Here is a 288,358-nt window from a genome sequence, read left to right as displayed (position 1 = left end):
TTTGATTTGCATTTCTCTGACTGCTAGAGATGGTGAGCATTTTTTCATGTACTTGTTGATTGATTGTATGTCCTCCTCTGAGAAGTGTCTGTTCAGGTCCTTGGCCCATTTGTTGATTGGGTTATTTGTTAACTTATTGTCTAATTTTTTGAGTTCTTTGTATACTCTGGATATTAGGGCTCTATCTGAAGTGCGAGGAGTAAAAATTTGTTCCCATGATGTAGGCTCCCTATTTACCTCTCTTATTGTTTCTCTTGCTGAGAAAAAACTTTTTAGTTTAAGTAAGTCCCATTTGTTGATTCTTGTTATTAACTCTTGTGCTATGGGTGTCCTATTAAGGAATTTGGAGCCCGACCCCACAATATGTAGATCGGAGCCAACTTTTTCTTCTATCAGATGCAGAGTCTCTGATTTGATATCAAGCTCCTTGATCCATTTTGAGTTAACTTTTGTGCATGGCGAGAGGAGGGGATTCAGTTTAATTTTGTTGCATACGGATTTCCAGTTTTCCCAACACCATTTGTTGAAGATGCTATCCTTCCTCCATTGCATGCTTTTAGCCCCTTTATCAAATATAAGATAGTTGTAACTTTGTGGATTAGTCTCTGTGTCCTCTATTCTGTACCATTGGTCCACCCACCTGTTTTGGTACCAGTACCATGCTGTTTTTGTTACTATTGCTCTGTAATATAGTTTGAAATCTGGTATTGCTATACCGCCTGATTCACACTTCCTGCTTAGAGTTGCTTTTGCTATTCTGGGTCTTTTATTTTTCCATATGAATTTCATGATTGCTTTATCTATTTCTACAAGAAATGCCATTGGGATTTTGATTGGCATTGCATTAAACCTATAGAGAACTTTTGGTAATATCGCCATTTTGATGATGTTAGTTCTGCCTATCCATGAACAGGGTATATTTTTCCATCTTCTAAGATCTTCTTCTACTTCTCTCTTTAGGGTTCTGTAGTTTTCATTGTATAAATCTTTCACCTCTTTTGTTAGGTTGATTCCCAAGTATTTTATTTTTTTTGAGGATATTGTGAATGGAGTGTTTTTCCTCATTTCCGTTTCAGAAGTTTTGTCGCTGATATACAGAAATGCCTTTGATTTATGCGTGTTGATTTTATATCCTGCCACTTTGCTGAATTCATTTATTAGTTTTAGTAGTTTTTTTGTAGACCCTTTTGGGTCTTCTAGGTATAGAATCATGTCTTCCGCAAATAGTGATAATTTAAGTTCTTCTTTTCCTATTTTTATGCCTTTAATTTCTTTCGTCTAATTGCTCTGGCCAGTGTTTCGAGAACTATATTGAATAGAAGTGGTGATAGAGGGCATCCCTGTCTTGTTCCAGATTTTAGAGGGAATGCCTTCAATTTTTCTCCATTCAGAATGATGCTAGCCTGAGGCTTAGCATAGATAGCTTTTACAATGTTGAAGTAAGTTCCTGTTATCCCTAGTTTTTCTAATGTTTTGAACATAAAGGGATGCTGTACTTTGTCGAATGCTTTTTCTGCATCTATCGAGATGATCATATGGTTCTTATCTTTAAGTCTATTGATGTGGTGAATAACATTTATTGATTTCCGTATATTGAACCATCCTTGAATCCCAGGGATGAATCCTACTTGATCATGGTGCACAATTTTTTTGATGTGTTTTTGTATCCGATTCGCCAGAATTTTATTGAGGATTTTTGCATCTAGGTTCATTAGAGATATTGGTCTATAGTTTTCTTTCTTTGAGGTGTCTTTGTCTGGTTTCGGAATCAGGGTGATGTTGGCCTCATAGAATGAATTTGGAAGAGCTCCCTCTTTTTCTATTTCCTGAAATAACTTGAAAAGTATTGGTATTAATTCTTCTTTAAAGGTTTTGTAAAATTCCGCTGTATACCCATCCGATCCTGGGCTTTTCTTGGTTGGTAGTCTTTTGATTGCTTCTTCTATTTCATCTATTGATATTGGTCTGTTCAAATTGTGTGTATCCTCCTGACTCAGTCTGGGCAAATCATATGACTTAAGAAATTTATTGATGTCTTCACTATCTTCTATTTTATTGGAATATAGGTTTTCAAAATAATTTCTAATTGTCTTCTGTATTTCTGTAGCATCTGTTGTGATATTGCCTTTTTCATCCCATATGTTAGTAATTTGAGTTCTCTCTCTTCTTCTCTTCATTAGCATGGCTAAGGGTCTGTCGATCTTATTTATTTTTTCGAAGAACCAACTTTTAGTTTTGTTAATTTTTTCAATAGTTTCTTTTGTTTTAATTTTGTTGATTTCCGCTCTGATTTTAATTATTTCTTGCCTTCTGCTACATTTGCTGTTGTTTTGCTCTTCCTTTTCTAGGGCTGAGTTCTTTATATATCATGGAGACTAATGCTATATCTGAGGTGCATGTGGTAAAGATTTTTTTCCATTCTATAGGCCATCTCTTCACATTAGTGATTGCTTCCTTTGCTGAGAAGAAGCTTTTTTTAAAAAAATCCATCCCATTTAATGATTTGTAATTTTACTTTTTGTGTTTTAGGAGTATTGTTAAGAAGTCAGGTGAAGATTTGGGGATAATTTACTTTTTTTAAAAAAAGAGATTTATTTTGGCTCATGGTTCTAGAAGTTGCAAGTCTGCTTGGTTTCCAGTGAGGGTCTCATGATAGGAAGTAGGTCAGCCAGAGCTGAGTAGGAAGGCACACAAATTTAATCCCAGTGGCTTGGAAGGCTGAGGCAGAAGGATTGCAAGTTCAAAGCCAGCCTTAACAATTTAAGAAGGCACTAAGCAACTCAGTGAGACCCTATCTCTAATAAAATACAAAACTCAGTGGTTGAGTGCCGCTGAGTTCAACCCAGTACCAACCCCCCCATAAGAAAGAAAGAAAAGAAGGTCAGCCAGGCACGATGGTGAACACCTGTAATCCTAACAACTCAGGAGCCCAAAGTAGGAGAATTCCAAGTTTCAGGTCAACCTCAGCAATTTAGTGAGATCTTTAGCAATTTAGTGAGACCCTATCTCAAAATAAAAAAGGTTGGGGATATAGCTCAGTGGTAAAGTGCCTCTGGGTTCAATCCCTAGGACCCCTGCCCCCTGCAAAAAAAAGGAAGTAGAAGGTCAAGTGAGAACATGTGGAAGAGATAAAGCTGTAGCAGTAATCTTGCTTTATAACAGCATGTTCTGGTGGTAACTAATCCAGTCCCTTGAAAAGAAAAATTTACTCATTCTGAGGACATAGTATTATTCTACTCATTCTATTCTGCTCAATCCCTGTGATCCAAAACATCTCCACCAGATCCCACCTCCCAAAACTGCCACATTGAAGAATTATGCTTCAACATGAGTTGTGATGGGACAAGATATATTCAAAGCATAGCATTCTGCCATAACAAAATACCACAGACTGGATGGTTTACACAACAAATTCATTTTCTCACAGCTCTGGAGGCTGCAAGTCTGAGATCAAGGTGTCAGCAGGTCAGGTTTCTCTTCTGGGTTTGCAAATGGCCTCCTTCTGGCTGTGTCCTCACATGGTCTTTTCTCTGTGTATGCACATTCCAGGTGTCCCTCTTTGTGTCCAAATGGCTTCTTACAAAAACACTAGTCACATCAGGTTTAGGGCCAACCCAAACCACCTCACTGTAGTTGAATTACCTCTGTCAAGGCCAACCTGTCCCTAAATACAGCCCCATTCTGAGATATTAGGGGTTGGGACTTCAATGTATGAATTTTGAGGAAATATAATTCATCCCATAATAATACTTTCACTCATGTGAGGGATAGATGAATCATATTAGGAGGAAGCATGAAATTGTCATTATGTTGTTTGAAAGTGAGATATAAATAGAAGAACATATATGAATTTCACTGATGGCCAAAGGTATAGATCATACCAAATTATTGGCATTTTAGGAACATTCTCTTTTCCTTCTAGGTTTTCCCCTATATTTTGAGGGCTGGAAGGCTCAAAACTACATTTCCCAGACTCCCTTGACAACAGGATGAAGACTGTTTTCTGTCAGCAAGAGGTGCTCATGTGAGATTTGGAGAACAGAAGGAAAGGAGAGGCTATTATAATTTTATGAGTGGTGAACAGGCCTAGGGAGTTTGGAATGCAGTTGGGAGTTTGGAATGCAGCTCCCAGGCATCTTCCTGTGAATCACTCACTTTGCTGCCTCTGGCCGATGAGATCATTGGTATTGGTTCTTGTGATTTCTATACTTCCTGATTTCTAAAAAACTAGAAGATATATTTTTGACTGCAGAATTATTTTTGCAAAATAGTTCTCCAAATCTTTTATTATTATTACTAAGCCTTCTTCTTCTTCTTCTTCAATTATACAGGCATGGAAGCCCATCTGGGCAGGTCAACTTGGAATAGCCTGGTTCTCCAATCATGAGCAGAAGCATTGAGATGCTTCCTCATTAGTTCTCATAAAACCCGCTGTGGTTTGAATGCATCCCCCAGAGTTCAAGGTTTGGAAATATCACCCCCCCCATGGAACAGATTTGACAGGGGGTGCCTTTAAGAGGTGATTAGATTATGAAGGTCTGCCTTCATGATCTGACTAATGTTATTATCACAAAAGTGGGCTGTTGTTGCAGGAATGGGTTTGTTACAAAAGTGAATTCAATCCTCTGCTCTCTCTTGCCATTTGGTGTCTTTCGCTGTGGTATGAAGCAGCAAGAAGGCCCTCACTAGATATGGACCCTGGATTCTGAAACTCCTAGCCTCTAGAACCATGAACTAAATAAAATTTTGTTAATTATGAATTTCTCAGGCTGTGTAATTCTGTTCTAGCAGCACAAAACTGACTAAAACATATCCTCAGGGTTTAGTTTTAACGCTCTTCCCAAGGCAACTTTGCAATAGGTGGTTGGCTACAGGATATGCACAGTGATGGGCAGAACATCAAACTTAGGATCAGGAGACCCTGAATTCAAGTGCCACCCCTATTATGTAATTGTGACATCTTGGTTTCCCTATGTATAATATAGGAGCAAGGAGAAGAAAACAAATGTAATAGCTAACATTTACATGCTGCTTTCTATGTTCTGGTCATTATTCTAAAGATTGTTCAAATATCCACTCATTTAATCATCACAAAAACGGTATGAGAAAGGTGTTATTATAATCCTATCTGATAGTTGGGAAAATCAATATTAAGAAACTTATACATCTCCCCCAGGCAGCCTGTGTTCTCATTAGGGCTTCAAACAATTAAGCTATATGGTCTCTTGTTATATGAAAATTATGATAAATGGTTATTGATTTACAGTTACAAAATGACTGCTTTGAAACGTAGTACTTTCTGTCCAAGTTCTTTGGACTCTACATTAGAACCAGAAACTGAAGACATCAGGAATCTCTTTCTGTTTTCTCTTGTCATGTCATTCTTTCTCTGCATACCATTGCTCAGCTTCTTGTTCCATATGGCCTACTCACAGCATGGTAGAAGATGGCCTACCCACAGCTTCCAAGTATACACCTCCTCCGTTCAACCTCCCAGGTTGAACTGGATATTCCTGATACTAATTATAAATTTCTGAGTGGGGGGGGAACCATATTAGCTCAGCTTGAATCAGAGTTTGATTGCTAATCCAGGGAACGAGGCCACAGGGCAGAGTTATGTAGCACATGTTATCTGCCTGGGGGAGAAGCAGGTAGACACTGCAGAAGGCAAGTACTTTAGGTGCTTGGTCTCTCTAAATTACAATTTAGGCATTTAGGCCTATACCGTGTTTTTTTCCCTGCTGAGGGATTATAATATGTGTCTGTCTCTATGGGAAAATCTCTGTCTACTTCAGGTCTGGCAGCTAGTCTCCACCTTTCAGGGAAAGTTCACCTATAGTGGAAGAGCCCTCCTCTAGCAATCTGAATGAAGTCCTGGGATCAACTTCTAGTCCACAATTTACCCAGCTGGGTAACCTCAGGCAAGTTATATAAACTTCCTGAGCCTCTGTGTACTCATTTCAGAAAAATCAGAAAATGCAAACAATTGTAACTAGAAAAAGAAAACCACACTCTTTGTCCCCTTCTTTCTCCTTTTCTCTAGGATCTTTCTTATGTAATAGGCACAAGCACAGCCTGAAGGAGCCTGAGGGTTTAGTTTCAAAGCTTTGGCAGGGTCTTTGTGTCTTTGTGTGGAAAAGGGAGAAGCTATGAAAAGTTACCTGACTCTTCAATAAATAGACTTGCTCATTATTCCCAGCAGGCCTGAGAGAGCACAGTTTGAAAGGACAAGGATCAAAGAAATAAAACTGCAAAGAGGAGTCCTAACTCCATTGTGAGAGAGGCAGCTTTGCAAATTATAGGAGTAAAGGCAGTGAGTTTGCTAGGGCTGGAAGAAATCCTAAAACGTAGGGGAATTGTATAAATCTCCAGGGGAAGGTAGGAGAGGAGGTGTAATATAGGACAGGATGGGATGTGTGGATTCCCCCTTCCTGTTCTGACATTACCAGTGGCAGCAGGGCTACCCCTATCACATTAAGCCCCTTGGTACAAATTATAAAAATCTGCTCCCTGTCTCAGTGGCATTTCTCACTATTTGGTGAGAACAGTGTGGGCTGGGCATTTTGTACATTGCATGACTTCCAAGGCTACGCTTAGTAGCTCTGAGTGACAGCCCTCATTGTTGACTGATGGGCTGAAAGGGACAATCTGCCAACAGGAGTGGACTCAAATGGAGACAGAACAGGCTGATGCATAGGATTCTCCAACATCTCAAGACATAACTTATAGAATAAGAAAAGCTCTGTACTGAGATCACTTAAAATTGCCTCTAACCTCCAATCTCAAGCCCTGTGGAGCCTTCTTAGAATCCTGGGAATTCCCATGGATTACATTCTTATGTCATCCCTTTGGTTTTCGGATTTCTTCCACATATATGATGTCATCTCTCCTCCAAGTTTTATAAATACCACTCACACTAAACATTCATTTAGGTAGTAGGGATTTTAAAAGTTTTGGAAATGGAGACAGGGAGAAGATGAATCAAGTGTTTATTGTTTGTGTGCTTTTGCAGTATTAGGGATTGAATTCAGGGTCTTCTCTGTACTAATCAAGCACTCTGCCACTGAGCTATATCCCCAGACTGAAGCAAGTGTTTAAATTGAAGTGAAGTAGGTACACTTGAACTTTTCTCTAGGGACAATTCTGTTTTTTAATTTTGTTTTGTTTTGTTATTGTTTGTTTTTGGTACTGAGGATTGAACCCAGGGGCACTTTACCGTTGAGCTACATCCCCAGCACTTTTTATTTTTTATTTTAAGACAGAGTCTTGCTATGTTTCTTAGGTGCTTGCTAAGTTGCTGAGGCTGGCCTTGAATTTGTGATCCTCTTGCCTCAGCCTCCCGTGCTGCTGGGATTATAGGTGTGCGCCACTGGGCCCAACTGCACTAGAGACAATTCTGATCTTAATTTTTTTTTTCATTTATCCAACCATTCAAGGGATTTCTCACTTAAGTTAAGTCTGCATATACCCAATCTTAATCTTGTAGAATTTTTCTGATTTCCCTCTCTCCCCTTGACATCTTCTCTTATGCAGAGTTATTTAGCTTTCTCCAGTTCTGAACCTCTGACTTGAATATCTAAACCCATCAAGTAGGGTCTTGTATTTAATAGAACTATCCTATTTACAATGATATTATATGTGGTACAGTTGTAAGAAGCTAAGGAAAAAAGCAGTGGCCTTTTTCAACCATACAATTTGCTGGTAAAGCTCCTGGGTATATGACACTGAATAGATAGGAGGGAAGTACAGAATATTAGGTAAAGTTTAAAACTAGAATGATTTTTTTCTTTTTTAATTTTAATTTGTTATATATGACAGCAGAATGTAGAGTGATTTTTTAACCAGACTGGTAACTTGAGTTGCTACCTTGACCTCTGAGCTGAGAAATTGCAATATTCTGCACATCTAATTTAACCAGGAATATATTGATCTTATCAATTTGATATGTAAGTGGAAATTAAGATATATCAATAATGAAATCTTCAATTTGCCATTCCCTGAAGTATAGAAAAGATGAAGTTGGGTTTTAGGTTCTGAGAATTATATACTTCTGAAAGTAATTTTTAGTGGTGACTCATAAACATCAAAATAAAAATTTTTAAAGGGCTGGGGTAGTTGGGCATGGTGGGGCACACTCATAATCCCAGCAGTTTGAGATTAGTTCAAAGCCAGTCTCATCAAAAGCAAGGTGCTAAGCAACTCAGTGAGACCCTGTCTCTAAATAAAATACAAAATAGGGCTGGGGATGTGGCTTAGTGGTCGAGTGCCCCTGAGTTCAATCCCTGATACCCACCGCCAAAAAAAAGAAGGGCTGGGGTATACTTCAGTGGTAGTGCACTTAGCTAGCAAGTGTAAGGCCCAGGATTGGATCCCCAGTACCGAGATTGATTTAGCTCACAGTTCTAGAGTGCCAGTCCAAGATTGGGCAAGCACACTGCTCTGAGCCTCTGGTGTGGGCAGCACACAATGGCAGGAGCATGTGCAGAGCAAACCACTCGCCTCATGAGCTAGGAAGCCGAGGAGAAAGAGAACATGCTAGGGCCTACCATCCCCTTACAGGATACATACCTGAGGTTCTAAAGACCTCCTCCTGGCCCCCACTTCTCAAAGGTTCCATCACCTCCCAGTAGTACCACTCTGGAAACCAAGACTTTAACACATGGATCTTTAGGGGACACTCATCTAAATCATACCCATCACTATAATTTTGCCTAAAAGTGAAGCGACTTAAGTAATTACAAATCTTGAATTTCATCCAGGACTCAGGGCGGAGATCAAAGCAAAGGATTTTGTTAATGGCATCCTAAGCCACAGCCCTGACTCTGGAGCTCCCAACTAACCAGGTCCAGCCACTTGCTCCAACCAACCAAATAAAAAAGGTAATGATGAAAAGCAGGAATATGGCCATATTGGGAAAGCAACGTGAGAACAAGCATCTTAGCCCTGTCTGTGGGAGTGCTGACATGAGCTTTAAGTATAAACAGAGGAAGAAGGCAAGAGGTAGGCATAAGTAAGCAATCTTGGTCAACTGTGGTCTGGCTGATCATTCTCTCAGTTCTGATTGTAGGAGATGGCTCCGAAGAAATACTTAACACTTAAAGGGGCAATTTCCATTTGCTGCTCAGGATGTTTATGCATCAGACCTGTGATCCTGGAAGGGGGCAATTTAGTTCCCATGAGATAAACTCCTGTTTGGGAGTGGGGTGCAGTCTCAATATGGGGTGATACTTGTCTCCCCCTCCTCCTGGAAGGTGTGGGACAAGGACCGGAGACTTCTAGGCACCACTCCAGGGGTTTGAAACAGGATGCTCCCTGTAAATCTGGCCTCAGTCTTGCAGAGGGACAGGACAGGTTAAGTAAATTTAGGGCTAATAAACCTTGCATGATCAGTTATATTTTTTATTTTTTTAAATATTTATTTTTTTAGTTTTAGGTGGACACAATATCTTTGTTTTTTTGTTTTTTTAATGTGGTGCTAAGAATTGAACCCAGTGTCTCACACATGTTAGGGGAGCGCGCCACCACTTGAGCCATATCCCCAGTCCCAGCATTATCAGTTTTTATACGAACATTTTGAATGATTAACATGCCTACATGCAGAGCTGAGCAGGAACTGGACCCAAAGTTTGAGGTAATAAAGAAGACAGATACAAAATGAAGGCAGAGAAGCTAAGCTTTGTCCTGCTTTTAGTTACCCATGGGGCATCTGTAGCAGCCTAACTAAAGAGTTGCTGCTTTTAGCAAAGGTAACCTCTCTAAGTTACAGTCTTTCTTATAGCGAAGTTTGATAAATCAGATATTTTGCTGTGTTCCAAGAAGTTTAAACACACACCCAGACTTTAGCTCATATCTATGCAGTAGAAAGGGAAGGCCAAGTGAAACTACTTGTTGCACTTGGGTCTCCCTCCTGTACTGTAAAGAAGTGATCAAACTGGACCGCAGTTTCATAATAGAGATATTTAGAAATCTTTCCCAGTGGAGTTTTACCAATGTTTATGCAGCAGGCAATATCAGGATTCTTAGGAAGGGCCCAAAGCAGTGTTTGCTGAGTTTAGGCTATGGATGATGAGTGACTTGGGTTGGCTAGGACAGAAGGTTTCTCAGAGGAATGATAACCTTGATCAGCAAAATAGAAGACCACAAGAACCCTGTACTTGCTTCTTCCTCTAGTTCTTTGTCATTGACAGCCTGAATTTCCTATTTCTCATAACTGTCAACTTGGTTGAAAATGACTTGAGTCCTTCTCAAGAAAAAGAATATTGCTGGGTGCCAGAGCACATGCCTAATAATCCCAGAGACTTTGGAGGCTGAGGAAGGAGGATCATAAGCTCAAGCCTTAGCAATTTAGCAAGGCCCTAAAGAACATAGTGAGACCCTGACTCTAAGTAAAATATAAAAAAGGGTTGGGGATGTGGGTACTTAACCACTGGTACATCCCTGGTACTCTCTCTATATAAATAAAAGAATAAATACAAAATAAAATAGAGAGCCTTGGAAGGGTGTCATATAAGTCCTAAGTCTTAAGCTTCATTAGCTTCTCAGTAAATACACCTCAAGTATACCTGAGATGTATTTCTGATCAATCCTTCTGGAAGACAGTGTGGAAAAGAACCAACATTCATTATATTCATTTTTGCTGAATGGATGGCATAACATCAGAGCAGAAAGCTTGAGTCATCAGGGATGGACTTTGAAATAAGAGAATCCACTAGACATAGAAGGAACCTATCCAGAAAACATCCGGGTTATTATGACCATTTTCCCAGCATTCCCAAGCTGATTGCTCAGAAGCTATTTGCACAGAACAATGAAGTGTGGAGATGAGCCAAGATGATTAGGCCAAGCTCTGCTATTTTATAACTTCCTGTAGCAGCAACATACCCCTCTTTAAATATATATATATATATATATATATATATATTTTTTTTTTTTCTATTATATTTGCTAAGGATGGAATATGACACTTATTTTATTTTATTTTCCTGGTACTCGGGATCGAACCCAGGTGTGTGTGTGTGTGTGTGTGTGTGTGTGTGTGTGTTTAAAGAGAGAGAGAGAGAGAATTTTTAATATTTATTTTTTAGTTTTCAGCGGACACAACATCTTTGTTTGTATGTGGTGCTGAGGATCGAACCCGGGCCGCACACATGCCAGGCCAGCGCGCTACCACTTGAGCCACATCCCCAGCCCCACTTCTTTTATTTTTGTTATTTTTATTTTTTTATGAGATGGCCCCAGACTTCTTACAGTGTGGCCAAGGAGCTATGTTTTCCAGCTGCCTGTTTAATTGAACCACAGCTATATCTGATGGGATTTGATTTGAATGGAAAGTTCCTTTTGGCGGCCATGTGGAGAGCTCATATTGGGGACAAGAGTGAAAGCTGGCAGATGAGTTTAGTGTAGATGAGAGATGACAGAGGTTTAGTCTTGGTATTGAGGATTTTTGAGAAGAGGTGGAATCTGGATATGTTTTGAAAGGAGAGCCAACAGAACTGATAATGAGTTGGATGCAGGGTGGGAGCTGGGAAATGGGAGGAAAAAGAGGGCTCAAAGTTGTTTTCTAAGATTTGACCTGAATGACTAAAAGAAATTTCAGAAAAGGTGAAGATAAGGTCAAGTGCAGGTTTGGAAAAAGATAATCAAGAATTCTTTTTTGAGGGAGAAGGCACTGGGAAAAGTTGATCAGTGGATACTAAATTCCAGTCAGAAGCAAGAAATTCTGGTGTGCTGTTATATAGTAGAGTGACTATAGAAAACAAAAATGTACTGTACATTTCAAAAAGCTCAGAGAAAGGATTTTGAAAGTTTTCAACATAAAGAAATAAATGATAATTATTTATGAGACAGAGACATTTAGCCTGATTTAAATATTACATAATGTATACATGTGTTGAAACATCACTTTACTGGTTCCTCATTAATATGTACAATTTTTATGTATCAGTTAAAAATAAATTTTCATTTTAAAAAAATCAAAAGAAATCTCTTTTAAACACAAAATTAACCTGGTCAAGCACCATAGTTTATGAGACACCTATTCTAAACGATGCAAAAAAAAATTTTTATGTACCTTTATTTTTATTTATTTTTATGTAGTGCTGTGGATTGAACCCAGGGCCTTGCATGTGCTAGGCAAGTGCTTTACCCCTGGGCCACAGCCCCAGTCCAACAATGCAAATTTTAAAGTCAGTCATTGAAGTATTCATCCATTGGTTTATGATTACCAATGTAAATAATACATTTGTGCTAATAAATTTTTACCCTGTCCTGTAGAAATCTATAACCTGTCAGTGTGATAGCTAATTTTACATAACCAAATTCCACTTCCTCTGGAGACTTTGAAGGCTTAAAAAACAATAAATATAAAAAGTAAAACTTTGACCACTCTTTTTGTAGGTCAAAGAGTAATATGTAAAAACCAAGTCTCAAGATTAAATTATCAGGAGAGGGCGACGGTTGGGCGCGCGTGCCGCTCGGCCCCGAGCCCCAGCTGTCCCCCTCCCGGCCCCTCCGCGCTTCTCCTCGTCATGGCGGCCCTCAGCAAGTCCATCCCTCATAACTGCTACGAGATCGGCCACACTTGGCACCCTTCCTGCCGGGTCTCCTTCCTGCAGGTCACTTGGGGCGCCCTGGAGGAGTCCCTGAAGATCTATGCCCCCCTGTACTTGATTGCAGCAATTCTCCGGAAACGAAAATTAGACTATTATTTGTACAAACTACTCCCTGAGATCCTACAATCCGCTTCATTTCTGACTGCTAATGGGGCCTTGTATATTACTTTCTTCTGCACTTTAAGGAAGATACTTGGAAAATTCTACTCATGGACTCCTGGCTTTGGTGCCGCTTTACCAGCATCTTATATGGCCATTCTAATTGAAAGAAAAAGCAGGAGAGGGCTGCTCACAATTTATATGGCCAACTTGGCTACAGAAACACTATTTAGAATGGGTGTGGCAAGAGGAGCCATCACAACATTAAGAAATGGAGAAGTCCTTTTGTTCTGCATAACAGCAGCCATGTACATGTTCTTTTTCAGGTGCAAAGATGGTTTGAAAGGATTTACATTTTCTGCACTTGGGTTCATTGTAGGCAAGGAAGAAATTCCCACACATTCTTATTCACCAGGGGCAGCATATGCAAAAGTGGAACAAAAGAGAGAGAAACACGAGGAAAAACCAAGAAGAATGCATATAATTTCTCTAGTTAGGAAACTTGTGAATTTAATATGCAAGCATGGACCAAGGCATAGATGTTGCAAACACTATGAAGATAATTGTATCTCTTATTGCATTAAAGGTTTCATCAGAATGTTTAGCGTGGGATACTTGATCCAGTGCTGCCTGCGAATCCCCTCTGCATTTAGGCATCTGTTTACAAAGCCATCCCGGCTACTTTCTCTCTTCTACAATAAAGAAAACTTCCAGCTTGGAGCTTTTCTTGGTTCTTTTGTTAGTATATACAAGGGTACTAGTTGCTTTCTGCGTTGGATCAGAAACCTGGATGATGAACTACATGCTATTATAGCTGGATTTTTGGCGGGTATATCAATGATGTTTTATAAAAGCACAACAATTTCCATGTATTTAGCTTCCAAACTGGTAGAGACAATGTATTTCAAAGGCATTGAAGCAGGGAAGGTTCCCTATTTTCCTCATGCAGATACTATTATGTATTCCATCTCTACAGCAATTTGTTTCCAGGCAGCTGTCATGGAAGTTCAGACCTTGCGACCGTCTTACTGGAAGTTCCTTTTAAGGCTCACCAAGGGCAGATTTGCTGTCATGAATCGAAAAGCCCTGGATGTTTTTGGTACTGGTGCATCTAAACACTTTCAGGGTTTTGTCCCCAGATTGGATCCAAGATATACAGTTGTAAAACCGGAGTTACCGATAGAGTTTTCATGAAGATGGCTATAATTTATTAATGTGACTATATTTCATCATTATATCCTGAAGAGTTAATTATGTTGAATACAAAGAAGGGGGCCCAGCTCGAACTTCAGTGTTATTTCAATGAGAGAGCTTTTTTGTTTTGTTTTGTTTTTCTTACCAATCAGAAATACAGAAGCTTTTTAGGAAGGTGTTGCTTAATAATTAAGCTTCCTCTGTAGCCAGAATCTGATTCTGGATCACTGTAGTGGTTGACATTGTGATATATTATTGATTAAATTATGTCCATAAACGATATTGAATTATCTATATAGAAATGTAATAACAAGAGTACACTTAAAATTACTTAAAAGAGTCTTTAGTTCATTCCAATATAATTCTTGGTTTAAACTAAGAATATTTCTCATTTTAGGATTTACAAAGGATCACGGGTACGTGGATTTGGTCTGTGATTATTTTTAAGTTTTGAATTGGTATTTGTAGTAGTAGAATGTTATAGATTTGAAGAAATTCTCCATATACAATGCTGCTTTAGTATAGAGCAATGTAATTGGAGAAAAGTGGCCATTCTTACTTCAGGGATGCAAAGATGGGTTTTATACCATTGGGGTAAATGTCGTGGTATCCATGCTCTTTTTTCAACTAGTAACACCATCTCTCTCCATGACCAGTAGGGCTGTTTGGCAGCCCAGTAAACCTACATACTAATGGCAGGTTAGGAACAAATGAAAATTTACACATGTGTTTTAATCTTTTACAATAGCATTACACTTGAATATTTAAAAACAAATATTTAAAAACAAATCTTTTAAACCTCCTATAGATATATTGTGTTTGTTGTCATTTATAGAAGCTGAATTGTTTATAACTCAGTTTGTATGCCATTGTTTTAGAAAGGATCAAAATCCTATGGAACAAAAGAAGTTTTTCGAAGTTTAGCAGTGTTTTACCCTGTCAACTGTTTCACTTAAATAATAGATGTTTTACAACTAAAACAACATAAAATTCCAAATTTAAAAAAAAAAGATTAAATTATCAGCAGACAATTCTAAAAGAGATGTTTGCTAAGTGGGCAAAAGTTTTTTATGTACCTTCTAATTAATTAATTAATTAATGTAATTTTTTTCACATATAAGCCAAAAAAAAAAAAAAAAGAAAGAAAAGAAAAGAAAAAGCACTCAACTTTTCTCAAAAGGAAAAAATCCATGTTCAGTTATGTCATTTAGTTCTTCCCTGGTTACATTCATTCATTCAACAAACATATAATGAATGCTTTCTATGTTCCAGGCACAGTGCTAGATTATGGGAACACAAATATGAACAAGGTATCTTCCCAGTCCCTACAGAGTTTGCATTCTTGTTGGGGAGATAGAAAAGTAAATACACAGGACTTTCAACTCCAGCAATCTGGCAGACTAGATAACCAGGAGAAGTTGTCACTTAGAAATCATGGCCAAAATATAAAGAAATGCAGAATTGAATTTGTGAGATGTCAGGGAAATCTCTAGGGTACAAACTGAAGAGAGAGTTGAAAACCAGAGTGGTCAGCATCTGAGAGCAGAAAATGTAGCTACACTAGAGAAAAACTGTAATTCCAATAATCTGAAATATTATAGGGTATATTTAATGTAGAAGGGTACCAGAAGGGCACAAACACTGGGAGATGAGAATTACTGGGTGCTACCTTGAAGTCTGGGTTTAACAACCCACCTGATAAAGCACTAAAATAACGGAGGTGCTAGCCAGTCAATGGCAAGAGAATATGAATTGGGTAGGGGAGGACAAAGTCATAAATACCAGCATCAACTCTAGAAATGAGGACGGTAGCTTCAACCCTATTTCTTCCTTGCTGTGTCATGGATATATTTTCTCTTTTATTGAAGTATATTTGCATATACTAACATGTATAAAGTCAGATATATTTTAAAAGTAATTATTCTTTTCTTCTCTTTTCTCTTCCTCTAGAATTGTGTGTGCTGTGGATATGTGATGGTTAAACTTGTCATTTTGTCTACAAGTTGCAAAATATGGAGGAGGATCATAACGGAACCAGGGAAAGAATGGATGCCATAACTGGACATGGGTTGTCTCCTTTGGAAGGAATTGAGTGTATCTTTTGTTTGCCTTTGAGATAATTATATTATGTTAAACAGAGGCATTTTAAAAATTGTATATGGTATTTTAAAAAGTGGGAGGATGTTGCTTGGCAACCCATGGTTGGAATGCAGAGGACATCTGTTGTTTTTCTCTATCAGCATTCTATCTCTTTCTTTTAAAGAACACCCCTTCCCCCACTGCACGCTGGCTTGGTGGGGCTGTCAATCATGGTTTAATGCCCTTCCCTTGTCAGAGGATGCCATCCAATCACGACTAGACCAGTTGGAAATGCTGTCTCTGGAAAAAGAATTTAGTGGGAGGCAGGAATATAGAAAACTCTTGAAGCTGATTCATTCTGGGCAGCATTCTGAGAAAATTTTCTTTTCATTTCTGTGACCTACATATCCAGAACTGCCATGATTCCTGTATATATAGATAATTAACTGTTGAGATACACAAATTTTCAGATTGTATTGATTCTATTAATTTTTGCACTTTTTAAAAAAATAAACTTTATGTTCCCCCTCAAGTTAGTCATAATTAGTTTCTGTTGCTTGTAGCCAAAAAATTTTAATTAGTAGTTGATCCCTCAACATTAACTCAATTAGGATGGTCTCATAGCGAAGAGGACCCAAAAGTAAAATGATATTTAGTAATCCAGCTTTTTCTGCATATGCATAAGGAAATTCTCCACAGGCATACCTCCAGAATGTCTGAATTTGAAAAGGTTTCAGGAAAGGTGCCAGCAGTTTCTAACACTGCATTCAGAACTACTACCTAAGGCACATATGGTCTTATGAGTTTTGTACTACAAAAATTCCAGGAAATACCGCTCAAGTAGATTAGGATGTGAATGGTGTCTTTGGTGTTGTGTCACATAGTATCTGTTATTCCCCTCTCAGCCTCCCCTCTCAAAATCAGTCCTTGTGGCTGAATTTGGTTTTTTGTGCCTACTCCTCCTCTTGAATTTTCTCTCAAGTACACAATTGAGCTTTCCTGCAAGCAGTCAGGGATTTACCAACCCATCAGATTAATTTGTATGTGTCTGAATAAAATGGTGAACAGAGAATAAGACTGTTTCTTAGCAAGGTCCTAGGAAATCAGTAGATACACTCAATATCATATGTCAAAGTCCTAACCTCCAATGTAGCTGTACTTGAAGATGAAGCCTGTAAGGAAGTAATTAATGAAGGCAATAAGTGGAAGCCCTAATCTGATGGGATAAGTGTCCATGTAAGAGAAACCAGAGAACCACCCCCTCCATCTCCACATAGGCATGCACTAAGGAAAGAGCATGTGAGAACGCAGAGAGAAGTGGTGGTGTGAGCCAGGATGTGAGCCCTCATCAGAAGCCAAACTGAATGGCACCTTGACGTTAAATTTTCTAGCCTCAGACCTGTGGAAAAATACATTTCCGTTATTTAAGCCACACAGTCTGTGATGTGTGTTCCTTCAGTTCAATCAGACTAAGAGAGATTTGAATAGATATGTGGAGGTGGAAGAAGGGTATTTCACTCATCAGGAGCACTGACTCCCAGACTCTGCCCATCTTGCTACCTAAGGAAGTAAAATATAATCAATCAGGTGATTGTTGTGGGGAGGATTCATGAATGAAAGATATGGGAGGCGATAGAATTAATATCCATATGCATATGCAGAAAACGCTGGATTACTAAATATCATGTATTTATGGTTTTTTTAAACATGTATTTATTTGGTGATGGTTGTGTAATCTTCTAAATATACTCCAAACCCCTGAATTGTACACTTGTGTGAATTTTATAATATGTGAATTATATAAATTTAAAAACAAGAAATGATAACAGATTGATTTCTATACTTACAGACCTCGTACAACCACCTGACTTTGTATTTTCCACCAAAATGTTAAGCAAAAAGGAATTACTAGAGGTTGGAGATGTAGCTCAGTGGTGAAATGCTTACCTAGTACATGCAAGGCTCTGTGATTCAATTCCCAGTATTGACAGAAGAAGGGGATATGAATCTTTGATTGAAAAAAAATCGGGGAGGGGAGGGGGGATAGTAGAGGATAGGAAAGGCAGCAGAACACAACAGACACTAGTATGGCAATATGTAAATCAATGGATGTGTAACTGATGTGATTCTGCAATCTGTATATGGGGTAAAAATGGGAGTTCATAACCCACTTGAATCAAAATGTGAAATATGTATATCAAGAACTATGTAATGTTTTGAACAGCCAACAATAAAAAATTAAAAAAAAAAAAAAGAAAAAAAATCCTATACTGTATACAATACTGATCATAAATGCAATACAAAGTTCTACAAAATGCAAACAATACCTACACACAATATATAAAAATTCAACATCTCATATAATCCTACTGTAGAGGTTAATGAAATGCAAGCAGTTTAACAGGTCAATCTTAACAACCTCAAATGACTGCTAAAATAAAAATTTATTTTTACTTCTGAAATCCAAAACAAGAGTGTTTTAGTTAATAATTCTTTGCATTAAACTTTCCCTGTCCAAATAACTGGGTGGTTTCTGTCTCTTCATTGAACTTTTTTCCTTCTTGAAGGAGACAACTTATTAACCCGGCATTATTTGTTCTAATGCTTAGAGTTGACAGCTGCCACCTGTTCAGATCTCTCTGTTCTTGAGGTGTCAGTCTGCGGCTCCCTCCTTGGTCCTTTCCCATAATCTCCAGCCTTCAACAGTTGTACCTAAAGAGCCTAATTTGCACCTTGATCTTATTTAGATGACGAGATCCTAAACTTTTGAGCTGCTGTCATGTGGAGTGAGACTTTGAGGGACATGGGAGGAGGGTGAATGCATTTTGTACATGGAATGGATGTGAATTGTATTGGCAGAAGGTGGGCTATGAAGATAGTCTTTAAATACGAACAGTATCAATCTCTATTGCAACTGTAGTACATCCTCTTTTTTGCTCCTGATTTTTGGTCCTTTATCATTTCACCAGTATTTGTTTATTTTATTGCTCTTCCCACAGAATGAACTTTTGGCTATGTCAGTCTTTCTCAAATATCAGCCACTTTTTTAAAAAATATTTTTTAGTTATCGATGGACGCAATATCTTTATTTTGTTTATTTATTTTTATGCAGTGTTGAGGATCGAACCCAGTGCCTTACATGTGTGAGGTGGGCACTCTGCCACCAAGATACAGCCCTAGCCCTCAAATAGCAGCCTTTTTAAACACACATATTTGTTTACTGCTCATTTAATTTCTCCTCTTATTTTAACTATCTCATGATTTCTTCTTTATTTGGATCACTTCTGTTCTTTGTGTAACTTCTTGACTTTAAAACTTTGTTCTTTAAATTTCATCTTATTTTCTTTTCTAATAGTCTCACTTAAGACTATACATTTCTCCTAAAGTACATTCTACAAGTTTTGGTCTAGTGCATTTTTAAAATTATTCAGTTCTAAGTACTTCCTCATTTCTAATATCTCCTTATTTAGTTCAGTAGTATATTTAAAAATTTCCAAACATACTGGAATGTTTGTTATTGATATTGTTATTGTTCTCCAGCTACAATACAGACACACATTGTGGAAAACCTACTGATTCTTTGGTATTTATTATTTATTTTGTAACCTAGAACATAGTCAACATTTATAAAAACTCCATGGAAATATTTGATAAAAATACACTTTCTAGGGCTGGGGATGTGGCTCAAGAGGTAGTGCGCTTGCCTGGCATGCGTGCGGCCCGGGTTCGATCCTCAGCACCACATACAAACAAAGATGTTGTGTCTGCCGAAAACTAAAAAAAATAAATAAATATTAAAATTAAAAAAAAAAAAATACACATTCTAGGCTGGGCACAGAGGCACATGCCTATAATCCTAACAGCTTGGGAGACTGAGGCAAGAAGATAGCAAGTTCAAAGCCAGCATCAGCAACTTAGTGAGGCCCTAAGCAAATTAATGGGACCCTGTCTCAAAATGAAAAATAAAAAGGGGGCTGGGGATGTGGCTCAGTGATTAAGAACTTCTTGGTTCAATCCTGGTACCATAAATAAATAAATAAACAAACAAACAAACAAATAAATAACATTTTCTAAATATAATCTATTAAATCAAACCAATTTTTAAAACTGCTTCCTAGTTTTGGATTCTGCCCACTGCCCATCAGAATTGTATGCTATTTGTGACACCTTTGGCAAGAGTAATTAATTTTTTCACTTTCTTTGTTAATGTCATGTGAAATATTTGAAAATCCAATGGTTTATTAGTATGCTTGATATTAAACTGTGAATTTATGGAGTTTGACAACATTTTTAAATAATGATATTTGATACCCTCTCTATATGAACAAAATGACTCCAAAATCATTATAAAATAATTTAGAAAGTAATTATAACCTTGTGCTGAAATCTCTGAGTCACATGGTTTAGGTTAAGAATTACATACAACGGTGATGCACGTCTGTAATCCCAGCAGTTTAGGAGGCGCAGGCAGGAAGATTGTGAGTTCAAAGTTGGCCTCAGCAATGGCAAGGTACTAAGCAATTTAGTGAGACCCTGTCTCTAAATAAAATTCAAAATAGGGCGGGGATGTGGCTCAGTGATTGAGTGCTCCTGAGTTTAATCCCCTGTAATGTGCCCCGGCCAAAAAAAAAGAATTACATACAAATTGTTCCAAACTGTTCACAGGTTTTGTTTTGTTTTCCCCAGTATTAAGGATTGAACTCAGTAACACTTTACTACTGAGCTACATCCCTAGTCCTTTTTATTTTTTTATTTTGAGATACAGTTTCACTAAATTACCCAGGCTGACCTCAAATTTTTGATCCTCCTTCCTCAGCCTCCTGGGTAGCTGAGATTATAGTGCATGACTGTGCCTTGGCAGTCTATATGTTCTGATCATGAAACAAAGGTAATAAAATATTGATTATGAAAATATATCTAGCAAAAAACATATATCCCAGTATCCATGGCAATTTTAGAAATGACAAATATTTAAATTCAGTGAGTGAGGTATACATTTTTTTTTTAACAAATGGTAATGGCACAATTAGTTAACCATCTGAAAGAAAGTAACTGAACTCCCAAACTCAATACATTCAGAAATAAATTCTGGATGCGTTAAAATTTAAATGTAAAAAAAAATTAAATTTTGGAATCTAAATGTATAACTTATGACTTATAAAAACCTTTTAAACGAGAAAAAACAGATGGGCAAGGAAAAGTTATGTTTACTTTACCTCATAAAAATTCATTTTTTTAATAATGAAAGATAAAAAGGCCAAAGAGAAATAAATGATAGGAAAAATGTTCGCAGGCCAGGTGTGGTGGTAGATACCTATAATCCCAGACACTCAGAAGGCTGAGGCAGGAGGACTGCAAATTTGAAGCCAGCCTCAGCAATTTAAAGGGAGACCTTGTCTCAAAATAAAATAAAAAGGGCTGGTGATGAGTTCAGTTGAAGAGTACTTGCTTAGTATGTGTAAGACCCTGGTTTTAATCCCCAGTATTGAAAAAAGAAGAAGAGAAAAAGAAAAATGGAAAAATGTTATACTTGTAGACCAGGATGTAGCTTAATGATAGAGCACTTGCCTAGCTTGCCTAGCTTGCCCAGCACTGTTTGTTTTTTGTTTTGTTTTGTTTTGTTTTGTTTCAGTACTGGGGATTGAACTCTGGGTTGCTTTACCACTGAGCTACATCCCCAGCCCTTTTTATTTCAATACAGGGTCTTGCTAAGTTGCTAAGGCAGGCCTCAAACTTGCAATCTTCCTGCCTCAGCCTTCTCAGTTGTTGGGATTACAGGCATGTGCCACTGTATCTGATTTGCTAGCGCTTTTACGGCCCTGAATGCTATCCCTAGCACAAATAAAACTACTAATTCCATCCTTAGCATTGGCTTGTGAACAGATCTAAATTTATACAGCTCTTGACTCTAAGACACAGAAGGTATGCATTAAAAAAAAAAAAATCCACAACATGTGGGGCACAGTGGCCCATGCCTATAATCTCAAAGGCTCAGAAGGCTGAGACAGGAATATTCCAAGTTCAAAACCAGCCTCAGTAATTTAGCAAGGCCCTAAGCAACTTAGCAAGACCCTGGCTCAAAACAAAATATAAAAAAGTGTTGGGGATGTGGCTTAGTGGTTAAGCACCCCTGGATTCAATCCCTGATACCAAAAAACAAAACAAACAACACACCCACAATGCTTTTAAGAGAATTGTTCAGGCAGAAGCTTTTTCATCTGGGATCAACAGGGACATAGGCAATATATAATGGAAAGAGGGCTTTGCACTCCTACCTTGTTACAGGCAGGAAGCAGTCTGAGAAAACTACTTGGATGCAAATTCAATTTTCTTATGGAAAGGAAAGATGATTCAGAGGGTGGAACCAAGACTGCTTACATTGGAGCCAAAACCACAATGAATGACTCCCAGTCAGTTGACTAAACTCTAATTAACCTAGGCCTGTTGGATTTCAGAGTTGTCTCTGCTGTGTACCTCTCAGTTTACCTCAGTTTTAAAAAGGGCATGACCAACAGAGATTGTCCTATGCCTTTTCTACCATTGTATGTAGGATGTATAGAAGCAGATAACTTGCCTCTTTTTTTTTTTTTTTTAACTTGCCTCTTTAGTTCACAGATTTGCAGTATAGGGAAGGAGTGTCCAATTAGGAGATAAATCAAAGAATTCATAAGACAGTTTAGGTAAGAGATGGCAGTGTCTTGAATAGGAAGCAGTGGATAAAATGATAAAGTGGTAAGATTCAGAATGTATTTCAAAATTTGGGCCAACAGGTTTAGTAGATATATTAGAAATGGGACATAAAAGGAAAAGAAGGGCTGAATATGATTTCAGTCTTTAGCTTGAAAACTTTGGTGGTTGACATTCCCCTTCTAATTCATTTTATCTGTCCCATTTTAGATGAAAACTGCTAAGAGTGCCCTACACTACTGTTTCCATCTTCTCACCTCCTTCATCCCATTCCTATGTAGTCTCTGCCACTATCACTTTACAAAAACATGCTATTGATAATATCAATAGCCTTAATTTTTTTTCTAAATCCAATGGACACTTTTCCATACTCTTTTTACGTGACCACTCTGGTTGCATTTAATACAGGTATCCATGGCTCTTCGAAATGTTTCTTTCCTAGGTATTTCTGAACCAGAAACTTTTCTGGTTTTCTGCTGCCTCTCTGGTTGCTTCTTCTAAACCTTCTTTTCTCCCTTCTCTTCCAACTTGCTATTAATATAACTTTTTTCAGTAGCCCAGGATGATCTTCTTCTTGCTCAGTCTATATTCTTTCAATCCCAGAGCTCCTACATCAACACCTACTGGCCAGATTTGTCTTCTGAGCTTAGTCCTACATATTTACCTGCACATTCAGAAAATCCTACAGACAACTCAAGTGGGACACATCTAGAACAGACTTCATCATCTTTTCCCACCAAACGGACTCTTCCTCTAGTGTGCCCAGTCTTTGTAAGGAAATACCATCCAAGCAACTGTTCAAGCCAAAAACTAGGAGTCTTGAATACTCACCCTTTCTCACACATGCTCCCATACACAATCAATTACTACCTCCTATCATTCCCACTTCTTAGATCACTCATTCTTAATCTGTCCATTTCTTTTCATTCCTACTAATCTCAGCTTTCATCATCTCTTGCCTTAATTTCTGCATCAACTAGCTCCCTTTTCTGATTTCCTGGTATCTACTTTTGTTCCCCTCCATTCTATGGCTAGAATGTTCATGTTCAAATATCAACAGGGTCCCATGCAATGTTTTGTCTGAAAACTTTCTTAAAAGTCTTTCAGTGATCTCCCTTGCAATATATTCCAAAATCCTTACTATAACAATAAGACTTTGTGCTATCTGGACCCTGCTGTTCCTTTTACCTTGGTCTCCTATCATTTCCTTTTGTTCTCTGTGCCCAGCCACACTGATTTTTCTCAAATCTAATGAGCTTTCTCTCACATTTGGATCTTCACACTTTTTCTCTCTTCTCACATAACTCTTCTCTATTCTCTTTCTCCGGCTAACTCATACTTGTTCTTTAACCTTCTGAACTTCTGTTTGGCAGCACTTTCCTTATGCTTCTTGAAATAATTTAGCAGTGTATCCATTTTGGATCTGTCTTCATCACTAGTTGTTAGCTCTATGATGACAGACTATCTTTTATTCACCATTGTTTCCACAGTGCCCAGTAGTACTGGGCATGTAGTTAGATGCTTACAAGGTATTTATAGATGATTGAGAACCAGTGAAGTTTTGAGAAGCACTGGACTTAGGGCATAGGCTATGACTCTCAGACTATACCTCCCTCTTCTTGCCTCAGGGAAGTTGTAAGGACAAGGGAAACAGAAGTATTCTATGACTCCATGCACTGCCTACTACAGTATGGAAGAATATTCATCACAGTTTTACTTATTATAAGTGAACAACTGGAAAATATCTAAAATGTCCAACAATGCGGGATGGCTTAATATATGACACCAGTGGTTTAGAAGTATTATCTAACACTGTAAATCCTTAGTTTTCAGACAAAACATTGCATGGGACCCTGATATGTAAAATGCACTAAAATCGGGTTATTCTGCTTGAATGGGGCACATAACAGAGCTTAATCTCTTGGACCTCTTCAGCTTTTCCTTTTCCTTTCCTTTCCCCATTTTTCTCGTCCTTCCTCCAAGTCTTAAAGACTTTCCAATTCCTGGCTCTACTCCCTCTTTTAAAGTTGGGCATCATTTCTGTTCTAGATTTTCATGAGCATCCTCAAATGCTTGGTTGTGTTGTTGCTGTCAAACTGGTTCAAGTTGGTTTTCTGTTACTTATAATTTTAAAAACACACAAGAACAAAAAACTTAAATAATACTGTTGCAGCCTGAGATTCACTTATGTAATGGAAGGAACATTGGTTTTGGAGTCAGAAAACACTGGTTTAAAATTTAAGTCCTGACTGAGCTAGTTAACCATTTTCAACTTTAGTTTTCTCATCTTCAAAGGGGATAATACCCAACTTTTTGTAAATTAAAAAACCTTACTAACACATTAAAAGACCCCAAATTTAGGAGGTTCTCAAGTAATGTTAAATAAATAAGATTAAAATCTTGTTCAGAAACCTCTTCTACCTCCAACTTGAAGGAGTGTAAAACTGGATTCAATGTAGGCTGAATTCAGCAAGGCTGCCATCTTGTGGTAATTTACTGGCATGCTGTCCAATGAGCAGGATTGAAAGATGTTTCAAGAAACTAAAGCTACATACAAAGATGGCAGGCACACCAGAAAGACACTGAAATAAAGATAATAACTAATTACTAATGACCTGAGACGAGGGCAACTCATCACCAGAAGGAGCAAAGGATAAAGGACCTAAGACTGAACCTTTAGGAACTGTCATGCTGCAGAGAGTCAAGGGAAAAGGAATAAAGAAGAGGTTTATCAAGCAGGAGAAACAAACAAAGCTCATTGTATCATTCAAGGTTGACTTACATATTTGAATTAGTGGCTGACTTTATTTTGTATCATTGGCAAAATGGCTTTTGCTAATCCTTATAATAGCACTTGCTCTCATGCCATATAGTTCCAAAATGTTCCTTCTGGAAGCTCCAGGGGAAAAACTGCTCTTTGTCTTTTCCACTTTCTAGAGGTTGCCAACATTCTTGGTAGCATTACCAAGACCTCTGCTTTCACTGAACCCAGGGCCTTATGTCATTTCTTCATCTTAAAGACTTTCTGATTCCTGGCTCTAGTGTGGGCTTAAGCTAAGCATTAGAACTATACCCCTGGCCCTCATTTTCACATCTATTTTTTCTGACACTGACTCTCCTGCTTCCCTTCTTCCTTTATAAAGGATCTATGTGATTATAATGAGCCTACCTGGACAAGCCAGGATAATCTCCCATCTCAATGTCCTTAATTTAATTACCTCTGCAAAGTCAATTTTGCCACCTAAGGTTGTATATTCATAGATTCTAGAAATTAGGATGTGAACATCTTTGGAGAGCCATTATTCTTACCACAGGACATTTTTACTGACTCTACACTCAGTGACAAAACTTTGGTAGGTAAAAATTGGCCATGGTAGGAGTATTTACACCAATTTAAAAAATTCTAAAAATCAAGGCTTTCCCCTTAGAGAACGTATTGTTCAACTCTACCTGCATACCCCTGGTTACAATGATAGGCCCATTATCAAACAGAAGAGAATTATCACTATATAATAGAGGAAAGGAGGATTATGGATATAATCCAAAGGATTCCAAGGGTACCTGCTCCCACAGACTGCTATATCCAGTGCTAAAAACTAATGGAAAATTATGGGAATGTTATACAGACTAGACCCTTGAGGTCCCTAATCCTTGAAAACAGAAACTTGATCACCTATGGAAAATTCAATTATAGCCCCAACTAGAAGCTGTGTGACTTAAATTCTAGTTGATGAAGTAATCAAGTGTAAATGGAAGTGATAAATGCTACTTCTGGTTCAGGGCCTTTAGACAGTGCATGTCCCTTTCATTTCTTTTTCCATCAAGAGGGCCCCTGAGAACAGAGAGGTACTGCTGAAGACAGTGTGGAATGGGTGGTGGACAGATGCAGTCCAAGTTTCCAATTAAAGCCTTATGATCAGCTATAGAAAGATTTCTTGCCAAGTCAGTTAAATATTTTATATTGTATTTAATTTTCTTCTTCTTTCTTTTTCCTTACCTACTCCAATATATGTAGAGTGTGCTATGTCATAGTATTAACTCTAAAGTTTAGTCCATAGGCTTTAGAACATTTAAGCAGGATCATTATGAAACTGGAAAAAGAAGGAACATTATTTAGAGATCCTGGATTTGAAAATTATGAGAATTTGGATAGATTCCTTTCTTTGGGTAGGAGGTAGTGTAGTGAGTGATATTTTGGTTTCAAAAGGGAAGCTTGCTTGAGTTTGGAGTTCTGCTTTGTTTTATTTTTTTGAAGGGTGAAGTATAGAAAACAGGGTATATGTTGATATAGGGCAATCATAAAAATTTGTCTATTTTGTTGTTGTCTTGATGGTCTCACAGTTTCCCCCAGGCTAGCCTTGAACACCTGTACTCAAGTGATCATCCTGCCTTAGCCTCCTCTAGCTAGGACTACAGGTATGTGCCACCAAACTACAAAGATTTATTATAGAGGACATCTACCCTCCTCATTGGACACTAAACATTTTCATCCCCTTCCAGCGACTTCCCAAATGTGTGAGATAGTGCACCTTACATTCTCAAAGCTGACAATGCTAACTGTCAGTTTCCTACTGTAGTGGGCCCAACCAATTCCAATCTCTTTAGTTTGGGTTCCCTGAAACAAGTTGTAGAAGGCAGAAAAGTCAAAATAGGGTTTGTTAGTGAGTGGTTATTACTGTGGGCAACTGGGCTAAGGCCCTTTCTGGACCCTCAGAAACAGTGTGAAATGCATCTCAAAAATCTTCCTCTGAGAAACAAGGAAGCTGAACTTTTTGTTCACAATTAGATCTGGCTATGAGACGGGAAGCAGGGTTTATTTTGTAAGTTCCTTAGAAAACTAGCTTCCCAGTTTCAGAGGCTGCGTCTTCCCTTCTTTTTCTTCTTTCCTTGAACATGATGTGACAGTAGGGACTGCAAAGGCAATAAGCTACTCTAAGGGTAAGATGGCCTGAATCACAGACACAGCAACTCTGACATTACTGAGCTGGTAAAACTGCCTATCTCCACTTTTCTTCTATGTGAGAAAAAAAAAAAAAAAAAAAAAAACTTTAGCTAGTCATGCTAACTTTGGCACACACCTCTAATCCCAGAGACTCAGGAAGTTAAGGCAAAAGGATACCAAGTTCAAGGCCAGCCTGGACAACTCAGACCCTATTTCAAAATAAGAAAATAAAAAGGGTTGGAGATGTAGCTCAATGATAAAGCATTCCTGAGATCAATTCTCAATAACGGGGGTGGGGTACTTTATAAGAAGTATCACTACCATCAAATTCTCTGTTATCTGTAGGCAAAAGCATTCCTATCCCTGATTTAATTTAGTTTCACTTGCAGCCAAGGGCACAGGTCCTGGCTTTGAATCAAAAAGATAGCGATAAAAATGAGCAGAAACTGGGGAAACTGTCTGGTGACAGGGATAGTAGTGATAATAATTCTGGTAGCATCATCTACTGTGTTGACACTTCAGAGCTTATTTCCTTCACCAGGGTCACAAACAATAGATTTTCTGTACTGAATTATAATTGTTAGTAGTCACTGAAGGTCTACGTGGGTCAAGTGTTTTATACATTTTCTCTTAATTCATATCAACTATTCAAGATGGGTGTTAATTTCCTTCTCTGAGGTTAAATGAGGATATCTCCAAGACCACACAGTCAGTGCCAGAGTTGGGATTCTGTTTCAGGTCAGAGTGACTCCAAGGCAAGCTCATATCCACTACAACTATATTGTTGTATTTCTCTTGGCAACTCCTAGTTTTTGGACCTGGGATCCTGCTCAGGCTGGAGTCTAGGGCCCTATCTTAGAAGGAGAAGAAAGACAGGCTCCCATAGACTGTTGTCTGTCATCAGCTCCTTCTGGCAGGGGGATACAGGATCTGCCCAAATGTAGACAGGCTCTGAGCCAGGCTGCACAGATGTACACAGTCCTCTGAGCCAGGCTGGGAATGCTCCAGATGAACTGCCAGACTTCTGTGTCTGAAACTCTGAGAGATAAGGAGGAAACTTGGGTGGCACCCTCAGAGACAAAGCAATTCTGCAGGTTTGGAATGTGCTGAAATCCCAGCAAAACCCAAGAAGGTGGTAATATATTTGAAGAGGGGGGCATGTGAGAAAATCAATCAACTTTGTAGCAATTCTTGCTTGTAAATTAACTAACTACATTCCTTTCTCCCCTTTTCTTTCCAGACTGGGTTTTGAGGTTTGAGACTCACTGCCCATAAATCCAGAATCACTCCTCTTCCCCTCACTCCTTCCATCACTGAGATTCCAAGGCTCAGAAATCCTTGGCCCCTCTCACTTTTTCCATTTAGTCAATTTTTCCTACAAATATTTATTGAGTACCATTTTTTTCAGGTAGACAAGGACTTATAGGGAGGAAGAAACTTACAGGGGAGAAAGATATGAAAGATAATTGCATATATAATGAGGATGTAATACCTGTGACAAAAGAAAAGTAGTATCAAATGAGAGTGAATACCTGGTGTCTTAGCTCTTCCTGATACTAACAAAATACCAAAGACTAAATTGTTTATAAAAAGCATATATTTATTTCTCATAGTTCTGTAGACTAGAAATTCAAATCAAGGTGCCAGTAGATTTAGGGCCTGGTAGAGGACCTGCTTTCAACTTCCATTATGGTGCTTTAATGCTGCATCATCACATGGTAGAAGGGAGAAAGGCAAAAGGGCCTTACTAGTTTCCTCAATCCTCTCATAAGACCCTAATCCCACCCATGAGGGCAGAGTTCTCATTGCCAAATCATTTCCTACAAGCCTCTTAATTGGTGACTAAATTTTAATATGAATTTTGGAGGGGAACAAACATTCAAACCACAGCACCTGGGGCCAGATCTAATCTGAAGAATCATATTCAAATCACTTCCTTTTCACTTGTCCTCTTCCTATCATCACCCTCATTATTCCTTTCATAAGAATGGTGTCTTCTGGGGGCTGGGGATGTGGCTCAAGCGGTAGCGCGCTCGCCTGGCATGCGTGCGGCCCGGGTTCGATCCTCAGCACCACATACAAACAAAGATGTATCCACTGAAAACTACAAAATAAATATTAAAAAAATTAAAAAAAAAAAAAAAAAAAAAAAAAAAAGAATGGTGTCTTCTGAATTGGCCCCTTTGCTGTGTATACCACAGCTTTGATTCAGATCCTTCCTAGATCATTGTATCTATCATCTAATAAGTCTTCCTGTTTTTTTTTTATTTTGCCACTCAAGCCCATTCTATACACTGAAGCTATAATTTGTAAAATACAAGCTCCTCCTTGCTTTCACTTTAAAGTTTTTATTTCTCCTTCCTGTACAGTTTGTTCAATTTTTTTTTTAAAGCCTTATCTCCTATTCTTCTACAGGGACCTCTCACTTCAGCCTGACACAGTTTCCCATCTCCAATATTGTTTATTCATGGTCTGCAGTGTTTTATGTATCCATCTCAGTACAGGAAATGACTCTTCTGAATTCAAGGCATTCACTGATGAGAGCACACTATAGATGAAGCACTTTGCTAGGCACAGGGCAAGATGAGTGAGGAAGAAAAAGCTGGAAGCCAGAAGTCAGCACATTTGATGACAACCCCAGATGGTAATACCTGTTTCCAGAATAGACTACATACTTTTTGAAGGCAGCAACAGGGTCTGACTAAGGATACTGCAGTATCCTTGGTTAAATGATACATAGAAATAATTCAACAAACTTATTTTACTGTATAAATAAATAAATGAATGAATAAAAGTGACAGATGTTGGAGTCTGGGGAATAAACCCAGGCCTCAAACATACTAGGCAAACACTCTATCACTGAGCTACATCCCCATCTCTTTTCAAAAATTTTGAGACAAGTTTTTCCAAAATTATCCAGACTATTTTTGAACTTGTGATTCTCCTGCCTCAGCCAGGAGAGTAGCCAGGGTTACAGGAACGCACCACTACACAAACCAGATATTGTTCTTAAACTATCTTGCTCTGGAGTTACAAGTGTATGGGTCTAGACTCCTTAAAAGAGAATATCCTGAGAGGTAGGAGTTATGACTTATGTGCACTTTTCACAAACAATTATTTTACAGAGTGGTTTCACATGGATTATTGCTTCTGTTTCTCTTTACAACCCCATGAATTACCATCTCCATTTTATAGATGAGGAAGCTTCCTTTCTTTCTTTCTTCTTCCCATTTCCTCCTCTCTCCTCTTCCTTTAGGATGCATGTATGGTCTGTGCATTTTGTATCCCTATCACAGAAAGAGATTTGGAAGGGTTAAATGTAAAACGAAGATTACAAGGGCTAGTGGGGCTATTTGCCCTGGGTTTCACATACACTTAACCTTTCTTCTTTTTGCCTTCTGTTGGGGATTAAACCCAGGAACACTCTTCCACTGAGCTATATCCCCAGCCCTTTTATATTTTGAGAGAATCTCACTAAATTGTTGAGGCTGGCTTCCACCTTGTGATCTTCTGATGAGGCCTTCCCAGTCCCTAGGATTATAGGCCTGTAAGACTGCCAACTCACTCCAGAATAGCAATTATAAAGAATACAAGTAACAATAAATGTGGTGAGGATGTGGGGAGAAAGGTATTCTCATACATTTCTCATGGGACTGCAAATTGATGCAATCACTATGGAAAGCAATATGGAGATTCCTTAGAAAACTTGGAATGGAACCACCATTGACCCAGCTATCCTACTCCTCAGTCTATACGCAAAGAACTTAAAATCAGCATAGTACAGTGACGCAGCCACATCAATGTTTATAGTAGCTCAATTCATAATAGCCAAGCTATGGAACAAACCTAGGTGTCCTTCAATAGATGAATGGATAAAGAAAATGTGGTGTATATACTCAATGGAATATTACTCAGCTTTAAAGAAAAGTGGAATTATGGCATTTGCCAGTAAATGGATGGAGTTGGAGAATATCATGCTAATGAAATAAAACAGTCCCCCAAAACCAAAGGCTGAATGTTCTGTCTGAGGGAAATAGGAATGATAGTAGAATTAATGGGACATAACTTTCCTATCTTTGTATTTGAATACATGACCAGAATAACTCTGCATCATGTACAACCACAAGAATAGGATCCTAATTAGAATAAGTTATACTTTATGTATGTATAATATGCCAAAATACATCCTACTGTCATGTGTATCTAAAAAGAACAAATAAAAAGAAAAAAAAAAAAAGACTATGCCCAGCCTAAATTTGACATGCCAATGTTGTCCAAATATAGTTAGTGTGTACTGTGAGACAGTGTTTTGGGTTAAATGTAAATTAAAAAATGTACTACAATTTTTGTACCATACTTTCTCATGTTGTCATTTTTCTTTTAAACATACTGGAAGTTATAAAATTGGGAAGAGGCCCAAGGTAATCGAGTAAAGTCTGACCCCTAGTAAAGGGCTCAGGCTAGGACTGAGATGTTGAACCTGAGATCTCCAGATGCAGAGGCTTTCACTACCTCAAATAATTCCAGTATGGTCTTTCATATGGGTTAAACTCAAGGGGGTTAGAGTCAGATGTGTTCCCTTCAAAGTTCCAACAGTTACTTTATGACCTTGCTTGGCAAATTATTCAGCTTCCTTATTTGAAAACCTGAGGGCATAGAACAGAGATGCTTTTAGAATTAAACGAAATGGCGTTTGAAGCATTCAGCACAGGCCTGGAGTGTAGTCACTGCACAGAAAATGGTAACTATTATTATAAGAACTATATTTGTTGAATGACTCTGGCATATAATACCTGCATTCCACTTGAACACGGAGCTGTCACAGGCATTCGGTTGAAGGGGTGGGAACTGTAGCACTTACCAATTTTTTTTCTAGAAATAAATCATGTGGGAGGATAACGACCGGTTGGGAAAGTGTGAGCCCAGAAGGAACAAATATGCAATCACCGGTCCAAGGAGCAAGGAAGCGAAGTTTTTCCCGCAGGCTGCAACGCTAAATCGCCCTCGGATTTATTAGCAGAGGACTGGGTATACCTGCCTGGAGCAAGGATGCCTCAGAAACCGGATTTTTGCGTAATGAGACAGAATTTCCTCATTCAGCTCATCTTATTCTCAGGAACCACACCCTGCGCGCCGGGAGGAAGGACTGCAGCTGCTAGGCGGCGGCTTCCGCACAGACCCAGACCTGACCATCTATGGTCACAGAGTGCACCCAGCAAACAGGAAGTGGGGTGAGAATGGAGAGTTTTTCTCCACCTTCCCAGCCCGGGGCGAGAAAGTCGGGCGAGGGCGGGAACGCCTAGACCTACGGGCTGGGTACAGAGCGTGCTAGCTAATAACCTTTCTATCGCCCAGCCTCCCCAAGTCCTCTTAGAACACTGGGCAGCCCAGCTGCCTCTGCGTATCACAAACCCGGAAACCGAAGTAGAGGTGAAGTTGGCCTCGACCCCCCATAGAGAGTTGATGGCCTCCCGGGCTCGGATACTCTGACTCCGTTTCTCTAGTCCTTCCAAGACCCCTTCCATAATGCCGTGGAAACGGTCCGGACTTTGCTATTGACACCAAACTGACAGGAGAATCAGCCACTCATCTGTTCTCTCTTCTGGAGGAGGGGCTTTAGCCTGTGATTTCGGCCCTTCATTGGTCCGGGGCGACTCCTGATCGGAGCGGTGGACAGAGGAGCGTGGCCGGACCTACGAACGCGCCCTCCCCGGCTCGCTCCCGCCTCCGGGCGGGGCTCTTTACCAAGTGCCCTCTGCGCTAGCCCTGATTCGCTTTCCCAAGCATGGTGAATAGGGGCGGAGTCACGAGCCGGGCAGCCGACTCCCTCTCCAGTGCGGGTCCAGCCTAGCGGTTCAATCTGAGGTTCATTTCCGGTGGGAGTGCCGCGCCCAGTGAGGGCCCGGAAGTGGGGCGCGCGAAGATTGCTGGGCGGTTCTTGCCGGAAGTGGAGAGCGGCTGAGCGGAGTTCCGAGGTGAGGCAGAACTCTTAAGGTGAGGGTACGCGGCTGGGTAGGGACTGGGGTTCTTTCCGGGGCCCACCGGTTCCTGGCATTGTTAGTGGCCGATCCCTGCTGAAGGGTCTGGGGTGAGGCCCTCAGGCTGACTCGGACTCCTGGGTGCGGTCTCTTGAGGTGGGGCCGGGGTGACCTGCTGAGCCGGGCGGTCCTGGAGAGGCCCCTCCATTCGATTTCACAGCGCTTTAGGTCAGCCTCAGCGGAGACCTCATTCCTAACGTGCCCTAACTGAAAGGAATCTCCGAGACCTTAGAGTCTTCCCTTTCCCCCGACTCGCTCCCATCTCACGGATGGGTAAATTGATCCCCGAAAACGGGAAGCAGTTGGTTTATGATCATGTATAGAATGAGGAAGAGAATCGGAATTATTACTTTGTTTTCATAGATAACCAGTACCAGATCCTTCCGACGTTCATTACCTTGATATGCCTCTTTACTTGGAGTAGTCTTCCGGTCCGGGCAGCTGTTGGTTAAAGGCCTCTTGATGCGTGGAACTTTTTTTTTTTTTTTTTTTTTAATACATTTAGCTGTTTGAGATACGTGGGAAGTTTTTAAAAGAGGCAAGTCCTGCCTTTGCTTGCAGATAGCATCTCTTTACTCCGAGATTGCTGCTCTTAACTCCGAAAAGCCAAGCCAACTTTATTGGCGGGGTTGTGTACTTTCGGAACTAAAATCAGGTGTTGGTGTGGCCCCATTACTGAGAATCTATAGTTACAGATGCCTTATTTAACTGCCCTCGCTCCCCATACTGGGGATTCAACCCAGGGATGCTGTACCACTGAGTTAAACCTCCAACCTTTTCTATTTTTCATTTTGAGACAGGATCTCCGCCAAGTAGCCCAGGGTGGCCTGGAACTTTTGATCCGCTTGCCTCAAGTCTCCGGAGTAGATATTACGGTTGGCTTTATTTAACTTCTTTATGTCTCATTTTGCTTATTTTTAAGTGGTCTCTGCTCACCTCCCAGGATTAAACTCAGAGTATAACATTATCTTTATTCTGTACCAGCCTTCTCCCGGATTCAGTGAATGCTGCTTTGAAACAAAACAAGCTAGTCCCTGCCTTCATGGACTAACAGTGTTTGCAGAAACCTTTCAGAAATAAGTATAAATGTGTTGAGTGTTAGGAAGAACAGGGTGCTATGGAATTATGTAACAAGGGGTTCAGAAAAAAATTTGAACGATGAATAGAATAATGAAGAGGAGATGAGGACATTTTATACAGAGGTTATTTTCAGAACTATGTAAATTTGAGCTCTTTGTAAGGATCCCTAAATGAAAATCTAGGGGTAGCCTGACACTTTCATTATTTATGGACTTTTAAAGGTGTGAAGTACATATTAAATGAGGCATTTAACCCTTGTGGCTAAGAATATACTTGTTCTCATGAAGTTTACAGAACAGGAGGAAATAGGCAAGTAAATCAAAGATAGCTTACTGTATGTACTGTAATGTATACAAGGCTATGAGAACATAGAGGAGAAATACCTAAACCAGATTTCCAGGCTTCCAGGTAGGAATGGGAGGATAAATAAGATTTTTTTTTTTTTTTTAACCATATAGTGATCTGGGAAAGGTATTTCCAGGTAAAGAGAACTGCATGTGCAAGGACATGGAGACCTGGACTTGTGAAAGACTGACTAATTCAGTGTGACTGGAATTCCATAAATGCTTGGAGAAGTGGAGGAAGTAATAAGTGATGGAGTCAACTATGGAGGACTTCATGCTGAGGAATTTGGATTTTGCGCCAGAAGTTATGGGAATGCTTTGATGGTTTTCTTAAAAAATATTTTTATTAGTTGTTCATGGACCTTTATTTACTTATTTATATGTGGTGCAGAGAATCAAACCCAGTGCCTTGCACATGCTAGACAAGTACTCTACCACTGAGCCACAACCCCAGCCCCCACTTTGATGGGCTTTATGTGGGAAAAAGATGTGATCAGATTTGTTTTAGAAAATACACTATCTTGAGTGGAAAGGAACCAGACACTGGAGAAGTAGAAGTGTTTGGAAGCTGTTGCTGTAGTCATGGCCTGAACTAAGAAGGGAAGTGGAAATGGACAAGAGGGATCATATTTGAGAAATGTTAAGAAAATGAAAACCAGGGATTGGAGGCTGATTATGGTAATGAAGAAGTAGGAACAGTCTGGACAATTGCCTGGTTTTCTGGCCTAAAAAGCTGAGTAGTATTCAAATAGGGGATATAAGAGGTACATTGGGAGAGTGGTAAATTAGGGAAGTAGCACATAAAAAATAAATTTTGGACTTGCTCAGTTGGAGGTGTTTGTAGCATATCTAGGCAAAGATGTCCAATAAGGTTTCCCAGCTAGAGCAAACAGCAAGAGCAAAGGTGTGAAGCAGGAAAGAGCCTATTTTATTCAGTAATACCGGAGTCTGGAGTTTGGCAGAAACTGGGGAGGTGGGATGGGGTTCATCTGCCAGGTTGTGAGGGTTTTGATGCCTTGTTTGGATTTCTTTTTTTTCCTCTCTCTCTTTTTTTTTTTTTTGTTCTGGGGATTGAACCCAGGGTACTTAACCACTAAGCCACATCCCCAGCCTGTTTTTAGATTTTATTTAGAGACAGGGTCTCACTGAGTTGTTTAGGGCCTCATTAAATTGCTGAGGCTGGCTTTGAACTCTTCATCCTCCTGCCTCAGCCTCCCGAGCCACTGGGATTACAGGTGTGTATTACTACACCTAGCTCCTTGTTTGGATTTATTCTGTAATTGACAGCTAATTTGCTTGGATTATTCTGTAATTGGACAGCCATAGTCCAACATAAAAGAAATTTCTTTAGGCATTTCCCACCTTCATCATATGGGCGTAATTGACATCTCCAAGGGGTTGAAATAAAATGATAGCAATGAAAGTACCTTATAAAGTACAGCCTGCCAGGCAAATCGGAAGTTGGGTATTGTAAGTCTATTTTTGTTTAGAGTAGGTTAGCTATTAAGTTTGTAAAATGTTTTGTTTCCAGCCTGAGGGTTGATCTTTTCTTCTTACCCTTTTCTTGGTCATTTATTTGTTTAGTTATAATTATGATTTTAACTAGAATCTGAGCCCTTAAAAAGTGACTTCATGAATCAGGAATGGGGGTACATGCCTGAGGTCCCAGCTACTCTGAAGGCTGAGGCAGGAGGATCACTTGAGCCCAGGAGTTTGAGACCAGCCTGGGCAAGACTAACAAGATTTCAACTCAAAAAACAAAATAAAAAAAAAAAAATTAATAAAAAGTGACTTCCTCCTTTTGGTTTTCTGAGATCATTTTGTTTAGAACAACCAAATGTAAAGTGTTATTGGAAGTTGAACCCTCTGGTTTGAAATTTAAGTATCCTTAACCTGTATCTTACTCAGTCCTAGTGATTATTCTTTTGAAATGTCATCATCATTTTCTTTGTTTACTACTGACCTGGCTTTCATACCTGATCTTTTCTCTACTATAATTAATCTCTTATCAGTTCTTTAGAATAATTTAAATATTATTTTCGCTAGCTTTGTGTTCTCAAAAAGTCATGTTTAAACTCCTTTATCTTACTTAAAAGTTCTCCACAATCAGTTTTTTTGTGTGTGTGTGTGTTGGGGGGGTACTGGGCATCAAACCTAGCTTCTTGTGTATGTCAGGGAAGAGCTTTACCACTGCACTATATCCTCAGTTTTACCCAGATCCTTATCTAAATTTTTATTGGGTGGCACAGACAGCTCTACTAGCTCTACTACTGAGCTATAAACCAGACCTTTTGGTTTTTTAAATTTTAAAACAGGTTATTGCTGTACTGCCCAGGTTGGCCTCAAACTTGAGATCCTGCTGTCTCAGCTTCCTGAGTAGCTGGGATTTCAGATTGACTTTCTAATTTAGATTGGCTTTTTATTTGAGTCGTTTGCACTTCTCATTGGCAGTTCCTTTATATCAGAATAGGGTTTCTCAGTCTAGGCATAGTTGATATATTGGGCAGGATAACTCTTTGTTGTGGTGTTGTCGTATGCATTGTAGGATGTTTAGCAGCAGCCCTCACCTCTGCCCATTGAATGCTTGTAGCACTTCCTCAGTTGCAGCAACCAAAAATGTCTTCACACCTTGCCAAATACCTCCTGGAGGACAGAATTACCCCTATTTGAGAACTACTGCATTAGCAAGTAGTTTACTACTGACCTGGCAATAATTGTGCAATGTCTTATCTCCCCAGCTAAATTCTCTGAGGACAGGCTCCATGGCTGTACTTAGCACAATGTACAGATTAAACACTCAGTACTCTAGAATGAATCAGTTATTTGTTTTCATTGAGGCATCCAGAAATTATTGGGCCTTCAAGGAATTCCTGGGTGGTCCTCAAAGAACTTGGCCCCTTCCCCCCATTTTCGGTGTGATCTTGTCTTAATAGAGAAATGCCACTGATTTGCACTAGAAGTAAGCTTTGTGTTGTCAGTTCAAGTCATCAGATTTCCCTTTCCTCTGTATTGTGGATATATAAATTTCCATTTTGTTCATGTTCGTATTGCCTTTGTTTAACCTGCTTAGTTTCATTGGGCAGGGATTATGTTTATTTAAGTTGCTTATGATTTATAGAGTTGGTGTTCACCTCTTTTGATCGATGAAATTATTGTAGTATTGTTAATGCAGTTATAGCCTTCACAATGAAACTATTTCTTCTTGATATACTATCATGTAAACCTAATAAAAACAACTACTGCTCTAAAAATATTCTTCAGCTACATTTGCAGCTCCGTTTGCCTTGTATTACCACACATTTGTGCCAGACTTTTCCATTTGGCCGGAAAATAGTTGAAATGGAAAAGTTTGGCGCACAAGTCTGGTAATACAAGGAATGGGCTTGCTATTTTTGTTTGAGGTTTTGGTTTGGGGGTAGGGATTTGTTTGCTTTTGTTGTTGTTTCCTCCATAGATCATTAAAAAACTCGTGTATTGTTCATTATTGACTTAACAATTACAGGTCTTTTCATATATTTAGTTGTTGTTGAATCATGGCTGAGGATAAATATCCTTAACCGTATATTTACATGTGGGAGTAGAAAATGCTATGGGTTTTTTGTTTTTGTTTTTTAACATTTATTTATTTATTTTTTAGAAGTTGTTGGACACAATACCTTTATTTATTTATTTTTATATGGCGCTGAGTATTGAACCCAGGGCATTGCACGTGCTAGGCTTCACTGCTGAGCCACAATCCCAGCCCTATGAAATGCTGTTTTAGTAAAATAATTCAGGATGAAATCAGCCAATGCAGTTGTTCTACAGTGGAAAATATGTATAAGATGAAAGGGCCTGCTAAGTACTCAATGCAGTTAGTCTTAAAATATTCTTTGAATGTAAGGGAGAATGGAGCCAATGACCACATGAAGGTAGGTTTGCCTTAAACCATAGAAACAGCTAGTTTCTAAGTCTGACTTAAGCTTGTACACTGTTACTCATTTTGCTTACTCCTGAAGTTTCAGATAGAGGACTGTGTGTAAGGAGGGAACAGGAGACAAACACTGATACTGGGTTGGATTCCTTCCCTCCCTAGAAGATAGGCCTTTCTTTTTCTTTTAATCTAAACCTCAGGTGGCAGTAACTCAGGCACTAAATGTCATTGATTTCATCAGCGAAACCAAATGCTTAGGGAAAAACAGTGGCTCATGATTTGGGTTAGATTTAGATGACATCTTTACTGGAGCAAAGTGGTGTCCTTTGGTTTCTGGGTTAAACCAGCCAGAAAGTATCTCCTATTAGCATGTTTAGGTTTTACTTGTGATATGTTGGAGCCTAGTGGTAAGAATTTCTATATTGTTAGGAGTAGAACTAACTAATATATAGTTTAGTGGTAGCTTAGAAGAGATATCCACATAGAAATTTTTTTTTGTTATATAAAAGTTACGTTTCTCTGTTAAAATTTGGAAAACAAAGGGGGAAATTTTTGAAGACCCCATCACCCTAATGTGACAAATACTGTAAATTTTATGATCTCGTCACATTTTTTTTTCCACTGTGCATTTAACTATTTCCCCATAATTAGAAGTCTAAGATACATATAACTATAGTTAGATGTCTAACATTGCAGTGAACATCTTCCTGCCCATCACTTTTCCTCATTAGGGTTTACTTAAGATAAAGTCTCAGGGGGTTGGGGATTTAGCTCAGTGTCAGAGCGCTTGCCTAGCACGCACAAGGCCCTGGGTTTGGTCCTCAGCCCTAAGGGGGGGAAAAAAAGATAAAGTCTCAGGTAGGATTTATTTTCTTAGCATAAAGTCTCAGGAACAGGATTACAAGGCTAAGAAAAGCATTTTGAAGCAGATCAGTTGGGCTACCATAGTATGTATATAGGCTGACTTGTATTTTTGCTTTTTAATTTTATTTGAGTGATAACTTAGAAGAACATCTATGGGGCAAAATAGGAAATATTTTAACATAGTAGTTACCTACCAAGATAGAAATTCTTACTTCTGGCTTAATCACCTGTTGAGATGTGACAGAACTACAGGAGAAGCCTGGTTCTACTTCTGGAATAGCCAGAAGGAATTATATTGAATTGTTAGAATAATGAAAGAGAAGCAACTTTGATAAGAATCTCTTGCCATTTCTGTTTTGTCTTGGTTTCAAAGCACCAAAGAAATTGCTGGAGAATCAAGCTCAGTTTCTTTTTATTCTGTGTGCTATTCATTCTCATGATCTCATGACATTTCTTTGTCAGTGATTTGCAAACATCATCTCCAGGCTTGATCCTTTTCCAGGCTTTATTTCTAAATACTGGACATGTTCACTTAGAAACTTCCTTTTCACTTCAAACTCAGCATATCCCAAACTGACCCCATCTTCTTTTCTTTAATAGAAAATGCTAGAACGAGTTTCTGCCTATAATGTCATCATTCTCTTAAGGCCCCCCATATGTACAACTCTGGGGTCATCTTTACCTCCCTTCTCTGAATGCCACTGTGTTTTCAGTCAGTACCACACAGTTTAAGACTTTTCTCTGTTTAATTCACACTTGTTTTGTGTGACCTCCAAGGGCCGACCAAGATCAGTGGGTGGAAGTTGCAGGGAGGCAGATTTGCATCCATATAAGGAAGAATTTTTTGATACTTTTGAGTTGCTTAATAGAATGGGCTGTCTCAGAAGTTTCAGGTTCTCCATCACTGAAGGTGTTTGATCAGAGGTTGCCAAACTAATTGCTTAGAATTTTGAAAGGACTGTTCTACCATCAGATGGTGCTTTTATGATTTCTAGAAATGCTGCTAATCCTGAGAAATGATAATTCAATTGAAGGAAGCTTTTTCTCTTCTGCTAGACTCCCCTGAAGGCAGGGAAATTATTTTACTCTTCTTTCATAGTCCACACACATTTAATTCAGGTGCTGGTTCCTTATTTGCCTAAAGGTAATTATTCGTGGGTTAATTCTTTTCATTTAGTTTCAGTATCTGGTTAGAACCAAATGTTTTCTAGTAGCCTTCTTATTTTATAGCTAGATGAATAATAGCTTTTAGCCTAAACTTCCAGGTCCTAACATTTTCACTTTTCTCCAAATTCCATTTTGTATATCAAATAGTGCTTATTTGCTGGATGATTTGTTTTTAAGTCCTTGGTATTAAACCCAAGGGTACTTTACCACTGAGCTATATCCCCAGTCCTTTTTTTTTCTTTTTTCTTTTGAGATAGATTTTGCTTAGTTGTCTAGCTGGGCTGAAACATGAAATCTTCCTGCCTCCGTCTCCCAAGTCATGGAGATTACTGGCAGGTACCACAGTGCCAACTCAGTGTACTTGTAAATACTTAGTTTTTATCAATAGCCCTTCACTCAAAAGATAATGTCATATTTATCACAACATTAGATCTAAATACTACCTGTGTTTTAGTGTTTTCCACAATTTGACCCAGCTTGCATATTTATTCTTATTTCCCATGATACTCCATGATCTTGACAGATTAATCTTTCTGTACATGCTTCTCCTATTTTCTGTATCTGGTTTGCTTAGTCTTTTTACTTTGATTTTCACTGAAATGTCTTTATTTTTTTTTGTTTCTTTTTGTATTGGAGATTGAACCCAGGGCTTATTAACACATGCTAGGCAAATGTTAGCAGCAGAATCTTTCCCTTTTTTCCTCTTGCCTTTTTATTAAGACACCCCACTTCCCTTCTAAAACTTAACCGCCTCCAGTCTTCATTCATTTCTTCAGAACGCTGAGAGCATATATTCATTTATACCATGTAATTCAGAACCATAGCAACAACATTCTGCAAAGAAAAATCTTCAGTATTCTGATATTTTACTTTCCCTTATCTATCTGAAGTTAGATAATCTCTAACAGAACTTTTAAAAATATAGCATTCAGCATCTTATTCGCATTCCATTTTGTTGGCCTTCTCAAAAATAAAAGCATCTGAACTGTAGGGACTGTTTCTTCTGCAGCAGTCACAACACACTTTGATTTTATGAGCATCTTGTACGTACTTGGTTGTTCTAGGTGCTGGGAGATAGGGTGGAACTGGCGGGAGAATGGATAAGTTCCTGTCTTTCTGGAACTTGTATTGTAGTACATAGTATGCAGTGCTAACATTTTACATTTGAGTTTCATTTTAAGACTTCCAAGGTGATTATTCTCAGCTAGGAAATCAAGTTCTTTGATTTTTTTTTTCCCCCACAAAACTCTGTGCCAGGTGAGGATTATAATATATGAAACGACTGCCCCCAAGTTTCACAATTAATATGTGGCTGGTTGAAATTCAGATCTTCATTTCCTAAATTCTAGTTTTACTTTAACTTGTGTATGTTTACTTATAGTTCTTGGCTATTACCATTTAGAAATAAATGGCAAGGAACAAAGTTAGGCAGAACTGGTTTTCTGCTCTGACAGTTATCCTTTGGGAGAAGTCTTATTTTAAATATCTGCTTTCCAAATATGTCATCTATCCTGAAAGTGATTGAAAAAAATATTGGCCTCCATGGAGAAAATTGAAAGCAGAGAAATTTAAAGTTGCTAATAATGTAACTAATGACACCATAAAGAGGTCTTGAACCCACAGTGATATTCCCAAGAAACAGTAGGGGATGGATGCTCTGATGAATCACATAAGTCCTTTAAAAGCCATTATAGAATGACAGAGCCTCAGACCCTTCCGAATATTTGTGCACAAGGCCTAGGTTCTCTGCTTATTGGTTATTTGCTCTCTGGTAAGCTTTTTTTTTTTTAAATAATATTTTTAGTTGTAGATGGACAACAGTTCCTTTTTTTTTTTTTTTTTTTTTTTTTTTAATGTGGTGCTAAGGATCGAATCCAGTGCCTCACATATGCTAGGCAAATGCTCTACCACCAAGCCACAACCTCAGCCCCTCTAGTAAGCTTTTAAATTTCTGTAAATGTCAGTTTTTTCATTCTAAAAATGGGGAATAATATCTATATAACACACCTGACAAAATTATTTAAGTCTCAAGAAACCACAGATTGATGATGTAGAGCATAACTGTGTGGGATCAGTTTCTAATTAATATTCTAATAAATAGCGTTATTTTTCTTATGGTACTTAGTTGAAGACCTCTATATCAGTGTGATTTGTGCCTTAGAAAACATCATTTATTTGAAAGATGGAAGTGTTTATAGGGTTCTGCAAAAGCAGGTAGGTGGGGTTGGGAGTTTGGCTCAGTGGTAGATTGCTTTCTTAGCCTGTATAAGGCCCAGGTTCTATCTATAGGACTGCTCCCCACCCCAAAGGGCAGGTAGACAAAAAGAATTACAAAATAAGAAGAGGGAGTAAGGGGAAACACTTCACAGACTTGACAGGAAGAAGAGATAGCCAGACTTGTATTGAGGGGAGAGTGGATATGGGCCTTAATTCATTCATCTCTACATCTACCAAAAACTCCTATTGATCTGTTATATTTTTAATGCCTACTACATTTATAGTTCTGGAATTACAAAGGCAAAATCTGGTCCCTATCCTGGGGAAGCTAATCGCTTACTGTTAAATTATTTTAAATGTTCTCTGTTAGAGAAAAGTACACAATGTCATAGAAGCACATGCTGGAAGTGCTTTGTAGGGAGGTGATACCTTACCTTAGACTTAAAGGACAACAGAAGTTCCAGAGAAGGGGTAGATTGCAGAGGGAAAGCAGCCAAGCAGATAGGATAGCATAAAAAGAAGTGAGAGAAAGCACGACTTTAGAAAATGCAAGTAGGTCCTGAATTGCTGTGTTTGTGCTGAAGAAAGGTGTAATGAGATAAAACCATGGAGTAAAAGGAGATAAAGCAGGACTAGATTATGGAAACCCTTGTTTGAACTTCACCATGAAATCTATGGGGAGTTTTGAATGATATTAAAGAATATCTTTATTTACATTTGCATGTGAGATGGATCATTCTGGCTATAATATGGAGAATGGATGAAGAAAAGGTATATTATTAGAATTAGGGGAGACTAGCTAGGAAGTTACTGCAATAATCTGTGCAAAGTCTTGATGACAACTTTTTTTTTTTTAATTAGAATGGAGCAAGTTACCTCTATTAGTTAGAAATGCAAAATAGATCTTTTTTTTTTTTTTTTTTTTGGTAGATGGACACAATACCTGTATTTTATTTTATTTTATTTTTTCTATTTTTATTGGTGGCGGGGATTGAACCCAGCCCCTCATGTATGCTCGGCAAGCACTCTACCATCAAGCCACAACCCTAGCCCCCAAGCCTATGAATTTTGATGACTGATTAGCTGTGGGGAATAAGGAAGAAGACAATTTAGTTAACATTTATGGAATTTTTACTATTTTCGAGGACTATTCTCTCTGTAACTCTCTGTATTTTGTGGATTGTTATCCCCATTATGTAAATAAGGAAACTGAAGCTCAGGAAGTTCAATTAACAGTTCAGAGCGAGGTGAGTTAAATTCAAACCCCCAATCTATCTGACTACTACTTCTTTTTTTCCTATCTGCCTTCTCTAAAGACTGCTTTTGTCCATACATAGTGGTGTATGCCTGTAATCCCAGCAATTTGTTATGCTAATGCAGGAAGATTACAGATTCGAGGCCAGCCTGGGCAACTTGGTGAGACCCTTTAGCAATTTAGGGGGAAAGGGTCTCCAAAAAAAAAAAAAAAGTCTGGGATATAGCACAGTAGTAAAACACTCCTGGGTTCACTTCCCAGTAACACCCCACCCCCACAACAAAAAAAGGACAATTCTTGTTCACTGTTTCTCTCCTACTTCCCTAGTTACCATCTTGGTTATTCAAATAATTGCTGATAATGTTGGATTGTAGAGACTGTGAGAGTCAGGGGTAGGAGAGCAATTTTAGGGTTTTGTTTTGGATATTTCAGTTTGAGTTGCCTTTGGAACATCTGTGTAAAGATGTGCTGGATACAAGATTCTGAATCACAGAAGAATGGCCCAAGATGGATATGCTGCTCCAGGCATCTATAATTATAGGTGGTTGCGGTGGTACCATTGGCAAATGAGCTAAGTGTCTTAGTTAGACTTCAACAATAGTAGCTGAAGACTACAAGGAGTGCACATGACCACCTAAAGAGTGTGAATGTTTTTAGAGAGTGAGAAAAGGTGTGTGTTTTGGTCCCTTTAATTCAGGACATTCTTTCCCATAACATATCAAATCTCACCCTTCCCCCACCAAAACAAAAAAAACAAGTACTTTTCCTCTGTGTTTGATTAATGGTAGAATGAGATTAGCTATAAGTGGTAGCTGTATTGTCTCTTTTTCATGCTTCTTAACTCAGCAGAAATATAGCCTGTATAGTACAAGTTAAATATAAAAAAAAAAGGGAACCAAAATCCCCTGGAGGTGTATTATTAAACTTTTGAGATTGGTCGTTGTTCACAACCCTGGCAGCTTGTACAAACCTACACATCTTGTACTCCTGTCTTCATGTTAACACTAGTCTCAACTTGTAGTGTCCATTGTATATGAAGAATATGTTTTATAATATAACTGGGTAATATCTATTCATGGAAGGTAGCTTGGGAGTTCATTGTTTTCCTTGCCTTATCTCCTAGATTTTTTTTTTTTTTTAAATACAGTTTTTTGGTACTGGAGATTGAACTCAGCCAGGGGTGCCTAACCACTGAGCAACATCCCCAGCACTTGTTTGTTTATTTATTTATTTATTTATGAGGCAGGATCTCACTAAGTTTCTTAAGGCCTTGGTAATTGCTGAGGCTGCCTTGGAACTTGTGATCCTCCTGCCTCAAGCTTCTGAGCTGCTGGGATTACAGGCATCTGTCACCACACCCAGCTCCTCTAGGTTTATAAAGTGTGGATTATGTCTCAGTTTGTCCTTGGCCAATACCCACTTTGGATATTGGTCAATAGTGTAACATAAGGGAGAGTATATTGGCTGCTTCTAGTTTTTCTATCTGTGAATAGAGTGTAGATCTGGAAGTTTCTGCTTTTTCTCCAGGCCAGGGAATGGAGACTGATTTGGTTCTCTTTGTCATTTTTTTCCTTTGGTATCCTTTCTCTGTTTATTGTGGTATTGGGGATTGAACAGGGGCTCTCTATCACTGAGCCCTTTTCATTTTTTATTTTGCGATATGGTCTAAGTTGCTCAGCTTGGCCTTAAAGTTGGTGATGCACTTTCCTTAGCCTCCCAAGTAGTTGGTATTACAGGCATGTACTAGCCTTTGGGAGTCTTTCAGACAGGATTCTCTGACAAGTGACTAGACACAGAGAGACCAGGGCCTATACACAGAAAAGAATGGACAGGGATTATATTGTCTTGTGAGCTGCTGATCTTTTTCACAGTGAGGACAGTGTGTTGAGATATTCTGGCATGTCATCATTTTGGGGTGAATCATAATTGCTGTGGTCATTTTAGACATCTTCCAAAGGAGTTAAAGTCTTTCAAGTTTAATTACCTAAATTAATTAATGAAGGATCTTCCAAAGTCAAGGCTTTAATTGAAATTTTTAAAAAATATCTTTGTTTTTGTTTATTTGTTTTTTTATGTGGTGCTGAGGCTCGATCCCAGGGTCTCATACATGAGGAGCAAACACTCTACCACTGAGCTACAACTCTAGCCCCTTTAATTGAAATTTTACTGACTGATTTTTATAAGATCACTCAAGGATTCTAGTTCTTTATGTAAATGTATATTGGTGACATTTTATTTACACTTAGGTATATAGTGTGGACAACTTTAAGAACCCTTGTCTTAGCATTATTAGATTATTAGATTCATTAACTTTTTAATTTTTATTATTTTTTGTGGTACTGGTCTGAATCCCAAGACCTCACACATCTTAGTGTTATTCTACCACTGAGCTACATCCCCAGCCCTTTTTATTTTATTTTGAGACAGGGTTTCACTAAATTACCCAGGCTGACCTTGAATTTGTAATCCTCTTGCCTTAGTTTCCCCAGTGGTTGAGATTACAGGCATATGCCACCATGCCCAGCTAACTGCATGAACACCTACTACCTGTCAGGTGGTGATCTAGATGGTAGAGTATAATAAGGAACAAGTTAGATAAAATTCTTTGTATTTTGGAGTTTGCTTACTTTAGGATTTGAGACATCAAATGAGGCAATTCAGGTAAGTTAGTACTTGTGAAAAATATATAACAAGCTTTTTTGAATGTGTTCAGTCTTCTTTATCATATCCAGATCCTTCCCATCCTCATTTGAAACCTGGCTCAAATGACAGTTTCTCCATGATATCCTTATCTGATCTTTCCAGCTGAAACCCTCTTCCTTCCCTGAAACCCCATGGCACTTTATTTTCAGTTCATTGCGTTAAGCATTTTTTTTCTATTTACTTTATAGTTGTTAGTGTATATGTTAAATCTCCCCCATAGATCACAAGTAATTGAGGGTAGGGCAAATATTCCATTCATCTTGGTTTGGGACATTTTGCATGCAGGTAGTGGGATGTTATGTGGGTTTGAGAGTTATAGGGGAACTACACTGAACTCGAGCCAGACTTGAGTTGACTACTAACTTCTCCAATTACTAGCTGTGTGACTATAGACAAGTCCTTTATTTTGCAAGTCCTTTAATGTCACTAAAATTTAGTTTTCTATTTTTAGGAGTGTAGTAATTATCCTTCCATTCCTCAATATTGTTGGGAGTCTTAAGTAACTGAGATAATGACCATACTTGTAAATTCTAAATATCTATGCAAATGCTTGTTAGTGTTATAATAGTCAATAAGTATGTGAATGAGTATGATTTGCTTTAGTAAATACCTTTTTCTAAGTAGTTCTCTTGTTTAATGAAGTTTATATAATTTTGCAAATTTGTTAGACGACTTTTCCATCTTAATATTATCGTCACCTCCTGTGGGTGCTATGTAATATTAAAGTAACAAATGACATTTGTTTCAGCAGGTGGTACATTATGGCTGACATGCAAAATCTGGTAGAAAGATTGGAGAGGGCAGTAGGCCGCCTAGAGGCAGTATCCCATACCACTGACATGCATCTAGGATATGGAGACAGTCCTTCAAAAGGTAAGAAGTCTGCAGCCCAGCAGAATGTCTTGAGTAGTGTCTTGGCCTTAATTTTTCTGTCATAGTGAATTTTCTTTGGAGCTGACCTCCCAAAACACTTATTCTAGGTAGTTTGTTTCTTCTAATTCTTACTGCTGTGAACAGATAGGGAGGAAGTGACTTGTGCAGGGAGGCCTGTGGTTAAGATATTTTAACACAAGAACTTCCTGCTTGTGTGATATTTCCAGTTCTTTTTTAGCAGATGACTCCAGTTTAAGTCAAATGACAAGTGATATTAAAATTTCTTCTCCAAATGATTGTCAGATCAACCATTTTGCACAAGCACTAATTGAAAATAGAATGTTAGAGCTAAAAGGAATCTTGAAGGATCATTTTGTTTATTTTCATTTTATAGATAAAGAAAATTAAGCTCAGAGTTAGTGGTGATATTAGAACTGGAACCTGGGTTTCCTGACTCCCTTTCCAGTATTCTGTGTACTATACTACCTTGTCCCTTCTCCCCCATTTTCACAGGGAAGTGCGCTTTAAAGTGCACATCCTTTGGATTGTGAATGATTCTTCCTGGTGTGTTTGTCTTTACCAGGAGCAGTTCCATATGTGCAAGCATTTGACTCACTGCTTGCCAGTCCTGTGGCAGAGTACTTGAAGATCAGTAAAGAGATTGGAGGAGACGTACAGAAACATGTAAGGATGTTGTGCCCTTTCCTTTTAAAGGCTGGTGGTTTTCTTAACATCCCACTTATCCTTGGTTTAAGAACCCTTTTGAGAGGCTCCTGACTCCTTTTTCTGTACCTGCACCAAGGAGTTCATTCCAGGCACAGAAATGAGTCTTCATTTTTCTAGGTATCCTGCCTTTATTACATATTCTGTGTGGGTTTCTTTATATAGAAAGCTTGCTTGTTGTATAAAATCGGACTCTGTTCATTTTTGTGATGAAGAATATGCTACCAGCCTGATCCCAACATATTATGTAACCAGGCCTAGGATGGCTTATTCCAAGGAGTCATTATCATGACTTAGCCTTTACAAAACTGTGTTTGCTAGGTATTAGTTATGCTAATGTGGGTTATTTTCACACTTGACCCACTGCAAGAATATGAAATAAGTAATGATGGTTGCCTATTTACCACCTCCTTTCTGTTTCCTACATTATCACCACTACCATCACATACTCCACTCTTCATATACATCCTGCCTCTCTTTGGAACCCAGAACTTTCCTACTAATGCACTGAATGACCCATTTTTAGACTCTTCCTCACTTAAACCCTGAGCCACTCATATACCAGCTGTTGACAGTGGTCTTAGCTCTAGGGAATAGGACTGGAACTTGGACTTACACAGGTGTGGGGGAGCTTGCCTTTTTTCTTTATATAGTTCTATAACATTTGAAAGAATTTTAAAATGTGCATCACTTTTTATCTTTGAAAAATGCAAATTCAGAAAAAAAATAGATTATCTTCTTTTAGTAGTACTTTTATATTTTAGTAGTGCTTTGTAACCTTAAGTTTCTTAAATTCTTTTGACTATGACCCCTTAGTAAGAAATAACATTTGTAACTGAGATAAAAAGTTTTTGGGCTGGGGTTGTAAGCTCATGGTAGAGTACTTGCCCAGCATATGTGAGGTACTGGGTTCAATTCTCAGCACTGCATGTAAATAAATAAAATAAAGGCATACACACACACACACACACACACACACGTATGTATTTACAAAGTAGTGCTTATAATAGTTATATGACTAGTTATATTGCATTTTTTAATTTTTTCACTGTTTTGGAAATAATTGCAATTTAGTTTGCTGCTCTCTTACTTTATTCGTTTTCACTTTTAATAAAATGCTGGTTATGGGCTGGGGTTGTAGCTCAGTGGTAGAGTGCTTGCCTAGCATGTGTGAGGTACTGGGTTTGATCCTTAGCACCACATAAAAATAAATTTAAAGAAAGATTATGTCTGTCTATAACTTAAAAAAAATACTGGTTATGTCTCACTGAGTTGATTTCATTAATTGTATGCATGATCTAGCATTTGAGCAATAACTTAACCTGAAGGAGTAAATACCTTAAAAATTTTAGGCATACATTTGGGCCTTTGCCTTTACTCCTACCTCCAGTTTTTGAGGAAGGTGATTTTTGTTTTTATTAATTTTGGTGATGTGAGGAGGGATTTTTCAGTGCATGTCAGAAACAACATATGTGAAGTGGCTAACTTGTCTTCATCTGAAGCTAGCCCTGATTATCTTCATTCCTAAATCTGGCTACATATCCCTGATTTGTTTTAGCAGGAACAGTAGTAAATGTGATTCTGATATCAGTCTCTCGAATCTGGAATTCATGAGGAAAACAATATGAAGGTCCTGGGTGCTACCAGACCTCATGGAAGTAGAGGTTTCAGGTTATTCTTATCAGGATCTTTCCAGTTGTAATGTGTCATCGATAGAGCTGATTTTGCTTCTCTCCTTCAGGCAGAGATGGTCCACACTGGTTTGAAGTTGGAGCGAGCTCTCCTGGTTACAGCTTCTCAGTGTCAGCAGCCAGCTGGTGTAAGTTGATGACTAGCTGGTTTAGTTTTGGTTTTATGTTTAGGTCAAATTGAGAGATTTCTGCTAAGTTATCACAGCATGGTAAGACCTACCAGACATTCACACAATGTCCCAGGGTTAGAGTCAGACTTAAAAGTGCCATCATGGGAATGTGCCATTGAGTATTTATTGGTCTGTACTGGCTTTTTTCCTCCCTCTCATTTTGCTTAGGATTTATTTACCCATGGGACTTAGCCACTTCTCTGAATATACAACTTACTATTGTAGAGATAGTTCTCCTCCTTCATCATGGGTAGGATTTAGTAAAGCTTCTATGGAATCTGAAAACATCTGAAGTACTGCTTCTCCCCTTATTACTCACTGATTGGGGAAAATTTCCCTTTAATTTTACGCCAACTCAAAATTTTATGCTGCAGGATGTGAAAAATTGAATTAGAAAAAGCTGAGATGTTTCTCAGAATGGAAGATTTTTAGTATTCTAGGCATAGGAGGGTAATCCAGCAGTCTTTCTGCTACTGTTGTATTATTAAAAGCCTTGACCTTGGCATGGGTCATTACATAGTTTGTAAAAATAATGTAAGATAATTTGAATATATTAGAGTTTAGTCTTTAATCTGCCCTGAATGGCTATTTATCTAAATATATTCTCTAAACCCACACTTGATCATAAGTCAAGCAGCTGAGACACTGTTACATTTTCTTTGCTGTAGAAGGGGCGGCAAACCACAGCCTGCAGGTCAAATCTAGTCCACCACCTATTTTTGTAAATGAAGGTTTTTTGGAACCAGTGTTTATTGTCTGGTTTTTTCAGAGAAAATATTTGCGGACTCCTGGTTAGACAGTATTCATATAAAGACCTAAGATTTGAGGTATTTGGAAACGAAGCTTTGAAGGAAGGATAAACACTGAAACTTAAGATCCATCTGTTTTGCTGAGCTGTCTGCTCAAATGTCAAGTCCCCTAATTACATTTGATTCATTACATCTCTATTCAACAGCTGCTATATGGTTAACAATGCATTGAGGGCTATAATGATGACAAAGGAGAACTAAGACAAAACCCCTGGCCTTTGAAGAATTAATGAGAAAGAAAAACATGCTCACATGGGTCCATTGTACTGGTGTATAGTGAAGTGCCAAAATTAACTTTGCTAACTGTAAATATTATAGGAGGCTGGTGTGGCTGGGGTTGGAGAAATATTTGGATAGATGGAAAAAGAAAACAACATCACAAGATGCAGACATAAACTAATATATCCTGTTAGTAGGACAGAAAAGAGACAAGTAACTGAAATGATGGTGGTTTTATAGTATAACTGGAGTATGGGTACTAAGCATGAAGAACCACACAACCCATCCTGAGGATTTGGAACTTTATGTAGAGGTGAGATGATGAGGAGTATTTTAGTCATGTAAATCAGGATAGGATGAATATTTATTTATGTGCTCATTGTATTCCATAAAGATTTCTTGCTTTCAGGATCAGAGTTGACCAACATATACAGCTTTTGAGGAAAGATTCTAATCTAAACCTTTTCCTGTCTCTTTTCCTAGAATAAGCTTTCTGACCTATTGGCACCCATCTCAGAGCAGATCCAAGAAGTGATAACTTTTCGGGAGAAGAACAGAGGCAGCAAGTTGTTCAATCACCTGTCTGCTGTCAGTGAAAGCATCCAAGCCTTGGGTTGGGTGGCTATGGTGAGCAGCATTAGTTTCAGGAGATGAAAGGGATACACTCAAAGAGGGAAGAAGATAAGATTGGAAACGCTAAATAACTGACTGCTTCTTTCTCTCTAGGCTCCCAAACCTGGTCCTTATGTGAAAGAAATGACTGATGCTGCCATGTTTTATACAAACCGAGTCCTTAAGGAATATAAAGATGTGTAAGTCTAGCTTTTCCTCAAGGGGTAGAGGACAAATCCAGCTGGTTACTTCCTGGAATAGCACTTTGGTTAATTAAGGCTATCCATGGCTTCTGTGTCAGTTCTCTATTTTCAGGACTACTTTTTTTTTTTTTTTAATATTTTTATTTTTTTGTTGTAGGTGGCACACAATATCTTTATTTCATTTTTATGTGGTGCTGAGGATTGAACCCAGTGCCTCACGCATGTTAGGCAAGCATTCTACCACTGAGCCACAGCCCCAGCTCCAGGGCTACTTTCTAAAAAGCGTGCTAAATACTGGTTCATTGAAGGTACATTTGCAAGCAGGAAGTGTTTCTGCTTTCACATCTCTTTTTTTTCCTCCATAGTTGGTAGAGACCCTTTTAGTTTTCTGATTCTTACCCTTCCAGCTTAGGAAATTTTTCTGTAGGTAAAGTGGACTAATGTCCTTTGATTTGCCTGTTTATACAAGATTTTGTTCCTCTATCACAGATTTCTCACTGGTGCCATGGCAAGGGGTTCAGTAGGACTTAGCTAGAAAATACCATGACTATTAATGCAGTCAGGTAAAATGAGAGAGTAAGGCTGCCTTGCCAATGCAGGCATGAAGCTAGGAAGGTTATTTTATGTCTTAACACACAGGCAGACCTGTCCTCACTGGCTTCTCGATTGCTAATTTTGAACTTGAGTGACTGTAAGCAGCAATTACTTAGTTACATAGCTTTCTAAACACCTCTGACCATCACTGGTCAACCAACATTTGTTGAGTAACTGTTCTGTGCAAGAAATAAGCCTTCATTTGTATGAAACGTGTTGCAGAAAACCAGGCACATCTTTGATCTCTCTAGCAACCTGGAATGAACATCACAATGATTTGTATTTACCTCATTATTTTGCAGTTGAGGAAAGTAGGTCTTGGGCTAAGTTACCTTAAAGTCTTATAGCTAATAGGTAGGAATAGAGAAGACCTGAAACATAGTGCAGTTCTATTTTTATAATTCAGTGCTGATTATTTTCTAAAGGAAAGTTTGTTCATTTGTTTGTTTGTTTGTTTATGAGGGGATGGAACATATTAACACAAGACACTGTCTCATGAGACACGTGAGTTTCTTCGAGTCCTTGAGTTCCATAGTGATGCCTCAGAAATCTTGGTTCTACCATGGCTTCATGCACAAAATACTTGCTTTCGTGTTTTACATGTTAGGTTCTGGCTAAGACCTACTTTGAAAAAATAATTTTGCTTTTAAGAAAGTTTTGAGAAATATTGCTGCTATAAGAGATGGAAGGAGATCTAATCCAGTGTCCCTGTCCTACTGAGTTTGGTCTAATTAGGATATTGGCTAGGATTTTTTCTCTTTTTTAAAAAAATTATTTTTTAGTTGTAGTTGGACACAATACCTTTATTTTATTTATTTTTATGTGGTGGTGAGGATTGAATCGAGGGCCTCGCATGTGCTAGGTGAACGCTCTACTATTGAGCCACAACCCCAGCCCCTTTTCTTTTTTCTTTAAAAAATAAAAATAAAAGTAAAAAAGCTTAGTGGCTGGGCACAGTGGTACACACCTGTAATTCCTGCTACTTGGGAGGCTGAGGCAGGAGGATCACAAGTTCAAAACTAGCTTTAGCAACTTAGCAAGACCCTGTCTCAGAATAAAAAGAAACTCTGGGGATGTAGCTCAGTGGTAGAGTGCCTTTGGGTTTACTCTGGAGTACACCACAAAAATAAATATTTTAAAAAGCCCAGTATTGATGAAAAGCTACCATTGACCAGAGCCTAAGAAACACCACAGGCGAAGATATGACTTATAAGCAGGAGAGGTTTTGGAATCACTTACTGCCTATCACAAGTTCTTTTTAATTCTTTTAGGGATAAGAAACATGTGGACTGGGTCAAAGCATACTTGAGTATATGGACAGAGCTACAGGCTTATATCAAGGAGTTCCATACCACTGGACTGGCCTGGAGCAAAACGGTCAGTGAGTCTTCCTTCCTTCTCTATTTCTCCAGGACCGTAGAACCAGAAGGCCTGAGAAGGAATGCTAGTTTTTCTTTGGTGGAGAGTAGAAAGGAAAGGGAAAAAGAGAAGAAAGTAAAGAAAGCAAGTTTCAGTCAGCCTTTAATCCTAGGAATTCAGGAGGCTGAGGCAGAAGGATCATAAGTTGGAGGTCAGCCTCAGCAGTTCAACCCTGTCTTACCACATTAAAAAAGTTTGTTGAGGGGGTGAATCAGTGACTATGGGAAGTAGCTCAGTGGTAAGAGGCCCCTGGGTTCAGCAATCCCCAGTACCAAGAAAAACAAGTGTCAGAAAGAAGAAATATTGAGTTCTGTTTGTGTGTGTGTGTGTGTGTGTGTGTGTGTGTTTTAGTCATAGACAGGCACAACACCTTTTTATTTTGTTTGTTTCTATGCAGTGTTGAGAATCAAACCCAGTGCCTCACACATGCTAGGCAAATGCTCTACCCCCCTGTTCAGTTTTAATAAACAGGTCACGGAGAGCAATTGGTGTTAGAGGGGAGGAGACAGATGAATGAGTCACACTATCCCAGCCCTCAAGGCACCTATAGATACTAGGGTTCTTGTGGTGGTTGCACTTGGCATGGGGTTTCCTGTCTCCACTGTACAGGTTCAGCATGAACCCTTGCGCATGACCCAGCCTATCTATGGCTCTGACTTTAGATGAGCTGCAGAAAGATCTAGAAGAGGCCACTAGGTAAAAGAATATTTGATGCCCTTACAGTAGAGAAAAGCAAGATTGAGACAGAAAGAAAAAGTTGCAAAAGAAATCACAGAATAAACCATAACTTCTTCACAGTGAAAAACCAGCCATGGTGTTTGTGAAAAATCAGTATATAATGGGATATAATGTGAAAATCAGTAATTATGGATAGAATCAGATAAGCTTGTGAAAAATCTGTATTACTTTAATAGGAGTGAGGGGTATGGGCTCATTCTCAGACCATGGAAGTGGTCATGATGCCGGGGGCTATTAGAAAAGCATTTGCAGAAGATAGCTTCAAGATTAATTTAATGAGGTCAAGGGAGTTGGAAGCCTCAAAGAAGATCAAATAGTCAAGCTTGGATGTCTTTTCATTGAAATAGGGACCAGGGAACGATGTACAGATAAGGGAGCAGGCAAGAGATGATGAAATCAGTCTTAAATGTGTTAATCTGAGGTACTGGTACCATACTAAGGAAGATGTCAAGTAGACTTTTAGAAATATGGGTTTTGTTGGGAGTCAGGTGAGGTCAAAGGTAAAATGTGAAGGTTGAGAAATAAGAGCTGAGAGTGGGATCCTTGGGAAAGGTTGAGAAGGAATAAAGCCAAATGTGGTGGGGGTAGGGATGTTAATTGTTGCCTCAGGGCTATAGAAAAGAGCCCAGATACACTGGACACATTTGAGTCCCTACTGGGAATGGTACAGAGTGGAAGAGAGAGGATGACTATTAACTTATACTTATATTCCAGGGGCCTGTGGCAAAAGAACTGAGTGGATTGCCATCTGGACCCTCTGTTGGATCTGGTCCTCCTCCTCCCCCACCAGGCCCACCTCCACCCCCAGTCCCTACCAGTTCAGGCTCTGATGACTCTGCTTCCCGCTCAGCCCTGTTTGCACAGATTAATCAGGGGGAGAGGATCACACATGGTGAGTACTTTGGCAAGAACAGTTGGTACAGCAAATTGGACTAGAGCTCACCAACCAGACACTGTAGCTAATCTGCATGTGGAAGGACTTTTTTTGGGTGTCACTTTCCTTCAGGTTGCCCATAGGGACAGCAAACATGACTTAGGTTGAAATTGAAACTAGGTGATATCAGTTGGGGGAAGCCCTCTGCCCCATGAGAAAGTGACTAAATATTAAACAGCATATGTAGAATAGCTTCTTGTGCCAACCATACAGTACTGGCAGTTTTCACCAGAACTTTCTCCATAGTACCACATGGTCCCTCTGGGATTTCACTGTGTCAGGAGCTAACTTTCTCAGAGGATGCTTATTAGCCACATGGGAAGTTTTCATAGGACTAGACCTAACGTTATAAAATATGAAAGCCTTATACACAGCTGGTGGAAGACTTAATTGTACAGCCCTTTTCTGGGAATTGACTCAAATATTTTTAAAAAGTTTTGTATTATAATAGTAACTAAAAATGGTGTGACAATAAAAATATCCAACAGTGAGGGAAAAGGCTAGTTAACTATGCTATATCCTATTCATGGGGTATTATGTAACCATTATATTTTCTTCTACCTAAAGACTTGTAATGTTTAAAGGGGAAAAAAATGTAAACTTATAACCACTTTGAGCCACTATGAGGCTCAGTAGACCCAGCCCAGCTGAAGAAGTTGGATCTAATTGTCCTCCCCACCAACTACAAGCCCCTCCACAAGATGGCTCCCCTCTGCCAGAAAATAAACTATAACCATTGACTGTGGTAGAACTAAAAACATCATCCAGTATTGGTTCTAGGGTCAGTATAGATTGGGCCATGTTTAGGAGTAAGGTGTGGGTCAGTCTACTAAAGGAGATTATGGAATCTCTTTCTTAAAAAAAAAAAAAATATATATATATATATATAGAGAGAGAGAGAGAGAGACAGATATAGATAGATATTAATATATCTAGCTATATAAATATATAAGGCCTGTGGTTGTGGCTTAGTGGTAGAGCGCTTGCCTGGCATGTGTGAGGCACTGGGTTCGATCCTCAACACAGTATAAAAATAAGTTAAAGGTGTGTCCATTTACAACTAAAAAAGTATATATACCTACATAGATATATTTTAGAACCATAGGTTAACAGGTTTTATTAAGCATTAATTGGTTGGACCAATTTTGTTAATAGTGTATATGGTTTTGGCCAAATAAAAACAATATGACTAGAAAAAAATACTGGATATTTTCCACAATGATTGGCATTGGTATTGGGGGAAGAAGGTTAGTTAGAGGTGAGGGTTTTGTTTTTTGGTTTTTTTTTTCCTTTTACCAAATTTTCTTTACTATCATGTTTCCTGCCCTGTATTGCTAATTTAAAACTATATACATACACACATTTTTAAAAAATATTTATTTTTTAGTTATAGGTAGACATAATATCTTTATTTTATTTTTATGTGGTGCTGAGGATCAAATCCAGTGCCTCATGCATGCTAGGTGCTCTAACTTTGAGTCACAACCTCAGCCCTGTGCATTTTTTTTTTTTTTTAATGAAGTCATGTAATTTAACCTAGGGAGAGAAGAGAAATTATAAAAGTACTTCTCCAAAACTGCTTATAAGAAAACATCCCAAAGTCTCCAGTTTTTGCTTTAAATTTTCTACTAACAATCAGTTTAACTTCCAATGGCAAAAGTTGATAATTGGCTCAGCCCAAAGCTCTTGTAGGAAGAACAGGAACAAGGTAGCTGTTGTTCTTACAGCCCTGAAACACGTATCTGATGATATGAAGACTCACAAGAACCCTGCCCTGAAGGCTCAGAGTGGCCCAGTACGAAGTGGTCCCAAACCATTTTCTGCACCTAAACCCCAAACCATTCCATCCTCCAAACCAGCCACAAAGGAGCCACCTCTCCTTGAACTGGAGGGCAAGAAGTGGAGAGTGGTGAGTTAAAAATACCTGGAGTAGGGGAAGGAGGAGTGAGGACAGGGGGTTTAAACAGAATTCAGCCAAATGAATGTCAGGGTTCTGACTTATAGTGGAAGAACAAAAGTTTGGGATAACCTCTTATTGTTGTTGGTGTGTGCTTTATGATAAGAATTCTGGAGTATCTCTTTAACAGGAAAATCAGGAGAATGTTTCCAACCTGGTGATTGATGACACAGAACTGAAACAGGTGGCTTACATATACAAGTGTGTCAACACGACATTGCAAATCAAGGGCAAAATTAACTCTATTACAGTAGGTGAGTCTTTGTAGTTGTCCTGGGCACAATCTGTGGTATAGCCTGAGTGGGCTAGAACCATTTTGCCTACCCTCATCCTAAAGATTCTAAAAAATGTGTTAACTTTCTTTTAAAGTTACACTGCTGACCTGCTTCCTTTCTTCTCCTAGATAACTGTAAGAAACTTGGTCTGGTATTTGATGACGTGGTGGGCATCGTGGAGATAATCAATAGTAGGGATGTCAAAGTTCAGGTAACCTGATATCTTGGCTCCTTCTTTTGGTCTCTGAGGTATTAATTGAAAGAGACAGTGGACTCATAGATATTGCCTTGGTAGGAATCTGATTCTACAAAGTCTGTAAGCTGAGCTGCTTTGGATGTAGCAGAAGAGGGTTGGCGCTTCAAGGGAGCTCTTTCCAGCATCCATCCCAATCCACCCCCAGTATCTAGTATCTGTTGTGCACCTGAGAGCTTTTTCATGTAGTTGCTAAATCACGCGAAACAGTGAAAATTTTCCCTACACCTTACTATTGTCTTTCCCTGCCTTCTGGGACTCAGTTCTCTTGTTTTTCTCTGCAGGTAATGGGTAAAGTGCCAACCATTTCCATTAACAAAACAGATGGCTGCCATGCTTACCTGAGCAAGAATTCTTTGGATTGTGAGATAGTCAGTGCCAAATCTTCTGAGATGAATGTCCTCATTCCTACAGAAGGCGGTGACTTTGTAAGTTTCTTGATTTCTTTTAGTAGTATAATGATAAAAGCAGAAGGGACTTAATAAGACATCTTGCCCTCAAAAAAAGCTATTTAAAGGACATTGGACACCAATGCAAACCAAATAGAAGTGCACAGAAACAAGGTAGTCCCATGTAGTGGAGCTCCAAAGGAAGGTGGTTTCTGCCTTTATTTCTTGAACTCAGGGTAGGAAAAAGAGTCCCAGCACCCTATGAAGCTAGCACTATTAAAGCATTCATCTTCTTGTTTCACACAGTGTGTCTGAAGATTACAGATCACTGAACAGTATAACACAGCATGACTGGGTGGCTTCAGTTTGTGTCACTCCATCCTGCCCTGCTGTCTGGGTTAAGTGGAAGCAAGAAATGGAAAAAGTGTGAGATTTAGCTCCAGCTTGTTCTTTAGCCTAGATTTCAACCTATTATCTCTTCATTATTTGCAGAATGAGTTCCCAGTCCCTGAGCAGTTCAAGACCCTATGGAATGGGCAGAAGTTGGTCACCACAGTGACAGAAATTGCTGGATAAGCAAAGTGCCAGTGGGTTCTTTGCCCTCTCCCTTCACACCATGGGATAAATCTGTTATCAAGACGGTTCTTTTCTAGATTTCCTCTACCTTTCTGCTCTTAAACTGCTTCTCTGCTCTGAGAAGCCCAGCTACCTGCCTTCACTGAATATACCTCAGGCTAAGATTTGGGGTGGGATAGCAGGTCAGTTGATCCTCTGCAGGAAGGTGCAGCTTTTCCATATCGGTGTAGCCACACCACCAGTCCATTCTTAAGGAACTGCAGACCTGGACTGGTGCAATTTAGCTTTCAGCTTTTGGAGGTTATTCTTCCAACACACAGTCCTTTGGGAGGAATAAAACAGTCCCAGGAGTTAACAGATCAGAATGTGCACACTAGTTAATTTTTTTTTTTTTTCCTAACAATGAGCATGGAGGTAGCAGAAGCTGGTATGATTCCTGATAGTTTTCCTAACCAAACTAATTTTTCACTGTTGACAAGTGAGGCAAGGGTTGCATTGGACCAACAGCTGAGGCTTGGCCATCTAGCATTCCAAGCAAACTTTTGTTTCCTTTAAGCATTCCTTTATTCTGCATTCTATCCTGGGTCTGCCTCAATCATGAGACAGTAGGTTCTCCAGTCCTGGCTGCAGTAGCAGTGCTATGGGTCTTGTACCCTTTCTTTCTCTGGGATCCCTGCTCAGCACCTTCCTACAGAGATAACTTTAAAAGAAAAACATCACGCCATTCCAAGGAATGGGGCCCTCCTCCTCCTCCCCTGCTAGGTGCCTGTCATCCACCTTTGCTGCCTCCTTTTGCGTGTCATGCTCAACAGCTTAGGGCTCCTGTCCAGATCCCTGAGCAGAGGACTAAAACCTCCACTGCAGGTTGGTTTTAGGTCTCAATTTATGTAAGAATCTTGCACAGCATTGCTAATATCAGTTTTCCCCTCTAGGACACACTTACCAAAATATGCAACTTTTTTTTTTTTTGGTGGGAGGAGAGATTGTCCTGTGACTTCTACCCATTTCCTAAGGCCTGTGGAAATAAACCTTTATGTACTTAAAGTTATACAGAAAACAGAATAAAGTTAATACCAAACTTGCTTATTTACCTATGATATTTGCTAAACAGATATAAAAATATTGAAAAGAAAAATAACACTAAGGATAAGAAATTACTCTTTATTTTAGACAACCTCATAAAATTTTCACATCCCACTTCTTGTCCTTAATCCTTATCTTTCAGTTGAAGAATAAGGCTTGAGAGAGGAAAAAGAAAACTCATAAAAGGTAAACTGCAGCACAAACAAGGTTCTTTCATGAAAACATCTTAATCATTTCTGCAGCTTGGCATTCTACAGAAGTTGTCCAGAAAGTGTTGATAGGTCTTCATAGAGTGGGGGCTAAGACTTCCATGCTCAAATAAGGTAGAAAATGGTAGATTAATGGTTATTTTCCTTTACTATTCATTAGGAATTCTCAGTCCTTAGTCTGATGTGGGTTCATCTCAGAGAAGGAACATACAGTATTCTTCAAGTTTTGTCCTTCTCTCAAAGAACATCTCAGTTTGGGATACGCTGGTAAATATGACTTGTGGGGTGGAAGTTAGAAAACCTGATCTCTCTACATTGTTCCTCCCATGCTCTGCTAAAGCCAGTAATAGAGCAGTTACATCCACGCCACTTAAGAAAGATGGAATGGAAAGAACCAGCTGCCTTGTTTTTATTTCCAATCCTGTTTTCTTCATGGTCATACCCTACCCTGCCACTGTCTTTTAAGTTATGCAAGGTATACATTTTCTCTTTTAAGCAACCCAATTGGGTGCTATTTCCCTCTTTTTAATGACAAAACAATTAATTCATTATTACCTTACCAGACAGTGGTTTTATAGAGGCAAGATGGAAGGCCAGTGGAACCTGTCTAGTAATTGCTAAATACCACAGAAGGCAACATATTCAAAAGAGGAAAGCAGCCTTATCAAGCAATATTTTCCCAAGCACTAGTTAAATCTTCACCAGCAACACAAAGTATTTATATGAGCACCTCAGGCCTGGGTAACAGCCTTCTACTTGCTTGAATGTGGCTAGAGTTGCCTTCAGAATCTCTACTGCTTTAGTTTGTTCAGTCACCTGTGTCCGGCACAATTTTGGCATCGATCTGCAGCAGACTCCCTAAGACTGAGCTTGACCACATCATAAGGTTGTAAAACAATCTCCATAGTTATTAGCTGATTAAACTTGAATTCAACACCATATGGTGATAGGAGGCAGCAAATGATAAGATTCTGATCTTAGATCATTCCAAGTAGGGCATGTTAGAGAGAAGGATTAGTTGCAAGCTGGATCTGAGCTCAGGGTTGGGCATGAAGAACTGTTCCATGTAGTTTGGGAGAGCTAGGGACTCCCTGAGCTGTGTTGTGAACTGCAGGGGCTTCATTTAAGGAAGGGTATGATGTGGGCATAAAACCATTCTTGAGACAGTTGAAGATGGTCCCCTTCTGTAGCCAGAAACACCAGCTGTCCAGCTTTGTCCATTTCCTTTAGCCCCAGGCGGTCCTGCAGAAAGAAAGGCATAATGAAAGGTTTAAGTAAAACAGTAAAGTGACAATGTTCACTTGCTATATATTCTCAAAATGCATTTTTTCCCTTAGTACCTTAGAGGTGTACTATTATACTGGTTTCTTTTCGGCGGGGGTGGTGGTTGCTGGGGATTGAAACCAGGGCCTTGTGTATGCTAGTCAAGCACTCTACCAACTAAGCTATATCCCCAATCCCAGGTGTATATTGTTAGAAAATGTCAAAAAGGACACCTCCTTCGGTTTTCACTAAGCATTAAATGTATGTGCAATTTGAAATTGTTTTATATAGCTATATTCTGTACCCCACCACCACCACCCCTGTGGTGCTGGATTTCTAACCCAGAGTCTCACACATCCTACTGAGCTACATCTCCAGCCCCTACATACCAAATTCCTTTTTCTTTTTTAGGTGGGGTATTGGTGATTGAACCCAGGGGCATTTAAGTCACTGAGCCACATCTTCAGCCCATTTTATTTTTTGAGACAGTGTCTTGCTAAGTAGCAAAGGGCCTTGCTCAGTTGCTGAGGCTAGTTTTGAACTTGTGATCCTCCTGCCTCAACTTTTGGAGTTGCTGGGATTACAAGCAGGTTGCTAAACATACCCAATTCTTAATAACAACCACACAAGAGGATAAGATGGCCTTTGAAAAGTGGAAGAATTCTAGGAGATGGTGATTGTGCATTTGTGAGAGATTGTGCCTCCAATATAAATCCCTTAGTGTGCAGCAGGCCCATAATGATGTGAAATATTGCAGGTTCTTCTTAAGAAACAGACCTATTACTGAACAAAATTAACAACTCTACACCTGCTTGACCTGCAGAAGGAGCTCTCTTCGTCAGTGCCATCTTTATTGATATTTTGGTGCTGGGGACCAAAATCATAGCCTTGTACATGCTACATAAACATGTGCTCTGATCTATATCCTTAGTCCCCCAATGTTTAATTTAAAAACAGGATTTTTATGTCTGTGATTTTTTTTTTTTTTTTTTGGAAAGTAGCTCTCTGTTCTGTTTTCATTTCTGTGGAGGCTTCTTGGATTTGTAGCAAAACCCACCTTACAAAGGAAGCCAGTTCCAAATCTTTTCTTCAAGAAGAAAGCCTTACCAATGTTGTTCTTGTTTTTGCTTGAAAACCATGAGACAGGTCTTACCTTATGACCCAATGAATTTTGATAAGCCAGTGCCTGAGAAGCTAATGCAATAATCATCCTACCAAGACTTGTCCACATCAGACAGGAGTCAGATGGTTCCTTAGGCAGAGCAGGGGAAGGCTCTAGCACCAGAGAACCCAGGAGCTTCAGGAACCAGAGATGAAAGATGATCTTTCTCTCCCAGTTACCTGTATGTACAGAGTTGTCTCTTGTAAGGGAATAGTTTCCTTGGCTTGGCCACTTCTATAAAATCCAAACCACTGCAGGAGGGAGAGAGGAAAAAAAAAAGGTCAGATACTCAGCACACACTGCCAAATTCATTTGACACTGGCTACCATATCAACAAATATCCCAAAGCTATATATGTAGCTAGCAAGAAGGAAAAATGGATAAGGGGATATCTTAAGTCACTTTGTTTTAAAGGTTAATCCTGAGGGATGAGTTAATCTTCCCAAAGAGCTTTCCATCTCCTCAGAATTTCTGCTTCCTTTTCTTATTGTATACCAATCTTGAAAATCCCTGTGCTGAGGGCTGGGCTCAGCAGTAGAGTGCTCACTTAGCACATTGGGGGTGGGGGTGGGGGGGGCTGGGTTCAATCCTCAGCACCACATAAAAATAAAGATACTGTGTCCTGGGGCTGGGGCTCAGTGGTGGTGTGCTTGTCTGGCATGTGTGAGGTGCTGGGTTCGGTTCTCAACACCTCATATAAATGAATAAATTGAATAGAGGTCCATCAATAACTAAGAAAATGTTTTGAAGGGAAAAAAAAAGATTGTGTCCAACTACAACTAAAAAAAACAAAATAAAATTTAAGAAAAAGAAAAATCCCTGTGCTGAACTCTAGCCATTCAAAGGTGAATATATGATCTCTTTTTCTAATAAGCTCCCAGTCTAGCAAGGAACAGAGACAATTCATTGTTTAGCAGAGGGCTGGCAAACTTTTCTTTTTATAAAGGCTAGATATAAAATGTTAGAGCTGTATGTTTGGAACTACTCATTGCTGCCATTTTAACACAAAAGCAGCCACAGATAATATACAGATAACAGCTGTATTCCAATGAAACTCCATTTATGGATTCGGAAATTTTACTTTCATGTCATTTTCACATAAAATATACTTTTTAGTTTTTTTCCCAACAATTTAAATCAATAAAGTTCTTAGCTCACAGGTCATTCAAAACTGGCAGGCTGGATTTCGTCCTATAGGCCTGTTTGCCACCCACTGGTGGTCTGAGGCAATGTGAGGAGGGCTTTACTAGGGGCTGGTGATGATATAAAAGAGGAAGCAAATTCTGGGGATAAGGACACCTTCCTAGAGGAAGTAACATTTGCATTTGGCCTTGACAGACAAATAGGAGTTAAGACAGGAAAAAACATTCTAGAAATGAAAAAGCATGAGCAAAGGCATGCAAGAGGGGGAAAAGCTCATGCCAAGTTTGGGGCATTTCAAATACTACAATATGGCTTGATCAAAAAAGTAAATGATGTGAAGGGAGATGAAGGTGGAAAGATAGGTCAAAGCCAAATTAAGCCTACATTTAGGAATTTATAAATTCCTGAACCTTTTGGGGGTCATAGATCTCTGAAAATCTGACTAAAATTATAGATCCTTCTCCAGAGAATGCAATCACATACTCTTACATAAAATTCTGGGGTGGAATTCAGGATTACAACCAATTCAGTATTCATTTATGGAACTCAGAACCACTGCTCTGTACGGAAGTAGGTGGAGCTGGGGATGTAGCTCAGTGGTAGTGTGCTTGCCTAGCAAGGTTCAATCCTGAGCACCAAAAACAAAAACAGAACAAAATAACAACTAATGTACGTGGAGAAGACTAAAGGATTTTGCCCAGTAGGCAGCTGTGTTTTAGTGCCACTCTCAGTCCCCTGGCATGCTCTGGCCTAAGTAGTACCTCACCTCAGAGTCTACAGGGTCCACAATGGAATCATTGAGGAATTTCACCATCACAAATGTCTTCAGGGCCATGAGGTTTTTTTTGTAGGACTCATTGACACTCTGGAAGAAAGGCCAGCAGCACCTCAGAATCATTACCATCACTTTCCAACAGAGGGATTAAAGCCTCTCAGTGCTTTGTCTTCCTGACCCTGGGCAACAGTTTCATTCCCATGAGCATGGGCTGCTTTTCCAGCTTTCTGCCTAGATTATGCCCTGAGTAGCCTTTTTTTAACCATCTCTTCTGACTGACATGCCACCAACCATGGCAAACAGGTACTATGATGAATCTATCCACACTCTATAGACATCAGTCCCATAGGTTAAAGGCTTCTAGCCAGAGAATGCCAAGGAAAAATAAACGGAAAATTCTGGGTTGTTCTTGTTATTCTGGGTTGTTTTCTGTTTATTTTCCCCTTCAAATTTTCTGTTTAAAAAAACAATGAACGGGCTGGGATTGTGGCTCAGCGGTAGAGCACTCGCCTAGTATGGGTGGGACCCAGGTTCAATCCTCAGCACCACATAAGAATAAAGGCATTGTGTTGTGTCCATCTACACCTAAAAAATAAATTTTAAAATAAATAAATAAATAATAAAATAAAAAAACAACGAAAACCCTCAAATGAGCCTAATAAAAATACAACCACCAAGTTACCAGAACCTCCAAAGCCATGCTCATGTCTGGGGCACACTCAGTGCCCTCTGCAGTGTTTCTACTAGGTTAATCTCTTTTCTGAGAAAATCTGCCCTAAAAGGTCCCACTAGGAAGATTCCCTCATGAAGACAGTAGGTATGAATTTCCATATAGCTCAGTCAGCAATCTACTGACCAAAAGGGAAAGGCCATTGGGGAGGAAGGCCTAATGAATTCTAGTCTCCCTGAAAGGAACTTCATCGCATAAGCACTGTCTCCCCAAAAACAGAACTTCTGATTCCTGGGTTCTGCCCAGGACAGTTTGGGTAAATTGTTACTGCTCATTTGCATCTGATGCCCCAAAAAAATGCCAAACTGGGAGCCCAGCTGGGTCCTTACCCGCTCCTGATTTATATCTGCCAAGAAGATGCTGTGGTTGCGGTATACATCCTCCTTTATAGGATCATGCCAATATTCTGCTTGTACCAGGCTACAGGGAGAAAAAGGAATAAAGGTAACTAAGCTGCCTGTCAACATGCCTCAGGCATATGCCAGTATAAAAGCCACCAAGAGGCTTCAAAAGGACAAAAGACCAGAGTCCCCACTTCTCAGGCCTTATCTCCAGTACAGAAGACAAGACCTCTACCTACAGGACAGTTCATCGACAATACATCTTGCTGAGACAAAGATGGGATATTTAGCATGGTACAGAAAATCCAAAGGATTTAGGGAAATGGTTCATCAATATTTGATTCCTCTATGGCATTAAGCTTTATCACACTTAAGCCTTCCAGTCATGTTGGCACATGCTGTCCTGTGCCACGGTCCCACGTCCCTTACTGTCTTTTGCATCCTACTCATCCTGCAAGACTCACCTCAAACATTACTTTCTGCCCCTTCTCCATCCAGTCATCTCTCTCTCTTCATCTTGCCCTCCTCAAACTAGAATGGAGTGCTAACACATCCCAGTGAGGCTATCAGTAGTAGTAGTTAGAATGACATTCTATAATCTGTTTATAAATTTATTTGTATCCTTTAAATGTTTGGTTTCACTGATCTTTAAAAATTCAATGAACTCTGAACATTGATAAAATACTATTAGTACTGGTCTTGTCATTTTGTTTTAGTATTGCTGTTTCTTACATGTAGAAGTGGTCTTAAGCTCTGTGGCATACAAGAGATGCTTGGTGGTAAGGATTTGCTGAGTGAAATGGACTGAACTCTGAAAGAAGCTGCCACTGAAAGAGGGTTAGGATTAAGAGGTGTGAGGAGGACTGGGATTGAAGCTCAGTGGTGGAGCACTTGCCTAGCATGTGTGAGACACTGTGTTCAATCCTTAGTACCACATAAAAATAAAAAATGTATAAATATATATAAAACCCAGCAGCTCAGGAGGCTGAGGCAAGAGGATTGTGAGTTCAAAGCCAGCCTCAGCAACTTAGCGAGGCACTAAGCAACTCAGTGAGACCCTGTCTCTAAATAAAATAGAAAAAAAAAGAGCTGGGGATGTGGCTTAGTGGTTGAGTGCCCAAGTTCAATCCCTGGTACCAAAAAAAAAAAAAAAAGCAAGATAAGGTGGCACACACCAGGGAGGCTGAGACAGGAGGATCATGAGTTCAAAGCCAGCCTCAGCAAAAGTGAGGTGCTAAGCAACTCAGTGAGACCCTGTATCTAATAAAATACAAAATAGGGTTGGGGATGTGGTTCAGTGGTTGAGTGCTGGTCAATCCCTGGTGAAGAAAGAAAAGGAAAGGAAAGGAAAAGGAAAGAAAGAAAAGAAAGAAAGAAAAAGCGGTGGGAGGAGAGGGGAGGCCAGCATAGTTAGAAGAACAAGGGGGAGAGGCAGTTTCAAGAGTGTGTGGGAAAACTATCCCAATGACTTTGGAAACTAAAGTAGGAGGACTGCAAGTTTGAGGCCAGCCTGGGCAATTTTGTGAGCATGAGCAAGTTCCTGAGTTCAATCCTCAGTAGTGCGCGCGCGCACACACACACACAAATACAAAAAAAGTGGGTGGACAACACACCTCTCAGAAAGGTGACCACTCTTGGCTTACACAGACACTATAAGGGAATGAACACAAAGGTCTTTGGATCTTGCCAGGCAAGGTTTCTGGTGACCCAGAATTCCAGTGAGCGAGGCCTGATGGTTGAGGATGAAAAAAAGAGTAAGGATGGTAGCCATAGGTCACCTTTTTGCATGAAAAGGAAACAGAGCCACGAAGGGGCAAGGACATTTTGTTTTGTGAGAATCCTGGAGTAGCCAGGCGCAGTGGCACTATAATCCCAGCAGGTCAGGAAGCTGAGGCAGGAGGATCACAAGTTCAAAGCCAGCATCAGCAACTTAGCAAGACCCTGTCTCAAAAAAATTAAAAAGGGGCTAGGGAATGTGCTCAGTGGTTAAGCACCCCTGGACTCAATCCCTGGTACCAAAAATAATAATAAAATAAATCTTGGTGCAAAGAGTGAAGGGAAGGCCTGAGGATGAATAGGAGCTACAGGTGCTCACAAGGTGGGGCACCAAGGAGGTGGAGGTTCCAAGTACAAAAGGCAGATGGAAAAGGAACACGGGTTTGTACTCATCTCATCTCCTTGTACCACTGAAGGAACACATTCAGACAGGCCAAGTAATAAGCTACATAGCTGGTGTGAATGAAGTTAAGGTAAGAGCTTGAGGGGCTGGGGTTGTAGCTCAGTGATGGAGCGCTTGCCTAGCACATGTGAGGCACTGGGTTCGATCCTCAGCACCACATAAAAATAAATAAAATAAAGGTATTATGTCCATCTACAACTAAAAAATATACAATTAATTAATTAAAAGAAAAAAGATGAGAGCTTGAACCATCAAGTCCACACTCTTGCCAATGCACCATGCTCAAGGGACAGGAAAGGATAGCTCCCCAGGCCAAACTTATCAGACACAGGCTAAAGCCTGCAAGACAAGTCTTTGCCACTTGAGACATGCTCTAGCCATGTGGCTTAGAGATAATAGTAATACTTGTATAACATTTCCCATACCAGGCTTATTCTAAGCTCTTTAGCTATATTAACCTATTTAATCCTCCTATGAATTCCATGGGGCAAATTCTATTATTATCCTCATGTTTCCAAATAAGACAATGATATTCAGAGAGATTGAGGAACCTCGCCAGGATCAGACTACTTGTAAGCATAGAGCCAGAGCAGAGACGCAGGCAGTTTAGCTCCAGATGTCCTGCTCTTCACGACTCCCCTCCACTCTCTTCTGTATATGGGATATAGACAGTACCAGCAGATGTCCCACAGACTTGGGTTGGAATCAGGTTTTTACCTGTCTGAGTTTATAAAAATTAAACAAGGAAAGGTCTAGTGCTACATCTACCCAAGGTATAAAATCAATATAAGATAGTGATATTAGATCTGTTATCATTCTCTTTTGCTCTTTTTCTCCCCTATCCTGAGTTGAGCTATCAGTACAGATGTGGTTCACATTGAGACATGCTGCTCAAGGGCCCAGCTTGAGAGGTAAGGGCCTGAAAGAGGGAGAGCAAAACGCACAGGAAGGTGTGTTGAGATAATATAAAAACTCACTAAGGAAATCCAACTGAAATACTAAGGTGAGTTTTGGTTTTTATTTGTTTGTCTTTTAATTCTGTAGTACTCAAAATCAAACCCAGGGCCTTGCGCAAAACTAGGCAATCACTCTACCACTAAGCTCCAGTACCCTTAAGATTTCTGGTGGAATTTGACAAAATAATTCTAAAATTCAGATGAAACAATAAAAGCCCAAGAATAGCCAAGACTTGAAGAGTTAAGTAAAAGTTGCTATAGTAACTAAATGGTGTGGTAATGAGGTAGCAATAGACAAATGAATCGGACAGAACAACCCCAAAACAGACTCAAGAATAGAACACACAGGAGGTAGATGAAATGCATAAGAGTAAGAAATAAAATTCAAAAGAATTAGAGGAAATTATGGAATAGAAAAATAGCTTTATGCATTAATCATAAAGATGGATAAATTTGACTACATCCAAATTAAAAGCCACTGTACTGGTTTATAGCTGTACAACAGTGTGAGTAGAATTAATACCACTAAAAAATGGTTAAAATGGAACCAGGCACACGTTGCACATCAGTAATTCCAACTAGTAGGGAGGCTGAACTAGGAGGATTGTTGAGTTCAAGACCATCCTGGACAACAAAGTAAGACCCTATCCCCCTGCCTCCTCCAAAAGAAAGATTAAAAGACAAATCTTAGGTCATATATATTTTACCATGACTTAAAACAATTAAAAATATACCAAAAAACAATATATACATTAAATGGGTAAATTATAATTATTTTATTTATATCTCAATAAAACTGTTAAAAAACAAACCTGGGGCTGAAGGTATAAGTTAGTGGCAGAGATTGTGTTTAGCATGCAGGAGGCCCTGGGTTCAATTCCCAGAAGCACAATAGCCAAAAAACACAAAACCCTGCTGCACCAAAAGGCATCATAAACTAAATTGAAAGATGCCACAGGCTGGGAAGAGGTAAGTGTAACATATTAAAAGTCTTAATATTAAAAAAAAAAAGGGTGGGGCTGGGATTGTGGCTCAGTGGTCCACATATGTGAGGCACTGGTTTGATTCTCAGCACCATAAATAAGTGAATAAAACAAAGGTCCATCAACATCCAAAAAAACATTTTTAAAAAATTGTGTATATATGATACAAACCAATGAAAAAAAGACAACCCCCACCCCACCCCAACAGGAAAATAGGCAAAGGCTATGAATAGGCAATTCACAGGAAGGGAAACCAGAGTGACCAATAAACATGAGCAGATGCTCGACCTGACAGACAATCAAAGACTTGCAGATCAGGATAGTAACCATTCCATGTACATTTGATTGGCAAAAATTTAAGACATAGGATCAAAAATTAATAAGAGCAGTAAAAACAGGAACTCTTATACTCTGTTGGTGAAAATAAAATTTGTACAGCCATTTTGTCAATATTGACTAAAGTTTAAATTGCACATTTTAACAATCACTGTCATGGGGCTGGGGATGTGGCTCAAGCAGTAGCGCACTCGTCTGGCATGCGTGCGGCCCGGGTTCGATCCTCAGCACCACATACAAACAAAGATGTTGTGTCTGCCGAAAACTAAAAAATAAATATTAAAAATTCTCCCTCCCTCCCTCTCTCTCTCTCTCTCTCTTTCTAAAAACACAAACATTTTAAAAAAAAACAATCACTGTCATAACAGCAGCTGACATACACTGAGTGTTTTCAAGTACTATTCTAAGCACACTGTATCTATTTACCTCATTTAATCTTCTCTACAACACATGGGGTATAATTATTGTCCTGTTTCACAGATGATGAAACTGAGGCAGAGCAATAACTTTCCCCAAATTAGCCAATTAATAACTGATAGAGACCTCCTGCCTTTGCCTCTTGAGTTGCTGGATTTATAGGCATGAGCCATGATGCCCAGAATTACTATTATTTTTTAACAGACAGAATATTTCCAGAAAAAGAAGTGGCAAGTTTACTAGTTGAGCACAAAGTTGTAGAGAAATGCAACAATTGAGGAAAAATACTTTGAAAGAGCCACTGAGGGCAGGGAGGGATGTAAGCCCTGCCAAGCTCCCAGTACACAGGCTGGAGCCAGGGCCTGGGGAAAACCCAGTTAATGACATGTAAAAGTTTGAACTGGGGTTGTAGCTCAGTGCTTAGCACGTATGAGGCCCTGGATTCAATCACCAGCACATCCACATAATAAAAGGTGTGTAAAAGCTCTAATTTCCTCTGAGCTGGCTAAGGATGAAAGGCCAAGATGAAGGCCAGGCAACAATGGAGTATTCACAATGGCAGGGAGTAGGAATGGGGATAGGAAGGCAGGACGGGGTGACAAGAGAAAACTAGAGGAAAGAGGAGGCCAGGAAGGGCTGACAACATCTGCAAAATGAAAGGGCAGAGTTCACATCTAGGAAGGAGACAACTGTTTTGCTCACACCAGTCCTCACAGCCCCTGCCAGGCCTAGACAGGGGTAGGGCTTGAAAGATGCTTCCTACTAGTTACTGAGTATACCAGGATATCATATTAGCTTTGCTAAGGTTAAATTACCTGGAAAGTATAGAAGACATCTTTTGTTTTTATCTAAAAACAATTGTCCCTTGTTTGGGAACTGCGCTTCTACTGCCCCACCCACTAGTTACAGGGTGGGGAAAGGCTGGTTCATAGGTCCCACATCTTGGGTTGCAGCTAATAACAGCAGAGGTGGGCACCCGACCTGAATTGGGGCATGGCCCTTCTCTAAGAATCTGAACTGGGACTAAGAGATTATAGCCTTGGGTGAGCGTGATGACACACACATATAATCTCAGCAATGTAGGAAGCTGAGGCAGGAGAATCTCAAGTTTGAGGCCAGCCCGGGCAACTCAGTGAGACCCTGCTTCAAAAGAAAAGGGGTTGGGGATGTAGGTAAGTAGTAAAGCACCCTGGGCTTAATCCCCAGTACTGCAAAAAGAGAGATTCTAGCCTCAGACCAAAATATCTCCTAAACAGAAGAATAAACACTTGAAAGCTGCACAAGGCCACCTATCACCATGTGGTTAGTACAGGGTGGTCTGCATGGCAAGGGAAAAGATGCAGTGATAAAGAGAACTAAGAATAATAGCTAGTAAGAGATGCTTTGGCTCCTGATGGCTCCCATTTCCTGATTTCAGGGCTTCTGAGGCCTTGGGAACCAAAATGTTATAAATTTATTTTTTAATTTACCTTGGCTTGATTTGGTTTCTTTCTGGTAATCAGGATCCTCCCTAATACAAAGGGCAACCTTGGACAATACTGCAGAGAGAAATCCTGTTTCTTTTTGTTATCTTCAGCTCTCACTATCCCCTTTCCCACCACTGAATTTTAGCTACTTGCCTCTTTAGCTCTCATACTGGCCATCTGATAAAATGAGATTTTGCCCATACAAAGACATTTTTAAAATAAAAAGCAAACAATTCCACAAAATTAGAAAAGTATCCTAAAAGTTAATCTAAATATGAGCTGCTGAAAATTCAGAATGCTTCCCATGGAAACAGCTCAATTTCAGCTCACAAGTATAATTCATCTACAATGTCATAAAACACCTCAAATCATTCCTCTTCTCACTCCCACTGTCACCACCCGTGTGGACCCATGACCAATACACTCTTACCTAGATTGCTGCAGAGCCCCTAACTGGTTTTCTATTTTTCCTCTAGCCCCCTTACAATCCACAAAGCAATGAAGACTTTCCAAAAACATAAATCAGGTCATGTTAACTTCTGCTTAAAACCTCCCTATGGCTTCCATTCTGTTCAGAATAAAGTCTCAATACCTTATGTGGCCTACAAGTCCTTGCATGATGCAGACTCTACTTTTTTGTTCAACTTTCCCCATCTTGCACTAAACTGTAGTTACCCTGGCCTAGAACAAGCTAAACTTGTCCTAGCTTCAGTGCCTCTGCCAGCTGTTCTTCTGCCTAGTCCTTCTTTTCTTAAATTCTCTTTCCATCTCATCCTTCATATTCTAGATTCCAGATCTCTTCTCCAAAGACCAATTCTGTCCAAAGTAAGTACTCCCTCCATTACTCTGCATCACAGCATCCTGCTTTTTTCTCATGGCTTTATCCTTGTTATTTAGGGCATCCATATGCCCCTTTCCCCACTAATATGTTACTTCATGAGAGCAGGGACCCCAATATCTTCTTTTCCATGGTATCTGTGAAACCTACAATATCGCAAAGAGCAATAACTCAATATTTGATGAATTTATAAACTGCAACTCAAAGTTAGAGAAAACAAGCTGAGTGCAGTGGTGCATGCCTATAATCCCAGGTACTCTGGAGGTAATGGACACTGAGGTAGGAATAAAAATAAATAAATAAAAATTAATTAATTAATTAAAAGGGCTGGGGATATTGCTTGGTGGCAGAGCACTCCTGGATTCAATCCCCAGTACTGAAAATAATAAATAAATAAATAGAAAACAAAAACACTACAATATCTATAAAGGAAACAAAAAACTAAATTAAATAAGTATTTTGAACACAGCACCACTAGTAATAACAACAAAAGTCTGGCCACTTAACATGAACTAAACATTGCACTAAATGTTTTATATCCAGTTTGTTTAATCCTCACAATAGCCCTCTAGGAAAGTACTAATTTCATAGACATCGAAGGAAATGAGGCTCAAGTTGCCTAGGGACCCCATAACTAAATGGCAGTAGGACTGAAGCTCTTTATCCACCCCCTGGAAAGACAGCATGGAAGGTGATGTTTTTTTCCCTGTTTTTGCATGTCTGAAAAAAAATCCTTATTTTCCCTCACATGTTTAGTGCTACTTGGGGGTTAGCATACAGAATATTAGGTTGGAAATTACCTTCCCTCAGATTGCACAGATCTGTGCCACTACCTTCTAGTTAGTAGTTTTGCTATTAGGCATGAGCTGCCATCAGGATTCTGACTCCTCCTGTGCAGCCTCAATGGGATCTACTCTTTACCCCTACTGTTCTGAGATTTTACAGTAATATACTTGGTTATAGTTTGGATTTTTTTTGGGGGGTGGGCAGGGTACTGGGGATTGAACTCAGGGACACTCAACTACTGAGCCATATACTAGCCCTGTTTAGAGACAGGGTCTCACTGAGTTGTTTAGCATCTCACTTTTGCTGAGGCTGGCTTTGTACTCGTGATCTTCCTGCCTCAGCCTCCTGAGCCACTGGGATTCAGGCATGCGACACTGCACCCACCTATACTTTAGATTTATATTGTCCCCAAGACCTATGTATTGATGGCTTGGTTGTCAGTCTAGCAAACTGTCTAGTATTACTTATTCAATAATTCCAAATTTAGGGCTGGGATTGCAGCTCAGCGGTAGAGCATTTGCCTAGCATGTATGAGGCACTGCATTCAATTCTCAGCAATGTATAAAAATAAATAAATACAAGTATTATGTCCATTTACAACGAAAAAATAAACAAACAAAAAAGACTCCCATTAGTCAGATACTAGCTTCCTAAACTGCTTCTCTAATTTTATCTGTTCTCCCAGTTTCTCTACCTCTGAATTTTTGTTCTAATTTCTAGGAGATTTCCTCAACTTTTCCCATACTCCCCCCCTTTTTTTTTTTTGGTTATTATATTTTTAATTTCTAACAGTTCCATCTTACTCTGTTGATTTTATTCACATTCTAATATCATAAATGCAATCTCTCTGAAGATAATAATTATGGTTATCCAACAGTATCTGTGGGTGACTGGTTCTAAGACCCATACAAAAAGGAACTCAGAAAAAATGGATGACAATGGAAGGAACAGAAGAAATCTTAAAAAAAAAAAAAAAAAAAGCCTGTCTAGTTGGCCCTGATTCTATGGATTCCACATCCATGGATTCATCTAACCTCAAGTGAAAATATCCAGGGGAAAAAAATATGTACTGAACATGTATAGGCTGTTTACATGTGCATCTGAGGATGTTCAGATCTCTTACACAAAATAGTATAATCTATGTACATCCTCCCATACACTTTATATCATTTCTACTTTACTTATAACCTATATTATACCTGGTATAATGTATATGCTATGTAAATAATTGTATGCTGTATTGTTTGAGGAATAATGACATGGAAGAAAGCCTGTACATGTTCAGTACACAGTTTTTTCCCCAAATATTTTCACTTGAAGGTAGATGAACCCATGGATGTGGAACCCATAGAAACAGGGCCAACTATATAGGCCTTTTTTTTTTTTTTTTTTTTTAAGATTTCTTCTGTTCCTTCAATTGTCATCCATTTTTTCTGAGTTCCTTTTAAATTTTTGTTTGTATGGGTCTATCCTTCATGTTGGAAGCTTTCCTCTCAGATGTCTGGCCAGGGCCTTTGATTCAATGCTCATATTTAACAAGGCATGTCAAGGCTGACAGAAGCTTTTTATGTTAGAGCAGAGCTTATCTACGGGTGGGCTCAGTGTACCGTAATGGGGAGGGGGTGGGGGGCCTGCCTTGGAGGATCCTCAAACATGGATTTGTACATCTTTTCTTTAAGTCAGTTCTTCTAAACAGTGTTGACCAAACTCTGCCTGGTAGGTAATCTTGGCTGGCTGCTATCGTTCTGGAAGCAGGCTGGGGAAGGGGATGTGTTTTCAGTACGGCATTGCTCCTCCATCCTGTGCTTGCTATCTCTAAGTCTGGAGCTTCTCTAGTTAAGTTGCTCCAAAGAATAAAGTTTGCTTCTTCTGTTAGGGTGGGGGAAGAGTAGGGGAAGAGTAGTCATTTGGATGTACATTTAATGGAATTGAGGAGTCCACAGATTTTCAACAAAAAGCTCTGCTTTAGTACTACTCACTTACTTCCATCTTCAAATTAACTTTTAGCTCTAATTCCTGAGCCTTCATGGAGCTATAGAAGATGAATCTGCTCCTCTTTGTCAGTGTAACCCTCTTCAGGCCTGAAGGTTCCAAGTTTTTCTGTTTTCTCTTACTCATTTATCTGCTTTCTCTTTTAAAGATATATTTATTTACATTTTGTATTATCTCTTGTCTCCTTTCCTGTTCTCCTTTGACTTTATGGGTTTATCCCTTTTTATTCTTCTGCTTCTGAATTTTAAGAAGAAAGTGAAGATAATACATTGTTCTACCATTTCAATCAGTATTTAGGTATCACTTCTTACCACCCTTCAACTGTTTATTGATCATTATTAACATAATTCTGGTTGCCAGTGGTTATATTTTTTTTGGGGGGGATAGGTATTGGGGATTGAACTCAGGGGATCTCAACCACTGAGCCACATCCCCAGCCCTATTTTGTATTTTATTTAGAGACAGGGTCTCACTGAGTTGCTTAGGGCCTTGTTTATGCTGAGGCTGGCTTTGAACTCGCAGTCCTCTTGTTTCAGTCTCCCAGCCACTGGGATTACAGGTGTGCGCCACTGCCCAGTTTGTCAGTAATTATAATTTAGATAACGAAACAAAGAAACAAAAGATGGGTTTTCCTGAAGCATCTGCTCAAGAGTTAGAAGAATAAAGATTAAAGAAGTAAGAGTGAAATTTAAAGAGGCCATATACATCCAATGAGAGCAGAGAATACGTAGCCCGTGAACAACCAATATATCACTAATTAAACCAGGTATAGTGTAAAGCTTGGCACAGTCTGAGTTGCTGGAAGGGTTAAAAGAGGAGGTGGAGATATACAGCTTCCTGCACTCACCATCAGGTGGAACTGTCAGCCCAGGCAGCTTTGTGTCTGGAGTGCAGCCATTGGGTTGGAAAGGAAGAAAGCCAACTGTAGGGTTTTTGTATCTGCAAGTCAGTCACAAGGCTACTTTGGAAAATGGCTTCCAGGATGTGTTGTGTGAAGAATTGTTATTTGACAATAATGATGCACTGGGTAAACCCACAGGATAGGGCTGGGGATGTGGCTCAAGCGGTAGCGCGCTCGCCTGGCATGCGTTCGGCCCGGGTTCGATCCTCAGCACCACATACAAACAAAGATGTTGTGTCCGCCAAAAACTAAATAATAAGTATTAAAATTCTCTCTCAAAAAAAAAAAAAAAAAAAAAGAGAGATAAACCCACAGGATAGATATAGCCACATTAGTTGATCCCAAACCCCAGCTACCACCTAGAATTCTCCAGACTTATTGGATCAGAATTTCTAGGGATAGAGCCATTTTTAGTGAATTTCCCAGCTGTTCTGAAGTATAATTCAGTATGTAAACTAAGGAACAAAAATACACTCCCAAAGTGATTCTGTATATTTTTAAATAATCAAACACATTTGAATAGTTGGGGATACTGATGTAAGAATGGCTAACCTCTCCCTGCTGACAACATAAACAATCTGTCCTCCAAATATTAATAGTTAATTTCCTGGGCTTAGTACTATCTAGATGCTGTTTTATTTGTTAATGATGGTGTTTTATTTGTTATCATTATATTTTTCCCATAGCAAAATGCCTTTTTCTTTCTTTTTTAAAAATTAATGTCATTGTTAGAGCAATTTTAGGTTTACAGTAAAACAGAATAGATAGTGCAGAGCTAGTTATAAAAAAATGTCTTATTTGAGAACTGGAGCTATAGCTTCATAGCTATAGCTCCATCCAGCTAGCATGCATAAGGCTCTAGGTTCAATTCCCCAGCACAGATAAAAATAAATAAATAAATAATAAAAACAGCTCATACCGTTCTTGAACAGCTTTGGAGTAAGCCCCAGCATTCAGTGTTTTTCTGATAAAGTCACAGATGTGAGAGCTCTCTCCTGGGCATCGAGGGAGTCCAAAAACACCTAAAACAGCAAAAGACATAACATCCATTCCTTCAACAATCATGTCCTGGATCTAATATGTTCAAGGCACTAGAATAAAGAAAAACCAACAAAAGCCAGACCTTAATCTCATTAATTTCTCCCTCAAGAAAGTGAGTTATTGAGAACTAATATAACCAGCTTCATCCTGGTGCTATTATGATTTGGATCTGGAATGTCCCCTGAAAATCTCATGTGTTAGGCAATACAGCAATGTTCAGAGATGAAAAGACTGGCTTATGAGTTGATTAATATATCTGATGGACTGAAAATCGGAATAGACAACTTGGTGGTAACAATAAGCAGGAGGAGCAAGACTGGAGCAATCAGGTCACCAAGGGCATGGCCTTGGGGATTCTTTCTGTCCTAGAACCCCTTCTTGTTGTCTCTGCTCTCCAGCTGCCATGAGCTGAGCAGTCTTCTTCTGCCATGCCTTTCTGCCAAGATGTTTCTGCCTCAGAGCCAGCCAACCATGGGCTGAGACCACTGAAACTATGAGCCAAATAAACTTTTTCATCTCTAAATTGTTCTTGTCAGTTATTTTGATCACAGTGACAAACAGCTAATGAATGCTTAGTCCCACATTCTTTGTTGACTAAGGACCTCTGCACCTGCTCTGCACCTGCTCTTTCCTAGAGGATGTGCTGCTTCTGTACTCTACCACATGGCTAGACTCATTCTCATCTCCTGGGTCTTAGCTTGTGGATGTCAGACTATCCACTATGTGAGGTGGTGCCTGTTCCCATTCTCTTTCCCTCCCCCAGTTATACTTTTATTCTCAGCATCCTCATCAATAACTTTTTTGGGGAGCGAGGGGAAGGTACTGGGAATTTAACTAGGAGCATTTTACCACTTAGCTACATTCCCAGTCATTTTTATTTTTTATTTTGAGACAAGAGTCTCGCTAAGTTGCTTAGGACCTCACCAAATTGCTAAGGCTGGCCTTATATTTGCTATCCTCCTGCCTCAGCCTCCCAAACTGCTGGGATTACAGGTGTGCAAGCCACTGTGCCCAGCCATCAATAACTTTTTTAAGTACCAAGCATAGTTCTAAAGCATAGTCATTCCTTGGTATCTATGGGGAACTGCTTCCAGGACCCTCCTGAGGTCATCAAAATCTATGGATGTTCAAGTTCCATGTATAAAACTGTGTAGTATTTGCATATAACCTATATACATCCTCCCATATACTTCATTTAAAAAAATTTTTTTTGAGGTGCTAGAGAATGAACCCAGGGCTTTGCATACTAAGCATACCCTCTACCACTGAGTTATGTTCCTAGATTCCCTATAGATTATAAATCATCTCTAGATTACTTATAATACCTAAAATAATGTAAATACTATGCAAATAGTTTTTATGTTTAGAGAATAACAAGAAGAAAAAAAAGCCTGTATGTGTACAGTACAGATGCAATTTTTTTCCCCAAGTATTTCCAGTCCACAGTTGTTTGAATTCACAGATGTGGAGCCCACAGATTCAGAGGGCCAACTGTGTTGACAATAATTAATCTTCCCCATGGCCCTCCAGAATAGACATCCTTTTTTCCCCATATCACAGAGAAAACTTTAAAGAGAGGTTAAATACCTCATCCAAGGTCACACAACACTGGTTACAACAAGGAGTTTAACACAGGTAGCTTGGCTCCAGAGCCCCTCCATAAATATTTGTTGAATGAATGATAAAAATGTCTTTTTTACCAACGTGTATATGTAAAATTCTTATACTTTTGAAAAGTATTTTCCCACCCACCATTTTACTTCAGTCTCTGAAAAATTCCCAGAAAATAGACAAGGCCTTGTTTACTTTACCTCATCTGTGAAAGGAACCTAAGATACACTGATATGCCCATGAGTAACAGTTAATAGTGTCAGTCCAGCTTTTCTGAATACACGAAGAATTCTCTTGTTCCTGAACAGTTACATTCATCAGAATAGAGATAAAATCCTATTCCAAAGATATATCCTTCCCCCCAAATATGTAATTCAAACTAGAAAACCTAATGTTTTTCAAAGGGTTTAATCTATATTGTTAAATTTATGACCAAAAAAGGCTTATACACACTTTTTTTCCTTAAGCCCAAATTCAATAGCATAGCACCAACACCAGAAAACAGGAAAATTCATTATATTTTCCTAACTCCTTAAGTGCCACCTGCCATGTGGCTGCAACCAACTCACCTGCACATAACATCAGTTAAATTGGAGAACAATAAATGGCAACCTAATGATTCACCTGTGTAACTGGGCTCTGGAATCCTGAGTCTCTTCCTATTTCTCATCAGTGCTGGCTAGTTTGTCACAAGCTGCAGAAACAGGATTTTACAAAGATGGCTGACTTCTTATGCAAACAGAGCTGCTAGATTTTTAAAAATCAAGTGGTCTTGTGGGTTAGAGCAGAGAAAGAAGGAAATAAAGTGGTCAAAGTTACCTTGATGTTGTCCCCCAACTGAGATGAGATTGATCATGGGAGGTGATGGGCATCTCTGAGCCACTGCCCTCCTGGGGATTAAAAAAACAAAAAAAAAGCGGGAGGTGGGGAGAGATTATCAATGCTGGCAGATGAAAATGTATCATCATCAGTTAGCATCATAGATTAAGCTACTTAATACCCAACTGTGCCCCCAAAAAACTATTATAAGACTTTCCTCTACCATGGTCAAACACAAAACCTTTTTTTGTTGTTGTTGTTTTTCTCATAGAAAGTACATTATGTTCCCATGTTCTTACATGGCTACATTTTAGAATAATTTTCTTTCTAAGACAGGGAAGGATCCCAAAAGAATTAGAGGAAAGAATTTATCTGAATATAAGAAAAAAATCAATTCCATGCAAGTAGCAATATATATCAGAGAAGGACTTACAGAAATTGGCCTCCCTGGGAGAATCCCATAGCATTGTAACCTTGCTGCAATTTAGGATCTTCAGCAAGAATCTGGCATACTGTTGTTACTTGGGAATTGACATTCAAGAAGAAGCTGTTCTCCACATCCTAAAAAAGGAGTCACAGACAAGTGAAAGGATGGGACTGAAGCAACCACTAGCAACTGCAAGAGGTGACCTCAAGTTGGCACTTTCACACAAGCCGTCCAGAGTGAAGGTGTTCTTGTATAATTTGCTTCTGAAAATGCAATGTGAAACATTCTAACAGCACATTCAGTCAGCAAGCCTTCAAGGAACAGAGTAGCAAAGGGCCTTACCTCTATCATGGTCTTTCCAATCTCTAAAGACAAGACGTAAATTCCAGGTATTTTCTTCTCAACCATTTTTTTAATAGCACCCATGCTTAAGGGATTACAACAGCTGTCTCCTAGCCAACAAAAACAATGATGGAAATTCATGAATCAAAACATTACTTACTTTTTAAAACTTTTGTGCCTCAAAGGGCATTATCGAGAATATGAGAAGGAAACATACAGAATGGGAGGATATATTTGCAAGACATATATCTGAGATGGATTTCCAGAATATATAAAAAAAATCTTTACAATAAGATAATGTAATTTTTGAAATGTGAAAAGGCCAGGGGAGGCAGCAACATGTAATCCCAGCAACTTCAGGAGGCGGAGGCAGGAAGATTGCAAGCTCAAGGCCAGCCTCAGCAACTTAGCAAGAACTTGTTTCAAAATAAAAAATAAAAAGGGCAGGAGATGTAGCTCAGTGATAGAGCAGTCATGGGTTCAATGGCTAGTACTACACACACACACACACACACACACACACAAAAGGACTCTGACATTTCTCCAAATAAGATCTTATAATGGGCAACAACAAATATCATTGATCATTAAGGAAATTCAAATCAAAACAACAATGAAGTACAAATTCTTACTCATCTAGATTGCTTTAATAACAACTTTTCTAAAAAATGGAAAGTAAGTGTTGTCAAGGACATAGAGAAATAGAAACCATCATATATTGCTGGTGGAAATGTAAAAACAAAGCCACATGGAAAAGTTTGGCAATCTCTCGAATAAATAAATAAATAAATAAACAGACAATTACCAAATGACCCAGCAATTCCAACTCCTAATTATATACTCAAGAGAAATGAAAACATACATCAATACAGAAACTTGCACACAAATGTTTACAGTAGTATTACTGGTAATAGCCAAAAGGTGGAAACAAGCCAAATGTCCATCTTATGGATGAATGAATTAACAAACTCTGGCATATTCTTTTTTTTTTTTTTTTTTTGGTGCGGGGGCACCAGGGATTGAACACAGGGCACTATACCACTGAGACACATCCCCAGCCCTTTTTATTTTTTGAGACAGGTCTCACTTAATTTCTTAGGGCCTTGCTAGTTGCTGAGGCTGGCTTTGAACTTGTAATCCTCCCAAACTGCTGGGATTACAGGAGTACGCCACCACGCTCAGCCTGGAATATTCATTTGATGGACTATTATACAGTCATAAAAAAGAATAAAGTATTGACATATGCTACAACTTGAATGAACCTCAAATACATTATGCTAAATGAAATAAGTCCAACACAAAAAGTCACAGTCCTATAGTTCCTTTTATATGACATACCCAGAATAGACAATCCCATAGATACAGAAAGTAGACTGTAGGTTACCAGGGGTGGTAGGAGGGGAAATGAAATGATTACTTAATGGCTGGCATGTTGAAAATTTTTGAAACTAGAGATAAGTGGCGCTTGTTTGACACTGTGAATACACTAAATACTACTGAATGCTGTACTTTTAAATGGTTAACTTTATGTTATATGAATTTCATCTTAATAAAAAGATTAAAAGAATACTTTTTTGCCCTCTACCAGTTTATCAAATAATAACACACTTCAAAGGCCTGCATGATATACTTGAGACACTAAATTTACAATTGAAAACTAAGCAGAGGTATACATTCCCCCTCCTTTACCATAAGGGACATTTTAGGCAAAGAAAGAAAGATTTCTCTTTATAGCCAAGATTAGGGTAAGGCAAGTGAAGCACCTAGCACAAAATTTAAGGGGGTACTCACTCTCCAGTTCCTTCCAATTGCCAACCCTTCACTTATAAAAAATTGAAAGCAAGAGCTTCCTTAAATTTGCATTCTAGCTGCTTCCTAGACTCATCCTAGTCCCAGACTTGTTTCTCTTCCCATTAAGGATCCATAACTAAGAACGGAAGAAAACTCAGTAGAGAAGTGGACTGAGATCATTTTCCCATTTTTCACTTAATAATTCCATTTTCAATCTTAGAAGAAGCTTAAGTACCAGTTTAAAGAAGGAAAAACTATGGCCTGGAGAATCGTCTATTTCTCTCCCAACAACATTCATCACACTGACCTGTTTATTGTTGGCTACTGAACTGCCTCCCTTGTGACTGACCGCAAGTACTGGGAGAGCAGGAAGCATGTATCTTGTATCTTCTTTTAACCTCACTGTAGTAGCTCCTAGCTTGAAATGGAGTCTTAAAAGAGCTGTCCACGTTTGCTGACTCTAATTCCTTTCTGAACATGTTTTTAATCTGTTCCAGTAAAGCTCTATTACCACTTTCCCCCAAAACTGTTTTTGTCAAGATCATGAATGATCTTCACGCTGCTCAATACAATAACCAGTTCTCAGCCCTCATCCTACTTAATCCATCAACAACATGTGATACAGTTGATTGTTCCCTTCCTCTTGAAACATTTTCTTCCCTTGGCTTCTGGAACACTGCAGTGTCCTGACTTCCTTCCACCTTGTCTCCCTTGCTAGTTCCTCCTCATCTCCTCCACCTCCAAATGCTTTAATGCCTCAAGGTTCAGTACTCTGTCTACACTCACTCCCTAGGTGATCTCACATAGTCTCAAGGATTTAAATGCTAGTCAGATGCTGAAGGCTCCTAACTGAAATCTCCAGCCTGTATCTCTCACCTCCACTAGATGCTCTTATGTCTCTATGACATCTCCCAGTTGTATAACAAAGATCTCACATTTAGATAAGTCCAAAACCAGATTATATCTGGGGGAGGGGGGCGTGTAAAGGCGTGCACCACCACACCCAGCTCAAAACCAGATACTTGATTGTTCCTCATCCCAAATTTGCTCACCCTACAGGCTCCCCCACCTTGGTGAAATGACAACTTCAGCTGGGTGTGGTGGCACACACCTGTAATCCCATCAGCTTAGTAGGCTAAGGCAGGAAGATCACAAGTTCAACGCCAGCCTCAGCAAACTTAGCAAGGTTCTAAGCAACTTAGTGAGACCCTGTCTCAAAATAAAAATAAAAAGAGCTAGGGAATATGGCTCAGTGATTAATGCCCCTTGGTTCAATCCCCAGTACAACCTTCTAGTTGTTCTGGCTAAAACCTGTGGTCATCTCTTGACTCTTGTGTCACATCTAAATCCCAAAGTTTCCACCTTCAAAAGAGACCTGTACTTTGACCACTTCCAACACCTCCACTGTTAATACACACAGATCCAATCCCCATGATCTCTTTATGTTATTGCAATAATAGCTTCCTATCTTGTTTCCCTGCATGACCCCGAGTCTACTCTCAATACAGCAACTTCAGTTAAAATGTAAGTCAGATCATGTCACCCATATGTAGAAAAGGTTCCTGTCTCACTCTAGCCAAAGTCCCCTTGCTCACTCAGTTCCAGCCACACTCATCCAAATATTGCTCCTTGCATATACAGGACATAATTGTGTCTCGAGGCCTTTGCATTTGCTGCTGTTCCTTCTACCAGACATCCAAATGACATCTTTTCTTATCCACTTCTGGTCAGTGAATCCTTTCCTGGCTTTGCTTTATAAAAGTACGGGATATCACCTTCCCTCTCTATCCTCCCCACTTTGGTTTTCTCCATTGTACCTGTTACCATTTGACATATGAACGTTTTACTTATTTATTCTTTTACAAGCTGTCTCTCCTACTGCAAAGTAAGTTTCAAAAAGGCAAAGATTAGACTTTTTCATTCAATGCCGTATCCTCTGTGCGCAGCAGATGCTCGCTAATATGCTGGATGTATAATGCAGAGCCTAACGAATTTCGATTCAATGTGTGAACGAATAAAAAGGATGGATGCACCGCTCAGGTAGGAAAGACCAGCAAGCCTGAGCAAGTTCAAGACGCTGCACGCTGTGCAACTGCTGCAAGGATGACAGAGACAGCCTAAGACCCCGTCGCAGTACACAGCTATGAGCGCTCACTCCCGCACAGCCCCTTTCCCTTCTCCCGGTGCAGAGCAGCGCCCCAAATCCTAAAACGGACGGGTACTGGGGAATCACTGTCCTCGCCCTCCACACCCTCATTTTGCAGACGTGAACCCGGAGAGCCACCAAAGGCTTGGACCCTCCTCGCTCACTCACCCATCCCGTGCCAGATCACCAGCGGCAGCGGCAGCGGCGGCTCGAGATGCCCCAGTGCCCGGGCAGCGCAGGACCAGGGCAGCAGGGCGACAGCCAGAAGCCACAAGAAGCCGGGCGCCGCCATCTTGGCTGTCACATGATCGCGGGCGCACTGTGCCAAGAACCGCACTCTGGCCGGGGCGGGGCCGCCGCGGGCTGCGCTGGTTCTGGTACTGCCGCGAGGTGCGCGCCAGGGGGACAGTTCCCGGCGACCACGCCCCCATCAGGGTTCCGCGGCCACCACCACAAACCAAAAATATTGCTAACGTTTATTCAGCGCTTGCTGCATACCAGGTACCATGCTTTACATCCTTTCCCTGGTTAAATCCTCTTAACGCTATACACTTCTTACCATTTTACAGGTAAGAACACTGAGGCCCTGGGAAATTGGGTAAATTGCCAAGATCACAGAGAGAGCAGCAAATTGGTGGGGTCCAGAGTCGTTGCTCTTCGCCACTGCACCATGCTGCCATTGGAAGGAAATGCTCTGTGGAAGGAAGAGAGGAAGAAAGGACTCAGCCTTGTGTTTGAAATGGAAGGGGAGACATCATTTCCAGCCAGGACTAATCATGACAGGGGTGGTGTTTATTCTGGATCATGAAGGAAAGCTAGGATTTCAATAGGCAAATAGGACATTTGGGAAAGGACTGACATGAGCCCTAGCTCCCTAGAGGAGAGAGAGTAGGCGTATTTTCTAGAAATGCCAGGGCTACCAGTCTAACGAGAGCATCTGTGGGCTGCTGAAGAGTGAAATTTACTGCCACTTCCAAGTCTATTCTCAGAGCTGGATTGTTGCAAGAGGCCCTCATCAACCATGACCCCTTTTCCATCCTCCCCTCTTCAATCCATTTTATGTTCTATTGCTGGATCCTCTTTCTTAGACCACTTCACCATCTCAATTCCCTGCTCTTACTCACCCACCCACCACCACCACCACCCCAGAAAAACATCAAAAATTGTTTTAAAGCAATTTTAGTGAGACCGCGTCTAAAAATGAAAAAGCAGGGCCTGGGGATGTAGCTTACCCTTTATGCGTGAGGCACCAGGTTCCATCCTCAGCACCACATAAAAATAAATAAATAAAATAAAGGTATTGTGTCCACCTACTTCTTTAAAAAAATGTTAAAAAAAAAAAAAAAAAAAAAAAACAGCAAAAAGGGCTGGGGATGTAGCTCGGTGGTAAAGTGCCCCTGGGTTCAAGCCCCACTAACAAAACAAACAAAACAAAATGCAAATGGTTTTAATAAGGAAGCTGTTACAATGGAATACTATGAGGCTGGCTTTTCACAAATGAGGTAGATACGGTGACATGAAAATTTTTCTCAATATATTATAAAGGAAAAAATTTGTTAGACATGAAGCCCTTCCATCTGGTGCAATTACAACTAGTAGGTGCCGGTTGAAAATTCCATTAAAATGCAGAATCATATAGAATTATTCAATATGCAGTTTTGTTTATCTAAAGAAAAGTAAACTTATTATATATTGTAAGTATTTTCTTTTAAATTTAAGGCCTATAAATGTAAAATCTTTCACCAATCTTTTTAGATTGAGTTAGGCCCTTTCTATGATTATGGTACCTCTGAAGCATTTCTTGAAATGATTTGTTTCTTACCTTTAATGAATCATCTGTGGTTTCTTTAAAGATTTTATTAAACTGAAGTGATATTTGAAAGACACTTGTAAAACAATTCAAATGCAAAATTATTCTGGATGATCCTAGTGTTTCCACTTACAGATTTCTCACCCAGACCTTATTTAACAATTTTTTAGCAATTTGCCTTTAGCAAGCCATTCCAAAGCATCCAATTTAGTGGTTTTGTTGGTTTTTTTTTTTTTTTTTTTTCTTTTTTCTTTTGGTACTAGGGACTTAACCCAGCAGCACTTAACCACTGAGTCACATCCTCAGCCCTTTTGTATTTTTATTTAGAGACAGGGTTTCACTGAGTTGCTTAGGGCCTTTCTAAGTTGCTGAGGCTGTCTTTGAACTCAAGATCCTCCTGCCTCAGCCTCCCAAACCACTGGGATGGCAGGCATGCACCACTGCACCTGGCTCCAATTTAGTTTTTGCAGAGAAATCTCTTTATATTCATATTTCAAGTGTTTCCACAAATCTAAATTACAGTAGAGGGCTGGGGTGGTGGCTCAGCGGTAGAGTGCTCGCCTAGCATGCATGAAGCACTGGGTTCGATCCTCGGCACCACATAAAAACAAACTATTGTATTCACCTAAAAACTAAAGATACATAAATAAATGAATATTTAAAAAATAAATAAATAAATTACAGTAGAAAATATCACTGATATATAAGTGGAATATCAATTGGCATTTGGTAGGCACTCAGGCAACAGGAATAGAACTATCAGAAGTTGCCAAAAGAAGTTTTGTAGTCATGTTTATCATGCTGTTGGCATCAATAAGAAATTTTGGAATTGGCAGTAGGTTGAATAGGGATTAAGAAAGTAACAATGTATCTATGTACCTATATACAGAGATGGTTGCACAATCATTGGAGTATACAGATAAAATAAGTGTATTTTATGACTTGTAAAATATGCCTCAACAAAACTGTTCTTTAAAAAAAAAAAAAAAGACATCTAGGGCTGGGGTTGTGGCTCAGTGGTTGAGCACTTGCCTTGCATGTGTGAGGCATTTGGTTCGATCCTCAGCACCACATAAAAAATAAATAAAATGAAGATATTGTGTCCATCTACAACTAAAATAAAATATTAAAAAAGACATCTATATATTCATATATTTCTAGTGGGCATTGACAAGAAAAATGAAAATAGATGTATAAAGTAGATGTATATCTGGAGACTTTAAAGTTCTTCTTTTTTTTTTTTTTTTTTTTTCAGTTTTCGGTGGACACAACATCTTTGTTTTATTTTTATTTTTTATGTGGTGCTGAGGATCAAACCCAGCGCCCCGCGCATGCCAGACGAGCCCATTACCACTTGAGCCACATCCCCAGCCCCTATTCTTTTTTTTTTAATATTTATTTTTTAGTTTTAGGTGAACACAATATCTTTATTTTGTTTTTATGTGGTGCTGAGAATTGAACCCAGTCCCTCACACATGCTAGGCGAGCGCGCTACCACTTGAGCCACATCCCCAGCCCAAAAGTTATTCTTTTTTAATACTTTTTTTAGATGTAGATGGACATAATACCTTTATTTTATTTATTTATTTTTATGTGGTGCTGAGGATCAAACCCAGTGCCTCACAAGTGCTTGGCTAGTTACAAAGGATATGTAACTTTTATAATCACAAAAAATAAAGATATATGCATATTAAAAAGTAGTGCATGTAAACATGCTGCACCTGTGTGAGGGTGGCGCCTGATCTTGTTTGGGCACCTGGGAGAAGCTTGCACTCTCCTCCCTGGTGCTGGCAACACCCCCATCCCCCCAAAGACAGAAGCCAAGGCAGCTGAATGGGGAAAACCCACTGAACTTCTATGTTAAGAAATGGAGTAAATTGAGACTCATTTTGTAGCTGAGTATTTGGTCGGTTTTCATACATGTTCCATGTATGTTTGAAAAGTCTGTGTATGTGAGAGGTTCAGGTTTTCATGCATGTCCCTTAGATCAGCTATTTGTGCTTATCATCTCTTGTACATAGTTATTTGTCCATTTCATTTTTGAGTTTCAGGTAGTGATGTTAATATTTATTATAATAATGGATTTTTCTTGTACTTGTATCAGATTGTTTTCCCCCCATAAGTTTGGGGACTTATTTTTAAGGTGCTTGTGTGTTATGAAGCCTTACATCTTACTAAGGAGTTATTTGGTTGTCATTTTCCCTAAACTTATTACTTAGTATAGTTTGGGGCATTTATTTGACATTAATTTTTTTTAATTGTTGAACACTTTTGTGTTTTTTCCACAATACCTTTATTTTATTTATTTATTTGTATGTGGTGCTGAGGATCAAACCCAGTGCCTCACACATGCTAGGCAAGAGCTCTACTCCTGAGCCATAACCCCAACCCCAATATTAATTTTTAATACTAACTTTTGATTCATATTTGTCTAATGGGTACTTTTTGTCTTTTTTTTCCTTCTTTTTCAAATTAGTTTTTGTAAACAACAACAAAAAATAAATTTGTTTTTCTTAGGAAATTATCATTTCAGATACAGGTGCAGCCCGTTGTATACCTTCACCTCCCTACTTCCCCACAGTTATCTCCTAAATTTAGTGTTTATTATTCTGGTAAAAGTTTCCATACAATCACTACAAATGCATGCATGTATGTGTCTGTAAAAATGTGTGGTATTTTATGTATTTTTTCAGTCTCATATTAATGGGATATTACTATACTTGCTCTGAAATGTTTTTGTTCAACATTATTTTGAGGGATTTATCTGTATTAATACATTCTGCTCTATTTCACTGAGAGTAAAAAAAGAAAATGGAATAAAGCTGTCTTACAGACTCCACCAATATCTAAGAAAGTTTAAAAAGTTCAACTTCTATCCACAGAAAACAAAGGGTAACAGCTCCATATCTTAAATGTCAACAAGTGGCAGTCAAGGAAGGGAATAGAAGATTCTGGACTGGTGCATGTCAAGGCTTCCAGTCCTTCTCCCATTCCATCAAATCTGGAGCAGTTGGGTTCACTATGTCCTGAAAATTAGCATACACATATGCAATACATTACAACAAAGAAGAAAACTAAGCGGTTTTCTTATTTTCATCTCTTTGGAAAAGTAAAAATGTCTACTGGGAAGAAAAAAGTGAGTGGACAACACGACATAGATTAACTCTTGAAGGTGGCACTGAAGGCACCAGGAAATCATACTGAATTGGAGGAGGTTCAAGAATTGGAGCTGTTCTCCCCATAGGAATGGGATACACCAACCACCAGTAGAATGAATTCTGGAGCAGACACAGCAAAACCTCAGAAGTACTTGCAGAACTTCAGAATTCTTTAAAAAACTATCTACTATCTCTCTTGAGCTCTGACCCCTCCTGTCCTTTAGACAAGCTTATAAATCATAGAAAAACTATGATAGCATAAAATAACAACCTCCAACTACAGTTCAATAGGAAAGATATGCCAGTTTCAGATAAAGTTGAGAGCAATTCAAAAGGCAGGTACATAGAAAAAAAATCACTTCAAGTGCTTTAAGTTCTAGAACAACCTAATACGACAACGAGCACAACAGAATCAGAACTCAAAAAATAAATAATAGGATTAGAGACATGGCTCATTAGTAGCATGCTTGCCTAGCATGTGCAAGACCCATAAAAAGAGAGAAATAATAAATCAACTGAAGTAAGTGGGTAGGGAATGTAATATATCTGAGAAAGCAAACATCTCCTTCATTGAATATTCTAATAAAGACACTAAACCCAACAAGAAACAGAGTAGACATGACTGGTAATGTAATTACTGATGTGGGGAAAGGCTTGAAATAATCTCAGTAAAAGCATATAGTAAAACACAAAAAATATTAAAAACAATTGAAGAGAAACTAATAGATATGGAAGACATGCTATTGGTGTCCCAGTTCAATGGAACAGAAGAAGTGATCCAAAATGTAAAAACAGAAGTTTTCTCTAACATAAAGAATTACTCTGTAACTTTAAAGGTCAAAACAGAAGACATTTTGATACAGAATATTCAACCCTGAAACACGTTTTTATTAATTTATTGAATTACAGGCATCCAAAGTGGGGGTGGGAGGACAGAATGCACTGTTTTCCAACTTCTCAGTAGCAGTTTCCAGAAACAGAAGACAATGGAGCGTGGGCCACAGTATTCTGAAAGAACAAAAGTGTGCTCTGAGTATGTTAAAATTGTGAAATTGGGCACAATGGTGCACACCTGTAATCCCTGTGGCTTGGGAGGTATAGGCAGAGAGACCACAAGTTTGAAGCCAGGCTCAGCAACTTAGCAAGACCCTGTCTTAAAATAAAAAATAAAAGGGGGGGTGGGGGCTGGGGTTGTGGCTCAGTGGTAGAGTGCTCTCCTCTCACATGTGAGACCTGGCACCACATAAAAATAAATAGACAAATCCCTAGCACCACATAAAAATAAATAGACAAATAAAGATATTGTGTCCATGTATAACTAAAAAAAAGGACTGGGGACATGACCCAGTGGTTTAGTGCCTCTGGGTTCAATCCCCAGTATCAAAAAACAAAAAACAAACAAACAAAAAAGTCAAGATGTCATTTGTAATTAAGGATTCTAGGCAGAATTCCACAAATATAAAAGAGCCCCTAGAAAAATCACTCTTCTTGAAAAAAATACTTCAAAGTTAAATTCAGCCAATTAATAGGACAAGCCAGCTACCATGGCACACGCCTATAATTACATTGATTTGGGAAGCTGAGGTAGGAGGATAGCAAGTTTAAGGCCAACCTCCACAACTTAATGAGGCCCTAAGCAATTTTATGAGACTCTCTCTCAAAAAAATGTTTAAAAGGGGGTGGGGCTGGGGTTGGGATGTGGCTCAGTGATTCCCAGTACAAAAAGAAAAATAAATAAATAAACAAACTGTCTTCCCACACCTACCTCCCTTCACTCCCACATTTGACAGAGCTAATCTATAAGGGTATTCCCCGAAATCCCTGCTTCTGCTTCTTTGCCCAAATCATTTCTACCATCTGGAACAGGCTTGACATCTTTATTCTGCTTAAACAAATGCAGCATATTACACATAGCTCAACCTGTAGTCCATCTCTTGCAGTGACTTCCCCAGAGCCTCCCGACATTTTTTTAATCAGGGAGTTAAAGTATGCAATAGAGAAGTAGAGAATTCTTACTTCCTCTGGATTTGGTTTCAGGAGGAACTATTTTATGGGAGACAAACAAAGTTCTCTGAATTTGAGTCAATTCCTGATTTTTTTTTAATAAGCAGCCTCTGAAGCTTACTAAAATAATATGGGAAGTAAGAACTTGCAAAGCCTGAATTTCAACGTAACTTCAAAGAGTATTGAAAGTTAATAAGGTACATATCAGATATTCCTTGAATAGACTCTACACTGCAGGGAACAATGGGAACATAAGGAAGTATATGAGTGCTCAGAAGTTTTAGATTTCTTTTTTTTTTCAGATTTCTTTTTTTCCATGCAAGAAATGAAAACACTGTATAGATTAGAAAATTTTAATAAAGTTGCTTGCTATTAAAAAACATACTTAGGGCTGGGGATGTGGCTCAAGCGGTAGCACGTTTACCTGGCATGCGTGCGGCCCGGGTTCGATCCTCAGCACCACATACAAACAAAGATGTTGTGTCTGCCGAGAACTAAAAAAATAAATATTAAAATTCTCTCTCTCTCTCTCTTAAAAAAAAAAACATACTTATTGTAGGCCTTTCAATAAAATGAGATGAAATTTCACCAACTGACTAAATACAATAAATACTCTTGGATTGAGAAACAATCTATTTAATCATTTGAGCCGTGAAAAAAAAACTGTGATACCATTACCTGTGGCAGCAATGGATAAAAGCAATACCAAGTTTTTTTCATTTTTACTATTGAGGGATGAAAGAGTGACATTAAAAGCTGGGCTGGGGGTGTAGCTCAATAGTAGAATACATGCTTAGCATATGTGAGGTCCTGTGTTCAATCTCCAGCACCAAAAAATTTTGAAAGTTATATTAGACATACCTCAATACTAAAGACTTTTAAGAAAATGCTTTTATCTATTTTCTTGCCAAATGGAAAATAAACATTTTTCTGTTCCATTAAGACAACTTCTAAAGCTTCTGAAAAATGTTATAGTGTGCGGGCTTGGGATGTGGCTCAAGTGATAGCGTGGTCGCCTGGCATGCGTGAGGCACTGGGTTTGATCCTTGGCACCACATAAAAATAAAATAAAGATATGGTGTCCACCTAAAAAACTAAAAAATTTAAAAAAACTTTAAAAAAGTGTTACAAAGTGCATACACACACACACACACACACTGCTTAGAATTTAAGATCATGAAAGAGAAGATAAGGCCTCTTTTTTCTCCATTATTTCTGAGTAAGTCTAACAAGTCCTGCTATTTAGTTCTCTGTATTTCTTCAATCAGTATAGTTATTCATTGATTTACCAACTTTGTGTCTCCCCACCAGTGAAAGATAAAAAAATTAAAAAATTTTTCCTTCATTCTACCTTTCCTTTTCATTTTAATCATTATAAAAATTTGTAACATTTATATTTCTGTGACTTGCATATAGATTAACTAAAATTAAAAACTCAAAACCAATATTTGCCATATTATAATTATATATATATATGATATAATAAACAGTATGATTAGACCCTTAGTCATGGAAGTAAATTCCTATGTCATTAAAACTTTGAAACTCAAAAAGGAGTGTTCTGTGCATCAAGATCTTAAGATCTTGCTTTTTTCCCCTTTGCTTATATATCTCAATTATTTTATATCCCCTAGGCACCTCTTAGATTCCTCCTCTTCCCACCCTCATCCCTCCTCCCTCTCTCTCTGTGCTGAGGATCTAAAGGAGAACATCATGCATACTAGGCAAGTGCTCTACCTTTAACCTACATCCCTAACCCTAGATTCCATTTTCAATTTGCTGAAGTCTGTCTTTGAGAGATTTTCACATGAAGCATGTAAGAGACTCTGACAAATTCTGACAAACTCTCTCTTTGATCAAACTTTCGACAGGCTTCTCTGGGTTCTCTTTTCAATTGGGCCTCATCCTTAGGCTCCGTCCTTAGCCTGCCTTGCCCAGTTTTAGAGTAAGAATCTTACAAAGTCAGTTTAATGAGCACCCCTCCATCCTTGATATCTGATCACCATTAATATCTGATTAATGTCCTCAATGTCCTAAATCCTTGGCCTACCTTTGGCAAGAGTCCTGTTAGGCCAATTTACCAAGAGCACCCTCACCCTTGAGGTCTCCCTTGTAATTCTCTACCCACTGACCTATCACTCTGTTGGTTGGTTATAGATCTCCAGCCATTTTAGCTGTTTTTACTATATTTAAAGTCCAGCTCAGTTTTACTGAATTTCTCTCCTTTATTGAATAGTACTGAAAGAAAATCTGTCTTTATTACCTTTAACTTAGGGTCTGGCTCTAAATCTCTTGAACAATTCTAAGGTCAAATACTTCTTATCTTACAATTTTGAAGACATTCATTGTTAAAGATGACTTCTCATTCCTTTAAGGAAACCTGAGAGAGGTGGTTTATTTGCTTGGGGTTTTGTTTGTTTGTTTGTTTGGTTGGTTGTTGTTTTTTTGTTTTTCTCTTTGGATGCCTGGTTGCCCACTCACATTGCTATAGAGCAAGCTGTCATGAGTTTCCTCTGCATGGGTATTTTCCCCTTAGGCCTATCCCAACCAGGGGCTCTATAAGAGCAAGAAGAGCATATCATCAGATAGCATACTCATAGGGTGCATGGGTAGGGAGTGGCAGGCAGTGTGGTACCTTCATAAGGGACTCCATCATGAGGGTGGTAGAACCCTTGCATAAAACTTTCCTGAGTAAAAGCTGCTTCTCCTTTTTATCCCCCTCATCCTTTTTTGCAAGTCTGATATGCTTTCTGTCAGGTAAAATATTCTCTCTAGGTGCCTTTCCCAGGCAAATCCCTTCTGTCTTTAGAGGGCCATTCTTATACAGTGGCCTTAAGGCAAAGAGTACAGTTCCAGGTACCCTTACAAGGGAAAGGAATAAAGACCCAACTGTCCCAATTGTTTTTCTTTTTTCATTTAAAAAATATGTAATACTTTAATAAATTATCTGATATTTAGCTTAAATCTCACTTTTGATCTTTTCAAAATTTATTGACACTGAGAACTACCCAAATCTTCTCATGTTCATTTCAAGCATCTTTTCTTTCCTAGACACTCCTGTGTTCTCCCGTAGCCCTCTTGTGCTCAGCTTGTTTTAGAGTATCTGCACCCATCTATTTACCCCAGTCTCTCCATTAGACTGCTAAATTCTCAAGACTAGACGTTAGATCTTATTCTCTTTGTATTCAGATGATCTGGCATAAGATTGGTGCTCCACGGGTTCTTATTTAATAATTGATGAGTATCGAAGGCAAACATTGCAAATATGAAAATCCTTCAAAGGACAGCAGTCCAGATTCTAGTCTAAGGAAAGCATGAAAGGGAGACCTGGGGAGCCTGCAGTCTACTCATCTGTAGCTGCTACAGGAGAAGCCCAGGCCCCTTCTCTGTGGCCTCTAGCACAGGAAGGAAATGGATCATAGGCTCTAGGCAGCTGAAATTTTTTTAAAAATTCAATTCAAATCACATCATTCCTGTATCTAAACTCTTCAATTATATCCAATTTATTTAAGTAAGAGGAGGTGCTTGGTGTACTGTGGTCTACTAGACCCTATTATGTAGGCCCCAGATATCTCACCAGGCCAGAATGGCAGTCTCTCCATCCTTCTCGCCCTGACCTCACTGGACTTCTGTCTGTTCCTCAGATGAGTTGTGAATTAGTCATCTTCATGTTACTATAATTAAATCTCTGACATAGTTAACTTATAAAAAGAAAAGTTTATGCAGAGTGCAGTGGCACACACCTGTAACCCAGAGCCTTGGGAGGCTGAGGGAGCTCAAGGGTGGCCTCAGCAACTTAGCAAGACTCTCAGCAACTTGGCAAGACCCTGTCTCAAAATAAATAAAAATGGGCTAGGGATGTAGTTCAGTAGCAAAGCACTTCTGGGTTTAATCCCAAGTGAATAAGGAAGGAAGGAAGGAAGGAAGGAAGGAAGGAAGGAAGGAAGATTGATTTTGGCTAACAGTTCTGGAACTTTCAGTACAAGATCAGGTGGCCCATTGCTTTGGGTCTCTGGTAAAAGTGGCACATCATGAAGGGTGAATGGCGGAGCAAACCAAGTATATCATGAGTCTCTTTATTGAGAGAAAGAGCAGGCTGGGGCTGTAGCTTAGTGGTAGAGCACTTGCCTAGCATGTATGAGGCACTGGGTTCAATCCTTAGCACTGTACAAAAAAATAAATAAATAAAATAATTATGTCTAACTACAACTAAAAATATTTTTTTAAAAAAGAAGTATGACTGAAAATGAAAGGAGTCTAGAGTTATGGTTTGGATCTTAAGCATCTCCCAAAGACTCCTATATTAAAAAGTTTGATTCCCAGCTAATGTGCTGTTGGGATCTGGGGTAACCTTTAAGAGGTAGGCTCTAGTTGAAGGAAGCAGGGCTGTTGGGGGTATGCCTCTGATAGGATTTCATTTTCATTTGACTCCAAGTACATTGAGACCTAAGCCCCTTCCTCTCTTCTGCTTCCTGGCTGCCATGAGGTAAGCAGCTTTCCTCCCTGCCATGATATTCTGCCTTGCCACAGGCCCAAAACAAGGGGTCCAAGCAATGACGAAATGAAAGCCCTGAAAGCAAAAGCCAATGAGCCAGAAGAACTCTTTGCTCCTTGTAAGTTGATTAGCTCAAGTAGTTTGTCACAACAACAAAAAACCGACAAATCCACTAAGCAAGGGTATGATATCAGGCAAAGCCTCACAGACAATCAGTTTGGCTCAAGCCACAGGAGACTCCTATAGACTTTTAGAGTCTTGTCCCAACTGGGACAAGGGAGCTGAAGGATTTAAATATCCCTGCTCATCAGCCATTGGTAAGGGCTGCTACCAGGAGTTACTACATTTTTAGGCACATCTGGCTCTTCCTCCACACGTGCAAGGAGTGCCCTGCAGCCTGCGAAGCCCTCCAACATGTACGGGTGCAGACAAGCACCACTGGGCCAAGCTCTGGGGGATGAATTTTTGGCAAGATCTAAGGTTTTTGTTGGATGTGCCCAGCACTATGTCATCCATTGGTCTGGCTTCTGTTTTAGTAATATGAAGATAAAGGTCAAGGCAACTGAGCTGGGGATGTGGCTCAAGCGGTAGCGTGCTCACCTGGCATGCTTGCGGCCTGGGTTCGATCCTCAGCACCACATACAATCGAAGATGTTGTGTCCACCGAAAACTAAAAGAATAAATATTTTAAAAATTCTCTCTCTCTCTCTTTAAAAAAAAATAAAACTAAAAAAATAAAGGTCAAGGCAACTGCTTTTCTTTAAAATGTTGCTGCAACATTGCTGTAATAACATTGTAGAACATTTCTTAATTAAGTAACCTTCTATAATTTTCCAGCAAACGTTGCAACTATTTTAATTATTTGTACACTGCCTTCCAGATTCTGTCCACATGCAGATAGAACTCTTTTCCCTATTTTGCATACACAGAAGACACCATCAAAACTTTTTCCTTACAGGTGGTCTATTCCTGTAATTCCAGCTATTCAAGAGGTTGAGGCAGGAAGGTTCCAAGTTCAGCCTGAGCAATGTAGCAAAACCCTGTCTCAAAATAAAACTAGGGAGTAGCTCAGTGGTGGAGCACTTGCCTTGCATGTGTGAGGCACTGAATTCAATCTCCAGTGCCACAGGACTGGGTATGATGGCACACACCTGTAATTCCAGCAGCTCAGGAGGCTGAGGCAGGAGGATCAAGAGTTCAAAGCCACTTAGTGGGACCCTAAGCAATTTAGTGAGACCCTGTATCTAAATAAAATATTAAAATGTACTGGGGATGCGGCTCACTGGTTATATGCTCCTGGTTTCAATCCCCAGTAAGCCCCTGCCAAATCTTCAGTCCCCCACATCCCCCTCCCCACCCAAAGAGAATGGTCTTCAAGGCTATGGAACTAAGATAACATACCAGGAGCCTGGAAGCTGGGAAACCAGCTCAGCCTTCTGAGACTATGTGATCAGAAATACCAAGAAGCTGGAGCCGGATAAGACAAGGTCACTAAAACCAAACCCACTGACATAGAACAATAGTCTGTCCTGTTCTAAAAATAATATTAGGAACTCTCCCAGATGATAAGGGACAGATTTCAGGTGGTGAAGGGCAAACATATGCATAAAATAGTCTAAATAGCCCATGTTACTGTTATTTTATTAGCAGAGTAAAAACCCACCCTGAGAGAGAGAGATCTAAAGTGGTAATGAGGCATGCATTGCATAAAGAGGCATAAAGCACAGGAGCAACTGAAACGCAACCTCTACAGGTGATGACATCAAGAGATCAGGTCCCTTTCTGCCTTGTAGAGTGACATAAAAACTGTACACCTTTGACCTTGTTTGAGTCAGCCTAGGATTTCTGTTCCCCACATGCTGTCTCCCTTATGCTTGGCAAAAGAATAAAGTCTCAATTGTGTTTTTATCCAATTCTTCTGATAACACAAGAATCCATGGAGGGGCTTCAGTGGTGGCTCAGTGGTAGAGTGCTTGCCTAGCACATATGAGGCACTGGGTTTGATTCTCAGCACCACATAAAAATAATGAATAAAATAAAGTATGGTGTCCAGCTACAACTAATATATATACATATACACACATTTATTTTTAATCCATAGAGTTGGTAACAAGGAGATTTCACCACCCACGGCCATTTTTAAAGAGTACTGAGTAAGGAGACAAATGGCTCAGCCCTGGGAGTAAAGTGATTGATGATCACTGGAGAGGCCAGATGGTACAGAAGGCAGGGCTCTGCTAGTTTATTCATTCATCCAACAACAATTATAGTCTACTATAGAATCTCATAAATATTTTCGTTGTTTCTACAGGCTCTGCTTTTTTTTTTAATCTCTTTAGGGCTGGCTAATAGCTTACCATAACTTATTAAACCTATTCTGTATTGGATTGTTGAACATGTAAGTCAGACCCATTATTGAATCTTATAGAATTCTTCAATTAACTCTTCCTGCATGGAACTTTTTAACTTTCATTGTATTACTTCCATATAAAATAGTGATTATGAGTGTAGGTTCTGGAAAAAAGAATGTCAGTGTAATTCTATGACTTCTTATTTGTGGTAGTTTGGGCAAATTACCTAACGTATGTGTTTCTCAGTATTTTATTTGTAAAATAGAATCATTAATACCACCTTCCTCATGGGACTGTTGTGAGAATAAATAACATGTTAAATGTTTGAACCTGAGCTAGCATTCAATAAGGAATAACGACTATTATTGTTAATTATTGAGCCAAGAGTAATTTCAAGAATATAATATCTTCAAGACTGTTTCTAGATTGTGGAAATGGTTGTGTAACTGTAAAATATACTAAAAGTCATTGAACTGTACATTAAGTAAAAGCTGACATTAGTTATGGCTATTTTGTTTTCCCAAATGGTATTCCTATTTTAATTTCTATTCTCATCTCAGTTTTGTCACTAGCTCATCAGAAATGGGGAGTCTTTTTTCAAGGATAGTTTGCTTTAGTGGAGAAAAGCCAAATGGAATATTAAATGTACTTTCTTTTTTCTTTTTCTTTTTTATAGAAAAGTTTTTGATATTCAAAGCAATCAGGGAAATGCAAATCAAAACTACACTGAGGTTCTATCTCACTCCTGTTAGAATAATAATAAAAAAATACAAATAATAATAAATTCTGACAGGATGTGGGAGAAAAGGCATATTATTCATACATTGCTGGTATTTCTGCAAATTAGTACAACCATTTTAGAAAGTAATATGGAGATCCCTCAAAAGACTAGGAATGGAACCACCATATTACCCCTAAATGTGCCTTCTTTTTGCATTTTTTCTTCACTTTAAGCAAAAAAAAAAAAAAAAATATATATATATATATATATATATATATATATATATATGTACATGTATTGTTTACTATTTACTTCCTAGTTTTTTTCCCCCCCAGAGGCACAGATTCCCTTAGGAAAGTGGACCCACAGGAGAGAATGTAGGCTATCTCAAGGGAAAGACATTTTAGGGGACAAAGTAGGAAATACCCATTTAAGGGAGAATGCTGACCAACTTGAAAGTGAGAAGTTTTGAGGGGTAAAGCAAGAACTATACATTTAAGGGAGAAGGAAAGTCATCTCCAGAGAAAAAGACAGCCTCATTTCCTCTTTTTCAAATTCCTTGTCCATTTAACTACTGTGGTTGATGCCCTTCTTGAGCAAACTCTTCCTTAATATGTCTAATTGAGTCATCATGGTGAGTTGGTCTCTAATAAAGAGAGATTAAGAGGCCAGTTGTTTGCTCCACAAAGGGCTCCTCTTGCTCTACTAGAACTGGTTCCTCATTAGCCCAGGGTCTTTCCAGTAATCACGTCTTCTGCCAGCATTGTCTTTCCATCCTAACGCACCTGTGGCATTTTGCCTAGGGCCTGAACTCTAAAGGCAGGCTAAGGAAAAGACTTTAACACATGCTCATATCCCTTCCTTCTTGCTCTTTGTATCTGGTGATTGCTGTATGTTGCTCTGTGTGTCTGCTCTCTGATCTTCAAGGAAGTGCAAGGCTCCTTATCCATATTGGAAGAGCCTGCTCCAGATGATAAGTCCACAGCATGCTCACAGGGGAACCTTGGATCCAGAAGACCCCCATTTAGAGATCATAAAGCTCCAACTGAAAATAAACCATCACTACCTTTTCCTAGTAGGGCAGTGTTTATTAAAATATACAGAATGCTGTAACTCGCAGTTCCGTCTAGATAAGCTAGAGATGAGATGACATGCAAGCTACCCAAATAAAGACTTCCTAGCCCAGGGTCTGAGCTCTGTCAGTGTGCAGAAAGAGAATCAGGCTCAGAGAGTGTACTCATGATAACCAAATTTGTAGGCGCCGTTTTAAACCTTCATAAAGGATTTCTGAAAGTTTTGTTTCTGATGGTCATGCTCTAAGAGATGAGGAAAGGAGACCAGATGTTAGTCTGCTTACATGGAAAAGGATTGAAAACCTTCTAAGAGGACTCCTGAAGCTACAGGTGACCCCTTGGCATTTCCTTCCCAATACAACTGAAGACGTTGGTGCAGGAACAGTTGGTTCAGGAGGGGCCCCCAGCAGCACTTCCAGGAAACTTCATTCTGAGGGAAAAAAAAATGGGCAATTAGGAATAATGAGACTGTTGGTGCCATGTTTACTCTTTTGTCTACTAGTGCCCAATAAATAAGCACACTTGTCCCTCTTATTAATGGCCCCTTATTTGGAGGGCCCTGTTTAATTGTCTCTGGTGGGTGGATTTAGAAGAATTGGAATTTCTTCTATCTTTAATTCTTTTGTCTCATTTGAGAGCCATTCAGAGCAAAACATGCCAGTTTATTAGTAAATATTCTCTTTGATGAGAATGCTCCTATCTGCTGAGTATATAAAATAAAATAAAAATGATATCAGTCTAGCCCTGAAAAACACCGGGAAGCTTGAGGCTCAGCTTTATTGGATGTTAGCCAGAAACACTAAGCCATCAGAGTAAAGAAAATCTATTCAAGTAAACATGGTCAGTTATTTACTTAGAACAAACAAAACTCTTATTTCTAAGTAAAATAGAAAATGCACATGAGATTATTTCCCTGTAAGACCAGTTATCAAAATTGCAAACTTTACAAGATAGTTGAATTATATGGAGCTCAGCAATTTCTGCTTGCTTGCTGGTTACCTCCAGAGCTGTATTTATGCTAACTACCAGAATTTCATAACTAAACTGTTTGTAATAGTTGAATGGCGTTTCATGATACAGTGGATGGCAGCCCTTAATAAAATAGTAACTATAATCATTGGGAAGATGTATCTTTACATAAGAAGGAATTGGATGAATGCACTAAAATTTTAATCAGGTTATGCAAGAATACCATAATAGGAAAAAAACTTTTGCAGAATATAGCTTGACTCAAATATGCCTTCAATCCAGAAGTTGTTAGTTTTATGGTCACTTCTGCCAGAAAAATGTCAGTTTATAGGACTTCATCAGAGAACACAAGCTTCAACTCTCTGCTGCCAGCACCCATTAATAGACTTTTCTAGCTGGGCACAGTGATGCACACCCATAAACCCAGAAGCTTGAGAGGCTAAGGCAGGAGGATTACCGAGTTCAAAACCAGCCTCAGCAATTTAGCAAGCCCCTAAGGAACTCAGAGAGACCCTGTCTCTGAATAAAATATAAAAAGGGGTGGGGATATGACTCAGTGGTCTAGCATCCTGGGTTCAATCCCTAGTATCCCCCAAAAAAAGTCTATTGTGGGGCGGTTGGAGTTCTAGCTCGTGATAGAGTGCTTGCCTAGCACGTATGAGGCACTGGGTTCCATCCTTAGCACCACATAAAAATAAATAAAGTTATTCTGTCCATCTACAACTTAAAAAATATGTTTAAAGTCTATTGCAGGGCTGGGGATACAGCTCAATGGCAGATAAGGCCCTGGTTTCAATCCCAGCACCACAAAAACAAAGGAAAAAAGTCTATTGTAGCCAGGCACGGTGGTACATGTCTGTAATCCCAGTGACTCAGGAGCCTGAAGCAGGAGAATCGAAAATTCAAGGACTGCCTGGGCAAATTAATGACACTCTGTCTTGAAATAAAAAGTTCTTGGATCTATCTCAGTGGTAGAGCACTTGGGTTTAATCCTCAGTGTAAAAAAAAATCTATTAGTCTACTGAGGTATATACCTCAGTGGTAGAGAACTTTCCTAGCATGCCTGAGATCTGGGTTCAATCTCCACTTGCAAAAAAAAAAAATATATATATATATATATATATATATACACACACACACATATGTATATATGTGTATTGTGTACATAATTAAATTTCTGATCAATTCTATACAAAAAAGGTATAGATGGTGTCAGATTTAGCAGTAGAACATAATTTAACAGTTTCCTACTTCATTTTTTAAAAAAGGAACACCACCAAAGAAGAAAGCAAAGAAAACCGTACCATACCTGAAAATTTAAATTAAAAATTGTAGGCAACAGCTCCACATTTAAATATTGAAAATAAAAGTATCTACCTTCCTGACCAATTTTGATATTATTTTGGTTTAAGGATCAAGAATTATTTGATCCCATGCAGTGAGGTTGTTCATTGTTTGGAGTTTTCCAAATTTTTATGAGCAAAATTAAATGCTTACTTTTCTGTAAATTGTGCATGCATGTGTATATGTTTAAGTGTGTAATGGGGTATGTTGTCTATATCTGCAATTATTTGGAAACTTTAGGGGCAAACCCAAAATAAACAGAGATCAATTTATTAATTTAGTTAATATAAACAAACGTGTATCTCAAAATGCAATGGAGAGAAGCTGGAGTAAACAGGCTGGCTTATTGTCAACAAGAAACGCAGTTTTACTTTTGAATCCTTACTATGTAAGCAATGAGATCCTTAGAACTCAGTTTAAATGACTTTGCAGCATCTTGGTGACTAGATCCAGTGTCCTGGAGAACAGCACAGTAGTGTAAAAGAATACCGTGGATTTTCAAAAAGTTTTATAAGGGTATGAGATTGTACTGTTGGGTATAATTTATTATATGTAATTTGGATTAAAAAAAATATTTTTAGTTGTAGATGGACACAATACCTTTATTTTATTCATTTATTTTTATGTGGTGTTGGGGATCAAACCCAGTGCCTCACACATGTGAGGCAAGTGCTCTACCACTGAACCAAAACCCCAACTTTAAAAATTTTTTTAAAGTTCTAAATTTTAGAATATCATTTGGAAATTTGATGTTGGCATTGGATAGTAAATATCCATATATATGTATTTTTTTATACTTGAGATGTGACCTCACTGAATTACCCAGGTTGCTTTCCACCTCCTGGGCTCAAGTGATCTTTTCACCTCAGCCTCTCAAGTGCTGCAGTCTGGCTGGGCACAAATAACCTAGCCGCCACAAAGCCTTGTAGGTTCAAACAGCAACTCTTTATTCCCGAACTCTCTCTGGCACTCTACACACACTTCCTGGGAGCACACTCCCTCCACCGGGAACACACTCCCTCCACCGGGCTCCCCTTGCCAATTCTCCCCAACCCCCCCCCCCCCAGAACTGCCCGGGAACTCCAAAGTAGCGGGCGCCTGAGGCAGATTCCCGGAGCCGCCCTCTTCCCGGAGCAGGGTCCATATATACAATTCAATCAATCCAGCATCACAGCAATTATATACAGCTTAACTCAAATCATCATCTCAATGGTTCCCTGGTGTCACCTTTCAACCATTCCCTTTGGCAATATGCCAGGCATCATTCTGACTCGGCTGTGGCTCTCAACACTCAAGTGATTGAGACTATAGGCATGTGCCACCGCAGCTGGCTAACATATGTGTTTTTAAAGGCTTTGGAGATTTTCAAGGTCATTCAGTCAATTAATTCAACTAATATTTACTGATGTTACTCACTGGGTACCATTTCAGGCACATAATTAGGTCAGTCAACAAAATGGACAAAAATTTTTTACAGCACTCAGGGAATACAGATGACAGCAATAAGCATACTAAATATGAAAGGATAAAAGAAACTGAAGTTAAAATGTAAAGGACCAGGTATTGTAAAGTTTCTAAACTGCACTCAGAACCTGAAATTCCTGTGGCAGTTAAGACAATTCCCGGAACTGCCCATTAGATATGTGTTGAAATCCCCCTGACCACTTAGTTGCTTAACAACCTGGACCCTGTGCAGCTCTGCACGCAGGCACCTCAGGGCCAAAACCAATCAGTTTGAATGTATCCCCCTCCTTAGGACTGACCTATCACTCTCGCCCGACCTGTTCCCGCCAATGAATGTGCTAATCATGTTTGAGAGTTGTTGTTTGATTTTCCCACGCCTCATGATGATTTACTCTGATGTATGCAAAGCCCCCGCCCTCCCCAAAAAGTGTACTTAAGCACTGCTTAACCCCTGCTCGGGGCTCTTGGCCGCTCTCCCTTCTTGAGTGAGCATGGAGCCCCAGCGCGCTGGATCTTCAATAAACCCCCTTTTGCTGTTGCATGAGTCGGTCTCTTACAAATACACAAAGTAAATAATAAATTGGAAGGTAATAAATAAAATAGAATTAAAAAATAGAACAGAGCAAGAAGGATTGAAGAGAACTTGTAAATTTAAATAAGAAGATCAAGGTAGGTCTCACTGAGAAGGGAAATTTATTTAAAGACTTTAAAAAGGAGAAGTGATCCAGTCACATATTATTAGGGGAAGAGGCTCTTAAGCAAAGAGAATAACATGTGCAAAGATTCCAAGGTGGAAGTGGGTTTGGTGTGTTTGAGAAGGCAAATGGGCCAGTGCTTCTGAAGGAGAGTGAGTTGAAAGGAGAATGAAGGGAGATGACAATAGAGTCCCCAATTGCCAGATCAGTAGAGACTTACAAGCCATTGTAAGCATCTTTCTTTTTACTCTAAATCAAACTGTCTACACTTGGGTACTATTGACATTTTGGGCTGGATAATTCTTTTTTGTGAGGAACTGTGCTATACACTGCAAGCTATTGAGTACCAACATCCTTGGCTTCTTCCCATTTGATGCCAGTAGCATCCTGCCAGTGGGACATCCAAAAATGCCTTCAGACTTTTTTTTTTCTTTTATTTATTTATTTATTTATTTTTTAATTTTTTATTGTTGGTTGTTCAAAACATTACATAATTCTTGATATATCATATTTCACACTTTGATTCAAGTGGGTTATGAACTCCCATTTTTACCCCGTATACAAATTGCAGAATCACATCAGTTACACATCCATTGATTTACATATTGCCATACTAGTGTCTGTTGTATTCTGCTGCCTTTCCTATCCTCTACTATCGCCTTCAGACTTTTTAAAAATTTTTTTAAATAGTTGTAGATGGACAGCATGTCTTTATTTTATTTATTTATTTTTTATGTGGTGTGATCAAACCCAGTGCCTCAAACATGCTAGGCAAGCGCTCTGCCACTGAGCTACAGCCCCAGACTGCCTGCAGACATTTTGAATGTTTACTGGAATAAAATCCTTCTTTCCTCCCACTCTGGTCAAGAACCACTGGCAGCCAAGGCCCTGTAAGGGCAGAAGTGGAGCAGTGATACCTGGCATATTTTTAAACTACTTTATTGACATGTAATATCAATAATTACTATACAATCCACCTGCAGTGTAAAAAAAGTCAGTTGCTTTTAATGCATCTTGTTATGCAAATATCACCAGAATCTAAGTTTAAACACTTTCATCACCCTTCACCCCCACCCCTGTTAGTAGTGATTTCCCAACTCCATTCTTTTGTATGTGGATGTCCAGTTGTCCCAGAACTTTTTATTGAAAAACAAAATTTTCTTTCTGCTTGAATTGTTTCCGACAACCTTGTAAAAAATCAACTGACCCATAATAAGAGGGTCTGCTTTTGAGCTCAATTCTACTCTATTGGTCTATATGTTTATTTTCATGCCATTAGTGCACGGTTTGGGTTACTGTAGCTCTATGGTATGTTTTGAAACCAAGGAGTATGAATCCTTCAACTTTGTTCTTTTTAAAAGACTGTCTTGGCTTTTCTTGTTCCTTTGCATTTCCATGTGAATATTGGATTCAGCTCATCAATTTCTGCAAAAGAAATCCAGCTGGAATTTTGATAGGGATCACATTGAATCTGTATATTTATTAATTTGGGGGATATGCCCAACTTCTTAACAATAGTAAGTCTTCTGATCCAGAATTAGATGCGCTTCCCCACATATTTGGATCTTCTTTGAATTTGTGGGGGTGGGGGAAATACTGGGAATTGAACTTAGGGCCTCACACATGCTATGCAAGTACTGTTCTGCTGCACTACATTCCCAGTCTCACTTAACACACACACACACATACACACACACATACACACACACACGATTTATTTTGAGACAGAATCTTACTAAGTTGCACAATCTGGCTTCCAACTTGTGATCCTCATGCCGCAGCCTCCAAAGTTTCTGGAATAATAGGCTTGTGCCACTGTGTCTAGCTTCTTTAACATCTTTCAACAATGTTTTGTAGTTTTCATTAGAAAAGTCTTAAGCTTTTTTCTTAAATTTATTCCTAGTGCCTTATTCTTTCTGATGTTATTTCTTGTTTAAAAAATATTTCACTTTTTATTTGTAGTTGGACACAATACCTTTATTTTATTTATTTTTATGTGGTGCAGAGGATCGAACCCAGGGTCTCACACATGCGAGGCGAGCGCTCTACCGCTGAGCTACAACCCCAGCCCCTTCTGATGTTATTTCATATGGTATTATTTTTTTTGTCATTCAACTTTGGATTTTCCATTGTAGAAACACATTCAGTTTTTGTGTGTTAATCTTATATATTGAAATCTTAATGAACTGGTCTATTGGTTCTAATAGTGTTGTGTTTTTTCCTTTTCCTTAATACAGTTCTGTTTTTCAATACTTTCACTATACCATAAGCAGTATAAAATAACTTATGCTGAAGGACAACTTTTCTGTTCTACCCCTCCTCACCATCTGCCTCTTCCTATTCCCCAGTAGAAAGTGGTTTTTCGTTGTTGTTTTGTTTTGTTTCTATTAAGAGTTTTTCCAGGGGCTGGGGATGAGGCTCAAGCGGTAGCGCGCTCGCCTGGCATGCGTGCGGCCCAGGTTCGATCCTAGGCACCACATACAAACAAAGATGTTGTGTCAGCCAAGAACTGAAAAAATAAATAAATAAAAAAAGAGTTTTTCCACTTGGTGCTTACCTTCATATTTCTAAATAATATGCTGAGCCACTATTTATTATTTTGTCTATTTTTGTCTTCCTGCTATGATAGATCACAATTTATTTAAACACACCCCTTTCCCTTTGTCAACATAGTTATGGCATTATTTTAGATCCTCTCTCCTCTCTTCTTTTCCCTCCTCTTCCTCCTCTCCTCTTTCTCTTTATTCACTCTCACATGCTCTCTTGCTCTTGTGCTCGCTCTCTCTCTCTCTCTCTCTCTCTCTCTCTCTCTCTCTCTTCCCCCAGCACTGCAGATTGTACCAAGGGCCTCACACACAGTGGTAAGCACTTTACTACTGAGCTACACCCCCAACCCCTGGATCCTCTCTTCTTAGTTTAGTAATTCTAACTAATGTTATTACACATTCATTTTATGTCTATTCAACAATTAAAAAAAAACAAAACTCTAGATTCTCCATTTTATAAAATGCTCCTATCAGTGACTTTTTTCCATTGTGGTGCTAGAAATTGAACTCAGAGGCCTGCACATGCTGAGCACACACTGGACCACTGAGCTATACCCCCATCCTGTATCAGTGACTTTCCGTTTCTCCTTCAGCATTTTTACCTACATTCATCCCCAACTTTTGTCATGCGTGCTGCTACTTTCACGTCATCAACACGGGAAGCATTTACATTCAGACTTCTGGGCTTTGTCTGTAAGTTGATTCCAAAAGTTGAAATTTTATAGTCTATTAAATTTTATAGTCTATTAATTCAGAGCAAAGCCAAATAATAAATTATAATTTATATAAATAAATTATATTTCCTCGTGTGTGTGTGGTGCTGAGGACCAAACCTACAACCTCACGCATGCTAGACAACTGCTCTGTCTCTGACTATGTCCCAGCCCTACATTTCCTTTCTTAAGTTTTTTTTTTTTTCTTTTTCTTTCTTGCAATGTTAGGGATCTACCACTGACTGAGTCACATGCTCACCCAGGTATTTTTTTAATTGTATTTTAAAATTTAATTATTGGCAAAACTGTTTATGGTAAATATGAACAAAGGAACTCATTTCCAGGAAATAGTCAAAAAATATTTTTAAAGGAGGATTGCAGCAAAAAATGAGGGTCAGGACACCAAGATCTGGAAGCAACACTCTATTAGTGGTACCATGGCCCAGAGGGATAACTCCCGAAGTCTGAACCCCAAGCACAGAAGGGCTTTTACTTTTATACATCAGCAAGTTTGGGGTACATCAAGGCAAGGGAATTGGTGCAATTCTACTGGAGGGTTCATTCTACATTCCTTATAGGGGTGCAAGTTTGTCAACAACTTAGGGACTTTTAGCTCATACAGCTTAGGGACTTTTATTGCATTAAGCCTCAAGGGAGATTGTTCTGTCCCCATTGCTTTGTTTTCTGCTTCTGCTAATGTGGTTGTTATAGGTACCTGTGTGTCAGCATGCAAAACCACAGCCTGTCAGCTAAAGTTTCCATTTTGCTCTACCATAGGATCATTTAGTCAGTGACCATGTATAGAACAATTCAAAAGGGGAGATGAAAATAAATGAAAAATCAGATTCACATAATAAAAATAACACAAATTTAAGATATCTGATAAATTATGGGAGACCTTAATTTGTTGTTTAAGGGCTGGGGATAGTTCAGTGATAGAGAGCTTGCCTAGTATATGCAAGGTTCTGGATTAAATCCCAAGTACGCCCTCAAACACACACACAAATTGTGCTTTTATTTTTATGATTTTAATTGGTACGTTGTAGTTGTAGGTAATGGTGAAAACAAATTGTGGTTTAAGACTCTTAGTGAAATTGCTAGGTCCAGTGGTACACATCTATAATCCTAACTTCTTGGATGCTGAGGCAGTAGGATTGAAAGTTCAAGGCCAGCCTTGGAAACTTAGTTAGATCCTGTCTCAATGTTTAAAAAAGCCAACAATTAGTAAGTTAGTCTAGTCTGCGGGCATCCATTTGAGGTGGCACAGGTTTTATGAAATGTTTCAATGTTCCTTATTCCACATAATCCTGTTTTTGAATTGGATAAATATTGTTAGTGAAATGATACCATATGTTAGTTCAAATGTCTAAAAGTTTATCCTATTGAGTCCTTAAGTACCTGCTCTGGATATAGTCATGAGCCACAAAACTCTGGTGTGTGTGTGTGTGTGTGTGTGTGTAGTGTTAGGGAGTAAATGCAGTGTTTCAGGCACTGAATGCTAAATACATCTTCTGACACTGAGTTACACCCTCATCTCCACAATACATGATTTTTTTCCCAGTCTGATCATTTAAATGTATGATTTGGTATGGCCATTTGGCATATGTCCATATTTGCCAAGACCTCCAGGAACATACCTATAGTCAAAGTTGTGTGGGTTTTTTTTATTTTTGTTGTTGTTGTGCTTCTTTTTATTTTTTTTTCCTTTGGTACCAGGTATTGAACTCAGGGACACTCAACCACTGAGTCACATCCCCTATTTTGTATTTTTAGAGACAGGGTCTCACTGAGTTGCTTAGCACTTCGTTGTTGCTGAGGCTGGCTTTGAACTCACGGTCCTCCAGTCTCACCCTCCCAAGATGCTAGGATTATAGGCATGAAAGTTGTGATTATAGGCTCATTGCAATGAGGGAGATAGTAAACAATTAGGTCCAAGGTATATCTCAGAAAGAAGGTGTCATGAAGAACATGTGTAGTTTGGTTTTGGCTGTGACAGTTTAGGGGAGGATTTAAAGAGGCAGGGCTCTGCTCTGAATTGAATGCCTTCAGGGATCAAGAGTAACTCTGGGTATCCTTTTTTTTTAACTTTTAAAATTTCATTTATAACTTTGTATCTTTTTTTTCAGTACTGGCGATTGTGTCCAGGTCACTTTACCACTAAGCTATATCCCTAACTCTTTATTTTTGAGACAGGGTCTTGCTAAAATGCTAAGGCTGTCCTCAAACTTGCTATTGGCTCTTCTCTCAGCCTCTTGAACTACTGGAATTATAGGTGTGTACCACCCTGGCCAGCATGACTTCGTATCTTAACGTTTTATCCAGAAGACAGGAGGAACAAAGCAGGGTTAAAGCTGTCCTTGATAAAGAATAGTAATCACTTATATTATCCAGAAAAGAAAATGTGGGGCATATTTAGTTTCTGTGGCTTAGATCGTGTTCTTGGTTTTGTCTATTCAGACATGATTATGGAATAATCTACTTCCACCATCACCATAGAATGGCAGCCTTGGCTGATATTATGTTCTGTAAAAATTTCTTTTATGTTCAAGAAGCGAATACCACTGCTGACCTGTGCATACAAGGCCAGCTCCTAGCTAAGCTCTGCCCCAGGTTGAATGTCAAGACAGCTCCAGATGTCAGACTATTCTTGTCTTTCCATATGATATTAAGATGTATATGGTAATGAATTAACCATGTATTAAAAAATTAAAAAGCAGGCTGGGGCTGTAGCTCAGTGGCAGAACATTTGCCTAGCATGTGTGAGGCACTGGGTTCGATCCTCAGCACCACATTCAAAAAATAAATTAAATAAAGGCATGATGTCCATCTACAACTATAAAAAAGATTTAAAATTTTTTTTTTAATTAAAATGCTAGCTAGGAGTGGTGGTGCATGCCTATAATCCCCACAGCTCTGGAGGATGAGGCTGGAGGATCACAAGCTCAAAACCAGCCTCAGCAACTTAGCAAGGCCCTGAGCAACTTAGTGAGACCCTGTCTTAAAATAAAAAATAAAAAGGAGTGGGGATGTGACTCAGTGGCTTAGTGCTTCTGGGTTCAATTCCTGGTACCAAAAAAATTAAAAAGAAAAAGAAAAAAGAAGCTGCTGGGTGTGGTGGTGCATGTCTGCAGTCCAGTGGCTTGGCAGACTGAGATAGGAGGATCATGAATTCAAAGCCAGCCTCAGCCAAAAGCAAGGCACTAAGCAACTCAGTGAGACCCTGTCTCTAAATAAAATACAAAGTAGTTCTGGTTATGTGGCCCAGTGGCTGAGTGCCCTTGAGTTCAATCCCCCATACCCAGCAAAAAATAAAAATCAAAAAAGATTTTAAAAGTAAAAAAAATAAAAAGCTGCCAGGCATGGCAGTGCACACCTATAATCCCAGCAATTCAGAAGGTTGATGTAGGAGGATTATCAAGGAGGAGGCCATCCTGGTTAACTGAATGAGACCTGTCTCAAAGTAAAAAATAAGAAGGGTTGAGGATATAGGTCAATGGTAGAAAGTTTGCCTAACATGCACAAGGCTCTGGATTCAATCTCCAGTACTGCAAGATAAAATAATATTAAAAAGCTGGTAACATAGGTAAGAAAGTAAAAAAACATTAAAAGGTGATATATTGAGAATATAAGTACCGTAGGAAAAATAAAAGAGGATATGGGGAATAAGAACATTGGAGAGTGTGGATTACAATGTTAAATTATTAAATTTGTTAAGTAGAATTTTTCATTTTTTTTCTTTTCTTTTAGAAGAGGGGGTCTTCTTGCTGTGGCTGGCCCCAAACTCTTGGGCTCAACAATCCTCTGTGTCTGGCTGAATTTTTATTTTTATTTAGAATTGTTTATTTTAGGTAAAAGTAATGAGGTTAAGATTAAATTGAACTCAAGACTCTGAAGTACTTCCACTTTTCAGTGAAATGATTAGTGTTTTTGTTGTTGGCTCTGCTGACACCAACAATTACTGAGAATGATACAAATTAGCCCTGCTCCCTAAATCCTTCATATTATCCTTCCCTGAAAGGAACTAGGGCTTCTTAGCAGCCAGTGCCAAATCTCCAAGCAGAGAAACTCCTGATACATCTTATTATTGCTGAGAAGCATCAACCCTTTGGGGATTTCAGATATGGTATTGAACACACAGCACAGTTTGGGAAGATAGTTTCACATCCAGGAACAGTCAAGCCATGAGAAGCTGAATACTGCCAAGTGTAGTGGAGCAGGCCTGTAATCCTAGAGATTCAAGAGGCTGAGGCAAGAGGATCACAAGTTTGAGGCCAGCTTCAGCAGTTTAATGAGACACAGCCTCAAAATAAAAGATGAAATGTTAACATGAAGTATAGTTAAAAGTTAGTTGTAATATAAAGGTAAGTTATCAATACATGCTTATGAATATTGGGAAATTGTTTATTAATTAATATTATTTTTTGTGTAAGCCAAATTAGGGAAAATTCACCTTAAAGCTGTGGCCATAGCCAGATGTGCTAACACATGCCTGTAATCCTAGTCACAGGAGGCTAAGACAGGAGGATGGTAAGTTCAAGACTAGCCTGGGCAACTTAGAGAGACACTGTCTCAAAATAAAAAATAAAAAGAGGTGGGATATAGCTCAGTGGTAGAGAATGCCTGGGTTCAATTCCTAGTATTGAAAAATAAAAACAAGCAAAAACCCCCCCAAAACTGTGGCCTTGATTTGAGTAAACAATCACTAATTATTACCATATAAAGCAGCATTGTCCAATAGATACAAAATGTTAGCCACATAGGTAAAAGGTAAAATTAATTTAGTAATATAATTATTTAATCCAATATATTTGAAATATAATTAAAACATGATTAATGTAAAATTATTAATGAGGTTTTTTTTTATTCTTCTTCTCATGCTAAGAGTTTAAAATCTGGTATAAATTTTTCCTTTGTGGCTCAGCTGAATTTGGACTAGCCATACTTCAAAGGCTTAATTGCTATATGTGGTCACAGGCTGCCATATTGAACAACATAGGCAGAGGCCTAAAAAATGAATTTAGGTGAAGAATAACCACGAAAAAATGATTCTTATTATGATAACAAATCCCCCATATATCTAAGTTACTAAAGGTGTGTCATAGAAAAATCCAGAAAAGTTTGTTTATAATTATAAACAGTATTTATTTAGCACTTTCTATGTGCCAGGCACTGTACAATAGGCTCTACGGAGTTTTTTCATTTACCTTAATCTTCACACAACATCTGATAAGATGATGATGATGATGATGATGATGATGATGATAGTATTCACATAATATTGTTTTAACCATTTTGTATATATTAGTACATTTGCTCTTTAGGCAAACTCATGAAGTATTTTCTATTGTTTTTCCATTTTAAATATGTGAGACACAGAAGTTTACCAGCCTTACATTAATAAGTACAGAAGTCACAGAATCTGTATATCTGTTTTCTTTTTAAATACATTATTTTTTTACTTTTTCTTGTCTTAGAAGTTATATTGAGGGGCTGGGGATGTAGCTCAAGCGGTATCGCGCTCGCCTGGCATGCCTGTGGCCTGGGTTCGATCCTCAGCACCACATACAAACAAAGATGTTGTGTCCGCCGAAAACTAAAATAAATAAATATTAAAAATTCTCTCTTTTTTAAAAAAAGAAGTTATATTGAATCATTCAATTTCAAGTGCATTATATTATTTAAACAAATGAATTAAAGATCATTTTATTCTGCTGAGTGATACTTAAAGGATGCTGTGAGTATATAGTACTTGTTAAATTTTGTCTCCATGAATAAGATAAAACAAACCTATGTCAAGAACCATTAAGCTCATGACTCTGAAAAGGCTTGTGGTACAAACCAACTAACGAGATAGATGCTCTATTTTCTAATGTAATGGGGTTTTGGAGATCAACCAGAGGTTTGCAGAGCCTGCCTTAATGGTCAGAAATAGGGAAGATCTTGGGCTGGGGATGTGGCTCAAGCGGTAACGCGCTCGCCTGGCATGCGTGCGGCCCTCAGCACCACATGCAAACAAATATGTTGTGTCCGCCGATAACTAAAATATAAATATTAAAAAAAATTCTCTCTCTCTCTCTCTCTCTCTCTCTCTCTCTCAAAAAAAAAAAAAAAAGAAATAGGGAAGATCTCATAAAATGTTGAGAAAAGCAAAGTACTGCCTACAAAAAAGTGCATAGTTAGACCATATTCTTGTTCTAATTCATTTTTTCCAGCTCTTGATTTTTAGAAAACTTGTAATCTGGCAAAAGAAAAGAAATTGGAGAGGATGCCTTATTTTCAACATAATAGCAGTTGCCATTTACTAAGCAATTACTATGCATTCGGCACCATATTAGCACTTGCATGAATCTATCCATGTCTCATTTGATCTTACAACCCTGAAAGGTACCTACCTATTATTACCCCCATTTTACATGTGACTCAAGAAATACCACTATAAGCTTTTACATAGCAGTAAAGGAAGGTTTTCAACCACATTCCATCTCCATTCTCAGAAATAATTGCAATTCCCCCTGTGACTGCTGCTTAGCGATTGCTGACTTTGCTGTCTGTGCTGCCCTCTCCTGGACCACTGAGCTTTTTGTCTGGCACCCACTGCTATGCTGTGGTCAACCCACAGGGATGATCTGGAGCCCTTCTCTGTCTCCAGTGTGTCTGAAGAACTCACAAAAATCCTTAAACTTTCTTGGGGTTCACAGTCTGTTCTCCCAGAAACAAAATTCCTAAGGGCAGTGTGAATAAACTCTTTGGAATAACTTAATAAGTTACCTCTGCCCAAGTTCAAATTCTGTTACACACAAGGAATGACCACTAAGGCTCAGAGAAATTCAATAATTTGGTCAAAATTACGAAGGAGTCAATATTAGAGCTAGGGTTTAATTTCTCTCTCACTCCAGAATGACTTCGTTTCACTCTGTAGGGCTACCTTCATAACTATTCATTAAACTGAAGGCAATAGGACATAGTCAGTAAATAGTGACTGAATAAATAAACCTATGTAGAGTACCTACTCTGTGCCTAATCAATTAAGTGAAAAAAAGGGAAAATATATCACAGAAGCACTGTCTTTTGGGGAAAGCCATGACTAAATGAAAGAAGAGAAGCAACTGAGAATATAGGGGATTTTTCTGTTGACAGACCATGAGTTCTATGTAACTCATTCAGTCATTCAAGCAGTCAGCAAAATTCATGTTTCCTATGGCCTGGCACTGTGAGAGTCACTAATATAGGGTAGAGAACAAACAAACACAAACACTGTATGCAAGTCTATAGGATAGAGGGGGACTAAATAAATAAAGGAATATTCAAATGTATAATTACAGATTCTGGAAAGTGTTATGAAGATTAAAAAAAACAGAATTTTAGAAGATGAAAAATTGAGGACTAAGTTTAAGAACTATGAAGACTGAGAATGAGCTGGATAGTAAACAATGTTTCAGACAGAGGGAAGAGCAGGTACAAAGGCTCTAAAGAAGGAAAAATTAAAGTTTAAGGGGCTGAAGAGAGATTAATGTAACTAGAGTTCACTCTGCTAGGTCCAGATGACATCATTTCTTAATTCCAATCACTACAAATAAGAGGGAGTTCCAAGAAGAAATGACAAATTGAACAGACACAAAGGCAGGAAAATTGATATTTGGGGCCAGAGTAACAACAGCTTTGAGAAGCTAGCAAGGAACTCTGTAATTTTAGGAATAACAGGTAATAAAGCTAGATGGTTAGAATTAAAGATAGGCTGAAGATTTCAATTATATTTCAAGGGGAAAGGGGCTGAACAACTTAAAACAGAGTTAAATTTGGGAAGATGAATCTCATGGAATAAATGGGATAAACTAAGAAATATTTTCAATAGTTCAAGCAAGAAAAAGTAGGATTTGTCTAAGGGTGGTGGTACAATGAAGGAATTGGCCCCCTTAAAAAACCTGGAGAGCAGAGACGCATTCTCCAGATGAATCTCTGGCAGAAAGGGAAAGGCTGAAAGAGCTGAAAGAGTCTGTGAGATTTTGGAGTCACCCTCTCCTTTGGGGTTCTCTGACTTTGGGCCTTTCTCCTTTTGTCAAAACACAGCAACAAGACCTCTTAGAAAGGATCCATAAGCTGCAAAGAGAAGCAAAGGAAAGTTCCTATGGTCCCAGTGAAGTGATAATAGCAACTCTGGGGGAGGCAACCTGGGAGGTCATGATGACAATCATGGAGGGTAATATTTCAAAGTGAAGTTCTGAAGCGTATACTCTCTTCCTCACATCTTGCAGTTACTCTCATCCCTCAAGTTTTTCTCCTGCCTTTAGAGGAATATGTTCTCATTCCTCAGGCATGAATAAATAGAAATGGGTATGAGAAAAGATAGATGGAAGTTAGGTGTGGTGGTGCACACCTATAATCCAGCTGCTCAGGAGGCTGGAGCAGGAGGATTGCAAAGTTTAAGGCCACCTTCGGCAATTTAGCAAAACCTCAGCAACTTCATGAGACTTTGCCTCAAAATTAAAAATATAAAAAGGACTAGGGATATAGCTCAGTGGTAAAGCACCCCTGGGTTCAATTCCCATGGTCCAAAAAAAAAAAAAAAGATGGAAGAAAATTTTCTAAGACAAATTGAATTGATAGGACTTGAAATATAACTTTACTAGATTTTGAATAAAAGAAAGAAAATAGAAAATAACCATGAAAGAACCCTGAATGTGAGACCAGTGGTGATTTAAGAACTTGCTTTCTTTACATTGATTCCATCCTCCCTAAGTAATCTTCCAGTGGTTATTTTGTTTCCCAAGTTGACTTTTCTGTAAGGATGCCATTGAATTTCTTAGGATAAATTAGAAAATTGGGCTCTTGTGACTTAATCACTACTGTGCGAAATGATAAAGTTCTTGAACAATTTTAAACAGTAGAGTTGAATGGGATTGTGGAACTTGCAAATTGGAAATTCTATCCCCATCAGCTCTTTTAATGATCCACAATATGGATCTGTTCCTTGATCATTTTGATACAGGACAAAATCAAGAAAATAGATGGTTTCCATGGTCAATGTGTATGGAGTGTCTACAATAAGGGGATCTAAAGTTATCCTCTGAAACTGAACCTTGTAGAATAACATTTATTGAATACTTACTACTTGTATGGCCCTGGCCCTTTGGACACTTCTCATTAGAAATCCGTCTTATTATTATATCCATTTTAAAATAAGAAAACACCTGGGCTCCAATATTGCTGCCTATTGACTCAATACTTCTTTTCTCTGATTGCATTTGTCATGGTGGCAGCAGGTGTGGCCTTGACATGCAAAAGGATAACAGCAAGTTTGTAGACCTCTATTTGCTAGTAGAAATGATCCACTAATGGTGACATCACAGATACTAAGGACCACGTCTTCATTCAGATGAATGGAAGTTGACAAGATCATGGTGCTGTAGTTTGGATCTAAAGTGCCCTGAAAGGCCCAGGTGATAAAAGTTTGGTCCCCAACTTGGTACTACTGGGAGGTAGTGTGTTGAGAGCCACAGCCAGACGCCTGGCATATTGCCAGAGGGAATGGTTGAAAGGTGACAACAGCGAACCATTGAGATGATGATTTGAGTTAAGCTGCATATAATTGCTGTGATGCTGGATTGATTGAGTTGTATATGGACCCTGCTCCGGGAATAGGGCGCCCGCTACTTTGGAGTTCCCGTGGAGTCCTCGCGGCGGTTCGGATTGGGCACGCGGAGCCCGGTGGAAGGTGTGTGTTCCCGAGTAGTGTGCGTGCAGTGCCGGTGAGAGTTGGGGAATAAAGAATAGCTGTTTGAACCTACAAGGCTTTGTGGCGGCTTGGTTATTTGTGCCCAGCCAGACTGTGGCAGTGGTGGAAACAAAGAGATGGGGCTTAGTGGGAGGTCTTCAGGTTGCTAGGGATATGCTCTTGAATGGGATTGTGAAACCATCCCACTCTCTCTTTTTTGCTTCCTGACCATGAGGTGAGCGTTTTTTGTTCTACCACAAGTTCCACACTATGATGTGTTGCCTTGTACAGGCCTCAAAACAACAGGACCAACCAATTATGGCCCGAAAGCTCTAAAACTGTCAGCTAAAATTAATTTTTTCTCTTCATAAGTTCATTACTCAGGTATTTGTTACAATGACATAAAGTTGACAAGAAAGCTTAATGTTGACAAGAAAGCTTAGTAGCAGTTGAAAATCCTTATTATCAGTGGGAACATTTGCAAATGGGCGAGTCAGAAATTTTATTTTTCAATTGGCCAAGGCTAATAGCATTGTCTCAAAGAACTTCTGAATGGAATCACTGACTTGGGATATTTTTCCATAAATATAGTGAGAACCATACCACACCCCCTCAAAAAAAAAAGGGGGGGGGAAAGAAAGAAAAAAAGGAAACCTGAAGCTTAAAGAGATTAAGTGATCTAAAGGAACATAATAAGCAGCTGGAGCTAAATGATCTAAAGGAACGCAATAAGCAGCTGGGATCTAAATCTACAAACTTGGCCCCAGAATCCTCTGGATTTTATCTACATTGAAAATAAAATATCATTACCATAGTAGGTTCCACAATTTTTAAAAAATTTGAATAGATGAATTTTCAAAATTTAACTACCCTTCTGGGCAAGGTGGCACACAGCTATAATTATTATATATATATATATTCCCAGATACTTGGAAGGTTGAGGCAGGAGGATCCCAAGTTTGAGGTCTGCCTGGATAATTTAGCAATCCTATCTTAAAAGAGAAAATAAAAAGATATAGGTTTAGAGCACCCCTCGGTTCAATTTCTCATATTGAAAAATTAGTTGTCCTAATTCCTCACTTGTAAATGTCTTATTGATGGTGACTGAGAAATAACTAGGGAGCTGGGTACAGGGGCACTTGCCTGTAATCCTAGAAACTGGGGAGACTGAGACAGAAGGATCACAAGTTTGATCACAAGTCTCTGCAACTTAACAAGATCATGTCTCAAAAAATATAAAAGGGCTGGAGCTGGGAATGTAGGTTGTTGGTGGAGTACCCCTGGATTCAATCTTAGGAAACACACAGGAACCATACAGGAAAAAGAGAAATAACCAGGGGAACTGGGAGTATATGAACTGGGTAAAATTAAAGAAAGTTACAATTCAATTAGCTGTATTGTAACTCCTGGAGGTGGTGGAATGAAAGAATACAAAAATCAGGACTTGTTTTTTTTCACAACATATTATCAGTCCTTAAGACAAAACCTGAACTAGATTGGACATGGAGAGTGGGGGAAGGGAGGGGGGTTAGGAATGGGGAAAACAGTGAATTGGACATAACTTTCCTATGTTCATATATGAATACACAATCAGTGTAACTTCACATCATGTACCAACCACAAAAATGGGAAGTTATACGCCATGTGTATATGTCAAAATACATTCTACTGTCATGTATAATTAAAAAGAATAAAAATTTTTAAAAAAGAGCCTGAAACATGATTGCTGATACATATTTGTTGAAGAAATGAATAAATGCCACTCAACACTGCCCTGCAGTATTCCTGCACATATCCAGCATGTGTTCTTTACTAACTCACTCTAAAATAATTCTTAACAAAGTTTTTTCTCTCTCCACTAATTCAGTTGATTTTCTCTCACATCCATGGAGAAAAAAAATAAACATTCAGGAAATGACTCCTAAATCTCTCACTATCAAAACTCACACGCTATACCCATATTCTAGATTCCCTCCAGTTAAAATAAAAATGCATCTCTAATTTCTATTCCAGACCAAACCTCTTGTATTCTGGATGCTATCCCCTCTTGCCTTCTCCAAGACTTTTCTCCTGCAGTTCCTCCTACTCTTTTCTGCACTTTTCTGTATCATTTCCATAATATAACCATGCACTCTAATTTCTCACTACTTCATCCCAATCCTTGGGGTCCATCCACCTTGACTTTAAACCCCATGACTTTTGCACCTACTATTTCCTGTGCCTGAGAAGCTCTTACCTTTTAATTTTTTTTTAAACTTTTTTTTTTCCTTTTCGTTTTTGAGGACTTTAATCCATGTGAGCTTTAGTTTTGGATATGGTTTAAGGTAGAAATATAATTTCATATTTTTCTCTTTTGGGAAAAAAATGTCTCAGCGCTATTTATTGAAATATATCTTTTCCTCCACTGACTTGTAATACAAACTCTTGTAATAAGCCAAGTTCCTTTGGAGCTAGTTTTCATTTCGGCCTAACAACCTTTGCTTCTTATTTTCCTTCATCAGGCACGCTTCTCTCTTGGTTCCTCTCAGGGCTACCTTTCCCTCTCTTTCTTCAGATCGTCCTTCATATCCAGATTGTCTATAGGCATTTCTGGCAACTTCAAAGATCCTGGAAGAACCGAGGCTGGCTAGAGCTTCAGACCAGTTGTTGCTAAGGTTGTTGCTAAGGCGGCTGTAGCTGAGAACGCCGAAAGGACCAGCCCTCGGCGCCCTAGTGATGGAATCAGGCGCGCGCCAGCGTCGCCAGAGGGTGCGTCACCGCGCGCGGACGACAAGGGGCGGGGTCGGGGATTAGTCACGTGGCTTGGTTGCCTACGCGCTGCTGGGCCGTGGGAAGATGGCGGACGGAAAGGGAGACGCCGCCGCCGCCGCCGCCGGGGCCGGGGCTGAGGCTCCAGCGGTAGCGGGAGCCGGAGAAGGAGCCGAAACAGAGTCCATGGCTCGGGGTCATCGCCCTGCATCTCCGGCGCCGGGAGCCCAGGGCCTGCGACCGTGTTTGTGGCAGCTGGAGACAGAGCTGAGGGAGCAGGAGGTGTCTGAGGTCTCATCTTTGAACTACTGCCGGAGCTTCTGCCAGGTGAGGGGCTGACTGGCTGATTGAGGGCGGCGGAGCGGGGAGGCCAGGGAAGGAGGCCCGGTATCCGTTGCAGCAGGAGAGGCTGAACTCAAAGACACCACCCCCGTGTCTCGCCGCGCCCCCGGGCCGCAAAGGCCCAGCTGGCCCCCCTCCGCCCCAGTCTGAGTTTGGCCACTGTCGGGGCGGGTTTAGCTGGGCTATACTGAGAGCCGCGAGAGCGCCGACGGCTCCCTGGAAGGGCCGTGCCCTGTCGCGGTTGCTTGTGTCCTGCCCGGGTGGTTGGAGCGCCACTGCCCCCTGAGGGTTTGATTGCTCGTTCCTGGTGGGAGATGCTTTTTTGAGTGATATGGGTCTCTCCGAACTGGAATACCCAGGTTTTCTTGAATAATCCGGAGGGGTATATTGGGGCCAGAGACTTATCTTTGGAGTCAATGTTTTCTGGCCCCTAAAAGGCTTGATAGTTGGCTTTGAAAGACGTGTCGGACTTTCCGATTAGGGATTGTGGAGCCGTTTGGTTGTTTGGTTTTTTGGTTTTTGCCCATTTTGGAGAGCAAGGAGATATGTTAATGCCTTCTTTAACCTCTTTTGTATTCATTTGTGGATTGTAGTACCAGGACTGAGGCTGGTGATTAGAAGAGGTTCAGGAAAGAGATGTACAGTGTGGCCTCTTTTGGCAGTCGTATGATAGATCGCTTCTGTGTCATAGAGGGTCCCAAATTTAATTGCATGTTTATGGATGTATTGGTTTCCATGATCACTCCAAGGTGTTTCTCGGTGTTTTCAAGTCTACTACATTCGTACATATTTGTTATTATTATTTCTACTTCTGATGTTTGTTCTATCAGGTTTCACAGTCACTCCTTTGCTCCCCACCTGTGGTACTTAGAGAATATAAATTAATTGAAGTATATTGGTACTTGGATTCTTAAAGAGCATTTGAGTTTGATGAAGAAATTGTGGCGTTCTAAAGTTATAATTTGGGTGGGGGGTGTTTTCTCTGTTGGTTCAGGGCAGTATCAAAAGTTGATTTGCTTGAGCGCTTTTCTTCCCCCTTTTGCTGAGCCAGAAGAACCTCATCTCTGAATTAATTTTATTCTTGCTAATCTTTTTCATCCGTTATATCGCTCCAATTTTTGTGTATTCAACCTGTAGTATTTCCCTCCCCTATTTTATGTCAAGGTGTAATTGTTATCTACTTCCTTGCCTAGTGATAATAATTTAGAAAACTCGTTTTTACCAACTTCCTTAGAATGGTGCCAGACATTACCAAGTGCTGAGGAAGCATGAATAATGCACAGTACCTACCCTTGATGAGCTTATAGTTGATGGGAGGTTTTAGAAATGACAGTATTTCCAGTGCAGTTTTGGTAATAATAGAAAAGGAGTTGTAGAGACAGTAGTGAGGAGAGAGCCCTCTTGGGGCATCCTTGTGGAAAAGACAGTTAACTAGTAAAAATAAAGTTTAAAAGATTGATTATAGAGCGTAATATGTGTTTAGAACTTGTAGAGGCCACTTTATATAGGATAAGGCTCTATGGCTGAAAGGATATAAATGGGTCATGTGAAGGTCTGGGGGGAACATCACTCCAGTGCCAAAGGTAGACATGAGAAGGGACATAAAATGCTATAGGAGAAAAGGGAATTAATTGCAGAGGGAGTGTGGGGACAGGAAAATAATCATGGGTTTTGAGTAAGGCTTCTAAGCTTGAGTTGTCTTTTGCAAAGATAAAAAGAATGTATATGGCCAGTCAGAATAAAGCCTATCAAAGATAGATATATACTTTGGATGCCAAAGAGATTCAAATTGTTCTTTTTTTTTTTAATATTTATTTTTTAGTTCTCGTTGGCAGACACAACATCTTTGTTTGTATGTGGTGCTGAGGATCGAACCCGGGCCACACGCATGCCCAGGCAAGCGCGCTACCACTTTAGCCACATCCCCAGCCCCGAGATTCAAATTGTTCTTGAGGGGAAGAAGTTGGAAGTGGGATAATAACTCTCTGTATGGATGCATTGCTGGTTTTATTGAAAAAATATAAATAGCATTGCAGTAGTCTCCTTTTGCAATGCTTCCCCCTCCCATTCTTGATTTCATATAATTCAAGGGTGTGAAACAATTTTTTTTGTCAGGTTATTCTCATGATGACATCTGTTGCAAATTAGTAACCCATAGCACATACATTTAAAAAAATAAAGAACCATCAGGATTGAAAAAAAAAAAGATATATAGATACAGATTTAGATATAGATTTCGTTTTATGTCTACTGCTTGCATTTCCAGTTTTATTTTAAATGTTTTAATGTCAAAAGTCTTGATAAGGCCTAGAAATGTGAGGACCCAGAAGAATTTTTAAAAGATAGCACTTTTGTGATTTGTCTTTTCTATGAAATTTTTCCTGAACATTTTCCAAAAACATTCTTTGGACTAAAAAGAAAATAAGAACAGTGTTCCTGTAACATTAGGTTGTCCTAGAAGGCACATTGGATTGGATGTTAGTTGGATCCTAATTGTGATTCTACTACTTCTTAACTAATAACCTTGGGCAAACTATGACTGTGCAACTATATCATGTTTTCTGACCTTTATGTCCTCATGATGCTTTATACAAACAATAGAGCAGAAAGTTTATGTACAAATCTTCACAGAATTTGTCATAATATTTTGTTACATTTTTCCAGTAGCTCAGATAAAATCAACTGTGTCCTTCATCACCAGACCACAGAAAAAAACCTTAAAATTAATGAAGAAACAGGAAAAATTGCACTATTAAGTTGATTGAATAGCTCTTGGTTTCTCATAAGATTTTTTCATTCACTTACTGTGTGACTAAGTGCTGAAGATGGGAAGCTAGGAGCTTATGATATGAAGAGATAGGTAGTAAGTATTAATTATCATAAAGGCCTGGATGTTTAACTACTACCACAAATCTATTTTCATCAGGTGTTTACTTAGAAATATTGTCCTGAAGACTTAGATTATATTAAGTAGATCCCTTCTGTAACATGCTTGCACCATATTCTCTTTCTTGAATCATTTAAAAGAAGTCACTTTATCTTTGGAATTGCACTAACTCAAGAAATAAACTAAGTGGATAGGGAATCTTTTCTCATTCAGGGTGTATTTTAAATTTTCTTGAGTTTGTGAAGACGGTAAACTCTAGAAGTAGTAGTTACTAAGAAAATGATACTTAGATCAAGTTATATTCAATGAAAATTTGTATTCAATGACTATGGGATGTGTCCCCCCCCCCTTCTGTTTCACTCAGTTCCTTTTCTGAAAACATTGTCAGACAATGTAGATAAAATTAACATCACAAAACAATCCTCCTTTGTTTTGCTGAAAAAGTGATGTTTAATTAAAATTTTGCTGTATTTTGGGAGTCAAGATTCCAAAAGTTTTACAACTGGTGGCTCTATTTGTAACACAAATTTTTGAAGGCTTTTCAGTAAACTTCATTAATAAACTTGAATTTTTTTTAATTTAGTTGTATACAACACGTTTATTTTGTTTATTTTTTTATGTGGTGTTGAGGTTCGAACCCAGGGCTTTGCGCATGCTAGGCGAGCGCTTTACTGCTGAGCCACAACCCCAGCCCAATAAACTTGAAATTATTTGGTGAATCTTTATACTTTGAGAATACCAAAGGAATTTTATGAGTATACCACTTTATATGAGACAATTTTAATTTCTAGACTGACAGTGACTTTGTATGTTTTTAATGGTTAAAATAAGTAAGTGCTGCTTGGTTTAAATGACACATGCTTATAATCCCAGCAACCAGGGAGACTGAGGCCAGAGGATCACAAGTTTGAGGCTAGTCTCAGCAGTTTAGCAAGGTCTTAAGCAACTTAGTGAGAATCTATTTCTAAAGAAAAAATAAGAAGGGTTAGGGATATAACTCAGTGATGAAGTGCCCCTGGATTCTATCCCCAGTAACCCCCCCCACCCCCCAAAAAGGGGTGCTATATTTGCTTTCCCTAGTAGTCCTCCCTTATGTACAGGGTATAGATTCTAAGACTCCCAATGGATGCCTGAAACTGCTGATATGAGCTCTTATTATTTTTCCCCTTTACTTACCTGTGATAAAGTTTAGTTTATAAATTAGGCACAGTAAGAGATTAACAATGACTAATTATAAAATGGAACAATTATAATGATGTACTAGTTATAGTATATCATTATATTAATATATTTTCTCTTTCATAGTGTCTTATTATGCTATACTCTTCCTGTGATGAGGTGAGGTGAAACAGTGCCTAAGAGATAAGATGAAGTATAGTGAAGGATGTAGGCATTGTGACTTAACCATAGTCTACATAACTACACAGGGTTACTTAAACACAAGCACTGTGATAACCGAACTGGCTAGTAAGTGACTAACATGTGGGTAGTGTATACAGTTTGGATAAACTGGACAATGGGATGATTTATGTCCTGGGTGGGACAGAGCTAGATGATGTAAGATTTCATAGATTACGTAAAATGGTGTGCAATCTAAAACTTTTTGCATTATTTCTGTAATTTTTCATTTATTATTTTTGGACTGCAATTGACCACTGGTAACTGAAACCACAGATAATGCGGGGCTACTTCACATGCACCAACATGTAAACTAGCTCTGTAACCTTGGGCATATTACTTTCTTAACCTTAATTTGCACATTTGCAAATGGAATGATAATAGTACTTATTGTTCTGTGTAAATACATGGTTATGAGGACTAAATTAGATTATCTCTATTAAAAAAAGCAATACCTTTGAAATTGTCTGAGTAATCCAGATTTCTTAGCTTTGGCCCTAGGTTGCTATTCACTTTTCACCTGGACCATCACATCACTCTGGTCCTAGTGTTACTGACACTTTAGTGGTCACTATTTGGGGTTCTTTGTTTGGAGTCCATGGATCAAAAGTATGATCTCAGTCACTCCTAAGATTAAAATTTACCTGTGAGTTTTCAAGTGCATTATTTTGGGAATGTTATTTTAATTTTTATTTGTTTCTTCAAGATCCACAACACATTTTTTTTAAGAAAAGGAAATATCAACTGACTGAACTCCAAAAGGATAAAATTACTACTTTGACAGGATTTCAGGTCATCAAGCATTCTCAAGTCTTTCCCTTGCATTGTACCATTGTGCTGTTCTCATTGTCTCTGTCCCTTTTTTGGCATGGCAAAAATTCCTTCTTTAGTGCTCAACACAAGTATTATCTCTGTGAAGCTTTCCTTGATTTCATCAGACAAGTTTCCTCTTGTTTGTGTTTTGACACTTTGTGAATAACTTTAACATATTTTCTTGCTGTCACTGACTTAATTTAAGCTTCCTCCTTTTGCAGCAACCTTTGCACTCTCTCTTGCCTTCTAAACGACCTTATCTACAGTCCACCTTTGTGTTGTAAATATAATTGAGTCACTTTATTCCTAAAAAACTTTAGTAGTTTCTTTTCCTAAAGGCATGGTAAAGCTTGGACTCATTAGCCAGGCATACTAAAATTTTTAGAATCTGGACCCCAACTACCACCTTTCTAGTCTTGTTTGCTTGTTTTTCTGTCCACCTTCATCAGTGTCCTTTTCTGCTTGATTAGCCCTAGGATTCACCACAACTGCCTATTTATCCTTTAAGACCTGGCTCAGATATAGTCTTTCAGAACCTTTTTTGGATTTCAGCATTTGGAATTAGGTGATTCTTTCACCAGAGTATTCTGTTAGCATTCTGTACATAAGCCTGCTGCCTAAATATTTGTTTCCATGTTTGTTTCTTGTATTGATGAGTAAGCCAACAAAAGCAAAGATCTTGTTTTTTCTCTTTTGTGTGCTTAGTACCTAGCAGATACTACAGTGCCTGGCACACAAAAGTAATTTTTGAATGCATTGTATTGTGGGAACTGCACAATACACTCAAGAGATGAGTATTTTAACAAAACACCTGCCTAGTGGTGTAGTTCGGTGACAGAACACCTGCTTAGTGTGTACAGGAACTTGGTTCCATACCCAGCACCAAAACAAAACCAGCTCATTTATCAAAAGGAACCCATAATGTAAAGTTTAGTTAAGTAAAAATAATTTTATTGTAGAATATTACTATAAAGGAGCAGAATAAGAGATTTTGGTCCTTTCTTGAAGACATTACTTATCAGCTTAAACCTATATTCATATAAGAATATATACATTTACATGTATGTAAAAAGGAATAGAGGAGAGAGAAAATGGGAGGCATTATAGTATTGGTAGAGAGTTAGCTACCAAATAGAACAACAGTTGGAGGTGTTGAGATTAACAGGATCAGTTCTCCCAACTCTTTGAGGTTGGTGGCCATGAAGATTCTTGAGCTTGGGGTTGGGGGGCACCACACACTTTTTTTCTTTTTGATACTGGGTATTGAACCCAGGAGTGTTCAACCACTGAGCTACATCCCTAGCCCTTTTTATTCTGAGACAGAATCTGGCTGAAAATTCTGTTAGCATCCTGTAAATAAAAGCCTAGTGCCTAAATATTTGTTCCCATGCTCAGGCTGGCCTTGAACTGGTGATTGTTTTGCTTCAGCTTTCCAAGTTGGGGGCATTACAGATCTGTGCCAGCATGCCTATTTCTTTCATATATTTTAAAGAATTTTTAGTGTATTACCTTCTGTTTTTTTGCCCTGCCTTCTCTTGGGAGATGTCCAGATAGAAACTGCATGACAAGTAGTAATCATTGCAAGAGCTAGCTTTGTGTAGTGCTTGTGACCAAAACATAATATAAATGTGACCTGCGAAACAGTGAAAACTAGGTACTATCATCCACTGTAGTACCTACCACTCTTGTCTCTTGCTGTATATTGGGACACCTACAAGTTTCTGTTTCTTCCTATGGATCATGCTTTTTTGAACAACAATGAATAAAAAATCTAAACAGAAAATACCACTTAATGCAAAAAATGGCAGACATACTGATAAACTGTTTTGTTTTCATTCAGGTCTAGACACCTGTGACCTCTCCTAGAGGCCATCTTATCTAAAACAGCACTTCCCAGTTACCTTTGACCTCCTTAACACTGCTTTATCTTCAAATCACTACTATCTGCTCTGCCTGCCTCTGTCTTCATCTGGAATCTTGACTGTTTTATTTACTAACTACTTAAAATAGTCCCCAGAATAGTTCCTGGCTCTTATTGAATACTCAATAAATACTTGATGCTCTTTATATCTTTCTTTCCCTAAATCCCCTACTAGACTTCATGAGAGTAACAATTGAGTCTTACCTGTCTTTAAGGAGAAAGCAGTTTTTGCTCCTTACCAGCAGGAGCCAAACCTTTTGTTTGTATCTTGATTACCTTAGAACCTTTTTTTTAAAAAAACTAAACTACTTTTTAAAAAATATAGCTTTATTTTATTTGTTTTTATGTGGTGCTGAGGATTGAACCCAGTGCCTCACTTGTGCTAGGTGAGCATTCTACCACTGAGCCACGACCCCAACCCTACCTTAGAACCTTTAAGCTGGGTCTGGTGTACATATCTCAAATGTGTGTGTGTGTGTTGGTGGGGGGCGGATAGAAGAGAACTTGATTTAACAGAAGTTTATACAACAGATTTTATATAGATAATTTTAACAAATAAAAATTTGTATTATAAAACTTTCATGTTGGCACAAAGCCAACCTATAAACCATTATGTGAAAAATTAGGGGCACTATATAATTTCTTGGGTATCTTTTGTGTGCCATTCTCAGGTGGGTAATGTTATTCTCATTTTACAGATAGAGAACCAAAGCCCAGAAAATTAACTAACTTTCCTAAGGTCATATATGCATACCCTGTTGCAAGGTCTTTAGACTCCAAAGCCCATGCTCTTTTTCCCCTGTATCATAATCATAATTTCCTAAATTGTGTTTTGTGCCTCCAGATGTGTAAGTTAGTAAACTTTTTTTTCTTTTTTCTTTTTACCAGGGATTGAACTCAGGGGCAATTGGCCACTGAGCCACATACCCAGCTCTATTTTGTATTTTATTTTGAGACAGGGTCTCGCGGAGTTGCTTAGCGCCTCACTTTTGCTGAGGCTGGCTTTGAACTCCCGCTCCTCCTGTCTCAGCTTCCCAAGCTTCTGAGATTACAGGCATGCATCACTGTGCCTGACATAAACCTTATTCTTAAATTGGGTTCTGTGTTCATATAAATTAGGATAATGATGGGATAAATGTTTCTAAATGTATCTTTTATATTAAGATTAGTGGGAATCTTCTAAAGAGACATGTTTTATGCAGCATTTTACCACTTATCAGGTCCAAAACACTTTGCCATGTCTAATGTTTATATCAGCCCAAAAGTCACATGCCTCCCCCCCCCCCCGCCACTAAAATGAAGCAAAATGTGATAGTGAAGAATTGGTTGCTTTGTCTTTCAGCAGGTCCCTGAGATTAAAAAAAAAAAAAGTGATCTTCTTTCTTCCTCCATTCCTCCCTTCCTTTTGGCATACCACCGCGCCTTTTTTGTTTTTGTTGTTTTTTTGTGTCATGTTGGGTATTGAACCCAGGGCGCTCAACCACTGAGGTACATCCTTGGACTTTTTAGTTTTTATTTTGAGATGGGGTCTTGCTAAATTGCTCAGGCTGACCTCACATCTGTGCTTCTCCTGCCTCACCCTCCTGAAGTGCTGAAATTACAGGCATGTGCCACTGTGCCTGGCCACATATTCAATTTTGATTCTCTACTTTCCGTCTAAAACATGACCATGATCTTTCTTTCCCCCTCCATTCCTTAGTCCTTTCCTTCATTCCTTCCTTTCCTGGAAGTTAAACCCAGGGCCTTGCACATCCTAGGCAAGGACTGTACCACTGAGCTACACCCCTGATTATGAGCTTTTTATGAAAAAAAATTCCCACCAAAGTTTTCCAAGTTTTAAATTACATTTATTTCACATCAAATGGGTTTTAATGTATTTGAGAGAAGTTGAGATGAGGTATATTTCAGACTTCTTCAAGGTTTATTCAGATTCACTTGTATTTCTGTATCATAGCTGGCCTAAGAATTACTAATGTAATTTCTCCACACTTCTGTGCCGATTTCTCCAGTGTCCTTTTTTTTTTTTTTTGAGTGCCTTCATTGTTATATTTTTCTTTTCTTTCTTTCTTTTTTATTTGTTTTAGATATGGGAGCATATGGTGTTGACATTTAATTTCATAGTATTTATACTCCCAAGAAAATAACCCTAGCATGTTACATTAGCCAGCACAATGTCTAATTACTTTTTTTTCATATATATTTAAGTACAATATTTTAAATAACAAAAAAATTATATAATTTAGTTTTTTTTTTTACTCAAAACTAATACATGCTCATTCTGAAAACTTAAAAATAATATTTATAAATACATAAAGCATTGTTTAACATGTCTGAGGCCCTGGGCTCGATCCTTAGCACTGCAAAAAATACATAAAGGAATCTGTAAAATTACTACATAAATTCAGCTGTTGGAAAGGTACATATAGAATGTGTTTATGTAAGTATTAAATTTTTTTAATTGCCTAAGCAATTCATGAATACATTCTCATTGTAAAAAACTAGAATAATGGGCTGGGGCTGGGGCTCAGCAGTAGAGCGTGGTGCTGGGTTCGATCTTCAGCATCACATATATATAAATAAAAGAAAGGCATTGTGTCCACTACAACTAAAAAATTTTAAAAAATGTTTAAAAACTAGAATAACAAAAAGAAAGAATAAAAAGTGAAAGCTCCATCCACACCCTCCCTTATGTTCTAGTGCTGTTTTATCCTAGGTGAGCCTATGTTAAAAGTTTGAGAATTTATATTTGAAGAATTTTTCTGTGTGCTAAGTACTTAACTCGTGCTATTTTTAGAAAAATCATTTCAGGTTTATATATTAAAACTTTATTTCACTAATAGAGAAACCTTTTTATTAAATATATCCAAATTTACTGTATTTAAGAAAAAAATGCATAGTGCAGTATTCTACCAAAAATGGCATTGATTTTTTATTTTATTTTATTTTTTGGTACTGAGGATTGAACCCAGGGGTCCTTAACCACTGAGCCACATCCTTGGCCCTTTTTTATGTTCTATTTTAGAGACAGGGTCTCACTGGGTTGCTAAGTGTCTTGCTAAGTTGATGAGGCTGGCTTTGAACTCACAGTCCTCCTGCCTCAGCCTCCCAAGCTGCTGGGATTACAGGCATGCACCACCTGCCTGGCTGCATTGATTATTAAATTCTACAGGTAGAAAAACTTTAGTACTTAACTTTAAATTATTTTAAAAATACAATGCCTATATCAAAAGTGATTTGAATTTTTTTTATACTATAAAAGCAAGGCTTAAAGCAAAAATATATATATATATATATATACAGTTAGATAGGGTTTTAAGGAAAAGAAAAGCTCCTTTCCTTCTGCTCTCCATCTCTCCAGTCATTTCCTAGAGGAAATCCTGTCTTAGTCTCTTGTATATTCTTAAAAACTCAAGTATACTTTTTCAATTAACTTTTTAGTTTAATATATAGAGAACATTTTTCTTTATCAGTACGTTTTGGCAGGCATCGATAAATCATTCATGTTATTTTTTATTGTCACAGATAGTGTTTCAGAGACTGTTTTTAAATATTAAACCTTGGTTATTTATAGTATAAATTCCTGGAATTAAAATTACTAGATTAGAGGGAATTTTTTTGGGGGGGTACCAGGGATTAAACTCGGGGGGCACTCAACCACTGAGCCACATCCCTAGCCCTCTTTTGTATTTTATTTAGATACAGGGTCTCACTGAGTTGCTTCGTTCTTTGCCAAGTTGCTGAGGCTGACTTTGAACTCCTTTTATCCTCCTGCCTCAGCCTTCTGAGCTGCTGGGATTATAGGCATGTGCCACCCTGCCCAGCAGAATGTTTTTAATCTTGATGGTTTTACAAAAAACTGAATATATACTTCTTGGATACCTTCTTTCCTTATATCCTTGCCAACCTGGTGTTAAACTTTTTAATATTTGCCAATCTGATAGGTAAAAAGTTAACTTAATGTTAATTTTCATTGAAACATAATTTGAGTATTTTTTCATGAGTATCAGACATTAAATATTTCTGAATATCAGACATTAAAACTTTTTGCAAAATTTTTTAGTGTTGATGAACCTTTATTTTATTCATTTATTTATATGTGGTGCTGAAAATTGAACCCAGTGACTCATACATGCGAGGCAAGCACTCTACCACTGAGCCACAACCCCAGCCCCTGCAAAATTTTTTTACATAACTGTCTTTTTTCCCCCCTTGTTTTAGGTGGACACAATATCTTTTTTAATTTATTTTTATGTGGTGCTGAGGATCGAACCCAGTGCATCCCTCATGCCGGGCCAGCACGCTACCACTTGAGCCATACCCCCAGCCCCCATAACTGTCTTAAATGTTATAAGTTAAAAATACTTAACTAGACTTTGTCTAATCATTGAGTATGATGATATGATTTTGAAATTCTATCCTCTTTTGAGGGTCTCAAGAAGCAAAACATAATCCCAAAGGGTATCAGTCACAGCCTAAACTGAAGACTTTGGAATATGTGATACAGATAGTGATTGTGGTTTTGAGAGATTTGTCAGTGTAATTGTTAATTGATCAGACATTGTCTTTTATACATTAGGCTCTAGGAAGACAGTCATAGCTGAATAATTAGGAAAGACCTAGTGTTTTCCATTAACTAATTTTTGTTTACATTATGAGCTTTAAATTTTCTAGTAGAATACCACTAAAGGATCTATGACCTTTGGCCAAAACAGTTTATTGTTTGGGGAGCTTCAGATTGTTGCTTACATAGGATGACCTTTAAATTGATTGTGCTCCAAAGTCCTATAATTATATTGAGAAATTCTGCTAAATTTGCTAAAGACTAATTACACACACACACACACACGTCTCTTTATTTGGCTTTTTTTTTTTAGTTGTCCATGGACCTTTATTTTATTTATTTACGTGTGGTGCTGAGAATAGAACCCAGTGCCTACCATATGCTAGGCAGGTGCTTTACCACTGAGCTACAACCCCGGCCCTAAAGATTAATTTTTAAGCTTTCTTCAAACATTTGTTCATTGTTTTATTTTTTAAATAAATGAATACCTATAAGTTTTATTTATACCATACTGATACATTGTATAAGTTTATAAAACAATACCAGAAATACATAAAAGGGATGACTTTTTTAAGTTTATTTAAATGCAAGTGTTAATATTCTATGCTTGTCCCAGTGGGTTTTCATTTTCCTCTCTAGAGTAAATACCACCCCAGAGGAAGTCATTCTACTAATTTGAACTAAAACTATTTGTTTGCATTAATTGTTGTGTCTCTTTCTTTGGCTTTTTTCTTTTGTAGGGAAACTTGAGTTCAGTCTTTAAAGGAGTTGGTAAATAAAATTGTTAAATCTAGAGTAAATTATCCCATAAAGTTCTAACAGTAAATGCAGATAAAATATGTTTGGCTCAATTTCATGTTTTATTCTTGTATAAAATGGAGAACATATACATAATACATTTGAAGTTAGGAAATTTCACTGTTTTTGGTGGTACCAAGGATTAAACCCAGGAGTGCTCTCTTACTGAGTTGATTTTCCATCCCTTTTTATTTTTTTATTTTGAGATAGGGTCTCAGTAAATTCAGAGACCTTGAATTTGTAATCCTGCCTTAACCTCTGGAGTAACTGGGATTACAGGTAAATGCCACCATGCCCATCAGGATATTTCACTTTAAATCCTCATTCCAATATTCTGATCAAAGATAGGTGTCTACAAAACTCTTTTGTGGGGGAGGGGTGTACTGGGGATTGAACTCAGGGCATTCAACTACTGAGCCACATCCCCAGTCCTATTTTGTATTTTATTTAGAGACAGGGTCTCACTGAGTTGCTTAGTGCCTTGTTGTTGCTAAGGCTGGTTTTTGAACTTGAGATCCTTCTGCCTCAGCTTCCCAAACCACTGGGATTACAGGTGTGCACCACCGTGCCTGGCCTCCAAAACTCTTAAACGTTGAAAATAAGTTAACAAATCATTTCATAAAAGTACAAAACAGGGCTGGGGTTGTGACTCCGTGGTAGAGCGTTTGCCTCGCACACATGAGGCACTGGGTTCCATCCTTGGCACCAAATAAAAATAGATAAACAAGATAAAGATATTGTGTCCATCTACAACTAAAAAAACTTTTTAAAGTACAAAACATCAAAAGCAACTAATTGTAACTTGCTATGTGTTAGTCAGAATGCTGGATTCTGATTTACAGTTTTGAATAAAACAGATATGGTTCCTGCCCTCTGAGTTTATTCTCTGGTAGAGAGTGAACATTAATACATTTACATATGGTGCAGAAGAATATGATGATCAAGTGTATTTATCTACCTTCTAACCAGTTTGTCTTTAGGGAACAGGAACATAGGTACAATAACTCTTAGTGGGGTTGGGGATATATATATAGCTCAGTGGTAGGGTGCTTGTCTTGCTACTGTGAATTGCACTGATTCCATTCTCAATTGTAAGAGATAAAACGACAAAATACCTTTCAGGAGATGTAGCCCAGTGGTAGCATGCTTGCCTAGCATGTATAAAGGCCCTGGGTTCAATCACTAGTGTGGGTGAGGCAAGGAAGCCAACAAAACCAAACAAACAAAAAAAAAACCCACCTCTCAGTGCCTATCTCTCCCTTTTTTAAAAGAAGTTTTTAATATTTATTTTTTAGTTATTGGTGGATACAATATCTTTATTTTATTTTTATGTGGTGCTGAGGATTGAACCCGGTGCTTCACACATGGTAGGCGAGCACCCTACCTCTGAGCCACAACCCTACCTTCAATGCCTATCTCTTGCACAATAATTTAAAAATCGAATATAAATAATTTCTGAATAAGCTGCATTATTGCTTTTTTCTAGTTAGTATAGTTTAGAAGGAGATAATTATCCTTACCTTGTTTCTGTAATCAGCTTCATTGAGGTTGATTGCAATTGAAGCTAGTGTGTGCTTCAGAAGAGAAGGGAAAACAGGAATGCAAGACTCCATCTTGGACTGGATGAGGGCTTTTTATAAAGTATTCTAGGTTTAGAAATGCCAAAACTAACATATGCTTTTTAACTTTCCAGAACCATATAGCATTTGAACCCCAACAAAAGAAAGCTTATATTGTGTATAAGGCCTTATAAGGATAGGAACCAAATTTGTTTTGTTTTTTGGCGGGGACAGTGGGGATGGAATTGGATGGAATAGAGTTGTAGACTTTCACTTCTTTATTGTGTACGTCCTTTAAAGTGGTAGTAGTGTGTGAATTTTAGTATTGCCCTGAAAGAATATGCAAGATCTGTTGTAAAAAATGAAAATAAAGAAAACTATTCTCTCTGATATAAGGAGGTTGATTCATATTGGATTGGAGTGGGAGCAAGGGAGGATTAGACAAACTCTAGATAGGACAAAGGGGTGGGAGTGGAAGGGAGGGAGCATGAGGGTAGGAAAGACGGTAGAATGAGATGGACATCATTTAACCCTAAGAACATGTATGAAGACAGGAATGGTGTGACTGTACTTTGTATACAACCAGAGGTATGAAAAATTGTTCAGTATATGTGTAATATGAACTGTAATTCATTCTATTGTCATATATAACAAATTAGAATAAAAAGAAAACTATTCTCTCAGTTTATAAAGAAATAACTTATAGAACATGTTTTGAAAGACATACTAAAGTATTATTATTTGTTATATTTCAGTGAATAATTAGTGAGATATTTGCTTTGTTTCTTGTGGGTTTTGTTTTTTCCCTTTGTTTTTTTTCCAGTACTGAGGATCGAACTCAGTTTTTTTCCAGTACTGGGTGCTTTCCTACTGAGCTACATCCCCAGCCTCATTCATTCATTCATTCATTCATTCATATTTTGTTTTGAGTCAGGGTCTCATTTAGTTGCCAAGGCTGACCTTGAATTTGCGGTCCTCCTGACTCAGCCTCCCAGGTTTCTGGGATTATAGGCATGAGCCACTTTGCCTGACTTCTTTGTGTTTTTTTTTTGTTGTTGTTGTTGTAGTTGTTGTTATTTGTTTGAGGAAATGTCTAGTTATGATGCTTAGGTTATCCCCAAACTCTTGGGCTCAAATGATCTTCTTACCTTAGCCTCCTGAGTAGCTGGAACTACAAGCATATGCCAGTGCACCTGGTCGTTTGTGGTGGTATTATTATTTTTTAATTTTTTATGTGTTCTTTTTCTTTATACATGACAGTAGAATGTATCTTGACATATCTACATACATGGAGTATAACTTCCCGTTCTTGTGGTTGTACATGATGCGGAGTTAACACTGGTTGTGTATTCATATATGAACATAGGAAAGTTATGACTGATTAATTCCACTGTCTTTCCTATTCCCATTCCCCGCCAACTTACACACATTGTGTGTTAGCATCCGCCTATCAGAGAGAACATTCAGCTCTTGGTTTTTTGGGGACTGGCTTATTTCACTTAGCATGATAGTGTCCAGTTCCATCCATTTAACGGCAAATGCCATGATTTCATTTTTCTTTGTGGCTGAGTAATATTCCATTGTGTATATATACAACATTTTCTTTATCCATTCATTTGTTGAAGGGCACCTAGGTTGGTTCCATGATTTAGCTATTGTGAATTGAGTTGCTCTGAACATTGATGTGGATGTGTCACTATAATATGCTGATTTTAAATCCTTTGGGTATATGCCAAGGAGTGGGATAACTTCATCAAATAGCAGGTCCATTGCAAGTTTTCTGAGGAATCTCCTCATTGCTTTCCATTATGGTTGCACCAGCGATGTATGAGTGTATGTTTTTCCCCATATCCTCGCCAACATTTATTATTACTTGTATTCTTGATAATTGCCATTCTGACTGGAGTGAGAATTACTATTACTATTAGAAGTAGTACTACTGCTATTACTTCAGGGAATGAAACCAGGGCCTTCCCACATGCACCACTGAGCTTCGTCCCAGCCTTTTTAAAGATTTTATTATAAGACAATGTCTCGTTAAGTTACCCAGGCTGGCTTTGAACTTGCAATCCTCCTGCTTCATACTCAGGAGTAGCTGGGATTACTGGCATGCACTTGTGCTTTTTACCATCTATATATTAGCCTTTTAAACTACTTTTCTTGTTACCAGATACTTCAGTACTTGTCATTGTTTCCTCTCTGTTTTTTTCTTGTTTTACTTATATTTACCTTATATTGGCTATTGGGTTGTCTTTTTCTTAATAATTTTTATGAAATTTTTATGTTATAGATACTTTTGGTTATAAGCTTTGGAAATGTCTTAACAGTTTATCTTTTCACTTTTTATGTTGCCTTGATGCACAGAAGTTTTACATTTTATTGTAATAAGCATCATGTTTGTTATTTTAAATGCAAAGCTTATTTCTATTTATGATTTTTTTTGCTTCCCATGGCCCATTTGCATTTTTAAAATGGTCTTATTGAGGTATAATTGACATAATAAATTGCTTATATTTAAAATGTACTGTTTGATAAGATTTGGCGTATCTTTCACATGCATGAAATCATCATCATAATCAAAATAATGATTATATCATTCCCTAGAAATTTCTTTCTACTCTTTTGTATTTGTTTTTTCACGCCCCACTCACATATAGTCTTCCATTTCCACACAAGTACTGATCCATTGTAGATTATGTTGCATTTTTTAGAATTTTGTGTAACTAATCAGTCTCTCTTTGACCGCTTTCACTAAGTATAATTATTTTTAAATTTATTTAATTTGTATAAAATCAAAAGTTAATTTCTTTTATTGATGAGCATTTATTATATGTTATTCATTCACTTATTGGAAGACATTTGAGTTGTTTTCACTTTGGGGCTACTACAGATAGATATGCTAGGAACATTCCAAGTATGCTTTTGGGTAGACAAATGTTTTTTTCTTGGGTAAATATTTAGGTGGAGTGACTGGGTCATATGACAGGTTTTCCAGGGTAATTATATCATTTTACATTCTTATAAAAAATGTATGAAGGTTCTAGTTTTCTATTTCCTGGTTAACACTTGGGGTGCCCAGGGTTTTAATTATAGCTAATTACAAATTTGTGGTACCTCATTGTGGTTCTAATGTGCATTTTTCTCATGATTTATTATGTTGAACATTTATTCATTTTGCTTATTTGCTATCCTTCTTTGGCAAAGTATCTTTTGATATTTAAAAAAAAAAAGGTTTTCTTACTGTTAGGGTCGTGTCGTTCCCCCCCCCCCCCCCCCCCCCCCCGCATACTGGCAATTGATCCCAGGGCCTCCCATGTGCTAGAGAAGTACCCTACCTCTACAGCTTGATTACATCTCTAGTCCTTTTATATTTCGTTTTGAGATGGGGTCTTGTTAAGGTGCCCAGGCTGGCCTCGAATCCTCCTACTTGAGCCTCCTGAGTAGCTGGGACTATAAGCATGTGCTATCCCTGGCTGGAACTTTTTTTTTTTTTTTTTTTACCTAGGGGCACTTAACCACTGAGCCACATCCCCAGCCCTTTTCGTATATTTAGAAAATATTTAGAGACAGGGTCTTGCTGAGTTGCTTACATTATGGTCTCACTAAGTTGCTGAAGCTGGTTTTAAACTCGTGATCCTCCTGCCTCAGCCTCCCAAGCCACTGGGGTTACATACATCTGGCTAGAATTTCTTTTTTAACATGAATATCTAAATTTTCCATTATCATTTGTTGAAAAATTATCCTTTCCACTGAATTGGACTTGAATTGCACCTTGTTGAAAATCAGTTAGTCATATGTATAGGGTCCTGATTCTGGATTCTTTTGTTTCATTGATCTGTTTGTCTGCTTTAATGCTAATACCACACTCTTGTTTTTTCCAACAGAAAATATACCATGAAAGCTGTATTGCACCTAGCAACAAAAAGTACAATGGAAGTAGAATGGAGGGAGCGGGAAAATATGGAGGAGTTATATTTTAATGGGTTCAGAGTTTCCATTTCATAAGATGACAAGAGTTCTGTGGGTATGGTAGCACTAATATACTTAGTATCACAGAACTGTACACTTAAAAATGGTTCATAATGTAACGTTTATATTAAATGTATTTTACCACAACTTTTTAATTTTTTAAATTATTAATTTTTTAAAAATTTTTTATTTGTTTGGTTGTAGTTGGACACAACACTTTATTTTTATTTATTTATTTTTATGTTGTGCTGAGGATCAAACCCAGGGCCTCTCATGTACTAAGGAGCGCTCTACTGCTGAGCCACAACCCCAGCCTATTATCACAACTTTTTAAAAAGCCATATTATAGTAGGGCTTGGTGACACATGACTTTAATCCCTACTGTTTAGGAGGCTGAGGCAGAAGGGTAGCAAATTATTGAGGCCAGCCTAGGCAATTTAATGAGACTCTCTCAAAAATTTTTTGAAAAGGGCTGAGAATGTTGCTTAGTAGTAGAGAGCACTTGCCTTGCGTGGGTGAAATCCTGGGTTCCATACCCAGTACCACAAAACAAAACACCAAAACTATTGCACAGTGTCTGGTAAAACAGGTTTTCGATATCAGTTGATTAATCTGAAAAAATCAAGACCCAGAGAGGTTATCTTTTTTATTTTATATATATATATATTTTTTCCCCTTAAGTTAGAGCTTTATCGTTATATATAGTAGTTGGGTTTATCCTGATAAGCTCATACCTGCATAGAATTTTATTTTAGTTCATGATCTAGATAGATTATCTTATAAATGATGGGGCATTGATTGAAATCCAACAGCCAAAATGTGTGTTGTTCTAGTCTGTTTTACACAGTTGCCTCAGATTGTGGTATTTTTACCCAGTATGATAAAGCTTAGATTTAAAAATCTCTAGACTTAAAAAAAAATATATGAAGATCTTTTAAGAGTAGCAGTTCTGGCTGGAGGTGTAGCTCAGTGGCAGAGCACTTGCCACTGAGCACTGGGTTCAATCCTTAGCAACACCTAATAATAAACAAATAAAATAATGTCATTCTGTTCTACTATAATTACAATTTTTTTAAAGGAGTAGCAATTCATTGAAGCAAAATGAATTGGATGTGTTGAACTATTGAAGCAAAAATTGGAGATAATTTATATTTTTCTTCATTTCTCCCCCACCCCATGATCTTTCTTTTGCATATTTGCTTTGGTTTCTTGAGCGTTTCTAATCTAAAATCTTGAGACAGCACTTTAAAAAAAAATTCTGGTAATATATATATAACATACAATTTCCTGTCTTAACTTTTTGTTTTTGCCATGGAGGTCTTGCCATGGCCCAGGTTGACCCCAAACTCCTGAGCTCAAGAGGTCCTCCCTCCCCAACTTCCTGAGTAAGGGGCCTACAGGTGTGTACTAAGAGCACCTGGCCTCAATCATTAAGTGCACGATTTAGTGGCATTAGGTATATTCACATTTTCTGTACCCATTGAACACTAACTCTTCATTCTTCCCTTTCCCTAGCCTCTGGCAGCCACCCTTCTTTCTACCCTTTGTCTCTGAATTTGACTATTTGCTACGTTATAAAAGTGAAACTACAAAATCTCTTTGTGACTTGATTATTTCCTTAGCATATTGTTCTCAGGGTTCATTCATATTGTAGCGTGTGTGAGAATTGATTCCCTTTTGAGCCTGAATGATATTCCATCATATGTATGTACCACATTTTGTTCATTCATTCATGTTTATGGACACTTTGGTTGCTTCTACCTGTTGACTGTTGATAATAATGCTGCTGTAAATATAATTCTCCAAATACATCTTTGAGATTTTGCTTTCCATTATTTTGGGTAAATAATTAAAGTGAAACTATTGGATCATGTGGTATTCCTGATTAATTTTTGGAATCATTGTACTATTTCTATAGCAGCTGTGCCACTTCACATTTCCACCAACAATGTACGGAAAGTTCCAATTTCTCCACATCCAACACTTTAAAAAATTAAATTTATAATAGCTATCCAAATGGGTATCAAGTGGTGTTATGGTTTCAATATAAGGTGTTATTTTGGGAATATTCAGGGGTGAGATGTTTAGATTATGAAAGTGTAATCTGATCAGTCCATTCTCATTTGAATGGGCTGACTGGATGGTAAGGTAGGCAGGTGGGCTCAGCTGGAGGAGGTAGGTCACCAGGGACTGCCCTGAAAGAGTTCATCTCCCCAGTGGCGCCTTCTCCTCTCTCTGCTTTCTGGCTTTCATGAAGGGAGCAGTGTTCCTCCACCACACCCTTCTGCCACATATTCTGCTTTAGTTTGGGCCCAGGGCAATGGGCCAAGCCAACCATAGACTAACCCTCTAAAACTGCAAGCCCAAATAAACTTTTCCTCCTCTAAGTTATTCTTGTCAGGTATTTTGGTCACAGCAACAAAAATCTGATTAACATAAGTGGTATTTCATTGTGGTTTTGATTTGCATTTGCCTAATTTGTAGTACTAAGCATCTTTTCATGTGCTTGTTGGCCATTTGTATATATATTCAAGTCTTCTGCCCATTTAAAAATTGTTTTTAAGTGGTTGACACTTAGAAATTTTTAAATGTATTCTAAATATTAATTCATTAACATGATTTGCAAATATTTTCTCCCATTTTGTGGGTTGCCTTTTTACTCTGTTGATAAGAGACCTTCAGTGCACAGTTTTAAATTTTAATGTAGACTAGTTTATCTATTTTTATTTTATTGTTTGTGTTTTTTGGTATGCTGTTCAAGAAATCATTGCCAAATCCACTGTTACAAAGCTTTCCCCCTTATGTGTTCTTCTAGTGTTTTGTAGTTTCAGTTATTAGGTTTTTTATACATTTTGAATTGATATTTGTGTCTAGTCTAAGGTAAGGTCCAATCTTCATTGATTTGCATACGGATATCTGGTTTCCCTGACACTAATGAATACTCATGGTCTACTTGTTGAAAATTATTTTACTATATATATGACAGCGGAATGCATTACAATTCTTATTACATATATAGAGCATGATTTTTCGTATCTCTTCTTGTATACACAGTACATTCACACCAATTTGTGTCTTCATACATGTACTTTGTATAATAATGATCACTACATTCTACCATCATTAATAACCCCATGCCTCCTGCTGTCCCATCCAACCTGACCTCTGTCCTTTATTGATAGCTCCAGTAATTAAATTTTAAGTTTATATCATTAAAGAAACAATTTTTTCTCAACCACAAGTGATGAAAAGATTGTAAGTTGAGTAAACAAAATATTATATATTCTCGATCATGCTGGTCCTCAAAAAAATCGTGTTTAATTTATAATATATAATAATTGTGATAGCTCCTCAATCTGTCACCATTTTATGCTGATAATAGAAATGTAAATTGGAACAAATTTTCTGGAGCACAATTTGATACTCTGTAAAGTCTTCAAAATCATGCACCCAGCAATTCTATTTATAGGACATTATTCTAAGAAAATTGTCATGAATACATGGAAAAAGTTAGGCATACAGTACTCATTTCAGTGTTATATATAATACTGCAAAGTTAGAAAGCATGTGTCCATAAATAGAAAATTAGGTAATAAGTTGTGGTAGCCACACAAGGTTGTACAGCCATGAGGATACTGATGTTGAAGAAAACTTTACAACAAATGTAGAGACATATAGCATGAGTCTATTAAAATACTTTAAACATTAAAGGAGTGTTGATATTACTTATTAACATTATTCTGTTTCTGAGTAGTGGTAATAGTACAATAAATGATATTACTATTATAGCAAAATAGCAGAAGGTATGTTTTGAAATTGAAAATGAAACAAAGCTAGAAAGCATCCTTAAATCCCTAACAGAATCTATATCTAAAAATAATCTTGGTAGGTTGAGATGATGAATAATAAGATTTAGTCATTACAGAAGAAAAATTATAGATAGGTGAATGGACTAACAAGTAGGTCTTTTTTGGTTTTGGCCTTAAAAAAAATCAACCATAGCCATGAGTGTTGGTGTACAACTGTAGTCTCAGCTAATTTGGACATTGAGTCAGGAGGATCACAAGTTGGAGGTCAGACTCAGCAATTTAATGATACCCTATCTCAAAATTAAAAAGGATTGGGGATGTAGCTCAGTGGTAGAGTATCCCTGGCTCAATCCCCAGTTCCTAGAAGAAAAAAAAAAGTCAACTGTAACTAATATACAAAGTGTGAGTTGGAGCACAGTGACACATAAGTAAAAGATTTAGGATTATAATTTATTTTAGCCATTTACTCTCTCAGTATAAGCAGCTTGCTGTTTTTCTTCTTGTTTTATTTCATCTCACACCCAGCTTATTTTCTTTACAGGAAACATTCAATACTTCCTCATTATTAACTGATATTTAAGTCTCTTCACCATTTATCCCCCATCTGTCATAGTCATTTTCTGACTTTGTTCAAGCTGCTCTCTCTTTGGAGTCCTCCCATTACCTTCATCTTTGCATTTTAAAACTTTACTTTTTATATTTCAGAGATTCCAGCTCAAGTGCTGCTTCCTCGTAGAAATCTAATTCATATAGTATTGATCACATTTTATTCAAATTTATGATTTTGAGACATTCATGTGCTAAGAAATTTAAATCATACAAAAGTTTCTTCATATGCAAAATTCAAAATAATGCATACCTTTCTCTGTTAAAATCACATTAGTTCCTATTGCCATGGGATGTTCAGTTTTCAGAATAAACACCAGCTATCTTTTGTCAGGTTTGTATGAACCACTAACATTCTAAAATATGGGTTTTCAGCACCATTGTTGGAAAACTGGGCACTTTAGAATGGAAATTAGATGTAAACTCTTAGGAAGAAGGCCAAATGATGACCACAATACTACTTGCTACAAAATATTAAAGATAATGCTTGGGAAGAAGCAGCAGAATTTGAAAACATACTTAAGAAAGCTGTGGACTTGTGCATTCTGAGATGATGTAAAGCATGGTAATTAAGTTTGGTCTTTGGAGCTAGGTGTCCCTAGTTCAAATTCTGAATACAACACTTAACTTTGGAATGGGGGTTTCAAAGATAATTTCTTAGTTTTGGCTTCTGAAAGGAGGCAGATAGAATGTGGAAGGAAGAGCATATCTGCTGGGGAAGATGTTTGGTTTTGGACATGTTCAGGATTTGAATAGACATCCAGATAGGAATGTATAATAGGTAGTTGAGGCATGTAACAAGGGCGTGATAGAGTGATCTGAGGGTAATATACTTGGGATGTGAATGGAAGCATCCCTGTTAAGAATGGTCAAATTTAGTGTCTAAGTTGGCTAATTTTTTTTTTTTTAAATCTCAGTATGCATTATCTTTTAAAGGCAATGATAGTTTCCATCCTCAGCACTGGGCTCCCACATTGTAGTGTTGATGTAATAAATGACTTTACTGAAATACAGGGAAGAGTTCATCAATTTGATCTCTGTAGAATGCCACCGAACTTGAAGGGGTCATATTTATTATTTATGCCCCATTTCTCCTTCAATTTTGTTAATGTCTTTTAAAAGAGAAACAAGAGATCTCTGTTTTTTTCTTTACTGCTCCTGATTCGGTTTTGTTTACATAAAGTATTTAAAATGTTATTTGGGTGGCTATGATTCATTCAGCCTAATCTTGCATTTAAAAAAAAAAATCATAGAGGGCTGGGAGGGTAGCTTAGCCCCTTGCATGCACAACACTCGGTTCAATCCTCAGTGCTGGGGTGAGGGGAGGAAGATATTAATGAAGATTGTTCCAGTGATTCTTCAAATACCAGAAATAAGTTCATAGTGGGTATGTTATGGAGACTTCACTATTTAATTTCAACTAACATGAGGGTGTAGATTTAGAAATATAGAAAGTGTAAATCAGTATAGAGCAGATTGTAAGCAAACATTCCACAGTGAATTTAATAATTGAAATTGTGTAATTTATAGAAGTCTTAATGGAATATCTGCATCAAAAGATATTAGATTGGTGGCAGGGGCTCTCTTAGTGGGCTTGGGGATTGTGAAAAGACCAATCCTGTCAGTATGTGTTCTGCCCTTCCCTTTTCTGTACTAGCAAAAGTTGGTTGTTTTGTTTTGTTTGTTTCTTTTTGATACCAAGGATTGAACCCAGGGGTGTCCTATTACTAAGTCACATCCCCCGTCCTTTTTATTTTATTTTTTTAGTTTGAGACAGAGTCTGGCTAAATTGCTTAGTGCCTTGCTAAGTTGCTAAGGCTGGTCTCAAACTTGCAGTCCTCCTGCCTCAGCCTCCCAAGTTAACAGGATTACAGGTATGTGCCACCATGCCTGGCTAACAGTTGGTAAATTTGCATGTGTGGTTTCAGCTATCATATTGACTCATTCTCAAAGGTTATGAAGGTAGGTCCTATCTTTCTCCAGCCCCTAGCAACTGTATGATAATAATAAACTATCAATAGTTATCAAATGAGTAAAAAAGTGAATGTATTCTACAAATAGGGAGACTTGAGAATGTCCATTGGAAGTGGGTCAAGGAGGGGCTGTGTTCAGCAGTAGAGTACTTGCCTAGCATGTAAGAGGTGCTGGGTTGGACCCTCAGCACTAAATAAATAAATGTGTCCAACTACAACTAAAAAAAATAAAAAAGAAGTGGGTCAAGGAATGGTAAACTTAACAAAGATTGATAAGACATAATATCTGACTTAAAGATCATAAAATCTTGATATCAAGGACGGAGGATATAATTTGATAGTAGACTAGTTGTCCAGCATGCAGAAGACCCTGGGTTCAATCCACAGCAATACCAAAATAATCTAGTATCAATTTAAAATTTTAATGCTCCCTGATTGTTAAGATTAACTGATAAAAGCAATAAGTTATTTGCTGACTTGATTCAGAATTCCTAACATTGATTTTAATAAATTTCTTCTGAGAAATTAGTAGAAATTATTTATGTAACAGTTAAGCACATATTTTACATTCCTTTTCTCATTTAACTGGGAGGTAGAATTGTTTGATGGTCAGTTTTATGATCCTTTCATCATTTTATTAAAATTTGGGATTTGATTAAATGGTGACATGATCCTCTTCTGAAAATATAGAAGGCAACCAGTTACCTAAAATAACTGTAACCAAGTAGCAAGATACTTAATTGACTGGACATACTAAAATAGCTTATCTGATATTAAAGTGTGCAAAAATCAGGCAATTCAATGTGTTGGTTAGGAATATTTTCACTATACATGGTATAATGACTTATCTCATATGTTTCCTTATAAGGGTCTTAAAAATTTTAAGCAACCATGACCATGCTGTCATATCTCACTTATCAGAACTGATAATAAGGACCATTATTGTAGAAACTAAAGCTTCAGGAAATCTGGTCGAATCCTGCAGTGCAACCATATCTATTTGCCATCCAAAGTTTTGCCATATCTATTTGTAGTTTTCTAGGCAGGAAAATCAAAAACAGAAAGTAAGCTAGGAATCTTTGAAGAAATTATTCTAGGGGTAATAATTCATATCAGATAGAGTGTATTTAAGATAAAACTACCCTTTAAAAATAAGACTTACCTGTAGAAGTAAGTTAGGAACTCTCTAGCCTGGTCAGAATGTGTATGATAATACGAGAGAGAATAAATCCCTTGAAACTAGAGTCTTCAAATAAGAATTTGGCAGGAATTTTTTTAGCATTCTCCAAGGAGAACATAAACCATCATTTGAACAAATTTTTAGTGATAGGACACATGTAATTTGTTAAACTTTTAATCACAGTTCCATTTAATTTTGATTTAAATTCCATGCTGACCAGAAGTTATCACTCCTCATCTACAATAAAGGATTCGGGGATGCTACATGGTGATGTGATCATCCCTTGTTGTGAGCAAATAAACTGGCATTTGGTTTTTATGATGAATTCTTTTTAATAAACCTTTTAAAAACAATATAAAATTTGCCTTTTGTAATTTGGTCAACATAAATTAATCTCTGGAAGCCTAATCAATTTTTTGTGAGTAGAAGATGATTTTATGGAACCCTAGAACTGTTGGGCCCTGTGTAAGAATAACTCCTCACCCTTACCCCTTGTCTTCCTCCTCTTCTCTCTTTCTCTCTTAAGTTAATGTTGTATTAATGAAACTCACTGTTTCATTTCAGGGCTATAAAGAGAACTGTAGGCATTTTATGGTTTTGCTTTTAAATTTATTCTCATATCAAAAGAATAAGTCTGCCTTTTCTTTAAGTCCTTGAAACAATTAAGTGATGAAAATAGTATCCTCTAAATAAACCAGAGCCTTAAAAAGACAAATAAACGGTGTGTCTGTTAGAAGAAAAGGAAGGGACAGTGCTTTTGAGAACAAAGACAAATTGTTTCATTAGTTCTAATTGTAAAATAATTAAATATTTTTATTTTTTAGACTTTATTGCAATATGCAAGCAACAAGAATGCATCAGAACATATTGTGTATCTTCTGGAGGTATATCGACTTGCCATCCAAAGTTTTGCCAGTGCACGTCCATTTTTGACTACTGAATGTGAAGATGTCCTCTTAGTGCTTGGCAGATTAGTACTGTAAGTTGAATATAAATCACTCTAAATATTGAGTACCTTGTGTCATAGTGTTTGCCTGACTTATTTTTTAAAAGACATTACATTCTTCAAAGCACCATTAATTAATAATTTTGAATGAAATTCTCTTTGCTTTCTTCAGGTTCCCAGATCATATAGTCCAGGTGGAGTTCCAACAAAACAACATAATCTTATTGCCTCTAGAGCCTTTTTTCCTACTCTTTCTTAGAATCCAAGAATGATACATTTTACCTCTGTCCCTTAGGTATATATTCAGATGACAGAATATCTGGAAACTGCTGTGATCTTTGAGGATCGCAACATACTTTGGGGACAATACCATGCAATCCTGCAATTTGATTATATTACTTGAACTACGAATAATTTAACCAGCAGAAAGCATCAGGATACAATATAAAATTACCATCCTAAGGTCCATGGTCATTTTGCTGTTTTAATATTGACTTCCTGGTAGCAGATAAAATTATACCTTTAATGTATTGTCCATCAGCAAACTGAAAAAATACAACAGCTATTCAAGTTTAGGTTGGCATTATTTTATTCAGCTTATAGATGGTTTACTGGGATAACTTCTTGTCTAGGTAGTTCCTTTTATTTTTCTCTGATCTGCCTTGTTTTCCTTTCTGTTCTTTAAAGCCAAAACCTCTAACATCATACCTTTATGGAACACAAACATTCCTGGTTTTGTAATCCCATTGTTCTTCCTGCCAAGTCTCATATTTTCTGTTACCTATCCTAATAATCCCTGAGTGATAAAGTAATATTCTGCAAGATTTTAGGGAGCTCTTGTTTGAGCTGTTCTTTATTCAAGTTATTATACATTTTCTTTTAAAAAATTCTTCCTGTCATTGCTTTCCCTGTGTCTGGGTAATGATTAGGACACAAAAAAGAAACTTGTTTTTTTTCTTTGCTTGATTTGTTAGTGATGAAGAAATGACTTCGCTAATCATTGTGCTTCCTCTTCAAGTGACAGAAACCTGTATAGATGACAGTTACATATATTTATCACTTTACAACTGAATTAGCAATAGATTGAGCTTCGGTTTTTGATTTATGGAGTCAAAACTGTTCCTCCTACCTAAACAAAACTGTTTGGGATATAAGTTGAAAAGCCAAGATATCAATTTGAAGAGTGAAAAAGTTTAAAATAATCTCATCAAATGTAAAATGTATATTCACTATTGCTTTCATACTGTAATTATTACTGTAACCACCATTTTATACTTATTTAGTTTTTTGTTTTTTGTTTTTGCTTTTTTTGGTAGGAGTTGTTTTGAATTACTGCTTTCAGTGTCTGAAAGTGAACTGCCTTGTGAAGTCTGGGTACCATTCCTTCAGTCTCTACAGGTGAGTTGATTTTAAGTCAAAATATTCTCTGTATAGGTATCCAAGACACCTACTTAATTACTCCCAGCAAACTAAAATCAGAAATTTAAAACAAAAACAAGTTCATTATATATCAATAGTAAGTTCATGACATGAGAAAAAGAATTTCTACCTTATGAGGGGGTATGTTAAAAAAAAAATGGAGTTTTTCTTTCATTTGATTTTGCTTTCTTTACATAGCCTTATTCTGTCTATATTTTCAAATAATGAAAAATATTTGTTGATTTCCAAGCTATCAAAAATTTAAAATCTGGGTTGGGGATATAACTCAGTGGTAGAGCACTTGCCTAATATGTGTGAGGCCCTGCATTTAATCCCCAGAATGACAGAAATAATTTAAAAAACAAAAAACTAAATCACATGTGGTTATACGGTCGTATAGATTATGTTCATGCATTTTACTTATGGGAGAACTATTTAGGCTCTCACGTTGACTTGGTTGTCACCTTTCTTAGGTAAGCAGATCAGAAAGTGATAAATTAGGGTGGGAGATAGAATATGAAAAAAAGCAAATACAGTGCCAGCAACAGTAGACAGTCTTGTTACTGATGGAGATCAAAAAACTATTTTTAAAAATAGACATAATAAATAATAGCAATCATTCATTTATTGATCACTAATTATGATCACTGCTCTATACTGGCAGGCTTTATGTCCTTTAGTCAAATAAACCTTATAATTTGAGGATGATTTTACTCTCCATTTACGAGTAGGAAGACAGGCACAGAGAGAGGTTAATTAACTTGTCCAGAATAACACTCACATTCAAGCCCAGAGCTTATTTTGTTAAATGCTTTCTTCAGGACACAAACTCTTGGATCTGTTTCATATAGGGACAAATAAAGATTTACATATTAAAAAACATACCTCATTATCTGGAAATTTCTTTCCTTTGGGATGTATAACCAAAATGAAATTATGTTTTTCTCTTTGGGGAGAAGAGGAATCTTTGTCATGTTATTGGCTTTTTTTTTTTTTTTCCTTCTTTTTTCTTTTTTGGTACTAGGAATTGAACCCAGAGATGCTTAATCACTGAGTCACATCCCAGTTTTGAGACAAGGTCTCATTAAGTTGCTTAGGGCTTCCTGAGCTACTGGGATTACAGGAATGAACCACCACACCAGGTTTAGCATATTTTAATCCTTGTAATGCAGTACTAATTTCTCACATGCCTTTATAGCTACTAAAATCATCTTTTATGCATAGTCTATTGATTTTTGTCACTGTGTTTTAAGGCCTGTTGGTAGTTTCATCCTGGCATATGCCATTCCAGAAGAGCACATACTCTTAACACTATTAGTATTATTTTTATTAGTCTTTAGAGAAAATACTCTATTTCTTCATTGTTTTCTTAAGATTGTTTGCCTGAATAAAACAAATGCCTTCTCACTACCCCTTCTCCCTACTCCATGTAGGTTTTTCAGTTGTTATCAGATACTTAGGTTGTATTTTTAAATATACGTTCAGTAAAATTAATGAAGGTAAGAATATTGATTTAAGAAATGGTCCCTTTTGAAATCTGAAAGACAAAACTCTGAATTTCTCTTATTTTATGTAATAAGTGGACAAGGCCCAGATGGTATTGAGGATACTTTCAGCAAAATAATCTTTTTTGTTTCTTTGCTTGCTTTGTGGTAGTGGGAATTGAACTCAGGGCCTCACCTATACAAAGCAAGTGCTTTACCACTGGGCTGCATCCCTGCCAGACCCTGTCTTTTCTGAACAAGATCTCTCCAAATTCCCTGACTGGTCTCAAACCTAACCTCCGGAGTAGCTGGGATTAAGGGTAGATGTGGTGATGGTGCTCAGCAAAAGAACAGTTTTTGTGAAAACAGGCCACAAGGGGCTGAGGTTGTGGCTCAGTGGTAGAGTTGGTCCCTAGCACATGTGAGGCACTGGATTCCATCTTCAGCACTTCATAAAAATAAAATAAAGATATTGTGACCACCTACAACTAAAAAAATAAATATTAAAAAAAAAAAAACAGGCCACAAATACAACATTTCTCAATCATGTTTAAACTATGTAACTCTTCCAGACTTTTTTTCTGTTGATATGAAAATATTCACTGAAAAGATTTTTTTAAATAATAGGTTCTTTTTTTAAAAAAATTTTTTTTAGAGAAAGAGAGAGAGAGAGAATTTTATTTATTTATTAGTTTTTCGGCCGATACAACATCTTTGTTTGTGGTGCTGAGGATTGAACCCGGGCCGCACGCATGCCAGGCGAGCGCGCTACCCCTTGAGCCACATCCCCAGCCCTGAAAAGATTTTTTTTTACTATGTATTTTTTAGTTGTTGGTGGATTTTATTTATTTATTTATTTATTTACTTACTTACTTATGTATGTGTGGTGCTGAGACTCAAACCCGTGCCTCACAAGTGCTCTACCACTGACCCACAACCCTAGCCTTGAAATGACTTTTTCTTTTGTTTAAATATTTTTTTAGTTGTAGATGGACACAATTCTTTAATTTTATTTGTTTATTTTTATGTGGTATCAGGGATTGAACCCAGTGCCTTGGGCATGCTAGGCAAGCGTTCTACCACTGAGCCACAACCCCAGCCCCTGACCAAATATTTTTAATACTTATTTTAAATGGTATGAGAGTGAACATCTTATGTTAATGTTTCTGTGTTGTGGTTTCAAGATGTGGTACAGAATATTTTCCTCTAACAGGAAACCTGATTTTTAAAATTATTTTTAAAATGCCACCATAGTTTTTAAAAAATCGATTTAAGACTATTTTTAAAAGTAATTTTGTTATCATATATGCACATATTACATATATGTATGTATTATAGATATATGTAGGTAACAGGGTTATATACTGTTTGTATTTTGAGTTAGCTATATTTTGAACTTCAGCAAATGAAAAGTAAAAGATGCTTTAAAAAAAATCAAACTTTGGTTTTTTTAAATGTGGCTGTGTTTCATGACAGTGATACTGTTTTCTACCTAAGTGTAACAGTACAGTCCTGTTAGTGTAAATTTGGTAGCCAGGCAAAGAAAATTATGGTGCTTCCACATAGAGTCTGTCTTCACTGCAAAGTATATGTCTGTCCTAACTTAAAGAGAAAGAAGTCTGAGGACCAGTCAACTGATAAAGGAAAATTGCAGCATTAGTTTAGTATTGCTATTAGCAAACTGTTGGTTGAAATTATCATTTTCTATATTAGTGCTATATCTTAAACTCTTCTCAGTGAAAGATAGCAGCATATTGGGGTATGTGTAGTTAAAGCCAATCTTTTATATGTTATATATTACTTGAGTAAATATAAAACTATATTCTTAGTTCTCTGAATATTTTTGGTGAATATTTTTCTCAAGAAAAATTGCTATAAATGGAAGCTTATGTTTGTACAGAATTTCAGAAGTTTAAAATAAGAGAAACAATTTAGAATTTTAGAACATGGGAACAACCTCATTATAATTAGTCATCCTCGATAGTAATAAAAGACAGTGAGATATACATAATCATTTATAGTAAAATTCCTGACCATTTTTTCTTTACCCACTATATATAAATTTCCATGTTTATGTGCTGAAATAGAATATCAAATAATAACCTAGACTTTTCTTAACATTTTATGTAGAGCTGCCTCTCATTTAAATGGTAATTGAAGAATTTAAATAGTTATATAACAATTAGTATAATTAAGCAATATTTCTCTTTGAAGGCATAGACTGTGAATACTGCAAAATCTTTTTAAAAGAAAGCTGGACCAGTGGCCTCAAAATAATTAAGTCAGCTATTGCTAAGGCTGTTGGGTCTTAGAGTGTCTGACCATCTTAATAGTAGGGCACTTTAGATACTCAGTAGTAGTGCAAGAGCTAAATTATTGATTGTGGTGATAATTTTACCTGAGGGGAATTCAGGAAAACATTTTAAAGTTTTCAGTAATTTAAAAAGTAGCAACAGAACTGCATAAAGCTTTGAGGATAGTGTAGTCCTTATGTTTTTGCTAGTTTATTTTTAGGAAATCCAAGTTAAAGATCCTTTCAGTTCACAGATGTTCAGCTATATTGATAAGACAAAGTGTTAATTACTGGCTTATTTTCTGTTTTTGTTTTAGGAGTCACATAATACATTGTTGGAATTTGGAAATAATAACCTACAAATATTGGTTCATGTTACCCAAGAAGGGGTGTGGAAAAACCCAATTCTTCTTAAAATTCTGTCTCAACAGCCAGTAGAAACAGAAGAAGGTAACTCTTAATACTTCATTGACTATTTGGGAGGAGAATTTAGTTGATTATGGGTTAAAATTTTATGAATTTTGCCTCTATATACCTGGTCATTCACTTTTCTTTTGAGTAGTAAAAATTATTAGCATTTAATGTTTTGCTTATATAAGTAAGGATTCTTGGAATTTTAGGTAGTGTTCAAAATATCACTTTGCAATAATCTGCTAGTCTTTGGTATATGGTAGAGCTTTGCTTATAATGAAAATTAAAGTATAAATGTGAGTTGACATTTGCATTTTAGACATTGTTTTGACATTTTAGGCTATATTTGATATAGACAACAATTATAACTATTTACTTGAAGTTAATGGAAAGCTCAGAGGATCACATTCTGTTATAATAAAAACAGGTTCAAAACAATTATACTTTTCTACAAATCTTCAGTTTAGGTCTTGGAATAAGAAGCTTGGTGCCTTAAAATATCCCAGTTGATTAATTTATTCACCAAATTTGACCACCATGTACATGCTGTTTAAGTCTTTCTGTATAGTAAGAAAATTAGCATAAAGTTGTTTAGATTTTCTCTTGGTCCTGGTCTTTGATGAGTCTATTGTTTATCATTGCACTGACAATTAAAAAATAAGAAAAGAAGGAGTAGAGCTGTTAAATAGAAAAGAGATTGGTATTTTATTGTTTTCTGTTGAGGTCCTCAATAAATGGTATCTGTAAATATACATAGATGGAGGCTAAAGTATTAACTTTATAATTGCTAAAAGCTGCTAGAGGACAGAACTAAGTATAGTCATGCGCCACTTAACAATGGGAATTTGTTTGAGAACTGTCATTAATTATATCATTTTCAGATGAAAGTCAAGAATATATTTAAACAAAGTCATTCATTTCAGGTGCCCTCTTGCAGTCAAGAGGTGTAGTATAGCAAGGTACACCTGTAATCCTAGTTACTTAGGAGACTGAGGCAGGAGGATCTCGAGTTCCTGCCAGCCTCACAACTTAGTGAGAACTTGTCTCAAATAATAACTAAAAAAGGGCAGGAAGTATGACTCAGTAATAGAGTACCCCTGGGTTCAATCCCCAGTACCACATGCACAGACACAAAAAAGATGTGCTTTAAACCCAAAATGTATGAGGCTTCTGCTGGTATAACACAACATACTGTTTTACGGTAAACTATTTAATAAATAGAAGGAGTATACTCAACTATAAAAAAGAGTATTGTAATACTGGTAGTCTAGTAGGTTTATTTACACTGACACCATCATCACAAATATGTGAATAATACATTACATTATAATGGTGGCTATGATGTCACTAGCAGTAGGAATTTTTCAACTCCCTTATAATCTTACAGGACTACCCTGATGTGTGCAGGCTGGAATTGATTGAAATGTTGTTATGTAGCCCATAACTAGTTTCAAAAGTATCTCAGACTAGCATCCTCATCTAGATAGTCTTGACTAGGACAGAGAAGAATTCATGCTCCATCCAAGCAGGCCAAATCCCTAGAGGCAAAAGGGTAGAGTTGAGTTAAACATCCCCCGTATATTTTCCCATGATGGACTAATCAAATGTGTCAACTACCTTAGGGATTATTAGTAATTTTTTTCACACAGGGAAATATCAAGAAAGGGGGAGAAACATTGTTCATCTAATGACCCATGGTATCCTATCCGTTCAGTAAAGATTAATTAAGCCCCCACCATTTATAAGATTCTGGGTACATGGTATGTACTGAAGAATTATACTGAGGATCACAGTGTAAGTGGTGGGCAACCTGAGGCCTACCTACTTTTACATTGATCCTTAGCCTAATTTCAGATCAAAAGACTAGAAAGCTTACTTTTTAATTCCACTGTTCTTGCAACACAGATGTCAATATATTTGATACCAAAAGCAGTGATTATCATCTCATTGATTTCTTAGTATCAAGCATAAAAGTGCACATTTTTTACTTCCAAGGAACTCAGTAAATGCATTTCAGTATAGTTTTTTGAACCAATAAAGGCCTATAAACATTTTTTTCCTGTCTTCTGATTTTGTGTGCCTCTGCCTCAAATTAAATAGTTCATAACTTGAGGTATGTATTAAGTGCCAGCTGAAATTTCTGCCTGGTATGATCATTAAAGACATCATGATAGAGCTCTTTTTAACTGAATCTTAAATGTTAATTGTTTTTATATGATGACATATACGAAAGGTGAAATTTCATGATTTCTGCAACTTTCTTTTCTTATTTTTAATGTCTTTATTTTATTTATTTATGTTTATGTGGTGCTGAGGATTGAACCTAGGGCCTTGCACGTTCTAGGCGAGCACTCTACCACTGAGCTATATATAACCCCAGCCCCTGCAACTTTCTTTTAAATGGCTCAATAAAAGAAAAGTTAGGCAAACAAATCTAACTGGAAAGGAGGGTCTAGGTATTTTACATTGTTTATATTGTTTGAAAAAAATAGAGTTGATGCGGTGGTACACACCTGCATAATAATAATGATAATTAGTTATATTAAAATAGTTTTTAAGGGCTGGTGATGTGGCTCAAGCGGTAGCGCGCTTGCCTGGCATGGATCCTCAGCACCACATACAAACAAAGTATGAAAACTAAAAAATAAATATTAAAATTCTCTCTCTCTCTCTCTCTCACTCTCTCTCTAAAAAAAAATAGTTTTTAAAATACAAGATTTTAAAAATGGGTATAGCAATGGTTTAATTATAATATATTGAATAAAATAGTTTTTACCTTCTAGATATAACAGCGAATTTTTAGAGTGCCTGCTATTTGTTGGGCACTATATTAGTGCTTTTGTATCTCATTTAATCTATAAAACAGGTGAGAGATCACACATGCACAAGACCATGTAGTTAAAATTGTGGAGGCAGAATTTGAATGAAGTTGAGATGTTAAAAAAGTTTTTGACTGGGGATTGATAACCCTTCAGGTACTAAATACATGGTTTTATTAAATATCTGTAATGTGCATGGCATTGTGCATAGTTCTCTAGGGAATACAAAAGACATGGTTACAAATTGCTGACAGTGTAATAAAGGAGTTATTACAAATACTATGCAGTACTATTGAACTTGTTAGTATTGTGCCTGGCCTTGTTCTATGTCTTATCTATAATATGGATATTTAATAAATGTTGTGGGAACTTAAAAGGGCTTGGAGTTATGTAAATGACATGCCTGTTTTCAGGTGTGTTACCTCCTGAGTTATTTGTAAGATTGCTTACAACCTAGTAGAGCAGTGTCTTACATTAGGTTGAATAGGATACAGAGAAGAGATGTGTGGCAGAAAATAATATGGAGGAATTAAAGTGAAGAGAGTTTTAAAAAATAATAGCAAGGACAGAAGAGCTAAGTTAATTTTCTTGAGGAAAGGAGGTAACAAGGGGAAAAAAAAAGCAAAAATTTTACTTTTTGTATAATTGGGAGAATAGCATTACTGAAAAGAAACAAGGAGCCATTTGAGAAGCAGGGGATATATGATTGTGAGTTCATTTTGTGGAGACTTATAGAAAAGGCCGGCCCTTCATGCTTTTTCAACTTGCCCACATATTATTAAATGTCTGGAATTTAAAACCAAACAGAAAAATAAACAACAACAAAAAAGTTGGGCGTGATGGTCCACACCTGTAACCCCATCAACTTGGGAGGCTAAAGCAGGAGGATCACAAGTTTGAGGCCAGCCTCAGAAACTTAGACAATGTGTCAGAGTAAAAATTTTTTAAAAGGCGAGGGGGTATGGCTCAGTGGTAGAGGATCTCTGGGTTCAAGCCCCTTTACCAGAAAACAAAAACAAAGCAAATCAACAACAGGAAGAAAAACAACTTACGTCTGTATGGAATTTCTAGAGATGGAGCTCTGGAGCCATAACTTTCTCAAGTGCCTTAGGAAATGGGCAGTTACATTGTTTGGAGTGCAAATCGGTACAACTTCTGGAGAGCTGTTTGGCAGTAGGAGTCAGTATTACAAATGAATGAAGTTGCCGGCACAGTAGTGCACACCTGTAATCCCAGCTGCTCGAGAGGCTGAGGCAGGAGGATTGCATATTCAGAGCCAGCCTCGGCAATTTAGCAAACCCCAAAAGCAACTTAGTGGAGACCCTATCTCTAAATAAAATATAACAAAAGGGCTGGGGATGTGGCTCAGTGGTAAAGTGCCCCTGGGTTCAATCCTTGGTACCAAAACAAACAAAACCCAAATGAATAAAACCTTTAATCTAGCAATTCCACTTCTAGGAATTTGTTCTACTGATAAAACTCACGTGTGTACAGGGTTGCAAACTGCAGCATTATTGATGATTGCTAAGGATTGGAAACTGGGGGCTGGGGATGTGGCTCAAGCGGTAGCGTGCTCGCCTGGCATGCGTGCGGCCCAGGTTCGATCCTCAGCACCACATACAAAGATGTTGTGTCCGCCAAAAAACTAAAAAATAAATATTAAAAAAAATTCTCTCTCTCTCTCCCTCTCTCTCCCTCTCTCTTAAAAAAAAAAAAAAGATTGGAAACTGATTGCAAGTGTATCAGTTGGAAATTATTGAGATGCATTATGATCCATCCATACAATAGATACTATTCAGTTGTTAATGAGATAACTTAAATGTGCTGGTGATAGAATGATCTGTATAATATATTAAGTGGGATAAAAATGTCCTTTGTGCCCATAGTATATTTCTTGAAGTATAAACAAACAAACAAAAAAACTGGAATCAATTATTTCTCAGGAAGAGAAACCAGGGCACTGGGGTCAGACTGCAAGGGAGACAACTTTTAGCTGTAGACCTTTTTGTTTGCCTTTTGAAAAGTACAGTGTTATCTGTTTTTTTTTCCCAATATATTTTTTAGTTATCAATGGACCTTATTTTATTTATTTATATGTAGTACTGAGAATTGAACCCAGTCCCTCTCACATGCTAAGCAAGCACTCTACCAGTGAGCCATAACCCCAGCCCTAGTGCAGTCTATTTTATAAAAATAATTTTTAAAACTCTGATTGATACATACATATAAAGAGAAAGAATGAGAAAATCATCAAGGAAATTATTCAAAAAACAAAATTTAAGGTCCCATCTAAGACCTCATAATTTATTAAATCCCATAAATCAGAATCTGCGTTTAAGCTCCCTGGGTAATTCAGAAGGCCTTTTTGGAGTCAGAGAAACACGATTCTAAAATAACCACCCAGAGCAGTTTATTCACCCATCATGTGACTTACCATTCAGTATTCCAACCTCTGCTCTATAAGTAATGTTATGTAATATCACATTTGTCAAGGATGGACTATTCAAAAATTGAGGGCTTTTCCAGAGCACTATACACTCAGTACTCAGGTGCATATTATTTAATAGTTCTAAGAATAGCTCCCCTGAACCCCATTACTGGGGATTGAACCCAAGGCTACCTTACCATAGCTACATCTGCAGACCTTTTTATTTTATTTCTGAGACATGGTCTAAATTGTCGAATTGTTAGCTTCAAATTTGCAATCCTCCTATTAGCCTCCCAAATAGCTGGGATTACAGGCTTGTACCACCACTACTGCGCCTGACTCAGAGCAGCATTTTCCAAAGTGTGTACTAAACCAGGAACATATATTTTACAGGGCATTAATAATATGTGTAAAAGGGTTCTCTGGTCAAATCAGTTTGGGAAACATTGGGATAAATAAAAGTGAACAGTTTTCTTTATTGCAGGACTGTTCAGAGATTTGACCAAGGAATCCTTTTTTTTTCTAGGACTACCTCTCAGGTCTTTTGGTCGGTGGAACACACTTTGAGAAATGCCTGGTTTAGAGGAAAGAGCACCACTGGCTTTGGAATCCTTGGCAAGTTACCTAACTTCTCTGAATATTAATTTTCCTAACTTTAAACTGGGGATAATACTTGCCTTGGTGGTGGTGTGAAGAATAAATAAGAATATAAGAAAATTTTTAAATGCTTAAAACTTGATACCTCATGAGTATTCAGTTGATAGTTATTAATATTATGTAGGTTACTTGCTTCATTTTCTTGCCTTTATTTGCATAGTTCATTTCACTATTCCTTACTAGTCTCACCAGAAAGTGAGGGAAAGACAAGGCCAAATAATTTATTTTTATAAAATGTTGATAACTTTATTAAAAGGTTTGATATTTGGAATAAAAATACTAATTAATGTGGAAATCATTAGCATCATTTTTCTCTTATCTCTGATAGATGAATATTGAGACCAGAATAAACTTCCCATTCATATCTGCTGAATTTTTATTAACCAAAAGCAAGACAACAAAGATATAAAACTTTCACCATATGTGGTATGTTATCAAAATTTTATTTTTCCTTTTTTCTAGTCAATAAATTGATTGCACAAGAAGGACCTTCCTTTCTACAAATGAGAATAAAACATTTGTTGAAATCTAACTGCATCCCCCAGGCTACTGCTTTATCAAAACTATGTGCAGAATCTAAAGAGATTTCACATGTGTCATCTTTTCAGCAAGCTTATATCACATGTTTATGTTCCATGCTCCCTAATGAAGATGCTATTAAGGAGGTAAGTAAATTAAATAACTGTTATTATTATTATTTGTAGAGATGATGTATGGTTACTCTTTCCCATCAGAATGAAAACCAAGATTATTTATTTTTAGTGTACTGCAAAGTATTGCTTTAACTGTGTTTGTAACTGTTTTAACAGATTGAATGTATAGCAATACTTTATAGGTGGATTTGAAAGTAGGTAATTAAATAATACACAAATGATGTTTATCTTTAGATGAGGGTTTTCTGTGAAATCTTTAAATATGAAAGTTTTTTCTTAATTTTGTTGTTTTGAGAAATGCAGAAATTGTTAATAGTAGTGTCAAGAGATAAACTAAAAAGACTGGGAGCTTAGTTACTTTATGCATTTAACTCTGTAAAATGTAGGACTCCTAGACTCCCTGAAAAAAAAAAAAAGTATATCTTTTGTTTGTTTTGTGGGATATTGAGGATTGAACTTGGCACTTGACCACTGAGCCATATCCCTAGCCCTGTTTTATATTTTATGTAGAGACAGGGTCTCACTTAGTTGCTTAATGCCTCACTTTTGTGAGACTGGCTTTGAACCCATGTCCATGAATATATTGAGCAACATTTGAGTGGCCAAATTAGATACCATGGAAAATAATTATGTGGCTGAGTTGTTTTAAACTATTTTTTGCAGTCACATTATACCTATCATTTTCCTTAGAAAACTTTGGATTAGTTTTCTCTTTCAGTTTTTGATTCTACAGAAAAAATAAGACTGCTTCATCTTTATTTCATTATCTACCTTTAATTTTCTCACCTACCATTCAGATCTGACCCATGAATTTCATTTATTTCTACTCTGAAGTTTCTTACTAAATGTAGGAATCCCAAAGATTTTTTTATATAATAATATTTATTAACATTTTGTAATTTTACCTGTAAATATTTTATTCTCTTTCTACCTCGTTCACTTTAATGTATAGACTCCACTTGGATCTGTTGATCCTAACACATTTTCATTCAGCCTCAATCTCATGTACTCATAATCATCACTTAATGGTGTATACATTCTCAATTCCTCTATTGATCCTTCATTATACTTGTTTGACTATTGGTATCCTGGTAATCCTAAATCTCCATTTTTATGACCAAATTTAGATGGAAAAAAACTTGCCAGCAAATTTTACTTTAATTGTGTGTGAGTGATGCCCACCTGCAGTTCCAGCAACTAAGGAGGCTGTAGCAGGAGGATTGCAAGATTAATGGCAGCATCAGCAACTTAGCAAGACTTGAATGTCTCAAAATAATAATTTAAAAAAAAAAAAAAAGGTCTAGGGATATAGTTCAGTGTGTAAAGCACCCTGTGTATATCCAAAAAATAAAATAATGCCCTCTATCCCTGATCTACCTTATTTTTAATATCTGCTATCATTACTATAAATATATACTAACCCATCTAAAATGGCTTTTCTGTGTCACCTTATCTAGCTGTATTTTCTTTCCAGCACATATCAGTTCCATGAAACATATTTGCTTTTCTATGTCCATCCCCTGCCCCCCACCCCGCAATGAAAAATCCATATGGAAAGAGAAATGGGTTGGTCACTGTTATATCCCTACATTCTAAAGGAATATTTAGCTGCACAGGCCCTCAGTACTTACTTGTTAAATGAATGAATGACAATTACAGCTCCACACCTTACTCTTTTGTTAATAATATTTTGAGTTTTCATTGTATGAGTTATGACCAGAATGTCAAGCTGAAACATGCCAGTCATGCTTTGTAAGTTTTTAAATTTTGCTTGAATGTCTTTTTGAATTCTAAAGTGATGCATATTTTTCTTAAGTGTATTTCATCTTAAAATATTTAATGCTCTCTGTGCATTTATAAAAACATAGACCAAGATGAAGCTAGACTAACGGATTTCTGTAGAGATTGGTTGCATCATAGATCTGTAGTTATTTTAAATGGCTAAAATCCTCTATAGCACAGGTCTTACCTCATCAGTATGAGAAGCTTTTGTCAACTCATTGTTGAAATTTAAGGTACTTCCCAGTGGCCAAAATAGTGACTCCAAGAATTTGTGATTCCATCTTGGCTCTTAGTAGCCTTTGCATTTCTATTAACTACATTATTATTGTTGTTGTTGTTGTTATTTAGTTGTAGATAGACAGTTCTCTAGTCCCTCCCTCCCTGCCTTCCTTCCTATAGCCCCAGCCTTTTACCTTATTTTTTTTTAAGTGTTTACAAACTTTTTATTGGAACATCCATGTTGGAAACAGTTTAGCCTAGACATTGAAATTTGGTAGTCACTTGAATCTGAGAGGATTATCTAAGCAGATAATATGTGGATAGAGACAAAGAATGTTGGTCATCTTTGTTTTGGAATATGGCCTTGAGAGAAGTGCCAGATACAGAACGCAGAGATCAAATAGCCAGCTGGTAGCTGTGAAATGGGCAACAGCATGTAGTTGCTGCAAATGAGGTTGAAGCTGTGACCCCATGGCATCAATTATGCATGTTCTAATTTGTTGGACTGTGGTCAAAAAGAAGGATAGAATGCTTAATAATGCCTGCCTTCCCAGACTTCTCACTTCAAGAATTATTACAGAATGACTCTGGAGGCTGAGGCAGGAGAATTGCAAATTCTAGGACAGTCTTGGCAGCTTAGTAAGATCCTGTCTCAAAATAAATTTTTTTTTTTAAAGAGAGAATTTTTTAATATTGATTTGTTTTTTTTAGTTTTCAGTGGACACAACATCTTTATTTTATTTTTTTTAATGTGCTGAGGATCGAACCCAGAGCCTCGCGCATGCCAGGCGAGTGCGTTACCACTTGAGCCACATCCTCAGCCCAAAATAAAAATTCTTCAGAAACTAGGGGTGTATAGTTCAGTGACAAGTTCCCCTGGGTTCAATTTCCAGTACTACTGGAAAAAGAAAAGAAAGAAAGAAAAGAACAACAACTATTACAGAAAACATTTATTGGGAACTTGTCTATTCTAAGCTCTATGCTATATGCCTTTAGTGTGTTGGCATATAATCCTTATAATAATCCTGTGAATTTTATAATAATTAACAGAGTTCAAAGAGATTATATAACTGGCCCAAAGTTATATAGCCACTAAGTGGAGAGCCCAGGGTTTAAACCTTACTTGGTCTGCCTCTGCTTCTCTTGTGTACGTATTAATTTCATACTCACACATGTCATATGTACTGTCCAGCTCTTCAGCATGGCCAACCTTTTTTTTTTTTTTTTAAATATTTATTTATTTTAGTTCTTGGCGGACACAACATCTTTGTTTGTATGTGGTGCTGAGGATCGAACCCGGGCTGCAAGCATGCCAGGCGAGCGTGCTACCGCTTGAGCCACATCCCCAGCCCGGCCAACCTTCTTTTATAGATCTGGTTCTTCCTGATTACCAGTTCTTAGAGTGGGTTTTTTGCTCAGGAGAGTTTTTTCTCTTGCTTGCCCAGAGGAGAAACAAACAGTCATACTTATTTTTAAATCAGAAGAGATGAGGTTGGCTGTAGAGTTCTGAAAATTCTGGGTGACTGATTACTGGACTGAATTGATTGGGGAGCATAGTTTTTTTTTAAGAAGGTATCTGGAGAAGCAAAAGCAACAGTTGGAAAACATAGACTTGAATCCTGACATTATCATTTACAAACCATTCAACGTTGGGCAGCTAGCTTTCAGGTTCTGTAAAGTAGTCAAAATAATAGTAACTATCTCACAGTGTGGCTAGATATTTCAAAAGGGATAAAATCAAAAGGATCTAACATTGTTCTTATAATATCATAGAGTGCAAGAAGAATAATTCTTCCCCCCCTCCCCGTTTCTTTTTTCTTGGTACTAGAAAAGTACCACTGAACTCCATCCCCAGCACTTTTTTATTTTTTATTTTGAGACAATCTTGCTAAGTTGCTGAGGCTGGCCCTGAACATGTGATCCTTCTGCCTAAGCCTCCTGAGTTGCTAAAATTACAGAAGAGTTCTTTAGGCCTAGGGTACAGAACTGGGGAGAAATAATCCAGGAGAATTAATCACAGATGAGCTGTAGATTTGAACAGAGAAATAGTGTGTTATATACAGAGATAGTTTTATCTCTTAATCTGTATTTAAAGCCTATTTTTTTCCTAGCATTATATTAGGCATTGACAAATACAGAACAGTAGGAATGGCCTGTTCATATGATTCTGCCCTTTAGAGATAGAAGATCGCCATATAGATTAAGGTACATACAGCTTTATAGAAAAATTGATGTTTAAGTTGTACTTTGAAATGATGGTGGGATTTGGATAGATAGAAGGGTTTAGGAATAACTGACTAAAGAATACCTTGCCTAAGGCAGAAGAGTATATGTTAAGGTTTTGAGAGACATAAGACTGTTGGATGGGGAAAATGAGGGCCTCAGAAACTATAGTGTATTAGAGTTTAGATTTTTTAAAAAAATCATTTTTGTAATTGTAGATGGACAGCTTGCCTTTATTTTATTTATTTATTTTTGTATGCTGTGGTAAGGATTGAACCAGTGCTTCACATGTTCTAGGCAAGTGCTCTGCCTGCCACTGAGCCCCAGCCCCAGCCCCTAGAGTTTAGATTTGATGCTGTAAAAATTAGGGAGGCTTTGAGGTAGGAAGCTAAAGTCACATCAGTGACTAAAGTGACATTTTAGGAAAATCAGACAGAAGGAGTTATATTAGGTTTAGGGTAAGAGGCTGGAGTTAACAAGAGGGAGAAAGTGTAGGATTTGCTGATAGGGCATAAATACAGGATGATGTACAAAAATGACTTCAAGTGGTTCATAAGACTTTTGAGACTGGGAGAACAGTGGTGCTCTCCTATTAACAAGAATGGCAAAGAAGGGGTGGAGGTGACAGTGGGAAGCATAGGAAGATAATTACATGATCTTTCCTGGTTTATTAATATCACAGAAATAGGATTTTTTCTTAAATTACTTAATTAACTCCTTTCAACAAATGTGTTGAGTTTGCAAGAACTGTGTTACAGGAAGTGTGGTTTTATGCTACTCTACATAGACCACATGCATACACTGTGGTCTGTCAGCCAAAATTCACCCAGCTATAATCATGTATTGCTTAATGATGGGGGTGTATTCTGAGTAGTGCATCATTAGGCACTTCATGATTGTACCAATATTGTAATGTATTTACACATACATAAATGGTAAAACCTAGTACATATCTGGGTTATATGGTATATACTGTCATAGAGTTTTCTTGGCATACAGTTATGCCAATTTGTTTATTGGCTGTGATTGTTTTTGTACTACAGTGACAGAGTAGTTGTAGCAGAAATTGTGTGGCAAAGGCCGAAAATATTTTGTTTCTGCCCTTTTTCAAAAAATATTTGCCAACCCTTGCTCTAGCATATTTTGCTGAACCCAGTACTACAAGCCTGTAATCCCAGCTACTTGGGAGGATCACAAATTCGAAGCCAGCCTAGGAAGCTGTCTCAAATAAAATAGAAAGGCTGAGGATGTAGCTCAATGGTAGAGCACCCCTGGGTAATTCCCAGTGCCACAAAAAATTAGAACATATTTTTCAGTCTGCTAACAACCATTAAATTATCAGTTAGTCCTCCATGTTCTACAAATGACAGAACTGAGGCCAAGATAGTAATGTCCCCAAGGCCCTACATGCATTAAGCTAATTATCAAGTCCAAGGCCAGGCTAGAATGCAGGGCGCACTTGGACCTGGATCTTCCACTTTACCACTTATTTCCATTTGGTGGGCACTGAAAGCATCCATGAATTAGGGGTGCATTTCCATCATTGAGTTTTTTGTTTGTTTGTTTTTTGGGCTTTTTTGGGTGGTAGTACTAGAGATTATACCTGGGGCCTTACACATGGTAGGCAAGCACTGTACTACTGAGGTATACCCCCCCAACCTTAGAACTGATTTGATAGGGAACATCTTGGTGGTATGTCATTCCATTCATTTTTATGTATAGGTATAGATGTGATTTAAAATATTTTTATAATTTGGATTAATTTTTTAAATATATCAATGTAAAAACATTTAGCACATATAAATTTCCCTTCTTTCTCGTTGGAGATTGAACTCAGGGCCTTGCCTATCCTAGGTGATTTTCTATTACTTAGCCACAACCCCAACCCCATAAAATTATTTTAAAGGAAATAATGGTATCAACATTAATTAGTCTCTTATTTAGTGATGTTTTCTTTTGTAATGATAAGTGAATTAAAGAGAATCTCTAGATTGCTTTGGAAATGTACTAATGAATCCTTAGATGTTCATGAATTGAAGATTAAAATTAGCATATGTTCTAAGGCAACAGTTACACATTAGCCATCTACTTGGGTTCAGTTAAGGGCTGGGGCTGGAGCTTAGGGGTAGCACACTTGCCTGTCATGTGTGAGGCACTGGATTTAATTCTCAGTACTGCATACAAATAAATAAAGGTCTATCAACAACTAAAAAATATTTTTTAAAAAAAAGAAGAAGAAGAAGAGTTAAATTAACTTAAGGAACAGCTGGGAATAAAGATACTTAGTATGTTGGCACCTGTGGGTATCCCAGTAGCGGGTGTGTGTAATAAGAAACTTCTGCTGGGGACAGTTTGCTAGACACATGCAATTAAGATTAATTGACTGGGGGCTGGGGTTGTGGCTCAGTGGTAGAGCGCTCACCTAGCACATGCGAGGTGCTGGGTTTAATTCTCAGCACCATATAAAAATAAATTTTAAAAGGTATTATGTCCAACTAGGACTAAAAAGAGATTAATTGACTGGGTCTAATGAAAACCAAAATTCTGACCTTGGTGTGTAAAGAGTTGGGCTTTTCAGAAATTGGGTAGGTCTAGAAGGCAGAAGATTACCAGGGATTCTAGATTACCAGAGTTCTAGGTTGTCTTACTTCATTTACATAGAATCAAAAGAGATGACATTACTATCTTTTTTCATATGAAAGGATTTTAGTAAAAGTTACAGTCTTGACAATGGCCAAGTAGATGTTTCCTATGTGTTTTCATTACTGAAAAGGGAAATTTTGCAAAAATCAAGCTTTCCATATATTAAAGAATAGATACTCTTTTAAACACAAATTCCTCTATTATTTTAAAGATCCAAGAAATCTGTCATCAGAGTTCTTGGTGCACAGTAGGAGTCCATTTCATCCTTGATCCCTGAATGAACTGTATCTTCAGTGTCTGATGTGGTTGATAGGCACAATAGCAGAGATATTTCTTCTCTTGTTGGGGAAAGGAAAAGACAAACAGGATCTAATTTACTCACCAGTGTAACACAGGTGGGAATTGACACAGTCACTAGGTATAAATGATAAACAGCAAATACATTTAAACAGGACCTTGAGGGAATTCAGTTTGGGAGTAGAAGTAAACACGAGCATAGAAATTTCAGATGTAGCTTAAATAAGAATCAAGTAAAAGGAATCCTGAATAAAAAGTTGTTACAAAATCTGTAAATTTAAAAATCACACTCTTTATATTTATTTATTTAGTTAGTTGTAGTTGGGCACAATACCTTTATTTTATTTATTTTTATGTGGTGCTAAGGATCAAACCACCCACCTCGCATGCTAGGCAAGCGCTCTACCACTGAGCCACAACCCCAGTCCTTTAAAATCACAATCTTAATGTTTTAACTTTATCCTTTTCATAGGGGGGGAATGAGATGAACACTACAAAATACACTAATGGTTAAAAAGGCTGTATGAAGACATTAAGCAGTTACCTATTTAAATATTTAAATTCCTAAAACAGTTATTTTTTAAATATATATAATTTTTTTAGTTGTAGATAGACTCAACACCTTTATTTTTATTTATTTGTTTTTATGTAGTGCTGAGGATCAAACCCAGTGACTTAACATGTGTTAGGCAAGCGCTTTACCACTGAGCCCCAGCTCCAGAGTTATTAAATAGCACTGGAAAGTTATTAAATCTTCCCAGGAGTTAGTATGCATTTGGATTTCACTTCTGGTCTCACTTGTATGGGTTATGTGTGAGTGTTTTGATTGATGTGTGGTGACACTGGCAGGGTCACTATGGAGGGTCAAGTAGACACCTCATTTTCAAAAATCCTGTAGAACATTTCAGGCTTCTCTCAGATATTGACAACCATTAGGTTTAAATAGAAGTATTGATAACTTTTTTTTTTTCCCTCCTCCTTCCCTTCTTCCCTGGAGTCTTGACATGTTACCTAAGCTGGTTTAGAACTCCTGGGCTCAGACAATCCTCCTGCCACAACCTTCCAAACAGCTGAGACTGCACATGTGTGCCACTTCACACCCTATCAATCTAACAGATGATTTTTCCCTAAACATAGGCCCAAGGTTACTTGAAATACATGCTTGCTAACTGTATAACTCCCACCTTTCTCCTAATGAAGTATGCAGTCAGAGGAATTTTATTATATGGAAAACTTAAAACTACTTTCATTCCTTTTTTTTTTTTTAAAAAAAAGCATCAACTAACTTCAGTTTTTAAAAATCTATAAGAGCAAATTATTTGCAATGTACCTCAGAACTGATCGGGAACATACTGCATTGAAAACCTCTGTTTTAGAGAAAGGTAAATGATAAAATATTCCATTAATGGCACTGCCAGAATACTAGTTTACCTCAGTAGCCTAAGCAAGAAAATAACTTGGGAAGATAAATACGCTGTCTCTATCCACCTTCTCTTAGGCCTGATATATTATTGCCTGATTATTATGAAAGCCTTCTAACTATGTCTATTCCCACCCTCTTCATTTTCTGTAGTAGTCAAGGTGATCTTTTTTTTCTTTTTTAAGATAAAATTAGACTATGTTATTTTGAGATAATTCTAGATTCTCATGTAATTATAAGAAATAATAGAGAAATGCCTTCCATTTGTTAAGTATATATTCATTGGAGAACTCAGGGGATAGAAAGATGAACAAGATACAGGGGAAGGAATAGTAGACAGTGTTCATACACTGTGAGACTTAGGCAGAGGTCTGCCTGGAAATTAAGAGTTCTGGGTCGTCGGCATTTGAAGCCAGAGAGTAAATGAAATTAGCCTTGTAAGAACTTTGGAAATTAAAGGCTTACAATAACCTAAAGAGATTTTTCTCTCAAAAAGCAAACAAATCTCAGAAGAGTAAGCTTGATGGTTCTTTTACTTGCCCTACTTTCTATCTCCCTTTCCCTAGATCCACAGTAGCCTTGAAAATAAATGGTTTCACAACCACAGTAGGTGTAAAAACCAGCAACCTAGCAGCTACCTAAAGAGTCATTTTGGTTTGGAGTTCTCCAAAAGCCCGTGTCCAGAGAATTGTCACTGTTTGAGCTATCTGATAGCTTGCTGTAAAGCTCCATTCTCAGGACTTGCCTATATTTGATTCAGAGCTCACTCTCCTCAGGGCTTTTGTCAAAAAGCAATCAGTGGTAATTGTTTAATGTGACAGTTGTCCGAGGAGGCATCACTAGTTGTGCTAAGAGGAGACTGGCAAAAAAAAAAAAAAAAAATAGAAGGAAAAACTGGAATACAAGATGTTCATAGGTTACTTACCTATGATATTTTAGAAGCTATATGTCGCAGTCTGGCTGGGCACAATCAGGAGCCACTTGTCAAAAGAAACTAAGGCAATATGCATGTATAGGGTTAGGTGCCTACCAAGGAATAGCCTGGGAAAGTCCAAATCTCTCACCTGTGGTTTCTTGAGGCTCTGCATAGGAAATCAAGGCAAGGAAAAGTTGTAAATTGCCTGAAATAGTGAAAGCATGCCCCACCACACACACATAGACATTTAGTAAAAGCAAAGAGACGTTAGTTTTTTGTTGTTATAATCAAAATACTTGATGAAAACAACTGAGAGGAGGAAAAGTTTATTTTGGTTTAGTTTCAGAAACTAAAGATTAGCTGACTCCATTGTCTCGGGTCAAGGCAAAGCAGAATATCATGGAAGAAGGGTGTAGAGGAAGAGTGCTGCTCCACTCACGGCACCAGGAAGGAGAGAGGGGGAGCTAAAGATGCCACCTGTCTAGTTATCACCCAATTCATTCAAACTGTAAACTGATTAGGATACATCTCTCATAATCTAATCATTTCACCTCTGAATATTCCTGAATTAACACAGGACCTTTGGGGGACATCTCATACCCAAACTATAACTCTTGTTCAAAACATTTAAGAAAATTTCCATTGAATGCATAGCTGACCATTAGGCTAATCAAGCAGTGACTATAAGTGAACACAAGAGACAAAGAATTCAGACTTTACAAAATTATTCCAGAAAAGTCACTAAACTACCAAACTCTAGGAGGTGGGGGTTTTTGGTTTACAGAGTTTTCACAATATGAGATATCTATTTATTTATCATACAAAGAAATATGATAAACTGATACATAGGGTAAAAAGCATCCAATAGCATGGTGGCACGTGCCAATAATTCCAGCTCTTGGGGAGACTGAGGCAAAAGAAGCAAGCTCAAGCCCGGCCAACTTAATGAGACTTGACTCAAAATTTAAAAATTAAAAAAAAAAAAAAAGGACTGGGGATATAGCTCAAATGGTAGAACACCCCTAGATTCAATTCCCAATACTACAACAAAAAAAGTAGCTAATAGAAACTATTTCTGATTAAGCCCAGATGGGAGACTTAACTAGGCAAAGATTTAAAGTAAGCTGTTAAAAATTCAGTCAGTTCTTATTATTCATGGCAGCTATGATCTACTGTTGTTGCAGATATTAAATTATCAAAAACTGCTCCTTAGGGGAAATACAGGGTTACGTTCCCATGAGTTTAGATCACAACATTTCCATCAATCATTTAACACATACCTGTCTTTTTGTGTGTTTCTGCTTAAAGTTGCCTTATGTAGTACAGGTTGTTGCTTTGTTAGCATTGAACTCATGGACAGCAGTATTATAATTCATGCCTGAATGAAGCTTACCTAACACATGTATTTTCTGCTAAAAGCACGTAATTATCTTTTTGCTCTTAAGAATATTAATTGGAATTTCATCATTTCATTTGGGGTCATTTTTAAAGAGACTAGCACAAAAATGAGAAAAATCTGACTCTAAATAGAATGCAGAATCATTTACAGAATGACAGCTGAAATAGGAAAGCAAAATATCACATAGTGTTCTCAGCTGATAATATGCACATCAGCTAACTCAGATTTTCTTGCCAGCTAATGAAAGACCACATAGATAGTATTGATATTTGGGGTTACAAATAAATTTCAGCAAGTAGGCTAATTCACAGATAAGGAATCTGCAAATAGTACAGAACAACTATATATTCAAAGAATTAAAGAACTATGTTTAAGGAATTAAAGGAAAGGGGTTGGGGATATAGCTTAATGATATAGTGTTTGCCCAACATGTGTGAGGCACTGAATTCAATCCCTAGTATGACACCCCCAAGAAAAAAAATTAAAAGTATGAGAACAATGTTTCAGTAAATAGTGAATATCAGTAGAGATGGAAATTATAAAAATAACCCAATATAAATTCTGGAGTAGAAAATTTTAATAACTGAAGTTAATTCATTAGAACACCATTCAGATTTGAATTTATAGAAGAAAAAAAATCTATGAACTTGGTGAAAAAAGTTCAGTTGAACTTTTGTAGGCTGAGGAATAATAGGGGAAAATAGACAATATGGTAGTTGGAGACTATACCATTTTCAAAAGCGGAAAGCAACTAGTAAATGGAAGACTTGAATGATATAAACCAACACAGAACAGATATCTATAGAATATGCTACCCAACAGTACCTACATATACATTATTCCCAAATGCACATAAAGTATTCTCCAGGATAAGGATATATGTTAGACCATAAAACAAGATTGCAATCATTCATAGTAAGTTATCTGATCATAATAGAATGAAATTGGAAATCACATGCACAAGGTTCTGGGTTCAACCCCCAGCACGCAACCCCTCCCCACCACCAAAGTGTTAAGACTTATACAATTTTTAAAACTTTTTTAAAAGAATTTTTTTTAGTTGTTGATTGACGTTTATTTATTTACTTATCTTATATGTGGTGCTGAGAATTGGACCCAGTGCCTCACACATGCTAGGCAAGCATTCTTCCAACTGAGCCACAACCTCATCCCTTAAAACACTGTTGAAAGAAATTAGTCTAAATGGATGTGATAGTATAGCTCAGTGTTAGGGCACTTGCCTGAAATGCATGAGGCTCAGAATTCAAACTCTGGCACTGCCTTAACAACAAAATTATCTAAACAACAGCATCCATGTTCATGGATCAGAAAATTTTATTTTCTTAAGATGGTATAGTACTCCCCAAATTGAATAGTACAATGCTACTCATATCAAAATCTCATCTTTTTTTGTAGAAATTGACAAACTAATCCTATTTATACAATATTCAACATAATAGCTATAACATATAAATCCTAAGACTAGGAATCATATTTAAGAATAACTACTGTATCTTGTCTAAGTACATAGATAACTCACTGAAATTCTCAGAAATTTGTCAGTGACCTTGATTTTTAATTTAGTTGAACTGAGAAGTGTTTTGTAGCATGTGTTTGGTTTGTAGTGCAAACTGTTTATTAGAAAAGGTTGGGGTCAAGTAATATAACCATTTCGTTATTTTGTTTTTATCTCTTAGATTTTTCATTATCAGAAATAGTTTTGTATTCTGTGCCAAGTGCCAAGTGAAAAGTAATATTAAGTGCTACTAATAGAACATTTGTACTTCAAGTTTGCTGGGACATATGTAACATTTGGAGAAAATTGAAGTTACGTTTAATTTAAGAAGTTGGTTGAGATAAACTTTGCTTGATTAGGGCTGTGCCTATAGTAGACTCGGAAGGCACTGAGATAATAGAAAAACAAAAGTGTTTCTACTCATGGCAACTGCCTAGATTTGATGCTCCAGCACTACTGCTGGGTTGTCCTTAGCTATACTGAAATAATTTTATTTCTACTCTTTAATTCTTTTTGAAGTTTTTCTTGTTTTATTGGGATTGAGATTGAACTCAGGGATGCTTTCCACTGAGCTACATCCCCAGCCCTTCTTATTTTGTATTGTGTTTTATTTTTTATTGTCTCACTAAGTTGCAAGGCTGGGCTCAAACTTGCCATCGTCTTATATCAGCCTCCCAGGTAACTGGGATTACAAGCCTGAATGACTGAGCCTGGCTTTGGTTTTTATTTTTGATGTCACTTCAACAAGAAAGTGCTTTTGGATCCCCCAAATTTGCATTAGGTTCTTCTTACCAAAGATATTTTTTTAAATATTCTATATTCCCCTGTTGTAGCTTTTAATATACTTTATAATTCTTAGTAATTGATTCCTTATTAATTCTTTCTGACTAGACTAGAATATCCATGAGGGCAAAAATCAATTTGGCTTATATCCTCAGTACTTAGCACTGTGTGAGTATTAGTGAATAGCTGCTTTCCCAGGCAACTACATTTTTAACAGAGATTTTTTTTTCCTTACAGCATTTTATGTACTGAAGATTTTAAATATTATGTGTAGGGCTATGCTATACATAATATTATGGTCTATTTGGAGGGCCAAAGTAAGAACACATAAATAGTAAAGGGCAAAAGCCAGTCAGTATGAGTCAGAAGGTTAAATGTTGACAAGATGCTATGAATTCAGAGCAGAGCAAGCAAATACTGGATACTAGAATAGTCTGTGAAAGAATATTTCATAAGGGAAAGAGTTTTCAAGTGTACCTTGAAGAATTGAGAAGAATTAAGGCCTATGGTACACTAGTTATTAGGCAGTTTTCTTCTGTAGATTATTTGTAATAAATGGAGATAGTAGAAATAAGTATGCCCTTTAAACTACTAACTCAAATTCTTCATATCATTTCCTTTTCCCCCCATTACATTAGGTTAATGAAATTTTACTTGAAATGCACCATTTTAAACTTCAAATACTTCCTTGTAGAAGTGAGAGTAGTTTTTAATTTTGTTTACTGTTATTTCTGATTCTTTGCCATAATTGACTTGAAACAAGAAGTAGTCTCTTCTGGGTTCTCCCTCCACCCAAGTAGAAATAGTATTGCCTGCCTCCACAATCTTATAGATTCTTGGGTTTAGATTCAACAAAAAATGAGATAATACAATAAAAAGGATAAAAATGTTCTAGAGGGCTGGGGATGTGGCTCAAGCGGTAGCATGCTTGCCAGGTGTGCATGTGACCCGGGTTCGATCCTCAGCACCACATACAAATAAAGATGTTGTGTCTGCCGAAAACTAAAAAATAAATATTAAAAAGAAAATGTTCTAGGGCTGGGGATGTGGCTCAAGCGGTAGCACGCTCGCCTGGCATGCGTGCGGCCCGGGTTCGATCCTCAGCACCACATACAAACAAAGATGTTGTGTCCACTGAAAACTAAAAAAATAAATAAATATTTTTTTTAAAAAAAAGAAAATGTTCTAGAAATAAAAGTTGGATATTATTTCCATTCTGATTTGTAAATCTGGTTTAGAGAGTTTATCCTGCCATTTCTAAACTTAATTGCTTTGAGTTTTAGGATTGCTTTTCTATTCTTTCTTTTTCTTTTTTTTTTTTGGTACTGGGGCATCCAACCCCTGAGCCTCATCCCCAGCCCCCCCCCTTTTTTTTTTAAATAGAGACAGCACCTTGTTAAGGCTGGCTTTGAACTCGCCATCCTCTTGCCTCAGCCTCCTGAGCTGCTGGGATTACAGGCATGTGCCATCGTGCCTAGTTTAGGATTGGTTTTCAATGGGAGTTTTAGCATGGCATGGATCATAGTGCTTGTTCTGAAACAGTTCTTTTCACTTACTATAGGAACTCTTTGGTCTTTGGGTGAGTATAATTTTAAGTGGTTATATAGTGGTGATTTTCTCTCTAGATGAGGCTTCTGATTTGTTCGGCTTACAGATGAGAAAATGATTGTTTTAGGCATCTATAGAATTCCTTCTTCATGATGTCTGATAAGGTTTTTTTTTTTCCTCCTGAAAATTGAAATTTTATTTTAGTTATATTTTAGGCTTTAGCAAACTAATTTTGCCTCTAGTACTAATGAGATAAAATTACCATCAAGTGATTTTTCTGAGAATGATGTTATCTTTTGAAAATGATTTGTATAGTATTCATTTTTTATTTTCTTTTAGGGTACTGGGATTTCAGACCCAGGGATTTACACATGATAAGCAAGTGCTATACCACTGAGCTACATTCCCAGCCCATGAAAACATTTTAACAACACTTACAAATTACTCCCTATTTGCCAATTCCTTTAAAAAATGTATTTTTCTACTGGGTGCAGTGGCTCATGCCTAGCAGCTCAGGATGCTGAGACAGAAGGATCACAAGTTCAAAGCTAGCCTCAGCAACTTAGTGAGACCCTGTCTCAAAATAAAGAATAATAAAGGGATAGGGATATCGCTCAGTGGTTAAGTGCCCCTAAGCAAAAAATAAATAAATAAATAAATAAAACAGAAAAGAAAAAGCATTATTTTTATAATAACTCTGTGAGGGAAATTCTCCTATTCCTACTTTACAGATGAGGAAACTACAACACAGAGGATTTATGTATCCTAGCCAGGCTCATACCCCTGGTAACTATAGAGCAGGAATAGAATCTAAACAGTAAGATTTTATACAACTTATCTTATCCAGCAGCTCCAACTCTGTTTCTAAAATGATGCTCTTAACCACTATACTATACTGTTGCTTCAGAAAAGTTTAGAGAACACAGAATTGTGTAAGGTTTGCTTTGTAAATATGAACTTCTTATCTTGACTAAACCTGATTCATTTATTCCATTCATTAACACCTATTTACTGAATGTCTCCTATGGTCCAAACACTGTCATAAATGCTGAGTTTTGAACAAAAATGTACTTAGTCCCTAACCTCATGGATTTTATATTCTAGCAGAGAAGACAGATGGTAATCAATTGCCCAGAAAATGATTGAATTGTAGTTGTGATAAATTCAATAAAGGAGGAATTTGAAAGTGCTTGAAGGGTATTCTAATAACAGTCGTAGAAGTTAGGAAAGGTGTTTTAATCAGCTCTTATGCTGCTGTGACCAAAAGACCCAATGAGAACAATTTTAAGAGGAAAAGTTTATTTGGGGGCTCACAGTTTCTGAGTCTCAATCCATAGATAATTGACTCTACTCTTTGGGGCTCTAGGTGAGGCAGAACATTATGGCAGAAGAATGTGGCAGAGGAAAGTAGGTCAGGACATGGAACCATGAAACAAAGAGCTCTTAACTACCACAACAAAATATAAACCTTAAAAGCACACTCCAGAGACTCCCCTCCTCCAGCCTACCTGCCTACTGTTACTGCCAAGTTAATCCCAGTGGGTTAATGCACTGATTAGGTTAAGGCTTTTCTGACAATCATTTCACCTTTAAGCCTTCTTGCATTGTGTTACCCACATGAGCTTTTGGGGGACACCTCAGATCTAAAGCATAACAAAAAAGTTTCTCTGAGAAAATGGCATTTGAGCTGAGCTTTGAAAGAAGACTTTCTCCTCCTGTGTTAAGATGTGACTAAATTAGAGACTTAGAACCACATTCTGCAACTTGATAGTACTCTGGAGGAGTTGATTTGTTTACCTCATTTGCTGTGATACGTATCACATTTGTCCTGAGATTATCTGTTTTATATATTTTGGTGTCCTATATGATATTTATAATGCTGACAGTTACAAGATTATGTCCTGATAATGCTGTTTACTAAGAGAAATGATAAAGTAGCATGAGAAAAGGTCTGTAAAAGTCTGATTCTCATTTTATCCTCTTTTTCACTATAGAAGAAAGAGCCCCCCCAAATTTGGCTGTTTTTCCCAAGGTTTTTTTTTTTGTTTTGTTTTTAAGATTTCTTTAAATAAACTGGATGTAGTGGCATATACCTATAATCCCAGTGACTCAGAAGGCTAAAGCAATGTAGCAAGACTCTTAGCAACTTAGTGAGACCCTGTCTCAAAATAAAAAGTACTGGGGATGTAGTTCAGTAGTTAAAGCACTCCTGGTTCAATCTTCAGTACCAAAAAGGAGGAAAATTTTAAAAAGATGTCTTAAATGAGAATGATGTATTTCTAAAAAGAATTCTAATTGTTTTAAAAACTCATAAGCTGGGCATAATAGTGCATACCTATTTTCTCAGCTACTTGGAAGGCTGATGGGAATTTCAATCACTTAAGACTTAGAGGTTTGAGAGTAATCTGAACAACATAGCAAGACCCTGTCTTAAAAACAAACAAAACTCATTGATACAAAATATTTTTTTCTTAATCCTATGAAAAACTGACTTCTTAAATTTTTTGTTTGGGGTATTAGAGATTGAACCCAGGGGCTGTTTTCTACACAGCTATATCCCCAAACCTTTTTGTGGTTGTTATTATTTGGTACCAGGAATTGAACCCAGGGGCACTTAACCACAGAGCAACATCCCCAGCCCTTTTTTATATTTTATTTAGAGACAGGGTCTTACTAAGTTGCTTAGGGCCTCCCTAAATTGCTGAGGCTAGCTTTGAACCCACAGTCCTCCTACCTGAGCCTCCCGAGCTGCTGGGATTATAGGTATATGCCACTGCGCCTGGCCCACAGCCCTTTTTTCTTTATTATTTTGAGGCAGGGTCTTGGGAAGTTGCTGACATTGGCCTTGAACTTAATCCTCCTGCCTCAGCCTCCTAAATTGCTGAGATTACAGGCGTGCACCACCATGCCCAGCTGAAAAAATAATGTTAATATACCATTTATATTTAAAACAGTTTCTGAACTGGTCTCCTTTAGCCCTATTTGGCAGTAAGGGAAAGCCATATATTAATATCTGTAACTAGAGTGACCTGAAGAAAATTGGGGAAAAAAAGAATCAAAAACAGGAAGGAAAAAAAAAAGATTATACTTCAAGGCAAAAATAACCTATGGTTATTATGCAAAATTTGACTCATTTATGTGATAGTAATGTTCATTTGTATAGTTTTAAAAAAAAACTATGCACAATGTTCATATCTGTGTTGAGAATGTAATAGAACTTCCTTAGAAGTATTAGTTCCCTTCTTTGTTTGTGAACTATTTATGCAGTACTATTCAGCCATTAGTCAATAGAAGAAAATTCTTGCCTCAACAATTATCAAAGAAAATACTACAAAGAAGATTTATTATTACATAACAAAGTTTATAGATAAGTCACCAACATTTTCTCTTTAACTTAGTCATCTCATTTTTGATAGATTGCAAAGGTCGACTGCAAGGAAGTACTAGACATCATATGTAATCTGGAATCTGAGGGTCAAGATAACACAGCATTTGTTCTTTGTACGACTTATCTTACCCAGCAGCTCCAAACTGCAAGTGTGTATTGTTCTTGGTAAGTATATTTAGTTTGTATATGCTTTGTTAGCATGTTATTAGCATTTAGGGGCTTATGTGAAATATTGTTTCAAATTTAAAGTCTTAGTAAATTAAATGATGACATGAATAAATTTTGCTCCCAAGTGAAATCATGCAAATAAAAATATCATTGGCTTAATTTAGTCTAGAAACAGAAGTTCCTTTTGATCTTCCCACAGAAAATTGTCTATTGACTATAATATATGTCTCATACCTTGTAAATAAAATGATGTCAGTATGAAATAAATTAGTGTTAGATTGATTTCCTTTACATTTATTAGTGTCTCCTGATAGTCATTTGCCCCTCTTGTTTGGAAACCCACTGGTGAAAAGGATCAAATTATTTAGGTTTCTAGGTCAAATTTGCCTCAGAAAAAATCCATTTGAGTGAGTACTAATCTCTTTTGCAACTTTGTTACCATATAATTGAATTGTATTATTTTGGTTTTAATTCAGTTTATCTTATTTGCCTACAGAGTATAGTACTTACTTGCTTATATATGTATATATATCATATATGTATATATATCAACAGTAAGTGTACCCATGGTTCTTTAATTCTAACTGTATTGGATCTGTTTAGACCAGAAGGACAAACCTGATACACAGGAAAATTCTAAAATGTAAGAGTCAATATCAGGTTAGGGGGGTGTAGGTAATGCTATCGGAGATTAGAAAAAGGTACTTACTGTTCACCAAAGTATTTGGAGGGCAATGCAAGGGAGTAAGCTGTATGACTAGATTGGTTTTGCATAGTCTTGATTAGGGGACCCTGAGTGCTTTTGAGCCAGGATTATTTACGTTGGAAACAGCATTTTGTTTGTAAGAAAGCCTAGTAAATCCTTTCATGTACTTCAGTCTTCATTGACCGAAATAGCCATGTCTGTTTGTACAGTTACATTGTTTTATTCTTTTTGTTTACTATTTTATATAGAAATATTATTTGTGTACAGTAAATTATCTTACCCAGTCTGTATGATAATCATCGCACAGATATGGCAATAAAGGATCATAGTAATCAAAGAAATCTTTTGATTGCCCAGGGTCTCAAATCTCAAGTAATAGAGCAGAGATTCCGACCCAAGGTTTTTAATTCCTAATCTAATTAATGCTTTTCTTCTGTTGGCTTGTTCCATTGGCACAGGTTAAAATTCATACTGTGGTCTTTTAACGCCAAGCCCATTATCCAAAGTTATATCTACTATGAGGAAGGAGATCATAGGAGAGGAATAATTATATTTTGTAATAATCATTGGATATTTTGATAGGAAACCAAGAAGTGATATTAGAAAAAGAATTGTTTAGTAGCAGTTTAGTTTTAGTTTAGTAGCAGTGGAAGTCTTTCTTCATCATCACAAATATAGAGATTTTAGGGATTTTTAACTTCAGTAAAACATATATTTAGTTTAGGATCAAACTTCATTTCTTCTTGTTATGATTAAATTGATTTCATTGTCAATAATGAAATGATACCTGCTAGTTCTTAATGCAAGGATAAATAAAATCATATATAGAATTTTTTTTCCCTTCTTCACTCAGCCGCCATTCACTTTTCCAAAGATGTTAGTGGGACTGGGGTTGTGGCTCAGTGGTAGAGTGCTTGCCTAGCTCATGTGAGGCCCTGGGTTCGATCCTCAGCACCACATAAAAATAAAATAAAGATATTGTGTCCAACTACAACTAAAAAATAATAAATATTAAAAAAAAAAAAAGATGTTAGTGGCTTTAGGATTAATGCTGTTGCCCTGCAGCAGGAAGGGGGATTAACAGGGATTTCTTGACTCCTGAGAAGCTATAATGAGTAAAGGAAAGAAAATATTAGTCATTTACTTCAGTTTGTTAAAAGTAAGTGTCTTCTAAGCAATTCAAAGAAAAATAGAATCTATTTTTTAACCCTTCCATGTTTTAAAAGGCTTTTTTTTGGGCGGGGTGTGGTATTGGAGTGGAATAATAGAGTTAGAATAGCCATAACATAAAATAGTAAATTTTACTAGGAAATATTAATCCCACAAATTCTGTTCAAATAGGATAGATTCTTTTGTTATACTGGAGGTATTCTGTATTCAGGATAGTGGGACATACAAAGTATTTGTTCAGAAGTCTTTTTTTTTTTTCTTACTAAGTGATAATATAAGTGCTTTCCTAGCATGCACAAGGCCTTGGGTTTGATCCCCAGGACCACCAAAAAAAAAAAAAAAAAGGTAACTTTGATATGAGAGGTATCAAGAGTTTTTTAAATGTGAAAAAAAATTGAAATACCATAATAAAAGAATAAAAGCAGTCACATTTATTTTTATTTTGGAAGAGGTTTTTTTTTTAACGCATATGATAGCATTTATTTCTTAGAAGTATCATTCTTGAATGAGGTCAACATGGAAGATAATATTTCAAATGTAGACTGTGTAACTAGCACCCAGAATTTTTTTATTTGTTGAGAGACATTTATAAGCCATAATAAAATTTAAAAAAAAATACAGCAGTTACCAAATTATTATTCTTAAAAGGTTTAGCACTTAGTTTATTCATTAACCCTGGCCCCAAAAAATTTTTGACTATCTGAAATAAAATGAAACACTAGAGTAATAAACTCCCTGTGGATGTCTGGCATTGGTAATATAATTCCAGTAGCCTTGCAAACGAAAAAGGTAACCATTTTGAATGAGATGATGTATCATCAATGTGTAATTATTGCTGCTACTTAAAAAATAAAATCATACAGTTGAACTTGAAACCTCCATATTAAGCTTTTAGTCAGTATTTGATAGACTGGCATTTTTTTTTTAACTTACTTGAGCTTAAATTTTGTATATTGAACACTTTTTTCTTAAATGTATTTTCATGTCTATTCTGTACCAACTGAACTATAAATACTTTATATGCCATTCTCTAACCATTCTAAGGTCATGAATATTGTCTAATTCACAATTGTGGCCCCAGCATGTGGCAAAGACCAACATGTGTTTTATTCAACTGAATTTTGTAAGAAAAAAGATCATGGGATCAATTACTATTATAGTAATCACTGCCTTCTTTAGAATATGGTCATTTTTAAATTCCATATTGTATATAATTGAAGAAGAATTTGTCCTAGTACATATATGATCCAGCAGGCTTTTAATTACTATTGATTGATTTCAGTTTTTTATTATGCAGATTTGAATGGATGGTTGAATACTAATCTTCCCATTCTCAGGAATAATACATTGGTTGTCATGATTTCAGGCATATTTATATATTTGAATGGATAATAGTAGTTGTAGACCATTGATTTGTAACTTTGCAAATATCAATGTATAGCAGTATGCTGTTTTTTGATCATGCTTATTTGGAATTAAGACATATATGTGGAATCCTATTTGAACAGCACAAAATTATCAAAGCCAGTTACGATTATGAAGATATAATGTAAACAACATCAATTATCTAAGATTCACTGACTAGGTACAAGTTTAAAGTTGGGCAAATCTGCTAAAGTGGTGAAAGTTAGGTTGAAAACTTACGTCTCTCAAATACTTTTTTTTTTAAATAGTAAATCAGAATGGGGCTTGATTTATTCCAAATTAAGCATTTTAGGCTCTTATATTTTGAAAGATACTCCTTTTTCTCTCTGAGCATATATATAATTCTTCATTTCCATTGTTTTTTATAATTTTGCACTATTCTCAGAACTTTTCTGTTAAGATACTTAAATCTGAATAAAGCAATCTTGTGAGTATAAAAATAATCATCTCAGTTTGCCTGACTAGTGGCTATTTTCAAAGCTGTCCTATTTCAATTTTTATTTCTAGTTATAAGACACATTTAAAGGCATTTTAATGTTATTCATTAGATATTATTGTTATGGGCCAGGCTGTATGGGCAATGACCAAACAGACTCCATTTTACCCTGAAACTCCATATCATGTAAGAAATGCTTCTCTCATGTGAAAGCCCCGTCCATGTACCCATTAATAGATATTTGAACACAAAATAGCAACTCTTATACAATGTAAAATTGTTCTTCTCTTTGATTTTCCATTTTTCTTAGGCAGTGTACCTTGTCAGAGATTGTTTAGACATCAGTAACCATTCTCTAACTTGTACTGAACTAGGGTCATTTTCACCCACTTCCCTTCTGCTTGCTTGCTGCTTATGCCAACCTGGAAAGTCCCGTGAGAAATACCAATGTATCCATTGCATTGTCTCTAACTGCCCAATTCAGCTTCTGTACCTGCTTGCTTGCAGCTATGTCAACCTGGAACCTGGTTGTGGTTTTTGTAGTTTTTGCCTTTAAATATCCTAAAGTGCTCAGGTTTGGGGCTGTTCCTTGCAGAGACGGTTATGGGTCCTGTGGGAGGCAGTCACCAGCCAGCCGGCTAAATAAAGACTCTTCAATTTGGACAAAACTGGGACTTGGTGTGTTTTCTGAGCAACTTCCAGAATGTAAGAAAAGTAGACCCTGTCTCTGATAAAATATAAAAAGGGGCTGCAGATGTGGCTCAGTCTTTTAAGGGTCCCTGGGTTCAATCCCTGGTACCATAGACAAATAAATAAATAAATGGGACTGGAACTAACTCAATGGTAGAACACCCTGGGTTCAATCCCCAATACTGCAAAAACAAAGAAAAAGAATAATCTGTGTTAATTGCAAGATAATAAACATATCTGTGTTTTTAAACTGACTTATGAAAACAAGATGAGCTTTTTTATTTAAAAAAACTCAAATAATATATAGCATCCATTTTAAGTTTTACTTCAAAGAGCTACTTTCTTTTTTGAGTAATAGCATGCTTTTTTTGCTATTGTCTTTTCTTGAACTCATATTTTACATTAACATTTCTGTCCTTGGTGGCTTTTAATTTTCACATGCTTTTGCTTTAGCATTTCCTAAAACATTATCCATTAAATGTTTCTATCTAATGTATTCTCTTCAAGCTTTCCTTTTTTTCATAATGAATATTTATTTTAAGATTCCTGTATTTTAGCCATTTCTTGGAGTGCCTTTTTACATAAGTTTTTCTTTTTCTTTTCTTTTTTTTTTTTTTTTGTACTGGGAATTGAACTCATGGGCACTCAACCACTGAGTTGCTTAGCACCTGGTTATTTCTGAGGCTGGCTTTGAACTTGAGATCCTCCTGTCACAGCCTCCAGAGATTCTGGGATTACAGGCATGTGCTGCTGCACTTGGCTACATAGTTTTATTAGCTTAAGTAGCATCATGACATTTTAGAGCAGGAAAGACACAAAATAAGATCAGTATAGAAGTGTGCCCATTGAATATTTATTAATTCTATAGATTTCATTGGTAGTATAGTCTAATGATGCTTGCCTCATAGGACAGCATTTAATTCAGTCAGTATAATTAATTACCAATGTTACAAAGAAAGACCTTTTAGAACAAGGTGGAATATAAATAAATAGATTTTATATGCCATCATAAAGGAAGTAGTCTTTCATTGATTTTGTTTTTCTCTAAACAAAAAAGGAAGAAATTGGAATTTTCAGGGAGGATTCTTAATGTTACAAATTTAGGAGGTTTTTAGGAGTGGGATAGCAAATACCAGTTGCTTTAAGTGCTTTAACATTTTTTTCTTTTATAGGGAGCTGACTCTCTTCTGGAGTAAACTGCAAAGAAGAATTGACCCTTCTTTAGATACTTTTTTGGAGCGCTGTCGCCAGTTTGGTGTCATAGCTAAAACACAGCAGCATTTGTTTTGCTTGATTAGAGTTATACAGACTGAAGTGAGTAATGTATACTTTCTATGTCAGTTGTGGCTAGAGAGAAGAGATGAGTGATAATGAAGTTTAATAAAATTATGGAATTGGCTATGTCTAGCTGTTTCTGCATATTGTCTCTTAGGAATCCATAGGTTCTTTGTTGCTGATTTCTTTAATGGAAAGTAGTAATTTGAAATGAAGACCATGTTCCCTAGGGGAAGGGAAGATTATGTTTCCTGTGTCTTTTCCTAGAATAATACTGCATATTTTATATAGGCAGGTCTGCTTGCTAATTAACTTAGTATTATAAATGAAAAAAAATAATTGTTTTTTTACTGCCCTGTTAATGAAGTGGTACTCTAGATTTTAACATACTAGAATAGTTCCAAAATAATCTATTTTTTATACAAGTTATAAACTTCTGTACAAACAAATAGGAGATAAGTTAGATATTTTGAGGAAAGGTGTGTTTTCTAAAATAAAATGAAACGTCCTAAACACAATTTATTCTCATAAGGGTTTGGGATAAGAGTTGTTATACTTCCCTCCCGCCCCCGCTTTTTCATGTCTGCTCATGTCTGAGCTTTTAATATGACCATATCTATAAAGGTTCATGATTTTATGTTTATGAATTATTTATTTGGTTACATCCAAGAAGTATTTTTATTAAAGTCAAAGCACAGTTGTATCTTTGATAATCCATTCCCCCTCCCCAATGTAATGTTCCATATCCTATCCTTTACTTAAAAATATGTTGATCTGGTCTTCTCCACTGAAGACAGGAAAGGGTAAAAATGTTCTCATCTCAGAGTATCACAAGGCTAAAATCAAGGTGTCAGCTAAGGTAAGTTCTTATGAGAAGCTCTATGAAAAATCCATTTCCAAGATCATTTTTGTTGACAGAATTCAGTTCCTTTTAGTTGTAGGTTCCTCTTTTCTTTCTGGTTATCAACCAAAATCTCTTGTTGATTCCTAGAAACTGTATATTTACAAATTGAACTCATGCTTAAGGGGAAGAGATTATATAAAAGTGAGAGTCTACTAGGAATCATTTTATAATTTATAATTCTGCTTACCACAAGAAACTGAAAGTGTAAAGGGTAGATGAGATATGAATTGGTAGGCCAAAGAGGAGTGAGTAGAGAATCCCTTTCAAATTGAGACTCCACACTGGATGCTGTGGTGTGCACCTGCCATTTCAACTGCTCAGTCTAAGGCAGAAGGATTGAGAGTTCAAAACCATTCTGGGTAGCATAAGTGAGACCCTGTCTCTAAAAAAGGGAAAATTGAGCCAGGCACAGTGGTGCATGCCTGTAATCCCAGCAACTTGGGAAGTTGAGACAAGAGGATTGCAAGTTCAAGACCAGCCTAAGTAACTTAGTGAGACCCTGCCTCAAAATTTAAAAATTTTGGACTAGGGATGTGGGTAAGTGGTTAAGTGCCCCGGGTTCAATCCTGATACCAATAAACAACAATAACAAAAGACAGACTTGGGATGGATGAGGTTAATGATGCTGAAAATCCTGTATGGATATTTAGTTTCTTGCAGAAAGAAACCATGCATAATAGAAACAACCTTAATATAGTGCCTTTTTATTTTCTGGGCTCTAGTTTTCTATAAATAAAGAGCTTAAGCCAGACCATCATTTGGAGATTTAAATTTAGAGAGTTATTAAACTTTGATTCTGTGATTTAAGAAAGTCATAAGTGGAAAGGATAACTTTTCAGTATCATGAGTATATCTAGAACTTTAAAATTAGTGTGGCAAAATGAATGTTAGATGTGGTTGTTGGGTTTTTTTAAGTTTTTTTATTTTTAGTTATACATGACAATAGAATGTATTTTGACATATTATACACACATGGAGTATAACTTCCCATTCTTTACATTGTACATGATTTGGAGTTACACTGGTCAAATCATTCTCCTGTCTTTCCTATTCCCATCTCCCCTCTCTTCCTGTCATTCCCCTTTGTCTAATCTGAAGTACTACTGTATGGTTGTTTTGAAGTAGATATAAGAAAGGGGGTCATCTTGGACCTAGTTTAATATGACCATTTAATATGTTTTCATTTTTGATGAAATATATTGTGGTATTACTATTTTAGGAAATATGACTTTGTCTAGTTTAATCCTTTCTTAATAATAAAGAAGCTGAAAAGGAGAGAGATGTGATTTGTAAGGACCATATGCTCATTCACAGCAGTTTGGGCTAGACTATGGATGGATGGATGGATGGATGGATGGATGGATGGATGGATTGTGTTTTTTGTTTGTTTGGTACTGGGGATTGAACTTGGGGGCACTTAACCACTGAGCCACATCTCCAGCCCTTTTTTATATTTTATTTAGAGACAGGGTCTCAGTGAGTTGCTTAGGGCCTCACTAAGTTGCTGAGGCTGGCTTTGAATTTGTGATCCTTCTGCCTCAGCCTCCCAAGCTGCTGGGATTTCAGGTGTGTACCACCATGCCCAGCTTGGATCTCTTGATTTAATAGCATAATGTGATGTAAGGTTGTCATTTATAAGTAAGAGCATAGAAGATGTGAAGAAAGTCAGGTAAATCTTAAGATAATTCACAGGCTCTCACCAAGTGATTATTACTTAACTCCTTTTGGAAGACTGTATGAAGCAAACTGCACTGAATTTCCATTCTTTCTTAAACATCCTAATATGGTTGAGATGGTAAAATTTGTGAAATTTCTAACATTAAAAAAAAATAACTAGAAATACCATTATACCTCTGAACAGATGTACCAAGAACTTAATGGCTAAAGGAGTGGTGAATAAATTAGAATCAGGATATGAAATATGGAGCTGAATTTTGAAGAAATTTGTGGACACAAAGAAATTGTTGGATTTTAAACCAGGAAGTTCCCAGAACAAGAGTGGCTTGGCATATTTGTATCAAGGGCACATGGAATATAGCCAAGTCAGTTAAGATTGGAGCCAGTATATAATAAAAGTGATTAGGACTTCCAGCCCTGGAAGCATGCTATATGTTTAAATCCTTGCTCCTCTGCGCACTAGCTGGTATTGCCATTGGACATTTTAACCTCCCAAGCCTTGGGTTCTTTATTTACAGATGAGGATAAAGTATGCAAAAGACTTTATTTAGAACAAGTGCCTATAATAATTAGGATTCTGTTAATTAATAGTATATATGTTTCCAGTATTTAGAATGATGCTCAATGCAGAATAATTGCTTATCAAATTGTTTACTGTTTAATAGTGGAATTTATTGTTACTTTACATGGTATTCTGTTGAGTACTCGCTATGTGCCAGCATTGTAGCAATCATTTTATATTGTCATTTCATTTTTATAACAACCTAATTCTACCACTTTTGTTAATTTACCAGTGAAGAAAAGAGAGGGTAAGGAAGATAAAGGGAGTTGAGAAATTCATCCCTTGTAGTAAATCAGGTTCAAAGACATCAGATTCTGCCTTTAAGGTCTGTACTTTTACTCACCACGTTCTAAACCATCTTTCACATATCTCACTTCTTTTCTCAGGTATTCTCACATTCCATTTCAGCTCTCAGATACAGAATTATTTTGTAATCACTAATCTTTATCTCAGACAAGATCATCTTCCTGATTTTTGACTAGTTCTGAGAATTTGCTATGATAGAAATATTTTTCTAATTCCTGATATTTTTTCCATGGAAAACTGAGATTTGGTTCACCTATGTCTGTGAAGTACTAAATTTTTTTAGGAGAAAATAGAAAAGAATCATGATTTTAGCTTTGGGGTTTTGAAAAACCCAAGTGTTCATGAAACAGTGGTGTTCCTTAAATTGAATTCAGTTTTAAACTAAGTTCTATACAAGTTTCCTCTTCCTTGTTTACTTAAACCCTGTTCTTTTTACCCAACTTACCATCATTCTTTAAATCCTTATTTGTCCTGTATTCCTTTGAATTCATTGGTATTTATTGTTTATACATCACCTGGCATATAGATAATTATCTTGAGCGTTAGGGACTGCTTTTTTAAAAAAAAAAATAAACTATTTATTTATTTGGTAATTGTAGATGGACAGCATGCCTTTATTTTATTTGCTTTTGCTTTTTTTTTTTTCCCAACATGGTGCTAAGGATTAACCCAGTGCTTCACATGTGCTAGAAAAGTGCTGTGCCACTGAGCTACAGCCCCAGGGAATGCTTTAATATACTATGCCATGTATAATTGGATATTCCATAAATATATATCATTATTGTTCATGGTTGTAACATCTTTCTAATCCAGTACTTTGCTTCTTGAAACAAGAAGGATCTAAATGTAATTTGCATGGACAAATATTTAAGATGAAATTTAAAAACTCTATAAAGATTTTAAGACCTAAAATAGCTTATTAATGGGGATGAATTGAATCTCTCTATATATTTAACAATAACTTTTCTTCCCTCTTTTTCTTACAGGCACAAGATGCTGGTCTTGGGGTGTCAATTTTATTATGTGTCAGAGCTCTTCAACTCAGGTCAAGTGAGGATGAGGAAATGAAGGCATCAGTTTGTAAAACAATTTCCTGTCTTTTACCAGAGGATTTGGAAGTTAGACGAGCCTGTCAGCTTACAGAATTCTTAATTGAACCCAGTTTGGATGGATTTAATATGTTGGAAGAACTATATTTGCAGCCAGATCAAAAATTTGATGAAGAAAATGCACCCGTTCCAAATTCTCTTCGATGTGAGTTGTTATTAGCTTTAAAAGCCCACTGGCCTTTTGATCCTGAATTTTGGGACTGGAAAACTTTAAAACGACACTGCCACCAACTCCTAGGACAAGAAGCCTCAGATTCTGATGATGATTTAAGTGGCTATGAAATGTCAATTAATGACACAGATGTTTTAGAGTCATTTCTCAGTGACTATGATGAAGGTAAAGAAGATAAACAATATAGAAGAAGAGATTTGACAGATCAGCATAAGGAGAAAAGAGACAAAAAACCCATTGGCTCTTCTGAAAGATACCAGAGGTGGCTTCAGTATAAGTTTTTCTGTTTGTTATGTAAGCGGGAATGTATAGAGGCCCGGATTCTTCATCATTCTAAAATGCATATGGAAGATGGAATTTACACCTGTCCAGTTTGTATTAGAAAGTTCAAGAGAAAAGAAATATTTGTTCCTCATGTAATGGAACATGTTAAAATGCCACCAAGCAGAAGGGAACGCTCTAGAAAGAAATTGCTTTTGAAAGGCTCTCAAAAGAGTATTTGTCCCAAGAGCCCCTCTGCAACCCTGGAGCAGAATGAACAAGCCAAAGGAGAATCTCATGAATATGTCACATTCAGCAAATTAGAAGATTGCCACCTGCAAGACAGAGACTTGTACCCATGTCCCGGGACAGACTGTTCCCGTGTGTTTAAACAATTTAAATACTTAAGCGTGCATCTTAAAGCTGAACACCAAAATAATGATGAAAATGCCAAGCACTACTTGGATATGAAAAATAGAAGAGAGAAGTGTACTTATTGTCGACGGCATTTCATGTCTGCTTTTCACCTGCGAGAACATGAACAAGTGCATTGTGGTCCCCAACCTTATATGTGTGTGTCTATAGACTGTTATGCTAGGTTTGGATCCGTGAATGAACTACTTAATCATAAACAAAAACATGATGATCTTCGTTATAAATGTGAATTAAATGGCTGTAATATTGTTTTCAGTGACTTGGGACAGCTTTACCATCATGAAGCACAACATTTTAGGGATGCATCTTACACTTGCAACGTTCTTGGCTGCAAAAAGTTCTATTATTCCAAAATTGAATACCAGAATCACCTCTCAATGCATAATGTTGAAGGTTCAAATGGAGACATAAAGAAATCAGTGAAACTTGAGGAGTCTGTGGCAGGTGAAAAACAAGATTGTGTTGCTCAGCACCATCTACTCGACCAAACTGATAGATCACATTTACCTGAAGATCTTCTTTTCTGTGCAGGAACAGCTAGTTCTCAGATAGATACAGAAACTGCAGAAAATCTGAAAGAAAACAGTGACAGTAATTCTAGTGATCAGTTAAGTCACAGTTCTTCAGCTTCATTAAATGAAGAGTTAATTGACACATTGGATCACTCTGAAACCATGCAGGACATATTATTATCTCATGAGAAGGTATTTGTGCCTTCCAATTTGAAAGAAAAATGTTCCAGTATGGCAGTTTGTTTTGATGGGACTAAGTTTACCTGTGGTTTTGATGGCTGCAGTTCCACATACAAAAATGCAAGAGGGATGCAGAAGCATCTGCGGAAGGTACATCCATACCATTTCAAACCCAAAAAGATAAAGACAGAAGATCTCTTTCCCTGTTTGGGTAATGAACATAATCAGACAAAGTTTGATGTAGATCCTAAACCTAGTTCAGATACAAACAGTGACTCCCCAGATGAAGGTCTAGATCACAATATTCATATTAAATGTAAGCGAGAGCCTCAAGGTTATTCCTCAGAAGCTTCTATTTGTGCTTCTAAAAGGCCATGTACAGAAGATACTATGTTGGAACTTCTGTTACGTTTGAAACATTTAAGCTTGAAAAACTCAATAGCACATGGATCTTTCTCAGGGTCATTGCAGGGGTACCCATCCAGTGGTGCTAAGTCTCTTCAATCGGTTTCATCTACTATCTCAGACCTTAATTTTCAGAATCAAGATGAAAATGTGCCAAGTCAGTACCTTGCACAGTTGGCGGCTAAGCCTTTTTTCTGCGAGCTTCAAGGATGCAAATATGAATTTGTGACCAGAGAAGCTTTGTTAATGCATTATCTTAAAAAGCATAATTATTCAAAAGAAAAAGTCCTTCAGCTAACAATGTTTCAACATCGGTATTCCCCATTCCAGTGTCATATTTGCCAAAGGTCATTTACAAGAAAAACACACCTTAGGATTCATTATAAAAATAAACATCAAATTGGCAGTGACAGAGCAACTCACAAACTTTTAGACAATGAAAAATACGATCATGAAGGCCCATGCTCAGTAGATAGGTTGAAAGGTGATTGTTCTACAGAACTTGGAGGTGATCCCAGCAGCAACTCTGAGAAGCCACGTTGTCATTCTAAAAAGGATGAATGCAGTTCAGAAACAGATTTGGAGTCATCTTGTGAAGAAACAGAAAGTAAAACATCTGATATCTCATCACCAATAGGCAGCCATAGAGAAGAAGGAGAAGGAAGAGAGGGAAGAGGTAGCAGGCGAACTGTTGCTAAAGGAAACCTGTGCTATATTTTGAATAAATACCATAAACCATTCCATTGTATCCATAAAACTTGCAATTCTTCATTCACTAATCTAAAAGGCTTAATTCGCCATTACAGAACTGTACATCAGTACAACAAAGAACAATTATGTTTAGAAAAAGACAAAGCAAGAACCAAAAGGGAACTTGTAAAATGTAAAAAGATATTTGCTTGCAAATATAAGGAATGTAACAAACGTTTCCTGTGTTCCAAAGCTCTTGCTAAGCACTGTAGTGACTCTCATAACCTAGACCATATTGAAGAGCCTAAAGTACTTTCTGAAAATGAATCTGTAGCAAGGTTTTCCTGTAACCAGCCTCAATGCCCTGCTGTTTTTTATACATTCAGCAAGTTGAAACACCACTTGATGGAACAGCATAATATTGAAGGAGAAATACATTCAGATTATGAAATTCATTGTGATCTTAATGGTTGTGGCCAGATTTTCACCCATCGAAGTAATTACTCACAACATGTATATTACAGACATAAGGACTATTATGATGATCTATTCAGAAGCCAAAAAGTAACAAATGAAAAGCTACTAAGAAGTGAAAAGGTATGTCAAACAGCTCACACACAGGGGCACGAACATCAAACTACCAGGAGGTCATTTAATGCTAAATCTAAAAAATGTGGTTTAATCAAAGAAAAGAAAGCTCCAATTAGTTTTAAAACAAGAGCTGAAGCCCTCCATATGTGTGTAGAACAGTCTGAGCACACACAGTACCCCTGCATGGTTCAGGGATGTTTATCTGTGGTAAAATTGGAGAGCAGCATAGTGAGGCATTACAAACGTACTCATCAGATGAGCAGTGCCTATTTAGAGCAACAGATGGAAAACCTTGTTGTTTGTGTTAAGTACGGTACCAAAATAAAGGAGGAGCCTCCTTCTGAAACAGAGCTCTGTATAAAGAAAGAAGAAAATATAAGCTGTGAATCAGAGCACATGAAGCACAGCCATTCCCTGGGTGACAGTAAGGCACCCCTCCAGAACACTGATTCTTCTCATCCAGGTGAAAGGGATAGTGGTCAGAAAGGGTGTGCAGAAAGCAACCCAGCATTTGATACAGACGCTCTGCTCTACAGAGGAACTTTGAAATGTAACCATAGTTCAGAAACCACTTCTCTGGAACAATGTAATATAGTTCAGTCTCCTCCCTGTAAAATAGAAAATTCCATATCTAATCCCAGTGGGACTGAAAGTGGGACTTATTTCCCAAGTTTCCAGCTGCCTTTACCAAGGATCAAAGATGAAGAAACTGGGCAGCACAGTTCAGGGCAAGAAAACACTGTAAAAAATTCAACCCATGTCCCAAAAGAGAGTTTTAGGAAACATTCACAGCCCAGGTCATTTGATTTGAAGGCTTACAAACCTATGGGATTTGAATCTTCATTTCTGAAATTTATTCAGGAAAGTGAAGAGAAAGAGGATGATTTTGATGATTGGGAGTCTTCAGAGCACTTAACATTAAGTAATTCTTCACCACCCAGTAATGACTTAACAGGGGATGTTACGACAAATAATATAGTTAATAACAACGACCCTGAAGTTGACATACCTCATTCTTCCAGTGACTCTACAGTTCATGAGAACTTGACTGCAATCCCACCATTAATAGTAGCTGAAACAACAACAGTTCCTTCTTTGGAAAACCTGAGGGTTGTATTGGACAAAGCATTAACAGACTGTGGAGAGCTTGCCTTAAAACAGCTTCATTATCTTCGGCCAGTGGTAGTCCTTGAAAGATCGAAGTTTTCCACACCAATTTTAGACTTGTTTCCAACAAAAAAGACAGATGAGCTTTGTGTAGGAAGTTCCTAAATAACAATTTTGTTTCAGAAACAGACTGGCTCCATCACTGCAACATGGGGACAATTGCCAACATGAACAAAGGCTGAGAACCAGCCACACCGTTGTTTAGGGTAGAATAGGCTGTGTATTTACATGAATGTATAATATCTATGTCAGCAGTATTGGCTGAGTCCATTAGCTCTCCAGTTGGTTTATTGATTGGGTTTTTTGTTTGTTTGTTTATTAAAAAAAAAAAACGGAACTGTACTCTTGTTTGGTGCTAATTAATACATCAAAATATACTGGGGCTTCCTTTTTCAAATTAAGTGTGCATGATTGTATATGAAACAAATACTACGGTCCCAGGGTGGGAGGGCTAGGGAAAGGGATATGGAGTTCTTACTTGACTTGAATGTGCACCCAAGGGTGCTTTGTGTAATATATTGTACACTACAGCATCTTATATTTTTTGAGTTGAGTTTCAATAAATTACAATTTTTCACCCATTTCTGGTTTACTCATAATGAGTTTTCATGTCACATATAAACTGGAATTGCACTTGTGTTTCCTGGAATGTGCACTCATATTTTACTCCAGTAATTTTTTTTGTTAACCAGATCATCAGATCAAGGTTCTTTTTGAATGACCCTTGACTTTTTGTAGAAAATTCTGAGAGAGTAATTAGCTCTGGGATTCAAGATAGCTCCCAGAGGAAGAAGTTCAGAGGTTGACCAGTAGAAAGGAAAGAGTATGCTAAGCAGAATGTGAAGGGCACAGTAAATTCAAAGGCCTGTTTCCAGGGAATTACAAATAATTTGATATACTAGCAGTAAAAGGGCTGATACTTATTGTAGAGATAAGTAGGAACCTGTGAACATTGAAGAGTTTGGGCTTGAGTCTATAAGCAACTGAGAACCTTTGAAGGATGTTAAGTACACATTCAAATTAATTTATAGATGACTTGAAATTCAAGTGTGATTTGAAGTTCAAAGAACAGGATAGGAGGTAATATGACTGTTGAAGTAATCAGAAATTCTAGCAAAGGGAAGAGTAGATGAAACAAAATATGTAAAAAGACAAGATTGTTGGGACTTGAAGGGTGAAGAAAAGGATTTGAGAAAAACTTAAGATTTGGCAGTGATGAAACCAATAAGATGGGAATACAAAGAGATGAGTGGGTATTTGGGAAGAGCATGGAAAACTTGAGTTTGGTCATGTTGAGTTTTAGTGACACCAATAGAAGAAGCTCAGTTTCTGATCTCTTGACTAGAATGCTAGCCTGGAGGGACACTAATGAGAAAGAAAAACAGGTAAAAGGTATTGAAGTACCCAAAATACCACTTTTCCATAATTAAACTGAGTATTATTTATGAAAGTGAATGGTGAAACTAAAGTTCCAAGCATAGATGAAAGCCAGGTCATGCACATCACCTCATAAATCCAGTGCTGACATTTCTTCATTTAAGTATAGAAATGGAAAACTTGTGCATATTGTTTCTGACTAAGATGTAACCTGTGAAAAAGTCAAGTTTGCTTTCTTTGTAAAAGAAACATGAAAATCAGAAAGGTGGTTCCTTTCCACCCCCAAAATGATGCCTCCTGTCATCATACTACTGATTAATATGTAAGCTGTCATGTAGAAAGTCTGGCCTAGTGTGACCTACTTGGTCTACACCTTCAAGAATAAATATTTTTGACAGACTGCATTTGGAGGTCCGAACCCCTTTGAGAAAGAAAGGTAAATGGAATAGGCAGGAGATTATAAAACCTATAAATGAGGTTTAGGTTGTGACTCAGTGGTAGAGGGGCAAGATGAATAGCATGTTGAAGGTTACAGTCAATCCTTAGCATTGCAAAAAACGAAAAAACCCTGCAAACAAATATTTGGCAGATTTAGCTAGGAGGTGTAGAAAAAGGACTAGAGACCTAGGAAAGTTATATGAATAGTTAACAAGAAACCATGTATTTACTAAGCATATGCCATCTGCTAGCTTCTGATTGAGTATAGAACAGGGTGTAAGCTTCCTGTATCATACACATCAGACTCTAGTAGGGAAGCCTGATATTAAGCAAAATAATACAGATAATTAAAGTTGTACCATAAAAAAGCTAACATTGAGGGCTAGGGTTGTTGCTCAGTGGTAGGGCACTTGCCTAGCATGTGTGAGGCATTGGGTTTGATCCTCAGCACCACATTAAAAAATAATAAAGGTATTGTGCCATCCACAACTAAAAACAATTTTTTTAAAAAAAGCACCCCAAAGGGCTGGGATTGTGACTCAGCGGTATAGCACTCGCCTAGCACAGGCAGGACCCGGGTTCAATCCTCAGCACCACATAAAAATAAAGACATTGTGTTGTGTCCACCTTCACCTAAAAAAAAAAAAAAAAAGCACCCCAAGGGCTGGGATTGTGGCTCAGCAGTAGAATGCTCACCTAGCACATGAGAGGCCCTGGGTTCGATCCTCAGCACCACATAAAAATAAATAAAGATATTGTGTCCAACTACAACTAAAAAAAAAAAAAAAAAAATTTTTTTAAAAGCACCCTAAAATTGAGGACCAAAAAAAAAAAAAACAGCAAAATTTCCTTGAGAACATCGTATTTAGACAAACGAAGAATCAATATCTATTGATGGATAGCCAGGTAATGTAAAGGTAATCCTCTTAGCAAAGTGACACATGCCTCTAATCCTAGTTATTCAGGGCTGGTTGAGCCAGGTGGATCACAAGTTCACTGCCAGCATAGGCAATTTAGACCCTGTCTCAAAGGACTGGAGCTCAGTTGTAGTATATTGCTAGGTTCAATCCTGGAGCGGTGGTGGGTTTGTGGTGCAACAGCTTTGACTGTTAGAGGCATTAACAAGAATACTATGACTGTAGTTGGAAGAATAAATGGGAGAGGCAAAGGAGAGAAGTTTGGATAGCTAAATAGAAAAAAGAAATTTTAGTGTCCTATAGCCATGTTCTTTTTTTTTTTTTAAAGAGAGAGAATTTCAATATTTTTCAGTTTTTGGCGGACACAACATCTTTGTTTGTATGTGGTGCTGAGGATTGAACCCGGGCCGCACGCATGCCAGGCGAGCGTGCTACCACTTGAGCCACATCCCCAGCCCCTAGCCATGTTCTTCATAGGATTTTATTTGAAAGGCAGTGAAGAACCTATTGAAGGCTTGAAAGTAGCTGTTAAGTTAGGAAGGTGTGATATTAAAGACTGCTGAGTGGTGCATGGGTGGATGACACTCTAGGGGTGTGCTGAGATGCCTGCATAGATGGTGTTTAAGTTTATTGTTAAATGTGTTCATGTGTTGAAAAGAAATCAAAAACTTAATGATTTTTTTGAGCCAGATTTTCTTTGAGGCACCTTATGCTTTGGAGACTTACCATACCTTTTATTTAGTCATAAATGTTACAGTAATAGTAGCCCTTACCTATATGTGTGACATGGTTCTTTTCACACAAGTTATATAATCCTTTTTACAGGCTCTGCAAGATAGGAATTATTGTCACTTTGCAAATGAAGATATTGAGGCTTAGGTTACATAACTTGCCCAAGTAAGCAAAAAGAGAAAAAGAGCTAAAATTCAAACCCAGATCCATTATACTTCAAAGGCACGGGGTGGGAGGGCATTGCTGGGGATTAGGCAAGCATTCCACCACTGAGCATCCTCAGTTCCCAAGGCTTATCTTAACAGCTACTCTGTAATGCTTCTGTCTAAACAAATAGTAAAATACATTAATAACCACTTGATGAATGAACAGTTTTTCCTATAAATATATTTGCAAAAATGTTCAAGTGGGCTGGAGCTGTAGCTCAGTGATAGAGCACTTGCCTAGCACATCTGAGTCATTGGGTTTGTCTTCACCACATATAAATAAATAAAGGGATTGTGTACATCTACAACTAAAAATATATTTTTTAAATGTTCAAATGCCTATTATGTGCCAAGCACTAGGGATACATTAGTCAATAAAGTGGATATATGGTTGGTTCCTGTGTTGGATTGACAATAGTCAGGGAAAACAGATGTTAAGCCCCAAATTGCACAAATGGATATAGGTGTGCTGGAAGTATAAGGTGCTTATCTAATCTAATATAGGGAGTCTTGTGAAATATTTCAGTTATCATAATCCTATCTTTATTCAAAAAGTTTCTGGATACCATTCTTTAATAGTTTTTGAACTGCTGGTGGGCTGTGGGTTTAACATTAATAGCAGTCATTCCTAAATCAGTCAATCATTTCTTTCTGACAAGCACTCCATCTCCAACAGCATCCTAGACACCTTTTTCTGATGCACCTCTGCTGACTCAAGCAACTTCCATGGCTCCTTTTATTCCTGCAGGTACAGAATGGAGTGGTTCCCTCTCCATGAGGCTCTTCTATTCCTGTTCTTTCTCTCAGCTAGAATGAACACATTAAAGCCTGTGGTATCTAGTTCTCCAACTCATGTATCAGATAATATTTTTTTAAATTTGTCATAACATCCTTTTTCATTTATTGTGCCCCTCCTCTCATTGCAAACTTTTCTGAATTCTGTCTTTATAATCTGATCTAACAATTTAGATGATATTTACTTGTGAATTGTTTTTTCATGAAAGTTTTTTGGGAACAGGACATCCACTTAATATCTTCCCACCATCTTGCTGAGTTGTTAGGTACTAGTCAATAAATCATTGATTTGATAACCCATCATGCAGGTTACAGTGTAGCAAGCAATTGCTTACAAAATATTTTATAAAATTATGCCATTTGTTCCTAATAAAAATCTTGTGAAGGTGGGATCCCTCATCTGTAAATAGGTATGCAAATGAGTCTCAAATATATGAAAACCCTTCTTAAAAATCACAATTTCTAAATTATAGTGATCTGGGGCTGGGGATGTGGCTCAAGCGGTAGCGCGCTCGCTTGGCATGCGTGCGGCCCGGGTTCGATCCTCAGCACCACATGCAGACAAAGATGTTGTGTCTGCCAAATACTAAAAAATAAATATTAAATGAAAAAAAAAAAAAAAGAAAGTCTTTGATTCTATATAGCCCAGTATGCAACTAGCCATTTTCAAAAAAAAAAATAATAAATAAATAAATAAATTATAGTGACTTGAAAAGAATGAAAAGCTACAAAATGATCCAGTAGTAACTGCCTTCCACATTTACAAAGTAAACTACTCACTTTTAAAGAAAGCCCTTTCTAAATCCTATCTTCTCAAATTTCCAGTTTTCTCACATCATGTGAGAAATAACTGCCATTCATTTCAAGGAATTGTTGGAAATGTTCTCCATCTACACTGTCCAAGAGAGTAGCCATGAGCTCCATGTGACAATTTAAATTTAATTAAAATTAAAATATAAGATTTAGTTCCTTTGCAACACAACCCACATTTATGTATGTGTTTATGCACTGGGATTCAACCCAGGGCTTTTTACTACTCAGCCACATTCCCAGTATTTTTTGTTTATTTTGAGACAGACTCTCACTAAGTTGCTGAGGTGGGCTTAGAATTTATAGTCCTCCTGCCTCAACCTGGAGAATGACCAGGGTTACAGTCCCTAATGTATGCCACCACACCTGGCCACTACCCATATTTGAAGTGAAGGGTGGCTACCACATTGGACAAGGCAAATATAAAATATTTCCATCACTGCAGAAAATTATATCCAAGAGTGCTGCGACTAGCCAAAGATGAAAGGAAGCGATAGAATAAACTGAAAACACAGGCTAGTGCCTGATTTTGAGTGAGAAGGATCTGACCTTTGGAACAGTGACATCACAAAGCACAGCTCACAATGACTCCAGAACATTTGGGCTCCCAGATCACTCTCCCTAACTCAGTCTAAATTCCTGAAGCCTCTGCACATGTAGTTCCTGAAGCTGTATTAAAATGACACCATCTTCACCTTCATCTTCTACTTGGGACAACCTCTTAGATTCTCTCTCTCTCGGCACAATATGGAATTGGCTACAAGCAACTTTTCTGGGAGAGACCAATGTGCCTCAGCAAACAAATTTGGGGCTACTAGAAAATCTTGCTCCGGCTGTGCAAATCGCCCTGAGGATTTGCTTTTTAATTTTGTTGGCAGTAGGATTAATTGTCTTATGGAAACGAAGTGTTCGGTCAATTCAGGTTGTACTCTTTTGTTACAGAGAAATTTAAATAGTTATAAATTGAATTTTGATTGTTTCTCCCATGTTGCTGCCACCTAGCTTTATTTAAGACCATGTAGACGATCAAGTGTGAACCCATGTATCAAGATGGTAGAAACTAAGTTATCCTGGAAAATCTCCACCTCTGGGTTTTGAACATAAAATGTTCTTTTCTTACAATGATCTTTTGCTTGTCTGCTGTCATAAAATAGACCAAACAAATTCATAAACTTATTTGATCACTTATTTATCTTTGAGTGCCTACTATGTTATAGAATAAACATTGTAGGATAACCAGGATCTTGGGTATTTCTGTTCTTACTATGACAGTGCTCTTTAACTGATAAGGAAGTATATAAAGTCATCACAATGTTTTTTATTATTCTGTTTTAACAAGATAAGCCTCCATCCATATATAGGGGCTCTTTGAGGGAATAGGAATTTAACTAGCTGGGATTGTGAGAAACATTCAGGATTTTACATTCTTCTGTTTAATAATTTCTTGTTAATAATAAAGTGTTTTGGGAATCCCAATAGTTAATATGAAATGGATAGAGGTTATTTTCACATGACAAATGAGGAAACTAAAGTGCATTGATGTTCAATAGAAGTAAAAGGAGACGGGATTTAAAGAGGACTTTAAAAAAAAATGTTTTTGTAGTTGTAGATGGACAGCATGCCTTTATTTTATTATTTTTATGCAGTGCTAAGGATCAAACCCAGTGCCTCATATGTGCTAGGCAAGTGCTGTATCACTGAGCTCAGCCCCAGCCCTACAGAGGACTTTCTTAAATAGTGGTTTACTTGATAAATACAGAAGTTTTTACGGGATAATTTTGTAGCATTCACTTTATTTGCAGTACTGGGGATTGAATCCAAGGACATTCTACCACTGAGCTACATCTCCAGCCCTATTTCTCTTCATCATCTATATAGGATATATATATATATATAATCTGGCCAAGTTGTCAAGGCTTGCCCAAAACTTGAAATCTTCCTGCCTCAGCCTCTAGAGTAGCTGGGATTTACAAATGTGCACCAATAGGTCCAGCAACCTCTCAAAACCCTGCATGGTAGCCAGGCCAGGGATTATCACCTCCATTTTGTAGGTGATGTAACTTGGTTATCACCTGCTCAAGTTCATGTCATTAGAGCTGACAAAACTGAGATTTGAACCCAATTTTTAGGATTCCAAATTAAGTTCTCCAAAATGTCATTGAATGCAATCCAACTGACTTTCAACAGAAGAGAGTATATGTGTACACACATATTCAGTTAGTTAATAGAAGAACCAAATAAGAAAACAAACTTACTGGGCACAGTGGTGTGTACTGATAATCCCACAACTCCAGAGGCTGAGGCAGGAGGATTGTAAATTTGCAAGTTCAAGGCTAGCCTCAAAAACTTAATAGAGAGACACTGCCTCAAAAAAATAAAAGGGGGTGGGGATGTGATAAAGCACCCCTGGGTTCAACTGGAAGGAAGGGAGGGAAGGAGCAAAAGGAAACAAACTCTAATTCTGGGTTTAGCTCAGTCTGAAAGAGGATCTTGCAGGTCTTCAGACACCTCAGCCATTTTTTTTTTTTTTTTTTTTTTTAAGCAGTGGGGTAGTAATGGTATTACAGAGTAGTTAATGTTGTGGCTCTGGACTCAGACTGCTTAGGCCTCAGTTTCTATTGAATCACTTGTTCTGTAACCTGAGAGTAATCACTTAACCTCTAAGCACCTTTTTCCTTAACTAGCAGTACTTCCCTCATAGGATTGTTGTGCAGATTAAAGCTTAGCATATGCAATATTCAATAAGCAGGGCTAGTTATTTTAACAACAACAAAAAAAAAAGTGATTGATTTTATTCCCATCCCAGCAGGAATCTGTCTTAGCATATTAAAACAAACTTATGACCAGGAAATCTAGCTTTTCAGACCACTATACTTGGAAGTGAAAATTCCTGGATTAATTTAGTCCTGGTTTTATACTGTTTCCAATATGGACCTTGAACAATGAAAGGGTCTAAATTTGAAGATATCTAAATAGTTATCCAGGGTTTTTTTCTGCATAAATATAGGTCATGCATAGGCAAAGTGACTTCTAGCACAGAGTCTGGCATGTGGCAAATTTCAGCAAGTTAATAACATTGCTTACTACATATAATATTTTTTTGATACCTGGGGATTGAACCCAGGGCCTCACATGTGCTACTCAAGCTACCTACTGAACTACATCCCTAGCCCTTTTTATTTACTTTGGTACTAGAGATTAAATCCTGGGTGCTTACCCACTGAGCCACATTCTCAGTCCTTTATTTTTTATTTTGAGACAGGTTCTCTCTAAATTGCTTAGGCCCTCACTAAATTGCTGAGGCTGGCCTTGAACTTGTAACCCTCCTGCCTAGGCCTCCCAAGTAGTTGGGATTATAGGTGTGTACCACTGTACCTGGTTTATTAATCTTCATTAAATAAATGCAAAAATACTTCCAAAATATAGTGGTCTGAAAAACTGCCTACCGCTTCAATTTGTAGTAATATTCAAAAGATTAAATAGATGTGAAAATGTTTTGTTAAATGAAAGTTCTGGCATAGGAATGAGGTATAACTGTTACTATTAGACCTTTTGTATTTATAGTAAACTGGCATTTGACATGAGTGAACAAATAACACTCAAATTCTGTTGTTTTGTTTTAGAAAATATTGCTGTTTATAATCACACTCTACCAACTTTACAAGAAGGGCTCAGATTTTTTTCAGGCTTTGCTAGCCAACCCAGAAGGGAATGGTCAGAATCAAAACAGTAGTAATTTCTTCCTGTCCTTGGGTCTGCAAGAAAAAATTCTGAAAAAACTTCAGATGGTGGAAAACAAAGTGAAGGACCTGGAAGGGATGATCCTTGCCCAAAAACCTGCCACGAGGAGGGATTGCTCCTCTGAGCCCTACTGCAGCTGCTCTGACTGCCAGAGTCCCTTGCCCACATCAGGGTTTACCTCCACATCTGAAATGTGATGAACTCCAGTTTTTTTTCCAGAAAAACACTGTTTCCCTCATGTGTGCAGTGGTGTTATTAATAAAGATAGAGAACTATATTGAAATTATCCTGCAAGGATTGGCTCTTTATTCAGTAGGGCCCATCTTCTACTTGTGTGTGTCGTGGGGGAAGATGGAATATAGAGATAGTTAAAAATGTCTCTAGGGATGAGGCTTCAAGGTAGAATGCTTGCCTACCATGCACAAGACTCTAGGGTCAGTTTCCAGTGGGGATAGGTGGAATCTGGGATTGTAGTGCTCACTTGTCAGACTGAAGACCATAAGCAGCTAAGTAGGAAAGGAATGGAAGTGGATGAGAAAAGAAGGGAGGGTGGTCAGAGCTACTGCCTTAGGATCCATGCTGAAGAGGTGTGACCAGAGGTATTGAAAGGAAAGTGCTGTGCTGTGGACTGTGCCATAGATATAGGCTGGCCTGTGCTGGTCCTTTGCATAAGAAAAATATGCAGCCCAGGGCATTCCTGCATTAATTACTCAAATGTGAGTGTTTTAGTCATTTTTTTTTTCTGTTCTAACTAAAAGACCTGACAAGAATAATTTTAGGCTGGGCACAGTGGTACACACCTGTAATCCCAGCGGCTCAGGAGGCTGAGGCAGGAGAATCAAAGTTCAAAGCCAGTCTCAGCAAAAGTGAGGGGCTAAGCAACTCAGTGAGAACCCTATCTTTAAATAAAATACAGAATAGGGCTGGGGATGTGGCTCAGTGTTTGAGTGCTCCTGGATTCAATCCCCTATACCAAAAAAAAAAAAAAATAGAGGAGGAAAAGTTAGTTTATTTGGGGTCTCATGGTTTCAAAGGTATCAGTCCATAGACAGCCAATTCCATTGTGTCCATCTACAACTAAAAATTTTTTTTTTTTTTAATATTCGGGGCTGGGGATGTGGCTCAAGCGGTAGCGCGCTTGCCTGGCCTGCGTGTGGCCTGGGTTCGATCCTCAGCACCACATGCAAACAAAGATGTTGTGTCTGCCAAAAACTAAAAAATAAATATTAAAGTTCTGTCTCTCTCTCTTTAATAAAAATAAAATAAATAAATATTTTATTTACATTTTAGTTTTCGGCGGACACAACATCTTTGTATGTGGTGCTGAGGATCGAACCCGGGCCCCACGCATGCCAGGCAAGCGCGCTACTGCTTAAGCCACATCCCCAGCCCTAAAAATATTTTTTTTAAAAAGTGATTTGTTGCCATGTTGGAGAAAAACTGACTCTGCTGAATAACAAGAGAACAATATAGCTGTCTCCTAGGTTGTCCCTTCCTAAAGGATTTCCGAGGATAATTTTGACCATAATTCCTGCCTAGTGCACTGGTGTTAAAATGCAACCACTGCAGGGTGGGGCCAGAAAAGGATTTGCAGAGGAAGTGATATTGAGTTGTCTAGTAAAGGATTAAATAGGCGATGAACAGAAAATATTCTTCCTGGGAATCATTATTGGTGTATATAAGAAAATAGGAGGGGCTGGGGATGTGGCTCAAGTGGTAGCGCGCTAGCCTGGCATGCGTGCGGCCCGGGTTCAATCCTCAGCACCACATACAAACAAAGATGTTGTGTCCGCCGATAACTAAAAAAATAAATATTAAAATTAAAAAAAAAAAAAAGGATGGCTCAATTAAGAAACAAGGAGAATTTTAGACTGATGCACTGGCTATTTTCAGAGTTATAATTATGAATTCTGGGTTCAGGGAAAAATTCTAACCTCACCTTCAAATCAACTTTAATTCATGATATGGTGAACAGAACAGATGGGAGTTGACAACATGCATTATCCAACAGTTTGGGTGAGAAGTTTCTTATTATGCTGCTGCTGGAGTGTCATGCTAATCTCTGAGAGTCAGTCTCAATTGTCTAAATTCCATTCCAAACCTCTTGTCTTGATTACCCCTCTGGGGTATATAAAAGGAAAGTATTAGAAAAAGGGCCTTGAATAGTAAGTAGACTAATGTCAGTAATGAAGGACCTTTAAGGTCATATCTTACTGAGGTAGAATGAAAGGAATAAAGATAGGCAGAAAGAAGACAAAGGGGAAAGAAAGAGACAGTAGCTGTAAATCTAAAAGCCCCATGGTCAGATTTACTCCCCAGATTTGTTTTTTTCTCCAGGTTTATCAGTCCCAAATTTCTGAGAGATCTACAAATCTTAGAGTTATTGTTAGTTAATTAATCTATGAAAATTGCCTCATTTTGATCAAAGTTTAAGTACACTGTTAGCCTACACAATGTGTTTTTGGATTAGATAAAGCATAGGGAGATGTATTTAAAGAAACCAATAATATAGACACATTCCAAACATCATCCAGATAGAAGAGATAATGTCAGTCTGAAGATCCTGGAAGATCAGACCACCATCAACTTCTAGAGATCTGCAATCAAAGAACTGAGTTCACTAGGCTGATGTTGCTATCCCACACCTTCCTATGCCACCCATCACAAAGTATCCTTTAAAAGAGACTTCAAAAGCACTTCTAACTCTAGAGATAGCCTGAATTCTGCTCTGAGAATGTGTATCTTCACCTTTCACTTTCTAATAAACTCCTCCTCTTTGTTAAAATCTGACAAATCCTTAAATTATTTTCTGTAAAATGTCTAGAGCCTGGAAGGTTGAAATAGAGGTCTTGTCTCCTCTTCCTCTGGAAAGACCCTATGATGAAAGTACAGTTTGGGTTTTTTTTTTTTGTTGTTGTTGTTGTTTTTTTTTTTTAAGAGAGAAAGAGAATTTTAATATTTTAGTTTCTGGTGGACACAACATCTTTGTTTGTATGTGGTGCTGAGGATCGAACCCGGGCCGCACGCATGCCAGGCGAGCGCGCTACCGCTTGAGCCACATCCCCAGCCCCTCTGTTGGAACTTTCTATAAGTGACACATAATTATTCACTTTCTGAAATTCACTTATCTATCCACTGCTACCTCTCTGGACTCTCACTTGGATTCTATTGTGTGTGTGTGTGTGTGTGGTGGTGGTGGTGGTGCTGGGGATTGAGCCCAGGCCTTGGACATACTAAGCACAGATTCTGAGTTTCATTAACATTTCTTTAGAATGTGCTCTGGACCTTCGGAACATTAATATTTCAATTTTCTGAGCTATACTTTCAGACCTCACCTGGGTTCTTGAAATGGGCTCCTAATTGGACCACTGCTTTGATCTGGATCTGTGTCCTTATTACATTTACCCTTCACACAGTAGTCAGAGGAATCATCATTTCTCAAAACTCTCCAATGGCTTATTCTTTCATTCTGAGTAAACATCAGGGTTCTAACTAGGAGGTTGTGGATGATGCCAGTGAAGCCAGATTTATTTATTTATTTATTTTTTAGTTTTCGGCGGACACAACATCTTTGTTTGTATGGTGCTGAGGGCCGCACACATGCCAGGCGAGCGCGCTACCACTTGAGCCACATCCCCAGCCCCGAAGCCAGATTTAAAGATAGGTAGTGTAGTTAGGTAAATCGGGTCTAATATTGAGTAAAATCGAAAATGAAGGCCATGTTGAGAATGGAGCCTGGGAAAGCAGAGCAGCACTTGGAAAATTGAAATATTAATGATCCCAAGGTCCAGAGCACATTCTAAAGAAATGTTAATGAAACAGCTCCAGCAAAGAGGGAGATGCTAATCAAAAGCGCCTCCAGGCCCTTCCTGCCCAAGATTACTCCTCAGGCCCATCTGCCCCTCACCTTTTGGGTCTCCCCACCTACATTCTATCACTGCAAGATAACAACAAAGGACAGGAACCTGATAGAAATGCGGGAAAGCTGAAAGAAGACCTTAGCTATAAAAGAGGGACGACCTCACCCTTCCAGGGATTCCACCTCTTGGGTCCTTTTCTTCATCCGGGGAGAAGACTTTTCTGCTGTCCTTTAATAAAGCTTCTACTTTCCACTCTAAACTTGCCTTGGCGTGCTTCTCTGGTGTTATACTTCAGCATTGCAGAAGCAAGGACTCTTTCAGCGGTAACATCAGGATCTGCATTTCCCTTTCTCCTTACTCTTTCTTACCTTCTTACCAGTCCCCAGGTGGGTTAAGCATTGTCCAACCTCAGGGTCTTTACACTGTTCACTCTGATTGACATTTTCCCCAGTTACCCACTTTTTTTTGGGGGGGGGTCTGAGATCAACTGTTGGCTAATCTTAAAGGCCTTCCTTGACCATCTTATGTAAACTAGTGCCCCTCACACCAATACACTCTATTCCCTTTTCTCTGCTTTTTCTTCATAGCACTTATCACCACCTCCACTTTTACTGTGATATATTTGCTTATCATCTCTCACTCCATCCACCCCAGCCCACTAAGAATATAAGTTCCAGGAAAGGATGGGCTTTGTTTGGTTCACACTCACACTTAGCAGTGTCTGGTATTTTGCAGATATTTTTCTTGAATGAATGAACTGCAGTCAGTTTTGGCTTTGAAACTTCACACCATCTTCTGGTTCCTCTCTCTTCAAACACAGGGACAGATCACTGATGCCATTTTCCCAAGCATGAAGAGCTAGTAGCTAGCCTTTACTGGGTACTTATTTGGTCATGTACATTGCTTAGAGCTTTACATGAATTTTCTTATTTGATCCTAACAATGAAGGAGGTAAGTACTCTCTCACTGTACTGATGAGCAACTGATGCACAGAGGGTAAATAACTTACTAATCATGGTTATGACTGGCACTCAAGCAGCTTTAGTCTAAACTTGTGCTGTTTGTCAAAAGTTTGAGTGACAGAAGTTTCAGTGAGGCTTTGGACTCACGGATAAGTAAGGACAAGAAAAGTAAGAGGGCATAATAATGATGACCTTAGAAGAGAATATTTTGAAGGTGTTTATCCTTCCATCTAAAAGTTTTCAATGTAAGTTTAAATAGTTGCAATGTAAATTCTAGCAAATTAAAAACACTGACAATTAAAAACCGTGAAATCACTTTTTATAATACATCCAACAGAAAGTATATAACAATTGAATAAACACCCTCATCCATTAAAAAAATACATAAATGAGCTTTCAACATCATTCTCCCCACCCTACCCCAGTAGGCACAGAATTTTATTTAGAAAAGCAAGGGGAGAATGCAGGCCATTCCAAGAGTAAGAGACATCCTTTGGGGTAAAGTAAGAAATACACATTCGGGGGAGAATTAATCTTGAGTCAGAACCTTTGGGGTGAGAAAAGTAATAAACATTCAAAGGAGAATGTGACCCCTCTCTAGCAGGCAAGACAGTCTTAGCATTGCTCCTTTATCATCTCTAACTTATATTTAGGTTCTTTTCCCCCAAGTTATCCAAATGTAATTAATGTTTGAAAAACGTTTTATTGATCACTTCTTTACAATAAAAATATGTTTGAAAGTAAAAGTTTTAACAATTCCCTATAACTTATGGTTCTAGGTATTAGAAAGAATTCTGGGGCTGGGGATATGGCTCAAGCGGTAGCGCGCTCGCCTGGTTTGCGTGCGGCACGGGTTCGATCCTCAGCACCACATACAAACAAAGATGTTGTGCCCGCAGATAACTAAAAAAAAAATAAATAAATGTTAGAATTCTCTCTCTCTCTCTCTTTAAAAAAAAATAATAAAAGAAAAAAGAAAGAATTCTGAATTATTGCAATTTAGTATATAGCTAGTCAAAACAACACAATTACAAATTTTGATAATATAGAAATATAAGTGGTATAATTCTATTGAGAAAGCATTTCTTATGTCTGGGGATGAAGCTCAGTTGGTAGAGGGCTTGCATAACATGTATAAAGCCCTAAAATAGATGGGGCTTTCCTATCAATTAATTCATGCACCTAGGTGAGTATTTCTTACTGCTAAATCAACAGGGGTCAGTTTCAATTCCATTCCTTTTTTGTTTTAATAAACACAAGGCTAAGAAATATTCAAATAAATAAGAATATGAAAATGCTAGTAGTTTTGTTTTAGTAATGTCAATCAATTTTGGGGCTTTTTTCTGAGTTATAGTTCCAAAATTAAAAGTGATCTTTCATCAGCTAACAATTCAATTAGGTCAGCCATTAATTTTGCTGTAAATAAAGAACTGGAAAACATCTGACTTGCAAAATAATTTGTTATCTTATTATTATAACCATTTGCTTTTTTTTTGTTGTTTGTTTAAATTCTAGACAGAGCCTTCCTAAATTGCTGAGTCTGGCCCTGAACTTGTGATGATCCTGCCTCAGCCTCCAGAGTCGCAGTATCACTAATTTAAATAGATTTAGTTAAATTTATTGTTTAAAAAAATTAGGCAACTTAGCAACACCAGTCTATAGAACCAATTAACCAAATTAGATTTACTTTTGGTCAGAAAAATTCGGTTTTCAAGTAAAATAAATGTGTTGACAGGTGTCGCAGTGACACATTTCACTTCTGAATTCCAAGACAGAAATGGCACTAAGACTTGATCAGAGTTTGTCCCCTAGATAAAGACAGGACTTTCATTTCAGGTATTTCTAACCTACCCTATTCTTGCCTTACCCCAGGGCACACTTGGGCAAAATGCCACTTCCAGGTACACTTAGGGTGGATGAGATAAGGTCTGCAAGTGAAATTCTCATTGCTACCGTCATTCTCATCTAATACACTTGAAGTCAGAACACGCCAATACAAGCCAAAACACTCCATGTGCAATGCCTCGCCTAGTTCTTCCGGTATCCCAGGGATGCACCTACCGCAGCTGGACAGCACGAGCCAACAGCAAAGATTTTGACAGCCTGGGACGCCTACTAAACTCGCCCATTCTTCCCAGCCACCTCTGGGCGCCGATGGCGGCCCACTGGGTCGGCGACCGCTAAACCCAGAATTTCTGTCAGCTCGTCCCAGCCCGGGAAAGCACAGAATATGCCGCAGCCCATTCTGGGCAACCAAGGCCCCAAAACCTAAAGGAATTGCCACTTGAGAGGTTAGAAAGCCCCGCCCCCGGCCGCGCTACAAAGCCCAGGAAGAAAGCCAGAACCCTGGGCAGGAACCCAATGTCGAGGGGCGGGGGATGGATGTTGGTGCAACGCAAGCTCAGCCAGGGCCGGAACTCAGCGTCTGGGCTCCCTCCCCGCTTTGGGCCGGAAATGAGGAAGGTGGGGCTGGTCATTTCGTATGAGAAACTAGAAGTCCCCAGCGGGTGGAGGCAAGAGGAGGAGTGCTTTTGCGACACTGCCGGCAGCGCGGAGGGGCTGGTATGGGGGCGGGTGTCTGTGTAGAGACACTCGGAAGGGACCTATATCGCTGTGGCACCGCGGGGACTCTTTGAGAGGACGGGTGTCAGTGTGGCACCGGTGCACGCTGAAGGAGCCGGTGGAACCGGGTGGCCATGGGGATGTCGGCGTCGCTGGACGCCATGTGGGAGATGCCCGCCGAGAAGCGTATCTTCGGGGCGGTGTTGCTCTTTTCCTGGACAGTGTATCTTTGGGAGACCTTCCTAGCACAGCGGCAGGTGAGCCTAGACAGGGCCCACCTGAACTCAACACCCGCCAGCCCTAGGCCAGGCTCGGAATGGACCCTAAGTCCTAGATGTTTGCTCGGGTCCCAGCACCAGTTTCAACTCCGTAACCCTTGCTGGGCCTTCTAACTTGGCCCTATGGCGGACTTGGCTTTTAGGGGTTCTTGGTACCTCAGGGAAGTTTTTCGTGAGACCCTAGGGCCTTAAGAAAGGAAAAGGTAGCCCCCTCAAGTTTGAGCTTATGCCTGCCCTACAGCCTCTTTGGTTCTTTGGGTCCAGACCCAGGCTCCTTTATCTTTGATGTAAGCCTTCAAAAGGAAGCTGCTGACATGTTCGAATCACAACTTCCCCATGATATTCGTGTTATCCTGCTCAACCACAGGATTAGGAAACCATTTTCTGAAAATAAAGATGTTGCAATTCTTCCAAGGACTGACACTCTCTTTTTTCTTTTTGATAAATTTTTCATATTTTTTTCTTTAGTTGTAGGTGGACACAGTACATTTATTTTTATATGATGCTGAGGATGGAACCCAGTGCCTCACGCGTGCCAGTTGAGCGCTCTACCACAAAGCCACAACCCCCTGCCCATCCTTTTTTCTTTTTTTTTTTTTTAATAAATATTTTATTTTTTAGTTGTAGATGGACACAATATTTTATTTGTATGTGGTGTTGAGGATCGAACCCAGGGCATCGCTCGTGCTAGGCGAATGCTCTACCTCTGAGCCACAACCCCATCCCCCTTTTTTCTTTTTAATCTCCTTAAAGTACATATGTTTTTGCCAAAAAAGTATTATATTTACATTATTTTCGTTAAAAAAATTTTTAAATAGTATCCTAGCGGCACACACCTTTGGCCCCAGCTACTCTGGAGGTGGAGGCAGGAAGAGCAAAACTTGGAGGCCACCATGGGCAATTATTTATTATGAATCTGTCTCAAAATTTTAGAGGGTTGGGGGAGCGGTAATCCCAGCAACTGGACCGTCTTTAAAAAATAAAAAGAGCTGGGGATGAAGCTCAGGGGCAAAGCTTCCCTGGGTTCATTTCCCTGTAACAAATAAAAAATGTGAGGTGGGGATGGGGTTTGAAGATGTAGCTCACCGGTTGAGCACTTGACTAGAATGCCTCAGTCCGTGGGTTCAATCTCCAGCACTGGTGGGTGGGGAGGGGGGGAGTAGAAGGCAAAAGTTACTTAATAACAGCTCTCTAAAGATAATCCTAATATAATAGCTTGAAAAATTAGAGATCTGAACTTTTTCCCCCAGTACTGGGGATTGAACCCTGTAACTCTTAAGATTGAGTTACATCCCCAGCACTTAAAAAAAAAAAAAATTGAGACAGGGTCTTGCTAAGTTGCTGAGGCTGGCCTGGAACTTTGGATCTTCCTGCTTCAGCCTCCTGAGTAGCTGGGATTACAGGCATGGATCACCTCACCTGACTGAGATGTGAATTTTTAGTACTGGGGATTGATCCCAGGGATGCTTTACCATTGAGTTACATCCCCAGTCCTTTTTATTTTTTATTTGAGAGAGGGTCTTGCTACATTGCCCAGACTGGCCTTGAATTTGTGATCCTCCTGCCTTAGCTTCTTGAGTTCCTGGGATTACAGGCATGTACCACTGTGTGTGACTAGATCAGAACTTTTAAATGAGTTTAAATGTTTAAATGAGTTTAAATAATTGACATTTTATTGCAGTCTTTCACCGTTGGTTGCTTTATTTAGAATCTTCTGTGTTGTCACTGATGATGGTTGTAAAAACCTTTCTAACTGTTCTCTCTTGAGCATTTCAGTCCTTTCTCTTTTCAAATTTTTTTTCTCAATTTACATTCTACATGAATCTATAAACAGTTTTATTTTTTTTTCTCAATAAGCTATTGACCATCTATCTGTCTTTCTTTAATAATAAGCCTTAATAACTACTTATTACTAAGTAGTCAGAGTAACTACTTTTCAGTAGTGCCTCTACTGAATTATGCATTATTTAATGCCCTCAACTTTTATTGACATACAATACATAGAGAAAGCATTTGTTGCAAAACCATTGTAGAAGATGTTTCTGTCCTATTTTTTTGGTATCTGCTTCCTGTGGTATGTCTCATGAGCCAAAATTACCTTTTAAAATTTGGCATACTGAGAAAATTGATCTTAGAGACCTGATAATTTCTTTGATTCCTTAAATCTCTCTTAATTTGGACCAAATTTAATGACTAGCAACAATATCTGTTATTGCTTGTGGTTTATATGTTTGCTTCTCTTTTTCACAGTTTTTTTTTTTTTTCCTGTATTATAGGACATAGTCATACCCAGAAAGAGTGGGCACCCTTGTGATGTTAAAACTTTGGTTTGCATATGTAAAGTGAAGTGTGAGGATAATCCTGATTTTTATTCTACCTAGTCAGCTAGCCTCATATTCTCTTGTTCTGCCTGTAACTTTTCTGCATCAGTTGTTTCAGTAATCAGTGTATGTGACCAAATGTAGTATTTTCGTATATATGAAACACTCTGCAGATATCCAGATTAAGTGACAAGTTAATGTTATAAACTATTCAATGTAAGATCATAAATTACTATTGTAATAAACAATTGACTGTTTTGTTAAAGTGTTTTCTTTAAAATATTTCAGAGAAGAATATATAAAACAACAACTTGTGTACCCACGGAGTTAGGACAGATCATGGATGCTGAAACATTTGAGAAATCTCGACTGTATCAACTGGATAAAAGTACTTTCAGCTTCTGGTCAGGACTGTATTCAGAAGTTGAAGGCACTGTAAGTAATTTATGTCTTGGAGAGATGGTCTCTCAAATTATTTAATACTTTGCAATGTTCTCATTTTTGTATTTTTATGACACAAAAGAGGGTACTATTCCTACCAGTCTCACAGTGCTTTCCTAACCTTTATTGTTGCTATTTTTTACCCACTTGGGACACTTTTATGTCATAAGCATGATCTGATATTTATGATTTCAGTAGCTATCGAGATCTAATTCACATTTCATAAATTCACCATTTAAAATGCACAATTCGAGTGTTTTATTATAATTATACAAATAGTGTGATTCATTACAACATTCTTACACACCACACATAACATAATTTGGTAAATTTTTTTTGCCTAGTACCTTCTGTTTTCTCCTCTCCTCTCGCTCCTTGGCCCCCTTCTTTACTGTACTAGCCTCTCTTTTTTTCTGAGATTCTCCTTTTTTTTTTCCTCTTTTTTTCTAACTCCCATATATGAAAGGAAACATATGACTTTTGACTTTCTGAGTCTGGCTTATGTCACTTAACATGATGTCCTTAGATTCCAGGCATTTTCTTGCAAATGACATAATTTTGTTCTTTATAGCTGAATAAAACTCCATCGTGGGGCTGGGGTTGTGGCTTAGTGGTAGAGCGCTCCCCTAGCATGCATGAGGTTCTGGGTTCAATTCTCAGCACCACATAAAAATAAAATAAAGGTACTATGTTCACCTACAATTAAAAAATAAATAAACTCCAGGGGCTGGGGTTGTGGCTCATTGGTAGAGTGCTCGCCTAGCACATGCAAGGCCCTGGGTTCGATCCTCAGCACCACATAAAAGTAAATAAATTAAAAATAGAGGCATTGTGTCCAACTGCAAATAAAAAAACATTAAAAAAAAAACTCCATTGTGTATATATGTCATATTTTCTTTATGGACACTTACAATGGTTCCAACTTGGCTATTTTGAATTGCACTGCTAAATACATGGGTTTGCATGTATATCTATAATATGCTGACATTAATTCTTCTGGATAAATACTGAAGAGTGGGATAATTTTGTTATTGATAGTAATGGGTGTGGAATAAAAGAATCCGAAACATATCGGGCATGGTGGCACACACCTGTAATACCAGTAACTTGTGAGGCTGAGGCCAGAGCCAGAGAATCACAAGTTTGAGGCCAGTCTGGGCAACTTAGGGAGAACCCTGTCCCAAAATAAAAAAGAAAAAGGGCTGGGGATATTGGTCAGTGGTAGAGCCGCTCTGGTTTCGATCCCTAGTACTGCAAAAAAAAAAGAAAGAAAGAAAAAAAACGGCAGATACATAACTGCATAGTCAGTTGAAATATGATGATTTTCACCTGCAGGTCAGTTGTGACAAAGGACCTTACTATGTGTGTTAATCTTTTTGTTGTTGTGCTATGCTGGAGATTGAACCCATGGCTTTGTGCATGCAAGGCAAGCACTCTACCAACTGAGCTATATCCCTAGCCTGCCAAAGGAATCTTTCTGAAGCAGTTTTGATCTTGTTATTCTATATAAAATCTTTCAGGGGGCTGGGGATATAGCTCAGTTGGTAGAGTGCCTGCCTAGCATTCATAAGGCCCTGGGTTCAATCCCCCGCACCACCAAAAAAAAAAAAAAAAAAAAAAAAGTCTTTCAGTGGTTTGCTGTTTCCATTAGGATAAAGTACAAACTTCCTGACTTGGTTTATGAGGTCCTTTTCAATCTGGCCATAGAGTCTTTTTTTTTTTTTTTTTTGATAGTTTTTTAGTTGTCACTGAACCTTTATTTTGCTTATTTATATGTGGTGATGAGAATTGAACCTAGTGCCTCACACATGCTAGGTAACCCCAGCCCTGGCCACAGATCCTTGAGGCTCATCTTTTTGTTCCTTCCCCTTGAATCTTCTTTCCGCTTCTTTATTGACGATCCTATACCGAGGTTGGCTTTCTAGGACTTGGCATGTGTTTTCATGCTGGTATCTCTGCCTAAGGTGCCATTCTCCTCATGTTTCATGACCACCTTCTCAGTGGAGGTTGGTTAATCCTTGTTCTTCCCTTAGAATCCAGCTGACTGAGACATCATCTCTTCTAAGAAATCATTTGAAAACTCCTTGCCCCTCAAGACTGGTCAGAGTACTTCACGTTGTATTAAATATACTTGTTTAATTGATAGATCCTTTTTAAAGAAGGGGTACTTTAAGGTCTGTTTATCATTTTATTCCTGGTGCTTGACATATATAATAAGCACAAAACTCATATTTAGTCATTGAAATAACAAATGAGGCAATTTTAGCAAAACACAGGACCAGTCTTACCTGCATGCTAAAAAAAGAGAGGCTATGTGTTATAGAGCAGTGTTTGCCATCCTTTTTCATGATCTCCCCTTCATTACCCCTCTCTTCTATTACACATTTTTTTTTTTTGCTAATTGCCCCCTTCATGAAATTTTAATATCCCAGATCTGTTTTTATACTGTGGGTGTATATATTTGTGCTTCATACATAAAAAGAGTAAGATTTTAGCTGGGCATGGTGGCACATGCATATAATCCCAGTAGCTTGGGAGGCTGAGACTGGAGGATGGTTAATTTAAACCAGTCTCAGCGACTTAGCAAGGCCCTAAGCAACTCAGTGAGACCTTGTCTCTAAATAAAATATATTTAAAAGGGGGGCTGAGGATGTGGCTCTATGGTTAAGTATCCCTGGATTCAATCCAAAAAAGAAAGTGAAATTTTCTTTTCTACTGTCAAGAAGAAAGTTCATGGTGTAGAGATTCTGAGTAACTTTGAGCTTTGGTGATTAGTTTGAATCTCAGCTCTGTCATACTAGCTTTGTGACTTCAGACATTCTAACCATTTCGGTGCCCCAGTTTTCTCATTCATTAAAGTGGTATGGGAATAATAGTTTCTCATAATATTGTTGAGAGGATTAATTGAGTTTATATATGTAACATTTACAGTTGGGGTCTGATCCATTGTTAAGTGCTCCATAGTGTATGCTAATAGTATGTTTGTCATCACCATTGTTCCTTCAGAACTCTCTCAGGTCTACCAGTTCTACAAAGAGAAAGATTCCTATATCTTTGAAAATAATTGAGATTGGCTACCATAATTGTTACATGAATTAAAGAAACAAAACTGTATTATAGCTTTGTTAAAATGATGACGAATTGTCAGGGGCAGTGGTACACACCTATAATCCCAGCTACTCAGGAGTATGGGGCAGGAGGATTACAAATTCCAAGTCAGCCCAGGCAATTTAGTGAGATCCTGTCTCAAAATGAAAAAAAGGAGGGAGAGGTTTGAGTTGTAACTCAGTGGTAGAACTCCCTTTTGGTCAGTCCTCAGTGTAGCAGCAAAACCAAAAGACAAAATTGTCTAGCTAGTCATAAAATTTTCCTTGACAGGGCTGGGGATATGGCTCAAGCGGTAGCGCACTCGCCTGGCATGCGTGCGGCCCGGGTTCGATCCTCAGCACCACATACAAAACAAAGATGTTGTGTCCGCCAATAACTAAAAAAAATAAATATTAAAAAAATTTTTTTTTCCTTGACAAATATGAAATTGTGATTAGATCCAGTTTATTAGAACTGCTTTCATTTCCTTAAGGTAATGGAAAATGACATACTGGAAGAGATAAATCAAATCTTGGTGTGTTTTTTTGGGGGGGGCGGGTGGTACTGGGGATTGAACTCCCAGGGACACTCAGCCTTTGAGCCACATCTCCCAGCCCTATTTTGTATTTTATTTAGAGACAGGATCTCATTGAGCTGCATAGTGCCTTGCTTTTGCTGAGTCTGGCTTTGAACTTGCAATCCTCAGCCTCCCGAGCTGCTGGGATTATAGGCATGTGCCACTGCACCAGCAAAATCTTGGTATTTTATTCATTTATTTGTTTGTTTATACTAGGGATTTAACCCAGGGCACTCTATCACTGAGCTACACCTGAATCTCTCTCTCTCTCTCTCTCTTTTTTTTTTTTTTTTTTTGGGGGGGTGTGTGTGTGGTGCTGGGGATTAAAACCTAGGGCTTTGTGCATGCAAGGCAAGCACTGAGCTATATCCCCAGCCCCTATTCCGGTCTTTTTTATTTTTATTTTGAGACATGGTCTTGCTAAGTAACTGAGGCTGGCTGCCACTACACCCAGCTAATTTGGTATTTTAGAAAAATAAATAAAAGATTTGGGCTGGGGATGTGGCTCAAGCAGTAGCGCGCTCGCCTGGCATGCGTGCGGCCCTGGTTCGATCCTCAGCACCACATACAAACAAGATGTTGTGTCCGCTGAAAACTAAGAAAACAAATATTAAAATTCTCTCTCTCTTTCTCTCTCTCTCTCTTTAAAAAAAAAAGAATCTATAAAAAAAAAAAGAAATAAAAGATTTGGAAAATAAAATTGCATTGGCTTTTTGGGCACACAGTCTTTTCAATATTGACTTTTTAATTATATTTTTATTAATCAAAGATAATTTAGGTATTGAGACATTGAAAATTAGTATTAAAATTTGTTTTCTTCCAACTAAACCAGGAGAGGTAGCATTATTGCAGATTATATTTGACTTTAATTAACTTATCTGCACATTTTTTTTTTTCTGTTCAGGGCTTTAGTAGGAATTCAGCCTTCAGAGAGAGATGGAAATAAAGCTAGTGAATTTAGACACTTTCCTCCTTCCTCTCTGGTGATTGCTTCATTTTTCTTTTTCTTTTAACTACCCCCTCTCCGCTGCTGGGCCAGGGCCTTGAGTGTGCTAAGCATGCTTCTACTATTGAGCAATATACCCAGCCCTGATAGTTGCTTCTTTGAAGTTCTTTAACTTACCCCATTGATAAACTGGCATGGAAAGCATTTTCAATCTCCATGGTTGTCACTAGTAAATAATTCCAGCAAAGATGGGCAGTCACTTGGTTATTATGGTTGGTGATCATGGGATTAACTCAGTTTTTTCTAGGAGATGATAGAAGTTGGGTGAATATGTATATAAAGTAAGAGGCTTGCAGTAAGCTGTGGCTTAACTAGAAGCAGTACTGATGGGCTAAAGCTGGGCACAGTAATCATGATTTGCACTTCATACAGTTTTTAAGTTCATTGTTTTGTTTGATGTTTACAACAATGAAATAGAATGGATAGGCATTATTATGCCTTTATAAGGAAGTGAAGGCTCAGAGAAATTAAATGGCTTAAATTAAGTGAGACAACTGGGTTTTAAACTCTGCTGATCTAAGTCTTTATAATTATATGAAAGAAACAATTCTTGAAACTCTAAAGATGATAACCTGAATGTGCCAAATTTATCTCTGGGGAATTAGTAGCTACATTTACCATTGGATAGGAAGCAAATTTGGTGTGACTTTGAAACTGTTCTTTTTAAAACAAGTTAATTGATTCCTGTTTTACATTGATAAAAATTAATGGATCTGCATGTTTTTGTCACAAAGGGTGAGATTAACTTAGACCATTTATCTTAATACTTTCTACCTGAGGAAATTAAGCAGTGGCATTATGAATGTCTAGCCTCTCTAAAGCAGACTTTCCCCCCCGAGTCACACAGATGTCAATAAAAACCCTGTTCAAGAAATGGAATGCCTGGGTGCTGTGTTGTAGGCCTTCAGTCCCAGCTATACTGAGGCAAGAGGATCACTTGAACCCAGAGAGACCAGTATGAGAAACATCAGGAAATGGAATGGCGGGGGTGGGGGCTGGGGTTGTGGCTTAGTGGTAGAGCACTTGCCTAGCAAATGTGAGGCCCTGAGATAGATTCCCCCCACCCCAATATATATATATATATATACACACACACACACACACTCAAATAAATCTCCATCAATAACTAAAAAAAAAAAAAGGAATGGCTGAGGAATAGAGAAGAGTAGAAAAGCTCAAATTGTTGCTTCTCTAATTTCTGTGTGTTTCTGTGTGAGCAGCTTTGCCTTTTGTAGCCTCATTTGTCTCATCTTTAAAATGAGAAGTGGTGACTTGGGAGACAGAGGAGGAAGATTATAAGTTGGAAGCCAGCCTGGGCAATTTAGCCAGACCCTGTCTCAAAATAAAATGGAAGGAAGGAAGGAAGAGATATATGATTTTACCCAGAGTTTCAGTTGCCTTGTCTATAAAATAGATTATTATACTCCCACCATGTCTGCTTTTCAAGACTATATCAATGTAGTATGTATAAAAGCACTGGGATTGCTTTTGTTAGGAACATTAATTCTTGTCCTAAGTCATTCCCAGGCGTGTGCTCAGTGAGATTATTAACATAGGGAAATGTTATAGTTCACCATGCTTGATTTCCTGGTCCCCAAAGTAAATTAAACAAAGTTTGGAACAGCAGTTTCCAGTTGCATTCATAAATCATTCAAAGTTCATATTTATTTAAAAGCTGGACTTTTAATAATAGGTGTTTTAGCCTTTCACCAAAAGCATTATAAATCCTTAATCTACATTATTTATTAGTGTTGGGAATAGGATAAAAGAAATGACAACCCAGGTCAATTCCCTTAATAACTGGAGCATATGCCAAATAGTAGTGCCAAATCATGTCTTTTGGGAACAGTGTTTACTTAACTGCCATGGTTGAGATAATTGTAAGGTGAAGATGCCTGGATATAGAGGTAGGGAAGCTTATAAAACAGCAATTTATTTAAATTATTTTTAAATGTTCGTTTCCATCAGATTCACCTGTAGCTGGGCCCCACTTCCAGTATCTGATTCCGAAAGTCTGGTTAGGGCCCAAGAATTTGCATTTCTAATACATACTGCTGTTGTTGCTACTTATGACTAAAAGTCAGACTTGAGACCTGTGATATTAAACCAGTCCAACATACTGGTAAAAATCGAAACAGTAGATAATATAAAGTATAGGTAAGGTTGTAGAAAACAGGAACACAAAGATGCTGCAGATGGAAAAGTACAGAAAGCAAATTGTGGGATGAAAAGTATAATATGATATCATTTTATGTAGTCTTAAAAATACATAAGTCACTGTATTATTCATACATACAAACTGGGAATGAAGGCATATACCTGTAATCCCAGCAATGTAATTACAAGTTCAAGGCCAACCAGGGCAATTTAGTGGGACCTTGTCTCAAAATAAAAAATAAAAGGTTTTGGGTATAGTTCACTGGTAGAGTGGTTTCAATCCCCAGTGCCACAATAAGTAAATACATATATAAAAATGGAAAGCATATCGAAAAGATATCCATGAAATATGATAGTGCCTAAATCTTTCAAACCAGGCCTTGGTATAGCTCAGTTATGGTAGAGCCCATGCTTAGGATGTACAAGACCCCGGATTTAATCCACAGCACAAAAAAACAAAATAACCCTCAAACCACGAGAAACCATGTCTGAATTAATAGAAATATTGTGCTGCTTTTTTAAAATAGTTTTAGGTGGATACAATATCTTTATTTTACATTTATGTGGTGCTGAGGATTGAACCCAGTGCCTCATGTATGCTAGGCGAGCACTCTACCACTGAGCCACAACCCCAGCCCCGAAATATTGTGCTTTTAAGCAAGGCATGTAATTAATCATTGCATTTCAGGAGTCCTGTCCAGAGAAAAAATAAATTGATGCCTTTTGACAAAATGAGGTCCAGAGATTTAGCATCTGTTGTGAGAAGTAGAGTTACTGTTTTATTTTTGGTGTCTGTGTATGTGTTGCTGGGGATTGAACCCCCTCATGGGTACCAGACAAGACCTCTACCACTGATCTGAACCCCCATCTCCAAAAGTCAAGTTTCTTAAGCACGCATTCTTTTCAACTTCTGAGCTGTTTCCTAGTTCCTGATGTTCTGGTGATTTGGTGAATGTCTGTGTTCACTAAATCTCCCAAGACAAGGGAGGTACTGATAAAAGGGCCTGCTCTTATGAATCCCTGACCCCTACCTCAGGATTCACCTTTTGCTGACCCGAAGAAGGCAAAGATATCCCATTCTATCCCATGATTTGGTAAATTGACTTGACTTTCTACTTCTGTATCAGTACTGACACTTAAGTAAGTCACAATGGCATGAACCGTAGTTCCATCTACTTCAGAGGCTAAGATGAGAGGAGAACTTGAACCCACAGGTTTGAGAACAGCCTGAGCGACATAGTGAGACCCTGTCACAAACAAACATACAAATAAAACTTTGTCCTAAATGACAAGGACTGTTTTCCTTTCATGGAAAAGGCAGTTATGGAACCATGTAGCCTGATTCAAATTCCATCTCCATCACTCATTAGTTGTGGGACTTTGGACAAATTATTTAACCTTCCTATATTTAGTTCCTAATTCATAAAGCTTTTATTGTGGTCTCTTGACAAAAGTTTTTATTTATTTACTTTAAACATTTTATTTATGGTTGACACATAATATTGTATATTTCTTTTTTTATGTATGTATTTTTAGTTGTCAATGGACCTTTATTTTATTTATTTATATGCAGTGCTAAAAATTGAACTCAGCACCTCATATGTGCTAGGCAAGCGCTCTACCACTGAGCCACATCCCCAGCCTTATTTTGTATTATTTATTTGTTTGTTTATTTGTTTATTTAGTTGAGCACAATGCCTTTATCTTATTTATTTTTATGTGGTGCTGAGGATCAAACCCAGTGCCTCACATGTGCTAGGTGAGCGCTTGGCTGCTGAGCTACAACCCCAGCCCCCTATTTTATATTTTATTAGAGACAGGGTCTCACTGAGAGTTGCTTACTGCCTCTCTAAATTGCTGAGATTGGCTTTGAACTTGAGATCCTTCTGTCTCATCCTCCGGAACCACTGGAATTATAGGCGTGTACCGCCGTGCCCAGCTTGGGTTTGTTTTTTACACAGCTTTACTGAGGTATAATGTACATACCATACAGTTCACCCCTGTGTAGTACACAGGCTAATAGTCTAAACTTAATGTCCCAGTGGTTTTTATTCTTTTTTTTTGGTACTGGGGATTGAACTCAGGGGTACTCATCCACTGAGCCACATCCCCAGCCCTTTTTTGTATTTTATTTAGAGACAGGGTCTCACTGAATTGCTTAGTGCCTCAATGATACTGAGGCTGGCTTTGAGCTCAGGATACTCCTGCCTCAGCCTCGTGAGCTGCTGGGATTACAGGCCTGTGCCATGACACCCAGCCAGTGGTTTGTATTCTTTTTTTTTTTTTTCCTAAATATTTATTTGTTTATTTTTATGTGGTGCTGAGGATTGAACCCAGTGCCTCACACATGTGAGGCAAGCACTCTGCCATTGAGCCACAATCCCAGACCAGTTTGTAAAAACACATATTTTATTCTAAATGAAGTAGGTGTTTTTTCTTCTGTAATTATTTTATCCTTTTTTCTTTATAAATGCTCTTATGTTACATGATAGTTTCAAGTACTGCTGAGATGTAATCAAAGTATGCTTTGTTTTGTAGCTTATTCTTCTCTTTGGAGGAATCCCTTACCTCTGGAGACTTTCTGGACGATTCTGTGGTTATGCTGGCTTTGGACCAGAATATGAGGTATGTGATTCATTAGCATATATTTGTCAAAATCCTTTTTTATGCTTGCAAACTTATACTGACGTTAACATTTTGGCTCCTACCATCATTAGGCTTGCTTCTCTGGCTGCACAATCCTTGTCTGCCCCTGTATTAGGATGATACTGGTGACTGTAACAAACGCCCAGATTTCAGTGGCTTATCACAATAGTTTTTTTTTTTCTCATTCATGTAAAAGCCAGGTGTATTTTTAGTTTGTAGATGACTTTATTCCATGGGTAAACTAGGGTCCAGTCACTTTTCATCCAGTGTCCTAGAGATAGTGGAGAGATTACCGTCTTCTTATTTTCCCTCACTCCCAAATCATGCCTGGCCTTTGCCATCACATTTCATTGCTGAACCTGTCATTTGGTCTACCCAGATGCAAGGGAGCTGGAAAATGCACTCTGTGCTTCTTAGGAATAACTCTGTGCAATGAAAAAAGAAGCATGAATTTGTTGAACCTATACTAAGCATGTTTGGGTCCTAAACATTTAGCAGATAAGACAGAAAGTTTGAGCTGCTTGAGTTGACCATCCACTTTTCTAAGAAATCTAGTTATTGGGTAAAGTGTTAAACATGAGACTCTCCATCTATAATAGATACTACAGCACTGCTTCCTGACTTCTACTTGAAAATTGCCAGATGTTACTTCCTTCCTGATTGTGTATTTGAAATCCTGAATCTCCTGTATGTGTAGGTATACTGGGTTTTAATTCAGCTCATTCTGTGTCCCTTTTCTGAATACCTTTTCTGAGGCAATCAGACTCTTTAAGACCTCTCTTTCCTGTGCAATCTCTCTATCTGCCCAAGTTTGGGAGTTTGATTTGTCATGTGGTATGAAAATTTGCTTACACATTCTCTGCCTTGTTTCATAAATTATTTGTGATGGTTTGCTTTATTTTATTTTTTTTGGGGTACTGGGGATTGAACTTAGAGGTACTCAACCACTGAGCCACATCCACAGCCCTATTTTGTATTTTATTTAAAGACAGAGTCTCACTGAGTTGCTTAGTGCCTTGACTTTGCTGAGGCTGGCTTTAAACTTGCAGTCCTCCTGCCTCAGCCTACCTAGCTGTTGGTATTACAAGCATGCGCCCACCCCCAACCAAATTGCTCTTAAGTTTTTAAAAAGAAAGTTTTAAAAAACCTCAGTATTTCCAATATTTGAAATAACAGGATACTAACAAATTTTATTTTTAAAATGTTTTCCTGTACATTTAGAGCTGGTATGATAACCAAAATTTTTAAAGATGATAGGAAAATCATAATTTTTGCATTGATCATTAAAATATAAAGATTGAGTTTGCATAGTCATTTTTATGCTTTTAGACTATTATGTGAAGCAAGAGTTGTCTACGTTCATTATGTGCATGTAAACATGTATTTATTTACTCATCTATTGGTTGGTTTCAGATTTTCCTTATTACATATAATGCTATAGTGCACATCTGTTATCTAAATCTTTATGCATTATGTATGAGTATTTATGGAAGCAACTTAATCAAAGGTTATATGCAATTAGAATTTAGATAGCTGCTGCCAAATTCCCTTCTAAAACAACTTTTTTGGTTTATAGGCTCTTTTGGTTTATAGTCTTCCATGGTGTATGAAGCATTAAAATAGTCTTTTCATGGATCCTTGCTAACATTTAGTATATGCATGATCTTTTTATTTTTGCCAGTCTAAAAGGGTAAAATGTGATGGCTCTATTACTTCATATAATTTATTACTGAATGGCAAAGTCAGAATATGAAACAACATAATAAAAGCATGCATGTGAATATCCATATAGATGCTTATTTATTTTTTTCTTTTTCTTTTTTGGTACTGGGGATTGAACCCAGAGACCCTTTATCACTGAGCCCATTCCCAGTTCTGTTTTTTTTTTTTTTTAATTGTAGATGGACACAATACCTTTTCTTTGTTTATTTATTTTTATGTGGTGCTGAGGATCTAACCCAGTGCCTCACATATGGGAGGCAAGTGCTGTACCACTGAGCCATAACCCTAGCCCCAACCCCTAGTTCTTTTTATTTTTCATTTTGAGACAGGTCTCACTAGGTTGTTGAGGCTGACCTCAAACTTGGCAATCCTTTTGCCTCAGCCTCCAGGTCACTGGAATTACAGGTGTGTATCACCATACTCATATACCCATATTCATATAGATTTTTTTTTATACAACTGGTATCCTATGATGAATATTCAGATAAATTTGGGGGTTTTTTCAATTTTTTTAAATTATAGTGGTGTGCATCCTTGTACATACATCTTTGTGAGCATATTCTACATCTCTAAAAAGTCTGAAATATATTTTTTATATAGTATATACCAAAATGTCAAAAGTGGTTTTCTTTGAGGAGAATTTGATAATTTTTTTTTTTTTTTTTGGTGCTGGGGATTGAACCCAGGGCCTTGTGCATGTGAGGCAAGTTAAGCACTCTTCCAGCTGAGCTATATCCCTAGCCCCAATTTTAATTTTTGTTTAGTTCAAAAAAATTCGGCAATGAGCATGCACTTCTTAAAATCATTTTCTACATTAAAAAGAAGAAGAAAAGGAGGTTGATCTCAGCTTATCCTAGGTATAGGCAGTATGTGTTTTGGCAAAAAATTCTGCTTTTCCAAACTACCAACAAGGGTCTCATAATCAGTGTCCTTATTTGTGGACAGTGAGATATGACCTGACCCTTCTCAGTAAATAATGGACTTTGAATGCTTTGGAGCTCTTTTGCTGTTATCATGAATTTGAGGTGAAATGAGTTGGTTTATCTTCAAAAAAGGGCTGCATTTTGCCATTACTAAAGATGGGTTGGTCTGAGTCATTCCCCTTCATGTTATAGGACTTTTAAATGTTCTGTGTCCCATTGCCTTGAGGTGTTCACTGACAGGAATAGAGCCAGATCTTGTTGCCTTTGAGAAGCAATGGGTTAAAACCCTTTTCCCCCACTGCATGGGAGTATCCTGTCCTAGGATATTTTTTCCTTTCTGGGTTGGTTTAGAAATCTTCTGAGAAGGGCTGGGATTGTGGCTCAGTGGTAGAGCACTTGCCTTGCTGCATGTATGAGGTCCCAAGCTTGATTCTCAGCACCACATATAAAATGAAGGGCTATTGACAACTAAAAAACTATTAAAAAAAAAGAAAAGAAATCTTCTGAGAAAAGCTGCTGGTTGTATACTCTGCACATTTCCCCCAGGGTATCTTTCTGTCACGATTCCTTTATCAACTTTTGTGAATGTTAGGAGTAAACCGTTCATAAAGAGGAGTAATGGAAAGAAGCATTTGAGTTCAGATTATGAAAATCTTTAGATGTACAATAAATTTAACCAGCCAGAAGTGCCTATAATTCCAGCAACTCAGGAGGCCGAAGCAGGAGAATCGTAAGTTCAAGGCCAGCCTGGGCACCTATGTGTGACAGTCTCAAAATAAAAACTAAAGAGGACTAGGGATATAGCTCAGTGGTAAAGTGCCCCTAGGTTCAATCCCTGGTACAAAAAAAAGAAAAAGAAAAGTAATTATTGAGGGTAAGTTTTTGCATTTTGTCTTTTTTTTGTGTGAAAAACTGGGTTTACCCTACCCTTTTTACCCTGGTCCAGATTTTTTAAGTCTCCATTTTAAGTTTCCCTTCCTGATCCCAACCAGACCTGTCATCTTGTCATCTTCCACACACTGGGTGTAACTTTCTCTCTCCATACTTTTTGCAAATTGCTTGAAATTCCTCCTCTTCTCTCTTCTTTCCTGTCCCAATAATTTCTTTCTCTCCAGAAAGGCATCTCAAGCCTCATTAGCTTTGTAAGCCTTTCTTGAATTCATCAGCATGTGTTGCGGTCTCTTTATGAATTTTTTTAACCACTTTATCTATATGATTTAAGATTACTTTGGTATAGTGCCTATGTAATAGAAGAGTAATTGTTTTGTTCTTTTACTCCTTCCCTTGAATTAAACTTTTTCTGAGGATAAGGGTGATATTTCAGTTTGTGTATTAACCTTAGGATCAAGCACATTGCTTGGAATAGAATGAATACTCAGCAAATATTTGTTGATTTGCTCCCTAGTAGTTTATTTGAAGAATGAATTACATTAACTGCATTCCCAGCTACTCTGGAGGCTGAGGCAGAAGGATCCAAGTTCAAAACTAGTCTTAGCAATTTAGTGAGATCCTGTCTCTAAATAATAATTGTAAAAAAGGACTGGGAATGTAGTTCAGTGGTAATGCCCCTGGATTCAGTCCCCACTACCAAGTCAGGTGGGGTGAGGAGGCCGAATTATATTATATTATTAAAAACTGCCATTATTTTTTTCCTGTGCCTAGATCACTCAATCCTTGGTGTTTCTGCTGTTGGCTACACTTTTCAGTGCATTGACTGGTTTGCCATGGAGTCTTTATAATACATTTGTGATAGAAGAAAAACATGGTTTCAACCATCAGGTATAATAAAAAATACAGGATTTTTTTAACGTGAAAATGTTCTGTGCTTTTGTTTAGTGCTGGTAATAATTTTAACATAATTTGCTACTTTAGAGAATGAATTAATTGTATGATAAAGATCATAATTTAAAATAAAGTCTCGTATATCGGGGCTGGAGTTTTAGCTCAGTGGTAGAATGCTTGTCTAGTGGTAGAGTGCTTGTGAGGCACTGGGTTCAATTCTCAGCACCACATATAAATAAATAAAGTAAAGGTCCATTGACAACTAAAAAAAAATGTTTTAAGTCTTGTTATGTGGCTGGGGCCGAGCACTTGCCTAGCATGTGTGAAGCATTGGGTTCGAGCAGCATATACAAATAACATAAAGTCATTCTGTTCATCTATAACTGCAAAAAAAATTATGAAAAAAAAGTCTTGTTATAAATTATTTGAACACTAATGTTTAGTGTTTTTCAACTAGTAACATTTAAGTGAATTTATCTTATGCTGTAAAATGCAGAAGATTTACTTATTATCTTAGGCTGCCTAGTGTGAGTCATATAATACAGTCTCACTGCATGTTAATTTTAAAAATTGTTCTAGTAATGTATCCTTTGTATTCACTTGCTGGCTATTAAAAAAAGCAAAAAGTTTCTCAGTTTCTAGTGGTGGTATTTTCTTTTTTTAGACTTTGGAGTTTTTTATGAAAGATGCAATCAAGAAATTTATTGTGACTCAGTGTATTTTATTGCCTGTGTCTTCACTTCTGCTTTACATTATTAAAATTGGAGGTGACTATTTTTTTATATATGCCTGGCTCTTCACATTAGTTGTTTCTCTGGTGAGTAAAATACTTAATTTTCTTTTACAAAAGTTCCTTCATGATATCACTGTGATATAATATTCACTAGCATGTTAACAGTTCTTAAGAAGAAGATGAAATATATATAGGTGCTCCTATAAATTTCCCTCTGGGCAGGCACAGTAGTACATCCCCGTAATCCCAACTACTTGGGAGGTTGAAGCAGGAGGATCACAAGTTTGAGGCCAGCCTGGGCAACTTAATGAGAACCTGTCTCAAAATAAGAAGGGCTGGGAGTGGAGCTTTGTGGAAGAATGCTTGCAAAAACAATTTTCCTTGATTTTTGCTTTTGGGTATATAAATGGAAGAGTTGATGGACTATACATTTTCTTCTTTTTACGCTGACTCTTACAGATCCTAAAAGCTAGTTATTGATCACTTTTAATGATCCAGTTACCAGGCAATTCTGGGTTGTGCATTCGTGAGTTGCCACCAGAATGGATGACTGAATGTGATAATTTAATGACTTTTGACTGAACCCCAGGGCCTTAAAATAAGCAAGGCTCTTTTGAAGAGAGATTTAAGAGGGACAAGAGAAAGAAAGCATACACTTAATATGGCTTTCTTCTGCCTTCACTTTTTTTTTTGCCCCTCTTCTTCTCATTTTCCTTCTTTGCTTCTCCTCTCCCTTCTTTGCTCCTTCTTCCCTGTTCTCTTTCCCTTCTTCGTTTTATCCATTCTCCTCTTCTCCTGTTTCTCTTCTCTTCAATCCCCCATTGCCACCTCCTCTTCTTTCCTCTCTTCTTTCTCCTTCCCTTGTTCTCAGTTCTTACCCCCTCATCATCTTTTCTTTCTTTCCCATATGCTAAATTGCTTCACAGCACAAATATGACACAATCAAATAGCTTGCTCACAGCCCCCAGAAAATATCATCTATCAGTTTTTCAACTTCGCTGATGATGATGTTTATTTTAATCTGAATTGCATAGTGTTCATTGCTTTACTTCCCACTGGTGGGATCAGTATCAGAAAATGGGTGCAAAGCAGATTTATAGATACGTATGGCAAACTGAACTAAGAGGAAATACAACAGAGGAAATATTCCGGAAGTGCCTAAACAGGTACTGTTTTAACCCCAGTAGACATTTATGAATTGTGGGTAATTGATTTTAGCAGAAAAACCAAACAAGTAACAGGTCTGGTAACAATGTACAGTCTCTTGTGATGTTTGTTTAGCACAGACTTCAGGTGTATCTTGATTACTCTGAAAGGGAGAATTACTTGTTATGATTGGCTTATGATGTTCCAGCAATCACTAAAATAGTTTTGACAGGTCTGTTTATCACCACCCAGATGTTAGTCATGGTAAGTAGCATTATCTTCTTAAATAAAATTGACAGATATACTATATTATAAGACTACTACTTTGATTTAATTCCAATGAAACAGATATTAAGCTGTTACTGTTTGGGACTATTTGAATCTGGGAATACCAGAGTGTTTCCATTCTTAAGTTTGGGGTGGATGTAATTGTTTCAATATAATTGAATCAATATAATAATGAATAGTTTTTCTTTAAGAACATATTCATGGGTTATTCTGACCTATTTTCAGGTTCTAGTCACAATCTATGCTGATTATATTGCCCCCTTATTTGACAAATTCACACCTCTGCCTGAGGGAAAGCTTAAACAAGAAATTGAAGTAATGGCAAAGAATATTGACTTTCCTTTGACTAAGGTGTATGTTGTTGAAGGTAAGGCTACCTGAGGGTAAGGGTTTATTCAAGTGTTTTGTTTTGAGTACTCTATTCCTAAATTTTAATGAAAGAATGAACCAGCTTTTATTATTTTTTTGTTTTAATTTATTATTAAAGATTTTTTTTTAAGATTTTTAAGAATTAATGACATAGTTCAGGGATAAAAACTGGGGTTTTGATGCCAAATCCTGCTCCTGACTGCAGCTGTGTTTGGTGAGCTTTATAGTATTGTTTCTAATCTTTGAGGCCTTTTTTACTTTCTGGTATATTGTATATTAGACTGATTTATTGTCTTATCTACTTAGCTCCTTTAAGTAATTGAGTTGGACTCTTTTATAGTCAAATTCCATTTAGCAATAGTAAAACTGTAAAACAATAGTAAACAATAGTAAAGCTGTAAAATAAAACATTTGTTTTGTTTCTTCCAGTATTCTGAAGGACTCTGTTTAACCTGTGGGTTACCAAAACTATAAGTACTTTTGGGTAACTCAGATTAGTTATACTCTGCTTTTCTGATGATTGCCTTTGAGAGTTAAGCCATTTGCTTGTGTAAGACTACTAAAGTCTCAAGGAAGCCTACAAAGATGGAAAGAAAAACTGTTTTGTGTAATATCATGATTTTCATAATCTATAAATTAAAATCCTTTTAAATGAGCTGGGCGTGGTTGCGATATGGCTATAGCTTGGAGGCTGAGGCAGGAAGATCGAAAGTTCAAAGCCCTTTATACACAATGGAGAATTACTCAGCACTAAAAAAATGACAAAATCATGGCCTTTGCAGGGAAATGGATGACATTAGAGCAGATTATGCTAAGTGAAGCTAGCCAATCCCTAAAAAACAAATGCCAAATATCTTCTTTGATATAAGGAGGGCAACTCAGAACAGAGCAGGGAGGAAGAGCATGAGAAGAAGATTACCATTAAACAGAGGGAGAGGTGGGAGGGAAAGGGAGAGAGAAGGGAAATTGCATGGAAATGGAAGGAGACCCTCATTGTTATACAAAATTACATATAAGAGGAAGTGAGGGGAAAGGGAAAAAAAAAAGAGAGAGAAATGAATTACAGTAGATGGGGTAGAGAGAGAAGATGGGAGGGGAGGGGAGGGGGGATAGTAGAGGATAGGAAAGGCAACAGAACACAACAGACACTAGTATGGCAGTATGTAAAAATGTGGATGTGTAACCAATGTGATTCTGCAATCTGTATACGGGGTAAAAATGGGAGTTCATAACCCACTTGAATCAAATGTATGAAATATAATATGTCAAGAGCTTTGTAATGTTTTGAACAACTAATAAAAAAAAAAAAGAAAGTTCAAAGCCCACCTCAGCAGCAGCAAGGCACTAAGCAATTCAGTGAGATCTTGTCTCTAAATAAAATACAAAATAGGGCTTGGGATGTGGCTCAGTGGTCGAGTGCCCCTGAGTTCAATCCCTGGTACAAAAAAAAAAAAAAAAAATCCATTTAAATGAATATAACTGATTTTTCTTCTGTAACTTATCAGCTATGGGATCTTAGAGCCTCACCCCTCTGGGTTTTAGTTGTGTTTTCACTACAGTTTGGCAAATATTTTCTGGAAAAAGCTAGATAGTAAATATTTAAGGTTTTGTAGGTTACCTGGTCTCTGTTGCAACTATTCATCTCTGTCATTACAGTGTAAAAGCAGCCATAGACAACGCATAAGCACAAAAACATGGCTGTATTCTAGTAAAACTTCGTAAAAATACCGCAGGTTGGTTTTGGTCTGTAAGCCATAGTTTGCTGATGCTTGCTATAAACAGAAATGTCACTAGTGAGAAGTAGTTATGTTAGGTAAAGGCATAGAAACTGAGAAGCAGTTGCAGAAGGAGAGAACAAAGATGGATCAACTGAAAAGAATGAATTTAATAACAACTGGAAAAGTATAAAAGTCTCAGACATTTAGTGGCTTCTGAGACTTATAGTTCACTAAGGACACATTAGAACAGTTTTAAGATTCTGTGAGGAAATAGTAGTAGAATAAACCAATTTATACTTCTTTAGCCTCCAGAATCACCACATTTTTAGGTAATATTCAACCAGTAACACATTAATCACTATAGTAGAACAATTTCTAAGGAGCTTTTATTGAAGTGATCCCTAAGTTGCTGATCCCTTAAGTTGTGAGCAGGTAATATAAAATAATAGGTAATAATATAACAGTAAAGGTAATCAATAAAATGTGATATGTACATATATAGATATCACATCAATGGCATTTCTATTTTAGATGAAATATGGAAGGCTTTCTGAAGGGTTATGGTATAAGCTGGGACTTTATTGAAAATCAAGGTTTGAGTAGGGCAGCAGTTGCATTTTTGAAGTCAGGCTGTGGAATCAGTAGGCTTAGTTTTGAATTCTAGCTATATTGTGAATTTCCTGTGTGACTTTGGACAACTTAACTTTTGCCAAATAGTAGTTTCCTTATCAACTGCATGTTTTTTATTGTTGTTAACAATAGTAACATTCCTCAAAATATTTTGAATGAATGAATATTGTTACTAACAATACAAGACACATTAAAGACTTATTAGTCTGGTAGGGATATTATAGTGAAAAACTGAGAATCCTACTCTTAAAAAAAATATCAGATAGCCATGCATGGTGACACATTCCTGTAATCCCCACAATTCAGTAGACTGAAGCAGGAGAATCACAAGTTTGAGGTCAGACTCAGCAATTTAGCAAGACACTAAGCAACTTAGCAAGACCCTGTCTCAAAATAAAAAGGGCTGGGATTTAACACCCCTGGGTTCAAGCCTCAGTAACCAAAAAAAAAAAAAAAAAGAAGCAAATGCTGTGCAGAGAATTAAATTAGTATCATGTGATGAAGGATAACTGTAGATATTTTGGATTGGAGAAGACCTTGCTGAGCAAGTGCCTATTAAGCTGAGACCTAAAGGTAGGGACCATTCACACTGAGCAATGGGAAGACCTTCTCAAGCTTGCCTTTTTTAGGCACCATGAAAACGTCCAGTGTGGCTACAGCAAAATAGGACAGTATTATCAGGTAACCTCTGAGACTTAGGCAAGAGTCAGACCACATAAATCTATGTAGTCAAGGTAAAGAGTTTAGAGTTTATTTTAAGTTCAATGGGAAAAACAATCAAACTATGTTGGGCTGCTGTAAGGAGAATACATTGTAGGAAGAGAAAGAGTGGAAACGGAGAGAGCAGTTAGGAGATTGTTGCATTAGAAGTATGAGACCAGAATAGTAACACAGTTTTTCAGAGCCTGATTTCCTATATTATTGACAAAATTGGACTATATGTTTGACTCTTAACATTCAGGCTACCAAACCAAAAAGTGACATAAAATGCAATAAGTAAATAAATAAATACTACCATTTATCAAAGCTTTATTATATTCTAAACATACTGTCAAGTACTTTACATTAGAAATATTGAATAGTTTCAAAATCCACATTTTCTGTTTAAGAGATCTCTCATATCTTCTTTTTTTTTTTTTTAAAGAATATTTTTTGAGAGAGGGGAGAGAGAGAGAGAGAACTTTTTAATATTTATTTTTAAGTTTTTCGGTGGACACAACATCTTTATTTTATGTGGTGCTAAGGATCGAACCCAGCGCCCCGCGCATGCCAGGCAAGCGCGTTATCGGTTGAGCCACATCCCCAGCCCCTGTCATATCTTCTTTTAAAGGAAGGCATGTAAGGTGCTATGGTGCACACCTGTAATTCCATTTATTTGGGAGGTTGAGACAGGAGGATCTCAAGTTTGAGGCCAGTTTGGTCAACTTGGCAAGACCCTGTCTCAAAATAAAATTTAGGAAAAGGGATGTGGCTAGTGATGTAGCTCCGTGGCAAAGTGCTTACCTAGCATGTGCAGGAACCCAGGTTCCATCCCCAGCACCTCAATAAAATACAAATAAAAATAGCCAGGCTTGGTGGTACACAAATATAATCCCAGTGACTTGGGAGACTTGAGGCAGGAGAATCATAAGTTTGAGGCCAGCTTCAGGTACTTAGCAAGACCCTCCCTCAAAATGCAGAATTAAAAGGACCAGGACTGGGAATTCAGTGCTAAAGTAGCCCTGAATTCAATCCCCAGTACCACAAAAAAAAAAAAAAACGACGACAACTATTTCATGAGGTAGATATTAATCTCACTTCATAAATAGGAAACTAAAGCTTAAAGAAAGTTTCCTAAATTTATATGACAGAGCCAGGATTGAGCCCAAAGTCTATAACTCTTATCTACTATACTCATGGCACATTGAAAAATATTTGCAAATTAAAGAATACATAAAAAAGAAACTAAAAATTGACCATAGTTTGGTTGCTATTAGTTACTGTTAAAAATTTAGGTATGGCCGGTATGGTGGTGCATGCCTATAATCTCAGCAGTTTGGGAGGCTGAGGCAGGAGGATTGCAAGTTCCAAGCCAGCCTCAGCAAAAGTAGCTCAGTGAGATCCTGTCTCTAAATAAAATACAAAAAAAGGCTGGGGATGTGGCTCAGTGGTTGAGTGCTCCTGAGTTCAATTCCTGGTACCAAAAAAAAAAAAAAAAAAAAAAATTTAGGTGTGTTTTCTTGTAATCTTTGCTGTTGTTGTTGTTTTTGTGGTGCTGGGAATTGAACCCAGGGCCTTGTGCATGCAAGGCAGGCCTTCTACCAGCTGAGCTATACCCCCCATCCCTTTCTTCTAGTATTTGTAAAAATAATTATGGAAGCAAGTGTTCTATTTTAAAAGATTTAGAAAAGAGAAAAGTAAAAAAGAGGAAACAAAAATCCATAATTCTGGAAGCTAGTGATAAACACTTCAGTATTTTAGTACATTTCTTTTTTCTTTTTTTTTTTTTTTTTTAAGAGAGAGTGAGAGACAGATGGAGAGAGAGAGAGAATTTTTTTTAATATTTATTTTTTAGTTTTCGGCGGACACAACATCTTTGTTTGTATGTGGTGCTGAGGATCGAACCCGGGCCACACGCATGCCAGGCGAGCACGCTACCGCTTGAGCCACATCCCCAGCCCCAGTACATTTCTTCATAAGCTTTTTTTAATGCTTTTTATTGTTTATGCTTTTCATTTACATATTTTTTTCTTGACAATACTGGAATCTTATATATGTGAAGTTTTGTATACTTCATAATACATTGGTTAGGTGTTTCTTGTTAAAATTCTTTGAAAGTATAATTTTTTTCTGGCTGCTTAAAATACCATTTCATAGCTTTACCATCATTAATCATTCCACAACTATTGGATATTTAGAATTATTTTACTTATAAAACTGTGATGAATATAAATATTTGTGTCAGGAATGCAGGGAAACAGTCCACTGCTGGTGGTGATTTTCATTGATACAATTCTTCAGGTGTTAAACAATTTGAAAATGATATGTCCTTTTTAGTAGTTCAGTTTTGTAGGAATCTCTCCAATGGACCCCAAACTTTTTAATTATATTCCATGCTTTGAACTGTCTTTTCCTTAGGATCTAAACGCTCTTCCCACAGCAATGCTTATTTTTATGGCTTCTTCAAGAACAAGCGAATAGTTTTGTTTGACACTCTACTAGAAGAGTACTCTGTACTAAACAAAGACATCCAGGAGGAGTCTGGCATGGAACCCCGCAATGATGGAGAAGGGGACAGTGAAGAAATAAAAGCTAAAGTTAAAGTGAGTTCTTATTTTCCTAAGAGACTGTGCCTTAGTTTGTATACACAGTGCCTTGACAACTCAAAATGACACCAGTTTCTATGCAGTGAGTGTTGGATTCAAGGAGACTACCAAATAAAAAAATACTATGGCTTTTTTATAGTGCTGGTATTTGGGAGAGATTACTACTATAATTATATGCTAACTACCTTGCAGGCTTTTACAGATCATAAATATATGTATATGGCTTCTTCTTCAAGAACATCAAATAGTTTTCTTTGACACTCTACTATTTACAATTAAAGAATTTCCACAGGGAAGATAAAGAGAAGGTAAACATCTAATTTTTAGGTTCATTGAGACAGCAGTTATAGGCTTGGGCACCCCAGAGACAATTTGAGTCCTGTTTCTGCTTTTAGTAGATGTGTGTCCTTGATTACATTACATAATTTAGCCAGTTTCATTGTTTAACATGTATTTATGAAACGTGTACTGTGTGCTAAAGTTATTTTGCTTCTCATTAGGAGTACAAAAGCAAAGAGGCAGACTTTCAAAAGCTTATAATCTAAAGGGGATATGGTCACATAAGCACACCACAGTGTTGTGTTGCTACTGGGGAGCTTGGATTCTAGGGAACAAAAGAGAAAAACATTTCTTAAATCTAACCTGAGAAAGTTGCTTCTGGATCTTTTTCCTCAATGAGGTCCCCTGATGCTGACTCATAAAATTTACCAACACTAAAGGAGGAAAAGGGACAATGATAAGAAGTAATACAAATTTCATCAGAAGCAGTCCCAAGTATTTTGATGTGTAATTGAATGTGCCCCTGGCTTTGGTGTCATTACAGAGATGATTTTAGATCCCTATTTCCTTACCAACTGTGTAACTCTGGGCAAGTAAGTTAATACCTCTGAGTCTGATTTCTTAACCGAAAGATCAGCAGGATTTCTCTCAACCTTGGCACTACTGACATTTTGTGACAGATCATTTTTTTTTTTTTTTGTGGAAGGTATCATATGCATTGTAGGACATTCAACAACATCAATGGCCTCTCCCCATAGGCTAGTGACCTCATGTCCCCCCAAGTTATAAAAACCAAAAATGTCTCTGAATAATCACCAAATATCCCTGGGGTTGGAGTCAGGATGCAAGATCCTGTGGTTGGGACATACTGAACTAAAGATACTTAACTTTTAGGGTTGTAATTATGTGAAAAAGCTGTACACATACGGCGTGGTGGCGCATTTTAGGAGGCTGAGGATCATGAGTTCAAAGCCAGACTCAGTGAATTAGCGATGCGCAGTTCAGTGTGACCTTGACTCTAAATAAATACAAAATAGGGCTGGGAATGTGACTCAGTGGTCGAGTGCCCCTGAGTTTAATCCCCAGTACACCACCCCCCCCCCAAAAAAAAAAGTAAGATTGGTATACATTTTTACTACCAAAAAATATTATCATTTGAGCATCTGCTTTGACCCTAAATCGGTGACCTAGTAGCCAGGTGTAATGATGCACACCTGTAATTCCAGTGATTTGGGAGACAGGAGGATCTCAGGTTCAACCTGCCTGGGCAACTTCTCAAGACCCTGTATCAAAGTAAAATAGTAAAATTAAGTGCTGGCTTGTAGCTTAAAGGTAGAACACTCTTGGGTTCAATCCTTAATACTGCAAAAAAAAAAAAAAAAAAAAAAAAGGACAAGACTTAGTTAAGTGCCTAGCCTGTTATAAATATGTAGATGAAACAAAATTCTGTGAAAGGATTAGATAGCATTGTTAGAGGGTTAATACCTTTGATTATGTTTGTTTTTTAGGATATTAGAATAAAAGCCACTTTGGTCTGACCTAGTATCATATGATTTTAAGCAGAGAAGAGATCTTCAGGTCATTTTATGAGTAGGAAAATTGAAATCCAGAAAGGGTACTCAGTAACAACACTAAAGAATCATGCAGGTTCAGGGCTGAGGCTATAGCTCAGTGGCAGAGTGCTTTCCTAGCATGTGTGAGACACTGGGTTCGATCCTTAGCACCACATAAAAATAAATAAAACAAAGGTATTCTGTTCATCTACAACTACAAATAAAAAAGAGAGAGAGAAGAATCATGCATGTCCAGCATATCAATTGCTTAAGAGGCATCCACATGCAGGGGATGATTACATCATACTTAAACCTAGTCATTAGCTAGTGTTCAGTGATCATAAGCAGTGCAATGAAAAAACAGACCTTTATTTTATGTATTTATTTGTGGTACTGGGAATTGAACCCAGGGGCACTTTACCACCAAGTTACATCCCTGGCCTTTTTTTTTTTTTTTCTTTCTCTTTTAAGACGGGATTTTTCTAAGTTGCAGAGGCTGGCCTCAAACTTGAAATCCTCCTGTCTCAGCCTCCTGAGTCACTGGGATTTCAGGCATGCACCACCATACCCAGCCTATTAGACCTTTAATGTCTGCAGGCACAGTTTTATTTGCTGTGGGGTTGTTTGAAGTGTGTTGAATGGAATTTGACTTCTTTTGCTGGCTTCTTGAAGAGGCTGCTTTATTTCATTGATTTAACTGTAAATGTTTTAACATCTGTCCTCAAGTTACTTGACAATATACATTAGATATAGTCTCACCCTAATTATAACAGGGGAGAGAAATAGACTATAAGGCAGTGTGTGATAAATATCATGAATGGCTGAAAGAGTGTGACTTTTAGATAGCCAGGTAAGAATGCAAATTCCAGTGGTCAAACAGGTTTCTGAGAAAGAGGATATGTGAAGGAGACCGAATTTTAATTTGGGGATGGGGCTTTTCAAGGTAAGGAGCAAAGAAAGCTGTAGAGATAAAACACCTAACTGCTGTTCTGAAACTAATGATTAATGGATTTGTGTAGATGGAGATAGAAAGGTAGACCAAGACTAGTTTATAGAATGGTCAATACATCAAGTGGTTGTTTCCTGTGACCTGGAAAGTATAGATTGATTTGGGTAGAAGCCAATGCTTGTTTTAGGAAGATTAAAATTTGGTGGTAGCACATAAGAGAAAGCAAAGATTTCTTTCTTTCAGAGGCAGGGAGACTTTTAGGGCCTACTGCATCAGGATAAGCATGAAATAATAAGGTTCTACGCTAGAATTCAAAGTCAGAAAAAGTGCAAGAATCATAATAAAGGATGGATTTAAAGTACTTGTGATTGATATTAGGGGAGTGAAAAGGGTTAAAAATTGACTCGATCATTAACTATATTGCTTTCCATTGTGAGTAACTGATGAGATGGTTTTAGGAAGTTTACTAATAATATAAATTTGAATAGTTATGTATTTATTAATGTACACAAGGAAGAGATGAAATTAGCATGTCGAGATCATAATTTCATGTATATTACTGCTAAGTTTTATAAAGGAAATTGGTTTAAGGAGAGATTAAGTAAATAGGTGGAGAATACACAAATGTGGCAAAAGTTTAGGAAACTGATTTATTCAGCACCTGCTACTTATGGCCTACTGTGTACGGGGGATACAATATGGACAATCCCCTTCCTATGTGGAAAGGGATACAATGACAGTTTTAAACCTGAATGATTAGAGAAGATAAAGGTTTTGTTTTTGTTTTTGTTTTTGGTGTATGTGTGCGTGTGTGTGTGTGTGTGTGTGTGTGTGTGTGAGAGAGAGAGAGAGAGAGATATTGATTGATTGATTCTTGGAATGGAAGCCAGCACTTCACACATGCTAGGCAAATACTCCATCACTGAACTACATCCCTAGCCCAAGCATTTTATTTTTAACAGAAGTTTTAAAGAAAACTAATGTTATCTAAAATATTTCCTTTTAGAGATAATTTCTATTAACATTTTGATAAATGCCTACATTTTAAGAGATATCTATGAAACTTACTCTCTGGAATTTTACCTTTCACAAGACAAATGGAATAATTGGAACAATGTGTCTCAAGAAAGCAAGTGCTAGGGTTATGTTGAAGTCCCAGCTGATAAATGTAATAAAAAGGACACATACTCCAGAGAGGTAGGCTTTATCCAGTAAGATGTTTTCATTTCTCAGCCTCCTTTTCTTCATTTCTACAGTGAAGATAATACTTGCCTTCTTACCCAGCTTAGTGTTGCCTCAAATGAGGCAGCATATGAGTTTTATAAAAAGAAAAGTACTATGGAAAAATAAAAAATGGGTCATACTTATTTCTGTTCTTTTATGTAAATTAGTATAGGAAGAAAAGATAATCCAGTTCTGTCTGAGAATCTACCACAAATCAGGTCTCTTTTCTTTGGAAAGTGATCCTTGTTTAAAGCTCATTTCATTCCATATCAGCATAGCTTTGAATGTGACTCCCACACTGTTCTAAATAGCTTTTAAAATCCAATATCAGACCAAGAGACAACTGCCTAATGGAAAACTATCTAATAGATAATTGGTTGTTTTGTAAAAGAACTCAAAATTCACACTGGAAAGCAGGTGACTGGTATGAACAGAAACCTAAGGACCATGTTACCTGGTGATTGAACCTAAGGACACTTTAACACTGAGCTATACATCCCCAGACCTTTTTTGTTTGTTTGTTTGTTCTGGGGAGAGTACTGGAAATTGAATCCAGAGGTGCTGAGTTAACCACTGAGCTTAACCATTGAGCCACATCCCCAGCCCTTGTTATTTTTTTGAGATATATGCTCACTAGGTTGCTTAGGGCCTCCTTAAGTGGCCTTGAACTTGCAATCCTCCTGCCTCAGCCTTCAAAGTCATTATTAGGTTTTATAAACATTATACTTCATCATTTATATGCTCTATCATTTGTTTTTTAGTTCAGTAATAATTTCCAAACATTTACATATGTGCCACTAAAATTGTTTATTTTTTCTGACTGATGCACGATGAATAATTTACTTTTGACTTCATATTTTGTGTAAAAGTTGAAAACATAGCCAGGCAAGGTGGTACATGCCTATAATCCCAGCAACTCAGGAAGTTGAGGCAGAAGGATCACAAGTTTAAAGTCAGCCTCAGCAAAAAGCAATTCAGTGAGACACTGTCTCTAAATAAAAAACAAAATAGGGCTGGGAATGTGACTCAGTGGTCAAGTGCCTCTAAGTTCAATCTCCCAAAAAAGTCGAAAATACAAGCCTTTGGCATCAGACTACTTGGCTTCAAATCCCAAATTTTCCACTTTTTGGCTATACAGTTATAATCAAAATAGTTATTTTCTCTGGCTAGATTTTTTTTTTTCATCTGTGGGATATAAGTGGGAATAACAAGAGTACGTATCTTGTATAGTGGTTGTGATATATAAGATAAGTATGCAGTACACAGGCCTGGTATATGGTTACTGTTTAATAAATGTTAGTAACTTTTGTTTTTATTTTTAAAAATCTTATATATGTGCTAAAAAAAGATAAATGTATGTGTGTGTATGCACATACATACAGACGTGATTGTCTTTTTACATAATATTGATTTGCGAAGTTACATGAAATTAAGAGAAGCAGAGCTTCAATAAATTTTTTTCATAAATTTTAATATTAGTTTTACCTTATTAAAATAATGCAAGGTTATTGCTTAAAATTTCAAAACACAAAAAAAGCTTATGAAATTTAGCAGTTTTATGTTCCTTCCTTTCCTGTGTGCCTCCACCGCCAAGTCCCCTCTCTCATAGATTTCAGTTTTAGTTGCTGCTTTAGACATTTATTTGCACATTTCTTTTTTTCCTTTTCTTTCTTTTTTTCTTTTGTAACGCACCATACCACTGAGCTACATCCCCAGCCCTTTTCATTTTGAGGCACGGTCTTGCTAAATTGCTCAATCTGGCCTCAATCTTGTGATCCTCCTGCCTCAGCCTTCCAAATAGCTATAATTGCTGGTGTGCACCCCACTGTACCAGGCTTCATTTACCCATTTCTATGTCTGAGTGATATATGTATGTTATTGACTGTTGTCACTATTGACTTTCTATTATGATAAATGAGGATTTATCTCTCTTGTCCTAACATCTATTTTGCCTTCCCCCAATTCTTCCAATATAATTATTACAATTCTAGTTTTTATCAATATTCAGTATTTACATTATTGTACCTATGCAATTATTATTCACTACTGAGCATACCTAACCTTTTTTCCATCCTGGTTAATAATTAACTTTTATATGTGCTTAAATTTTTTGTATCTTTTGTTTAATTGTTCTCATAGCTTCCAGTGTTTCTCAGAATAATTTTCTCCAAGGTTAGTTGCATCCAGTTTTACTTTTAGTTACCCTCATCCCTCAAAACACCCTAAGAGAGATCTCTGTGCCATTTCTTCTCTGAAGTCCTGTTGTACATCTCTGTGTTAGACTCCCTTGGTCATCCTTGTTTCTAGGTTGGAACCCGTGTTGATTTATTTTCTTCTCTTGGTGCCTACATCCTATACCAGTTTGATTTCATGAAAAAGCTGATGATGGAAGTCCTCACAGACTGTCTTTGAGTCACCTGGTTCAAATCAGGTTGGAGTACCCTCTGTGTCTGCTATCTAGTCATCATTCTGGTATTGTTCTTTCTTTCACTTCTTTTCTGTGCTGATCTCCTGTGTTCTCTAATGCCTGGCTTTGTGTACTTGACTCCCTCATTTTGGTAGAGACAGGTTGCATAGTAGGTAAAGTTTTTGGATTTGTGCCTCGAATGGCTTCATTTTTTTGTCATACTTGCTTGCTGCTTTAACTGGATTATACATTTCTACATTGGAAATACTTTTCCTTCAGGATTGTGAAGGCATTGTTCCATTGCCTGCTTGATTCCAGCATTGCTGATTCATTTTCTAAAGCCACTCTATTACTGATCCTGAGTATGTCACTTGCATTTTCTTCCTCTATTGTTGGACCCTTTCTGTTGATTTTGTTTTATTTATTTATTTTTTATTTTAAATATGGAACGCTTCATGAATTTGCGTGTCATCCTTGCGCAGGGGCCATGCTAATCTTCTTGGTATCGTTCCAATTTTAGTATATGTGCTGCCAAAGTGAGCACTTTCTGTTGATTTTAATCCATCATGTTGGGTATATGCATTGCCCCTCTTTAACCTGGAAATCAAGATCTTTGGTTCTAGCAATTTCCTGGAATTATTTTATTGATTTCTTTTCCTCCTTTTTTCTGTTCTCTCTTTTCAGAGCTCCTGTTATTTGAGTGAATTTTCCTGTGTTTTCTTTCTTGTTTTCTATTTCTTAATCTCTTTGTTGTACTTTTTGGGTGATTTCTTATCTTCCAATCTTTCTTTTAAGCTTTGATTTGTAAGAATTTCCCATTGTTTTAGCATTCTCTGTTTTTTCCCCTGGGTGCAGTATCTTATCTTTTTAAACTTTACATAAATTCTGTTTATTCCTTTTTTTTCCCCCCTGGATTTGATCTTCCATCTTAACAGCCTACCTCATTTATCTGCTTGATTTTGGTTATATGCTTCTTAGTTAGAAAATTAGACTAAAAACCAGATTGTAATTTCTGTCCCTGTAGGTGATGCTTATCATCTTTGAGCTTCTCTATAAGGTGTCCTGAGTGAAATTTGGTGGGCAAATACTGGTGTTCAAATTGTTAGTTCTGTTCTGTGGGATGACTAGAATTCACAGTAGATATTCTTCAGTCTTTTGTCTGGAGGATCTGTGCTGGGAGCTGAGTGTGCAGAGAGGACTGGGGTGAGAGAAGGAGTCCTCAGTGTTCTTCCTGCATAATAGTAGATGAACAGACACATGGCATGTTGCTAGTGTACCTGACCCTCAGCTATTTTGAACTGCAATTGAAAGGGTCTCTTCTTTTGCCCTTTCTAGAAAGATTAAACTTTTAGGCTTCTACCCTGATGAAGGAGAAGCACTTGCCTATTGATACGGAGTTGGAGAGGGAATCTGGAGCTTTACTCATTTCTCAAAAGTCTCTTACCAAGACTTCTTGCCAGCTCCTCTTCCCCCCAGTTCCAGAGGTACCTGGTGCTGTTTTTCCCCAAGACTTTTGAAGATTCAGCAGTGTAAATCAGAATTGGTTCTCCATTTTTTCCACTGCTGGCTTATGAGTCAGCTTTCTTTGGTCCCCTTAGTCAGTTATCATTTGTCCATCTGTTTTCCTGCCTTCTAAATATTGTTGCTGTTTTCCGTTTCAACCCCCCCACACACACACCACCACCTGGTTTTATATCTTTTTAAAACTAAAAATTTTTTAAATTAAAAAAAAAAAATCACCTGCTGGGCACAGTGGTTGACCTGTAATCCCAGCAGCTCAGGAGGGTGAAGCAGGAGGACCATGAATGAGTTCAAAGCCAGCCTCAGCAAAAAGTGGGGTGCTAAGCAATTCAGTGTGACCCTGTCTCTAAATAAAATTCAAAAAAAGGGCTAGGGATGTGGCTCAGTGGTTGAGTACCCCTGAGTTTAATCCCTAGTACCAAAAAATAATAATAATAATAAAAATAAGAAAGAACTACTGCTAATATTTTGCTGTACTTTGTTTCCTGATTTCTTCAACCAATACACCATTTTCACGTCAGAACATAATCTTTGAAAATATTTCTAATTTATATATATGTGTATATATATATGTCTGTTATTTAATTGTATTTGTCTTGAGCAATTTCTCATGTCAGAATGTAAACTTTGAAAACAATTTCAAATGGGATTATCATTAGCTGTCATGACTATTATGACTTACTTAAATATTGTCTTACTGATAAAGATTTATTTTTCCAGTTTTTCTCTCCCCTAATCTAAATTACTGTAGATTAAGTAAAATTAGAAAATATCTGTTTTGTTTGGATTCTATCTTCAGTGCTTAACCCAGTGTCTCACTAGAGCAGTGATTCAGGGAATATTTTGTTAAGCAAATGAACTGTTTTGCACAGAAGTCTGATTGTTTGTTTCTTTCAGTGCTGGGGATAACCCAGGGCCTTGTGAATGCTAGGCAAGTGCTGTACTACTGAACTACATCTCAGGCTCCTTCCTGTTTCCACTGTGTTTAGTTTTTTTTTTTGGACACGGTACCTTTATTTTATTTATTTATTTTTATGTGGTGCTGAAGATTGAACCCAAAGCCTTGCACATGCTAGGTGAGCATTCTACTGCTGAGCTACAACCCCAGCCCCTGGTTTGGGTTTTTTATTTGTTTGCACTGCGAATTTAATCCAGGAGCATTTTACCACTGAGCTACATTCCCAGCCCTTTTTTAATTTTTTATTTTTGCGACAGGTTATTGCTAAGTTGCTTAGGACCTCACTAAGTTACTGAGGCTGGCCTTGAACTTGAGATTCTCCTCTCAGTGTTCCCAGTCTCTGGGATAACAGGTGTGTGCCACTGTGTCCCTGATTGTTTCTTTAAGTGAGACTCTATGAAGGAAGATTACTGGATTAAAAGGTTCAAACGTTTTGAAGGTTGTTTATAATTTATTATCTTTTTATTTTTTGATTCAGAATAAGAAACAAGGATGTAAAAATGAGGAGGTGCTTGCTGTACTAGGCCATGAATTGGGGCATTGGAAGTTGGGACACACAGTCAAAAATATCATTATTAGCCAGGTAAGTTTGGAGTGACAATGTTTTTTTATAGTATAAGAGTCAAGAGGTCAAGGCACAAGAAGTCATATAGTAGAACGAGTAAGACAGACTTCATAGCCAGGATCCCTGGCTTTCCATCAAAACTCCTAGATTTAACTACCTGTGTGGCCTCAGGCAATTTCCTTAACTTCTGTCTACCTCCATGCCTTCATTGAATGATAATACTTCATAGAACTGGTTAAGAAGAATTAAATGTAAATATGTATAAAGAGCATGGAATAGTACCTGAAACATGGTAAGTATTTATAAATACGTATTGTTGTCACCATCATTATCACCTCCAGAATTGCTCAGATTTAAGAGCTGTAAAAATGAGAAGAAGCAAATCTAGATAAGTTGGACATTAAGATGCTTTTTTAAAAATACCTTTATTTTATTTATTTTTATGTGATTCTGAGGATTGAATCCAGTGCCTAACACCTGCTAGGCAAGCACTCTACCACTGAGCTACAACTCCAGCCCCCAAAATGCTTTTTATAAAACTTTTTCTCATGTTAAAGTAATTTGTATTCATTGAAAATTATAGAAAAAGTAAAAAGAAGAAAACAATTTCAACAGCGTTTCTCCTCTGAATATTAATACCTTTAAACCAATAAACAGGTTCTCAAGTCCTGGGTAAAATAGTACTAAACCTCCTTTCCTGGTTTTGAGCATCTATAGCCTTAATGTCTTAAGTGGGTCTCTACCTTTCTGAAAGGTTACCCAGTTCTGGAGGATGAATTATATGGAAAGACTTGAGCCCCTGGGGACACATTCCTGTTGCTGTTTGTTTTTAGGTAATAAAATGAGTTCTTGTAGCTTGAAGCCATGTTAAATGGATACATGGCAATGAGTAAGAAATTAAATAAATCCAAACCTAAGTTCAAAGTAAGTATTCGGTCTAATAAGGAAAATCACTACCCCTTCCATGAATCAGGAGAGTGTCCAGTGGAATCAGTTTACCACAGGAGGTAGGCTGGTCCCTGAGGTGTGGTACCTTGTCAGTGCTGGTGCCAATTGCATCTTCCAACAGATAGGGTACCTGGCAGGAGCCAGTGGGGGAAGATCTGTGTTGTTGACTAGTGTATTGACTCCTTTTCTCTCTTGAGCTCCTTGATCAAGTCCTAGAATGGCTTGAAGAAGTTGGGGCTGACTTCCATAGAGAAGGTTTCTGCTCTTGACCATCAACAGCCTCCCTACCTCTGGGACTCTTTGTTGAGCATTCATATAAAGTCAAAATTTCATAGTCTGGGCTAATTTTGGAAGTTTTCAATATACCTTTTCCCCAAATCTCTTTGTTAACTGTTTTCTAATTTTGTTCCAAATCCCTGATCATCCAGCCAAACCATTAGTTGCCCACTACCAATTAGTGTGTGTGTGTGTGTGTGTGTGTGTATCTCCTCAGTTCAGGTCCTGAATTAGATTGCCTGGACAGTGAGATATACTACTTAAAAGTTCCCCTCACTGAGAAATTTCCCTTTGCTACTTCTTTTCAAGACCACCCACCCTGAGAGACACTGCGATGCCACAGCAGTCCACTTTGTGCTGGTACCAGTATATTGTATCATTATTTGTACAGTAGGCTCCAGTTTTTTTCTTCCTTCTAAATTAAATGATATAAGGGAACTCATAAGTAAGGATTGGTTGAGGAATGTCAAAGTGGTAGGAGTTGGCATCCTAGAGTATGAACACCTGCTCTTTAACTTCTGCTTCCTGACTTGCTTCATTTGCATGCCTGTGTAGAACACTTGGCTGATAATAGATACCTCTGGGCAAATCAGTTCTCAGCTAAGCAGCTCCACAAGTGTCCCATGGCCAGGAATTCTATTTCTATAGGGCCAACAGCAACCTAGAAATAATTTTTCAAAGGACATAGACTGTTAAGTGTGGGCATCTTCTCTAGGAGTTTTCTGTTGGCGCTTGTCATGGATCTATAGAGTTGTAAAGGGTAAGTGGCAAATCTGCTTACACTTCATCCTGGGCTGACTGGCGCACTTCATCCTGGGCTGACTGGCGCACTTCCTCCCGTTGTCAGCCCCACTCTAAGTGGCAGCTTCTTGAGTCATCTGGTAAATGCTTTGGAGCAGCACACTTAAATAGGGTATGTGTGGCTTCCAGATCACTGATCTGCTAAGAGAAAAGAATGGTATTTATTTTCTAACTTTACTACAAAAGGTTGTATTTTGGTACAGGTATTTGATTTTCTTTTCTTTTTTTTCCCTCTGACCTCCAACTCCTCAGTACAGTTCCTATAGTCCTATAGAGAACTCCAGGGAAACCTCTTGCTTTGGAGCCTCCACATTAAGGTCGGGTAGGAGCCTTGTGTCTGATTGTGGTCTCAACACCAGAATCCATTCTAGCCCTTTAACTTTGTAGAGAGAGAAAGTATTTCAATTACTGTTAACTACTTCAGTCAACAGTATTATAAGAGGCTCAACTCAAACCTACCCCTGAAGAAAACTATGCAGTTTTAAACATTTGGGGAAAATTTTATTTTCCTTTTGAGAATAAAAGGGAAACTATAAAAATGTCTAAATAACTTTTGCTGTAATCACACTAACACCATTCTTAAAACCACACCAATCACTTTTGTAGTATTATGGCACAGTGAAATCAGCCTAGAAATAACTTGATTTTTATGTATTCCTTTCTAGATGAATTCTTTCCTGTGTTTTTTCTTATTTGCTGTATTAATTGGTCGAAAGGAACTTTTTGCTGCATTTGGTTTTTATGACTGCCAGCCCACTCTAATTGGACTATTGATCATCTTCCAGTTTATTTTTTCACCTTACAATGAGGTAACGTATAATCTTTAAAATTATCTCAGATATACCCTTGCTTATTTCAAATCTAGAACCTTTAGGGTAGTATTAAAAAAAAATCAAAACTACGGTTTTAACAAATAGATGAAATAATCTTTTAGTCAGTTGATTGGTCAATATGAGAAAGTAGTAGAAAAAGCTAAGCCATATAAATAAATGTTTGTGTACTTTAGGGAGGTGGGGAGATAAAGAATTATACTTTAGCAGTGAAAACCTTGATATAATATGTACCTCAGAAAATTAGATGTAGATCAACTACTGGAAATCCCATGTATTCACTAGTGCATAAATGAAGGGACTGAAAAATAAAAATTGAGTACACACATGACAAGATTAAGGGAGGTTATATGACTGTGTTCCTCTGATTCTGTTCTATGAACTCCGGCCTCAAAATAGCCTTAGAGTTCCATTCAGGACGTTCTAAATCAAAACTGGGTGAAGTTGAAGAACCACTGCTCTGTGATAGTTGAAGAATCGCTGCTGTGATAGGGGGGTTCCATATGGGTGATAAGACATAGGTTAATGAGACCATGTCACAAATCTGACAATGGCACCATTTCATGATATTTGGTAAGGCTTACAACATAGGCAAGAAATAATACTGGGGATCTAGTCCCTCCATTCTGAAGAATTCTTTTTTCAAGTTGTGTAGTAAGGGTTTTGAGACAAGCTAAATGAATCCTATTTCTTTACTTAAAAAGTGGGTGTGTAGGACTAGGGATGTAGCTCAGGGTAGAGCTCATGCACAGATCCCTGGTTTGATCCCCATTGCCACAGAAACAAAAATAAAATAAAATGTGGCTGGGAATGTGGCTCAGCAGTAGAGCACTTGCCTAGCACGTGTGAGGCCCTGGGTTCAATCCTCAGCACCACATATAAAGATATTGTGTCTAACTACAACTAAAAAAGATAAATAGATATTAAAAAAAAAAAAAAGAAAAATGGAGAGGAATAGATCATATCTGTATAGCATTGTCAACATAAACTAAACTTTGTAGAGAAGTATAAGATTTATTATCTTTAAACATTTGAATACATTTTAAAAATATTTATTTATTTATTTATTTTTAGTTTTAGGTGGATACATTAGTTTGTTTTTATGTGGTGCCAAGGATCAAACCCAGTGCCTCATGCATGCTAGGCGAGCACTCTACCACTGAGCCACCACCCCAGCCCCTAAACATTTTAATATTTTGTTTTAACTTTTGTAGAAAATATTAATATTTTATATTATACAGTTTGTTACCGCTTGTAGAATATCATTTTTATAATAAAATAATCATTTGTCTCTCCACCCCACCCCACCCCAATATTGGGAATTGAACCCAGGGGCACTCTACCACTGAGCTACATCCCCAGCTCCTTTTATTTTTTATTTTGAGACAGGGTCTTGCTAAGTTGATGAAGCTGGCTTTTAACTTGTGATCCTCAGCCTCCCAAGTTGCTGGGATTACAGTTGTGTGTTAATGTGCCAGCCATTTTGTCTTCTGTCACAATTCAGGAATTCCTTAGGGACACTGAGTTGTGTGTACTAAATGAACCCAGACTGCTGTACTTCCTAGCAGTTGTACTTTTTTTTATGTGGTGCTGATGATTGAACTCAGGGCCTCATGTATGCTAGGCAAGTGCTCTACCGCTGAGCTGTATTCCCAGACCTTTTTATTTTTAATTGATAAAGAGTTTCACTGAGTTGTCCAGCGTGACCTTGAACTTGAGATTCTCCTGCCTCAGCATCCGAAGTAGCTGGGATTAGAGGTGTGTGCCACCATACCTGATTTCAGAATAATTTAAGAAAAGACATTATGTTATTCAACTTGTAGAACTTCAGTATGAAAAGAAATGTTCCTCTCATAATTTAGTTTTCAAATGGATTTTTTCCTTTCATAATGGTCTTCAAAACTTGTATACTTATTCTGGCAATATTACCATAGATCAGAACACTAATAAAAAATTCAATTTTGAAATTGTTCTCAGAATGTGACAATTTTTTAGAATAATATCAGTGAAGAGTGTCATGGTCCTTTAAAGGTAGATAAGTGGACCAAGTGTAGTGGTGCACACCTGTAACCCCAGCAACTAAATAGGCTGACACAGGAGGATTACAAATTAGAGGCCCATTTCAGCAATTTAGCAAGACCCTAAGCTAATGTAGTGAGACCTTGTCTCAAAATTTTAGAAAAATGAAAAGGGCTGGAGAGGTAGCACAGTGGTTAAGTACCCCGGGTTCAGTCCCCATACCAATAAATAAATGAATATAGATAAGTGATTAAGAATATTTTTTAAAAGAAAAAAAAAAAAAAGCTGGGATCGGGGGGGTGTTCCAAATACAAATTACCATGACTTAAGTCTGTCTCTGAAAGGTGGTGTCCTCTGGCTTTGGAGTCACCAGGAAGTTCAGCACTACACCTTTGAATTGTGTCACCTCCAGCAGTTTGTCTAACCCCACTGAGCTTCACTTCTTAAACTGTACAGCAGAAGTAAGAGATTGCTAGAGAATATGTAAAATGTCTACCTTAGTTCCTGCACATGGCAGCTTCTCAGAAACAGCTGTTTTTTAGTAAGAATAACATTTGTGTGGATATATATTTGTGTCTAGTCTGTTTGCTTGGTGGGGAAAGGCACAGTTTATAATAATTTCTCTCCATAGTTTCCCCAAATACCAGTGCTGTTTCATTTGACCTGCCCTTCTTCTTACCATAATGGGTTTCAACTGCAGTCTCAGCTCAGAGAACCTTCCTGGACAGCAAAGAGATGCAGGGTGGCTAAAACATTTCCTTTCCCTTTTCAGGTTCTTTCTTTTTGTCTAACAGTCCTAAGTCGCAGATTTGAGTTCCAAGCTGATGCATTTGCCAAGAAACTTGGGAAAGCTAAAGACTTATATTCTGCTTTGATCAAACTAAACAAAGATAACTTGGGATTCCCTGTTTCTGACTGGTTGTTTTCAATGTGGCATTATTCTCATCCTCCACTACTAGAAAGACTTCAAGCTTTGAGAAGTACAAAACAAGACTGAGATGCTCAGGGTCTATGACTGAAGACATTTTTCATTATTTCTGTCCTGGCAGCATGTTCCAGCTCTTGATGTTTTTAAACTTTTTTTTTTTTTTTTTTTAAGAAAAATGATTAAGTACAGAAGATTTAAATACATTTACTATCTCATTTCAAAAATGATTTAAATAATCCATTTCTTAAAGGAAACACTGGATAAAATTTTGAGGCTGAATATTTTTAAAGGCATAGTTTTATCTTCAACATCTGATTCACCATCAGTTTGTAAAATTATTTAAGAAAATACAGACCTTGTTTTATTTATACACTTATATTTAATCTGCCTGCAAGGTAATAGGGCCATTTAAAAGAGGGAACATTACTATTGAGTTCTGTGAGGCAGAAATCATTGTGCTCATGCCTAAGTTGAAACTTGTTTTTTACCTTCATGCTGTTATAATTTAACCTGGCCAATCAGTGTTTTAAATAAGAAAGAAAGATAATAGTTGGTAAGGCTAATATTATTTAATGAAAGTTGTTAGAAATATGCTGTTTGGTTCTCCAAATTTCAAATTTCTGTTCCCTCTCTTTGGTGCACACTGATCAGGAATTTCTAATATTGTTTTGAAATTAGAAATTATGTATAGGATGTTTTAAATCATTGAGTTTTGTTTTTGTTTTTAAAAAAATGACAATTTTTATCTTTCCTTCCACCTGGTGGGTGTGGTAGGTAAACTAGATTTTTCTCATTCATTCAGTCATTTTCTTGTAGTTAATTAAACAATGCTTCCTTCCACATAGCAAAAATTGAACAGATTTTGCAATATTAAAAGTGACAGAACAGGAAAAAAAGAATAACATCTTAAGAGACATACGAGTGATATACTGATGATTCTCTTACAATATTATAGGAAAAATATAGTTTTCTATCTTTCAAGGACAGAAGAGTTTCCATTTTTATTTTTGTAATTTTTATCTGTAATCCTAAGTACTATTTAATTAGGCCTGATTCCAATTTTGAAAATTATAGTTCTTATTATATAGGTAACGTTTTCCATCAAAACAAATGTCATGAATGATTTCCAGTTTTAAAAGCTGTAGGTTTGACTGCTTCAAATCTCTGTCCACTTTTTGAATGAGAACTTATTTTGTGCCTGACGTTTCCACTCACTGATAATGTTTACCTTCTGGGCATTTATTCCAAAGTGGGACGGACTGAGTACCTTTGGTGTCTGGCCATAAAGTCATTTGCTCAGCTGACATTTGAGTGATGTCTTCTTCACATGGAAATATAATAAAAATAAAAATCTAGTTTAGTACTGTATTATTATTTTCCTATAGCTAAAGCACAGCTGTCCTGTGTTTTTTATCCAGCATCCTTTTCCTGTGACTTCATGCTCTGAAAACTGCCTTTCCTTCCTTCTGTGCCTTTAAATACAATTTTCAGTTCTGCACAAGTGAAACATTAAAAATTGCAATGCAGATTTACATAACTTGTATTATTATTTTCCTATAGCTAAAGCACAGCTGTCCTGTGTTTTTTATCCAGCATCCTTTTCCTGTGACTTCATGCTCTGAAAACTGCCTTTCCTTCCTTCTGTGCCTTTAAATACAATTTTCAGTTCTGCACAAGTGAAACATTAAAAATTGCAATGCAGATTTACATAACTTGTCTTTATGATGTAGTTTGTGTGTCATATGTTGCCCACCAGTGTGATTGTTACCTTAGGGGAGTGGGGTGCTAGTGTATGACAATATAGTCCTAATGCTGAGTGTTATCAACACCATTACCCATGTCTCACACAATTCTCTTCATGGCTTCCTCCTGCTCTTCATGGCCTTCCTCTGTAGACCATTCCAGTTCTTGCCAATGTTTCCTCAAAGCTTTATTTGTAATCATTTCTTCATTTTGTAACTAACATCAGATTATTTTGGGTCTGCTTGGTCTGCCCTGGCTGCCTCTTTGATCTTCCTTACATATGGCAGCAGTAATTAGTATTTTATTATGTAATTGATCTAGTCACCCACAGTGTATGGATGCCAGAGGCATAAGTAGAGCCAAAAGGAGATTGACTGATGGGTTCCTGAGATGCTGACCAGAGTGAGACTCTGCTCCCTGAGATCTGGCAGATGAACAGGGAGCAGAATCAAGTTGGTCAAAGTCTGGAATGAAATGGCATGTCACCAACAAAGTTGATCTTTGAATCCAAGGCAGAGCCTGTGTTGTGTGTATATACTGCCTTTATCTGGGTTGACCCTTTGCTGAAGTCTGAGAGCTTGCTAGTATTCTGCCTCTTTGGGAAAGGTTGGGGGAGATGTAGCTCAGGAGTAGAGTGCTTGCCTAGCCATCTGCAAACTCATGGGTTTAATTCCCAGTACTACCTGTATGTCAGAATGAGTGCAGTTTGGTGGGATGAGATTGCACTATCAGACAACATGCCCAGGGGAATCCTAGGCTCTTATTATCCAGGATAGTTTCCAGGGAAGAAGACTTCCTGAAGAGTTGGACTAGAGATGAAGAGAAAGATACCCCCATGTGTTCTGAAAACATGAAACTAGGACTGCATATACCTGGTAGGTGGGTAACTTTGTATCTTTGGATCAGAGCCCCCCTGTGACTCATATAAGATATAGTAGCCCCTGCCATCCTGGTTTTGCTTTCTGACCATGTTGCAAAAATATTGATATTTGTCCTAAGTCTTTCAAGAGACACTATAATTTTATTATAGCATATTATTGTAATTCTTTTATTATTTCTATCCTATTGTGCTTAATTTATAAGCTAAACATTATCATAGGTAGGTAGGTATGTATAGGAAAAAACAATGTAATAGGGTTCAGTGACTAGTGGTCTAAGCAGATGTCTGGGGCATCTTAGGAAGAGGTAGTCTCAAGTATGAAGGCTTTATTGTGGGGGCCAAGGGGCCAGTCTGTGTGCTGGAGGGGAGTAGGAGATACAGTCAGGAGGGAGGGCAGATTTAGTAGGTCATTGTAAGAATTCAGGCTTTTGGTGTGGTGGGAAACCATTGAAGGTTTGGCGCCAAGAAGTGACATGATCTGCCTTGATTTAACAGGGTCACTCTGGCTTCTTTGTTAGGAGAAAGTATAGAAGCAGGGAATTAGTGGGTAGGGGCTCCCATTGCTTTCCCAGCAAGAAGTCCTGTATAGACTGAAGTGGTAGTTAGAGAGGCCAGCCAGACTGTGTCCTGGATTTGGTAGTGAGCCTCTGGAAGGGGCTGGACTGTCTTCCTGCCATGTCTATGTCTCTGTGTCTCTCTCTCTCTCTCCCTCTCTTGGGGACAGAATCCAGGAGCACTCCACCACTGAGCTACACCCTCAGGGCTTTCTTCATTTTATTTTGGAGATGGGGGTTTTTGCTAAGTTGCCTAGACTGGCCTTGAACTTGTGATCCTCCTCCCCAGCCTCCTGAATACCTGGAGTTACAGGTGTCTGCCACCACACCTGGCTCAATGTCCTTTCTGTTAAGCTGCTTAAATCTCTCTTTTCCTAATTGCAAACAGTGGAGTTGAGTTCCTACTTCCTTTTTGTTGTACTAGATTTTCTGTCTTCCAAGACTCGCTTGTAGAGGGCTTGGTCTCTATTCTTGGCAGTAGTAAGAATAACTGGAACACTTGGCCATTTGAACATACCTCAGCCACCCACAAGCTGAGACCAAGTCTCTTCCTTTCTGGTTTGATCATTGGTGGGTGGGGTCTTACTCCTTTGAGCAACCTGAACATATGATTCATTCATTTCATAAGTATTTTGTTGAGCTTGCTGTGTGCTGGAAAATAGAAAGTAAATGGGAGATCAAAATTCCTGCCATTTTAGAGCTCATATTCTGGTGTTTTATGTTGAATATGATAAATGTTCAGAAGAAGCAATCAAGTACAGGAGGGGACCTGGAAGCCTGGAGCAAGGTGGCGAGCAGTAATAATATTTGGAGGAACAGCATTCCAACAGCAGGTTTAGCACATGTGCAGCATGGCATGTCAGGAGCAGCATCAGGGCTGGCATGGCTAGGGTGGAATGGACCAGGGTCTGAGCATAGGGGTGAGGTCAGAGAGGCATGTGGGAGACTTGTAGATCACACTAAATGGGCTGAGTGAAATTCACCCACCAGAAAGTCTCATAAAGGGTACTGGACACTGGTCCTTTGGAATTAGCTCCCTTTCAGTCCTGTTAAAGCCTGAGTCATAAGAAATGAATCATCCATTTCTCTGTGGTAGTTGAAACCCTCTAGTGGACTCAGTCCTGTAAAGTCACAGAGAGGGACAAGAAAAGGATTTGCAAATAAGGAAACCTCAGGGCATAGGTGTATTCTCTAAGTCCAAGGTTTCAGGTACTAGGACCAAGTATATGACCCAAGTTTATAATACTTAAGAGCCTGTTCAGGGGCAGCTTTTGTCCTCTTTCCTCCCTCCCCGGGCGCTCTGTATTCTAAGGGCTTTCTGGCAGGCACTTATCAGGATCTCTGTGGGGTCTGGGGTGCTCTAACAGGATTTGCCAAGCACTAAGAGCAAAGCTATCTTAGTGGCCCTTGGTGCTACTCCACCTTGGCCCTTCTGGTGTCCCTGGGATGGGGTAAGTGAGTTCAGTGTCACTAGCATGAGTGTTGAGGAAGGGAGAAGCGAGGATGGGCATTTGTGGTGAGGTGTGGGAGGGCCACAGATGATCAGAAAATGCTTGGACCTCAGGCTGGAATCCGGGGCCTCCAAACAGCTACGGATGGCAGAGTGCTTCTTTGGGGGGCAATACATTTTCACATCAATACTGGGATAAACAAATTGGTTGCCTTTTGAATTTCAGAAGTTCCTAGCTAGCCTAGAGAGAGCCATGGGCTAGTCTCCTCCAGATTTTGATCATCCAGGCCCATGTGTGTTTTTCTCACAGCTTAAAGCCTGTGGAAGGGTTGGGGATATAGCTCAGTTGGTAGAGTGCTTGCTCGCATGCACAAGGCCCTGGGTTTGATCCCCAGCACCATACACACAGACACACACAGCCCGTGGAAGGCAACAGCCCAGGTAGGTCTTATATCTTCCACTCTAAGCTCCTACCCCAGGGCTGCACATATCAGGCACCAAAACTCCAGAGGACTCCCAGTTGCCAGGCCCTGACAGGACACTGGGTGTGCTATGTTTGGATAAATATAACATGATTGAGTCCTTGCCACAGATATCCAAATGTTCAGAGGGGTTTGCCCAAAGCCACACAGCAAATTATCATCTGCCTTCCCTTCCCTAGATCTTCCCCACAGATGTTCCTCATATAGGCCATGCTGTCTCCATGCTCACAATTCAGGATGTGCCCCACATCCCCCTCCCCTTCCCTAGCCCCTGGCAACTCTGCCCAGGTGGTGGAGGCAGTACCAACCTCCATCCCCATCCACAAGAAATTGAGCCCATGTCTGGGGATGTAGCTAAATTGTAGAGTGTTTGCCTAGCCTGGGTTTGATCCTCCACACTGCAAAAGAAAAAGGAAAAGAAAGAAAAATTGAGACTAACAACTCATGTTTTGGTTTGTAACTAAGTTGGGGGCTTTTATTTACAGAAAGGCCATGGTGGATACTGGGAAAAGGGGGCAGAAGAGGGTAATGGCAAAAAGAAAAGGGAGATGGAGTTTAAATACTCAGGTGAGAAGCAGGAAGGAAGTGGGGCTGGCTTAAGGATGCCCACCTCAGAGAAGTCACCCCCAGCAGTCATCCAGTGAGTCCATAGAATAAGAATGGGTTCAGGAACCAAGAGAGACCTCAGCCTACCTGTCCCAAGGACAAGATGGCCAGTGGAGAATGGAACAGATAAAGGAGACATTTGGTAACATCCAATTGGTGCTCCAGAAGGAAAGCCATCCTGTCCATACTGTTCCCTTTGGAGTGTTCACTCTCTGGTGACAGTTGACCTGTCAGCTACCTTTTCACTCTGATGCTCTCTCTTCCTTTTCCCCATGTTTTAGAACTTCTGTCCTTAGGACCACTGAGTCCCAGACAGAAGGTCCTGGGAAAGCTAGTTTCCTGGGCTGGAATGCCTGTCCACATCGAGGGGACCCAGGATGCCTGTGGGCTGTGTTCTGTGCTGCTGTTCATGGCCCCTTGATGGATCCCGGCTCAGTGAGACGGGCTGAGGCATAGGCTGAAGCCCCCAGGCAGGCTGCAGGCTCACAGAAACCTGGCAGTCCCACAGGGCCTGGCAGGCCAGGTCGGCCTGCTTCTCCTGGAGCCCCTGGGGACCCTCTGTCTCCATCCTTGCCATTGATTGCCTGCCCAGGCCGGCCAGGGAGTCCTATAAAAGAGTCATGACATTAGGGCCTTCTCCTGACTCAGCTTAGAATTCTGAAGTGGAGAAATAGTTCAGATGGGGAAATGAGGCCAGGGATACCACAGGAAGAAGGGACTCTTCGCAGACAGTGATTCTGAGATTGTCCACTATGCCCAGTTCCCAGTCAGTGAATCTTGGGAACACATGCCTGTCCTTCCCCTTCATGAAGAAACTACATCTCAGGAAGTCCTCAGAGTGTCAGCTTCCACTTCCCAGTCAGCCCCCACCCAGGGACTCCTGGGTGCTCCAAGTTGGATGAGTGTGAAGCATCCATGGAAGAAACCCAAGTGTCTGTGAGTCATTAATCCCCAAGTTCAGGAACAATTGTAGCCAAGCAGGGCCAAGTTCTTACCTGGGATCCCTGGGGGCCCAGGCATCCCAGGGTGCCCACGCCCTACTTCTCCTTGGTCACCCTTCTCTCCACGCTTTCCTGCAGACAAAAAAAGGGGTCTTAGTTTTTCAAAATTTGGAAAATGTTTTTCCCACCTGGTTTGATATTTAATTCATGTTTTACATACAGCAATTATTCCAGTTTTGTGCTAGTTCAAAATAGGGGAAAGCTGGAAATGACCACCTAGGGCTGGTTAAATAAAGAGAGGTCCAGACAAAGTATGGAAGACTATGCATCTGATACAGTTACTTACAGGAAAACATGCAATGACAATATCTAGCATTTACCAAGCAGTAAACTAAGAACAACTCTAAATTACTGCTAAAGGTAATCCCCACTAAACACTATGAGGTCAGTACTATTAACATGTCCATTTCACAAATGATAAACCTAAGGCCCAGGGAAATTAATGGGTAACTTGTTCAGGGTACATAGTGAGCAAGTGGCAGAGTCTGGATTCTGAGTCTATCTGCAGAGACATGGAAAGATGATGTTTATGGGGTTACCAGTAAATAAATAACCTTCCCAAAGCTATAAACAGTGCATTGTTTTCCATCAGTGTGGTTTGGGGGAAGAGCCCTGGGGTGTCTACTCCACAGTCTGACTGAGTTGGGGGTGGGGAACAGGAGGTTGAACTTAAGCCAGCCTTGGCCAAATTCCCACTGCCCAGCCCACACTCCCTTCAGAGAACAGCACTCACCCTTGGGCCCAGTATTGCCAATCTGACCCACGGCTCCCACGACTCCTGGAATTCCTCGAGGGCCAGGGTGCCCATTCGGGCCCTGCTTGCCTGGGTATCCAGGCGGGCCAGGTGGTCCTGGAGGACCCATCATCCCAACTGCACCAAGGGCTTCCCGCTTGGCACTCACAGCCACCTCTGCCAGTTGCTCTGGAGGGAGAGAGGGGAAAGAGGTCTATGAGATGGAAGGCCGAGCATCCTGATGGCCCCTGGCCTCTAGGTCTGCAAATTGAAAAGTCCCACTTTTAAGTTCCCTTTTCTTAAGGCCCTGTCCAGAGTGATATATCCAGATTTCCTGCAGCTCCTTGGAGGTAGAGCTGGAATGAGCACTTGGGACTCCAGACCTCTGGCAAGACCACATGGAGAAGCTCCTGAAGGGTGCCCAAGCCCTGAAATGGGCTATGGGGAGGGGTTACCCCCTCCTCTCACCTTGCATCATCTTCAGCACCACGTCTTCGATGTGCTGGTCACTAGCAGCTCGGCCCTGAAGGCAGAGAAGGTCTTTCAGAAAGAAGCCTCTGGCTGCCAGGATGCCCCTCCTGCAGCTTCTGACTCCCTCCAGATCCCTTATCTTCCCAGAAAGGATTTTTGTTTCTGACTGAAACCCCTTCTGCTTCCTTCCCTAGCATCCTTACCCCATGAGCCAGCCTCAGGGAAGCCAGCGGGCCTCTGGGAACTTCCAGACTTTGGGGGATTAGAGATCTCCTAACTAGCAGAACCCCTCTGCCCTGGGGGCCAACTTACCGCCACGCCCTGTCTCCCTGGCAGTCCTGGCACGCCTCTGTCTCCAGCCTGTCCTCGAGGGCCAGGCAGCCCAGGGTAACCCTGCACCCCTGGGGCGCCAGCATCCCCGCTGGGGCCAGGGTAGCCTTGCTCTCCGCGGACTCCTGGCTGCCGGGGGCGGGGCAGAGACAGCGCCCGGTGAGATTGCGCCAGGCTTGGCGGGTTAGGGGCGGGGAGGGGAGGGGATGGGAGGGTCGGGAGGAGGAGGTCCCAGGGCAGCCCAGGGAAGTGCGGTAACCTCAGGGAAGGAAGAGTGTGACTCACCTGTCCCTTGGGCCCCGGCTCACCAGATTCGCCCTGCACGTACAGGGAGCACAGTCATCAAGCGGTGGGTACTCTGGGGTACAGAAGCCCTCGCTCCCCGCCACCCCCGCACTACCCACTCACCTTCTCGCCTTTCTCCCCCGGGAGGCCGGCCACCCCCGGGTCTCCCTGCAGAGAAAGAGTCTCGGGTCAGGTGCAGTGGGGATGTGAGGTGGGGCAGCGCCACCAAGCCTAGGGTAGACAACCTGATGCCCCAAGCTCGGGACCCCACGAAGACTGAACCGGGCACTGGGACTCACCACTCCGCCGCGGGGCCCGGGTTTTCCTGGGGAGCCCTAGAGAAAGCAAGACGAAGGGCTTGGGGAATTTCCCCCTCCAGGGAGGGGAGGGGCCACAAGGTCCCCCCAGGATCCCAAGTCCTGGGCCCGCTGTTGGAGCGCTTAAGATCTAAGCTCCCCCAGCGCCCCTCCCCCAGTTTTGGGGCTGCATTCCCAGAAATTTTCCAGCCCCATTTGGTGCACCTTATCTCCCTTGATGCCTGGCAAGCCTTGGGGTCCTGGGATTCCAGGGGGTCCCTGCTCTCCCTTGGGGCCCTGAGGAGAAAAGAAAAGAGAGTAGTAAATAAACCGAAGTGCCCAGATATGCCCCCAGCAGCCCCCTTTAGTTGGCTATGCTCACCTGTCGTCCTTGGGGACCTGGCTGTCCCACTGGCCCCCTTTCACCCTGGTCACCCTGAAATGGAAAGAGAAGGTCATGCCCTGGCTCTCTGCAGGGATAGCCACCCCCTGCCAGGCCCCAGACCTTGGCAGGGTCAACTGTCCTCCATTCCTGCTGTCACCAGCAGGGGGTCCTTTGCTCCATTTCACAGACCAGCAAATTGAGGTGTTGCCAGAAAGAGGACCCAGATCCTGAATCTACTTGTGCCAGCTGCTGCGAGTACTCCAGGGGAGGGACCACTGCACCAGACACTTACCTTCTGTCCCACGATGCCCCGAGGACCAATTTCTCCTCTGGGTCCTGGCTCTCCCTGAAGGAAGGAGAAATTGGGGATACACAGTAGGCCTAATAGGACCTATGGGTCACCCCTCCCCACCCATAGATCTCAGCTAATTGGCTTCAATTAGGAAATGGGCTCAGAAAGAAGAAAGGTGGTTAGTGGGTCAGAGCAGACACCCAACTAACCCAGAGTGCTCCTCAGATTGGGGCTCCATCCCATGACCTCACTCTGGCCCCACTGAGTGCAAAGCCCTCAGACCTGGAAGAGCCAAATGCCCCTGTGTCAGTGGATAGGGCACTTACCTCCTTCCCAGGGGGACCAGAAAATCCAGGGAGACCCTGCTGGCCAGGCTCACCCTGCAGGAAAACAGTTTTCAGGTTACTCTGGATGACCCAGTTGGCCCTTGGCCTCAGCCCAATGAACACTGAATACAGTCTGCAACCAAATGAATAGGGGAGGGGGAGAGGATGTTCTTGGACAAGTTCTCTGTGTTTGTTTTTCCTCTATTAAAGCCATGCCATCCAGTCTCCACTAAGGCAGGCCAAGGGTGAGCTGGTAGTGGGAGAGCAAGAAGAGAGATAACTTGTATTCAGGCTGATTTGAGAGCCTTGGTTGACCTTGCAGTCATTAAGCCATGCCCATTCCCTGCCCTCCAGCTCCCTTGCTCACATGGAACCAATTCTCCCAGCTGGGGGTCACCTTACCTTATCTCCAGGACCTCCTTTTGTCCCTGGCTGGCCCGGCACACCCTGCCAAGAGAAATAGACATCAGTTTCTACCCTGGCACAAGGGAACCCCAAGTACCTGTTGCTTTGCTTCCCATCCCGAATCCAGATTTCCTCTGTTCCAGGGAGGGAGCTGAACAGAAAACCCAGGCGTGGTGTCAAAAACTTGACAGTATTTTCCACCCCTGCCCTGAGGCCTGGTGGGAGAAGGAGAGGGTTACAGAGACTGGATTGCCTACCAGGGCCTGTGTCCAGGGGGAAAAGATGAGCACCTTTGTATGCATCTAGGCCCACAGTGAGTGCCTGCAGGCACAGGCCGGACCCACAAGAAGTGGTAAGGAGGCAAGACGTGGTGATACAGCAAGAAACCAGGTGTAGGGGCTAGGGATGTGGCTCAGTGGTAGAGTGCTTGCCTAGCATGTATGAGGCACTGGGTTTGATTCTCAGCACCATAAAATAAATAAAATAAAGGTAATATGTCCATCTACAACTAAAAAAAAATTTTTAAAAATGAGAGACCAGGTGTAGATTTCAATCTCATCAGCCACTCATGCCCTCATAGGGAGGTGGGCGACAGAGTGCTTGACTTCCCAGTCTGAGGAGAAGCAACTTGTCCACAGGCAACCCCTGTGGCTCTACCTGATACTTACTGCTAAGCCCTGGTGGCCTGGGCTTCCTGGTCGTCCTGCCTGTCCTACGTGGCCCTGAAGAGACAAGGAATCAGAAGCACAAATTAGAACTGCAGCTAAGGGTCCATGGCTTCCACCCCAGTGCAGATAGGGAAACAGATCAGAGGTAAGAAGAGATGTTCCAGAGATACTACAGAGGATCCCCAACTCCAAGGTCCCCAGGATCATGTGATAGGACCAGCAGTTCCCACTCTTACCTTCATGCCAGGTATGCCTGGAGTTCCATCCTTGCCATCGATGCCTGGGGGGCCCTGCTCAGGAGGACAGTTCAAGGGAGACTCACAATGGGGATATTCCTGGAGTCAGACCACCCACACATGACCCTCTGTGACAGCTGCAGTATGCAGGTAGGAAAGGTGTCTGCCCATCTCAGGAAACCCTACCAGCCAACTGGGGGAGGGGAGCTGAAGTGGGAAACTCCACTGTTCCTCCTTCATGTGAATGAGTACCCCACATGCTACAAGTTTCCCAGGATCTCTCCTACAGCATCACCCCTATTTATGATTGAAGAAACTAAGGCACAGAAAAGGAGAACTTCCCAGATTACAGAGCCAGCCTGCATGCAGCAGAGTTCAAATTCAGGCTCTTCTTCTAGGGGTTTAGACAAACTGACCCAACCCTGTCCACATGGGTCAGGGACTGGGCCTCTGGCACTTACAGTTGCTCCCTTTGGGCCTGTTATCCCCTGGGGTCCTGGAGCACCTTGGCTACCCTGCAAAGTAAATAGAGATCACATCACCTTCAGGATATGGAGCCCCTGCCTAGCTGCACAGAGAGGGGTATAGCTGAGATCTGTAGCCTCTGGGTTCCAGAGTACCTGTGGCACAGACCATCCTATGTTCCTTTGAAGGAGAGGAACATAGAACCAGGAGGAGTGTGTAGAGGTCAGTGCCAAGCAGTGGGGTTAGACTGGGTTCGGCTCAGCAGGAATAGGGATTATTAAGTGATGTTAAAGAATAGTTGTTTGTCAGACACAGTGAGGCATGCCTGTAATCCCAGCAATTTAGGAGGATTTCAAGTTCCAATTTAGGGAAGCCCTAGGGTTAGAGTTAAAGTTTAAAAGGGGATAAGGGTTTAGCTCAGTGGTCAAGCACCCCTGAGTTTAATCCCCAGTAGTAGGAGAAGAATATTTCTTTATTTTGTTAGTTATAATAATGATGTGGTTCTGTGAGAAAACGTTCTTATTTTTAGAGATACATTCTGAAGTGTTTAGGAGTGAAATGACACAATGCCAAGGATTAGCTTGAGAACCTCAGAGCAAAGCAATAACAAATGAAGGAAGAAGGGGAAGGGGGACAGATGAAGTGTGTATGGCAAAATGTCAATAACTGTGGAACCCACGAGACTGCCATATGGGAGTCATTATAACATTCTCTCTACTTTTATGCATATTTTAAAATTTGCATTAAAAATAAAATAATAATGAAGTAGCTAACTGGGCTTTTTGTTCAAATTTTCTGTAAACTTAAAACTGCTCAGAAAGTCTACTAATTAAAAAGAAGAGTGAGGAGAACCAGCATCCGACCAAATCCCATTAGCCCCGTGGCTGATTTGCTGGAATTTCATTGTCTGGCCCCAGTGACCCTGGGACTGGATCCCATGGCTTCTCCTAAAATCTGAATTTGGGCCAACTGAGCTCTTGGCACAGATGGTCTGAACCACCCCCACACAGTCGCACACACACACATACATACTCGCGTGTATGTGTATGTGTGAGTGTGTGTATACATACACCAGCCTTGAGGGGAATAGAGTTCTGCCCAGTAGTCTCCAGGGGCACTGGCTAGACAATGGGTGCCTGAGAACTTACCACATCACCCTTCTCCCCAGCTCGGCCTGGTGGCCCTCTTGGACCTTCCTCACCCTGTCAAGAAGGAACAACAATATAGGTCACATGGGTTCAAGGGGAACATACCCACTCTGTAGCCCTAAGGGTTCCAGCCTGGCTCCAGGGGACACGAGCAGTCTTACCGGTGACCCAGCAGCACCAATGGAGCCCACCATGCCTTTATACCCACGAAGACCCTGGGGAGAGAAAAGGGTTGAGGTCAGTCCTGGCTGGACCTCAGAGGGCTGGTCATAGCAGCTCTTGCAGGACACACCTAGATTTACTTACCGTTTCTCCCTTAGGTCCTGCCATTCCTGGGTAGCCCCTAATCCCCTGGGGACCCTGTCAAAGCAAAAATGATAAAAAGGCAATTACAAGGCCCATTTCATGATAGCTTTTTGGACGCCCCCCCCCCCAGCCCTTTTCACAATGCCCCTTTGAAGTAGGCAACATAGTCCCTATCTTGTAGACGGGAAATCTCATTTGAAGGCTCAGAAATGGAGAGGGACTGACCATGGCCACTTGAAGGACAGTGGCAGAACCTGGACTTCAGCTAGGCCTTCCAGCTGACAGCTTTGGTTCCTGTCCCCTAATTCCTGAAAGCCTCAGTCTCCTTCTTCCTACTCAGAAATACTCCCAACTGGACACAGGTCTATTTGGGGGGGGGGGCGGGGTTACCAGGGATTGAACTCAGGGGCACTCAACCACTAAGCCACATCCCAGCCCTATTTTGTATTTTATTTAGAGACAGGGTCTCACTGAGTTGCTTAGTCCCTTGCCATTTCTGAGGGTGGCTTTGAATTTGTGATCCTCCTGCCTCAGCCTCCCGAGCCTCTAGAATTACAGGTATGTGCTCGGCTGGACACAGGTCTCTTATAAACTAGAGGCCTGAGCAGGGTAATGACCCTATCAAGGGCTCCCAGGAAGAAAGAGGCCACTGGGGAAAGGTGTTTCTTACTGGTGGTCCAGGGATGCCTTGCTCTCCAGAGGCACCCACATCTCCCTTGGGACCCTAAAAACAAAGATGAGTTATCAGACAGGCAGGCAGGTAAAGAGACAAATATAGAGATAAGCAAAGATACCAGTCACCTTCCCTAGCACAGGCAGATAGGAAGGACCTTTAGACCATGCAGTTCCATATCACAGGTGAGAAAATGAGACCACACAAAGAGAAGGGACTTGCCCAGAGACACATTGGTCTGGAACATAATCTTCCTGCCTCCCAGCTCAAGGCTCTGTACCCTAGACCCACGGAACAGGGGAAGAGATGAAAAATGCGGACAGGCTGCTGTAGGACTGTCTCCATCTAGCCACCATCTCATGGCCCTCTGCCCTTAGACTCACCGGCTTTCCCTGGCGGCCAGGATCACCCAGAATCCCCCGTCTGCCAGGATGCCCCTGAAGGGAAGGAATGAACTCAGTAGGAGGTCTCTTCCCAATAGCTTGCTTCTCCTTCTCAGAATAAGGGCTCTTACCTTTACTCCCTGTAGCCCTGGGGGCCCTTTCACACCAGCTGGACAGTTGGTTGGACACTGGAAAGAAAATCCAACAGGACCCCGAGGTAACTTGCCTGGCTCAGGCCAGCTGGTCAGTGCATCTCCATTTTGTCAATTCTTTAAACAGTTTCCCAATTCACCTGGCTGAATCTCTACCACTGCCCCTACTCACTACCCACAGACCCTATCTCCATGACACCCCCATCAGCCTAGTCCCAGACCCCACTTCTCACCAGGAAGTCAGCGCTGCCTTCCAGGCCCTGAATGGTTCCTGGGCGTCCCTAAGAGGAAATGTATGAAGATGGAACCTGAGCAGACCCTTTCCCACCCCAAGCCACTTCCCCAGGAGCACATGGCCGTGTGGCGGAGGGGAGTCTGAGGACACTAACCGGTTTCCCAGGGGGGCCTGGGGGCCCTGATGGTCCCTCTGGTCCTGGATCCCCCTGGAAGCAAAACAGGCCCAAATCATACTACCATCCAGTCCTCCCAGCTCCATCTTCTGGTTCCTGCCACTGCCCTGTCCACCCTGCCTTCCAGGACACTTCCTGAGAGTCATTACATGGGGAGATCAAGCAGATTGACAGAGGATGGTACCAGCCCATAACCTTCCTGAAAGGCGTGCTACAGGGTAGACTCAGCAGGAAAAGTTTCTGCCCTAAACCTGGAGGACCGCCCCCCACAACCACCCCACTGGCCAGAGGCAGGTCCAGAAACTCTCTGGAGTCCACCCAAGTTTGCCAGCCTGGAGACAGAGAGCAAGAGGCAGAGTGAGGCTGGGACTCACCTTGGGGCCTGGGATTCCAATCTCACCAGGGAGGCCAACAGGTCCTGGAGGTCCCTAGGGAGCAGAAATATGGCTGTCCAGGATGCCTCAAGCATCAATCCATCCAGCGCAGGAAAGTAGGGATAGGCACCCAAGGCCCTTTCTCCACTATGACTTTTACCAACACCAGAGAGACTAACAGACTGGGGCTTGAAGGATCAAAAAATTTCATATACTTGATGTCTGCCCTGGAGTTCGTGGACAGGCACAGAGTGGGATAGCAGCGTCTCCAAAGCCAGGCCATTCCTGGCACTATCATAGCATGCTGGCCCCTCCCCATGAAAACTATTCTGCTAGAAGTCCTACTGTTGTCCCCTCCTTCTCTGGGAGTCCCGGGGACCCTGCTGCATCCCTGAGGACTTACAGGAGGTCCAGCAAAACCAGGGCCCTGGAACAGAAGAAAAGGAAATTGGGTTCATGACTCTCTCTGCAGGTCCTTTCTACCCACAGAGGGTCCCTAGTAGCCCTTGCATATTGTACTTACTGGCAGGCCAGGGGGGCCTGGGAGCCCAGGTTGGCCCTGGAAGAACAATGGGAGAGGATTAGAGACTGGGTCTCCTGGGTTCCTGCTCCTTTCTACTGTAGCCTCTTCCAAACTCCAGGCCTAGATTGCCCACACTACAGCTACTTACCTTGACTCCAGGAGTCCCCACAGAACCAGGCTCCCCTTTGGCTCCAGTTACACCCTAGGGAAGAAAGAGAAGGTAGGACAACATGCTCCCTGACCTGGGGGAAAGAGAAGTCTCAGGGGACTCTCCTGACTGGACAGAGGCTTCCTTTCATCATACCCCATGAAGGCCTAGGGACCTTAACATACTTCCTTTCCCCTTTCCCTGGTTCCCACAGTAACCCTGGGAAGCTATGAAAAGAACAATTATCCTCTTTTAAAAAAATATTTATTTTTTAGGTGTAGATGGACACAACACAATGCCTTTATTTTCATGTGGTGCTGAGGATCGAACCTGGGTCCCGCCCATGCTAGACAAGTGCTCTACCGCTGAGCCACAATCCCAGCCCCAATTATCCTCTTTTGAAAGAGGAGAAACTAAGGCCTGAAGACTTGCTGGCCTAGGTTTTATGCCTCCCAGTTTAGAAGTCTAGGAGACCTAGGAGCCTGTGCTGCCCATAAACTTGATGTCTGCCCTAAAGACTTTTCTGATCCTGAATTTTCTCATCTGCAAATTGAGTTGATTATGTTTCCTATCTGGGATGGATGTGAGAACCAATGTGCTGGTAGAAGGCAATGTAATTGGTAATCTTTGTGGGGGTGTATACAAGTTGGGAGGGGCCCTGATAACAGGTCCCAGCCTTGGTCACACCTCTTGAGCCAGCAGGGCAGAGGCAACTCATGGGTGCCCCTCCTTCCTCCCATTCCAGTAACTGATCTAAATGTATCCCCCAGTAGATGACTGTCCTCTTCCCCTTGGAACTGGCTGTGTCTAGTATCCTATAGCTTTGGGGGCTCTTGGGAGCTTTGTGGTATCAACTAAATGATGTTCCTCTTCTGAGTTGTGCCTTGGATTGTGGAGGGGATCCGGATGGATAAAGGAGGAAAGGGTATGGCACACAAAGTTAGCCCCACCTGGTGTATTCAGACTGATCCCTGGATGCCAGAAACGTGAGACTAAGTTCTGATGCTGCAGACAAGCAGGAAAACTCTGAACCCTACAGAAAACAGAGCCCTTCTCTGGACCCCAGTTGGATTCAGTGGTGTGAGGTTCCAGTGAGCTCACAAGTCATATAAAGGTAAAGGGGAGGCTTACAGCTGAAGATTCTCCATCCTGATGCCCACTCTGAACAGAAGATGAGCGAAGAAGCCAGAACCAGGCTCTGGAAGTCAATAGGCTGAGCCCTACCCTGCCCTGCCCAGTATTCAGGTACTCACATCAATCCCAGGCTTCCCATCGGGCCCATCTGGCCCAGGTTTGCCAGGCTCTCCCTTGGATCCCTTAAAAATAGAGATGGAGCAAATATTAGCTAAAGGAGAGCAAGAACTGGAAGAATTAAAAGTCAGAATTCAAAGGCAAAAAAAGCACTCACCGGAGGGCCAGCTTTCCCAGGAGGTCCCTTGTCACCCTGCAAGATTCAAGTTGATGAGACAACACTGACTCATGCTTCCCCAGTGAGCACCCCTGGCTGGCCAGTACCAAAGGCTCATCTCCTCAAGCTCCTTTCTTCTGTTCTGGGTCCCCTCAGTCTGGTACTTTCTGGGAAAATAGCCCCCTTTTCCTCCAAGACATTTGTAGGTTCATTGAAACCAACCCCAGGCAGCTGGAGAGGGGAATATCCACATGCAGGGGGTTTAGTCATGCTGCTGTTGTTAAGGTGTCAGTTCTGAGGCCTGCAACTGGGCTGAGGGCTCTAAGGTAGCTGGGAGAGCTGACCCTCTTGGACTTGGGCAACTGTGGGGGAAAAAGGGGGCAGGACTTTTAGAGAAGGTGGGAAGGAGTGAGGTGAGCTGCTGCTCCATTCTGGACTGTCAGATGAAACTAGTGGCTGGGGTAGCGGCAAGGACGAAGGGGGCCAAGAAGGGGTAGATCCAAAATGTTCCCAAGGAGGGAAGGACCTCTTTACCAGTGACAAAGGACCTTTGGTGAAGACAGGGCCGGTGGAGTAAGATTCTGCCCCAGAGAGGCCCCCAGGCATTCCTGAGCCTGCAGTAGCCTGGGCCTGGCCGGGGCCCAACTCCCTGGGTTTGGGGGTGGGGACACCATGCTGAATAGAAGTCTGTCCGGATGGTAAACGTAGAGCTGACCTCCTGGGGGAGCCTCCAGAATGAGGTTTTTTAACCCTCACCATGCTAGGGAGGGCAGGGGAACAAGCCCAGATGATTCTAAATTGCAGAAGAAAAAGGAAAGGGAAGAGACGGGAGTGTGGCCCCAGTCTGTTCAAGGCTCCCAGTTATCCTGAAGAGGCGTCTAGGTGTGCCAGGGCGGCGCGAGAGGTTAAGGCGTCTCCTACTCCAAAAGGAGAGGAAAGGAAGGGAGGGGGATAAGGACTCGCTGTGAGCTGCGGTCATCAGACCCAACAGCGCTCCCTTGTCTGAGGGCGGCTATAACGGGCTCTGCATTTCAGAACTGGGTTGAGGTTTCTGCGGAACAAACAGGCTCCTTGTGGTGCGGACCGGTGCCGCCTACTGGCGACTGGGGGCACTACAACGTCAGACACATGCTCCCCCATCCCCACCCCATTTCCATCCCTCATAAAGTTCTCCTTTGTCCGCCGCCTCCCTTCCCCCTTCCGTCCCAAGTTAGACTCACGTCGATGCCATCAGATCCAGGTACTCCTGGAGGCCCAGGAGGGCCTGGGGGCCCGGGCTCTCCCGGCGGTCCTCTCTGAAAACACAGGCAAGGGTGCAGCCCTCAGTGCAGGATGCTGGGCATCCCAAGGGTTGCAAACAACCCTGGGAGCGGTGTCCTAGAATCGTAACTCCCCTGGTAAAGGGAGTTAGCTCTTCAGGGAGCCACGAGCTCACGTGTGTTTAGAGCCCACTATGCACTAGGTACTGTGTCATTACGTCGATTATCTTATTAAATGCTCAGAACTCTCCGGCGAATTCTATTAAGGGCCGCAATTTGAAAGCGAAGAAACAGGCACAGAAAGATTAAAGGTTCGTGGACGATTTCCTTCCACTGTAACAAGTTGCCCTAGGGCTGTCTTAATGGGGAACAGATGGAGAAGCTGGCGGCTCAAGTAAATCACGCATGACACGCATAGTGGTGCCTACCCGGACTTTGATCCTCAATGAATAGTAGCTCGTATTGTTACTTTAGGAGGAACAACAGGTATACGAGGCGAATTGGCATCTCCTTCTCTCCCCTTGGTAAAACCCCATAGAAAAGTGGAGGAGGCATAGAGAAAGGAGACTTAGGGAGGGGAAGGTGTACTCTCTTCCCACTGGGAGCACCCTGATCTTTCTTCCTTGGAGTGCTCCTCTTACCCAGAAAGCCCTGACTTAGACAGGGGGTCCCACGCGTGCCAGGTGCCCATGCCCTCCCCGGGCCGGGAAGTGCCAGAATGGCGCACCGCAGGAGAGCTGCGACCCGTGCCGGCACCAGACAGCGCGGACTCTATCCTACCCGCGCAAGGGTCGCGTTAGGTGCCCCACCCTCAGCCGACACTAGGAAGCGAGGACCCGCGCGGGTGGGCGGGAGAAGCCTCAGCCCCGCGACAGCGGCGTCTGGCTGGAGCCGGCGCCCCCGGGAGGTGGCGGGGGTGGAGGCTCTGTAGCCGGGTGAATGGGCAGCATTGTCTTCCCCGCCACCTGGGCTCCCTCGGCTGCCAGGACTGAGCGTCAGTTCCTGCCCTGCGCTGCTTGTCCCGGGCAGGGCCGAGCATCTTGGATCAGGGACCCTCGGGCTCCCCGGCTCATCCACCTTCATTCACGAAGCCGCACGCATAGAGGGGCCTGCGCCCGGGACTGTCTACCGCTGTCCCCTCGGGCCAGGGGGTGTCAGTAGAGGGTGGGAGACAGGCAAAGCCCTTCATCAAACTCCCGATCCTGAACCCTGGACCTCCAACCCAGGAACCCGCCACCAGAGCGACCGCGGAACTTACGATCTGAGCCAGGGCGAGCCCGAGCACCTGTAGAAAAATAAGGAGGCCGCGGGGGGCTGCCGCAGGGGCCATAACGCGCGGCGGGTTCTGGAGGGATAAGTGCCGGTCCACGCACGCACTGGAGGCGAAGGCTGCTCTCAGACCCGGCGGGTGGGCCTCCGGAATATGCAGCGAGGCGGGGCGGGGTCTGGCGGGGTCTGTCACCTGAGAGCACCAGAGGAGGGAGGCGGGCGCCCTCCGCCCAGCTCCGCCCTGCTCCGTCCCGCCGTCGGTGCCCACCCACCGTTCTCCTGGCCAGAGCTTGCCAGAGCCCCAGGGATGGAGACATGGTCTCCTTTCTCTGTGAGGAGGCAGAGCGGGTTGCTGGGAGACTCCTCCGGCCTGAGAGACTCCTTTCACCCCCAACCGCAGCCCCATCATTCCCCCACCTCCCCAGCTGCCTCTGCTTGTGAGCCCCGGCCGGGCCAGGTCCTCTCTCCTCCACAACTCAGGCTTAGAGGCCTCGGGTTTTGCAGACTTTGCAGCAGGGTCTGAGCAGCCCCCATTCATCTTGCTGCTCTTCTGGGGGCTCTTTCCTCTCCACGGACAATCAAGCCTGTTACTTAAAACATACCAAAGTCCTTTCTAGATCAGCCACCTGGTGAATTTCTCCATCTGCTTCTTTCTTCCCCCTGCTTCATTGCCAACTCTTAAGAATGGTCTGCTCCCACCTCTAAACTTCCTCAGCTCCTTGTTTATGTCTCACCTGGGAGGTCACCAGTGAAGTTCAACCCTCTTCAGTCCTCCAGGGAGGAGGCAGTTGGCAACTCAAATGGCCCTTGACCGTTCTGGCCTTCAAGTCATCCTTGCCCAAGCTTCTGTCATTCAACCCCTCTTCTTCTGCAGTCACATTACTTAAGGATGAGGACATATTCTAAGAAAAGTGTCATTAAGGGGCTGGGGTTATGGCTCAGCGGTAGAGCTCTCACCTCGCACGGGCAAGGCCCTGGGTTCGGTCCTCAGACCACATAAAAATAAATAAATAAATTCAGTTATTAAAAAAGAAAGAAAAGTGTCATTAAGATGATTTGGTCATTGTGCAAACACAGAATGTATTACATAAACTAAGACAGCAATGATGTCACTAGGCTATATGATCTTTTGGAACCACCTGTGTATATGAGGTCCATGATTGATCAACCTCTTTATGCCAGGCATGACTATTACCTTACTATTCTGCAGCTCCCTTGCACTGGTGTCTCCAGGACTGGGCCTTCTCATTCACCTTTGCCAAGTGATCTCTCCCACGTTCATGGGAACAACCATCACTTTATTCAATGGTGTTTCCAAAGCCTACCTGTCTAAAAGCTTCCCTTCTCTTTCATTTACTTAACATTGGTAAAGTGCTTTGGAATCTGGCTCTGTCACCAACTGTAGGTATGATCATAGGCACCTCAAACGACATGTATGAAAGTCTTAGTGTTTTCATCTCTAAAGTGGGGATAATAATAGTACTTATCTTAAAGAGTTTGTGCAGATTGAATGAGATGATGCATGGAGGTACTTAACTTAGCACCAGCACATAGTGGGTATTGGTACATTTTAGTTATGACTTATTGAGTATTCTCTTTTTATCAAGATTGCAGTCAGTGTGGGAAAACTGACCATAAGCAGATCAGCTAAAATGGTCAAGGAAAACAGCCTTTGGGAACTCTGCCCCACTCCAGCGGACAGATTAGTCAAGGGCCTGTGCTTTGAAAGGTCTTCCCAGGACTGAGTTTGCCAGGAAACACTTTAGAGAATCTAACTGCTCTGCCTAACAGAGAGAGGAATAATTTGGTGAGTGTAAGAAGATGAGAGGAGGAGGTGGTGAGAGGGGTGAGGGAGGCATGGTGGACACTGCCAGGAGTCAGTGGGGTAATATGTATAAAGAGCTTATAAAAACTGGGATGTCCAAATTCAACTTTAAGATGTTGGGTTTTTTGTTTTGTTTTGTCTTGGTTTGGTGGTTTTTTGATTGTTGTTTGTTTGTTTGGTACCAGGGATTGAACTCAGGGGCACTTAACCACTGAGCCACATCCCTAGCCCTTTTTTGTATTTTATTTTGAGATAGAGGCTCACTGAATTGCTCGCCCTTGTTGAGGCTAGCTTTGAACTCATGATCTTCCTGCCTCAGCCTCCCGAGCTGCTGGGATTACAGGCTTGTGCCACTGAACCTGGCTAAGATGTTGGCTTTTTATTGTCCATCTCTTCATGTCTTTGTGGGCCCAATGCACAAAGTTCTCATATAAGTTTTCTTTTTTTGTGAGGAAGTTGTGGAAATTGCTTGGGCTTCAGATATGGAGAGCACACATTGGTGCATGAATTCTCTTGCTGCATAACCAACCATTCAAAAATTTAGTCGCTTAAAATGACAATTTCTTGGATGAGGAACTCAGGAGTGGCTCTGCTGGTTGGTTCTGGCTTGGGGTTTTTGCCATGAAGTTACAGTCAGATGGTGGCTGGGACTGGGTCATCTACAAGGCATCTGCATTCACTAGACTGATGTCTTCTTGGGAAGTCTCCAATAGCTGGGTCTGAAATAGTTGGAGTTTTTTTGGACGCTACTCTCTTTTACCTCTCTGCAGGCTTTGCATGAGGTCTCTCTCACATGGTGACTTCAAGTGGCTGAAGCAGTTCAGAGAGAGAATGAGAGAATCAGATGCAAGAGATTCACCTCTTCAGTTCCCTTGGCCTGTCCTTAGAAGCTCAATGCATTGATTCCTCCTAGGAAGTCATACAGTGTCACCTTCACCAGTTCTTTAGGTTGAGGCAATTAAAAAGTTCTGTTCAGCTTTCAGGCAGGGGAACAGAGACCCCACCTCTTTTTTTATTTTTTTTTGTGGGGCTCCTGGGGATTGAAATTGGGCAGTTCACTCACATCCCCAGCCCTATTTTGTATTTTATTTAGAGACAGGGTCTCACTGAGTTGCTTAGTGTCTTGCTTTTGCTGAGGCTGGCTTTGAACTCGCAACCCTCCCGCCTCAGCTTCTCAAGCCAGTATTTCAGGCGTGCAGAAACTCCACCTCTTGGAAGAAAAATATCAATGTCACATTTCAAAAAGAGTATAGGAGGGCTGGGGCTGTAGCTCAGTTGGTAGAGTGCTTGCCTAGCACATGTGAAGCACTGGGTTTGATCCTTAGCACCACATAAAATGAAGGTATTGTGTCCACCTACTATGAAAATATTTTTTTTTAAAAGAGTATAGGAGATGGGATATATATATTGATTGATAAAGTCTTCTTTGGAAAATATAGCCTACCACACTTGGGGCTATAAACTGAACCACAGCTGACCAAGAGAAATCTTAGGGAAGGCTATAGGACATGACTATAGGTTCCAGTCCATTGCTTATGGCTCTATTTTTTTTTTTTTACCAGGCCCCCCTGGGGCTGAATTCATCACCATATTTTCTGGTTCTCCAGCTTGTAGACAGCATATCATGGGACATCTTGGCCTCGATAATCATGTGAGCTAATTTTCACAAGCCCTTCCCCCGACTCTGTGTGTGTGTGTGTTTTCTATCTGTTTTGTGTCTCTGGAGAACACTGGCAATCCAACAATAATGCTCATCTTAGCTGAGCATGGTGGTGCACACCTGTAATCCCAGTGGCTCGAGACTGAGGCAGGAGGATCCGTGAGTTCAAAGCCAGCCTCAGCAATTTAGCAAGGCCCTGAGCAACTCAGTGAGACCCTGTCTCTAAATGAAGTATCAAAAAAGACTGGGGATGTGGCTCTGTGGTAAAGCTCCCCTGGGTTCAATCCCTGGCACCCAATAATAACAATAATAATGCTCATCTTTCATACATTTATATAATTATTGTATGTTCATAATAGTATTTAGTATTTGTTATATAACATTGTTCTGGTGTTTTATGTTCATTTTGTTTTTATAAAAATATATGTTCATGAAAACATTTTCCTAATTTTAAACAAAAATGTTTTTGTTTTTATTTTTTGTGGTGCTGCCACTGGGCTATAGCCCCAGCTCTCATTTTTCACTTTTTAAAATCTGAAGCTGAGCTGGGGATGTGGCTCAAGTGGTAGTGTGCTCGCCTGGCATGCGTGCGGCCTGGGTTCAATCCTCAGCACCACATACAAACAAAGATGTTGTGTCCGCCAAAAACTAAAAAATAAATATTAAAATTCTCTCTCTCTCTCTCTCTCAAAAAAATAAATAAATAAATAAATCTGAAGCTGCTGTGGCATCAGGACATTATGGTTTCCTTCTCCACAGGTTAAAATGCCACTGAACTACTGATTACCCGGTGCTTTTTTGTTTTGTTTTGTTTTTTGTTTTTTTGAGCTGGTTATAAAACTTAGGCTCAGGCATGCTAAATGCATGCTCTACCATGAGCTCCATCCACCCCAGCCCCTTTCCAGGGCTCTTTTTGGGGGGAGGGGATACCAGGGATTGAACTCAGGGGCACTTGACCACTGAGCCACATCCCCAGACCTATTTTGTATTTTATTTAGAGACAGGGTCTCACTGAGTTAGCACCTTGCTTTGGCTGAGTCTGGCTGTGAACTTGCCATCCTCCTGCCTCAGCCTCCTGAGCCGCTGGGATTACAGGTGTGGGCCACCATGTTTGCTCCAGTACTCCTGAGACATGTGTAGGACATGTGCTCCTCTGTTGGAAGTCCTTGTGGCATTTTCAAGGGCTTGATTCTTAGAAAATATTTAACCATTTCAGTTTTGCATTGCATGTGTGTGGTACTAGGGATTGCACCTAGGGGTGCTCCACCACTGAGCTACATCCCCAGCCCTTTTTATTTTGAGACAAGGTCTTTCTAGGTTGCCAAGGTTGGCTAGCCTCAAACTTGTGATCCTTCTGACTCAGCCTCCTGAATCACTGAGATTACAGGTGTGTGTCACTGCACCCAGCCCAATTTTTTATATATTTTTCCCCAATATGGACATCTCTTTTTGTACTTTTCACTTTATTAAAAATATGCAGTTTATTAGAGTGCTGTGAACCGCTGCCACGTTTTCTATGATCTACAGATAAAGGCTGAAATGCTTTATCTTTTTTTTTTTTTTTAACCAGGGCAGGGATGGGGCACTCAACCACTGAGCCACATCCTTGGCCCTATTTTGTATTTTATTCAGAGAGAGGGTCTCACTGAGTTGCTTAGCACCTGGCTGTTGCTGAGTTTGGCTTTGAACTCATGATCTTCCTGCTTCAGCCTCACCAGCTGCTGAGATTACAGGCATGAGCCACCCACCTGGGTATCTGGATTTCTTGATCTGGTAACTTCATGAGGAATCCAACCTGTACCAATAAGTGTCCACATCTTTTGTCACAGTGTGTAGGCAGCCTGGGGTCCTGTGAATGACTGCAAAATCCCTGCCATATGTGCAGTGATTGTACTCTTTAGAGGCAGCACCTGCCAAATGTCACACCTGAACTTTGTCACTGTGCATTTTGTTTACACAGGAAGACTGAGGCTTATAGCAATGAAATGTTTCCCCAGGACACATGTTATGGGCCACACTATATGGGCAATGACCAAACAAACTCCATTTCGCCCTGAGACTCCACGTCATGAAAGAAATGCTTCTCCATGGGACCACCCCGCCTCTATATCCATCAACAGTTACTTAGCATAGCATGTTTGGCAACACAAAATGCCAATTCTTATACAATAAAAAGTGTTCTCTCTTTGGTTCCCATTTTTCTTGGACATTGTTTCCTGTCAGAGATTGATTGGCTGTATGTTAATAACCATCCTTTAACTTGTACTCAACTAGGGATATTTTAGCCCACTCCCTTTTCTGCTTATGATTTTAGATCTTATGACATTTGTTTATGGTTTTGAATCATAACAAAAGCCACTTATGTTTTAATATGGTTTTGGACTATAAAAAGTATACTCAAGGGGCTGGGGTTGTGGCTCAGTGGTAGAGCTTTTGCCTCACATGTGTGAGGCACTGGGTTTGAGCCTTAGCACCACATAAAAGTAAATAAATAAATAAAACAAGGATAATTACAAAAATTTATATTAAAAAAAAAGGTGTTCTCAAATTCCGGGAGGGGATCAAAGAGTGTATTCTTGCAGCCTACCCCTTGGCCTGCCAGTTGGTGGATCCGGACCGCCAACTGGTGAATAAAGTTTCCTTCTCCTGCTTTAAGATCTACTTGGTTATTTATTGCAATCTTGCCTTAACAACACCTGTTTTTTGATGAACCCAACCTAATTCCATCTCAAGGTTGGGAGCTATCTCATCACAAAGTCATGAAAAGTTCATTTCGCTTTTAAGATTCTTATTTTGCCTGACCATACCCTGATGTTTAAACTTGTTTGAAATTCCTGCCCATGATCTGAACTCACCCATGCCTGGCTCTCCTTGACCAGATAACAACCCTCCCTAAAACCTCAGCTGTGCCTCATAAATCCTGATGCTGGAATCTCAATTTACTCCCTACCTTGAAATGTTAAGCCATGTAGATCACTAACCTGCTATCTGCCTTTGTATTTTGCTTGTGAGAACCCTGTTAGCTGTAAATTCCCAAGACACCTCCTGCCTTTGTAACTTTTTGTGCTATTAAAAACCTTTCTTCCTGGGAGAGCTGTTGCTGTTCTCTAGCCAGGCTTTTGGGTGAGACAGTCACTGGCCAGCTCTCTTGTGTACACAATGTAAGCTTACTTTAATTTGGTTTAAAATTGGAGTCGGTGGTCTTTTCTTTGCGTCACAGGTTCAACATTCTTCCACAGGTTTTCCCTCAGGGTACGTCCCAGTACAGGGCATTTCTTCCCTTTTCCACTAAGGCCACATCATAGTTATTTTGGGATACACACAAAATTGAATGATAGACTGGAGTAGGGGGTGGGGCTGTCTGGCCACAACCTTTTGCGGGCTTTGTTCTGCTATTCTTAGCCTTTCTCAGAGAATTCTTAGAATCTTCTGGTAAACTTGAGGCCTGGACCACTACCCTTTACACCCCTCAGACCATTAATCTCTAACTTTCCAATCTCCAGGGCCTTTCTTCCCCACTCTGACAGAAAGGAGGGCTGGCCTTGAAAGGCCACCAAAGGCAGCCAGCTAGCTTCCCCATTCTTTCTCAGGCTCCCAGAAGCAGGGCTGCAGTAAATCAGGCTGGCTGGTTCTCTGGCGCCACCTCTTGGTCCTGTTCCGCAGCACAATGCTCTAACAAATGGACCAGTGGTGGTAATAAAAAGCACCATTCTCCGCAAATTGCAGGGAGATGTAATGAGGAGAGGGAGAGAGGGAGAGAGGGAGAGAGAGAGAGAGAGAGAGAGAGAGAGAGAGAGAGAGAGAGAGAGAGAGAGAGAGAGAGAGAGAGAGAGCCCTGGGAGAACTCAAGGAGTGAGAAATTATAGCTTCTGGAGAACTAGAACTTAGAGCTTGGATTCAGCTAGAATGGGGTCCTGTTTCTACCATATGTTGATTGTGTGAATGTGGGGAAGTCACTCTACTTCTTTGAGCCTCAGTTTCTTCATAGGAAGAATACATTGATGTTCACAAAGGGCTTAGCACAGTGTCCAGAAAGCTTTGGATGCTTATTTCTTCTGGAAGGAACACTGTAAGCCAAGGCAAGGAGTGGGACCCATGTTCAGAAAACAGGGTGGGTGACAGATGATCCTTTGTCCCTCCAGGGAAGAGCAGTCACATATAGTCGGGTCAATGGAGCAAAGTGAGACAGGGGATGGGCCAATTAATGGCAGCACATGAGAGGAGCTGAAATCCTTCCTGGGAACAGCTGTCCATCTAGACCAAGACCAGCCCTAAGCAAGTTCACTCCCCTGGACTCTGGCTGTGCTCATATGTCTAGGCAGGGAATGCTTCCCACCTATGCTTCCTTCTCCAGCCAGAGCAGAGCTCCCCAGACTCCTCTAAACTGCCAGAACTGACCCTGAATATATCTCACCTCCCACGTGTTCCATCTGATTCTTTTCCAGTTCTGGTTTCACACTGATAAGCAACAGTGCTGGTGTCCGTTAGCTATTCTCAATTATCTTCATCCTAACTCTCTTCGTACTTTGTGCTCTTCCAGGGCCACCTTATCCACCCCCATTGACTTTAACTATTACTCATATGCTGGTGAAGCTCCATCACCCAGAGCTTCAGACCTACTTATTCAACTGCTTTTTAGATGCTCCACAGATGACATGCCCCAGATGAAATATCTTCTTACCCACAAACCTATCTCTCTTCCTGTGTGGCCTACACAGCCAATGATCCCACCCTCTGCCCTATTGCTTAGGCCACAAATATGGGTGTTATCCTTGACTCTTCCCTCTTTCCCCATAGAAGTATTATCATCACACCCCAGTATGTTTATCTAATCCATTATCTCCTCTCCATCCCCACTGAAACCACCTCCTTCACTAAGCAGTATTTCATTTGCTTAGATAATTGCAACTGCCTCTCTCTTTTTATTTATTTAAGTTCTAATTAGTTATACATGACAGAAGAATGCATTTTGATGCATCATACATAAATGGAGTATAATTTCTCATTCTTCTGGTTGTACATGAAGTAGAATCACACGGGTTGTGCTATCATATGTGCACATAGAGTATTAATGTCTGATTCATTCTACTGTCCTTCCTACCCCCATACCCCTGCAACTGTCTCTTTTTTAAAATTTTGGTACCAGGGATTGAACTCAGGGGCACTAGACCACTGAGCCCCATCCCCAGTCCTATTTTGAATTTTATTTAGAGACAGGGTCTCACTGAGTTGCTTAGTGCCTCGCTTTTTGCTGAGGATGGCTTTGAACTTATGATCCTCCTGTGTCAGCCTCCTGAGCTGCTGGGATTACAGACATATGCTACCACATCCGGCTGCAACTGCCTCTTAATTTGACTTCTTTCTTCTTTCTTCTTTTACTTCTTTGAGCCTCAGTTTCCTCATAAGGAAGAATACCTTGATGTTCATGAAGGGCTTAGCACAGTGCCCAGAAAGCTTTAGAGGTGACTGAAGGGATATATGAGTAACACATTTCCCCTTGGGTTCCTTTCTTGAGGTTCTAAAAGGGAGTCCATTTCCCAGCCTTTTCCATCTTCTAGAAGCTTCCCACATTTTTCAGTTCATGGTCCCCTTCCTCCATCTTCAAAGTCAGCAAAGTTTTATTTCTCTGACCATTCTTCCACTAGTAAAATCTTCCATTGCTCCTTTCTTCTGTCTTTCTCTTCTGCATTTAAGGACATTTGTGATTACATTGGGCCCATCCAGTTAGTCTAAAATAAGCTCCAGGGACTAACTCAGGATCCTTAATTTAATCACATCTGCAAAGTCCCTTTCTGCCATGTAACAGATTTGCAGGTTCTGGGGATTAAGGACATGAACATGTTTGGAGGGCTATTATGCTGCCTACCACTGTCTGCTCCCTGGCCCCCAAACACTCATGTCTACCCTATGTGCAAAATACATTCACCTCATTTCCTAAAATCATCAGCCAATTACAGGATCAACTCAAAGTCCAAAGTCTCATCTAAAGCTCATCAGCACAATGATCTAATTTGGTAGTGGATGAAACTCATTGAGTGTGATCTTCTGTGTTCATGTGAAACTAGAAAACAAGCTCTCTGCTCCCAAACAATGATGGGACTGACACAGGACAGTAAGCAGGTACAGACAATCCCATTCAGAAAGAGAAAAATAAAGAAATAGGGGAGTCACCAGTCCTGAGCCATTCAAACTTAAGTCAGGCGTACTCCATTAGGTTTCAAGACCTGGGGGCAATCCTCTGTGGTTCAAGGCTTGCTCTCTGAGGCATTCTTCCGTCTTCATGAAAGGTAGCACACATTTGCAGCTCTGTAGTTTTATGGACCATTTCCTGCCTGTAGGATTTAGGGGATCCTACAGTTTTCTTTTATTTCATTCTCTGTGTCTCTTTCACTCCAAACTCCTGGTTCTCTGGTATTCAATTCCCAGACACCATAGTGAGTTTTGAGGATCCACTCCATCAGACAGAAGGCTCTCCCACAGATACGCCCTGTATACCCATTTCTATTTTTGTCTTCCTTTGAGGTGACTGAAGGGACATATGAGTAACACACTTCATCTCTCCAAAAAGCCTTTTATGTGAGGGAATGAGCTGACCCTTTGGTCTTCCTGAGGTAGAGCAAAAGGCCGTTCAGCCATCTCTTCAGCTTTTTCTCTCGAGCACACTTTCCTGATGGTGAACATGGTCATCCTAAGATCCTCTGCAGTCTGGGTAGGCTGATATTTCCCAAATCATCCAGTCCTGAAAACAGATGGGTCATTCTGCACTTCTCAATGTAAGGTCAGGCAATGGCAGCAACCAAAAGGAGGCAAATTTTAAAAGGCCGCTGAACGAGGTTTTATTGAGACTCCACTCCCAGGCAGAACTCTATCAGACCAACAGAGCAGATAGGAAGAGGGTCTGAGGAGAAACCACGTAGCAGCTCCACGGGACTGGAATTTTACGGGGCTTAGGGCAAGAAGGGAGAGCTTGGGACAGGAAAAGGGGTTTTTAGAGTCCCTTGTCCTTCTGGAGTTGGTTGGGGGAGCAGGCTGAGATCCAGGATTGGCCAGGAGATCCCACTGATTGACAGGTGGTTCCGTTGGTGCCTGATTGACATTTCCTTCACGCATGTGGGCGGGCTGCTTGGTACTTTGTTCCTGAGTCACCTTCATCAACCTGACATCCTGGCCTTTTTGGTGATATAGGAGGGCAAATTTCATCTGGCTACTTCCTGTTGGCTAGGGGCGCTAGGGGGAAGGGAGTGGCTCAGGTGTTGGTTCCGTGGGGAGGTGACTGTAGGGGTGTAGGAGCATCTGGTTGTAGGTCACTCTGGCAAATTTCACCCACGGTGCTTTCAGGTGAACCTGAGGAGGAAGGGACAATCATTAATAGAAGTCCTATTCCTAATATAGGAGTGAGAATGGGAGTCGCCCACATAATGAGGGTTGAGTTTAGCCAGCCTGGCCAAGGGTCATTTGTTGTTGTTTAAGTCTTTCACCCAAACAATGGAGGGTCTTGACATTCTTTTCGACCAATCCAGTTTCATTGATATAGTAGCAGCATTCTTCTTTCAGGAATAGACAGGTTCCTCCTTTGTCTGCTGTCAGGAGATCTAGGGCTCAACAGTTCTGTAATGAAACTTGGGCAATAGATGTTATTTGCCTTTGCAGGGAAGCAAGAGAGGCGGCTGATGCCTCTACCGCTTCCCAAAGTTGTTGTTCAAGCTTCTGAGTAGCAGTTACTGCATAACCAAGTCCTCCTTCCCCCAGTCTGGAAGCAGCAAGTGAGGAGGCCAGGGAGAGTCCAACTACTACTGGTAGAAAGACAGCCTGTCTTGTACTGGAAAGGGAGGTAGAAATAAGCCATGTTAATTTAGCCTTCCTGTACAGAGCTAATTGAGGGACCAAGGTGGAAGGAACACAAAAAGCAAAGGGCATGTCGAGGCTTAGATTTTTTGTAGGGTACCATTGCACCAGAAAAAGAACCCCAGCCAAGCAAAGGTTGGGGAAGAAATTCAAACGATCTGGTCAGAGGGTGCTGAACCAGAGGAAGTGTAGCAGCAGCGGAAATTCCCTGATAAGTTACAAAAAAAGAGGTACTTCCTCAAAGGCTGCAGGGGGGGCCCGTGGGGTCTGTTTGAGGTATGTAGAGGAAGAGCAATGAGAATCACAGTTAATGGAGTACGATCCAAACCTGTGCAGAGGAAACAGCCTGAAATGTTATTAACTTTTGATAAACTGAGAAGCTGAAGGCCCTGACGTATTAGGACCATCATAAAAAAGCATCAGCTTTAGGATGGGCAACTGCATTCAGTTGGTGTTGGAGTTCCCTCTCTTGCTCCTGGATGGTTATATGAATTTGAGGGAACACTTGTATATAAGTTCTCCATATTCTGATAGAGGCTGAGGGGTGCTTGGCAAAACCCCAAGAATAAAATTTACTATCTACACCAGAAGCCCATTTCAGGTCCCATGGGTCCCAAATAGTTTCTCATAGCCAGGCTTATCTAGGAAGCATTTCTTGCATGAATTATAAGGGCACCCACCATAGGTGTTAGGCCAGCACTTTCAAGATTCATCAGTTTGGTCTGATATGAAGCATAGCATTGTTCAATGTAGGTGGGACAAGGTGGCTCAGTTGAATCCAGTAATGTTAAGGGTGACTACCCAATTGCAGCCAATGGAAGGGCAATCATCTTGACCCATAAACTGAGAGTGAGTGGTGCCATCCTGCTGCCATGTTGCTTGGATGCAGAAGTGCCATCTATGGGCACTTGAAATGAATCTGACGAATCTTGAAAGCACTGGCCTAACACTGATGGTGGGTGCCCTATGGGTTGGGATAGAAGCTTGAGAGAGATTAATGATTAGTAAAAGAATAAGAGGGTTGGTGAGAAATCTTGAGTTTGGTGGACCCCAGCGTGGTGGAAGTTAGGACTGGACATTTGGAATAGGTGCTTTTCTAAGGTGTGAGACATGGTACCAGGGGGAGTGGCCCAGAAGCTTGGCCACCGTTGGGGTAGTAAGTGTGACTGTATGAGGTCCCCTTCCAGTGAAGTTCCAACAATTGAGGATACAGTTCCTGAAGTAAGACTGCATCACCCGGTTGAAGAGGGTTCAATTCAGTTTTTGGTTGTGCTAAGATTGAGGTAGCGGATGGCACAGGAAGGCACTGGTCTGCATGTTCCCTTAGGGTTTTGGGTAGAAGTGTGAGATAGGGCAGGTAGGACACAAGGGGAGGAGGAGTGACTGGAAAGTTTTGGTTGATTAAAAATGGGCGCCCATAGGGTAGCTCAAAGGGGCTAAGGCCTGAGGGGGCTCTAGAGGCTTCCCAAATTCGGGTAAGGGCCAATGGTAGGAGATTGGGCCAGGACAGCCTGAGTTCAATAGCAAGTTTAGTGAGATGATCCTTGAGAATGTCGTTAGCCCTGTCAACCTTACCTGAGGATTGGAGTAGGTAGGGAATGTGGAGCTTCCAAGTGATGTTGAGGCCTTTGGAGACTAGTTGAACACCTGAGAAGTAAATGCCGGACCGTTGTCTGGATGGAGGCGGGAAGTCCAAACCTGGAAAAGATCTGCTCAATGAGGAAGGAGGTGATGGTGTCAGCAGTTTCCCTGGAGGTAGGGAAGACTTCTATCCAACTGTAAGAGAGTGCTATCCCCCAAGTCTTGCCAAGCCTTGCCCAAAGATGTGAGGACTGTCCCTGAAGCCTTGGAGTAGGACTGTTCAGGTCAGCTGTTGAGACATAAAGGATATAAGGATATAGGGTCTTCCCATGTGAAGGCAAAGAGGTAATAAGAGTCAAGATGGAGGGGCACTGTAAAGAAGGCATCTTTAAGATCAAGGACAGTAAAGTGAGTGGTTGAAGGGGAGATATGAGAAAGAAGAGTAAGAGTTGGAAACCACTGTGTGGATGGGAATAACTGCTTCATTAATTAGGCAGAGATCCTGGACTAAGCAATAGGCTTCGGAGGGTTTGCGTACCGGCAATATGGGAGTGTTACAGGGGGAATCATAGGAATGAGGAGTCCCTGGGCAAGTAATCAGTCTATGATGGGTTTAAGTCCCTCCTTGTGGGCTTTGGAGAGGGGAAATTGGGGACACAGAGGAAATTTAGTTTGGGGTTTCAGCTGGATACGGACTGGCTTGTGATGGGAGGCTATGACAAGCTTGGAGATGTCCCAGACCTGGGTATCAACTAGGTCAGGGGGCAATGGGATGGTAGGTATTGTTGGGTTATTAGAGAGAGTAAGGATTAGAGACAGAAGAAGATGAGTGGTAGTACTCTTGGGGTGTAGTTGGAGAGTGACTCCTAGTAATTGGAGAACATCTCTGCCTAGGAGAGGAAGCAGACAGGATGGAATGACCAAAAAAGAGTGTGTGAAAGGATGTCCCTCCAGGGCACAGGCCAGTTTAGCAGTTCGGTTTGGGGAGGAGGGTTTGCCATAATCCCCATAATCGAGACCTGGGAAGAAAATAGAGGCCCAGAGTGGGCAGGCAAGACAGAATAGGTAGCCCCCATGTCCATAAGGAAGGTTATGGACTTACCCGCTATCTGGAGTATTACCCTGGGCTTGGCGAGGGTGGTGGGGGTCCTCAAGTCCGGGCTTCTTCAGTCTTCTGCGAACCCCAATAGTTCACGAGAAGGGACCACCTGGCTGGTCATACGTCTGTGTGGAGGCGCTGAGGAAGGGCCAGCCATGGGGCAGTCACTCTTCCAATCCTGTCTGCTTACAGGTGGGGCACGGCCTGGAGTGGCGGGTACCATGGGTTTGGGCATTGGCGAGCCCAGTGACCTTCACATCCACATTTGAAGCAAGCCCCTGGCAGAGAGGATTGCTGGTGTCCCTGTGAAGCTTTCGCTGGAGCTGTAGGCCTCAGGGCCGCTGCCAAGGCCTCGGTTTGGAGTGTTACCTTTTTCTTCAGTGGAGACTGCTTTAAAGGCCATTTTCACCAGATCTCTGATAGGGGTCTGAGGGACCTCCTCAGCTCGTTTGAGCTTTTTTCTAATATCATGGGCTGATTGAGTAATGAAATGGGTTGCTAACACTGTAGCCCCGGAGGGAAACTAAGGATCCAGCTTAGTATATTTGGTGAGGGCCTCTGTAAGGCGGTTAAGAAATAAGACTGGATTTTCATCTGGATTCTGGGTGATTTCTCTCAGCTTATTAAAGTTAGTCACCTTATTGGAAACCACCTGCATGACCGCTATAAGGTATTGGACCATGCGAGTGCAGTGACGGCGACCTTGTTGGCCATCTTGATAGTCCCAGTTGGGTTTGGTTAGGGGAACGGCTGCTTCACCTGTGGGGAGAGTCATATCTGTCAGATGAATTTGATCAGCATGATCTCGTGTGACCTGCTGGATGTGGGCTTGCTCATGGCGGGGGGGGGGGAGTTAAAGGTGGAGGAGAGAACGACATAGATGTCATGCCAGGTAAGACCATTAAGTCTGAGAGAGGTATCAGAATATAAGTAGAAGAGTCAGTAGAGAAGGACCCAAGGTACTTTTCTCCACCGAGCGACCAGCACGCAAGCTTCATACTCGAGGTTCGAAGCATAGAAGTTAACTAGTGAGATCAAAATAAACACACAAAACTCAATTTACCTTTTTCTTTGACCAGGTCTGAGACGGCTCTCCCTCGGGCTCCTCCCTCGAACCACCCGGTGGGGCAGCGAGGTTACACAGACTAACAGGAGAGAGAGAGAGAGAACTCCAGGGAGTGGCCTTTTATTGGGGAACAAGAAATTCAGGGGAAAATTCCATCCAATGAAGGTAGAGGGGGACAGCATTCCAAGATCAGGGTCAGTGATTGGTCTCAGGGTCAATGGTCGGTCACACCCCCACACGGATGGGCTCTGGCACCTAGAGAGGGTGGGGATTAGTTCCAAGGCAGTTTAGCCAGAACGCCTCACACCCAATCAGGGAGGTGCCCAATCACGTGCGAGAATGGCTTCCCACACTTTTCAATCTGGGAAAGATCTTGAAGTGAGAATGGGACACATACTCAGACAATCCCTTCAGCACCAGCCACTTCCCTGAGAGGACAAAGAAGCTTTGGGTTATCTGGTAAGAGGGTCTGGTGGGACTGGGTGTGGGCACTGACAGGAGAAGAGAGGAGTGAGTGGGAGGAGGGGGAAGGGTTTATCAATAGGAGAGGTGGGCAGAGGAATCAGGAGAGGAGAGAGAAGACAGGGAGGGTCCTGGAGCGGGGGAGGAGGGGCTGTGGTAGTAGGAGGAGGGGTGGAGGGGCGAGAGGGCCTGTGGGAGTGGATTGGTGTGGGTTGGGAGGTGGAAGACCAGGAAGGTAGGGCTGAGAACAGCTCGGGTGGTTCTGAGAATGTGGAAAGAGAGGTTGAAGAGCAATGGGAAAGAGTTTTGGGATTTTCCTTAGCAAGGAAGACTTGAGCAGGAGAACAGAACAGAGAGGAGGTCGGGGGCAGAGAGCAGAGGGAAGGACAGGAGCGTATCTCAAAAAACTTGAACGTTTCTGCCCACTTCCCTGTCCAGTGACAGAAATTGTCCAATTCAATGAAAGTTTAAAATCAAAAGTTCTTTCTGGGGGCCATTTTGACCCACTGTCTAAGTCACACTGGGGCCAGGCCACAGTGGAGTAAAAGACCAGGCAGTTACAGCAAAGGTCTTGAGTGAGTCTTGGCAAAATTTGAATATAGACTTTTGGGGCCTAAGGAAAACTCGGTGTTTCCCATGACCTTCCGGCACCCTTGGGGGTGGGTGGGAGCAGAAAAAGGCGTCCCAAATTCTGATCGCACTCACCCAGGAACGGATAAGGGCTGGACAGGGGTTGGGGGGTTGAGGCGTTCCTGCAACCTGCCGGGGCTAAAACGGATCAGAATCGCTCACATAAGAACAGGGACGTCCCCACAGTTCCTGGGTCCTTGAATGGAACGTGGGAGTCGATGGCAAGCATGTGACTTACGGATAGACACCCCCCCCCCCCAACAAGGGAACTTGCCCCACTCCTGTGGGCCTGGATGAAGGAGAGGGAAAGGGCGGCTTAGAAATTTCCCAGTTCCTTTGAAGGGGGAAGAGGTGGACTTCAATCCCTTATGGGAGCAGCCCGAAAATCCCTCCCGGGTTTCCGCACCAGATGTAAGGTCAGCAAGGGCAGCAACCAAGAGGAGGCAGATTTTAAAAGGCCGTTGAAGGAGGCTTTATTGAGACTCCACTCCCTGGTGGACTCTATTAGACCGACAGAGCGAATAGGAAGAGGGTCTGAGGAGGAACCCCGTGGGGGCTCCACAGGACTGGAATTTTATGGGGCTTAGGGCAGAAAGGGAGGGCTTGGGACAGCAAAAGAGGTTTTTAGAGTCCCTTGTCCCACTGGAGTTGGTTGGGGGAACAGACTGAGATCCAGGATTGGCCAGGAGGCCCCACTGATTGACATGCAGTTCCCTTGGTGCCTGATTGACGTTTCCTTCGCATGTGTCTCCGGGCTACTTGGTGCTTTGTTCCTAAGTCACCTTCATCCACCTGACACTCAAGAAGGAGGCGGGCCTTGCTCTTCCACACTTTGGCTCAGAGCCTCCTCAGCTAAACGTTCGCCCTCACTTCTCACTTCCTGTGGGAAGCCATCCTGACACGTGACTGGGCGGCTCCCGTTAAGGGTCTGAGGCTTCTGGCTGTGTTGGAATTTTCCCGGCCCTTTCCTGATGAGAGAACCCGTCCGTGTGGGGGTGTGACTGACCACTGACCCCGGGTGCCCAATCACTGACCCTGACCTTGGAGTGCAGTCCCCCCTCAACCTTCATTGGATGGAATTATCCCCTGAATTTCTTGTTCCCCAATAAAAGGCTACTCCCTGTCGTGTTCACTCTCTCTCTCTCCTGCTAGCCCTGAGTAATCCTTGCTGCCCTGCTGGGCGGTTAGAGGTTGGAGCCAGAGAGGGGAGCCGTCTCGGACCTGGCAATAGAAATAAGATAACTGAGTCTGTGTGTTTTATTTCGATCTCTTCTAACTAACTTTATGCCAAGAACCTCATTAATGAAACCATTGCGCAGGCCGCCTGGTAGAACTTCCCACACGCAATCCTAAGCTGTTTGTCCCTATGTAGCAAGGATCCCATTGTTCCAGTTTCCTATAACAAGCTCCCTGCTTCAGCAGTGGCGCCTTTCACACCCCTCTCTATCGGGTCTGTCCCCCATTCAGGGCTCCCTAGGAGGATTTACATTCTCCTTGGTGTACCTCATTTCTTTCCCAGGCCTCCCTGGCAGGGTCACTAACACCCATATTTCCACTAATAGACTGTTAGAGGCAGTCAAGCTTTCTTTCTGGTGGGGGGATACTGGGAATTGAACTCAGGGGCACTCGACCACTGAGCCACATCCCCAGCCCTAGTTTGTATTTTATTTAGAGACAGGGTCTCACTGAGTTGCTTAGGGCCTGGCTTTGACTGAGACTGGCTTTGAACTTGCAATCTTCCTGTCTTAGCTCCTGAGGTGCTGGGATCACAGGTGTGGGCCACCATGCCCAGCCAGTCAGGTCAAGTTTTTTTTTTTTTTTTTTTTTTTGTGTGTGTGTGTGGTGCTGAAGATCCAACCCAGGGTCTTGTGCTTGTGAGGCGAGCACTCTACCAACTGAGCTATAGCCCTAGCCCCCAGTCAGACTTTTTAAGATCACACACCTCAAAGTTTTCCTTGCCTCTTCCCAGTGCTCCATTCTAAAGTCACTTGAGGTGTTTAGATATTTGCTACTGTGGCATCAAAACCTGTGTTCATTTTCTGTTGCTCCTATAAGAAACAACCACAAACTTAGTGACTGAAAATAAAACAAAGTTGTTATCTTCTGAGATCAGAAGCTTGTGAACAGGGCTGTGTTCCTTTCTGCAAACTCTATTTGCTTTCCTTTTCCCCCTTCTCAAAACTTTCCACATTTATGGTTAATAGAATTTCTGATTTTTTCTAACAGGTTAAAATATGTGTGACTTATTCTATGACTATTATGTTTAGGGAATTCTCTGATGATATTTTATGTGTATATATATATATATATATATATATATATATATATACACACACACACATTTTTTAAAAAATAGGGTCTTAACAAATTTTGTTGTTTCCATAGCTGCTATGTTATTTAATGCTTGAGGTTTTGTAACTTTGCTGATAAAGCTGGGGTCAAAAACAGGTCTGCTGTTCATAGTTAATAATAGCCATAATGGTGGCTTGAAGAATATTCTCCTTTATTCAACTCTAATTATTGCTTTTTCCTTCACTCGTGCAGGGGGATCAAACCCAGGACCTCTTGCATGCCAGGCAAGTGCTCTACCACTGAGCTACATTCCCAGCCTGGGCATCATAATTTTAAAAAGTCACAAGCTGAAAATAGCATTTGGTTGCTCTACTAATTTGT

The 288,358-nt window shown here is 39.1% G+C and overlaps 7 protein-coding genes, 1 long non-coding RNA gene and 1 other non-coding gene across 18 annotated transcripts; 5 read left to right on the top strand and 4 right to left on the bottom strand.

The window, feature by feature from the left end:
• Nucleotides 1–12,460: 12,460 nt before the first annotated feature.
• Nucleotides 12,461–14,871, top strand: LOC124110041 (transmembrane protein 135-like). Its single transcript, XM_046469110.2, has one exon. The coding sequence runs from the start codon at nt 12,528–12,530 to the stop codon at nt 13,902–13,904; it is 1,377 nt and encodes a 458-aa protein (XP_046325066.1). The 5' UTR covers nt 12,461–12,527; the 3' UTR covers nt 13,905–14,871.
• An 18,581-nt stretch (nt 14,872–33,452) lies between these two features.
• Cap1 (cyclase associated actin cytoskeleton regulatory protein 1) lies at nt 33,453–60,710 on the top strand. 7 transcript variants are annotated; one of them, XM_046468458.2, is made up of 14 exons: nt 33,453–33,587; nt 34,451–34,525; nt 47,942–48,066; nt 48,650–48,750; nt 50,531–50,608; nt 52,162–52,305; nt 52,405–52,490; nt 54,359–54,464; nt 55,959–56,136; nt 57,906–58,087; nt 58,266–58,389; nt 58,539–58,621; nt 58,948–59,091; nt 59,545–60,710. In XM_046468458.2, exons 3-14 carry the CDS (start codon nt 47,955–47,957, stop codon nt 59,626–59,628), a joined length of 1,422 nt encoding a protein of 473 aa, XP_046324414.1. In that variant the 5' UTR covers nt 33,453–33,587; nt 34,451–34,525; nt 47,942–47,954; the 3' UTR covers nt 59,629–60,710. The 7 variants fall into 7 exon arrangements, with proteins under 7 accessions (XP_046324414.1, XP_046324410.1, XP_046324412.1 ...); XM_046468454.2 differs by having other exon boundaries at nt 33,454–33,587; nt 47,945–48,066; XM_046468456.2 differs by having other exon boundaries at nt 33,505–33,606.
• Nucleotides 60,711–60,769: 59 nt separating this feature from the next.
• Ppt1 (palmitoyl-protein thioesterase 1) lies at nt 60,770–85,695 on the bottom strand. Of its 3 annotated transcripts, none has more exons than XM_046468461.2 (9): nt 85,534–85,693; nt 81,429–81,538; nt 81,093–81,220; nt 80,660–80,730; nt 78,108–78,210; nt 66,323–66,413; nt 65,255–65,353; nt 63,525–63,596; nt 60,770–62,162 (listed from the first exon to the last, which is right to left on the bottom strand). In XM_046468461.2, exons 1-9 carry the CDS (start codon nt 85,655–85,657, stop codon nt 62,040–62,042), a joined length of 921 nt encoding a protein of 306 aa, XP_046324417.1. In that variant the 5' UTR covers nt 85,658–85,693; the 3' UTR covers nt 60,770–62,039. The 3 variants fall into 3 exon arrangements, with proteins under 3 accessions (XP_046324417.1, XP_058426841.1, XP_058426840.1); XM_058570858.1 differs by lacking the exon at nt 85,534–85,693 and adding an exon at nt 83,527–84,083; XM_058570857.1 differs by lacking the exon at nt 65,255–65,353 and having other exon boundaries at nt 85,534–85,695.
• Nucleotides 85,696–121,227: 35,532 nt separating this feature from the next.
• On the top strand, nt 121,228–193,650 carry Rlf (RLF zinc finger). 2 transcript variants are annotated; one of them, XM_046468374.2, is made up of 8 exons: nt 121,228–121,495; nt 147,809–147,963; nt 149,247–149,328; nt 153,444–153,576; nt 159,904–160,106; nt 178,257–178,393; nt 183,996–184,137; nt 188,534–193,650. In XM_046468374.2, the coding sequence occupies exons 1-8, from the start codon at nt 121,256–121,258 to the stop codon at nt 193,172–193,174; spliced, it is 5,733 nt and encodes a 1,910-aa protein (XP_046324330.1). In that variant the 5' UTR covers nt 121,228–121,255; the 3' UTR covers nt 193,175–193,650. The 2 variants fall into 2 exon arrangements, with proteins under 2 accessions (XP_046324330.1, XP_046324331.1); XM_046468375.2 differs by lacking the exons at nt 121,228–121,495; nt 147,809–147,963; nt 149,247–149,328 and adding an exon at nt 159,311–159,399 and having other exon boundaries at nt 153,442–153,576.
• A 4,384-nt stretch (nt 193,651–198,034) lies between these two features.
• On the top strand, nt 198,035–202,362 carry Tmco2 (transmembrane and coiled-coil domains 2). Its single transcript, XM_046418923.2, has 2 exons — nt 198,035–199,266; nt 201,968–202,362. Exons 1-2 carry the CDS (start codon nt 199,024–199,026, stop codon nt 202,280–202,282), a joined length of 558 nt encoding a protein of 185 aa, XP_046274879.1. The 5' UTR covers nt 198,035–199,023; the 3' UTR covers nt 202,283–202,362.
• A 4,847-nt stretch (nt 202,363–207,209) lies between these two features.
• LOC124109705 (uncharacterized) lies at nt 207,210–209,350 on the bottom strand. Its single transcript, XR_006857076.2, has 2 exons — nt 208,969–209,350; nt 207,210–207,810 (listed from the first exon to the last, which is right to left on the bottom strand). It is a non-coding gene; the product is annotated as an uncharacterized LOC124109705 (long non-coding RNA).
• A 54-nt stretch (nt 209,351–209,404) lies between these two features.
• Zmpste24 (zinc metallopeptidase STE24) lies at nt 209,405–251,216 on the top strand. The gene is made up of 10 exons (XM_046468372.2): nt 209,405–209,726; nt 212,357–212,503; nt 221,875–221,961; nt 226,290–226,406; nt 227,074–227,226; nt 228,802–228,943; nt 234,411–234,595; nt 243,968–244,072; nt 246,745–246,888; nt 249,701–251,216. Exons 1-10 carry the CDS (start codon nt 209,604–209,606, stop codon nt 249,923–249,925), a joined length of 1,428 nt encoding a protein of 475 aa, XP_046324328.1. The 5' UTR covers nt 209,405–209,603; the 3' UTR covers nt 249,926–251,216.
• On the bottom strand, nt 241,448–241,554 carry LOC124075419 (U6 spliceosomal RNA). The gene has a single exon (XR_006846037.1). It is a non-coding gene; the product is annotated as a U6 spliceosomal RNA (small nuclear RNA).
• Nucleotides 251,217–255,412: 4,196 nt separating the features above from the next.
• Col9a2 (collagen type IX alpha 2 chain) lies at nt 255,413–269,772 on the bottom strand. Its single transcript, XM_046468370.2, has 32 exons — nt 269,507–269,772; nt 268,210–268,284; nt 266,990–267,025; nt 266,835–266,897; nt 265,582–265,635; nt 265,434–265,469; nt 265,314–265,337; nt 264,911–264,964; nt 264,516–264,569; nt 264,360–264,407; nt 264,106–264,162; nt 263,975–264,028; nt 263,589–263,642; nt 262,919–262,972; nt 262,774–262,827; nt 262,613–262,666; nt 261,461–261,514; nt 261,000–261,053; nt 260,764–260,817; nt 260,093–260,137; nt 259,691–259,744; nt 259,365–259,418; nt 259,070–259,123; nt 258,913–258,984; nt 258,691–258,726; nt 258,515–258,559; nt 258,392–258,424; nt 258,089–258,235; nt 257,774–257,828; nt 257,306–257,494; nt 256,567–256,644; nt 255,413–256,178 (listed from the first exon to the last, which is right to left on the bottom strand). The coding sequence occupies exons 1-32, from the start codon at nt 269,576–269,578 to the stop codon at nt 255,979–255,981; spliced, it is 2,067 nt and encodes a 688-aa protein (XP_046324326.1). The 5' UTR covers nt 269,579–269,772; the 3' UTR covers nt 255,413–255,978.
• Between the last annotated feature and the right edge of the window lie 18,586 nt (nt 269,773–288,358).

This window comes from Marmota monax, unplaced genomic scaffold (genome assembly GCF_021218885.2).
Source record: "Marmota monax isolate L192 unplaced genomic scaffold, Marmota_monax_Labrador192_F-V1.1 WCK01_AAM20220418_F8-fsc00008, whole genome shotgun sequence".
Classification (NCBI taxonomy): Eukaryota; Metazoa; Chordata; class Mammalia; order Rodentia; family Sciuridae; genus Marmota; species Marmota monax.
This window is presented reverse-complemented; position numbering and strand designations above follow the sequence as displayed.

Excerpts from the sequence above, each read along its gene's own strand:
- LOC124110041 (XM_046469110.2), top strand. The coding sequence starts at position 12,528 with ATGGCGGCCCTCAGCAAGTCCATCCCTCATAACTGCTACGAGATCGGC.
- Cap1 (XM_046468458.2), top strand. The coding sequence starts at position 47,955 with ATGGCTGACATGCAAAATCTGGTAGAAAGATTGGAGAGGGCAGTAGGC. Across the intron at positions 54,465-55,958 it reads GACTGGCCTGGAGCAAAACG|GGGCCTGTGGCAAAAGAACT; the intron begins GTCAGTGAGTCT and ends CTTATATTCCAG. Across the intron at positions 59,092-59,544 it reads CTACAGAAGGCGGTGACTTT|AATGAGTTCCCAGTCCCTGA; the intron begins GTAAGTTTCTTG and ends CATTATTTGCAG.
- Ppt1 (XM_046468461.2), bottom strand. The coding sequence starts at position 85,657 with ATGGCGGCGCCCGGCTTCTTGTGGCTTCTGGCTGTCGCCCTGCTGCCC. Across the intron at positions 81,221-81,428 it reads TTGGAAAGACCATGATAGAG|GATGTGGAGAACAGCTTCTT; the intron begins GTAAGGCCCTTT and ends CTCCTTTTTTAG. Across the intron at positions 80,731-81,092 it reads TCCCAGGGAGGCCAATTTCT|GAGGGCAGTGGCTCAGAGAT; the intron begins GTAAGTCCTTCT and ends TTTAATCCCCAG.
- Rlf (XM_046468374.2), top strand. The coding sequence starts at position 121,256 with ATGGCGGACGGAAAGGGAGACGCCGCCGCCGCCGCCGCCGGGGCCGGG. Across the intron at positions 160,107-178,256 it reads ATGAAGATGCTATTAAGGAG|ATTGCAAAGGTCGACTGCAA; the intron begins GTAAGTAAATTA and ends CATTTTTGATAG. Across the intron at positions 184,138-188,533 it reads TTAGAGTTATACAGACTGAA|GCACAAGATGCTGGTCTTGG; the intron begins GTGAGTAATGTA and ends TTTTTCTTACAG.
- Tmco2 (XM_046418923.2), top strand. The coding sequence starts at position 199,024 with ATGACACCATCTTCACCTTCATCTTCTACTTGGGACAACCTCTTAGAT. Across the intron at positions 199,267-201,967 it reads GAAGTGTTCGGTCAATTCAG|AAAATATTGCTGTTTATAAT; the intron begins GTTGTACTCTTT and ends GTTTTGTTTTAG.
- Zmpste24 (XM_046468372.2), top strand. The coding sequence starts at position 209,604 with ATGGGGATGTCGGCGTCGCTGGACGCCATGTGGGAGATGCCCGCCGAG. Across the intron at positions 226,407-227,073 it reads AACATGGTTTCAACCATCAG|ACTTTGGAGTTTTTTATGAA; the intron begins GTATAATAAAAA and ends TTCTTTTTTTAG. Across the intron at positions 227,227-228,801 it reads TCACATTAGTTGTTTCTCTG|GTTCTAGTCACAATCTATGC; the intron begins GTGAGTAAAATA and ends ACCTATTTTCAG.
- Col9a2 (XM_046468370.2), bottom strand. The coding sequence starts at position 269,578 with ATGGCCCCTGCGGCAGCCCCCCGCGGCCTCCTTATTTTTCTACAGGTG. Across the intron at positions 261,515-262,612 it reads CTGGGGAGAAGGGTGATGTG|GGTAGCCAAGGTGCTCCAGG; the intron begins GTAAGTTCTCAG and ends TTTACTTTGCAG. Across the intron at positions 259,745-260,092 it reads AAGGAGGTCCTGGAGATAAG|GGTGAGCCTGGCCAGCAGGG; the intron begins GTAAGGTGACCC and ends GTTTTCCTGCAG.